This window comes from Papilio machaon, chromosome 3, assembly GCF_912999745.1.
Source record: "Papilio machaon chromosome 3, ilPapMach1.1, whole genome shotgun sequence".
Lineage (NCBI taxonomy): Eukaryota > Metazoa > Arthropoda > Insecta > Lepidoptera > Papilionidae > Papilio > Papilio machaon.
In genome coordinates, this window is record NC_059988.1 from 5,132,210 (window position 1) to 5,408,969 (window position 276,760).

Consider the following 276,760-nt stretch of genomic DNA (forward strand, 5'->3'; position numbering starts at 1 on the left):
AGACAGAATATTCTGTCGGAAACCGAGAATAGGCAAATGTTGTGCCCTGAACGCGGGAAATGGTTACAATTTGTTTGACAACGCGGGTAAAAAGGTAACGGAATCGCGAATAAGGAGACTTTACTGTACTTTAGTGCCACAATAACTTTGGATACTTTCGAAGAATTTAATGTTTTGATGTCGGCGTAAGCATTGAGGATTTTCAGGGTTGAGCTTATAAACTTCAAGTTTCTAGCTTTATATGATGCAAAAAGGATAGGAGAAATAGTCCGTGACGCTTGAGGCTACTGCATATAGTACAAACTTCTGTAAACTGAGAAACTTAACGACAGTAAAAAGAATAATATGATTTACGTCAAAACGACAACATTTCAAAGATAAAACTATTATTCAAAATAATATTCCCTTGCAGAAATTCACAGTTGTTCTAAAATTGTCTGTTAAATAACAAAATGAAATACATTTGAAGCGCAGAATTATTTATGATATGCACTTAGTAAAGAAAAAAATTAAAAAGTGAAAATAAAAATTGATTAAATATTTGAATACTATGGATACCAATATCAAGTCTTGTAATGAGGTAAGTTATGTATGGAATTAGTTTCTTACTAGAGTTTCCAATTTTCTTTGTAAATAAATACCAAGATTAGCGTCCGAAGTATCGAGGCATATTATTAATATAGCTTCCTTCAATTATTTGGTTACCTTATTTTTTCATTCAGTTGTTTAGAAAAAATCCTAACCCAAGGAAAGCTGACATACCTTCGGTGGATGAGAACTTTGCATCGATGAACTCGCTTATAGCTTGGAATATTTCCAAAGTGTTGGAGAGCAATCCTAACATAGACTTAAAGGTAACTTAAGAACCATTTTGACATTTTGTCTATATGAATAGCACATTGTTGTTGTATTGCTTACACGAAAAAAACATGTAGATTCTATTTTATCTGTTAATTTTACATTTGTTTTTAGTCGAAAATCAAAGCGATACAAGAACGCCTTGAGTCCAATTCTTGGGTTGCAAGTTCGATAGCATCTCAGCTGTCAGAGGAACGGCACTTGGCGTGCGCGCTCCTCGCCTGGCAGAAGATGGGTCAGGGGGACGCGAGTACCTTGTACCGGTATACATACAATATTGGATTATAAGTACAACTATACTATGTACTATAATCTAAACTTTTTTATTCTTGTAGACCTTTTTAAAATTTTACTGCCTTCAATGAAAACCCTGCCTGTTAAATTTCTTCTTCAACTTGTGTACCCTAAATTCTATTTCCCGCCAAAAGGTTTACTTTAGCAATCTCTGACATAATTTGTTTTCTGTTAAAAACTTGCGATTATCCTTAGAAAAAATAAATTCATAATTACTATTTCCCGCGTAAATAAATTAATAAACTTCAATCTAGATAAAAGTATACCGTCTCGACTCCGACAAAATCATTATTTTGTTATTATACTGTGGGCGCTTCCTCTTAAATTGATGCGGGTGCATTTGTGAATCCATTATATTAAATGTCATGAAGATGGGATGTTCATATCTGGATTGCTGTAACATTGTAATTATAGCATGGTTAAGGTTACAGTTTTATTTAATTAGATCTGGGTAATGCATACCGTTTATATCACGTGCGTCTAATGTTCAATATTAAGTCCATGAATGAAAAAAATAGTCACGGCTTTTTACGAAATGACGAAAGACCAAATTAATACATAGTTTATTAATATTTGATTTCAGATTCATACAAACAAATTTAAATAAAACAAGTGCAAATAAAAGTAATACAGTAGTGACTGAAGATATTTACGTTGTCAGTACTTCTAATGAGTCCCGTACACCTGAAGTCATCGTTGGCCACAAGGAGTCAATAGTATCTAATGGCGTGGATTCAATGGAACAAATATATTCACAATACCGTCCTGTACCCAACTTGCCGATTGATACTAAAATAGTGATGCGATGTGAAAACACATGTAAACCAAAACCTTCAATAAAAAAAATTCAAAAGTCTCCAAGTCCTAAGCCTCAGAAAAGCACTGCGGAGGTTAGTTTATATTTCAATGCCATTCAGCAATAGATACAGTACTTAAGATTACAAACAAATGTAGAGTTACAAAACGTAGATTTATTTAAACATCTAAAAATGGTATTTTTTTACAAAAGCAAATGCGTATCTTTATAGCTTAAAAATAATTATTTATGTATGGATACAGTTTAATTGCATAATGCAAAGAATTCTCTTACAATTGATTTACAAATATGATTAAAATTGAATGTCATTTATTTTTATTGAACTCGAATTATCTGACGCACGTTTTAGTTATTAAGAAAAATCTAGAACAAGACACTGATGTCTCCGAAGGCCATACGCCGCAAGGCTTCATCGTTCAAAAGAATTTATCGCTTATTAAATAAATATAATGCGTAGTCGATCTCAATGTTTTCTTACCTGTAATTAGGTAAATATGTGGTATATTGATATAATTCCCTTAAACGTCGTTAATGTATATTTATGTTTCATTAATTGTTCCCATAGTTATAATAACTTGATATACGGTTATGACACTTAAGCATGTCTTATGTATTTCTAATACTAATTTGTCTACGTTTTTTGTACACGGTGTTAATACAAGCAAATAAGCCATTATATTTGTCTCTTGGTCTACAAAATATTGACATGTGAAAAAACTGCACTCAAAATACTGTCAAAATAGTGTAGTCAGATCGAAGACTAAACAGAAAAATATTTATTTTTAAGGAATGAATTAAATCGACAGAGATAGATTTTATTTAGTTTTCCTTTAGCTAAACGTAAGTAAGGAAAGTACGTAATGAAACAGAATCGCTCGTTTGCCTTGATTAGATCTTAATCCCATCTTGCAGAAGGCAACCGTCGAGAACCGTTTGTCGCCTAATCGTTACACTGTATTGAGTATTGCCTAAACTGTTGCAACGGTTAGCAATTTTAGAAACAATGACTTTTACCTATGCTGTAGGTTGCCTTATATATAATTTAATTTCGCGGAAAGATTGAGCATTTCCTTTTCGATTGCTTTCTGAGTAGTTTGTAACTCTATTTGTACGGATCTCTATCCACTTGGATATGTATTTACTCAGAGCTGGGCATTAACTCGTTAATCCGTTAATCGTTAATTAACGAAGTTAACATTTTGCTTAACGGATTAACTTTTAAGTTAACTTCAAAAAGTGTTAACGCTTTTGTTAACTTCCGTTCAACTCAACTTCCGTTAATAAAAGTCCGTTAATCGTTAAATTAGAAACTTGTAGACGTGCTGTCATTTTGTTTAAATTAAGCGCCACGCCACGCTCGTAAGTTCAACTATGTTGGGCGACTGTCGGCGACTCGTATGGTGAACGAACGAGTTGATAATTGATATATGTGAAGTTCGCGTGCAAGTGTGATGCATCAGAGCGTCCGGGAAAGACGTGACAACAGGACAAAATTAAAAGAAGGTTCGAACTAGTATATTTCATTACGAGTATATAAAAGCAAGAGTATGTAATAGCCCACATTCCGAACGCTCTTCGTCCCTGCAATACGCCACTTTTTGAGCAACTGTATTAAAATACTTTTTACTCGTGCTTTTTCTTTAGCTTTTCCAAACTCGTGCGTTCTCTTTCCCCACTGTCAAAATAATGTCTATTAAAAAGAAAAAACCAACCACGAAGTTTTTACAAAAAAAATCATTGAAGTTTTTATGATTCATGCAAATATTTTTAAAAAGAAGCTTCTAATTTGTTACAATATCAGATTTAATGATTTTATTCAATGAGTAAAGTTAGGTTTCATTTTATTTCATCTTATTAAATTTCATTTTCATTTCATATCAATAAAAATAATCTACTGAAGACTTGGCCGTTTGGGCATAGTTCCCTTTGCCTACCCAGAATGGATGAAAAAAAAACAAAAAAAAAATCTCTGTTTGTATTCTTTTACGGTTGCCGCCATTTTTGAAACATTTTAGTTAGTTGAGTTTATTGTGTTTTTATTATTCTTTTAAATTGCTTCATTTTTTTCGCAACTGTATTAAAAATAGTTGTTTAGTACACGTGCGGAACTGTCATTACAACTTGTTTCAACTGTCAACCCTCACCTTCGGCTGCGCCTCCGCTCGGGTAGACATTTGTCGGAACTCTTTGCAATGACAGGCTTTCCGCACTCGTAATGAAATATACTATAATGGATTCATACTTGTCTCTAATACTAATGTGTTATAGAATGTATAGTCAAATTACTATTTTAAACAAGTGTCGCCACAATAAGTGTGAAATTAGTATGTATAATTTTGGTATGGTTAACTGTTAACGATTAACTTTAACTTGCGTTAAATTTTCGAGAATTTAACGCTTTAACGATTAACGAAGTTAAATTTTTGATTAACTGTGCCCACCTGTGTATTAACTTTACATTTTATTTCTTTTAAGCCATGTACTGCTCCTTGCAAAGACCGTCTAGTTGAAATGGACAAGTCCACCACAGATTTAAGGCAACGCGTGCAGCAACTCGCCAAGCGAGAAGAGGAGCGCATCAAATTGCTAACACGTGCAGAAGCCGCTTGGAAAGATCTAGAAAAAGCTTACATACGAAGACTAAAAGTCGCCGAGGAGAAAGAACAAGATACAGGAAAACAGGTACAAAAGGAAAATGGATTAGATACTCTTATTTTTGTGTCTGCTTTGGTTTTTGCATGAAAAATAAAGCAGTACAATTATTTAATCCAAAAAGAACGACAATAGTTATGTATTTTTTTCTTTCCTGGTTCTATTCATTTTTTATTAGAGGAATGTTTTGTTAACACCAACTCCCGTAAGTTTTTTCATTATAGTTTAGTCAAAGTAAAAACTATTATACACAAGTACTGAGCAAACTTATTTCTAATTTTAGCAAAATTATCGTAACATAAAGCAACCATTGATAGTGTCACAATAATCAGCGATTGTTAATAACAAGGAAAAATAAATAAAGACTGTAATATAAGAGTGACGTTTAAAGGCAGAAAATAAATTTTATAAAAACTCTTATTGCCTTTAGTCGTATATTTTTACTAGCTGTGCCCGAGACTTCGTCCTCGTGAAGTACTATCTTCGGTAGCATTTTTAATGACCGAGGCTAATTATTTTACCTAAAATTACAAAATATTCAACAAAACACATGAAGCTTACAAAGCATTCACATTAACCTTATGCCATAAAAACTTTCGTCTCATATTCCCTATTGTTATTTTGCACCTTTGGGGGTAAAACTTTTACGAACTTTGAATGTTATATTTCATCATCATCAGCTCACTATATGTCCCCACTGAGGGGTTCGGAGCCTCCCCAAGTTAGGGGTGAATAGGCCATAGTCAACGAACAGACGAATGGTGTAATTTGAACCCACGACTGTAAGTTCGTTATTCCGTACACCTAGCTATTCTTTTAATACCGTATAAACTTTAAACCACTATCAGCTCAAGACGAAATCTATCATTTTTAAAAAATTCTTTCATATAGAACTAACAACATTTTTTAATTGTACATAAAAATGTTAAAATTTCATATACACTATATGCTTCTTTGACATCTGAATGGTTTGAAATTTATATTGTTATATTAACATATGAAGACACTTGAATAAACAATTCACAATTTGTGCAAATACGTGCAATTATAGCGACAGCAAAATATGACAAAAAAAGAAACTACCATACATCTATGAAAACTCTGACCATACATACATCATACAATACCAATACATAACGGTGGAGCTACATTGTTTTTGGGGTTGGGAACAATTTAGCACCTTGAGTTTAGTCTAACATATATAAAAGAAAGTCGTGTTAGTTACACTATTTATAACTCAAGAACGGCTGAATCGATTTGACTGAAAATTGGTGGCAGGTAGCTTAGAACCAGGAAACGGACATAGGATAATTTTTATCCTGTTTTCTATTTTTTATTCCGCGCGGACGGAGTCGCAGGAAATAAAAAATAGAATAATGTACGCCACTGTACTGTTGTTTGTAAACCGGCTCAAACGTTAAGAATTCTCTTTCATTATTCACAATTGTGACAATTCAGACATAATCTGTTTACCTTAATTGTTAACTTTCACAAAGTAATAACTCTTTTTTTAGATAAAGTCTTTAATAGAAGAACGTTCTGATTATAAAGCCGTGTGCGTCACACTAGCGAAACAGCTCGCCGATCGAGATGCGATTGTACAAAAGGAAACTGATACTTTAAAGAAAATTGAGTCGGAACTTTGTGAGCGTACGAAAAAGAAGTTTAAGTTAAGCGAAGAAATAGCCTCCGTGTCATCGACTCTGGCGCAGCACCACTGCCGCATCTCACAGACAGAAAGGGACCTTCTGGTATGGCTTATTGTGTAGCTATAAGTTCAGTTTTGATATTTTGTTTATATAAGGGACTGCGAAGTAGGTAAACAGAATATTATAATTGTTTTTGTTTACAAACAATTTAAAATGTTGTAACAAGTCTGATGAATTTGATATTACATTTGTTTGTGAAGGTCAACAACACAGGTCAACTGTCAACATTATTAAGAATTACATTATTAAAAGAGTAATCTGTATACATTATATAATTTAACTACACCGAACCGAATGCGAAAAATACAATTTTATATACGCGAAACGCAATCGGTCGCCAGGTTCGGTTTAAAAATCAAGTTTTATTATATTTGTATTTATTTTAGTTTAAAGAAGAACAGGCTAAAAGAAAAGTTACCAGCTTAGAAGAAACCGCAGAATCTTATCGGGGACTCAAATATGATACAGAGAGAGCGTTACGTACTGAACTAAGTGCCTTAAAAGATCAAGTAGCAAAAGTTTCTAAACGACTTTTACAGGAAGAAAATGAAAATCAAAGTATCAAAAATGAGGTATTTATTTTTCCATAGCACCAAACTAACACTTTTATTGAAAATCTGAGTCAGTGACAATGTATTCTGTGGGTTAAATTCCGTCAACGAATGTAGTCATGTGGCATATTGTCCGTTGACCATCAACTTTAACACGCTATTAACTTATTAATTCACTACCGTTTCGTAAAAAGGTGTAGAAATTGGTTTGTGACGTAACATGTGATCATAGACATCTTAATTTCAGCTTGATGAGATGCGAGTCAACAAAAGCAATATTCTTGAAGATCTCGATGCCTGTAAGATAATGTGTGATCATCTTCTGCAAGGTAAAAAAACTGAATTAAAAACAAAAACAGAGAAACTTGCTGAATTGAAAGAAAAAGCAATGGAATGTCGCTGCAAGTTACCACAGGATATTTCCGTGGAAGTAAAACGAACACCATCGCTCGCTGCAGTTTGTCGATGTTGTTCTGACGATAACATTCCGGTAAAGTTATTTTAACACTAATTTGTTTTTTTAGAAAAACGTGTCAGTAATAGTTTGATAAACCAGTCTCAAAAGTGAAATAATTACTGAGTCAAATTTAATAAGAAGTAGATCATGAATAAATACAGACGTATTACTATAGTTTGATAATGCGGTGGCCTAGAACTTTAATCTCTTATACAGTTTTAATTCACGTTTTTGTTCCTGCTGAATATGTATAACGTAGCACTATCAAGATAATTTCGTTTCGTACTATATAAAAATAATTTAAGTTATCACTTAAATTATTTTCCATTTTTGTCCATGTTGTTAAAGTAACTTTTGTTTGTGTGGTATTTGTGTGTGTTTACTGGAAAAATATCTGTACATATTCTTCAGTTCAGTTCTTTCAAACTTTTTCCAACTTCAGTTTTTTTAGACAAAATATGTACACTTTGATTTTAGGAGTCATGTTCTTGTACGTCATTAAGAAGTAGTGTTATGTCGAACTTACTGAAAGACCTGTTTGCGGGATTGCAATCTGAGCTGAGTGAAAATGGATCGATTATGCCGTGCGAGTTGCTCAAGTGCTTAGAAGACAAGAATAACTGGGACCGCTCGAGCGCAGTCAAGACGAACCTTCGAAACTTCTTTTCAAAATTGCTTGTCGGTGAGCTCGATATTGCAATTGGTTCGAGCATTGAAAAATATCATGTGAAGGTAATTATTGGCACTTTTTGACTTTTGCTTGACTTTACTGACTTTTCAAATTTCAAGAAGTTTGCCTTATTTGTCCCTCTTTAATACTATGTTAGTGTCCATTTTTATAGTAATGCATAATTGTTCTTTTTAAATAAGTGGGTTGGCACATCATGTGTGGATGAGACTTCAAGAATACCTGTCGACGTCGAATTAGAGGAGTGGCAGCAGCGAGCTTTAGAAAATCGAGCACAAAAAATGGCAAAGCATTTAGCTGAACAGTTATTCCAAGAAAAAGCTGATGAACTAATGGAAAAGGCTAAAGACGTTTTAAAATTAACACCACCGCCTTGTGAATGTGGTACCCAGTCAAGTAGGTTTATATTTTTGTTACTATAATATAATGAATCCAAAAAAAATGAGAATCAATGATTATATATTATTGTAAAAGTTATAGAATTAATTGAATTTATAAAAATTAAATAAAGTTTTTTTTTACGACACAGATATTGACAAACCTGGTGGACGTAGGACACAAACGGATTCATCAAATCTTCAGAATAAAAGTAATAATGATCTGAAAACTGCTTCTGCTGTACGGAATACTAATTTAAAAAATGTCACACAACTACAATTTACTCAAGTATTGGACAAGAAAACGGTGATTAAACGCTTATTTTAAAAGTAAACATACTTTTTTATTCATCAAGTTTACTTTTATAAAACAACATGTATACTTTACAGAAAATAACGAAGAAAAATCTTTTAAAACCTACCAAAGACCGAACTAATAATAAAATTTTACGATCACATGTAAGTATGTAAAACCTATAATATTATCTCTCTGTATAATTAATTATTAGCCACTGTTATTTTTTAGGGAGCAAGTAATAACTTATCACTAGGGGAATCTAAAAAAACTGGAAATGTAATGAACATCAATCAAATATATCATCACAGGGCAGTAAGTACAGAGAGAAATGACAATTTATTTAATTCGCTGCTAAACAGTACGAAGAAAAAACTATTGGAATCAAATAAATCAAAGGAAATACCTAAAAAAAACAACATTAATCAATGTACGTCAAATAAAAATGTTAGCAGAAATTCAAAAAGAAGGCAACAAACATACTCAATTAATTTGTGTTTATGTGAACGAGAAAGAAATGAAAATTCACTGGCTCTCTTACCTACAAATCAAATCAATGAACCGAATATTGTACAAGATGAAAATATTATTCGTAAAACTGATCCAGATAAGATTACTTCATCATCTAAAAATGCACTACCTTTTGAATTCCCTAATTTAGCAGAAACACCTATAGACATACACCAAAGAAAAATCAATAAACCCTTTGAACTGAATTGCTCTGGAAGGGACTGCAATTGTTTGAACAAAGTGCCTTCTAGTACTTCGCTTAATAAGCTATTAGATATCTTTAGACATGAAGAATTTAAAACATCTGAATTTGTTAATAACGAGAGCTTAAAAAACTTAATAAGTGACTACGATAATAGCGTAAAATTACAAAAAGATATATTTACAAGTACCGTTGACGAAGTGAAATCTATGAAACCTGAATCAAAGTTAATCGATACTGTTAATCCTTATAACGATTCTTTTATTAAGTATCCCAGCATTTCTCTACAAATTAATAGTTTCGAAGATGAAAATAGTGGTAAAAATAAAGTAAGCTGCAAAGAAATTAATTTATGTTATGATGGAGACCACGAAAAACATATGTTCAATGAAAAATTAATACAAAGCAAGAGCAACGAAAACGTAAATATGGCAAAAATTACAATTGATCAACAAGAGTGTCAAATGCCTGATAGAAGTCACAATTGTACAAATGCAGAATCAACATATTGTAACACACAAACTAGCGTGCAAAGTTTTATTTCACGACAATATCGACACAATGTTAATTTAATATCAAAGTCTAATCAAATGACAGAATCATCTGAAAACTCATTTAATTCTAAATGTCCGGTAGAATTTTTAGGAGTTACGCTAAGTAATAATGAAAGTAACAATGTGAGTACTAATACCTACTCTAAAAATCAACTTTTAAAGAAAGGCACTTCTCGCCACGTAGTGTCATCAACTTATTGTCAATACACAGAATTGGACACGGCAAAACAAAGCTCGAATGGAAAACATTACGACAGTTTATTACAAAATACTGACGTAATTTTGAGCAAGAAGCTTAACTGTATTTGTTGTAATACAGTAGACGAGACCGATGACTTAGAATTAAATACTTTTGAATTGTTAACGGAATACATGCAGAAAAAGCTAGAAGATTTCAAATTAACTACATACAAAGCTAATATGCTACCTTATGAGGAAGACGTCTTGTATAATGACATACTGAAAAAAGTGAAGAAATTAATTTTAGACATGAATGACGAGGTTCTGTGTACCTGTTTGAAAGACAACCACAGTGATAATATAGACGCCAGCTGGAAACGTGCTTCTTCTCTTTTGCAGGAATACTTACGAAATAAAATTAAGCGAATAACATGTTCTTGTACAGTGACACTTAAAAACTCTAGCTCTGTATTACCTGGGATATTAGATAAAGTTTGCCAGTTAATTGAAGATGATTTTAAAAAATTGAGATATACTTACATTGATAGAAGTACTTTCAATAGAGATAAATTTAGAGAAAATACAAGCGAAAAGGACAAAAAACAAACTATAAATGAAATGCTTACACAAGATGTTCCGAATGTTACAAGTCAGATGCTTGTTTCTATTTATAATACACCTAATAGAATAAGCACACTTAATAGTAATGAAAAAGCTAGTTCTTTATGCGCAGACAACGAAGAATTCAAAACGGAAGCGATAAAGAGTTCCGAATTATTACAATTTGGAGTAAAAACTGAGAAAAACAGTTTTTTAACACCTGAAAACAAAAGTAAAGAAAACTCCTTTTATTGTGAATGCTCAGACTTGAGATGTAAGAACTTAACAAATCAATTGACGTCCACATTCAGTTTGCAGAAAAATTTGGATGGAAAAGTATTTTTGTCAATTTCACCAGAGAATAACAGAAATAATAATTTTGAAGAAGAAGACAGACACAGTCTTTCCATACCTTACATTGGATATACTTTAGATTGTACCTGTGATAAAATGTTAGGTCCATGTATTTGTGCAAAATCTGTGTTGGCGAAGAATGTAAATATTTATGAAGATATTTGGAAAGTCAAGGAAAATATAAATACATCTTATATAATGCGAGGCGCTATTGGCGAACATTCAAATACAATTCCTGTTGAAATCGTTGACTATAATGACGATAATTTGATGAGAAAAAATACCTGTGTTTGTGAGAAAGTAATAGACGCGAATCATAATAAAGATGAAATTAGGTTAAAAATGTCTACCCACAATTTAGAACAAGGCATACATAATTCTACAAACACATCTCGGACCTTCGATGACGTCGACTATTCAAGTTATAATGACTGGGACGATTGTGAATCTTATTACAGTCAAAATATTAACGAAGCATCTACGAATAAGACCAAGCTTTATGACTCCTTACATTTACCTATAGACTACCTTTCGAATCGTGAAAAAAGTAAAGCTCTTTTGAACAGCGACGATGTTTTAATGCGTGGTGTTAGATCAGACAACTGTGATTGTGAACTAGTGCCAATTTGTCATGTCAAAATGTTGATAGATAACATTGAACGTAAATTAGAGAGCTGCAAATGCACCTGTGACTCATTATGTCCTAATGTGTGCCCGATACATTATGAAACGGTGTCATTTTGATACTAAATTTTGTTAGTTTCCATTAAATTGAACTGTGGCATTAAAAATCTTATTTTCAACTAAATTGTTTAATCTCATTCAGAATATCATGTAAAAAATTTTGTTAATGCCTGACCGTGAAAGAAGGGAAATATCAATGAACTATTTTAAAACCGATAAATGTAAAATTAAATGTTACTATTTTTACATGTAGACTTTGCTTTTGGTAGTGATGAACAATAAAGCATTGTATTACATCACTTATCCTGTAGGTTAATCATACTGATAGCAGTCGATATCTTTTGCGTATTGGGTCTAAGCGATTAAATAAATAGTCGTTTGCTTGAACAGTAACATTACTTTGTCAGTGCACGTTCGGTGCCGTGCAACATTTAATGTACCGGGGGATTAGTGCGCACGTTAAACAATATGGTAACGATAGTGGAAAATGACGAAATGACTTATAAAAAGAGAAATAAGCCCAATATTATATCGAGAATCTTCCTATGTTGGGTCTTACCTGTTTTATATAAAGGAAATGTTGGAGATGTGGAAGAAACTGACTTGATCAATCCTTCCAAAAAATATGATTCGGAAATTCTTGGGGATAGGTTTGAAAGGTAAGTAATTAATTGTTATGCAAAAAAATATTTTATCATCGATAATTGTTTCATTGATTAATTCATTAATTGATTTCCAATTTCCCTGTGACAGCTACGTGTTATCTTTTGTTACTTTTTACAGCAAAAAATGTTTTAATATGCACTCGGAAAAAAATATTCTTACTCATTTAGCTAGATAAGTTTGGCATACTGATTTTATTAACTTACTACTAATACTAATTTTGTTTAACATTAATTATAGAAAATCAATTAATTAAAATGTTGTATTATATTTCGGAAACGTATCCGATCCAATATATTTAATATTTCATTTTTCTTTGATGAACTCAAATCAGCTCAGTTTAAACAATGATGCAATTAAAGAATCTTGTATCGAACATGTTTTTATTTTACATTTTACGAGATACTTTACATTTTTTTTACGAACGAAAGAAATAAATTCTTATTGCTTCGTAAATAACTGCATGTATAAATTAATTCATGGTTTAAACGTATATAAAAACCCATTGCTGAAGAGGTTCCTAATCAATAGTAGGGTAAAAATAAAGCTAGACAACACCAGACAGAAAAATGCGACTCCCTCCGCGCGGAATTAAAAAAAAACTTGGTAATCTATGCGTTCTTCTAGGCTATGTTCTAAACCATGCCTAATTTAATCGAGATCCGTCAGGGGACACCTTCAAACAAACATCAATCCATCCATCCATCTAAACGTTCACATCTATCTATATATATAAAAGAAAGTCGTGTTAATTACACTATTTATAACTCAAGAACGGCTGAATTGACTTGACTGAAAATTGGTGGGCAGGTAGCTTAGAACCAGGAAACGGACATAGGATAATTTTTACCCCGTTTTCTATTTTTTATTCCGCGTGGACGGAGTCGCGGGTAAAAGCTAGTTTATAATATAAGTAAAATTAATATGCTGTCCATAGCAACGCGCCTATCCTAGGCATCTATTATTATTGACGAAAAAAATGATGTTCCCATATGACCTCGGCGATATCTTTTACATATTTGTCACCAAAAGATATTGATTGAGCGCGATAAATTACGTGTACTACGATTTTTTATTTGTCTACTTACATTGTACCTACTTCATATTTTCTTTATTTTGTGCGCGTAAATACCTTTTGTATGTCATCACGTGACCAAAGCTGGTGCTAAAGCTTACACTTTAACAAGTATAGTTAACTAAAGCGTTAACTTGCGTTCAGGCGAGTTAAGTTGTTATTTTCGTTTAAACGACAAAAGCGAATTAAGTAGTAGGTTGTTGATTATAAATCATGTTGATTGTAACGCGTTATTTTTCGGCGAGTCCAGTGCGAACCTCACTGGCGTCTCCTGCAGCCCGCTAATTTAACTGGTTGGTGTGGCGTGTAGTGTAGACGGGTAAGTACAGTACAGTTCATAATTTTGTAGACACTAAAAAAATATTTATGCGACTAGTCTTCTGCTCTTGCTACTTGCTCATGTCTAGACGCTACTGACTATTTTATAACAATGTGATCTATATATAATGTACATCTCTAATCTCGTTACGGAAAAATTTTCTATTCATGTTGACAGCGTCTTTTGTGCAAAAAATGTCACTAAGGCAACGAATACTTTTTACCACCACTGTCCATTCCTCGTTTGTTTAAGTAACTGACTCACTTAGATTAGATAACTTAATTATTGAGTTGCTTAGTGTAATTACTCATTTTTGCTTAACGTAAAAAGTATAGTATGATGCTCTTTAAAATATTTAAAGTTTAGGTGTTTAGCATCATCAATCAATCTATTGAGTCTATTTTTAAAATATGTATTAATTTTTTTTAAGGTATTGGTTCGCAGAAGTTGAAAATGCAGCCCGAAATAATAGAAAACCGTCGCTTTGGAAAGCACTGGTTCGTTCATTTTGGCTGGCTTACATGCCCAGTGCTTTTCTACTGGCAGGGAATATTGCGGCAAGGTTTGTATTATAAAAAATATCTACTTAATTGTTTACTGACTACTGATTCATATTTATAACATTAATTTACAAGCCGTAAACTGTGTTTTCTTTTATACTCATAATTAAAGAGTAATTGTTTTGTGAGCCAATGTATTATTTTTACATTTGGATAATATAAACATAATACACAATTTTTGTATCCCTTAATTGTCTTCTCTTATTTAAAAAAAAAGTGCTAACAATATTTCTACACACATTTTATCGTCGAAAAGTCAAGTCTAATTGTATTTTACATGTACAGGACTGCCCAGCCGTTACTATTCACGCAGCTCCTGGCTTACTGGTCTGTGGAGTCTTCGGTGACCGCTCTAGAGGCAGGCTACTACGCTATCGGCATGCTGAGCCTTAACTTCTTTGGGTTTTTATGTCATCACCACAACACATTGTTTGTTAATAGCTTCAGTTTAAAAGTTAAAGTTGCTGTGTCCTCACTTATATACAGAAAGGTAATATATTTTTACATGTCATATAAAATAATTGTAATTAAACAAAATAAAGAAACTCATCAAATTATCAATGCAAAATCGAACCTAAGTTGGACTTTATTGGTCTTAACTATCCTGTAATATTTGAACAAGGTAATATTAATGTAAATGGGTATATTCACGAAAGGTGTAATAGTTAAATTTCACACAACAAAGACGCAAACTTCTTCTGAATGATCTTGAAATATTAAAAATTTATAAAAAAATAAAATATCATCTAGTGATTTATTTATAGGTGTTAAGAATGAGTCAAACGTCGGTGGGCGAAGTGGCGGCGGGGAAGCTTGTGAATCTGCTATCGAATGATGTGTCCAGATTTGACTTCGCCTTCATGTTCCTCCATTACTTCTGGCTGGTACCAATTCAGTTGTCTGTCGTATTGGTATTACTGTATAATGTAGCTGGATTTGCACCATTTGCTGGACTTTTTGGTGTATTTATCTTAGTTCTCCCCATTCAAGGTATTTTATTAGTTATTTTAACTTTGCAATTTTAGTTTTGCTTTTTATTTAATATGCTAATTAAATTTGTTTGTTTTAGCCGGTCTCACTAAACTTACCACCATTGTGCGACGAGCAACTGCGCAAACCACCGACAAGAGAATAAAATTGATGAACGAATTCATAAACGGAATTCAGGTAAAAAGAGTGTAATTTACAGATACTTATGCGTTAAAATCAAGATAATAATAATTTTCTAGATATTTATATGGAAATTCTGTTTATTGAATTGGATAGGTAAGGCGTAAAAAGATAAGTTCCCACAATTTTGTGACCAATCACCAAAGACAATTCTCCACGGGAATTTTTTATACAGTATGCGTTTTGTCTAGAAGTCTAAGATCGTGTTCATTGTTACATTAACTTATGAAATATTTTTTACAGGTCATAAAAATGTATGCATGGGAGAAACCCTTCCAAAACATGGTCAGACTTTCTCGAATTAATGAACTAAAATACCTGAAAAGGTCTATATTTGTTCGGAGCGTGTTTGTTGGTTTCATGTTGTTTACGGAACGAACCTCGTTGTTCATCACTACGCTTACTATCGTCCTCACTGGCTCCGTACTCACCGCTACCACGGTATGTTAATACATAATCAACACAATCTTCTTTAAACCTGTACTATTTACTCTTTATTTTTCTTGCCTTGACTTGTACTTTAAACCGAAAGAAATAAAAGTAGACTTCGAATGCAATTAATTTTTAAAGAATTCATAAAATGAGTTAATATTCACGTTAATAGCATTTTTATAATGTTTTATGAAGGGAAATATAATTGTTATTAATATTTAGTAAAAGTATGAAACCAAGAAACAGTGAATCATATTTTTTTAGATATGAAGTACATATTTTATCTTTCTAAGCCTAATTATCAGTTGGATTGTATTTTGTACAAACGTATTTGCTGTGTCATGCTCTCATATATTTTATTGTATGCGTTAGAATTAATATGTAATTTTTATACATTAATTGATGATACAAATTCCAATATATGTGAATGATTCATAAATTATTCAAGACAATATAATTTGAGTGATCGGCGAAACACTTAAATGGTATTTCATGTAGTGTAATCACAGCATTAAAATTGCTCACTGCGGCTTATTATTTTGTTTTTACAACACCTAAAATAATAGCATAGTCTATGAAATAATTAGATTATTATTTGTCTTAAGTATTCATATTAATTCCTTTATTGCATGTTACAGTAATTGATGTTTACAATATCTCCCTCTAGTCTTAAACTCTACATGTATACATGTAGAGAGAGTTGTACATGTACATGTGTCGAGGACAACACATTTTTATACCCCTTTGAACATTAGATAGCTTTCCATTTGAGTTCTAATTTCAATCACTAATGACGAATATATCTTTTTATGATAATTACACTGGTCATATCAATAAATTATCTTATAATTTTATAATGTAACCTTATTAACACTTACTAGTTATCAGTTGATATTCAGTTGATACAGATGACTAATTTCATTTTTTAAATTGTAATATATTTACAGTGGAATCTGTATAACTTGGACCTCTTTAAGTCAAAATCGTTGGCAAGTCCAAAAAATATTCCGTTCCCTTCCGCGGAAATGTACTCGGTATCTTCTACTACTAATATAGTAGCATTATCTGTGGTAACTCGAATTATTTATTTCGAACAAAATTTTATTTCCCTACGTAGGCATTTACATATTCATACTCGATAACGAAAATCTGTCTCAATTCAAGTTGAAAATTGCCAGAACTAGTTCATCAAATACTACTTATCTTAACCACTAGTTAGGTTGAAGACTGAATATTGAGAGACAGTTGCTTTTTTTCAGATATACCCTATTAAACAGTATTTCAATATCGTTCAAACGAATTTGACTTTCATCCTGCCATTAGCAATTGCAAGTTTGTCGGAAATGTTCGTAGCACTGGAACGTATACAAGGAGTTCTTATGATGGGTAAGATACAGTGCTGTCGTGTATCATAAAATTATTACTGAAAATTAAAGAAAAGATAAAGTATAAAACAAAAGTTGACGTCTTGACAGTCTTAAACATTTTGTGTTACTAATATTATAAATGCGAGTGTTAAGATGGAATGATAGATGGATGAATGGATTTTGTTTGAAGGTATCTCCGGTACGGCTGAACGGATGAAATTTGGCACAGATATAGAATATAGTCTATTAAGTTTTTTTTAATTCCGCGCGGACGGAGTCGCGGGCGACAGCTAGTATTCAATAAATTGCATTCAGCAAATTTTGTGTTGCTGATAACGAAAAACCAATTATGTTCTCTTTCCTGCTCCGTCGTAAAGACAATTCTTGGATGTATTCTGTTCAAATGGTCAAACAATATACTTAAGCCCTGCCTGGTATCTTCACTAGTGTCTCGGGCTAAATGGCGCAATGGCTAAATTTTGATAAACCAATTTTTTAAATTGTTGTCTGTATGTAGCTGATTCACGCGGGAATATTATAGACTACTTTTTCTCTAATTTGACGGGCGACTGCTAGTCGAATATATTTTTCTAAGAACATAAACGTTAAGATAGCCTATGAGTTTTGATCTTATAAATAAAATCTAAGTACATACATTGACATAATCATACTGAATAACTTATTATAAACGACTATTCCCTTAAATCTTATGTAACTTTTTATCCATACCCACAGAGGAGAGAGATGATTTAGTACCTCCAAATGGTAAAACAAATGGGGTAAATCCCATAACTTTCAACGGTAACAAGATGCCCAAGCCTTCTGATCCCGTTGTCGCTGCAAAATATGTATCATTGGATAAACAAACAGCTTTGAGACCAGCTGGTAAGATTTTTTATCTATTCGTTTTTGGAATGGAATTCTAGAAATAGAACTAGGTGATTTTTGTGTACGAGGATATACATATGAGTAAAGCAACGTTAAACGTAGTCCGTGAAATTCAATAATTTCAAACTAGTGGATCCCTTTGTGACTTGTTAAAATTTCAGAAAAACCGAAAATATCTCCAAATGCCCCCTTTGAGAATGCAGTAGAGCTGTACGGAGTGAGTGCTTCATGGTCTAAATCTAATGACAAAATGACTCTCAAGAATATATCGATGCGACTTCGGAAAGGGAAATTATGCGCCATTATTGGACCAGTCGGAAGTGGAAAAGTAAATATATTTTATCATTTAATTATAAATAGGAGGTTTCCAGTTGAGGTTATGTATTTTGAAGTTATATTAAAACATCAAAAAACCATATCCGTAGTAATCAGATAAAGTTTTCTAGTACTTTTTAGTAACAATAATCTGACAACTAAGAACTTTGATAAATGATTAAAAATGTGTTTTGCTTCAGTCATCTTTGCTACAAGTATTTTTGAAAGAGTTCTCAATATGCGAGGGCAGTTTTAACGTGAATGGTAGACTTTCCTACGCCTGTCAAGAATCCTGGCTGTTCCCGGCGAGTGTTCGGGACAACATATTGTTTGGATTGCCGTACGATGCGCAGAAATATAAGGAGGTAACAATAGAAATAGGTGATTTTGATTGGTTTAACATTTTCATTTAATTAAATGAAAAACAGGCTACATTAGATTAAATTTTGAGAATTTATTGTGTTTTTTTTACATGTTGGTCGCACTGTGTGTTATATTTAAATATTTTTTTTTATTTGTTTAGGTGTGCAGAGTATGTTCACTGAAGCAAGATTTCAAGCAGTTCCCATTTGGAGATCAGTCATTAGTGGGAGAGCGTGGTGTCTCGCTGTCTGGAGGACAAAGAGCGAGGATTAACCTGGCCAGAGCTGTGTATAGAGAAGTATGTTCTCTACATAGATTCTATTACTTTACTAAAACAAATTCTTTATTTACTTCAATTCATCCACTATATAATCTAAATGTCTCTCCATCCAGTTGAGGAAAATTCCCCTAGGCGTGTAATGTAAAATTTACGGAATTTAAAATTTCTTATGTTTTCAGGCCGACATTTATTTATTGGACGATCCTCTGTCGGCAGTAGACGCTAATGTTGGTCGCCAATTGTTTGACGAATGCATAAACGGTTACTTACGCGACAGAACCCGCATCCTGGTCACCCATCAGATACACTTCTTGAAAGCTGCCGATTATATCGTTGTTCTTAATGATGTTCGTATAAAACTATTAATTCGTGTTAATTTCTTATATTATCAGCTGCCTGTTCACATGGATCAGAATTTGTAGGATGTTAAGTGACGTCACCTGCATACAATTCACAAAACCGGTTGTGTTGCGAATAATCGAATTGGGTTCTAAAATAGATTACAACTATCGCTTTCTCTGTAAAAGAATAAAATGTGAAAGACATTAGTGCAATATGTTATCTATTGAACTTGTGTGTGTATAGTATTTACTAATACTCCATGAGGTATCTTATTAATTAGATAATATTTTTCAGGGTGCAATTGAGAATATGGGCACATACGATGAATTAGTAAAGTCCGAAAAAGAGTTCTCACTATTACTAACTAGTCTGAGCGAATCTAATACTGAAAGTGAAGATGGTACAGGCAAGGTAAAATATGTAAACTTTGCAAAAATAATAAATGTTGGTGGCAAAAAATGAATAAAGATTTGAAGCTTAAATATATATCTTTTTTAGACTACACGTCCAACTGTGGAGCGAGTATTATCAAAAATTTCTGTTAAAAGCGAGGATGAAAACGAAGATGAAGAGAAACAAACATTGGAAGCAGAGGAGAGAGCTAAGGGTACCCTGAAATGGAGCGTGATAACGAACTATTTGAAATCAGTGGAGTCAGTGTGGGCGGTGGCCTTGGCACTATTTGCACTTCTCTTGACGCAGGGCGCGGTGACTACGGCTGATTTCTGGCTAAGTTTCTGGTAGGAAAATATGATTACTTAATTTTATTAAACTGAAGCCTCAGTTTCCGCAAATGAGCGCGTCTAGCCATCATATTTTTATACTAAGCTGAACTTGCTGTCACCGCGTAACGTTCAGCTTCAGTTCAGTTCAGAACATATTATGTGATCATCATTATCAATATCATAGACAAAATATAGTTCAGAATAAATTATTGATTGTTACAGGACTAATCAAGTTGATTTACATGAACAGTCGTTACCTGCGGGCGTTGAACCAGGTAATATATTTTTTATGCTACGTTTTCTAATTCGTCTTGTTAATTACTTACTTTATTGTCAATTTAAATGTAGTATCAGATATTTCTTATATTATGTGGTGTACTTACTTTTCTCTTTCAGATCCCAGTTTAGATACTCAAATGGGCATTTTGACCACTGGACAATACTTGTTAATCTACGGCTGCATAATAATTTTTATAATTGTCATGACCCAAGTAAGGATAGTCGCATTCGTAACGATGACCACACGGGCCTCCAAAAATCTTCATAACACTGTTTTTAAAAATTTAATTAATGCTTCGATGCGATTTTTTGACACAAATCCTTCTGGTAAATAGTATTATTGAAATCACGTTAGTAATTCGTGATATCCAAAATACATTAACAACAATATTTTTTTTACAGGTAGAATCTTAAACAGGTTTTCCAAAGACATGGGCGCAATGGACGAATTGTTACCACGAAGTATTTTGGAGACTTTACAAATGTATTTATCGGCAATAAGTATTCTAGTGCTTAATGCTATAGCACTACCATGGACTCTGATACCTACGGTTGTCTTGCTGTTTATCTTCTTGTTACTATTAAAATGGTATATCGCAGCTTCACAAGCCGTGAAAAGATTAGAAGGCACAAGTTAGTACAATTTGTTCTTATAATTGATATTGACCGCCAATATGCCTTTCAACACTGCGGATCTGACTTATGGTTTCCAAATTGAAGTTAATTTTATATTTTATTATTTTTCTTTTCAGCCAAAAGTCCCGTGTTTAGTATGATCAATTCCACAATAGCTGGATTGTCAACAATCAGAAGTTCAAACTCACAAAATCGGTTGCTCACTCTTTTTGATCAAGCACAGGTAAATTTTCATCTTGTGTTTATCATTTGTGTAGTACTTACCTGTTCCTATGTTTTATTACTTACCTCAGCCATCTTAATGTTTTAGGACATCAATACTAGCGCATTTTACACGTTCCTGGGAGGTTCTTCTACATTTGGTTTTTATCTAGACGTATTGTGTTTGATTTATCTCGCAATTATCATAGCTATTTTCCTTCTTTTCGACTTTGGTGAGTTTTATGTATCACACACAGATTTATTTAAAGTATTATTTAAAATACTTCAAAGAATAATTTTGTATAAATCTAAGCTCACATCTCTTCCATACAGGTGATATCATACCCGTCGGTAGCATTGGTTTGGCCATAAGTCAATCCATGGTTTTAACAGTGATGTTGCAAATGGCCGCCCGAATTACTGCCGATCTTCTTGGTCAAATGACTTCAGTAGAAAGAGTGCTCGAATATTCAAGATTACCAGCAGAGGATAATATGGAAACTGGACGTAAGAACATTATTTGTTTATTCATAATCAATACGTCGATTCCTTATGAAAGGATACCGATAACATTATATTAATTTTTATAGCTACTGAACCATCACAAGACTGGCCTACAAAAGGACGCGTGAAATTCGAAAATGTTTGCTTGAGATATGGTCCTGATGACCCGTTGGTACTGAAGAATTTGACGTTCGAAGTAGAAAGCGGATGGAAAGTAAGTGATTTTTATAACTTTTAATCTATTATTGTAGAATGCAGAATAATGATACATTTTGTAATTTCAGATTGGAATCGTTGGCAGGACCGGGGCTGGCAAATCTTCACTTATATCGGCTTTATTCCGCTTGTCGGACATTGATGGAAGTATCAAAATTGACGAAATAGATACTCGAGATGTAGGAAAGGCGGTAAGACAATTTTTTATTTTTATACAATGAGTTTACTTTATGAGAAACCTACTTACGACCAGTATATTTTAGTCGTTTATTTTAAAGATTACTACTACTTACTACTAGTAGACTACTACTAGACTACATTTACATCTTTAAATTGAGGTACTTAAGAGGTTGCGTTTAAATGTTACCTGAGTGTGAGAGTGTTATACTTAGTATTAGAGTTTATCTTTTTAAGGATGATTAGTTTAACAAATGTCACCTATGAAGTATCGAATTATTTTTGTACGAGGATTAACGTCATACTTAATGGACGGGTGTTATAAAAGATTTATAACCGATTATACTCAACTCTAGTGAATTTTCAAATTAATTGACAAAACCATAAATAGACAAACTATAAAGTTGTGGCTATTTTAAGTGAATACTATGTGTTATCTCGCCAAAAATGGCGTTAGACCACTTCCAAAATTAACAACCAGATTCATTATAAAATATGAAGGTGCCCAAGTCAATTCAATACAATTTAAATTGCTTCAAATTGAAAAAAAAAACAATACTGACTTTATTTTACATCGTTTAAAAACACTTGGAAACATAATTTATGCGAGATATTTTTTTTTGTTATTAACGCACAAAATAACTAATATAAATTTATCGTAAAACAAATTACTACTCATGGACATTTATTTACATATCCCAGAACCAAGAATCTCACTGTTCTTTCTTTTTCATCGTATTTTTTGTGAAATTAAAAAATACGATATTCATGTCACGCCATATCATGTCACTTTGCTCTACAATTACGGTTTTAAGATTTTTTTAAAACATTAGTACTATCTGAACTAAATGGTCTTGTTCTGTTCTTCTCTATGGGTGAAATAATTTGAATTTAATATTACAATTTAACTTTTAAATTAATTAAATGGTTATTCAATTAACGCAAGTTTTAAAAAACTGACGTAAACTTATAAATTTTCGTCTGCACTGCTTTCCGACATTATTATATTGATTTAAGTTTCGATAAATGGAAAAAGGCTATTTTCGAACTACACGTTTCTATTATTGAATTACCTCTGAAAACTTATTTACCCCAAAATTTTCTGACTACTAACATAAAGTTGTAACCGGCAACCTGAAAAAAATTTAAAATGGGCCAATTTAAAAATAAATGGCTTATTTATTTTTTCTTATGTTTGTTTTAGATTTTTAGGTCAAAGATTTCAATAATACCACAAGAGCCAGTTCTATTTTCTGCCTCGCTGAGATATAATGTGGATCCTTTCGACAGCTACAGCGATGATGAGATTTGGAGAGCCTTAGAGCAGGTAATTCGTAAAATTTGGGCTCGTTTTAATTATTTTGATGAGTAGTTTTCTTTCAATCGTAACTCCAAAAGAATCAATCTGATGATGAAGCTGGAAGGTGGCTATAGGAACTCTGTAATATAACGACACAACCCTATAGAGTATCAGCTTGTTTGATTCGCCTTGTCGAATGCTTTGTTGCTACATGGTAACCAGTGTCTAATGATGGAACTGGAAGGTGTCCATAATTTAATTGTTATTCGTGATTTGTAAAATAGATATAAAATTCAGGTGGAACTAAAAGATGCAATTCCTGCCTTGGACTTCAAAGTTTCGGAAGGTGGTGCTAACTTTTCAGTGGGTCAAAGACAATTGGTGTGCCTGGCCAGAGCAATTCTACGGTCTAACAAGGTTCTCGTCATGGATGAAGCTACTGCCAACGTCGATCCTCAGTGAGTAAACAAAAACTTAGTCAAGCTCTGTTGTATTTATTATAAAATATCGGTTCATTATATCAATCACTGCTCTGTCAACAACATCATCAGCTATCAAACTCTGAACACAAGCCTTTCGAACGTGTTTCCACAGTATCCAAGAAGGCATTGAGGCACTTCACTGTTATCCACTTTCTGCATTAATATTTAAATGGATAAAATTTTTCTTTAATATGTGACATTTTGAGACACTTGATAATAAAAAATTAATGATTTCAGAACGGACGCGTTAATCCAGACAACGATTCGTAAACAATTCGCGGCGTGCACAGTATTCACCATTGCTCACCGTCTGAACACAATCATGGATTCTGACCGGGTCCTGGTCATGGACAAGGGAGAAGTTGTCGAATACGACTATCCTTACCGTCTCCTACAGAACCCTAACAGCAAATTCACTTCCATGGTACGGGAAACAGGAGAGATGAAAGCATTGCTTGGAGTAGCTAAAGCAAAATATTTAAGTGGAAATCCGGAATAAATGTAGAATAATATTAATTTGTAAATAATTATATTATTTAGAGATAAAAATATTTGGTACATGTATCTTTTAAAGTAATCTGTATCAAAGACAAAACTACGATAGCAATAACAGTCAATAGACAGTCAAGAAACAGTGATCATGCTTATTATACGAGTATGTTAATAACATGTTCAACTTAACGACTGCCTCGTATATTATTTTATGAAATTTTTTACTTAAAATTAATTATAACTATTGTTTTTAACAGTAAACATGACTATCAAATTTGTGTTGATATTCTGTAAAATATGGTTGTTTTATTACCCTTTAACTTCTTTTTTTAGCCGACTTCAAAAAGAAGGTTATCAATTTGGCTGAATTTTTTTTTTATGTGTGTTACCGCGAAGCTCCGCTCCTGGTACTCCGATTTTGATAAAAAATGTTTTAATCGAAAGGTAGTGCTTGCAGATGGGTCCCATTTTTTTGATTATTTAAAAAAAAACTAGAAGACTAGTATATTTTGAGTTTAGCTTTAAAATGCGTTACGAAAATTAGGGACATTTTTGCTTTCAGCGCTTACGTAGGCTAAACTATAGGACCTACATAAAAATGGTGTATGGAAGAATTGTAGCTCTTTAAATGTGCTAAATGAAAGTTTGGATAGCATTTATCTATCTTTTATAGTTTTCTCACAATAACCATTTCTTTCTTCAGAAACATCAATTCAATGCATGCCCTATTTCCGACACTATTATTCGAGTTCAGTTTAACCCTTATGTAAATAAATATGTTCATTGTCAAGATAATTTAATATAGATTACATTAGCCTTTCAAACTATATAATTCTGACTAATAGTTTGGAAGATACCAAATGATTAAAAACTACGCACATCCGAAAAATGCCACTGCGGCAGGTGGCTGCACAGAATTAAAGACACGCTACAATATTAGTTCGTTACTTTTCAATTAGTATATCGATTTTCATAGTTATTTGTTTATAGAATGAGAGGTTATTTGCTGCATTCTGTATATACACACATATTAAACAAATTAAATAGGATGTATATTAAACAGGAAAGTCCTTTTCATTCCTTGTGTTATTTCCGTCCTCATACGTATTAAGGAATTTTCTAATCGAACTTCAAATTCACTTAAAATTGAGAAATAAAAAAATAAGAAAAAAAGAAAGTCGACTTCATAAAAAACAATCTCAAACAAAATTCACTAAAAAATAACAAAATAATTATAAATCTAGTCAAATAAGGATATAGGAAGCGGCAATAGAGGCGCTGTTATCGTGGTTGGTTTTTGTCAAAATATATATTTTACTAATATTATATATGCGAATATTTAGATGAATGGATGTTTGTTTGAAGGTATCTCCAGAAAGCTCAACAGATCTCGATGAAATTTGGTATACATGTAAAACATAGTCTGGAAGAACACATAGGCTACTTACTACCTTTGTTTTATTTCCGCGCGGATGGAGTCGCGGGCGACAGCTAGTGTGTACGTGTATATATACATATCAGGAAGGCACTAGGGAGCTGTCATAATTTAGTTTGTCTTATGCCTACTGGTTGTGATAGTATCATACATATATTATTCCTACATATTTCATGTTTATTTATTAACGTATTATCTATATAATACATTTTATATAAAAAAAAAACTTGAGAGGTGTCAAGGGACACCCGGATGGAACGAAGTTCCTTTCGATTAATTAGTGAAGGAACCAATGTTTATTCTATGAATAAAAAACATAAGTCTTCACAAGAAGTACATTTTATATCTATGAATTTTCGTTATATATTGTCACGTCGTTGCCATGGTGACAAAAAGTGTCGTGACAACTTTTCGTAAGAATTTTTTCCGTCTAGCCCCCTTTCACAACGCGCGATAAGGAACTTCGTTCCAATAACAAAATATGTAAAAATAGTACTAATTGTTTATGCCAATTATAATATATTTGTCATATATATACTACGAAGTAGTTACATACTCTTTGATATTTGTCAGATGTTTGTCATACTCATACATCACACTTAACTGACATCCCAAATATTCTCACAATATACTTTGTAAAACAAAATAACAAAATGAAGAAGTGGATTTTAATTCAACGAAGAATACTTTAATAAAAAAAACAATGTTGATAAAAATAGCAAAATTATATTGTTTTTAATGATGAGTTGTTGCGATGAAGATGAATGTTGTCAAGCTTTAAAATCTACCAGCCTCCATGTGTATTACATGTCAGGCATACTGATCTTTGTGATACTTTACCTTTTGTGGTCTCTATATCACTGTTACTATTATCGACGTTGCTGTGACCAATGCAACTGATCAAACAAGAAGGTACGATAACATTTACAAACAAATTTTGTGACACATTTCTCTTTGTGAGACTGAGAATAAGGTAATGTTTTGAGCGAATACGTTGCATCATGAACTGTATCAAATAATTTTTTGTCAGTGGCTAGTATATTTGGCAGAACAGAAGAAAATGTCTTTTAAATGTGAGGATATATTGAATATCTTTATATTGCGGACCCTTGCGAAGGCAAGTTCGGATTACCCCATTTGCCCTCGGACTAGCATCTTACAGATGCCTATTAATGTAAGGAATATAAAATTAGAAATGAGGTTTATAATCATTATGTTACATGTTGTCATTGATTTTCCATAGATCTTATAAGACATGTAAATTCTTTTTTCATCAGATATTTTTAAGTGTCGATACGACAGCTGTCATTTGAGAAATGTAAGCAATAAATAAAAAACAGTTATGTTTATAAAGTAATAAATTTGAAATGTATTTCCTAAGCAGTTATGAGTTGTGAAAAATGTGATTCAAAATTCAAAAACATCATACAATGGAATAGTAGATTATTTTGGTTTTTCTTTACGTTAGTTGTTTTGATAATATATTTGTCACATCGACTCTACCGATGTTACCATCCGCGAAGGAGATTGTTTTGTAGGTAAAATAAATAAAACGACTATATTCGAATTTCTTTGTATAATATGTTGATATATTGGTCTTTCCAAACTTCATAATCTTCAGTTTGATCTGACCGCTAAGGTACGGTGTTTCAGTTACGATTACAGTCGTCGTAAGTAATTAGTGCTTGAAAATATTTATTACATTTATTCACCATTTATTTGTCTATATACTAAGATGTTCATTAACTTAACCATTGTATACTTAATTGTGCATGTAACACAATTTGCTATGCTATGTGCATATTTTATTTAGGGCATGTACATATTTACATTTAAGTTAAACATAACTTACAAGATGTATATTTCACAACTATCTTTCTTTTCAAATAGGAAAACATAGAAAATAGTATTTGCCTAAGGTAGTTTTTAATTTAATCGTTTTATTATTTCATTTTATCATAAGTTCACATGCTAAAACTTAACCTATTTACACAATTCAATTTTAAATGCGCTTCAAACACATACTCTGAATATTCTTTGGACACTATAACTCATTTACAGGCAATGCGTTATTGATCATCTTAAATTCTGTTTTAGATTATTTTTTGAATACGCTTCTTTGGCAACTTCGAATAACTGACGACTGTTCTTTTCTCCCGTCTCGCGCACCATCGACGAGAAAGCGCTGTTGGGATCCGAGAGCAAAATGTATGGGTGATCGAATTCAGCGATGCAGCCACTGCTCATGACGAGGACACGGTCCGAATCCATGATCGTATTTAGTCGATGAGCTATCGTCAGCACCGTGCATGACGCGAATTGACGACGTATCGTTTGTTGAATAAAATTATCCGTCCTAGAAAGATATAAACAATCATGTAACAATCAACACAGTATCATAGATATGAAGAAAAAGGTAATTTAAATACATACTGTGGATCAACATTGGCAGTGGCTTCATCCATTATCAATATTTTATTTGAGCGCAAAACCGCCCGGGCCAAACACATAAGTTGTCTCTGACCGACCGAGAAGTTCGCACCTCCTTCGGTCACCTTGAAGTCTAACGAAGGAACAGCCGATTTCATATCAACCTATTAATAATATACGTGTAAAATGAACAATAGAAATAAATTATGACTATTTTGTATTCCATTCATTCTTCGTGAATTGTTTACCTGCTCTAGAGCTCTCCAGAGGTCGTCGTCGCTGTAGATGTTAAATGGGTCAAGATTGTATCTAATTGTGGCAGAAAATAAGACCGGTTCTTGTGGGATGATGGATATTTTAGAACGTAATCCCTGAAAATGAAATCTTGTTTTATATCGTGTGACAAATTGTATTGTAATTCAAATAAAATAAAATGAGAGAACAGAACTTTCTCACAATCTTCATAGTACTATTGGTTTTGTTTACATAAAATATAAATTTTATGAAATAGTTACCTGTTTGGCAATCATAGCCGTATCGATTCCATCAATCGATATTTTCCCGTCGATGAAGGAAAATCTAAATAATGCTGATATCAGAGACGATTTTCCCGCACCAGTTCTGCCCACAATGCCGACCTAAAAAATATGTAGTTACGTCGCCTTTTCAATTAAATGTTAACAATTATTCCTTGCAACAAAATCCCTTAATGCCCAGATTACTTTGTACTAGTCGTAATCCAACGCTGGTTTCGTTCGCTGTACAGGAACAACGTAAACTGAGTATAACTCTTACGTAACACTGCTTACGATTATAAGTGTGAAAATAATATAACTTTATGGTTTAAGAAAGAATCAATACCTTCCAGCCGCTCTCTATTTCCAAATTCAAATTCTTGAGCACGGGTGCTTCGTCGGGAGCGTAACGAAGGCTCACGTTTTGAAACACGATCCTTCCTTCCGCGGGCCAAGTCGGAGGGATGGGAGACGCTGTAAACAAAAACAACAGTTGTACAACATCTCTATGACGTCCGAATCACTTTATTGTGGAAGACTGTGTAACCAATTATATTCCAGTTTACCCTGAATTATATTAATAACGTCAAAGCACCTTTTTTACGCTACATAAAAATAAATATTTCATATTATACATATTTAGTTTGCTTCCACGGCACGTGTAACAACGTCCTTGGCCTAAAATTAAAGCTTTCATGTTCAAACCCTTGAGTTTGAAGACAAGCTCGCTATAACCAAGCACGCCGACGGCGCCGTGAATACTGCAAATTGTTTAAGAAAGGGCTTCTCTAGCGCTGTCACACACAACAATTGTAATTGTTACAATAAGGATTCATCGTCCAATTATGTCATAAACTGTGAATACGTAAAGTTTCCGGCACCTGCTTTTATACAAAGACAAATCCAAAAAATATTGTGGGCTACACGTAAAACATGAGTAATAGAAACAAATATGCGATGCATTAAAGAAAATATTAAATATAGTAAGTAGCCAGAAAGTAATAATAATGACTTGATTCTCTTCACATCTTCTATCTCTTTAGTGACACTTACGTCCATCGAATAGGTTCCGTTCGGTCTCAACTTTAGTGTAGTCTAACACTCGTTCAACACTGGTGAGTTGCGCCACATACTCGACTAACATGCGCGCGCCGTGCTGCAGCATGGCGGTCAATGTGTTGCTCTGCGTCACCGCCAGGCCCACACTGCCCACCGCTATGATGTTGCCTGTAGCACACCAACATTATCTGAGAAATGTCTCAATATCCTTTTAAGTTGGAGGAGTAACTACTACACCAAGTGTCCTAAGCGCATTAAAATATTCCACTAGGTTAGTCTTTTGACACGTTTTAGAATTAATTTTCCATGTGTCTTTGATTAAGATAATATAATTTAGTGGAGGCAAAAAATCCAGATCTCAAATAATTTCTGTATTTGTTATAATTTGTTGTCAATAATTTTTTTCAATGGAAGTTTGTCTTTAATGCCCCTTTTCTGAATAAAACCACAATCTTACCAAAATCAATGTATATGAAGACAAAGATGATCGTAGTCATGTAAATAAGACACATTGTATCCAAATAAAATCCAAATGTGACTCCACCACCCAAGTAGCCGTACCATGCGGATGAGTGTAGATCCTGGTGTAGAACAAGTAAATATAAGTGTTTAGAATTATGCTAATAAACAGAGGTTTAATATTGTATGTACATCCAAATACAAGTACTTATATGTGAGAAAACTTAGGTCTTATCATATTCTTACTTTTAACACCATGGAACAATTTTAACCACCTTATCTTGTCATTAGGTCTAGATTTAATAAACCTTGTTAAGAAGATATCAACTATCAATTACACTATTCATTTGTTATTTTAATTTACTGACCTGATGTGCGTCGAAGTCAACAATGAGTCGGTCCTGGGCACCACAGCATCTTATAGTTGCAATACCATTTAGTGAAGATGTAACCATACCAAATACCGGACTTTTGGCTGTTGAAAACGAGGCACAATTTTAATAGATGCTTTAGATAGAAATCATAATGGTTGTCGTCCACGAAAATTAAAGAATACAATTTGTTTTTAAAATTGACTAATTTCGCTACTTACTGACACTCTCCAGTCGCTTTACTCCTTGGGCGGCTTTAGTGTATATTCTCACGAAAAATAAGAACAAAACGAGAAGCACAGCTGATGGTACCAGTGTCCAGTATAATGCTATAGCATTAAGTACGAGGATTGCAATCAAAGTTCCGTAGATTTGTAGTACATCCAGTAAAGTTCTCGGTAATATTTCATCCACTGCACCGATGTCTTTTGTGAAACGGTTGAGGATTCGGCCTTGAAACGAAAATTAACTTTAATATTATGTACGTTATTGCATTTAGACTATTTTGCTCGAATAAAAATCTTACCTGAAGAGCTAGTATCAAAGAATCTCATGATGCCTCGTAACATTGTAGAAAACATCGTATCATGTAGCCATTTCGAGGCATTAATACACAATTGAACAAAAGGTATGGCTCGGAAATTAGTAATCAATATGGTGGCTAGAACTAGACAGCCGTGTGTAATTAAATATTGTCCTGTCGTCAAAGGACCAACTTGCACATCCAAGCCAGGTTCTGAAATTTTATGAGTGATTTAAGAGTAAAATTACAAAATAATTTTGATACTAGTTGAAGTGATTTAAAATACGTTAAACTCACCCATATCTGCACCAACTTCTTCTTCATAGGCTGCCATCTGATTAGTCCTAAAATAAGAAAATATGTATTTAAAAAAAATTACATTTTTAATTTGATTAAACATCTTAAATCTTTCTCTTTTGACAGTTAAGAATATAATTGAAAAAAGTTCTCACCAGAAGCTGACCCAGTAATCAACAACACCCGCCGAGACCGCTGTCATCAGAACCATGACGAAGGTAAACATGACAAAGAATATGTTACCACCGGCTTTGAAATACGTTGAAACAACTTCCCAGCGAAGATTTCCAGATTGTCTTTCTTCGGCCGCCATTTTTTGTTCTTCAAATTGTGCTTGTTCATCTCCTTCGTTAATTGATATAGCTTTCAACAATGCTGGTCTTGATTTTTCATCACTTTTCTAGATAAGAGAATTTAAAGTTAAATTTGACAAAAAAGGCCCATACAGGTGACAAGAGAGTCACGTATCGAACGATAATAAAAATTGAAAAAGTACTAGTTTAATTTTACAGTACGTACCAGCCAATATTTGGGATAATTCATTTAATAGGCAGGGTTGAGTTTCGATTGAGTCTTAGATAATGATAACTTTGAAAGAAATACAAAGATTCTGTTTCATTGATTGCTCTGTTTCCTTAACTTCAATTTTACTATGAGTAGTATATTGCTCTTAGGAAATATGCGAGTCACATATGCTGAAGTGTTATGACATACATGATCAGTACTACTGATCATGTAGAACATTTTTTTTTACAGTGGGCTTCGATGTCAAAAAAAATTTATAAAACGGAAATATGTCTCAATTCAAGTAATAACCAACGAAATGCATGTCTAAGATCTCGTCGTCACCGACCTAGACGATTTAAAAAAATATTTTATTTCTAATAATAAATAATACAAACTAAATCATAACTCTATAGGTGTCGGCACTAGGGGGTGTCCATAGAACAGTTTTGCCGGGGTCACCCTATTTCCGTTTTTGTTTCATCCATGACTATTTCATCAACCTGTATAGATACCCAATAATCACGAAATATGTATTGAGTTTTTGGAACTGAAGAATGAAGTTAATTTACAAGTGATTAATGCCATCCAAAATTTCGTCACCGGTAATACGAAGGTTAAAAAAGATTATAACACTTACTGTGAGAGTACTATCATCTTTCTCTTTGCCTTCTTGCAGTGCGGAGAGTAGCATAGCGAAGTCCTTACCCGAAGAGACCAACTCATCGAAAGATCCCATGTTTTCAATCCCGCCCTATTTGACAATAAAGAAATGTTTTCGTCTCAAGGGTCTCAATAAAAAGGGTGAGTTCTTTAATAATAAGATAAGAAAACAGCAACCACTGCAAGCATTGGTTCGAATATCATCAAAAACAAACCTCGCTCAAAACAATAATTAAATCAGCTGCCTTGAGGAAGTGGATTTGATGAGTGACGAGAATTCTTGTAGTGCCGCGTAAATATCCATTTATGCAACCATCGAAGAGCTGACGGCCTACGTTTGCGTCTACCGCAGAGAGCGGATCATCGAGTAAGTAAATATCGGCCTGAAACCAATAATATTCAATATAAAGTAAACACAGTTTATTTTTAAACAATTAGTCATTTTTCAAGATACGCTTTCGCTGCCAAGTCAAAGTCACATTGCCATGACGAGTATTATTCTACAAGCAGTAGAATGATACAATCTTTGTAGTAAAGTCATTGCTCCTAAATAATATAAAACGTTCGATTAATATGTCTTTGTGTCGATGTACTTGTACCTTTTATAAAAGTTATAAGTGTGTGTTATAAATGGTCAAGGTATATGTAGACAAACATATTTACTAAACAAAAATTTTTCTCGATTACTTGATTGGTTGGTTATATAAAAAGGAATATTGACATTTCGCAATCAGAAAACTACTTAATATTGCACATTCGTTTTGAAATTAATTCCTTTGCGGCCGTTGTTAGTACATATAACAAAAAAAATCAATTACTTGTCTGTAGACGGCGCGGGCCAAATTGATTCTAGCGCGCTGTCCCCCTGACAGGGACACCCCCCTCTCACCCACTAGCGTTTGGTCGCCGTAAGGAAATTGCTTGAAATCCTTCTCCAAAGCACAGACTCGGCATACCTGAAATTATTTTTTATAATTAGTATATTACGCCACGTGAGTTCAAGGTGACATTTTCAAGTGATTATTATCTTCAAGTTCTAATATTCGTTCACACAATCCATATAAATATTGTATACTTTCAGTCAGATCAGTACAAGTCACTTTTATAATTTTTTTTATTTTCGTGCTTATTTACCGATTTTATTTTAACAATAATATCTTTTGAATTTCTTAGACTATGTTGAAATAGATTTTTTATGAGGTATCCAAGATTAATAGATAACTCAAAATAAGGATAATGGAAGCGGATATTGATTGTAAATACTTTTGTTTACTCTAATGTCAAGTAGTCTATAGAAGGGTCTTGTAAACTCTACCGGTGGAAATCCACAGATAAAGTTGACTAGTTATTGTTTTCAGAAACTTAAGAATTTTAAGTCGAGTCATTGTTTTGTTACCAACCAAATTAATTACTTATGTTATCAAGCATGATTTTCGTAAACAGCTTAAGGATATTCGAGTGACACGATAATAAAGATATTACGCCATATATTTTGCACAGTTTATTTAATTCATAGTAAATTGTTATCTTAATTACTTTTTATTGGCAGACAAATAACCATCACATAAGCGAACAGAACTTGTTTGCATTAGACAAAATAATACCGTTACAATAACAATATCTAACAGAATAACTAACACAAATAGGTCATTTTAAAGTTACTTAAGCAATAATTTGGTGTAGATTTCTGTGTATAATTTACTAAGGGTGTCAATAGTGACAACTTAAAGACTCTGAGTGTGACTGTATAATGAAGTTTCTCTGTAAACTTGACTATTAAATAAGCCCAAAGTGTCACAATCAGTAGAATGAAATACAGTCAAAATCTGTTATAACGACATCGAAGGGACTACTCATATTGAGTCGTAAAAACCGATAGTTGTAACAACCGGTGACAGGTATTAATAGGAAAGATATGTATATAACATTCAGCCAGGACCTTTGATTTTGGTCAATTTAACCGGTATGTTGTTCTAAACGATGTCGCCATAAACGGTTTTGACTGTAGTTCTACTACGTATACAAAATTTATGGCTTTATTTTCTTTGCGGGATTTTTTTATGTATTAAATTGTATTTAAAAATGAATATTAAGGAAAAAGAATAGGTAAAAAGATAATACTTACATGTTGATATTTCTGTTTGTCAAAAGGTTTGCCGAAGAGAATGTTTTCTCTGACTGTACTTGGAAACAGCCACGCCTCTTGGCTGGCGTAAGAGACACTGCCGAATACGGACACGCTGCCGGTTGCTGCAGGCAATTCCTTCAGTAATAATTGCAAGATGGAGGACTGCATGCAAAAAATGAAATAAATTTATAGTTTGTTTGACATTATAGTTTTAATATAATATCTGCCTATGACATTATATTTTGTTAACTATAACAGCACGAAAAACTTATGATTCATTACCCTATCGTACGTCATTTGGAATGGGATACAAACAACCTTAAAAATTTAGAATTTCGCCCATGTTGAAGACTATTTAGCATATGTCCACAAATCAATAGTGATAAATTGATCTTTACCAGTCTTTGTTTCGATGCATTTTTAAACGTATAATAGCAACATGTCTTTAGCACAATGTGTTCTATCATATTGATAAAAGTATACATAATACTATTAAACGTTTAAAAAACCATTTCATAAAAGTTTAAGTACTGGTAAGTTACTTCTTAATTTCGACAAAATAACAAGCAATTTATAAACGAATAGTCTCTACCTTGCCTGACCCCACGGCCCCTATGATTGCGCAAAACTTCCCCTTGCGTATGCGTAAGGAAATGTTCTTCAGTGCCAAGAAATTGGGGTCACCGGTCCAACTGGCGCTTACGTCTCGCAATTCCACTGCTAAGTCATAATTCGGCTGTGATAGGCTTCTACGGAACTTCCTCCCCGTTGGTACGAAACCTTTTAAACGATATCATTGTTTAAAAAAACATATTTCCGAGTAAAGTTTAATTGGCAGGTAAAGTTTTCTCCAAAGAACGGAAATTGGGAAAGTAATACAAAAAAGTTATCATGTACTTTTAAAAGGGCTGAATTTTCGTAGGTTTCAATTTAAACAAGTTTTAATATAAAGTACTAGCTTTTACCCGCGACTCCGTCCGCGCGAAATAAAAAATAGAAAACGGGGTAAAAATTATCCTATGTCCGTTTCCTGGTTCTAAGCTACCTGCCCACCAATTTTCAGTCAAATCGATTCAGCCGTTCTTGAGTTATAAATAGTGTAACTAACACGACTTTCTTTTATATATATACTAGCTCTTACCCGCGACTCCGTCCGCGCGGAATAAAAAATAGAAAACGGGGTACAAATTATCGTATGTCCGTTTCCTGGTTCTAAGCTACCTGCCCACCAATTTTCAGTCAAATCGATTCAGCCGTTCTTGAGTTATAAATAGTGTAACTAACACGACTTTCTTTTATATATATAGATAGATTTAACAGATGAATATTTGTATTGGCACATTTTCTTACTATTGAATGATAAAATTCAGACAAAAAGAGTATGACGATCTCTCTTACTAGCCGGGCATGCCAACATCATTTAGAATCGGTATTATCTAAAAAATCGTATAGTTTATATTGCCAACATCATCTTACGACAATTTGTAATTTGGCTTCTTACTTTTATATGGTTTTTATAAAAGACAAAGTATGTTTGCCATATCAAATTCAAAAATCATTTTTCTTTAACTGTATAAGACTATAACCAACCATTACTAGAGAACTGTTCTGACATTAGTTCCGACTTGGGTTGGTATGAAAGAGGTCTAACACTGGACTCTTTGCCTTCATCCCTGAAGCTCCCCGAGATGTTCCGGAACAACGTTGGTGTTGTCATTTCTGTTTTGATCAAATCAAGTCTGTCTTCTGTGGAACAAATAAGAATTCTCAAGTAAAAGTGATTCAAGCATTCAACTTTTTTTTGTAAGATAAAGGACAAGACAAGGTGTTATGTTTCACTATCGCAAGCACACATTTGACTTCAAAAACATACCTAAAGCAAGGAACTCTTCTACTCTTCTTAATGAAACAAACAATTCGATAGTAAATGTCAATACAAGTGGTAGAATTAACGTTACGTTAATTTGTGCAGTGTTAAGAAATTGTTGCAACGGGTATATCTGAAAAAATAAAAATTAAAAAAAATCTAATCTAATTATAGTTAACTTTTCAAAGTTAAGCCATTAATTAAGTACTAAATTGTGTAAATTTGATGCAACAATTTAATAGACAATTAGTGGTATAAAGAAATCAACTTACGACATTAGCAGTCATGACATTCCCGAATAAAACAAGAGCAAGAACTGTTATGAAGAGAGCTGCTCTTTCCGTGAACACCATGAACCCGAGGAAAATAACTCTCAAACTTGATGCTATTCTGATTTGTTTTAATTCGTCTCTTCGCTTTTCAGACACCACTTTTTCAAATGGAATTTCCCATGCATACATTTTGATAACCTGAAACATGTGAAGTATTACAGTATTTACGTACTACTAAAATTAACTTACTTCTAATGTTCTATACTAAAAAAAATCGCCTACCTGTATTCCATTTATTACTTCACTCATTAATTTAACACGAGCATCTGTCTTCACTGCAGTCCGGAACCTGACCCTTCCAAGAAAGTTTCCAAGTAAACCTTAATAAAGATAGTTATTATTAATTCATTTTTGATAACTATCACAACCAAATTGTATAAATAAACATTACATAGATCCTCACCTAATATTTAAGAAAGGTTTAACATAAATATGCTTTATAGAAGTAACGATCATCATCAACCTGCCCTTATCCCGATCACCACCGCCCGTCACCAAAACCAACGATATCACAAAAAAATATATCCTAGTCCTAGATTAGCTTATTAATTGACCGATTTCATAAAAGGTCAATTTAATTCGCAGTGAATACTAGTCTTCAAATAATTATTGTTCAACATATTCGGCCAATGTTTGAATAACTAAGGTAACTAACCTTGTATTGGCAAAGCTATGATAAGTAATGCCGCTAAGCCGATCAGGGCTGCGTAGCCGGCCTGCATGTACCCAAGGTAGCATACAGCCGCCAGCTGCAGGGGAATGATCCAGATGTAGTGCAGGAAGAGGAATGCCAGATCAAAGCGCTGCAGGTCGTTTGATAGTAAGTTCACGACCTTACCCGCAGTCGTCTCACCCAAAGCGCCGTTGTTCATACGCATTATCTAAAATTACAACAAAAACATAATCTATGAGTATAAAGACCAAAAAATTGTTCCTATCATTATTATTTGTTCTATGTTAAAATACAAAAAAAGAACACGTAAATGCTACAGTACAGCAGTTATTTTAAGTAAGATAATATTGATTACTTAATAAATGTTTTCTATTTTGATTTTAATTATATTTTCATGTAAGAAAAAAGAAATCTTAAATATAAAATTACTTGGATTTATCCATAAGGCTGAAGTTATTATAAGGCTAAAATAAATATCGAAAAATTGAATCACTTTCAAATAAAAATTTTCAGTGCCAAATAATATTTGTTAGTGGTAGAGCTGATGTTACAAATCCTCTTTGCGGCGGAATTCTCGCTCTATTTATTCATTTGATTGATTCCAGGTTGAGAGTTCGATGCAACATGTTCACGAATAACATTCATATTAAATGAAAATTTCACCCTGATATTTTAAAGTGCTGTTTAAAAATACGTTTTGATATCCTCAAAAAATTCAAATATTGAAATAGTTTAATCACTATTTTATGTACCAAATAAAGGATATAGTGATACGTAAGATAGACGAAATATGTCAGTGTTGTAAATGTTTTTACTTTCAACCTAATCGGCTGATTGATGGAGCAAACACCTCAAAAAGATGTTATCGGAAAACACTGGCATAAATATTAGTACCATTCGTTTTGCGTAGAAGAAAGTTCAATTTTGTGAATTGTTTACGACACAATTCAATATTTAAACATTTACCTTTCGTTATATATCATATTATGCTCATCACATTTCTAAAATATTCGAATAAAACCCAAAACTTTCAATTACTCGTACCCTGTCAATAAATATGTACTTCACCTTACTCCAAAGTAATACAGACCTTTCTAAACATTAAAGAACTGATAGCCACTCTAAGTTTCATTCCGAATTGTTGGCACAGGAAATTGCCGTGATGTCCGAAGAAAGCTGCCACCCAGTTGCCCAATATCATGCCTATGGCATAGTAAGAGGCCGTTGCTTTACTTGTTGTTGAATTCACGGACCAGTAAGTCAGAAGTTCGGCGAATAGAAGGGGTACTGCCGTCCTATGAAAATAAAACATATCAGGTATGTTGAGTTTGGGTTCATATTACAAGAGTAGTAAGTATTTAAATATTTTTCCTCGTCTCCATTTAGATGAATACACGTGTATGAACAAAACTGTAAAGATTTTCAGGAGGAAGCGTGGAGGTATTTCACTCATATAAGGTCATCGCTAAAGTACGAGAAATCTTTAAAGTTTTGTTTGACAATGCAAAGATAAATATAGATTTGCATCAAAAATTCTGCAGGTTTATACGAGTTATAACTACTAATAATATTAATACTATTAAAAATAATATTCGATATCGTGATTACAAATTTAAATAGCGTATTAAAATGTTGCGTTCATGCTATATAAAATATTTCACATTTTCATCGTACATGAAGTAAAATGAAACGCTATCGGAATTCTAATTAAAATTATTATAATTTTATAAGCTTCACGCCTACTTTTCTATTTCTGTTAATTAAAATAGCGATTTCACTAAGAATATTAATAACAAAAATGATAAAACGTGCTCTTAAATTATTATATCAAATATTTACACCTAGATATAGAATCTGGCCGCTTTTCATTTAGCTTAACTAGCAACAAAAGTATTAGACAATTTTCCTTTATTTAGGCATTAAAAGAACGATTTGTCGTGTCTTAATGATATCCTTTATCTTTTTCTATGCTTTTTTAAAAAAAACACAAAATATCTACATACCTAATACCAACAGATAAAAGTTGAGAGATGCCTCCTGGTATAAAAGACCAAAAGAACGTCTTTGTAAGAGCTTTAACCAATGAAGGCTTTCTTCCATTAGCCTTTGCGTTTGCCTCTTCTATTAACCAATTTCTGAAATAAAAAATGAATTCATGAATACGTAGTACTTCAGTAGCTGGAAGTAAATTCTAAAAGAATTCAAGGAAATTCTGCAGTAAGTTTAACCTGTGTTTTTGTAAAACACAGGGTAAACTTACTATTTGTAAATAACTGTTCATAATACACATAATTCAGTCTCTGTTTATCAAAGACAATGAAAAGGACGACAATATGTTTTTGTGTTAATCCAGGATTGGATTGTCAGTAATCAACAGAGCGGTAAGCAAATCTCCTAATATTTACCTTAATCTTAGTCATTAACCTCCCATAACCATAACCTATTATGATTATGGGAGGTTAATGATTAATAGTCTATGGTTATGGGAGATTAATGATTAAGACTCATAGAAAGTGTTTCATAAAAAGCTACCTCATTAGTTCTTATTTGGTTGTGTATTTGTAACATTTAATCTTCGCTAAATTTAAATTTTACTACTTATACTACTTATACTACTATACCTATAAAACTAATAACCTATAGAAACTATACTTAATCAATTAAGAATAATATATAAAATAGTTAAATAAATAAATCAACTTTTTACTACTTAATATACTTATTTCATATTTTGTGTTTTCTCTATTTCTATTAATGAAAAGAAATAAATTTTTTTTAACCACTATTGCAACATGTTTTTTTCGTAAACATTAAACTTCTGCCTTAAAGTTATAACTTTAATAAACAACTAGCAGCGCCGGTATCTTATACATCGTTTTATCTTTTTGATAATACACGAATTATAAGTAATTTTCCACCGTGGCTATAAATATGAAAAACTGAAAACAATGGTGATACTTTCCTCTCCATTTTCAACTAACGTATATAGAAAAACGTGTCAAATTTTAACACTACATTACTATTAATTAGGTATCGATTCGCAATGTCCTCTCTATTGATACAATATGGTGAACAGCTGATCCAATAAAAACAATGTTACTGTTAAAACTTGTTAATTTAATATATAACTACTTAGTGGTTATTTACAGTAAACATTTAATTTTTAAACTTTTTAATTAAAATAAAGTAGTACAAAAATTGCAGTTTCCTATTATCTTACTAATATTATAAATGCGAATATTTAGATGGATGGATGTTTGTTGAAGGTGTCTCCGGAACAACTCAACAGATCTGGATGAAATTTGGCACAGGTGTGGAAAATAGTGTGGAAGAACTCATAGGCTACTAATCAAGTTTTTTGTTAACGCCTCGAGGACGGAGGCGCTGGCGACAGCTAGTGTTGATAAAAGTAGGAAATAGATTAAGGACGAATTACGATTAGGTTTATTACCTTTAGAGACAAGTGATAGCATCTAAGTATGGTTTTTAAAAGTGATCGAAGAAGATAAATATATACGTAAATATCGTTCATAAAAATCGTGTATTGTAAACAGCATACAAAATTAAATAAGGTTGCTTAAAACGTTTGGCTGTAAAAAACGATATGTTACAAAATAAAGACTACATATATATGTTTACATATTATATATGTTTACATGTATTGTACACATGAGTACTTCTAAAATATAGTAGTAGGTGATGTATGTAATTGCGTTTAGTGAAGTGGGAAATCGATAACTTTAATAAGTCGTAATACGGACACAATAACACGGAATCATTAGTGTTAGATGACTCAATGTACGAGTAAATTCCGTGGCAGATGTTTCGATGATACAAAAAGAGTTAAGACTTATGAATGTAAATTATAAATAAATGAATAAAAAATTCGTATTCGTTGTATTTTTCCATTTTCTATGTTAAGCATAAGGTTATGGAAGCCATAGAAAGATTAAATTTCCGCTACGTCACGACGGAAAGTTGTGAAGTGGGCAATCGAGCAATCAATTATCAATTTGAAGGATCATTTCAAACATGTCTAATTTCCTTCATAAATGTCTTTTATTTATTTACTTTATTTATTTATTATTATTTTAATTGTTATTTTATTTTTCATGTATTTCTAAATTAATAATATAAAAATCCCTGGCTAGGGACGCTTCGGCTTCTTTACTACACATCACTTTCTTATGTCCGCAAAGCAATAAGTTCCACATTATTCCGCAAAGAATTTTTTTATTCTTGCTCAGGCTGTATGTTCCTAACTTTACTGTGAGTTTCGACTGACGTGACGTGACACTTGTATTGACACATATTGTTGTTTTTAATTTTTCTAAGAAAATGTGAGATTCATTGTCTACACCGACGTAATTGGAATAAAAATTATTTCACCGCAAAATTGTAGCAAGTTTTATGGTTTTATATCAAAACTTTTGTAAAAAAACATAATATCATTCTTTTCATTATTTTTCATAAAAAGAGTTATCTTTTCGGAAGTGGAGTTTTACGATAACAAAAAAACGAACTGACCTTTCTAATTTATCACCAACTGTCCTAGAATAATAGTCAGGTGTAGTTGGAACTAAGTCCTCTTCTTCTAGATCACGTCGATTCCCATTATAAAAATATGGAAAAGTCCACAAAAAAAACAATCGTGCGAGTCTTCCCGGCGCATCTTTCGGCGTTGCTTTCATTTTTTCTTTCTCAATATTTTTCTTTTCACTAACCATAGTGTAAAGTTTCACTGAACGTTTTTAACAACTAGACACTGTGTTGCACAATTATAAAATAATACTGTTATAATAAACGACGTACCACACATGCGCCCTACATGGCTTTCCGATAGCAAATAAAGATAATTTTTTTCATTACAATCAGTAATTCGTGTCGTTCACGTTATATATAATTCCTTGCCGTAATCTTCTTTGTATATTCAAGTCATTACATGATACTAGGCGACGGTAAATAAAAGAATTATATATAATCCTAAACTGTTATTTGATCAGGACTTGGATTATAACTAAGACATTTACATAATATTTTTGTACATCGCATCTTAGATGCTTTGCTAATAATGATGCTAACGGTTAAAATAATCAACAGTTACCTAATTTTTTATTAGACAGTAGCATACTCAATACTAAACAAGGAATAAAAATGTATAAGTTCGCCTATATCTCTTTTCGAGCCAGCACATAAAAAGAGTCCCAAAAAAAATTGCATTTTTGGAAATATTACCTCATCTGTTGATTAATTTTTATTTTAAATTAGTGATCGCCTACGACTTTGTCAGTGCAGGACTAAAAAAAATTGCCTTTAAAATATCCGCTTGTATCGGCTGCCTTCCCGTCCAAGTCCCGGCAAAATCGATCTGTTCTGTATCGAGCCGTTCCGGAGATTACCCGGAACAACTCTGGCCTTGCGGACAGACGTACAGACAGACAGACAGACAAAAATAAAAAAAAATAGTTTTTCATTTCGTTCGTTAGCAAAAACATGTGTACGAAATATATGTTTTTTCGATATAACATACAGAGACTCCAATGCGGTATGCTTCATTGATCTGGCTATTTCGTGGGGGGAGGAGATGTATGGAAAAAGAAATTTTCCCTAAATATTTTCACTAAAGTTAGGCAAAGCATCTGCAATGTCTATGGGCAGTGGTTACTTTGTTATTTTAGGGACGGCAGATGACCACTAATTTTGCCACATCATACGTATATAGAAGGCGGCTGTTAATCAATATATATAAAAGAAAGTCGTGTTAGTTACACTATTTATAACTCAAGAACGGCTGAATCGATTTGACTGAAAATTGGTGGGCATGTAGCTTAGAACCAGGAAACGGACATAGGATAATTTTTACCCTGTTTTCTATTTTTTATTCCGCGTGGACGGAGTCGCGGGTAAAAGCTAGTGTTTTATATAGAACCAATGTCGCTAACTCTGTTATTTAATAAATGTTGATATTTACACTGCATATGATATTAGGTACAAATAAACGTTCACAACTCCTGGCGATATTGGAATTTATTTACGGAAAACGTGTTTATTATTTACTTATAATTACAACTAAGTATTCGCATAAACGCATTCAGTTTATAAATAAATCATAGCGTTAATAAATATTCTGAAATGTATCATCAATTAGAGCATAAAAAATCTCGATGAAACCTTAAAGTTTGTCGTTAAAATATCTCCATTTCTTAGGAAAAATTTCGATTTGTTTCTGACACGAAACTTTGTTCAGTATGATATAACGTTTCTTATAATATTCATTATGTCGTAAAAATGATTTCACATATTTTTAAGTACAAAGATTATTGAGTAATAATTCATCTCCGCGTTAGATAAATTATCTACGAAGTCTAAAAATACCGCCAAGTCACGCAAATTGCACACAAGGATTTGTTTTAGCTTTTTTATTTATATTAACTGTGCTATTTAAACATCATGAATTATATCTAGATTTTTTTGTAAATTTTTAGTACTTTTTTTCTAAATGTCTTAAAACTCACTTGAGATTTTTCAATTTAATTTTGTAATAAGTCATTTTTTATCGGAGAACATTTAATCTTAGTCTTAATACTCGTAGATGTATGGATGGAAGGATGTTTGTTTGAAGGTATCTCCGGAACGGCTCAACGGATCTTGATGAAATGTGGCACAGATGTAGAACATAGTCTGGAAGAACACATAGGCAACTTATTAATTTTTTTTTTAATTCCATACGGAAGGAGTCGCAGGTGAAAGCTAGTTTAAGAAATAAATTCCAAAAAACTTGTATAGAGTTTTTCTTGAACATTGTGAACAGGCCCTAAGAAGTATTATTGCTCTTTATTGTTACATCTGGTTAATGTCTACTTAATTTATCAAGAATTTTGATGCGTAATGATGACCATCTTCTGCTTATCTTTTATGTTGAAAAATTATTAAACATTCGTAAATGATTTTATCAAGTTTATAATTGAGCACGTAATATGTGATAACTAGTCGAATTTAAAACAGCACATAAAAGCTGAAGTATTCTGCTATTTTTTTCTGGTTTGTACTGCCGAATTACATGACCGAAACATCTTATTGTGTTGTACTACATATATAACATAGTTGTTTCAACAATGGATTGAAGTGCCAAGAGCCTTATTTGAACCTTGTAGACTTCCCATATTTTAAAATACGGGACTTGCGGAAAGAGGATTCATGAGACTGGAAAAGTTTAAACATACTCTTTTTTTCTGCTGGTCTCTTACTACAAACCCCTTTATGAAATCTAATTGAAACGGGATTAAGCATTTATATTTATATTACTTGTCATGGAACTTTCAATAATCACGTTTAAAATTTAAATAGGTCGAATCAAAACACGTTTTGTCTTGTTTACGGCTATTATCAAGAATGTTGTGCAATTCTATTTTATCATTTATACCAAACTGTTAATGGATATGTGTACTTCTCAAAACGACTAATACGCTGACATAGTGATGAAAAAAATGTTCAATTGTTCAAAAGATGTTGGTAAAGATGTTTGTATGAATCATACACAATTGTTGTCTTCATCAGCCGTTTACATTTCACTGCCTAAATTAAGCTTCTTTTGCAAACTCTTACTGATGTCTACATATACGCTGGTATATGTTGCTGCTTCGAAATGACAGCTTTTGTGAATGCGATTTACCGTTGGTATCTCAGACAAAACTCTTTGTCATCCCTGTCATTAACTTTGACAAAATAGAGATGACAATAAGTTTTAAACTGGAAATTTGGTGACAGATACCAACGATTAAAACCTCCGGTTGTAGTTATCTCTATTAGTTCGAGTTTCCAACATAGCTTACTTAACAGCTATGGAACTGACTTTATAACATTTTTACCAAACATCTGATGGTTAGTAGTAGTCTGATAGTAAATTTTTATATTTATAATTATCACTGTACTTAAAATAATCAGCAGAACACGCATTGGATACGGATTAATTTAATAGACGTAAAGTATACGGCTTGCCCGATATCTTATCGCATTTTAATATTGAATCATTAATTTCGTCAGTTCTCTCGTTCCTATCAATAGCAAACCGAATATAGGAAGAAATTTTACGGAGGCGTAGATAAAAGTCAAATTAAGAATTTATAAATGTAATTTTGAGTAAATTTTTTTACAGTGAGTCGTAAAAGATTCAAAATAAAAAGATTAAATTATCAAGATTTGTAAGACGTACTATTTACGTAAATAATTAGCGAATGTTATCTTTTAATGTCACATCAACTTGAAGAGATTTATCGTTATACTCGTATCTTGCTATGGATAAACATCACTGTGCAATAAAATATCACGCGAGATAAAGTAGGTACACGCAACATTAACTGATAAGTGTGTAGACAATGGAAAGTGATTTAAACAAACAATGGAACGATACACGGAGATGAAATTGATGTCTTACAAATCCAATATTGTGTAAAAGGGTTAAATAAACATGACATTATGGTATTACCATGTTCAGTCACCAAGAGAAACTCGTAGTAGTGGATCTTTCTCGTATTAAATGTTCACTGAATGGGAGCATTCAAGGACTCCGTGTGCGGCAATTAACCAGAACAGTGTGTAATCGGATTCGTAACTTATTCGGATTCGTAATCTTTAAATTTTATCGTTTCATATAAATATCGATCCATGTAAAGTAATAAAGATGTCAAATTAATGAGATCGTAGCACGGTATTGAAAGCGATTTGAAATTTAGATAAGAAATCATAACCTCATTTTGATATAATTTATAAAAAAGAGATAGTGTTAGTTTTCTAACAATACATACACAATGACTTGAGCGCCACGACTGCATTATGTAAGTGTTGCAATTATTTTAATATTTTAATGTCAATATGTTATTTATCATTTTCTAAAATTCATGTTTTATTAAGTTTGTCTTTAGACCATTAGACGTTGTTGTTGTTTTTAATTCAATGATGGCGGACAAACGTACTTTAACCCAATAATTGTAAAGTCAACGACCTGGTTACTATCAGTTTTTTTTTCAAAAGAAAGTAACTTAACGTTTTTATATTCGAAGAGAAAAGAATAGCAATAAGTTACAGTGTTCTGACAGGAGAGAACCGTGGTCATAGGAATTAAGTACGATACAGTACATTGTGTAGGGCTGGTGTTACAATTATGCCTTTTGCCTACATGTAAGTGTATGAAGCCTTGAACTTCCCTCAGCCACGCAAACGTCGCTCACTTTATTTACACAAAGCTATTTCACGTTGCTTATCTGCTTTTTGCAGGTTGCAGGTTAGATTCTTAAGGTCTAAAATTGATGTGAATTATTTATTGTTGCAAATTCTGTATTTTGTAATTTACGATCATTTTATTAAATATATGTTGTATAATGTATGTATTTTATACCTCAAATATTATTTACAGGCTAGTTTTAGTATGCATTTTGATAACATTCAGTCCAAGTATTTGAAACACGTTGTTTAATTTGTGTTTAATCATTGATCTATAATAGTATTTGCTCATTTGCTTTTTCTTCAAGTACCTACCAAAACCACACCGCACTACCTACGAGCGGCAAGTAAAAAAAAATAGGAAATGAAGAGAAATTCTCGGCTGACCTGTCGGTGCCTTCGAGCATGCTATGGTTAAAAAATCGGTATGTAGTCCAAGGTCAGGTATAAGCGATGCCAATGGTGCGTTCGGGCATGGTGGTCGGTGGTGGCGCGGAGTGCGCGAATGCGGCGGCCGCGCGCGAGCCGCAGTATGACGCGAGCCGCCGGCCGCCCGCCCGTGCCGCCCGCCCGAGCCGCCCACAGCACGCTCCCAACATCTCTTATTAACACGATCGCTTTAAAACAATATTAATGATAGTTTAACATGTGTCTTATAAACACATTCATAGTGCCTTCGAACGCGACATCGGTACTCGAACTGTTTTATATTTTTTAATTAGTGCCAGTGTTCCAATGATGTTCGTGAAAACGACGACTGAAAACTTGTAATATAAATTTAATATTAATGAATTTTTAACAATATTGATTTTAATGATTTTGGTGTCTTCTCATAGGGGACGACATATATTGTTTACGATAAAAAGTATCGTAGCAACGACTAAGAATTGATACTTAAAAGTTACCGAAAATGTATAACAGAAAAGTTTTATTTTTAATGCGCGAGATGATTAAAGTTTTAAGTTATCAAAAGTATAAATTTATAAATTTTATCCAAATCACACCTTTTGTTTCTTATCGGGAATTCAAATCTTATAAATGACGTACTACTTTTCTTAAATTGACTTTTTTATAACTTTAGATAAAAAAAATAAATGACATCACATCTCATCGTTTATCGATGTTGAATATCGAAACATTATTTTGTACACATTCGAATAATAATCGTGCCAACTTTTAGAGCTTGTTTGATTTTGTTTTTACCCACACTCTCAAAGTGACAGCAGCTTCATGATTGCTATTTATTATAACGTGAATGTGATTCCCATAAAATTTAAATTAGAACATCATAAGAATGTAAATGAAGATTGCTTGTTATATTGTTAACAATAGTTTTAAAGAAAATTTGTACGTCCCTATTAAATATTTTAATAACATGTTTAATTTTAGCTTTAAAATATATTAATCATAGAGATCATTATAAGATGTTGCTCGAAAGTTGTTAATAGTAAATAATAAGTAATTAAATAACAATAAACCTGGCTATCTTGAGGTCATGGAAAACGGTGCCTTAAAATATGGGAGCAATAACAACAATAACGAAATCATCGAAGAAAAAGTGGTGAGTATTTTTATTGTTTTAGTAGAACGAATTAGAAATTTAGTTGTACAAAACTTTTTTTAAGGTCGTTGAAAAGCAACAACCAACACGAAAGCTGCAGTGCAGTGGATGAACATATCAAAGTACCATCTTGTCTCAAGCCACTGGAATAAAGCAACTTTTTGCTGCAAAGTTGATACAAATTAAATTCTTTTTTTTTATCTGACAAGATATTTTTGTCGTGATTATGTCAGATGCATTTCTATTTAGGATAATGTAATAACTAAAAAAACTCGTTGAAAAGAGAGTTATTTTTTTCATGTTTGTTTATTAATTAATTTGTTCATAAATTAAACAAACACGAATTATGACTTCTTCAATGAAAAAATAAAACAATAAAATTTTCATTTAAAAAGAGTAGTAAGAATAGTAAAACGTATGAGAATATTCAACCAAGAATATTCAATTCAATATTCTTGATTCAGGTATCCAGTAATTTATATGGTAGTATAAATAAACATCAATAAAATATTATTTCATACGTTTTACTATTCTTACTACCCTTTTTAAATGACAATTTTTTGTTTCATTTTTTCATTGAACTTGTTCAATAAATTTATACATATCACATAAATTATAAAATATTTCTTTATTAAAAATTATAAAGTGATAACATTTTTCGTGGTAACAAGAAATGAAAAAAGCACGGAAAACTCATCGCAACTTGAAAATCATACAGAAATTGTATTAAAATGTGGGAATCTAGAAGTTATGATTATAAAAATATCGCCTTGCCTAAGAATGAAACTCAGGATCCGGGTTCTAATTGTAAGATACTGAAAATACTGATATTCATAGTTGTAAATATCTTTTACAATTATAAATATTACTCATAAATTCTTATAAAAATAAACATATACATACATACAATATACAGTAAAAATACTAGGAAAGCAACCTTTGACATTGCAGTATACTAAACAATTACAGTACAACATTTCAGCTTTTAATCAAAAATACATCATTTAGTTGCCAAGCGTCATTTGTGAAGCCAGTCCACGCTGCATTCACTTCACCGCATTTCATTCTGTCTGTTATTCATTTTATGAACTATGTACATCTATATATATAAAAGAAAGTCGTGTTAGTTACACCATTTATAACTCAAGAACGGCTGAATCGATTTGACTGAAAATTGGTGGGCAGATAGCTTAGAACCAGGAAACGGACATAGGATAATTTTTACTCAGTTTTCTTTTTTTTATTCCGCGCGGACGGAGTCGCGGGTAAAAGCTAGTATATATAAATGAGTTCTAATCAACACATGTTTTCACATTCGTTTTGAAATGTTCTTAATTAAACGTCCAGATGTCTTATTCAGTTAATCGGGTCGCTGCTAGGTGGGTGAGGTGTTTCCAGATGCGTGTGTAACCTGAAGAAAAATAAATATTCTTGATAAATATCAATATTAACAAAATCTATCCTATCCTATGTTCAAAACAATCACATCACACCAAATTGTTGCAGATGCCTATAAGTAACGGTCATTGAACACCAGGTACTGGATTGTTTGCCGCCTTCGTGATAACAAAATCGATATACAGAGTGATTTAGAAGGTCGTCGGCCAAATACTAATTAATCAGACCCTGAAAGTTATGAAAGATAGTTCATTAGAAAAATATGCAGACAGCACGGTCGCAATGAATAATAACTTCTTGGATTGAACGCCAATTATAATTTATTCACGGGTACCGCCGCCTCATCCGAGACTCAGCGATACTTGTGCTCATGTTATGCAAAACTTTTCGCTTTAATTGCATATATTAACCAAAGACGGTATTTACTTTATCAGCTTCATATAGTTTAGCATTTAACCGATTGTTTCGTAACGCCGCATATTTTTATGAAATACTAGCTGTCGACCGAGACTCCCTCCGCGGGGAAATAAAAAAATAATAATAATTAGTAGCCTATGTGTTCTTCCAACAGCCGTTCTGGAGATATCTTCTGACAAACCATTGACGCGGTCCTGCCACACCTCTTTTGCTTCTTTCACATTAATACTCTAATAATAATTTCAACAATCTGGTTCAAAAACTACTCGTCTATACAATTTAAACTGTCCAATCTGGATGAGGTTATGTCGTTTCATTGCGAAGATCCGATGGCCACATTCCAGCTCTATAATCAGATCAGCACCATGTCATCATAATATTGCATTGTCACCCAATTTACATGTATTTAAAATTTCAGCTCTATTAGTAACCGGGAAGTATCAAATATAATTTGCAAGATTTGATGACAAACATCGAATCAGGTGACAGGTAAATAAAAGCTGATAAAATAAGAATGAAAAGGGGGTTTTGTCCCTGAAGACGTTATTCATAGGGCCAAACGCAGAACTTCTACATCTACGTTACGTCGGCATTTTGTGCATAGAAACTGATTGAACCTTCAATGAAATTTTAATGCTTAGTATTGTGAATTTTAATTATCTAACTAACTTAATTTTTGTTATAAGAAGCGATAAAAATGTTAATCTTTGATAACATTGGAATACTAAAAAAAATCTCAACATAAACAGTTTTTTACTAAATATGAACTTGGAAGTACAAATATGTGTACAACATATTGTTTATTAGTTATGAACTAGTAGATACAAATATGTGTGAGTTTCATCAAAGTTGCCTCCTTTCTTTCTCGTATCATAAAAAAAATAACTACTCACCTTTCGTTTTACAATGACGTTGTATTTACAATATTGTTCTCGGCAAACTTATTTGCTTCATTGTTCACAGCAATCTGTTGTTCAACATTTTCTCAACATAATCTGTTGACAGTCAATATCTAATCTCATCTAAAATGTTCTAAGAGCTCCATCTAGTTAGATAAAACTGGTCCAGGAACAAAAAGAGTTAAACAAAGAACATTTAATGGACCAGACAGGTACTATATTCTTTCCGCATACCTACCCTTTATATATATTTATTTTACGTTTTATGTCTTTAGTTATTTGAATTTTTATAGAATTAAAAATGGATGTTAATTTGTATTTTGAATTTTTATCAGCGACCAAAAACACGAATTACCGGTCTAACTGGTTACATAAACATATAAGCTGTCATTCCTGGTTTGACTAGGTTTCTTGTTAAGATACTTCTTTAAGATACGTTGTTGACAAACAATTTATTGTAATCAAGGTACAGATAAATAAAATTGAAGTGTGTGTGTAATCAAAATATTTTATCTGTATTTAGCGTATAGGATGTTTTCCGATGTATTTGTGTGTCTGTCTATCTGTCCGCAAGTTCGCGTTTGTTCCGGATAATTTACGCAATGATTGGATCCATTTTCTTTTCATAAAAGTAGCTTATTCACAAGATCAAAATCAATGTTTATTTAATTTTAGTATTGGTTGTTACTGAGACCAAAATCTCAGTATAAAACATAACGTCACCATTATCTTTTACAAATCAAAGATAACATTGTTTTAAACAAGAATTTTGGTCTCAGAAACCTACAGTAAGAGCGTTTTAACAAAAAATGCTCCCTATCGTATCAAACAATGCAGTGGTGAAGGAGTCGCCAAATAAGTTTACACAATAAGAAGAAAATTTGAAAAACAATGATTTAAGTGTACAAAAGGATTATAATGCACCCATTTTTAATTTTTCTTCGCTAACAAAACTTGTTATCAAATTATTTAACACGACTTACCCGCTTATAAATCAAAATAAATAAGTCTACTTTGTATCTGAAAACACAACGAAACAACAAATGTGTTATTCCAGACTTTGTTCTACATCTATGCCAAATTTCATCAAGATCCATCCATCCATCCGTGTAAACATTCGAATTTATAATATTAGTAATATTTTAAATAAATTTTATATACTTACTAAATTGCAAATTTCCTGCTTTTTCGAAATTACAGGTTCTTATTTTACAACCTGATTTGGTTTATTTTTTGCGATTGGTTAAAAATAAAATATCACGCTTGGAAAATAAACTTGTATACGATTATTTAGTGTTCGCCAGTTTAATAATTTAATTTTACAAAAATAACGACAGAATTCCATCCATCCATTCAGCCTCGTTACGCCCACTGCTGGAGTTAGGCCTCCCCCGAAGATCGCCACGTTGATCGGTCCTGTGCAACCCGCATCCATCCTGGATACTCCCGCAACCTTGACCAGATCATTGGTCCATCTTGCGGGAGGCCTGCCCACGCTGCGTCGACCTGTACGTGGCTGCCATTCCAGTACTTTGCGGCCCCATCGGCCATCCGTTCTGCGGGCAATATGGCCGGCCCATCGCCACTTAAGGTTTACATTTCTTCGGGCAATGTCGGTTACATTGGTTCTGCTGCGGACCACATCATTTCATCGACAGAATTACCTTTTCTTATTCCATTAATTTAATTCTTAAACCAAGGAAGGCGTGCATCTTTTGTGCGTGCTAAACTCTGTCAGCGCATGTTAGTCATACCAGAGATTAGCGAAGTAACAAAGCCTTCAGGTCTATTATAATAAAATATATATATATTTCTTAAGGTGATGGAAAACATCGTGATGCAACCTGCACATATATGTCTGAGAAGAAATTAAATGATATGTGTGAAGTCAACCAACCCGCACTTGGCCAGCGTGGTTGACTATGGCCTAAACACCCCTAAGTTGGGGTAGGCTCCGAGCCCCTCGGTGGGGACGTATAGTGAGCTGATGATGATGATGTATATTATCATCCAACCAAATTAAAATCTTGCGTAAATGTGGGGGCCTTTTACTGTCTTGTTGTTAAATGATTACTAGTAGGCTTAAATGATAAGATATGCTATATTCCTAATACACTCGTAATACAGTTTTTTTCTAAATGCATTAACAAGTATCTCGTAACGTGCATTTACATTCGTACAACTGTAGCCACCATCGTACATGTTATCCTTGTTTATTTTTTATAATGAATAACCAGTACTACTACAATTAATGTAAAAATAATTTTAAAAATACCAAATTTTTATATCATAAATAAATCGATTAATTGTCATCAATGGCTACTTCTAATTAAATAATTCTTAATGCAATTTGAAGATCGTATTTGAAAGTATTATACTTATTATTAAAGATTTCATTTATATTAAATAAAATAAAAATTCGCCCCCTATGTTTAAAATTTAAGAAGGTAAAAACATTTATAATTAATTCTCTTTGAATACGGCCCAGAAATATCATATATATACGATGACTTAAGGTAATAAAATCCCCACTAAAATAATTTATCGTCAAGGTTGTTAATCTTAATCTGATATCAATGTAATGTAATATAAATGTGCAATTTGTGCGTGTACATTTTATATGAATAACAACTTTATCGTAACATACGAGAATAAACTTCGATTATTTAGAAACGGACGAGACAAAGAGCCACCGTTGTATGTACTAAATAAATTCTGCCACTTTACGCGAGGGGTGAGGTAAAAATGATAATCAGTTATATGCATATCATGCCGACACTTACGTAAAATTGAAACGTCTTTATAAACTTATACTGATTCAAAAAATTACAGACACAAAATGAGCACACAAGCTAGTTTAGAACTTATTGTTACTTTTTGACAGAAAGTAAGGAGCTTGTTTGACAGGTCCTGTTTCTTAAAAGTCAATAAAGGTGAACGCATACAAATTAATTTAAAATATGCTCAAAATCTATAATAAATACTTAGATAAAGGTATGAGTAAGAATATTAATTCCAATTCCATTATCAAAAATAAATAATTTTAAAATATGACAAGTTGTAATCTTAACTGTTAAAGAAATTTTAATAGTCTCAATCTAATGGCCTGCCCTGACATAAGAACCATACATACAAACGATTATTTGTTTGATGTTTTGTTGTACGAATAATGTGTACAATATCAAACAAAGAAAGATATAGGTATTCAGACGAGTAACCGGAGTGACTTATTATTTAAGGGTTGAATTTTTGTTATAATGCGTTTTGGGGGTTGGGCGCGGCGCCCGGTGTCAGGCTCGGCTCGGCGGCGGGACGACAATGCGTTTCAGCTGAAACGTTCGATGAGTGGTCGGGGGAGGTTGTGCGAGGTCACGCCGCGCGCTCGGCGGCCTCGAACGGCGCGCGCAGAGCGTGAGCGTGCGCGCGCCGCCGCCGCCCACCCTCTCCCGACGGCCAGTCCCGCGACCACGCTGCGGACTCTGCCGCCTCTCACACTGCCATCGAATCGTTATCTGAACACCGTTCCTGGGCCCCCGCCTTCAGTGAACGTTCACGCGATTCATCCCCATACCGATATCCTCGCGATACACACAAACTAACACGACTAGCCTTTCAATAAAATGAGCAAACACACAAAAAATGAGTGGAGTGCTCATTTAATCGATCGACTGCATTAAAAGTAAAATCTTTTATTGTCGTTTTACAGGCGACTTTTACAGATTATTTTGCGCTGTGTTCGAGCTTCAGAGCTTTGTTATATGTCGATTGTGTGAGCGGCCCTCGGAAGGAGCTCGTGCGTATTGCTTGCTAATATTGCTACCGAGTGGTGCCGTCCTGTGCTTAGTTCTTCAGTGAACAGTGCGTCAGATCTTTAGAGGTGTTTTATCGTTCATTCGGTTGCGAGCTTGCGCATATATACTTTTTATTATTTTTTACATTTCTTTCGCATTAATTTGCTATAATTGTGGAAAAAAACGCGATCCATGCTTGGAGTTATGACTACCATGGTATGGTTTCCTTTGTCTACATTACGTACTTATTTCTTTTTAGTAAACGAAAGTAGCTTACTGTAATTATTATTCTCTATTTGTATCATTCTAGACTTATATCTATTTCTAGTTTTATCCCGCATTAAAAAATATAAATTTAAACCCAATAACAATATTGGTTTTATGTAACCGTTTCGAAGCTTTGGAATCTCGTAGGTTTACGATCATGGCAGCTATAGATTGTAGTACATTACTTTCATATATTGTGAAATGTAACATGAATGGAGGCTCTCGACCTCAGTTACATATCTACGATGCATGTGAACACATCTTGGCCTAAATTTTCCTAAAATCTATTATGTAAGTGTTCAATATCGCTTTACGACATACACGAAGTAGAGAAAGGATTTCACTGCGGATAACAGACCGTAGTATACACAGAGAGCTTTGGGTTCTGCAGTAGGAGTATTGACAATTAAGTCCTCCGTAGTGAACACGCCTAGTTACCGTACCGTACTGTACCAACACGCAACGCAACACACGACTTATTATTACCGACCAACCCTTAAATATTTATATTTTGCATGACAAAGAAAATACGAAGTGAAAATAATGATGAATTATGTAACATTAAAACAACAAAGTATTTTCATTGGATTGTTGTAGAATTTATAGATTCATAGTTTATTAAAGCTACTAATATAGTTTTATCTTGTTTTCACTTATTATAGTATCCATTGCTTTAGTATTTTGTTCGGTTATTATTATTTGATTTATATATTTACGTTGAAAAATAACATTTTCCATTTCGCATTGTTACACCTGTATTTGTCGCGGCCTGACCTCTTTTCCTCGAACAATGTTACCATTCTGACATCTTAAGGAGTCACTTAAACTTTTCTCGGTTAAAAATAGTTTTTACATTAATTCACTGCCAGAAAAAGAAAAAACACATTAATATATAAGATTTGAATAAATTAAAAATAGTAAAAATAATCAGCTTAAATGTTTTAACAAACTAAATCTTCGCAGATTCCATATACAAATACTGTACTAATAAGATATATCCAAAAGCAAGTGTTGACATTATACAATTCTTAAGCAATTCAAAGTATGCGATAAAAGCATAAATAAAACGCTTAATGGGAATTGCAGTTACGATTAAATTAGCACAATAAATGTAACGGAAAAACACTAAATAAATTACTGTAACTTCTTGATATAAATATTACATAACTACAATTAAGACGTAACGTAAGTAAAAACAAGGAGGTCATACATTTAATAAATAATCTCATCGATTATAAAATAGATGTCAAATGCTCTTCTTCACAGATTTCGCGATGTATATATAAATGATGAATTTTAAATGATTAATACTTTGATAATAAAAAAATCAAAGTAAAAAATTACATAAAATACTTCCCGTATTAAGAAAATATCCCAATTAAAAAGAAACTGCTACGAAATAAAAGTTCTTACATCGTTGTCTTGATCTGCTTTCTTATTATAATTGGCCACCAAGATTTACAATGTTGATAACGGGAAAATATTAATAGGTGTTCAGTTCTGTTCAGTTCTGTTCAGTTCACAAAAAGTTACATATTGCATTTCTCATCCGAAAACTTACAACTTCTTTACATTATTCAAAGTTCAAAGGCATTTTAGATTCTGTGCAATACTACGAGTTACTAATACGGTATTAAAACGTTAGCATAACGTGTCTTGAAAAGTAATGTAAAAGAATTTTACATACTTTTGAATAAGACCTCAGATTTTTTTTTATTTGTTCTCCGTCCGCAAGAGGATCATGTTGTTTACAGTCAACTCAGAGCGCACCCTTTTTCTGGTTTACCTTTTTTGAAACATAATCTGATAAAGTAGAACAGGCGGAGTTATTTGATTTCCATTATATTCGTTGCGTGCCTTCTTTTCCTTCTTATGTCAACAAAATAATATATTCATACGTTATTATATACGTTGAATATTGCATTTTCCCACCAGTTATGTTTATTATCATATCGAATAACTTGGTTATTCAACAAATTTTTCATCTCATGTTTACTTTAAGTACTTACTTTAAGAGGAACTAAAACTAAAAAGGAAAAATCTGTGGCTGCGGAAACATAAGTACAGAGGCGAATGTGGATGAAAGAAGCAGCCGCACAGCGATACGTCGCCACCGCCGCTGAACAACACCGTGCCCTAGTTCTCTTATTATTTAGAACCACAGCGCAAAAGCTGCGCTCACGTCCCATTGACCTTTTTAAATCTTTCGTTTCTTAGGCAACATAAAGCTATAGGAATAAATTGACCGTGTAGCCCGATCGCGCTATGTACATCATGTTTTTATTTTACCTAAAACCATACCATAGTAAACATATCGTGTATGTATCGCATTGAAATATATCGATACATAACAAGTAAATTAACGTGAAACGAAATCGGAATCAGAGCCGTCGGCGGGGATAAAGCGAGCATCTATGCAAAACACGGCAATCGCACTGCTTGAGACGGCGTCGGCGTACGAGCGGGCCGTGCTGGAATGTGAGTACCTCGCCGCCTCCGAGCACGGCGGGTTCCGGTGAGAGCGCTGGCGCGGCGGCGACGGCGACGGCGTCGGCGACATGGCGGATCGCGCGCCCCCCGATGTGCCGCTGATTGTGACGCCGCCGGGCGCGGGGGTTGTGGCGCGGGGGGCGCGGGGCTCGCGTGATGATCCGCCTTCCACCTGGCGGTCCTCGGTGCGTGTCCGCGACACCGGCTTCCGCGGCTCTCGCAAGAGCGTCGTTCGCCTCGAACCGCCGTGTAATGGCCTCAACGGATTGCCCACCATCATCGGCAAGGAGGTAATGCTCGTTCAGTGGTTGATTGTTTGTCTGAAATAAGCATATGTTGCAACGGGAGCATATTGACGTTACGAAAAAATAATACCAAACACTTTTTGTTATGTGTTTCTACCACTCCATTCGTGTTTAAATGGCTTTCATTGCAACTAAAATATATTTGTAAGAAATGTTCTATTAATCACAGTAGTGATACATAAAATGTTTTCGTATTATTCAATGTATTCAATCAAAATCTATAAGCTGTGGTATATATATTTTTTTTTGGTAATGGTCCTTCGTATTCTGATAGTGATAAAAATTTTTGGCGATAACATTGCGACTATAAGCTAACTTTAATAAGTGAAACAATGTTCGGTGGTCGTGAGGCGTGAGTGACACGTTCTAATTACCCAATATATCTAATCACTACTATCTGGACTAATATGATAAATTTTTGTAAGAATATCGATCATAAATTGGATACAAAGTACATTTACGTAATTTGAAAACTATGTATTTATACGTATACTTGATACACAATATATTTAATTGCATATTATATCTTACTCTTTGCATTTAAAAAGTATAAACCATTAACGTTATTTATTTCTACTTCCTTGTTAAATAAAAAATACTTTATCATGATTAATTAATTGTTCGTTTAACCTGGCTCGATATTTAGGGACAGTATACAGGCAGAAGCACAAAAATTCTCCTGTATAAGACATTCCTTAGGCTAATATTGTCCTATGGTTGAGAATATTGGATTTTCAGCAAAAAGGAGAGTTGGTAGAAAGGATATTGTTAAGGTGTGAACGTAGGAGTACGGAGCATTTATAAAGCTTTAACACCATAGTAAGCCAAATGTCATCAACTCCATGAAAATTTGTCGGCTACGCTGGACAGTACGTCTAGCGAGCGTGTAGATGTCGAACGAGACCTTAAAAATATCGGAGTCAAAAGCTGGAAACGAAAAGCATAAAGTAGACCAACATGAAGAAATTTACAGACCCCGAACCACTCGTGGCAGGAGTGCCTTTGATGAAGAAAAGCTGAAATCTATAACACAACCAAAATTTCACTTTTACTCTAACATCAATATAAACCTAATTTATTTGTAAGAAAGGATGAACTACAAAAAAGAATTAGAATACCGCGAAATAAGACGGCCTAGAGCCTAAACGAAACAACTGATTTGGACGAGTGACGTGTCATACAACTTCGGGACAAAACACAAACACACAACGCAATCCTAAATAAGTGAAAACGAATTCGAACCTTACTCGCCATAACTTTTTTCATTCATAAATAAATTTTCAATGTCAACCGTTGAATCTATCCTCTGTATAATATTAGTATATTAATACGAAAGTGAAAATACATATATAACGTTACAGTTTATTTAGTATAAATTAAAACATTTCAATTGTTTGTATTAAAATGCAGCCGACAGATGGTGCTATCATCCATTAGAGCCTGAGTCATTCTTTTTGTTTTTTAATTTAGGTTAGATTACAATTAAAATTTTCAACTACAGAACTAGCGTAAATATAAAAAAAATTGTTGAAGGATAAGATTATTCGACTAGAGTGCAAAAGAAGGAAAACTACAGAAGTAAAAGTAAACATCCCAAACATGACACAATCTACATAACCTTCGCATATTATTATCGTATGTTATCAGCATTTTTATAAAAAAAAAAACATTTATTAAAACAAATAAAATGATATCATCGATAATGACGGACGTTTTTAATTCTGATTATGGCAAATTTTATTTGTGGTACAAATTTGTCAAAAACATTATTTACAGACATACATACGTGACAATTTAATAAGAAAATGTAAGATAATAAGTACAATAGTTGTTCATTTATTGTAAATAGGACACAGTTTTAATAATTTTACATAGTACACATATTTAAATTTTAGTTTTTCATTATTTACGCTGTTCCAATATACAAAGTTACAAGCTTCAACCACTTATGTACAGCGAAGAACCTTATTAAAATTGTGAAATATTTCATGATGCTTCATGTCGAAATGCTTCATGTCGAACGTGTTTCGAAATTTTTATTAGAAAATTTAACTTTAGTAGAGATCGCAATAATAGTTTGCATAAACAATTGTCAAGTTAGCACATAACTTGATAACTGTTTATAAGGCAACTGATGCCAATAACAACATCTTAAATCTGAACTATGACCAAAACTTTGTCATTAAACTACTAAACGTACAGATGGCGCCTGCGGTTACTTTTAGTAATAACTCGATGTATTTACATAAATAGAATAACTCTACATTGATATTTAATAGATTTTGTTTGTTAATTGCGGTAAAATCAAAATAATACAAAATCATATTTTAAAAAGCAGATTTGAAAAAAAAATTGTACTCGTCTGAAAAGAGAATTTGGGGCAACAATACGTCTTGTATACGTTTTTCAACCAAATAATATATACAGAATCTGTATTCTCAGTTTCTCGTTTATCCAGGATTCACTGACTGTATGTTCCTTTAGACGCACACTCATATGTTTCTATGTACTTAAATGAATCTGTATATCAAATTTCTTCTTTATATAATAGTGTAATACAATCAGTATAGACAAACTACTTACTTCTTATTGCATGAGCAATATTTTGATAAAAGTATTGTAATAAAACAGTATTGATAATGGAGAGATTAAAGTGTTATAACACCTGTATAATAAAAAATATTAACATCTCTGTCATTCGCTTTGAAAAAATAGAGATAACAATAAAATCTTATAAAAGTGTTACGTTAGTTGATATTTGTTGTAATGTTGTAATGGTAAAGAATTTCAATGTAAAACTACTCACAGTAAAATTAGGAACAAACAACTCAACCTGTCTCTTGGACTATAGACAAGTGCCAAACGCCAAGTGCCTCTAGAGCGGTCCCCGAAAATGGAGACCGCAGAGAGTTCATTAATTCACTATCGTTTAAGTCATGCAAGTGCTCTCCAACACTACCAGAGTACCATTGCAGATGATGCTTAACAGCATACATTAAAACTAAGTGGATTGCACTTAACAATAACAAGAAAAACATTATAAAAACAGAAAAAAGACAACTTCCAAACACAGTCAATTGTTCTCTGTTTTTTTTTGTCATAACAATTTTTCCTTTAGTTCGTGCTTTTTAGACTTTTGCATGAATATTTAATTAAATATTATTCAGTTTCTTAGACAGAAAAGAATTGTAATTTGCATGTTTATAAAGAAGTCGTTTAAATAAAAAATAATAATAGTATGATTAGTTTGTTATATTTAAAAATTAAAAATCGTATCGAGTAAATGAATAATTTTATAGTAACGAGGTTAAAATTAATTACTGATATAGGAAAATTATTTAAATAAAAGTTGAAAAAGAAAAGATGTTAAAAACAATATCACCTAATTTACATATACAACTCAATCAATATAATTGACCCAAAAACGTTTTTAGCTATAAACATTTTGCAATGCATTAAAATGATATCCAAATAGTTAATAAAAATGTACATAATGTTTTACCATTACTTTTTATATGTATCGGTGAGTTTTCACTGTGTAAACACCCGTATAACAACATTATTTCCGTTCCAATAATAACTTAAGGGTAAGAATTATGCCTAGAGCACTATTAAGCAGCGACTCGGGAACGCGTTTAAAGAATACGATGCGTTATTTGATTTCAAACAAATTTCCATTCTTTTTTCCACGTAGTCCCTTTTGAAAAAATTTCTGATTTCGGTGAAACTCTCCTATTTTTTTAAAAAAATTGTGAACTCCCAACTTCATTAACCCGCCTTTGTAAACCCACCGGTCTTCTATGTAGACCAGGAAGTCCATATGGACCACATCAGAAATCACTGGTTTTATAAGTCTAAAATAAGAAGAAACAGATAATCTAAACATATTTGTATTATTTGTCTACAGGTACTATCACTCGGCGCGACAAGCGGGCCCAAGGGTACCACGCAACCATCACATCCCTGGACTATCCTCCACCATTCTCCTTACAAGGTAAGAACTTGAGAACTTAATAACCTTCTGTGAATATAGTATATAGTTTACGCTTTTACATCAACACCAATTCCTTCCTTCCAAAGTCTTCCTTTCCTTCCGAGGAGAAAATATCCTGTCTTTGTCCTCGTCTTTGTTTGGCAATGGTAGGCAACGCATCTTTAACTTGTTACACATGCCTTTAGGTAACGGTCACTTATAGTGTGACCAGCTTGCTCGTTTGTATTACATAACATCCACCGTACTATAAAAGAGTCAAACAATGTAAACATAAGTAAAAATTCAAGTATTCCTATCTGAACTATCTAGAATAAAATTTAATCCATTCAAGGTTATTTGTACACGTTTATTGGCGTGGTTTACGTTATGTGGCGCGATGTGTCTTGTTTTCAATTATAGTTTTTATACTCATAATTTTAAAGAAATTCTTTGGGAGTCAGTCATAGATGTCGCATGCGATAAAATTATCATTATATATTTCGATGATAAGAAAACTGTTGAATAATGGACTGATAAAAATAATAACGTTCATGCTATTCACCCGTAAGCCCGTAACTAAGTCTAGATGACGTCATCTGTGATCGAATGAACTGTGTATTTAATGTTCATTTTCTCTCATAGATATGATGGTTTTACTTCATAAAAAGTGAAAGTACACTGTACTTAAACAATTAGATAAGGTTTCATATTCTGAAATAAAGTTAAACGAATTCATATAAACGGTATCAGTTTATAGTAACGAGAAGAAAACGTACACGATATTGAAAGACATGTAAAATAGAATTTAAACAGTTTTATTTTGTCTCCAAATGTCACGCTTGGTATAAAGTACCAATCCATATAGAAACATATTATAATTCAGTAAAAAATATTAAAAGTGTCTTTGAAGAAGAAAATAGAAAGGTTATCTCTAATGTTTTAAGTATTGGTAATGTATTAAAATTTTATAAATATAAATATTTAAGTAATTTTAATAATTACATTTCAATTGTAATCTGTTATCATATTATGTCTGTTTCATTTTCCCTAAAGTTTTTAGTTTTTTTTTATATTCTTCATATTATCTATATTATCAAATCATTAATTATGTTCTATCACATATGACAGGTTAATGAAGCTTTTTATAATAACTTCCCGCATTCCCTTGAGCACGAATTAAAACATAAGTCCTATGGAGAAATGATACTATGCATACTAAATAATACCAGACCTGTAGCGCCGTATCGCATTTGTATATCGAATTTAAAAAATGTTTTTATATAGCAATAATAATCTGTACACAAATTCAGGTATATGCATACACAGTTTAAGGGTCATTGATTGAATTGTGAAAACATCACAAACAAACAAGGTTGAGATTGCATTTATAACATTGGTAAGGGACGTTATTTGTTACATAGAAAAATTTTGCTACATCAAAAAATTATCAATGAATTTAATTTCTATTATTTCATGTTGTTTCACTATTAGAAAGCTGACATTCATAACTAACAAAGACAAACTTGCAGCAGAAATTCTCCAGTTAAATATTTTCCGATTCGTTTACTAAAAATGTATGTGGCGATTTTTAACTGTCTTGATGAGTTTTTGCCTTCTTGTTTGCATACGTAGACACTTTAAAAGAACGCCCAGGGAATACTTCAAAAGCTCTGAAGCCACAAGGAAAGCAGTAGTCTTTGCTTACACACCTGACATACTTAAGGTAAAACGAACAAGGCTTTGTACGATTTTCCGGTTTATATTTGTCGTCATAATGTTTTGTGCCTGTCATAATGTCTATTTTAATGCAAAAAATAATCAAATAAATTAATGCATTCAAATCCAAATTATCTAATCCAAGAGAAAACATTTGCATTTTGCTTTCTGTGTTTTTAATTAATATTATTTTATGGCCGGCAACACATCGGCAGTTTCTCAGGTATAATGGAGGTTCAGGGGCGTCGATGTTCCCGTTGCCCCCTTATTTTATAAAAAAATATAATTTTTTGAAGGATAATTCGTTGTAATTAGTTTGCAACAATTGTCTATGATCTATGTACCATAAAGTGATACGTACAAATACTGCGTTGTCAAACCGTTTTAGTCAACATTTGGTTAGTTCACCTGAAATTTATTTATTTTCAAGTAAGGTAAACTTAACGTAACGACCTTATTTTCTGAGCACGCTATGAAAGCGGCAACTGCCCACATGCTATTAAGTCAGTAATTAAAACTACCTCGGGTGCTATATATCTTAAAGCGGCGAACTCGACTAAATTGGAACTTATGTACAGGTTGTTCCAGTTCAATGTAATTATTAAAATTCTGATGTTAAATTTTACATTTTTTCTTTTAGTTAGTATACTGCTTCATTAAGAACTCCTTGTTATTTCACATTTTGCGAATTTGATACCCTGTTCCGATATTATACCATTTATAATTGTACCAATGCAGTACAACATATTTCTTATTAAAGATGAAGTCATATTTTAGGAAAATGTAGTTAAGTTAGAAAATCTCCAAGTTTTAATATGTTAAGCATTTAAGAATTCATTGAAAGTAAGATTACAGTTATGTTCAATATATGTTTATCTTCCCTTTCTTTCATTTCAGGCCGCTTGGGATTGGTTGATTCTTATACTTGTGATCTATACTGCAATATTCACGCCGTACGTGGCCGCCTTCCAGCTGAACGAGCCGGATTTTGACAAAAGATCGCGCAGCTTCGGCGAAGATCCAATTGTCGTTATTGATATGATAGGTAATTTTGATTTATTAACTACTACTTATTGTGTTCTAGTTATTCTTTATACAGGGAGTTCACGTAATACATTTTACAATAATCGAAGAATATTTAAGTATCAAGCAATTACAATAGCGAGCAGATATTAGACTTGTATAATAATTGTCCAGAAGGAAAAACTATTAAAGCAAGGACCGTTTTAATTTCAGTTGACGTGACCTTCATAATAGACATCCTTATAAACTTTCGTACGACGTACGTGAACGCGGCCGACGAAGTTGAATCTGATCCGGCGAAGATCGCGATGCACTACCTGCGCGGCTGGTTTATTATCGACCTGGTGGCGGCCATTCCCTTCGACCTGCTCCTCTTCGGCACCAACACCGACGAAGTGAGCTGCTTTTACAACGCCACTACACCCTCATATGGCATTACCACAGCCACACATATAAATAATATTAGATCTAGATAACAACAAAAACAAATGCCTGACATTTAGTGGATTATAGAAACCAGATGATCAATTGTCCGAAATTGAAAAAAAAAAATCCTGTTAGAGAACTGACATAGTTTTACATATGAAAAGTTTTATCCACATTGAAATCAGTGACGTAGCTCGTCACATTATATTTGCGGCTGAAAATAGGTCATTTGGAACAGAAAGTAGGTCAAATTACATTCTTAGTGATCATTCCAATAGAGAGCTCACATAAGCAAGCCTCATTTTTACAGTTATAATTAATCAAAGCGTTTATCAACATCGACTTTTCGGACAAATGAAGTTCTGGATATTGTTAGACATTTCACGTACAGTAGCGGAATGAATGCATTTGATGCAATGGACACTGTTCAATTCTATGCCACAAATTCAAATCAAAGACAGATAATATGCCGATCACGAATACGCCCCATCTCTTAAAATTGGTCTTTTTATTTTCTGTCGTCAAGAAGTAACATACTGATTGATAGTCACTTCTCGAAGTAAACCAGTTTCTTGTTTCAATATGAAAATCGATAAATTAAAAGAAATATAAGTCATAATTAGGTTGTTCAATGTTACTTTATGCGAAGTTATTACTTTAATTTTTCATGATTTATTTTTGTAGTACCTTAACATAGTATAGAGAAGGAACCCAAGGTGGGTGCATACGAGTACTGAATCTGTAATCCCATTTCTTGTTACAGCAGGGGCTGGAAAGTGATGAGGTATACCATCTTTGTGAACTATTTTTTGTTGCTGCCACTATATTTTTATTGAACTTTAGTTATATTTTTTTCTATATTTTGATTCATTGATTTCCACTAGCTGTAAATCCACTAAGCGATAGCATAATGGAAGAGTTGGACGCTTCCTCTGAGCAAAAATATTAATTTGAAAGTACACCGCGGCAGAAATAATGAAACGCTCACTTGCTGCAACCACGAGCTTAGCTACAAACATTTCGATTGGTTTGTCCGTTATCATCACTACGACATGTATATCCCGTGATTACTTTTAGAGACAAACAAAACATAGTTAATACAAAACTGATCTTAGAATTAAAGCAAACGATATTTAAATAAAGTATCGTTTTAAAAAAAAATTAAGATTAAAATCTGATAATATTTATTTTTAATTTTGTTGGAAATGTTCAAAACTCTTTTAAAAAATTTTAGAAGTTTGAAGTTAGGAATAGTATATATATGAAGTAGTTCAATACGAAGTAGAAGTAATATTTGAAGAAGGTTTTGGTAGCCTACATTAGGTTGATTCTGTCGTAATCATTGGGTTCATGATCATAAGCTTGTTATAGTTTGAGTGCAGAGTCACGGGCACAGAGCTTGGTAAACGATACGCTCACACTTCCCAGACTAAATCTTGTACAAAACAATGAAATGCCTTTCACAACATTTATTAGCACGAATAAACAATGAATATAATTATGGCACCCACCTTACATCAGAGAATACAAGTATTTCATACATGTGTCCATATTTCGTTATTGTTTACGGTGACTCCTGTTAATTCATTATTTTCTTTGTGTTACACGGATATTTTTATTTGTTTACGTCTATTATATTTATTTATTTTATGAGATTTCTTTTTTTAATTTATAAATTCAGACAATTTTAAATTTAAATATAGCTACTTCGTGCATACAGATTTTAAAACATAATATTCGTAACACAGTTTTTTTCAATTAGAATTTTTAAATACACTAAATAATTATTCAAAATTGAAAATTGAACTTTATTAAAAAATGCATACAATAATAAAGTACCGCGTGTCATTGTTTGATTTTATTATCCACGATATTATAATTTTAGCATTTTCTTTTTCTTTTGAAGCTGAACTTTGTTTCTTAAAACATATTTGTGATTTCAACTTCATGTGGCTTTTATGTTTATGTAATTTAATTAATTGCTGTCAGGAACATTATTAATGACAGCAGATAAATGATGCCAAAAATTTATTTAAATATATTGTTGAAAGTCTTCAAATTGTTATTAAAACGGAAAATGTACGTACCCAAATACAAATAATTAAGCTAATGTAGTAATAACAACATTTCTAACAAGATACTATAGCATAAACTAACATAATCGTCTAAATTATTATAAACATTCGATTAAGTGTAAATTCGTATTCAGCTAGTATGTATAGAGGTAGAAAATCATTTTAGGAACTTATACGGATCGTTACAAAAGAAGTTAAATAGCTTAAAAAAATTAAAGTTAAAATTTACTTTTGATTAGTACATTAGTTGAATTATTCCATGCACCGCAAAATATAACGAAGCTACAACCATAGTAAGAGATAATCGCTTACCGCAAAATTTACCTCAGTTTGGCTGAGTACAAGAATCGCATAGTAAATGAACTAGTGGAGTTTTGCTTTGTTAGCGTGGTTCGCTGCGAGGCCTCATTAATGCTATATCATAAGCGAACATTCATCCAAAGCTTAAGTTCAATGCGCATAGAGCAGAATAGTGAGCGGGTAGCAAACAGGCATCTGAGCTGGCCCTCTGTTCGCAGACGACGACCCTCATCGGTCTACTGAAGACAGCGCGGCTGCTACGGCTCGTACGTGTCGCGCGCAAAATCGACCGATACTCTGAATATGGCACTGCCGTCCTACTCCTCCTTATGGCTACATTCGTCCTTTTTGCCCATTGGCTTGCGTGTATTTGGTAAGTACATGAATGTCCTAATTAACAGATTTTTACAAAGAAGAAAAAAATGAAAAATCAATATTACACTAATTTATACTCTTCATTTATTCTACGTATGTATTATGAATCTAATATTTGAAAACAATCCTACCTGATTAACATCGCTGCTTAGTGATCTCAATATTAGGGATTATATATTATATATATTTTATTTATGATGATCCTCAGACATCTCTTTCTTATTCCAGTTGTTTTCATTTTATGGGTATATCCTTTTGGTTATTTCACATCAGCACTTCCAGTTAACACTAATATTATATACTTCTCTTGCCTCAATATTAATTACAATGTATCCATTAGGTATGCAATTGGAAATTGGGAGAGACCTCAACTACAAGCTCCTATTGGCTGGTTGGATGCTCTTGCTAACGATGTGCAAGCAACATACGATAACTCTACTGGACCATCTATGAGGTAAAAATATTATATTGGCTCATAAGTATCAAATGCCTAACAGTACATTCATTTTTAGTTAGTTATTCATTATACTAATCGTAATAACCCTTAGTTTACTGTTATGAATCTAGAATCAACAATAACTTAGTAACAATATTCCTATTCTTTTGTTTAGGCTAACAAATACGCTATTAGAATTACAGATTAAATATCCTTTAGTTATATTAACTTTTAAAGTAAATTTTAGAATATAAAAATAGCATAATCTATAAGTTTTGATAATAAAAACATTTTTCATCTTTTTTTAAATCTAGTGGCTCAAGGTTTTAATTCTTTTATACTCCTATACGCATTCAAGCACTTCATAGATGAACGTTTGAAGTTCGTTTAGATATCGTTAAGGTTAACATACTTTTAATTTCAGGTCACGTTACATCACAGCTCTATATTTTACTTGCACCTCTCTAACCAGTGTGGGTTTTGGTAACGTGGCGCCTAACACAGATATGGAAAAAGGATTTACAATATTTGTCATGCTTCTTGGATGTTAGTATCACAAGTACTCAATGCTTTTAATATTAGTTAATTTTAACTGTTAGCTAACATAGATTAAATTAAATATTTGCTTAACACCAGCTATTTTTCACTCCACCTCCATGTAATTTAATATTCTTCCTTCCATTCCTCACACGTAATATATTAACAGAATATTAGCGCTTAAAAGTTGAAGTTTCACATTAGAAGGAATTTAATTTGTTCTAGCTCCATATAATATTGTAATTTCATATTTTAGAAAGTAAATTTTGAAATTAACATGAAATTTAAATTGAAATTTCCCTTCGCAGCTCTGATGTACGCGAGCATTTTCGGTAATGTATCGGCAATCATACAACGTCTTTATTCCGGAACCGCGAGATATCACACACAGATCTTGAGAGTGCGGGAGTTCATTAGATTTCATCAGGTGAGTTATGATGAAGAAATTCCTTTGGACATTTTGTATATTTGTCTAGACATTTTGTTTGGCCCTAGGACGTTTTGTACTTAATGAATTGTGTTTTTTGTACTTAGATTGCGAATCCATTACGGCAAAGGCTTGAGGAATATTTCCAACATGCATGGAGCTATACGAACGGCATCGATACATCGAGTGTGCTGAAAGGTTTCCCCGAGTGTCTCCAAGCCGACATCTGTCTGCATCTCAATCGTAATCTCTTAGCCAATTGTGCCGCTTTCGAAGGAGCAAGTCCAGGATGTTTAAGGTATAATTTCAAAAAAAATTAGTACTAATTTTATTGAATCTTGTTTCCAAAGTTTAAAAACAAAAACCTTCTAGTCTGTTATAGTTCAAGATTACAAGAAGGTACATATAGTATTAGCTTATGTAGTCCTTGTCCCATTTTATGTGGCCACAGTTGACTGTTATAGATTTAATGCAGTAGACTTTTGGTATAAATACATAACAAATAAACTATTTCATTTGCAGAGCGCTGTCGTTAAGGTTTAAAACTACCCACGCACCGCCGGGAGAGACTTTAGTCCACCGTGGAGATGTGCTCACTTCGCTTTATTTCATCTCTCGTGGATCAATAGAAATTTTAAAGGACGATATTGTAATGGCTATTTTAGGTAAGAAAAAGTCCAATTTCGTAAATGTTTTAGGAAGTAAAATTAGAAGATAAGTCTAAAGACAAGTAATTCTTAGTTGTGAACACTGTGATCTCATTCTACTTTTATATATATATATATATTTATATATATATATATATATATATATATATATATATATTTTTTGTGTTATAGGTAAAGATGACATATTCGGCGAAAATCCGTGCATCTACTCGAGCGTGGGGCGCAGCAACTGCCGCGTGCGAGCGCTCACCTACTGCGACCTGCATCGTGTGCACCGTGACGACCTGCTCGACGTGCTCGACATGTACCCCGAGTTCCGCTCCACATTCGTCAACAACCTCGAGATCACCTACAATATGCGAGACGTTAGTTATACAGTAATGTACCACTCGACCGTGGGGCGCAACGTCATGATTTATGTCTGCTGTCTCTTTAATTTTAACTTATTCTATAGTGTAAAATAATACAATTTCTCTATCTGGATCAAATTTAAAATGTTAAATGTCTATTACAATGTTCAGGTTAATGAGTTTGACTCCGAGAGATGACTTTTTGTTACAATTTACTTCATTCCAGGACCGCTATAAATATAAGATGAGTTCTTTGTTCTTATAGGAGGAGCTAGGTGGTATTGAGACGCGGCGGCGCATGCGCTACGAGCACCCGTACGACGCGCGCTTGCTACGGGAAGCATACGCACGCAACACACGCCGCCCGCACACTGAGACATTTGCCGATAAGGTGCGTGGGCACTTTAAAATCATCCAAATAATTTAAATTACCATCTTGTAGATGTGTTAGTCATAATTTGTAATTCTCGCCATAATTACAAATTACAAATTATGAATTATCTATTTTGTTTAATTGAATAAGTTACGTTTGGCTAAAAGTTGACTAATCCGGACCAAATCTTTTTACTTTACTTTATGGCCGCACTCAAGGGTCATTAAGTGATGGGGAGTCCTTTAAAAAAGGAACTCTCCATTAAAATAACGGCTCTGCAATTACACTTAAATCTTTTCAGAACACATCTTGAATCTTGTAATTTAACACCACAATACAAAACACATTCTTTTACTATTGTTTAGGATTCTCAGTGCAGCGACGAGGACACGGAATCACCCGCCAGTCGAGGCATTTTAGAATTTTCTGCGGACAAGGCTGGGCAGGATGTCACGCCTCTCAACTTTAACTTCAGCAAACAACGCTCTACTACCCTTAATTCTATAACAGGTAAGATAGTTATAAATACTGATAGCGAATGATAACTAAACACTATTTTTTATAGTAATTTTTTTATTAATCTAAGTGACCAAGCACTTCATTGATGCCAAATAAACAAATTTATTATTTTTTGCTTACTATCTAAAATTTAAATATGAATAATATTGATTTTGAAAGATTCTAAGGATTTTATTTACCACAATATTATTTTAATAATAGTAAGCGTCAAGTGGTGCTCGGTATTTACCAAATATAAATTCATAGCGTAGGTAGATGCACATTTAACTGCAATGTGCAAAAACCCTTTTTTAAATAAGTCCCTACCCTTAAGAAATAAATTGAAACACAACTCTTTAGATATTTCAAAACGTATGCAGTATTTATCCTGACCACTTTTAATAAGGTAGATGAAACGAATTTGTGTAAATGATACATTTTGATAAAACATAAATTTAGAAGACCCTTTTGCATATTATCCTTTGTAATACATTTCTTTTAGTATCTTTATTGGTATTAATAAGATTTTTTACATATTTACAAAGTTAACAGACGTAAAAATAAGAGCTTCTTTTGAATTTAGAATTATTATTGGTTTATAAAACATAACCTAAAGACGAGTACAACCAAATTCGGTCGTATAATAATATTAAAAAGCTTATGACAAAATGTAAATATTGTAAAGACTACTAGGAAGCTTTTGTTTACACGTTACACGGCCGATTTCATTACCGATGCCAGCATGTGTAAGCTTGAACTTGTCCCTGGTTTTGTTTAATTTGTCCTTTCCGGCCGACAATGGCGAATGCGTTGTGTAATGAAGAAAACTTGATTCTAATATTTGGAATTGATAATATCAACTAAAATATATATAATTATGACTCGCTCCGCCATTGTGCGCCGGTGTACCGCTCTGAGCGCGGCCCTTGTGTGCAGGCGTGCTAGCGCAACTTAAAAGGAGCTTCCCAGACCTCTACCACCATAAAACGCATCAGCCGCTACACAACAAATACTGTAAGTACTCATTTTTATATTAGTGCATGTTTATGGTATGAAAGATTGATGCGTACTTTATGTTTACATATTATGTAATTGTAAAACACATGGTCTCTTCTATCTTATGATGGCTACTTGTTTTATTTGAGATCTAATAATTTCAGTGCAATAAAGATAAATATCAAAAAGCATTGCTTTAGGAGGACTCGCGAAGATTTCTATCTGGTCATAATTTGTAAAATGTAATTTAAAAAATATATGTTTTAAGGTATACATTGTTAATATGGGATATTGTACATATCTTAGTTTTTGTACATAACTTATTTTCTAACAGGTAGCGTTGAAAATACAATAAAATTGTAATACAAAAACAACACGTCTAGAAATAAAAAGAAATAAATACTGTGCCAAAGCCCTAATTTGAAAGGGAAATATTTAAAACGGGGTAGTACAGGGCTCTACATGCTCGCCCTGGTAATATTCTAATCGGTCTTTTACTTAAAAAAACTGACTGCTTATTCGTGTCTTATTTTAAACAAATTAACACGGACATCATAATTTATCAACTAGTGTTGCACCATCTTAACATTGTACGAATTTCAGCTCAATCCACCCCGCAAACGTATCGAGGGCGCGCGAGCGTACGGCGGCAGTCTTCGGTCGGTCCGCTGAACGACACATCACCGCTGACTGGCGCTGCAGCAGCTGAGGAGGCGGCGGTGAGCACGCCCGCGCACAGCGCCACGCTACCCGTCTCCAGCCTCAGCACCAACCCCAGCTCGTACTACACCAACGCCTCGCCGAGCCCGCCCGCCGCGCCCCTCGCGCCCCCCGCCCCCGTCCACGTGTCCTGCGACGACATTCTCGCTCCAGCGCAGCAGGCCGTTGCGCGCACCCCTTCCTGCAGGTCGGCGCCGCACTCCGCTGTCAACCTGCAGCAGGCCGGCCGACCCACAGCCCTACCCTTCACTGCCGAAAGAGCACAGAATACAGCTAATATGCAGGTTCATAATTTATAGTAATATTTAATAACTAGCTGTCGCCCGCGACTTCGTCTGCGCTGAATTAAAAATAAACTGTATTTTGTAAAATGTAAAATGTAGCCTATTTGTTGTTCCAGACTATGCTCTACATCTATGCCAAATTTCATCAAGATTCGTTGAGCCGTTCCGGAGATATCTTCAAACTAACATCCACCCATCCTTATAAACATTCGCACTTATAATATTAATAAGATTAACAAATATCTGTTTTAAAAGATGTTATATCTTCACCATAAAACCTCACAGTATTTTTGAGACTATTCCAACGGCTTTATTTAAATTACAAAGGTACCCACGATGACATTTTACCGACATCATTTCTAGGACGTGATGTCGCCTCAGTATCAGAATGTGGGTTCGGCGGCGACAGCGGCGTCCGTGGCCACCGTGTTGACAAGGCTGGAGGAGCTGAGCCGGCGCGTGGCGCTGCTGGAAAGCGGGCTGACGGCCGACGTGCGCCGCATTCTACAGCTGCTGCAGGCGCGTGAGCCCCTCGCAACGCACAACTCGCAGCCTGCGCACACACCCTCTCAACCCCTTCCCAAAGCCTCGCTCTCCGTACCTCACGGCGAGGTAAGTGTAATTCACTTTATGATTTTTGTAGCAGTTCTTCGTTTTGTTTAGCCTTAAGTGTAGCTAAGGACGGTGTTTGGTGCCATTAGTTTAGCTTATACTACTTTGCTCACCAGATATCAACTAGTACACGTGACCTGGATGAACTAAATTCGTGGAATAAATTCATTTTATATTCTTATATAAATATAGCTCAAAGGGGATGTTACGTGTAGCTTAAATACCTATTGAAAGTAGCTAATTTCGGTGTTAGTCTTATAGCCAATCGAAGTGTGCAGTGCAATTTCCACATTTAGTTCAGTAGTACATATAAGTCTTTTACTACAGAACCAATGGGAGTGGAACTGGAACGGAGAGCGCGAACGGGAACGGGAGCGGGCAGCGGGGCGGCACGGGCGCGGAGAACGCGCGCCCGGCGTGCAGCGCTCGGCATCCGAGCCGCACGCGCCCGTGCCGCCCGCCCTACCGCCGCCGCCGCACTCGCACTCCTTCTACAGGTAACAACACTAGCGCGCAACTCAGCACAGTGAAACTCAACCTATAGCGGAAAGTTCAGTTTCAACCTTTGTTCCAACCTAGTTTTACTCTAAGGTTATTTTGTTAATATAGGTAGTGTGAGGCGGGCGAGACGAGCGCCCTCCGCTCCCGCCCGTCGACGCGCTCGCTCGCTGAGTCGGCCTCGTGCGGCTCGCTGACGTGCGGCCCGGCGGCGGGCGGGCAGTGCGCGCAGGGCTCACGGGGCTCGCCAGGCGCGCCTGACGCGCCGGATCCGACAGCGGCCGCGGCGCCGCGCGCTCGCTTCCACTTTTGCCGGCGCATCACGCGCCTACCCCGCCCCGACGCGCGGACCTTCCTGTGACGTGGCCGACCCAAATGGACCAATTTTATACTTCTGTCGATGCCTAAATTAACACGTCCTCGCGATATTGCGAGCGAGTCGGCCTCTGCCGCTCGTGTCGAGTCCATTTGTTAAAGCTTCATGGTGTCTTTGTAAGTATTACCGGAGGAATGTCCAAGATCGTCGAGTGGAGCGGACCGGATCGTAGTGGGCGTGAGTTGCATGTGAGTTACATGTTCTTCAGTAGAGGTCGGCTGTGAGTCGAGGAGAATAGTTTGCCTTGCAACAGCCGACGGACACGTTGGGTGCTTTAATTTTTTCGTAGTGTACAGGTTCTCCAAAGAAGCTGTTTATACATTTTTATTAATAATTATAACTAATGATTTACGATATGCAATAGTACTTTTGATCTTTTCTATTTGTTTGTTTCGATGCGACGGATTCGGATTCAAACTTGTGTTTGTGTGAAACGTGTAGACGACTTCGATCTCAGCAGTGCAGTATGAAGTTTATAAGACTGAGACACTACGTAATAACCGTGAACTGTATTTCCAGAAGGGAGTAAACGAAAAACGCTTTCTACCCGTCCTCGCTCCTTGCCTTTACATTGTAGCTAGGTAATGTCTAACACTACTTGATCAAGTGTGTATTTGAGATGCTCCTTGTGGAAGTGCGTTTATGACAATTCATTATTAACATTAACCGGTAACTTCATCGCTACGATAATGATATCCATTAATATCACTGTAACTATTATAATTGTTTAGTTACTTTGTTACTCTTAATTTACAGTATTTCTTCTAAAATTCTTTAATCTAATATGTTATCGTAACGTTAAAAAATGGCTCTTGTTATTTAAAAACATTGTATTGAAAATTTTATCGATTTACATAAATACTTTATAAAGATTTGCTAAAATGGTCGCTCAAAAAGATATCATTAACTTTGTGTTATTTCGTATATCCTAGTTATGAAATAAGATGATTCGCCAATATCATTGTAAGCAATAATAAAATCTACCATAATATAAGAATCACAATTATGACTGTACATATTGCTATGACATCAATTTATATAATGTATATTTACATACAGGTTACGCTTACCTTTGTCATTTATGATCAACAATACTTTAACTAAACAAGCTTTGCTACAGCCAATAAATTGGCACTTTGTGCTTCGCTGCATTTAATCCCTCTTAAAAATTTTAATTTAATTTTTCTTTTTTATTTATTCATTTATCTTGAAAACTCTCCCTTTTTATTTGGATTAAATACACACAATAATAATTTATAATGTTTAAAACGAAATAATCAATACCTAAGATTATGGATACATAATATTACATTTTATCGTTAACTGAACAAGATCGTATTATATTTAAGACGCATTAAGATGGCTTAAGTTATTTTTGTTTTAAAAGAGCTTTCTTGTAAGACAAAACTACAAGTATAGAGATATGGTAAGATACAATAATTGGTGTTAAATAATATTTTAAAACACATAAATTTTTATAGTACAAGGTGGCAAAGGAACTGCCACATAAAATCGCTAAAATAGAGTAATGACTGCCCTTAGTCATGTAGTAGGTAAGTTGAAGGATGCAGAAGCGTTGCATATCTTTAATGAATCCTTAACAATCACACAATTTATCAACATAACCCCATGTGCCGTTTAAAATCCATCCATCCCCAAAAATACAAAAAAACTTACAGACTTGAAAAATGCGTTCCATCTCTTCACACTTATCGTATGAAGGAGAGATAACCTCCTTTTTTATATTTTCATCAGTTTTAAAATGTGCCTTTTAAGTCGCGATTTCAAATTGTCGCAAATGTTAATTGTGGGCCTAGAACGAATATTGTTGACAATTTTCGTTCTTAACGTCATCGTCAATTATATCAAAAATACTATGGGATTTTGGAGTACTTTACGCCCGGTAGGGGCGGTGCACAAATTTAATTAAAAGATTTGTCGATGACGATACGATAGCGATTGTCACAAATATTCATGCTAGGCCCTCTGCATTGAGTGTAATTTGTAAAAACGTGAAGTACTTACAGAACGAGTGTATGAAATTGTTATTCGTTGCTATAAAAATAAGGTCATAAAGCCCACTTGCGTTACTTGCAGCGCAGCAAATAATCGCAAATGGGCTTGTGTTCTTAGACGATTGTTAAATTCAGTTACGTATCATTTTCATTTCATTAAACGAGTAGTTAATAGGTTATTTATAAATAGAAATAGGTTTGTAATTTGGTCAATTGCGAGTAGTGAGTACTCCTATTTTGAGATCTCTAACAATTAAATGATGTAACAAAAAGTTATTTGCTTTGCCGCAAGTTACTGTAATACTAGAGCTAAGCACATTAGTTATTTGCTTTCGTAGTTGTAGACCCTTGTAATCTTACTTACCTATATTAATAAAATATTAATCGAACACATTTCATACATTTAGATCAATTTGTTCATATTCAAGACAATACAATCTTTTTTTAATACAAACTTAAAATATTTATAGAGGCTCGCATTTTTATAACTTTAAGTTAAATTCTGCACATATTTTTAAGTTATGCAAAATGAATATTAATATTTTAATTACGACTTATTGGATTTTAATTACTTTATCATCGTCTTATATTTAATTATAGTATATATATTGTTTTTAATATTTATACCTTTTAACATAAGAAATATAAATAAGATCGGATTTGCATCTTTTTACGTACGGATAATTTGATACGAGATAATGCTAGTGAATTTTATTGTTTGATGACTTTTTCCCTATTTCTTTTATTGAAAAATTAATTAGCAGTAGATTACAACTCATAAATATAATTCATATAATTCGCTCATTAATCTCTTAACATTTTGATATCTTAATTTTTTATAACTACAAGGTAATTTGTTAAATGATTTTGTCTAATATTATATTAATTATGTTAAATTAAGTGTAATTTCATCTAATGGCAATACCAATAAGAAATTTACAAATGTTAATAATATTAAAGCTACAAAGCGCACAATCCAAAGTTCATTTAGCCTTGGTCGCTGTACTTTCTTCATTGGTAACTAACGGCCGGACGCTTAATCGATCTTAAACCATCTTTTCTTAACTAAGTTATTGTAACTAACATTTTCAATCCATGCAAGGCAATTAAAATAAACTTACGATCGATGTTAAGGATCGCTTATCAGGTTCTGTTTTGCAACAAATAAACATCGGACCGCCCTTTTCCTAACCTTGAGTAACCCCTACCTTTCTTCTCTATGGTTCATCAGTAAGTCTAAGCGCTTCTAAGCACAGGGTGTTTTGGATTTAACAATAGTACCTACTAGCTGTCTAGTCATTAAATAATATTAGATGTGTATGATTCAATAATTATAGTTAAAGTTTAAATCTCGCTTACAATACTAGCTCGCACATCATTTCTATTAAGGGGAACCTACACATTTACTTTTAAATTTATAAATTATCATAGATTTTTAGACTGTCGACCTGAAAGTTTTAGAAAATCAAGAAATAGCACTTTACAACATATTTACTACTTCCTAAGACACCAACATTATTATGAGTCGTATTATTAACACTAGCAAAGGTCACGTGAAATAAATCAAGTATCAATTAATTTAATTGACTTATTTTCAGATTTTTTACAAGCAGACACGATTAGTTTCTGCTTTTTAGACATGTAAACCATAGTAGGAATGCATATAATTTAATTTATTACCCTTTAACAAGTCAAATCAGTATGTATAGGTTTTAATTTCATTGTTAAAAGAAAAAAGTCACTTTTGCTAACAACAACAATGTTAACTTTTTAATTTCATTAAAATTTAACTCCAAAATATGAATGGTTTATTTGAAAAAAAAAAAAAATTCAATGCAATTCGTAAGATTACTGCGTTTTATTCTTAAATGTTGTGCTACTTTTGCTTTTACAAAATCAAAAGTTATGTAATATTTTTTAATTTTTTTGTATAGTTTTCAAAAGGGGCATTAAGAAAATGAAGCAATGTCTAGTAATTCAAACCACTGTCAAATAACAACGAACATATTATGTATATATAGATCGACAAAGTTATCTGACCCGGTAGGCACATGACAAATTAAATTATGATCACTAGCGCCCTCACTCAATGTCAAAAATGTATACTAAAGATTTTAAGGGTTTAAAGTATCGTCCTTTTTACAGCTAGAAGCTTGATAAATATGACATTAAAAGTTTGTAAAAGTTTTACCCTCTAGAATGTTGGTAAGGAATATATAGTTTATGTGAATGTTTTGTAAGTTTAATATGTTTTCTTGTAATGGTTTATACTTAATTTCAAGTAAAATAATTAGCCTAAATAATTAAAATCCTAATCGAAAACAGTATCAGACGACAGTATCAGAAGACAGTTTACATGGACGAAGTCGCGGGCAATCCATTAGTTTTATATAGGGATTTTGGTCTTTTAAACCAACGATAAGTACAAGGATCTGTGATATTTTTTTGACATTGACAGGGTTGAGCTCAGCTCACTGCTGTCATAATTTTGTTTAACTTGATTTAACTGATTCCCACCGGGTCAGATAACTTTATCGGCTTTTCTGCTGAGTAACGTATCCAGATACTTTTCCTAGAGAACTCTTGACAAAATCGTGTCTGTGTCTAGATTTATTAATAAGGTGCCCTTTTACAAACGCCTTTTTTAAGTAAGCTTATAAATTCTTTCAGAAAATATATTCTTTTCACTTTATCTATTGTATAACGGTTGCTTATTTTGAAAATTATTGCCTTAATATTAATCACACAACACTGGTTGTTTCAGCTTTTAATAAACACGTAATTATATTATATTAGAATATTATATTGATAAGTTTAGTATTTTATATTTCATCAACATTTAACGCAAACAAAATGCGTATGAATAATAATAATTAGTAATTTTGTCTGTGATCGAAATTTTATATTGTTAAGCTGAATGTAAAGCGGATATCACTGAATATGTTACAATTAAATTATATTTATTTATACATTCTGTATAAAAAAAGTTATTTGTTTCCACAATTTTGATTTAAAATTTAACGATTTATTTTCATTTTGTGCAAAAGTAAATTCAGAATGTATATATAAATGTTTTATGATATTTCCAATGCATTTATTTTGTTAATGTGATATTTTATTCACCGACATAAGCTAATTTATGTTTTGTTACACAAAATCTTTTTCTAAAGCATGTTGCGTGTTTCTAGTGCCAGGCGTCACATTTACGTAATTTAGAAGATAAGCGCAATGAGATTAAATAATTAAGTATGGCTTAAGGTAAGCATAAACGCAACAGGATTTTGCATCAAACCAACATTAGATAGGTAAGCGAGTCTGTGAAGATATATCTCGCCAGGTTATTGTAAAGCTCTTCTCGTCTAGTGTGTAGCGGCTTGTTCACCACTCGATAACATTCTAAAATAATAATGTATTTATTATTATAATAGACAATAATGAGAAAATTCTAAAAATTTTTAATAATTTCTTTTGATTTTCTCTTTATATTTTATTGCAACCATATGTAATTTCAATTATAAGTGTTTCTCAAGCCTCTATACTTTCAGATACTCGAACATCTATTGAATACTGACTATGAGAGAAACGAACAGTTTATTTATATTGAAAGGACAAAATCACTAATTAACGCTTTACGAGTAATTTTTATACGACTTTATTATTGAACGTTCGCTCATTATTGTTACACTGAATTATAATACCGGAGTACGTGCTAAGTATTGTACATGTTTGTACGGAAATCGTTTTAATTAAACAAAGCACATTAGTCATATAGTTTAATAAAAGTTTGCATTCATTGGACAGCGCAAAATTCTCGTTGAATATATCTAAATAAGATCAATGAAAATAAAATATCACGCACATGCGAATTGTTGTTTTATTTATATTTTTTTTTCGTGTAATCATAGAATTCTTTCTCGCAACGCTACCTCTGTCATATAAAGGTATTTAAGTGTAAACAAAATCTTTGATGAGGGGGAAACGTAACTCGTTGGACGAAAAAGCTGCTGCCATAGCCATTCCACACTATGATCAAAACTAATCCTCAACTCTGGTCTAAAATGATGGAATTTTTCTCAATGTTGAACACAGATGTTGGGCAAAGTGGGTGTTTTATAGTAGGCATTTGATAGTCATGAAACCTAAATTTTTCTACAATTTTCACCAAGTTATTGTGTGACATTCAATTTATTCAAGAAAAGTTTCGTTAAAAGTTACATGAAGATACTAAAAATCCTTTAAGGTTGCAGCACCAAAAAATATGTACGTTTTTAGTCTGCCCAAGATATGTCATTGTCAATGTCATGCATCAATTATTTGTTTACCCACAACTGTCAAACAAATGTCAGGGTAAATCGGAAAGAACACATTATCTACATACTATATTTTTTACATTTTGCACGAGTGGCTATTACATATATTAACTACTTATAACAAATATTAACTGATAGATCTTTAAATGGAACAAGAAGGAAATATCATTAAATGTCGCAAATGTCGTCATATTCTCTTAAACGACACAAATATTGCACATAACCCCCAGTCGTGCGGCACTAAAGATTGCGAGAACTACGATTTAAAAAGATTCATTTACCTACATGAAGATAAAACACCACTATGGATCAGAACAAAAGTTGAGGATGAACAATGGACTAAAGGAAAATTACACTGTGAAAATTGTGGCTATAAAGTTGGGTCATTTGACTTTATCTCGGGTAGAAAATGCGATTGTGGAAAGTCAGTGTTGCCTCCAATTCATTTTATATCTAGTCAAGTTGATATACCTATACAGATTAAAAGTTTAATGAAAACTTGAATGGCATTTCCTACTTTTGTATAACTTAAAGCAATGTTAAGTAAAGGGTAGTCCAAAAGAAATAACTCAATTTAATAAAAATGCAAATTCAAAACACTGTATAGATTTATTTATATCAAATACATAGTCATTGTATTTATTCCACTGCCATACAGTTCTGTACAGCCTCATTCACTTCAACATCTCTGCATTGTGCGGCTTGTAACTCCCTGCGAATCTAAAACAAATACAAAATTTATTTTGTGTATAAAATACTATTGGTGCTCAAACTAAATTTATCGAAACATACAAGTACATTACTCATATATTTTAGCACAACTTTGCTCTTACCTCTGGTGTGATAGTAGGGTGAGATTGTTTTCTTAATAATTCTAAGAGTGCATCCCGTTGCTCGGTAGAAATATCAGCTTTGTAGCGCTGAACAAATGTTAGGAGAGCCTGGTGCCACAGCACTGGTAACATTCTAGACTCTGTTTGGAACCTATGAAAGAAAGATACTTGAAGTTTGTTACACTAAACAAAACATACTCATGAACCAACACACTAGTTAATATATTTGATCAGGAGAATGGTTAATTTTTTTATTTAAATATAAAAATTTTGGGAAACAACTTTACTGCAATATTACAATATGCAAAATAAACATAAAACATTAACAAATTTATTGACCCACCTTAGAAAATGGAAAACAACAGAATCCACAACCCTATATGGTAGAGCATATTTTTTGTCGAACAATATTCGCAAAAATATAGAATTGGCGCCAGTGTAGTCCATTTCGGCGATTTTTAACAGAGCTGCACTAGAGTGCAAGACTGGCACTGAATTACGGGCCAATACGGAGCCTACAATAATGGCTTCACGCAATGTGCAATCACCTGACTGTAGACAAAGATCATTTTTAAATAGTTATATGTTTTTAAAAGTAATATTAAGTGTACCAACTAATATTTAGTAACAATGAAATGTATACTTCTAACAAAGGCAGCAAAATCCCTTTCATGAATGCTCCTGGTTTAAATAGGGACTTTCGTAGTGCTTGATACAAATGAAAGTTTAATCTTTTGTATTCAGCTAAATCATCTCTCACACGAGGAAGTAGAACCAAATTATAGAATCTTTGTGCCATCTTTTCCTTAAGATTTGATGCAAAGATTCTAGTAGCCTAAAAAAAAAGTTAAATATCAACAAATTGAACAAAAAGTAAAATTTTATTAGTGACTAACTTATGAGAAACTTCAGCCAAAAGCCATTTCTTGCCAAACAGAGTAGTAGGCATGGAACAAACTCCCAGAGAATGTAGTAATGGCTCCATCAATAAACTCTTTCAAAATCAGACTTCATAAACAAGATATCTCTTAACTCTTTGACACACACATCAGCTAGTTAGCTGCTATTGTGTAAACAAATAGTAATAATAATTAATACTAGAAAATTTACCTGATACATAGCTGCAGCTGACCAAGTTGTAGGTTCAGTTAAATATAGTATTTGCTCCCAATTTTGAAGATGAGGGATCATCTTAAACGCTTTAGGCAATTTACCTGAGCGATATTTCTGTAAAACATCCCTTACACCTTGGTACATTGTTTTTATCCTAAAATGTAATAAGTTACAAGTGATAATGAAATTTAACTATGGTTGTAACCCTGCTAATATATTAAAAAAAGTAAAGAAAAACCTTGGATCAATATTTTGTAGCTTCAATGTCTCTACATCTGAGAATTGTGTTTGCAATTCAGTGTGTTTGTCTGTTATTTTGTCTTTTATAATATCTGCTAATGTCCTGGTCTTCTCTGGTTTACTCGACATGAACATTCTCAAAGCCTCTTCATCTTCCTCATTAATTTCAATATTGTCGTAGTAAGTATCAGGCTCCAAGTCGTCGGTGTCAGAGTCAGCATCATTGTCAGAACTAGCTTCTGTAATGTAGTGATTACAAATAAGTTGATTCAATAGAAAATATTCACTAAAAATGTTTCAATCATTGTAGTCCTCATACCATTGATCTCCAGTGGAAGCACATGTTTAACTGATGCACTAGCTTCACCGTCACCAAGTTCAACTTGCTGTCTTCTAGCAGCTTTCAATATTTTCTTCGATAAATCTGCGTTAACAAACTAATTTAAAAACCAATAATACTGAACTTTACCATAACCGATATATAGTATAAATAAATATAGAATACTCACTTCTTCGTCATCATCATGTCGGTTCTTCTGTTTAATTCGATTCTTATTTTTAACAGAATTTACAGCCTCAATCTGATCCGCAAGTGCGATGTTTTTACCAATTTGAGATGGCTTTAATTTTTTTGCTTTTCCCATTTTAATTAACAAAGAATGTTATTAAATAAATCTAGAAACACAGTCAAACACGAAAGTTTTAGTTAATTGGTAGTGGTATGCTAAAATTTAATTTAACATTTATATATGTATATAAATAAATATCGCACGAAACAATCACACCATGCTTTCAAAAGAAAAGAACCATACATATGACATTGACATTTGACAATTTTCTTAAAGATTCAATGGCCTGGTAACTGAACCTTTAAGACAACATTTGACATATCACTTAGACCATAGACATTATTACATACAATCACTTTGACTTTGGCATTTAAATTTTTAATTTTAGATTCTAGAACGATGTCTTTAATGGGTTCTCAGAAATAATTATATATGTAAAAAGAATGGAGAGAAAAATTACCTTCTGCTCATTAGTGATATCAGCATGATCAAGAGTGACAGTAGCACTAAATCAAGTCGATGACACGGTAATAATAATACCGTGAGTGAGAGAGATACAGTTATACCCAATTTCTGTGACGTGACAAAGACAGTGATAACTATCTTCTGTCCCTTTCTGCGTACCAGGCTTTGGTTTGTTTGGAACAACCGGTTGTCTCAAACAAAGTTTGACATTCGTGCTATTTTTCGAAAATTATGAGTACTTAGTTGCTGTAATTGTGCAAAAATATTTTGATATTACAGTTTTAGTAAGATCAAGTGTATAAAACATGGTATACTGCTGTATTGTTGGTTGTAAAAGCCGTAGTGAGCGAAAGGAGAAAAACATAACCTTTCACTCGTAAGTACTGTAACTACGCACCTATTCACATGTATTCATACAAAATAAGGAAGAAAATACAAACTAGTTGTTCTTTACAGTCTTTGTAATAACTAATATGTTAAAATACGGGTAAAATCAGCTAAAATAAAATACATAGTATTTTTCGAACATTATGCGCCTAAACGCAGATGTCATTTGTGTCAAATAATATACTGTATATTTGGGAAACATATTAAACTTCTTTTCAAATTGGTTGGTTATTACCCGTAAAAATAATACCACCATCTTGTTGTAAAAATTACCCTGAATTTAGGGGAAATAAATTATAGTATGTTTAATGTATATAAATGAAACAATTCACATTTTTATACTATTTTCAACAGATTTCAAAAGGAGGAGTTTTTAATTCTGGTATATGCTGTGTTTTTTAAATATTTGATACTTTCTTATCCCGTTGATTTTAAAGATTATGCTTTTAATTTGTCCCATGTAAATTTTATTTTTTAGAAATTACAATCAAAATAGTTAAATATTAAGTAGTTTTACATGTAGTGTTCACTGTAATGATATACAGAGTAATTTAAAATTATATGACTATAATATTGGTATGTTTTTTGTAGCTTTTTATGAAGACTTAGGGCTTTGTGCATATCGAAGAAAAACAGGACATCGTTTGAATGCTCGCCTAATGGACCTAAGACGGAAGAGATGCCGCGCTTTGTTGAAGCGGTACGCGGGAAATTCTTTTTTTGGAGTCACTCAAGACATCCTTGATTAAGGCAGCCGCCGATATTGACATGGACCTCGTTCGTGCTGCGATAGACGGCTGGCCGAGCAGATTGAAGGCCTGTATTCAAAATCACGGAGGTCATTTTGAATAAACTTTAGTGTCATAAGAATCTATGTTTTGTTAAGTTCATTTTGGTACATAAATTGTCACATAATTAATAAACTTGTTTCAATAATTTTATATTAAACATGTGACAGAATTTATGACCTGATAAGTATTACCAAAAAATCTGTTTACCTAATCTTAGTCACATAAACAAAAATTACGCATTGTTTTTTATATTTATTACATTTATTAATTTAATTGGGAATATATAAATTGGTATATATTAAATTATATCGAAGTATTCAGTTTCGGGACAAAACAAATAACTGGTAACCCCAATCCTTTCACTTACATATAGGTATAGTCTATAGTACTCTCTATCTGTCCCTTACGGGTGAACGCGCGTGTCATATCTATATAATTCTTAATCTGAGCACTAAATATACCACAAATGTACAAAAAACACTTAATGTCAAATTTCAATCGAAAAATCCAATAGTGAGAATTCTCGTTTTTTCGAGTTTTGAATTATTTATAACAAAAAAAGGCTTTTTTCCAACTGTGGATGCATTCTGGCTTAGGAGCTTTTGAATTAGGAGTCAATAATTTTGAAACCTTTTTTTAATCACTAGAATGACTTATTAAAACTGACAAATGACAGCCGACAATTGGCGCCACTTGGCGCTAGCTAGCGCCGCCTAACCTTTCAGTTATACCTTTCAGTTTTTCCCCTCGTTACGGTTATACTGTATCTGTACAATATCGTATCGTGCTGAATTTTCAACGATCTCATTCGCATTGTTTTAAAGTTTTTTAGATCGTAATTAACATACAATATAGGTGATTGCCATTTCAATACAACCCTAATTAAAATGTGTAGTTTATGACCACACAATAATTTCGTACATCATTTGTTACAGTTTTACACTAAGCATATTTTGTCTCTTTTAACTGCATGTTACAACCACAGAAACATGACGATATTTAATATGAAATCGACTTTAAACCACGGAAATAAAGCTTGAACTTTTTATAAAAGTGGTAGACGCCAGCAACAACTACATCCGTTGCACGACTTGGCCGCCTCGCCGGGGGAAATAGGTGGACGTAGTCCACCTAGAAGACCGACGGCGTGAAGTGGAAGCCTATTTATAGAAGTTATATGAATTACCATATGCCAATAACAACAAATAAAAAAAAGAAATAAAGTGCCAATTTTGTATTGAATGCCATGAGACATTAATTATAATAGGTATATAAACACAAATGGCTCGTTCAAATGACGGTCTTTAACAAGGTAGAGCAATTTTCGTTTCAAGCTACAAGTGTTCCAATGTTTTCGATGCCTTTAATAAAAATATGATACACAGTAGATACACATTATGTATATTACTTCATACTTATTGCGCCAGTGCACTGCCTAGTACAAGTACAAACATCTGATTAGCCCAGATTGTTACATGATTCATTATGTAAAAAATAGCCTAAAAAAATAAAACGAAAAACATTTCTTATTTTGTGCATTTATTATAAAGTAAAATAAAACAATCGATATTTAATTAATTGTATGATTCCAGGCGTGCGATGGTATCTTTCAGATTTGTGTTGATGTTGTCGATTGCGCTCTGCACGACCGAACGAATGGTCATTTCGACCTCCTTAATGATAGTCGAATCAAAAATTCTAAGGAACACACTAACTACTGGATTTACCAACCAATCAACTAAAGCGTTACCCGTAAGCTTCACACGTAGCCGTCTGAAATAAAGTTAAATATATGTTAATTACAATATCGTCGCACCAAACAAATATAAAAGGGGCGCACTTGAGGTTTATATATTGTTTTCTTTGCAATTGTCTTACAACCCAAGAGGTAGAGTCAAAATCTTTTAGACGGTTAGACTTACCCAATATTCGTTAATGACAATTGTTGGAGTTGTATTTCGTCGTTGTTGAAGTCAATAAGGACATCCGCTACAACGTCTAAACGATTCAGGGAACCGACGATGCCACCCGTTGGACCAATGTTCATTACTTTTACAAGGTACTTGTATTTGAACTGGAAATAAATAAAACGATTACGAAGTCGAATGAGTCGAATAAACGGATCGATTGTGGATTCGGTCTTATAGTACACAACAACAAGCACAAACACTGATCTAAAGATAGTAAAAAAAAAATATACCACCGCTACTTAAAATAATTTACACATATTACTTGTGCGCAGAAACTTTGCTGATGGCCTCATTTCAAGCGTCGATGGTCAGTACGGTTGACAAAAAAAAGTTACATAAACAGTCGTTGCAATAAATGGATTATTGTGTATTCTTTTAATAAAAATATTCTCGGTCGAAGCTGCCCACCGGTTTCTTCAATGAATATCAAAAGAAGACTAAGGTAAAGAACAGTAAATAAAAACAAAACAAAAACCAAGTAAATCTTAACAACAATAAACAAGGAAAACAAATAAGTTAAAAAGTAAAACATGACTGCGTTTAGTGACGGTATTGAGCAGATGAGCGCGGCACGCGGTCATAGGTGGAAAGCTGGGAGGTAGAGTCATCGGCAAACCTTCCACGTCGCGTCGGTCTTTATATAAAATTAGCTTTTACACGCGACTCTGTCCGCGCGGAATAAAAAATAGAAAACGGTGTAAAAATTATCCTATGTCCGTTTCCTGGTTCTAAGCTACCTGCCCACCAATTTTCAGTCAAATCGATTCAGCCGTTCTTGAGTTATAAATAGTGTAAGTAACACAACTTTCTTTTATATATATATATAGATTCCAGATTAACAAAGAACTTCAAAACCTACCTCGAGGTCTTCGAAGCGCAGTTGTATTTTGACGCGCAACATTTTGGCAAAATAGTTAGCCTGTTGATCGCCGGAGCGTGACAGATTGACCAGCCCCGTCATAGTACCATCATGTAGCTTCAGCAACGCGCTATATGTTACCCACAGAGGTTTCTGCAATAAAAAGATCTCATATAATCACTCTCTAAGAATACAATAATTATAAGAATACGTAATTATGTTAAGATCCATGTTACTATTAAACATAGCTCACCTTTACATAATCATACTAATATTATACATGCGAATGTTTAGATGGATGGATAGATGTTTGTTTGAAGGTATCTCCAGAATGGCTCAACGGATCTCGATAAAATTTGGCATAGATGTAGAACATAGTCTGGACTGACACTGAAAAAAAACTTAAGTAGTACCCTATGTGTTCTACATAGGCCAATAATTAAGTTTTTTTTTATTCCACGCGGACGGAGTCACTGGCGACAGCTAGTAATAAAATAATTTAAAAGTTCATAAAAATTAAATATATAACATAAATTCAAAGTAACATATTTAATTATTCAAACTTTCGTGAGACATTATCACTAACTTATATAGAAACGGCTAAAACACTCACTGAGCGACGGGCCGCGTCCGCGAAATAATACCAATCCCACTCACCCTGATGAAGAGCCCCCGTAGGGCTCGAAACTAGTCGGTGACGACACCGGATATATATACGTGAGTGTTTTAGCCGTTTCTATATAAGTTAACATATTTAAGATGTTTTAAAAGGATTAAAATATAGCAAGTTGTATTCACAAAACATATTCTAATGTTTAAAATATTTGCAAATCCGAGAACCTAAGTAAAAGCTGTTACTGACAATGATTCGAACTTATAAAGATATCTATCTTTATATATTCCAGTAACCCGCAAGCGTAAGAAGATTATGGAGTCTTATTATAAATACATTAATTACCTAGCTAAAGATTAAGCCGCAGGTAATGATAGACTAGGACATAAATTGTGACAAAAGACACTCGTGTTCATTCACAGACGCTTCGAAGGATACATTGAGTGTATCGTGTGTAGTCTCTCTTATCGTACTATTATAGTTTTTAATTTATTTATAGGTTAAAAAATAACAACTTTAGTAACTACTAATCTTATCCTGTACCTAAGCGATAAAATTTACGAAATATAAGATTAATATCTTTAATCTTTTAATTTGTTTCAATTAGGTTTGTCCTTTTAATCAATTTCAGATTTAAATCATTTTTATCGAAATAAAAAAATAGTAAAGCCGTTAAATTTTGGTTACATGATTATAAAAGGATACGATTGATTTGATGATTGTCCTATGAAGATCAATGATTTGTTTTGCCAAATACCAACCACTTCAAAACCTTCGCTGATGTCAGGAAGCTTCATAGGATCGAGACCATTGTTCTGTATGAATGGCACCAACATCTGCACCGTGTTGTCGATGTATTCGTTGATGTTCGCATTCTGACCGTGGCCCCATCTTAATCTAAACACGACATTTTACAAAGAATACAGTAGAATACGACATTAGTTAAACGTCATATCAGTTATGGCGATCAAAATATACAGTACAATTATACAGTCATGTACATTGATATACAATAAAATGTTGGTTAAAAAGACTATACCCTATTATAATGACAGAATAGGTTCCTTTTGATGTCGTTGCTACCGGGTATAATTGTAGCAAGTTGTATCTATCATTTTGGGTCAATTTTTTATGTAGCATAAAGGTACAAGTATTTGGATATAACGAGATCCAAGACGAATTAGAAGTTACGTCCCATTTCCGGTTTGTACGAAATATTTTATCGTCGGAAGACAAAAGACTCCTGGTTGGCATTGTGGTAGTCCATTACTAAAAAAATAAAAAGCTTACCCAGGGTAAAGGGCTTTTACAATGTTAGCCTCGGCAGCCACGAGGCACAAAGCCAATACCACGACTGTTAACTTCATCATTGTGCTTCAATAAAACTATCTGTTTTCCTTGCTAATGAAACCTTTTATAAGGCTTAGATCGATTGATAATTGAGCAACAAATATTATCACAATATTAAAAGCAAACCGATCTGATAACATTTCGGATACAGATCATGATTATTGTGATACCACATTATAATAATATTTATTGATAAGGAACAATTAATAAGTTATGACTTTCTGCGGCGTAATTATAATTTGATAAATATGTAATGAAGTTGTGATTTTATTATGTTTTTGGAATCATTGACATCTTTCTTCAAAGTCTTAACTTTAAATTTGTTCTCTAAAATCTGTAATTGTATATTACATATATGTAGGTAATTAGAGATATACTCACAATGTTAAGATCCTTGATCTTGTTTTTTTCCAGCCAGCAATGCTACGCCTGACGTCATCTGTTTCTTACTTACTTTTAGCCGCGACTCCGTCCTCGCGAAATTAAAATAAAAACATAATTAGTAGTCTATATTGTAGACATATGTTCCTTTCAGCGAGCTCTGTCAATCCGTTTTGGAGATACCTCCTATCAAACATCCATCCATCTAAACGTTCGCATTTGCAAATTTAGTAAGATAACAATAAAAATCACTTTGCGATTTGTCTCTATAATAATTTATCCGTCGCCCGCCTCTTAGACAGTGCAGAATTTAAAAGAAAAGAAGTAGCCAATAAAATGTCCACGTTCATCAGATACCTTCCCGTCCAAGTCCCGTCAAAATCGATCCAGCCGTTCCGGAGATTACCCGGAACAAATGCGGCTTTGCGGACAGACAGACAGATAAAAAATTGGTTTTTCGTTATCAGCAATCCAAATACATCACGTGTACGGCATATAATTATCACAATATTACACACAGACACTTCAATTTTATTAATATGTACACAAGTACTGCTGGCAACACGTCAGCCGACAAGCAATTTTAATTTTTTTCGTTAAGATCGCAGATGGTTATCATCTTAGTTTATATTTTATATGATAATAAAGTCTGCTTTTCTTATTAGTTTCTTCCACTCGTTTGTCCAAACGATACAGGGAAACGGGCATGGGACACTACTGAATGCTTGAAGTTGGCCTTGTCTGGGCAGAAACGGACTCCCACTATTAAATATAATTTGTTGGTATACTATAATAGTAATTTGAAGTGTTTGTTCGTGGTCGTTTGATTTGTTGAAGCCAGTGATCGAGAAATTGAGGAGAAGAAGGTTAGCGTGGTTTGGACATGTTATGCGAAAGGATGATCATCACATAAACAAAAAAGTAATGAGATTGAATGTGGATGGGTACAAAAGCAGATGAAGACCAAAGAAAGTATGGATTGTGTCAAAGAGGATATACGTAAGAAGGGGGTGAATTCAGATATGACGGCTGATAGAGATGTATGGAGGAGTAGTACATACTGTGCCGACCCTCCATAGGGATAAGTGCAGGTTAATGATTATCGGTATACTATTATACCGACTAATTATGCGAGGTCAAGGTAGTTTTGTAAGGATAAAAAATAACACTAATTAATATAAAAAATATATTTATCAACCACATTGCCCATGACCCAAAAAAATCAAATACAGACATATAAATAAATAATAAATCAAAGTATAAAAAACATACAATAACATTTAATTTATTAAGTGAACAAATTATATTAATATTACTATTCCAGTGTCACCGTCTCTTAGCGTCTATTCGCAATTGTACTTACCACCTACTTAATTAACAAAATAAAATGCGATTTCATTTCTTTATTACTCGTATATAAATCAACAGTTACTTACATCAATTTAATTATTTGATGCTATCGGCCATGTGTCTCTTTAATACAATGACGAAAAATTAAATGCTATTTTTTGTTTTCAAATTTAACAACTAAAAGCAAATGAAAAACTCTAAATAGAAGATATTGAATATTTAATTTGTCTAACCGTGGGTTTCTGACATCAAAGTCTCCGTTTGAAACATATTGTTAAAGGTGTTGTTGTTTTATCAAAGGTGTTTTATATTTTGATTTCAGAAACCCACTGTAAGAAAATCAAAACTCGTCTTAATACAAATTCGTCTATACTTGCTTCTTAATATCTTTACTTAACATTTTATTTCTCTGCTTCAACATGTGTCCAAATAAAACCGGGAATAATGGAATATACAAAAGCATATAGAATATTAAAAAGTAATAATAATTAAATACGAAATTCCATGTATTTGGCATTAGAATTGTAAATAACTTCTCAGAAGCAATTTCATCGAGAGCATGATACATACACAGCAGTTCACCCGTTATCCCAAGAGGATATAGAACAAGGAACGTCGAATATCTGGAATAAAAAGTTATAAAGTTATTAAAAAAACGCTATGAAACTGGTTTATAAAATAAATACAAAGTCACTAGTCACACTTCAAATACAAGTGGAGGTCAAGGACGTCAAAATGGATGTGAAAAACGTTACCGACATTTCTTGCAAAGTCGCTCAAATATATAAATACTAGCGACCCGCCCCGGCTTCGCACGGGTGCAATGCAAAATATACCTACTACAGAATGTCCTTATACACAACGTTCACAGCGTTCACATTAGAAACCTTTAAATTTATCAGTGTTTCTCTACAATATTATGCATTTATTATACATACAAACCTTCCTTAAGAATCACTCTATCTATTAAAAAAAACCGCGTCAAAATCCGTTGCGTAGTTTTAAAGATCTAAGCATACATACGGACATACAGCGAAAGCGACTTTGTTTTATACTATGTATTGATGATAAACTATGTTGTAACACTAAAAATTCAATATTCTCATCAAGTTTTAATAAGTTAATGTGATTTAAAGGAATTATATATGTATTTTAGTTTTAACCTTTAAAGTTAATTTTTTATTACTTTTAGTAGCGTGCAGTATAAATGTATTACAATATCACACACGCTTATTGTTCTGTTTACAAATTAATTTCGACCGTTCCTTATTGGTCGTTGCTTACTCACACAAGTACGGAAAATCGATATCAAAGTCCGAGTATGAACTGTTTGACTTCGTGAGGTAATAATTAATATATTATGTAAACAGGTATAGTAAATTACTTTACTAGTATACAAAAACCAGACTATCACTATGAAATTTCAAGGCAAATACGAACACCTGAGTATAATTAAACTAAACTAAATTGCCAATCATTATTAAGAGTGACGATGGCGCAGTGGGATAAACTTTAAACTTGTAATCAAAAAGTCCTGGGTTCGATCCCAGCACGCATAACTGTGCTTTTCTATTTCTGAACGTATGTACATTTATCAGACATAATATAATAAGGGAAAACATCGTAAGGAAACCACAAATGGAAAGAAATTCAAAGAACCTAACCAAGGCTTAATCACCTTTTAGAGAAAGCTGTAGCTTTGTGAGGACATATACAGGCTGACTGACCTTAAGAAGAGCAGAGATTGTGGTACGGAATTAATCAAGTTGAGTGCATAGTATCCGTATCGTACGATCTCAGTGATGGACCAAGCAAGGACACAGAGCGGCAGGCCGGGGCTGGAGGGGGCACCCTGTGTTGTCAGCAGAACACCGCACACGAGGAACACGCGCGAGTACACCTGCATCAGGACCACCATCACACCGGACGGCACCAACCTCAAGGCCGCGTGCACTACCTGCAAAATTAATAATATAACATACGTTAAGCTTCAGACGTCACAGTTCAATGATATAATTGGTCATTTAACAGCTCTTGACGCTGGTTTCTGAGATCAAAACCTCTGTATAAAACAATCGTCATCCCTTTCATTATCTTTGACAAAACCGAGATAAAAATATGTTAGATATGCTTAGAAGCCGACGATTAGTGCCGCAATTAGATCCTTTTTCTTGTAGCGCGACTATTATGGTGACGCGCGACTGCTCGATAGCAAGCCCATAAGAGATCTCATTAACCGTGTGTTTCTGAGAATAAAATCTCCGTTTAGATTTAGGACATATTGTATCTCTGTTTTGTCTTGGACAATGACAAGGATGACGATATGTTTCATACAGAGATTGGACTCAGAATCCCACAGTAAGACAGAAATGCAAAAAGTTTAAAAATTGAATTTTTGTTATAAGCAATATCATGTTCGCGAAATACGATTTTTACAAACAAACACTTGAACAATTTACAATAAATTAATAAAATAAAGTATCATTTTTGAGCAATTTATGTAAATGATTGAATGTGTAATAGCAATAAAATAAATACGTCCAAGCACTCTACGAATATTAATTCGTGTCTTTTTTATGTATTCTATGAATAAAGATATAAAATATCGATTTTTTCAATTTGATTACTTTCGATACAGAAAAAAGTAAAAGGACAACATTTACAGCCAATGAATGTCGTTAAAACTTATTGCAAAAAAAACTCTCTATCAAAAATTATCATAATCGCCGCTTCTTTTACGATTCATCTCGTAGTGAATATGAATACCGTTATATGATTGGTATGTGGGTCATTTCGAGTGTAAGTATAAGGTGTTTTTAACATTCCAAGTTATTGGTTTATTTAAAAACGATTGACGTCTCGACATTGAATATTTATGAATTCACATTAAACTTGCGTGTCACGCGACGCGGACTTTAACCTGTCCCAATGTATTCATAAAATTGGTACTTTAATGCTTTATTCATTGCCTTTTCTAATATCAGTATTAGCCTGATATACATTTAAAGCAATTTAAAAAATAATTTTCTATGTTGCTCTAAAGCAGTGTTTCTCAAAGTGGGTGATAATGCCCCCTTAGGGGCGTTTAAAACCTAGAAGGGGGCATTAAGGGACCCACAAAAAAATGGGGGCGTTGATGTGGGTTAGAGGGGCGATGTATAATTTGTAATTTCATTAACTTTAACTAGTACTTTAAATTTCACTAAAATTAAAATCCACCTTGTACACAATAACACATTAATATAAGGGCATTTTACAGCATTTTCGTAGCATTTTAGAAGAAATTACTGATGTAAGAGTCATCATTTTTGTATAAAATGGAAATAGGCATATTATTGATCAAAAAGTTGTGTTAGAAATTATTTTTTTCAATTAACCCATTACTGTTTAGTGTGGAATAGCCTAAACGATTTTTGATTGCATTCCCATCGTCATATTTGTGTGAATGTGGATTTAGCGCTGTAACAACGCTGCGTACTACAAAGAGAAATCACTTACAACTGTTTTTGAGTAAAATCGAACCTGAGATCAACAAACAGTAAAAATCATTCTCATTGATTAGTATAAAAACGAAAACTGATTACATTATACATATTTATATTGTTTCTTTTAGTTTGATTACAATATTTTATTAATATTATAAAATTGGGTTTTAATTGCTCTCAATAGTAAAAATTTCTAGTTTAGAATGTAAGTTTAAACATCAGAACCGACTAATAAAATTTAAGTAACTAAAGTAATGAAATTGTGGTTTTGAAGTTTTTAGGGTGTATAAACAATGGGGGGCGCTGAAAAATAATTGATTTAATTAAGTTTTTTTTAATTGACATACTTAACATTTTTAAGATGACAACTAATATTTTATCATTTTAGTCTATTCAATGTTGCAATAATACAAGTACAAAACCTCAGCACAGCAGTAATGTTCTTATTACCCATTGTATTTTTAATTCCGATCTAATTAGACATATACCTGGTTAGATTAGAAACAATTATTTATAAAATTTTTAATAAACAACAATGCACTTCTCATTTTCTTCTGCATTATGTTGAAATTAACAAAATCAGGCTGATATGTGATCAAATACAATCTTCAAATAATACAAAATATTAATATATTTTTGGATCAATTAATATTCAACTTACCTCTAAAATTGCAGCATTTTGAAATATAATAATAGTCCATTTTACTTCATCCCAATATGTTGCAAGTGTTCCACGGTTTAAAAAGTGAACTAATGACTGCCATAATAAATAAAACCACCTGAAAGAGAAATGTATAAAAAACATGTTATCACTTGCGGTTAAAATGTAAAAATTTAAATACAGGAAATACATAGTAAACTTTTTAATATAAAATGTGATTAAAACGGTTTCTGTACTGACGTAAAAATATAATTTAAGAAATAATAAAAATAACTTACCCTATTGTTTGAATAACGTTATAAGACAAGAGGTACAATTTCCCCAGTGCAGAAGGTTCCGAGGGTTTAGTCTTTTTTATTACTTTATCAGTCATTTTATAAAAACTTCATACAACTTTTTAATTATAAAATTCAAAATTTAAATAAAATTAAGCACAACATAGGCAACGTCACGTCAGGTCATATGCCATAGAACAACACACCAAAGTCCAAAGACAAAGAGTATACTCTAGTGTACGTAAGTAGGGACAACCATACAGATAGGGACCACTTTACGGATTGACCCACAAAAATTATTTTTAATTTTATTTCCTAGAAATAAAAATGAATCAAAGTAGAAGTAATTAATCTTTTTTATAACTTTGTGTTTATTTAATTCAAAAAATCATAAAATAAAATATATTTAAGCTTAGACATTAAAAATTCAGAAATCAATACGAATCCATTAGGCCAGTCGCGCTCTAAATCAGCGCTGGCATACAACTGGCCTAATGTGGACATCTACGGAAGCCAATAAGCTAGTCTAAGCGATAACTGGGATGGCGCTTTACTTTTCAGGCCAGTTCGGCCATTCCGCCGCAAATGGCATAGTGTGGACGGTATGAGACAGGCCAGTCCAGTTCTGACTAAACAATTGGTAGGCACCACATGTTGTTATTTTATCTCTCAGATTAAGAATTATCTAGACTGTTTAATCTGTCAATGTTATTATTTGTCAATTTTGCTTTTTTGAATAAAAAAGTTTTATGTTAAGACTGTGACGGAATTAAATATTAAAAATAGAGGTCCAAATCCTTAATGCAACTACGGATGGAAAAAGATGGCTGTACCTATTGATAGAATGGTAACTAAAATTGCTTTTTGAGATTATAAAGATGTATTTTTGTGCTCCCCCGGATCTTCCGCCTTGAGCTGCTTTAATAGCAAAGCCTACCCCCACCTCATCTCTTTCACTAATCCACTTTCTAACTCAAGGTGAGTTCCATGAGAGGCCAGCGCGACTGACCTACTGAGTTGGTCTGGTGTGAATAAGGCATAAAAGAAATAGTTAATGTGTTTTTGTCTTAAGTAATAGCTATGCCGTGGGCGGAATTTGTCTGATCTACCCCATATCAATTTTTTTTTCGATATCTATGCCTGGCATAGACTCGAGCTCGTATAGTTTGACCAAAGAGCACACGAGTTTGACAGTTGACGTTACGTTGGCCATCTTTCTTTTTCCTTTATCGTTTGCTATCACAAGCATCAGGTATTATACGTTTATATTCTTTTTAAGTTTTTAAGTTCATTAACTTTAATTCAATTTACTTTTGAATTTTGTCCTATCTGAAGTGTCTAACAGTATATTATTTTTTTCAGTATTGATTACTGCAATAATCAAAAATGGTTGCGGCAAAGAAGCAGGTAAGCATTCATAACACGTGTGTATTTCAAATGGACTTGTGGCATGGTTTTTGTACTATTCTTTAAAAAAACCTCTTCATTAGTCCTATATGAAATGTTGCTCGATAGGCTTGCTATTTCCATAAATAGCAGGGTTGAGGTTGCACCTTACATGATTTTTAGGTTATATTACAACGTGACCGACTAATCGTTAATTGCTAATATAAAAAAAAAAATATGTTATTGGGCTCTGATTCCACAGTGAAACAAGAAATATTAAACTTCTTTATCAGATTAACAATTAAGTCACTACTGATATGCAGTTGATTCAAATCTTGAATATTTTCAGAAAAAGACCATTGAGTCAATCAACTCAAGATTGGCTTTGGTGATGAAATCAGGCAAATACTGCCTAGGATATAAGCAGACTTTGAAAACCCTGCGTCAGGGGAAAGCCAAGCTGGTCATCATTGCCAAGAATGCTCCCCCATTAAGGTGAGACTACTGAGAAGTAGAGTTTCCATTATTTCTTGTTGTGGAAAGCATATGGAGTCTTCGGACAAAGAAGTATGGTTTCCGTAGATTTGACTCCAGTAAAATATACTTGCGCAAGCATAATTAACATTAATACAATGGTCCCTGAGGTTTACAGTTAGTACTTTGTCATTTTGCACTGTACAATTTTACTGAGTCAAATGAAATGGGAACCCTATGGAGTAGTCCTGGACCATGTGCTTAAATTTTACAGGTGAGAACATGATGATATATAATTATTGTCATTTCAATTTTTAAATTTGAATGCTTGTTTTTATTGTTTCTATTTATTTTGAAAAATGTATTATTTAGTGGTGTTATTATGTATATGTTTTACCTATATTTTTTAGGTTATAAAATTAATTCTGCTGATTAATTTGGTATAACTCACTAATTTTTAATATTTTACAGGAAATCTGAAATTGAGTACTATGCCCTTTTGGCAAAGACAGGAGTCCACCACTACAGCGGTAACAACATTGAGTTGGGAACAGCTTGTGGTAAATACTACAGGGTATGCACACTGGCCATCACAGACCCTGGTGACTCAGATATCATTACCACATTGCCTGAAGCTACTGCTTAATTATAAGTAAAACTTTAAAAACAAATATCAGTTTCATTTAATCCTTATCCTGCATTCAATAAATTGATAATTCCTGATGTAAAAAATAAAAAAAAAAATACTTTATTGGATTCTGATTCCACAGTGAAACAAGAAATATTAAACTTTATCAGATGATTGACAAAAATACTGTCAATGATACAAAACTTAAAATGTAATAATTTTCCATGTAGTGTTTGTTGATCTTTAGAACACATTTGTACTGCAATCATTAAAGATGTGTTCATAATTGATATAAAACGTAATTTTTTGTCTTAAACTAGCTGTCTTCCATGGGGAATTAAAAACAGTAATAAGTAGCCTATGTATTCCAGACTTATGTTCTATATCTGTACAAAATTTAGTTGTCTGTTGAGTCGTAGTCTGTGGAGCAAGCCGTAAAACCGTAAGGGCCTTGCCATAAATAACTTTGAAAGTGTTTCAAATACATTTTAGCATAAACATATTATGTACATCTGTTGATTTGGTAATCTCAGAATATACCTATACATACTCCTTTGATAACTCTGACCTACTTGGCTTTTTATTGTAGTATGTTTAAATTATTTCAAATAAGGAATGTCAGTTTTATTTTCTTAAGATTGAATTATGTCATAATAAATTAATTCCGTTAATATTCTCAAAGAAGTAAGATGTCTAGTAATCTAAAATAACTGTTTAACCTTTGTATACATATTTAATAATGATCATGTATCAACTGAATCATATCCAATGTCTTTACAACCAAAGGCAATTAAGGACTGATTCGGAAAATATTTATTCCAACTTAAACATATTGGATATGATTCAGTTGATACATGATCATTATTAAATATGTATACAAAGGTTAAACAGTTATTTTAGATTACTAGACATCTTACTTCTTTGAGAATATTAACGGAATTAATTTATTATGACATAATTCAATCTATTGAAAATAAAACTAGTATTCCTAATTTAAAGTAATTTAAATATACTACATAAAAAGCCAAGTAGGTCAAAGTTATCAAAGGAATATGTATTCAGGACCAGGAACGCCAGGACAGTAGCGTTGGCTTAGCATGGACTGTCTTGGCTTACTGGCGCCAGTTTGATTACATTATGCCAGTGTCATTTTGCGCTACTGTATTGGCATAATGCAAACCAGGCCTTATTGAAAATTAATTTTATCATTGTTTAGGATTTAAAAATATAGCATTATTTTAGAAGATTACTAATAATGGGAAGAATTTAGGCTATAACAATAAAAGTCCATGTTATATTTTTGTTTATTTCATACACTTTTCAAATAACATCAATTACTCCTTTGTTTTCCTTCAATTTATTTTAGTGGTCACCTTTTCTCCAGTGGGTCGTTACCTGCAACAATAGGAATTATAATTAATTATCATTATCATCAGTATCATATTCATTACCATATAATTTAAATAAACAGGAAGAAACGGGCCTTTTAGAGCATTTACCCAAACCAGCTGGCCTAACATGAATCATTTTGACAATCGCCATCGTTTCGTCATCGACAAAATTTGTGCAGTACCCTTATCGGACGTAAAGTACACAAAAATGATCATACTAATTTTGACATAATTGACGATAGTCACAAATATGACTATTACCACGCATATATGCATTACCACGTAAGATAGAGCAAACATTTATCGAAAAACATTTACAAACTGAGAATTCAATAGAATTCCTTTGTATCAAAAACTCTCATAGAAATCTTTCTTTCTTTGGACGGGTTTTCTACATTTATAAAGAGACTTTGTGAATATTTTCTGTGGTCATTTAATATAGATTTATTGTTAATGTCGAAACTTTTACTGTGGTCCTTATGCGAAAGTCTTAGTATTAGTTTGATAAATGATCCATACCTTTGTGGTGTAAAGTTTTCAAGTTATCTTCATTCCGTCCAGCATTACCGGGAGTTGATACACAAATATGAGATTGCTGTTCAAGTTATGTCATCCATATCCTAAACATAAAACAACATTTTAGTAATAGCACAACTAATATTATATGACGAAATAAACTACAAATCATAAGTATTTATAAATGTTTTGTTACATGTTGGTAAAATGTGAGAAATATATAATATATTTTAAAACTAACCTAGGTATTTTGGACTTACGCCAAATTTTTGGTTCGTTTAAAAAGCAGGATAAAAATGTTACATCCCTAGTAAACTTATTATTTATTTTTCTTTCCTCTTAACATATAATATTGTACCTGGTACATACAAAATACACAAGGAAGTAGCAATTTGGTCGTAAGTACTGAATATATGCAATATTTGCACCACTTGTGTGTGAATAATGTGTAATTGCCATTTCGTTGAGGCATCAGCTATATGTATTAGACTTAAATACTAGTTTGCTTTATTAATAATTTTTTATAGTATAAAAGAATTGAATAGCCATTACCTGTAATATTTTTACATAATAATCTCCAAATCTCGTACAAATTTACGGTTTTCTGATTTAACTTCATTTCAAGTTTGCCTTATGTTGCATATTTGTAATGTTCTTCATAATATTACTTTCAAATGAATTACTTTTTATTTAGGTCAAAATTGTTCTCTTTATTTTATCATTTTTAATCTCAATTATTCAAGTGTCTTGTACTATAAGTATTTTATTGGAAAACAATCATTAGACCAATGTGTTGAATAAAAAAAAGGAACAAATTTGGCCATAGATGTTGCAAATAAAGGCTTTCGTTATTTTTACTTCTCTCGTCTAGAAAAAATTAATATCTTTTAGTTTCTTTGATTCAATACTGTTAAGATAACCATGTTTACTATATCTCGAACATTTTATTTTTCAACACTAATATGTATCAGACGAATTTAAATATTTTGTCTTGCCACTTTTTTCAAATGTAATTACAACCTGCGCCACATAGATTTATAAATATGCAATGCAAAATTCTTTTTATTCTAGAATTTTTCACCTACAGAGATTTGTGGTGTATTTAAATTTTACCATGGTACTTGCCTTTAAACAAAATAATTATCACACCTTTTATATAAACCCTCAAACACATGGTGCGCTATTGTAATACAGTCACTTTAAACACCAGAAGCCAATTTTACCTTTTAAGTTTTAGTTAGATTTTGTAAATGAAGGGTTAAAACTCGTTTTTTACCCAACAAATTTAGTTTTTACCTAAATTTTCGTAAGATTTATATTTAGAATAATTCAATATGTGTTATTATTTTTATAAACTAATTTATATAACAATCTACAAAATAATAGGTTTTCGGGTAATAATATAAAAAAGAGTAATAGGAGCATTTAATAGTGTGACATTTGCATATTTTGGACTATGATTTTGACTTATGTGGACCCATAAAACCATAGATTATTTCAGTTGATTTTTAAACTATGACCCACAATTTAATAATTGTGAAAACCTCGGATCTTATAGCAGTCGCCATAAAAATTACCATCCTGTGACACTGGAGCCCTAGTTAGTTCTGAAGGTAACTCACACTCTATGTTGATACATAGATCATACTCATAATTTTCCCCTGATATGATGGTAAATATAAGACGTTTGAGCAAAACTCATTATTATTATATTTATTAACTTTTAAACTATTTGTGCTCTATTTGATTCTGACTTCCAATAATTAATGATAACATTAAATGTATATTTCATATTCATGTAAATTATATTTAGATGTTACAAAAATTGTTTATTAGATATGAGAATCCGTAATTAAATTGTCTTATAATTCCTTGCCACTGTTTTCAGCAAAATTAGTTAACTTGTTTTGGTTTCTCGCAACATTACTACAACTAAATTAGTATATTACATTGCAACTATCAACATTTCCAAGACATACCAATAAAAATATTTTACAACATAAGAACATTTAACTGTGACCCTTTTGACATCTTATAATATAAAACAGTCAGTTTTGCATAAATAAATCACACAATAGTTATCTTCCATAATTTTATTACGAAATGCGTCCTTAAATCTAATTAGCATGGTATTTGTATACCATTGTTACAAGAATGTCAAATAAAATACATCAAAGTAATAATTTCCTAACATATTGGGTCACTGAATCAAGAAAAACAACTACATGTCTAACTTATTGAGATTGACAAAATTATACAAAAAAATTAGGAGTAACAAAGCTTTGTTTCAAGTTTGCTCTATTTTTAAGTTTATTCACATTCTTGCGAGAATTGAGAAAAATAATTATTAGAATTTGCATTATATTTATCTTACCTAATTCTTAATTATACATTTTATGAAAAAACTAGACATTTGAATCCAAAGCTTCAAATATATGATGCAGCTACGATTTTTTTTTGTGGCAAATAGACGCAAATACTTTCCATTATAGTCAAAGAGATCACCAACTGCCTGTAATGCAAACAATTAGATAGATGCTTAACAATATATAGAAATTACAACTTTTTTTAAACCTAATTCAAATTCTGAAATGAAATTATTATTAGCACATTTATTCCTAACCTGATAAGACAACCTACAAAGGCATTTGTAACTAGTATTTCTATATATGGAATTTTTATTGTCACGACTTTATTCTTGGATATTATAAATGTGATCATCTTTGTTCAAATGTCTCAATTGGCCTCATAAACCTGAATTTTATTGAACAGAACAAGTACTACAGAGAGTCCTCAGAATCCACTTAAACACTATTTACTTAATTTAAATGATTCCTTATACTGTAAAGACAGTTTTGTATTTATGAGAATCATATGCCTCAAATATTATTTCCTATTCAGCTTTAAAGCTTTCACATATTCTGTCAGCTTATTGGGCATTAAAAATAACAAAATGTGTAAAATATTCAACTTACTTGGTTTTAAGTAAAAAAATCTGATTATTCTGTATGAGGATTAACCTATTATATGAAATTTTTTTTTTTTTAAATGGTTTGTGCTTTTCTTAAAATCTACTTCATTTACCTTTGGAATATAACTTATAACTTATAATATTGGTTCAGTTTAACATAACCATTTCTAGTTATAAAGTAAATAATTTTTATTTATTTTATTTATTTCATTTGTTAGGTAATATTTTTGTTCTATAAATACAATAATTTCACGTTTGTCTACATCAACTCTCTATTTTGTTAATATGTGTATTAACACATTCAATACCACTGCTATTCTTTCGTGCAAATGTTAATTCGACAAGCGATTTGATGGCACCGAACATGTTATCTATAATTGATCTTTTGAAAAACCACACTAATTAATGAGTAGTCAAAAAATTCATTTTACTATAATTTTTTTCTTATAAATCTAGATATTTGAGTCAAATCTTTCATTCAGTCGGTTTAATATTGACTTATAATTGGCTAATAATTAAGACATAGATATATAACCTATAGATGAAGTGTTTTATACAAGTTTGATTACTAACAGATAAGATTTTCGAAATGCCAGTTTATATTGTAAATGATAACACGGAGGAAATTTACCCCAACAGGCCTCCAGATGTTTTTTTCGCTTCGCTGATATGCTTCGGATTAGGAATCTACAGTTTATATATGTATGACTTAAGAGTAAAGTTGAGTTGTTGTGTATATGGTGTGGTGTCTATTCATAAGAGCGGTTGTATTTACCATATGTATTGGTGTACTGCTGCGGCTGCTGGTACGAGGAGTACGCGGGCTGCGAGTACGAATCGTATGCGGGCGCGGCGCCGCCGTACGCAGGCTCCGCGGCACCATAGCCCGCGTCACCAGCACCGCCTGCAGCGCCCGCGCTATATCACATTACAAATATACATATATTAATCTCTTAATGAAAATATAGATAAAACTGACTCGATGCGACAAGTTTTACAAGAGTTGAAAGGGATCTCATAAGAGTTATTATTCTTTTTATTGCACAAGTAGTTATATCTATCCTTACTTACACACTATACTTTTTTAGCTGTATTAAAAAGGATAAACTCACATTGTAACAAGTAGTAGCAGGGATAATAAGATGTGAGGCATACCAAAGAATTGCAAAATTAAAGAGTAAATATAACTATCATAAATGATTGTGCATAAAAATTGACATAAAATAATTAAGAAAAGTAAATTGAGCAAAAAGAAACCACAAAAACATAACAACATATCAGATATTTATATGTACCAACCTGTATCCATTATTTTCGTAACCTTGTCCACTAGTGGAATAGCCATAGTTTGATCCGTAATTACTGGAATATGAGCTGGCAGGCGCAGGCGCCGGCGTCGAATAGTTGCCGCCGCTTTGGTACGAGCTGGAAACAAACCACGCTCAACAAACTGCTACACACATAGTAAATTTGTGCCTCTTTGATATCATTCAGAATATCAAGTATCGGCATCTAGGTATCAGACGGCAATTCCTATCTTGTAAAGTTTCATCATTATAAATTATTTGTTTATTATTAAAATATAGTTTTCCATGAAATTAACTCGGCAAAGATTAATTTGGGATTTATATAATTTCAGAATCATTAATATATCTTCAAAATGATATTATTTCAGTGTCATTAATTTACTACTAAATCTAATTACAAGCAGAATTAAACATTTAATGGGAACATTCATGAAGCAATGATTCATATTTACTCATAACAAAACTTAAATTATGATCATGCAGAATTCTACTACACATATCAACACAATCTTAAGCATTGACGTAAAATAAATTGAAATAAAATAAGTAAAAATCATAATAACCTTGAAGCATTATATGATGGTTGTGGGAACGGCTCTGCGGGAGGTTGTTCATATTGTTGGTAACCTGTGTGCCTGTTGGATAAAACTATTCTCAGTAAACTAAAAAAGCTATGTCTATATTCTAGAATATACGATAATTATATCAGATTTAAAGATGACGTCATATATGTATCAGACGGCACATTCCTATCAAGATTGTGGATCATCATTGAAATTATGCTATGATTTGTATTCCTAAGTTGGTATTGTATAACCTAGGTGATTTTATTTAGTTGTAGATAATTAAGGAAAAATATACAGAAGCTACATTTAACAATACTTATTTGCATAAGTTTTAATGTAATGCGTAAGAAGCACTTACGCTGGGGGTCCATAGCCGTTGGCCTGTGGCGGGTTGTGTGCTGGCGGCGCAGAGTAGGCGCCCGGAGGCGGCTGCCTCGCTCCTCCTCCGCGCGGACCATCAAACCTGATACCATTGTAATTAAATATATAAATTTGGTGTTTATCAATTTTGCTAACACATTATAAAAATATTTCATGTTTTTAGAGATTATTAGTCAAGATCATCTCGAGCGAGTGACGCGCTAAAGTTACCCAAAACCAAGTGTCAGATAGCTGTAGTGAGGCGACATGAGCGTTGATATTTGACATGTCTAGTGCTGCGCCGATACACCGGCAGAGTTGATTTTTGTCTCTAACAATGTATAGGTTCGAATCTATCTTATATGAAACTGCAACATATAAGCATCTATTGTACTTTAAAATCAAGCTCTACATTTTACTAAAGCAACTACATGCTGAATTCCAGAAACCTCATTGTGGAGACCTTTCATGCCAATCCTGTATGCTATGAACATGTATTCCAAGTATGCTATGAACATGGCTTGTTAGTGGTATTAATCTTACTAATATTATAAATACAAATGTTTAGATGGATAGATGGATGTTTGTTTGAAGGTATCTCCGGAATGGCTCAACAGATCTTGATGAAATTTGGGACAGATGTAGTAAATGTTATGGAAGAATGCTTAACCTATATCTTAAGTTTCTGTTTAATGCCGCGCGGACAGAGTCGCAGGCGACAGCTAGTTGTAAGTAAAATTGAATAATCTTATATGTCTATTCAGACCTTCCTCTTTTGGGTGGTCCACCTCCTCCATGGGGAGGGCCCCCACCCCGTTTGAATGGTGGTCCCTGTGACTGGTTTGATGATGCATTTGATTGATGCAGTGGTGGCACTCCTCTTGGCGGGATATTTGGAAGACCACTTTGGATTGGTGCTGGTGGTCCATGAAGTCCTGGGTGTGGAGGAGGACCACCAATTGGTGGACCATTTAAAGGTGGTGCGCCGGGACCTCCTCGGCCACCTCTACCTATAATAAAAAAGGCTTATGTAGTTTGGTAACATTCTCCAATTTTAAACCAATATTTTTACATTTTCTTAAATTTGTATTGTAAATGATTCTTTAACGTTGAAAACTATCCAAAATAACAAATAATATAATCGCTAAAATGCACTGAAATTAAGAAAACCGAACATGTGCTTTTAGAAATCTAGTCATTATTTTACCTCTCATAGGCATTCCTCTGCCCCCTCTATCATTTCGTGGTCCAAAATCACCACGACCTCGACCACCTCGACCTCTCATACCACCTGGTCCTCCTCTATTATTGAAACCTCCTCCTGAAAAAGAGATCCCTTAACTTATTTTATTTAGCTAAATAGAGCTTCACAAAAATGCTTAGTTTTTACCTACACTGTTAAAAAAAAGTATTTATTTACTACATGCTTTAGTGAATAATAAATTAATCGACAAAACAAAATATATTGAAGACAAATTCATGTTCTTACGTTGTGGAGGACCAACTCTAGTTTCTATGGTAGGTACTGGATGTGGACCTGGGCCTTGAGGTCCTGGTGGAAAACGACCACCTCTTTCGCCGCGCATGGGTCCTCTAAAGCCTCGCGGTGCTCCACGTGGTCCAAGAGCTCCTCGCGGTGGGCCACCGCGACCTCGCATACCAGGTAGACCACTAAAATAACATCAAATGATGTTAACTGATATCTGATAATATCATCGTAGTATTAATTTATAACCTATTCTAATTTGGATGAAAAGATGCTAAGAGAAAATTAAACAAAAAGTGAATGATTACTACATACTGATTGCTACATTTGAAATAAAGACATTTCTTACCGTCCACGCATATCAAATCCGCCTCGGCCTCTAAGACCGGGTGGGCCACCGCGACCACCACCTCGGAATCCACCCCGTGGCCCATCCATTTCTATATTATTGAGTTTTTTCTACAATTTGTATTGATTCTAGAAGAATATATAAGTGTTCAGTTAACTGAAGTTGACAATCAACTAAACAAATTTCTTAATGAGCTAAAACTTGAGTTTAAAACTACTTTAGACCAAAATGGCGCCTATTTGCCTATAGCTTTTGGTTGCTTGGCGCAACTACGCACGCGGGGCCGGAACCGGAATGACAAAAACATGGCGTGGGTAGTGATGTACCTACATCATGTCTCGTTTTCCCCAAAACCATAAATGTAAAGATTCATTTAATTTCACCAGCCTGCGCCTAAGAATATATTAAAAATTTTGGCTTCAATCGGCTTCTTCATCATCACGTCGTTTTCTAATTTTTAAAAAAAGAAATACATATTTTTCCGCAAAATAACAAGTTCTTAAACTTCAGGTCATCGGAACATCGTTCATTATGATAGTTTACTCTGTAATGTTATCATGTCGCATCCCTGACTGTCACAAACGTCAAATCATACCAATCCAATCATATCCAACCTAGGACCGAGTATATAACTTAGTTCATCTGAGAATTATTTATTTGAGTATCCAACAAACAGCAAACTGTCTGTTGGTCTCATTACGAAGTAAAGTAGTTACATACTCTTTGGTTGGTCTGTTTACCAGGTCCTCCTCCTGTTTGGTCCCTTTGTCAAGTCAAACAGTAACATAAAGCTAAACATCAATTTTCAGAACAGAAATACAGTGTACAAGAGAGAAAAGAACAATTACACTTCATTAAAACATCTGCAATGGACGACCAAGATAACACCTTACAATATCTTATTTCAGTAGAAAAATTAGCTCAAGAAATATTATCTGATAAAAGAGAAATTATTTTATTAGATAAAAGAAGAAATGAGAATCGAGAAGCACTGCGCAATTTAACAAAATCTTCGGAATCAAAATGTTGGCTTACTGTGGGTTCAGTAATTATCAAGCATGATATTGCTACAGCCAAGTCCCTTTTAGAAGCTGACCAAAACCAGTTGAATATTGACATAAATCAACTAAGATCAGAGCTAAAGGTTAAGGTCAACAATCTAAGGGATTTAGAAATGGAACCACCTGTCCCTGGTTTAATGTTAGTTCCCATGTCACATAAAGAAAATGAAGGCTTAACTAACGCAGGTCTTTTCAACTAAAAAAATAAACCCATTTTTAATATATTTACAGCTTCTATTAAAAGATTAGATGTTGAGAATAATGAAAATAGGGTTTATTAGTATTAGCTACCCTACCTATGTTTTGTTTTCACAAACGTTAGTTTAGTTTTATCTGTATATAGTTATAAAACCACTCATTGTCATTTTGTATCTTGTATTGGGTAATTAATAAGTTATAACTTCATTTGTAAATAGAAATAAAACAATTACTTTTCATTATTTATTTTATTGGGCTAAGGTATTTTCAAATAAAAAGTCATCAAATATATAATTTTCAATATGCACAGTTACATCTTTATACATGTAAATAATATAGTACATAACAAATAAATAATAAATAGTACCAAATTTTAGGATTCATCCATTCATAAAAATTATTGCAATATTGGTGTAAGAATTATGATACACAGTGACTTGACTAAGTGCCGATTTGTGAAGAAAATCATTCCCACAGGAAGAACAATTTACAGCTTCTAAATTGTAATCTATTCATTGGAAAGTAAATAATAACTTTGTTAGTCATGGCCATAATGTTTGTTAAAATTTCTTATTAAACATATAATTAAAACCAATTACTTAAATCATCATCCAACTAACTTAACAGTAAACAATATGGCATAATATGTATCAATAGATTGATTTGAATTACGTTTTTCCTTTAGAAATAAACAACTGCAACATAAAAACTAAGCAGTATTAACTTACTTACGAATAATTGTCAATATCAAAACATTTATCCTATAGGTTATTGCTTAATAATATATATTCAGTAGCTTGTGTATTGAAATTACATTATTCAGTACAAAATGCCACATATGATAATGTCCTCAAATGTCAATTGTAATTTTGTGGATTGTCTTTTGAGCACATAATATTATAAATCTGTTATCACAAGTCTTTGAAACGAGAATGGCCAAAGCGCGTGTGTTTTATTGTGCTGACTGGGCGGTGGCGGACTCAGTCAGAGTTGTGGTACATCACAGAGCGTGGCGGCTAACGCTTTGCAACATGTCCCCTACCAGTTGGCCATTCCCGGCTTGTTCAGGGTCATGAAATATATCTGACAGGAAGAACCGCCTTTAGCAGAAGAAAAGAATACTTTGTCATTGCGTTCGCAAAGAAATTTAAGTCGTTGCGCTTTTTTGTGCATAAACACACCGTCCAGGTGTCCGCTCTCGACGGAGCGGATCTCTATCGCTTTATTGCCCCAACCCATTATTTGGCCTGTACCAATGTACGCCACTGAAGTTGGCATTTCACCCCACTGAAATTAATAGTATACCATTATTGATAACAGAAATAAAAAAAAACGTTAATTTGTTTCGAAATACAGAAAAATCACTTAATCTTACCTGCAAAACTATATTTTTGCTAATTCGTCCGTTAGTGTTAACATACACTCCTTCATTATCATAGCAAAGTAATAATTGCACACCATTGGAATTCGGAAGTGGTACAATGCAATGCGGAATTATAGCTCCCTGTGTCTGAAAAAATACAAGCAATCAAACATATTTTTATGCAAATATCAAATCATGAAAGCCATTTTAAACAATGAATTTGCATCATCTGAAATATGAAAATACTTACATGCTTAGGGATATAAATATCATAAACACTGGCAGTGTCAAGATCAACGGCGTGGAAGCCATCCGCCGAGCCGTAGATCACTTTCAGTCTTGTGCCTTCCTCAATTGTCAGATCAACTAGCAAAGGCCTAAACAAATAAATTATATCAGTAAAATCTTAATCCAACATACATTTGATTCGTATTTACGATAGTGATTTAAACATTACCTGTGTTGCAAGTCACCAAAACTTTTAAATGCCATAAACTTGTGATACGGTTTTGGCGCCCATGCGTAAATTTCGATGGAATCCTTGAGAGCGATAACCAAGAACTTGATACGTTCATATTTCACGATCCTAAAATGTACCGCACCTTGCAGCTCTCCGACATTGATCCAACCGTTTCTCCTCTCAACTTGCTGCGAGGTAAATAAAACATTAACAAAACATACAGAATAGTTAATAATATAAATAAATAATTCATATAAAAAGTTTCTTACATCGCTGAGACCGTCCGTACGCAAGATTTTAGACTTAAGCCAACTAAGATAGTACACTCGTACTCTATTCTTCTTTCCGGATACAGTCACAAGAATGTTTTGTCCCTCTAACACTTCCATCTGTTGGAAGCGGCGTCGTGAGATCAATTGATATACTTTTCCTTGACCAGAACGATCAAGAAGCATTAGTCCATTTTCTGTTCCAATAAGCAAATTCACTCCTAAAAACAAAGTGTATAATATACCAAACAATTTATAAATTCCTAAATAAGTAACAATTTATAACAGAAGACAAAAAAGTGAGGTTTTATAACAAAAGTCATAGCATTTGAATATTGTAATGTTTACCCCAGAGTGCGGCGCAGAGTATTTCCGAGTTGAAGCGCTTCTTGTACTTGCGTATCTCGGGCGTGTCGGAGGACAGGTCGTGTCCGGTGGGAGTGACGTTGACGTTGACGTGGCTCTCGCGGCGCGACGCGTTGCCCGAGCCGCCGGTGCCGCTGCCAGTCGAGCCGGCGCCGAAGCCGAACGTCAGGAACGAGCGCTGCTTCTGTTGCAACGGAAGGAATTGCTGCTGCGACCCCACCGATGAGTTAGAGGGGGAATGCTGCAGCGGGTGTGGGTGCGGGGAGGCTCCCGCCACGAAGGACTTGGAGGGTGTGGATTGCACCGAGGAGGGGAGGGGATGATGGTGGTGGTGGGGGGCGGGAGTGCCGCCTGCAATCGCCTGTCTGTACTGTAACAGAAAACACTCGAGTCAATTATATTGCACAATTGAGTAGAAATCTACATTTAATTTTTATCCGGTGAAGATAATTATTGATTTACAGATATTGTATGTCAAGTCCTTTACATGGTGATGTGTTAGTCAATTCCATCTCCCAGTTAGTTGTCATTTCAACTATGATCGGAAAGTTATTAATGGCTTTTATTATCTACAATTTAACGATGGCATAATTTTTGAATAGTGAATTTTAGTAGGCAATGACGCATGAACAATCTTAATTTTCAATCCCAATATAAAATTTTAGAGAATTTTTCATTTTAAAACCAAAACATATACAAAATACCGTTTCAGATTAAAATTAATTTTGACAAAAGTACCTACATACTTTACTATACTGTAAAAACACAAATGTTCCGGAAAAGTTTTGTTAATACTAAAGTTTAGTTATTATAAAAAAGGCTTAATTGGAAATGGAAATACTCAGTTACTAAAAAATACTGCCAAAATTACAAAAATTTTAAAAAATACAAATATAAAATGAAATACAAAAATTTTACCACACATATTTAAGATCACGATTTTTAATATCTAATATTTAAATTTAACATTTGACTACTCTATAATGACAGGTTAAATAATTCATAAATTTTTAATAAAATGCCATTTATGTACATAATTTTGTATTAGCACTGAAAGCACATGATTTACATGAAAGGTAAATATGTCGTGATACAATAACATTACAGATGGTATATAATAGAAGCGTATTTTCTATGTAATGCACAAGAAAGGTAAAGAGTATGCTATCGTAACAAACAACAGCCTATTGTAACGTATATAAAAGCGTTTTCTTCTTGCATCAATTCGTTTCGTACTTACGCAGTGGTAACAGCTGTCTGCAAACAGGTCGCCGGGGGCTCCAGGGAGTTTGCATGATCGACAACCATTATCACATTAATACTATATACTAATAGCTCCACATGAATATTGTGATCTAAACGGGGACACCAACAAACCTTTTTACTAATACTATTTATATTTTATAACAAATTGTACACTAGTTTTTTGTTTCTTTTCAACCAGTATGTAGTGATAAAAAATATAAATAGCAGAAAATTATTATAATTTCACCATGAAGTATAACTATAATCTATAACCTTTGGCAACGGAATTTACGGTTTACAATTATTACATATTTTGATAAAAATAAATAAGTATACTCATAGGTGATTAATGAAAAAATGATGTTGGTAGCCCCATTATAATGTTAAATAATGATATAACATTGTAAGTAACAAATGACATCTAGCTCGACTTTATCTCTTTATTAAGCTATATGATGTATATAATAATACTTTAATATATACTTATAAATATATTTAAAATAAATATATTTTAATTTGAACACATGGTGTAGTTTCAAATGTGTCTAGCGTAGCTATAGGCAGCGTAAAACTGAGAAATCATGTTGTCTAGCATATTATTGATTACCAATGATGGATATTATGGTTAAAGCTAGATATAAAGATGAACGTACCTCTTCGCTGGTCGATTTGTCATGGCGAGGCGGGGTAGTGGGCTGTCCGGCTTGGCTGAGCAAATCCGGGAGCACAGAACTAGTTCGTGAACCACTACCTTCGTTCGCACCACTCGAACGGCCCTGCAATTTTATACTCGCTAGAGGACATCTTTTCCTCGCTATACCGAATTGCTATTAATACGCAAAGTTGAATTGAATTATAAATCACATTTAGATATACAGAAATTCTAAATAGGCGTAAAATTGAGCAAATATGAACTTTTTATTACATTGTGCGAAAAGCACTTAGGTATTGTACCATCTTTACTGTACAAAGTATCGGAGAAATACTTTGTTCATACATTCTTTCAACTTTAGTAAATAATATTGTGTGTCATTTAATTAAATCATTAATTAAAAAAAAATAGTACATCATGGATATGGTAGGATGATAAACAATATTTTAATTATGACATATAGAATGAAATGTTGATAACTGGCATCACTCAGTTTAAGCGTTTGTCTCACAAAAATTTAAATGAAATAACGAATTGAATACGGTTCTAGAATGGCGGAAAATATTTAGCAGAAATAAACCTCGGATTTAATTATAAATACTTATTAAAATAAATGAACTAATAATGAACAACTTGAGAATTCTATTTTTACTATCTTTAATGGCAATTATAACGAGTATAAGAAATTTATACCTTAAATAAGTACACAAAACTTTATTGTCTATATTTAAATGTAAATGAATTTTGATATAGAAAAAATAAGAACAACATATTCTCACTAAAATAACGGACCAAAATACTAAGACAGTATTCAAGTGAAACTGAAGTTGAATTAAAATTGTAGATATTACCAAGATTACAAACTATGGAACATTGTAAATTATTACTAAAAAATATATATATTGACTCAAGAGTGAAAAAACTAAAATACCATATCACCTAAAAGATTTTATATTTACGAGACAGACTTAATAACATAAAAGATATCCACAACAAGTTTATTCTTTTACAATATAATTTAGCATAATAGTCGGAGACCTCACGCCGTCAATATTTAATTACACACACATATAAATATATATATATTTTGTAAAGTTGACGGCGCGACGTCTTCTAGTGTTAACCAGTTTACTAGCACATATTACAATGGTGCGCTGTGAGCGAGCGATAGACGGCGACATACACAAACACGGCATAGCCAACGCATGCAGTTTGAAAACAACACATTCACAAAAACGAACAATTTTATATTCTTTTATTTTTCAGCTTCTGTGTGATATCGTTAGGCGTTCATTCCCAAATACTTGTTAAATATCCTAAGATTTTTAATGGTATAGTATTGTCCTAACACTTTCACTCAGCGTTTCTCCAATTCCTGGCAGGAAGACGGTAGTCGCGCACAGATTAAAAATCGATATTGAATTAGTCGAATTAGTAGTTGCTGTCAAATGTTAGTGTTAGATGTTGATGAAGCGCGGGTTAATTTTAGTGAACATATGAATACATAAATAGACCCAACGTAATGCATATTTTTTGCTTCAAATACCCGTTCTAATTCAGACATACTAGAAGATCTACTTTCGACGAACTACTTCTAGATATATTAAAAAAAGATAGGAAACAAAAACTTGTCACGCCAAAACGTAAGACGTGTGAGCAACAACTATGTATCCTCTATATCGAAGACTCGTTATTGAGGATACGACTAGTAAATACTTATTAAATCCATAATAATTAGTTGTATCCATTCCCACGCATAAATAAAACCGCCACACCAATAGCTACATAAAAACTCAGAGCAAGTCGTCATAAACAGTGATAGCATTACAGGTGGTTAGTTTAAACTATGTTAGACAACTCGTACCCAACCAGGATTTAGTATATAGATATATTAATCAAACTATCCCGAGCAGTGAGCAATTTACCTGATCCTGCGCGAGTACCGCTTCCTGCCCACAGTTCGATACGTCACTTTGCCGGTTATAGTGGCAGTTCCTCCTGAACACAATGTCTGATTCCGTCTTTTCCCTTCGAGGTTTGACAACGTTGTTCGAGTCCTTGTCCAGTGATTTGTTTTCAATTGTGTCAGCGGTGAGATCGAGCGTGCCGCCTTTCTCGAAGGACGTGCTGCTGCTGAAGCAGATGCTGGTCGCCGGAGAGTCGCTGTTCACGCTGCTCTGGCGGCTCGTTCCGTTATTCTCGCTGTCCTGTCTGATAAGGACGGCTACATTTTTTAACGCCTCTATCGGATTATTTGCGGACGTTTTTCGATTCGTAATCTTTTTGAGCTCCATTTGGGAAGATTTTCTGAGACTATCGTTCATTTTTATAAAGTCTGTGAGTATTGGCTCGCCCGAGGAAGCCGGTTTCGTGATTTGCTTCCGCGAGTGATTGAATATACCGCTAGAGCGCTGCTTGTTCACTCCCGCTGGGCTTTCGTGCTTCGGAAAGTATATAGCGGAGTGGCGAGTGCTCGGTAGAGGAAATAGATCAGAGTTTTCCCTTCTAAACCCCCTGAAGAATCTATTCGTAGAGTTCAGCTCAGTATCTTGCTCCTTTTTATACTTTAGCATGTCTGCGAGTTTCTCTTGGGGCGATTTCTCTATGGGCTTATGGAACATTTGCTTGTGCCGCGAAGGCGGAGTCGCAATAGCCTTGTACTTGACCCAAGCGTCCTCGGATTCGATCCTGGATTGGCGCTGTAGTTGGGATCGCTTTTGCTCACTTTCCTTAGTCGGATCTTTTTTTTCATCTTTGTCCGTGGCTTTGGAAGGGAAAAATCTAGCAAAGTCCCAGTCCTTTAGTAGAACCGCTTCGTCGACGTCGGATTGCCTTTTATCGGTTTCAGTAATCTCCTTCTGTCGTTTTTTTAAATAAAAACCGATGCAAAAAAATAGAAATAAATTATAGGAAATAATTTAATAAACATCGAACTGAGTTTTACGTTTATTTTGCTCACTAATCTTACTTTGGCGTGAAATAATGGAAAATTTTGATAATTTTTTTATCATATCATTAATTTGCTCCCACAGTATCTTTGCATTATTTGAAGTATAGGAATGGGAATAAGCTATGCAAATGTTGACACAACTAAAACAAAGACCTTTAGTAGCTGTAGTAATATTGCCCTTATCTCGTGTATTTTGGTGCTTGTTGAGGATCTTAGAAACTAGTTCCTTCAGTAAATGTTAATAAGGTACTTTTATCTGCAATTAATTCTGCATGACAATAATTTTAGGTTATCAAATACAACGATATAATTGTAAACTCCAAATAGATATAATTAATTTATAAGTCTTTGTTTCAGATGTGACTTTATGGCATAGTACTATATATGAGCTCGAGACATGAAAACACAGACAAGCTCAATCAACATTGTACCGCAAACTGCTTTATTTACCCAAATAATACAAATTGTTATATTTCGTTATCTATTTTATATTAGTAAACAATGAAATTAATGTCTAATAATGATTATCTATCATCATCATTTGCGAAAGATTGGGTTCTTAGAGTTTTCACCCTCTATACAATATAAGAAGGAAAAAAGACTAAATATTTCTAAAAAAAACACTATTTTTTATATTACTAATATCATAAATGCGAATGTTTAGATGGATGGATGTTTGTTTGAAGGTATCTCCAAAACGGCTCAATGAATCTTGATGAAATTTAGCACAGATGTAGAACATAGTCTGCAAGAACACATAGGCTACTTATTAAGTTTTATATAAGACATTATTACAACAATATTTATTTATTATAACATGTACAGTGCCGTTATTGTAAAGTATGTTGAAGTGGTTGAAGCAGTTTGAGGTACAAATGTAAGCATCGATGTACGCAGTTCCTCAGACTTACCCGCTTCATGACGAGCGTGCGGTCGGGGTGGGCGTGGGCGTCGTCGTCGTCGGGCGTGGGCGGCAGTGGGCGCGTGGGCGCTCCGCCCGACGCCGCGCCGTCCTCCGACACCGCCGCCAGTCCCGGCCTGTAGCAGAACTCCGGGCTGACAAGCCAAACCAAAACGAAACAAGGATGTGGAAGGGGAAGGGCAAATAAATCGTATGGTGTGGTGATAAACACAAAATAATATGCAACATAAAAGAAAAATGAAATGATTGTATTAGTCAAATTTTCTTAGTAGGATAATTCGTTTTTAACAATTTAAATTTCAAATCTTTAATGGTCAAAATCGATTAACCAAAAAATGACGGCGCGAAAAGTACTACTTCTACATAACCCTGAGCTTACCAAGCGACATAGAATAACACATTTTGAAATGATAACGTTAAACGGTTAACTTAATTAAACAGTCCAAAAAACAACGACTGTAAAATTATAAATGAAACACGAATGAATGTATGAACATAATAAAAGAACAGTCAACAGTTACAAAGTGACAATGTGTACTCACAGTGGCTTGGGCGGATCACTGGCAAGCAGAGTGCCGTCATTACGCACTCGACCTCCGCTCTCCTCGGCATCGGAATCACTGTCAGAGTCGTCGAATGGAGGCTCCGCAGCATTCCTCTCTAATGGCGGCCCTGAAATATTACAATGATTCTCATTTTGTTTAGCTATATATTCCCAGGTTAGTTATGATGCACCATATTATTAGCAATAATTTAATTTTTATCTACCCTGTCCATTGGTGGGCGCTCGAGGTGGTCGGTTCGGTGGTTCGTTGCCAGACACCACGCCGAGCTCGTTCAGTTCCGCCGCTAGTTTGTCCAAGTCCTGTCAATACGACAATTTTGTAAGAATAAAAAAAAATGTTCGTTTAATCGTATGGTCAGTTACAAATTACAATAAAAGACGAACTACAAACCTCTGGTCTCCTCAGTGGACGCTGCACCAGTTTTTATTGCATGTGCAAAGAAAGTAAACAGCGTGACATGGAAATAAGAAAAAATAAACCAAAATATAAAAAAAAAATACAACAACGATTTGGAAAAAAAGCAACATAACAGTTGATTTTTTTTGGTTAGTATTGATATGGAAATAATTTAAAAGTAAAACTTTATCCATACTCTGAACTTAAATGACATGTACACATATCACAGGATTAAAAGGAAGTTTCCAATTTTGTGATAATAAATCACATTGACAATTTGATAACAAGCTCATGTTATGTTTTCATTAACAGAAGTAATTCAAAGATCAAAAATAATAACATTTTATAGACATAATAAAAGAAATTGAACAAAGATTGTTGAAGAACTGTTTTTAAGATTTGTTTTGATAAACTGAATAAGACAAAGGATTTCATTCAACCATAACAAAGAAATAAAAATGACTGTAAATATCATAAAAGTAAGAACTAAAATAGAATTGACTGCTTTAAGAAATCCATTCACTAAATGTCACAAATAAGAAATTAAAGGAAATCGAAAAATTGCAAATAGTATCTAAAACATATATCTACTAAAATTTCATTCATTTGTAATGAGCAACTAAAGTACAATACATTTCAAATATTATGTGCATGAACCCGCTCATAATGTGATGTAATAAATTACAAATAAAAGAAAATAAATGTCAATGTAAAGACAGTGTTATTATAAATCTGAATCACAGATAAAAAAAATGTTTTTGTTGTAATATGTATATTTCTAGCATTGTTGACAAAGTTCATCAATCCGCACATCATTATTTAAAACACATAGTAGTAGAGTATACTTTTCAAAATCAAGACTTAAATATTATACTATAGCGTATAAGGCGGAGCCATTCACAAATTTATATCAACGGTAAAATAATATTGTGGAATAGTATATTTTTTGGTAGAGTATGAATGCACATACCATGGGTTTGAACATGTGATGTGAGCCGCGCTGCGGGGGCTGCGGGCCGCTGGCGGGCGGCGTGCCATTGTTGGAGCCCGAACTGTTAGATGAGCCCGACGACTTGGGAGTGGGGGGCAGAGGCCTGTATGCCATTGTCCTCAATTGTTAAGTACACAGGAATACATACAAAAAATCATCTATTTAACAAATTCTATGCTTTATATTTCATATTAAAGTGAGTTCTTAGCACAAATATATTTGTAAAGTCAATAATGGAGAAAAAATGTATACTGACCTATATTTATTAGGCTGCTGTGCCTGTGGGTCCGGCACAACAATCAGTCTTTGTGGAATGGATGGCCTGGCTGGCGGCCCAGGCTCTGTCACAACAAGATAAATTAATATCATATAACTAGTTAACACAATAGTTAAATTATCTATCTGTACATTAATACCTGGAATTTCCTCGCGTTCTTCACGCTTACTATTACGTTTGGGAGGTGGCTGTGGCTGCGCATCAGGTCCCGAACTAAAGTTAAACAAATAAAATCAATTACCTTCTACAATGACTTTTACTAATGCAGATTATAAATTTACACATGGGCATAAAAAAAAGAAAAATGTAACCAGAACTTATAAACATAATGTTTTTAGGTTTCTAGTGCATAACATACATTTCTGCTAACCTTCCCTCCTGTATCTGTTGGAAGTTTCTTCGTAAAGTATCACTGGTCTGGTGTGCTGCAGCATTATGTACGATGGACGACGGCTCTCCTGCCACCGCATTGTCCTCTTCCTCACCCTCTGACCCGGAATATTTGTACTCTTCCCTCACTGAGCTGTCCTGCTTTCTCTTTTTACACCTATCTATATGATCCTTGAGCTGTATTCTCACCTGCCTCTCTGTTGGTTGATCCCTGAAATTTTTATTGAATTTTCACTAAGATGTTTTTTTTATAATGCAAAATTTATATAAATATTCCAAGTTTTGTTAATATAATAAAAATTAATACAAACATATAATGTAGCGTGTACTCACCGTATGAAGGAATGCTTAAGAAGTTGCTCAGTGTAGGGTCGTTGATGATAATCTTTTACAAGAACAGTTTCAATGAAACTGTGGAACTTCTTAGCCCACTTCTTAGACTTTAATCGTGGTGGTGGATTCCTGAAGAATACAATTAAATTAATTATGTTTGTAACAAAAAGACATCAAATTGTGCACCTCTTTCAGTATACTTCAACTGTATAGTATAGTATCATACTTATTTTTTCTTCTTATAGAATCAGAGAGATAGCAATGTTCCGGTTAATCATGTTTTATGACAATGAAAACTTACATTTAAATACACGAAACTATTAGTATTAAGATATACCTTGGAATAAGGAAAAGTGCTCGCATAGGATGAAGGTCACATAGAGGTGGTTGACTTTCAGCCATCTCGAGTGCAGTGATACCAAGAGACCAGAGGTCAGAGCGATTGTCATATGTTGCATCAGGGTTCTCATCACATGCAATAACTTCTGGCGCCATCCAATATGGAGTCCCAATGAATGTGTTCCTTCTACCGATAGTTCTGTCTAGTTGTGCTGACACACCAAAGTCCACTAAAGAGAAGAGATAAAGCAATTAAAAATTAAAAAGTACTGAAATGTAACGATAGCATTATTTTATAATTATCAATTGCCTTACCAAGTTTCACTTCAGCATTATCAGTGAGCAAGACATTCTGGCCTTTAATATCTCTGTGGATTACTTTGTTTGAGTGCAAATAGCTCAAACCCCTCAAAATTTCTCTGCAGATGTATGAGATCCATTCTTCTTTAAGTGATTGTCCCTTAGTTGATTTAACTAAATCAGTCACAGATCCTAAAATAATTAATAAGAAATTTTTATTATTAAAATAATAATGTTACAGTAATTTTTTTATAACTATTTTATAAATATACATCAAGTTTGTGTAACTTTTAAATTGAAATTGCTATTAAACTTTCATATATATAAGTATTACAACAAATATTTACTAGTTAAGATACAGTTACTATAATTTAACAAATTGCCTATTGCAACAGATAAAGCAAAATACAAAATATAACATAATTTAACAGGATAAACAAAAAATATTTATTTAAAAATTATTCTATTTAAATCTGTCAAAATATTTTTATATACTTAGAAATTATGATTACAAAGTACATAATATTCTACCAACAACAATGCACTACAAAATTAATAATACCAATCCACATTTGTGTGTTTAAACAATGCTTTCCCAGGCTGGATTTTGTACAAATAACATTACTGTAAATGAGAACAGAATTCAATTTGACAGAAGAAATCACATATAAAAATATAATAATATTTGTTGAATAACTAAAATAAAACACTTTTCATCCTTGCGATTCATTCAGACAGTAGATATATATATTTCAAAAAATAACAATAGACAAAACAAATAGGAAAAAATAAAGTGTTCTATTTTTTGGTTTGAATATATATTATTTTGTATTAAGCCTCTTTGCTTTTTAGACATTGCTTTTTCAAATAATTTAAAAATCTTTAAATTAAATTAAAAATAGAAACAACTATGTTTGGAGAGAAATATTGAGTAACAATGTTTACTGAATGAGATAGACACAATAAATTCTATGAAGTAACAACTTTGTTGTCTGTGTATTTAAATACATTTTTTGTCATTAATGTGAAACTATAGTGATGTAGCTGTAGTAAACAGTGGAAACACACTAGTATTAATCATGTTTGACATAATTAGTCTAATACACACCAGCACCACAATATTCCATAACCAACCACAGCTGGTCATCTTTCCCTGAAGGTGTTTTTTTAATAAATGCTCCATAATATGTAGCGATGTTACGGTGGTTAGAGTATTTTTTTAATACATTGATCTCAAGCTTTATCTCTTCCTCTTCATCTTGTGTGACATCCATTACCTTGATGGCAGCAAGTTGACCTGTCTTTGTGTGGCGACCCTAAAATAAACATTTATCATGCTATATAAGAATTTTATAACGGTATACTTATAATTCATAACTAATTTTTTTTATTAAGCCAAATATAATTATTCAATTCATATAAAATTATTATTCTTTCAAATTGATGAGTTTTATCAATTGCTTTATTATAGTGATAACCTTAGTCCTATGAATGTCCCATAGATTTATTGTAAAAAATAATAATAAATAGGTCACTTTCCTTTTATAACACACTTAATAGACATTAATTCCCTTCGTTAACATTAATAGTCAGTCTTAAATTGTACAGCTCATAAGGTCAACCAATTATGACCTGAAGTTTAAAATGATAATAGTTAAGAAATTTAAGCTTAGATATTTTCTTCTATTGAATTTGAATAACTTTCGAAAGAATACATACTGAATTGATAATAAAGTTATGATATATGTATGTTCACACATACCTTGTACACTTGGCCATAAGTGCCATTCCCCACAACTTCAATAAGCTCAAATATACCAGCTGGGTCCTGAAATTAAACACGAAGGAAGTAGACACAGAAAAAGAATCAAGAGCTAATTATAATCCTCAATAGTGAACCTTCAATATGATTCACGCCCTGTGAGATCATTGCCCTTTGTAAGGACTTTTCGGCGAGGGGCTGGCTGCCGGCCCAATTATTAATCAGGTCTATTTAATCTACTTACATTAAAATAATTACCTTTAATGCACCTAGGTCAATGTCGTCTAATGAACAATTTACAGACGGTGCTAGTTGATGCGCCATTTTGAGTATATTGTCACACACGAAGACAAAGCACGAGAACCTCACATCAATATAAAAAGCGTATAAAAACTCCTAAATTATGACATTGGCGTAGAGTTTAATAGTATTTAGCTATTGAACAATTAAATAATTTATAAAACACATTGTTTACTGTTAAAATTACAGTAAATTACAGATACACAATCTTTGTGCTGCACACACACCCGGCGGGGATACCACTAAAGAAATCAGACTGCTACCATTGTAGGAGATTAACAAATGATGAAGTTATCAATGGCAACATTTGATTTTTTTATATTACTGTAGTATTACTGTAGTTATAAACTATATTAATTTTTTTAAAATAACATGATTTCAAGCACATTTCACATTTCATGTCTTTTGTAATTTATTTCTTACAAGTTCAAGAACGTCATTAGGTTTTAAATTCTTTATGAAACTTTTAAAAACATATTGTATTTCTCGTAAGTATTGTGTTATTTTATAAACGAGAGCAAAACATAGATTTAATAGTCATGACGTTGTTTTGTGAGACCAAAATCTCTGTATAAAACATATCACCATCCCTGTTATTACCTTTAACAAAACAGAGATAACAGTATATTTTAAACGGGGTTTTTGTCTTGGAAACTTAACAGGTAAAATCTTATCGAAAATATGTGGTAATAACGCCATCTAGTTTAAAATTAAAAAAATAAAACATATTTTTTTGTCTTTTTAAACAAAAAATATCCTAAAGAGAATAATTGTGAATCTGACAAAAATATGCCTGCCTTATTTGTTAAGGTTTTTAGTCCACGTGTGGCGTTGTAAAAGTATGAGTAAGTCTAATTTACCAGTTTAAGCACTTGTGTGGTGTTCTCGGTGCAATTGGTAAACGAATTCAACTGATATTCGTATGCCAGCTGCAATCTTATCAATTGTAGAAGTAATTTAAGTAAGATATTAATTATATAAAACTTAGGTTTATAAAAATAATTAAACATTCAAAATTTATAATAAAATATTTGTAGTATAGTTTCTTCAGAAATTTAACGCTATAGTTTATAAAGTTTTAATTTATTAGTAGCGTGTAACACTGAAATTCAAACCAACAGGACTAATCTCTTTGAAATAATTCAAGTTCGGGCCCATAAAATAGTGGGATTAAAAACATGGTTAATACTTATTAGATGCAACGTATTAGTTTCGGTTTTATTGTCTTTCCTCTTTTTTTTTTCGAAAAGTTCCAAGTGATAGCTTTTCTGTCTGATATATTGACACTGTATGGTCGTAATATTTTTGTAATTAAAATAATGCAATCTATTTCAAACAAATGTTATATATAAAATATAAACCACGTACTATACTGATGGATGTTATACACTAAAAGCAACTGGTGCCCTCGTATTTGGCATACGAAAGTTAATATGATTAATGTACGGCTGTTGATAAATTGGCAGACGCATTTTATTTTATATCTACCATTAATAATAAGACGAATATGGTACATGGCTATTACATGCTGCAATGCCCGTATAAGAAATTGGTATAAAAATGGTGTTGACATCCGTAAAAGTTTGGCTAACATCTGCAAAGGCTTCAATTATGACTTCAAATATAAATAATAAATAGAGCCTGATAAAAGTCATCAGTGCAAGATATTAAGTATGTTGGTGTTTGCAGTAAAGGCACTGACGTTTCACTTACACTTTTCAACGTCGAATCATTACTGGCTGAATCGGAATTTCATTTTGTTATACGGTCACTCAGACATTGGGTCGCAGTAAAATTAACTTTCAAGGACGTTGTCATCAGCTGATTAAGCCAAAATTATAAGTGGCACCCATGTACTGGACGACGCAGTATTCATATGCTTCGCAGAAGATGGACCAACAATTTGATTAAAGTTAATTAAGATATAGTGGACAAACATTGACGGATGATGAATCATCTTTACCGATATGTATTATGCCATCAGTTACTTTCTTTTACTGGTGCTGTCGGATTATTCTTAGCGTTACTTCAGCTTGAAGTAAATTTTCCTAAAAAGCGGATTTGAAAACTAGAAATTTAATAAATATTTATGAGACATCTATTTAATTCCATTAAATAGAAAAAAAGGTTATGTATGGATGTGTAATTTAAAAAAAAATGGATTTAGAAAGTAAGTCGTATATTGATAAAAGAATATGTATAGCAAAGTATATATTTTCCTTTTAATTAAAAAATAATGATAGTTTTGAATTTTCAAATCAATGTTCTGTTCGGTAGGTTATCTATGGTTGCTAAGAAAATTGGCTATAAAAAAAAGATTTTGTCCTTATAAAATTAATTATTGAATAAATCATAGCGATAACGATATCGCTAATTGAACGTATCTTTGAGTAGAGACTTTATTTCATATCAGTTATAATTACAGAGAAACAAATGAAAAGGCCTAAGATTACAAATTAAATTTTTCATGTTACTTAGATAACAGCATGTTAATTTGATACTTCGAAATCTAAAGGAAAGAAAACGATCTTTTGTATAATTAAAATTTAAGACACATATGATTAAAGAAAGAGAGAGAGAGATGCGCTCATTTTTACCTTCTTACAAATACTAAAAATTCTTAAGACACTGTGTATTGTTACAATTACAACAAAGAAATGTAATCATGATTGTTTGTCAGTGGAAAAATTCAGCGGCGAATTCCAGATCTTCCGGATAGCCTTGAGTGTGAAAGTGCTCTCGGAAGTCCATAGACTGTAATTAGATTTATTTCTTTATTTTTTCTCTTCTGTCTATGTGATTTCTTTCAACTTCTGTATGAAAGTGTGTTATGCAAAAGCTTTCAAATGTTTTGGAGACAAAATGCTCTTTACAAGGAAACGTAGTAGGAGTAAGAAGTGCAATATTTATAAACAAAAGGCACACGTAGAACTGTTCCGTGCTGGTTTTAGCTTGGTTTATGGCGCGCAGTTCGACGTATGTTATTGCACAAATACCAAACTAAAATTATTGACTAGATATTATAGAAGTAAAATACAGGCTCGGTGCTACGTGCGGCGGTGCGGCCACGGCGGCTTGGCGGTGTGGCGGCGCGGCCGTGCATACCGAATTGTAAGATCAAAGCACGCATAGGTACTTTACCAAGCCGAACACCCACATGTAAACGCCACGTCGTGCGCATACGTGTGTTGGTGGAATAGAACACACAGACGCGGGCCCGAGGCAACACTAATAAAAGTATAATAAAAGTTACCGAGACAGAATTGCGGCGTACGGTACTATTTGTTTGGAGGGAGGTTGGAGGCACTCATACGAGCGAGGGAGAGGCTGCGTCGGCGCGGGCGGCGGGCGGAGGGCTGCGGGCGGCGGGTGGCCAGTTTACCGTTGCGAGGCGCGTTGTGCGGCCGGACGCTGGACCGTCACCCGCGCGCCGCCGGCACCCGATACCAACCTGAGCAGCCTCGGCTTGCACCCCGGAGCTTCCCCGACTTCATCACATCCCTTGCCTACAGCTATACCCTGGGGTTCGACAGTTCCACCGCTGTGCACACAACGGGCTGTTGATAGACTTTATATTCAAGTCTTGTTCTCTAACGTAGACGCGAAGTGCTACAACTCGTGCTTATTTCACTGAAGTGCTTATCCGATTTCTCATACATTTTGGATCGCATCTCCATTGGCTAAGGTAAGTTTTTAGTTTTAAAAATTTCACTGTAATGTTTTTGACAACTAAAAGGATTAGAATGAGAGGTTGCCGATAGGCAAACCCACACACACACACACACAGTGTTGGTAAATGACTAATACAAGTAGACAAATTCCAATTTGAATCTATATACAGCAAGTATAATATTAATATAATATATAAATATAAACTGTGGTCTTAAGTGAATAATCTTTATTCTGAAATGGTTTCTGCTTTTAATTTTTTATAAAAATAAGTTTTGTGAGCTGTTACTAATAATTAAATTTTTTTTGATTATGCTTTTGTATTATAATCCAAAAAAATACAGTTATTGATAAATATTTGAAATAATAATTACATTTGTTGTGCTGCAATCTTTTTTAGAAGAGTTATAATGTGGCTGCCACATGTACACGAAATTCTTGGAAGTGTGCATACATAGCTGAACCTACTATACTCAACTTCTACTTTATTAATAAGACAAAAGTAATCGATGCTTATTAGAGGAAATTAACTATATCATTTATTTATGTATATTTAACACGGCTTACAACGGAAACTCAAAACCACGTATTAATTGATTTGCGAACTTAGTTATTAACCCATATATTCTTAATAATATGCTTCTTTTAGATGACTAACTTTAATTTTTTATTTTATTGATTTTATTTTGGCTATAACAAATAGATACATCTTGTTAAAAGAATTTAAGCGAACTAAAATGTATGCAAAATATATAGAGGTTTTTTGCTGGTTTGATAATATTTACATACATTAGAATGGAACGATAATCATTCTTATTATCTTTAACCACTACGAGAATACATTCCAATTTCGTATTGATCTCCCATTACCGGCTTATTAAATGATTTTATAGCCGGTTACTTTGGTATTTCATCAGGATTATTTTAACTGTGCCTTAAATATAGTCCTTTGTAGGAAATGTCTCGACATTAAAAGAACCTCATCACAGCATTTTAAGGCCATGTAAGAAAAAAAATGATTGAAAAAGAAAATAGTTGTTTTCGCTGCGGTTTTACAACCAAAATGTATTTTTCAAAACTTATACCTGGTGTAAAGAATTGTTAGTAACATTCATATCAATTAAAAAAAACGAAATGCACAATACATGAAAATTAAAATAATCATTGGATTACCAATCTATACAATAGTGTAAATATAGTTCCTAATTTGAATGTTCCAAATGATAAATTACTTAAAATCATGTGTAGTATAATAAAATAGCTTGTGTACGAATACACAGATATTACACACTGATGTTAATGATAACTGTGCACGTAGAAACAAATAATTTAGTATGCAAGGAAATATTCACAATCAACATTACTTGTTAATATAAAACATTACAAACTTTTTAAACAAACACATATCGACAACATTAATTTTTCATTTTACATTTGTACTCGAAGCTAAAACAGAGAGAAATTTAGTATTAAGCAACCATTTTCACACCATCTATTTTTATCGCTAGTACATGAAGATGATAACGTAAGAGTGTCTTATTCGATGTTCAATTATTGTGTTTTCCTTATGTTGACAAAACATGAACCAATAGTTTGCTAACGGCTGAAACTTAGACTATTTAAATTACTTTGTAGGTATTGATCAAAATGGATTGATCGCCTAATAAGCCATGTATCGATTTTTCGAGTGTTAGTGTGATCCATAGATTGATTAAAATCCGATAGACAAGCAAAATGGTTCAGGATCAATATTGGGTGCGGCTGTAAAGAATACTTATCGTTATCAACCGTGCATATCCATGCCGTCCTTATTATATGAGCATAACTTACCGTAAACGACCTTTTTGTTTGTTAGGGAGATTAATCTTGTAACACGATGAAAAGAAGGATGTTACACAGGGTCACTGATAACAATGGCAAGATGCTTGTTAACGCGAAGGTTGTACATAATATTGATGCAACTGATTAGCTTTTGGCAGTTCAACAAATTATCTTATCACTTTTTATTGCAGTATAAAAACGGTTCTAGCTGAATGCTTTGTTTGTCAATTCTCTTTACGGTTCGTTTTGTTTTTGAAATGTGACGTGCGCGTTGATGTCTTTTCTTCTAACAATAAAGCTGTTCGTACATTGAATTCTGTGTAGGATTTCTCATGAATATTGGAATTAAAATGTAACAGGTTATTTTTTTAATTAAAAAAAAGTTATAAGGAGCGATAAAGTGCTTACTGTTTGCCAAAATAAGTTTAGCAGATTAATTTAGCGGAACTTAGATATTTTTTTAAGTATTAAAATAAAAATATCTTAAAGTTACAATTTAATTTATAAAAATGTACGGAAGAGAAATACATGTTACATTGTAATATAAGTATGTAATTGTTTATTAAAAACATGTTGCCATTTCAATACCCAGTAAAATGAGTGGAAAACTACTTAAAATTGGCTGTTCGTGAAAATATAATTAACAAATAATTAATCACTGAGTATATAATATGTATTAAGAGTTTTAAAAGTAAATAATATAATTATTTACTTTTTAAAGACTTGAAATAATTTTTGTCCGTTAAATATTTTATGGTCTGATTGTAATAATGATCTAGTAATTATAATTATACATAGAAAATTATTAAAAACTACAAGGCCTTTTGAACTTCAAGCGACAAGCCGCAATAATAAAACATCGGCACTTACTGTATTCATTATGATATAATAAGTGACTCCGTGTTAAAAATATTAAAGCATAAACAGCCATCATTTTATGCGATAAGCAAATGGGTCGTTTGCAAATTCCCTTAAAGAGTTTACCTACGTGATTTATTGGCCCAGAAAATTAAACCATATTCAGACACGAGTTACCAAAACTGCTTATTTCGAAACTTATTACGATAATTCCAATGGTGCCGTTTCGTGCATACATCACGAACATAACTCTACTACTAACTCGATATTATCTTATTGTATATACTACTACTACTAGCTATTGGCCGTGACTTCATCCGCGCGGAATTTTAAAAAACTTAACTAGTAGCCTATGTGTTCTTCCAGGCTAAATTTTACACCTATGCAAATTTTAACGAGATCCATGCAGCAGTTCTGGAGTTACCTTCTAATAAACATCCATACATCTATCCAAACATTCGCATTTATAATATTGGTAAGATTTAAATAAAAAAATCATTTACTTTTGCTCAAGTGACGTGATTATTTTTGTATTAACAGTGCCAATTGTGCACATAAAAAGTAATGTCAAATTCACCTTGACGTGTTTATCTTACGTCGAATCGATATGGACCGAAGTGAAGTGCTTTTAATAAATTTAATTATTTTCATATAATACTTACGCTACGAAATATGTTTTGTTTTTAAATATAAATTAAAACGTTTAGTTTTCGTTTCGGAACAAAAATGGACCATAGTAATATTACGTTTTATATTTTTTGTATGTTTTCTCTTCAGATAGAAGTCAATATAGAACGTTGTAAATAAAAGATTAGTCGCTTCATTTATGCGTACTCGGATTTGTTAAGGCTGGTAATAAACTATGTTTAATAGCTTTTAATTATATTATATCGTTCGGTAATACTAAAACATTTTATAGCTCGCTAATATATTGAGGTCAAATCATTATTAAAATAAAATTACCACGTAGATTGCAGAATTGCTCCGATGATTTCGTGTTTAGTTTACAAGAAGAAGGATGTAATTGTTTTTTTTAAACTGATTCGGAATTAAAGATTAAATAGTTAGATGATAAACATTTAAGATTTTGTGGAGAAAGAGGTTATATTTTAAAGTTAAAGTTTTGATTTACTGTACATATTTATGACCGACTTCTTTCAAATTCACCGTTTTAAAACATTGACTTTCCTGCTAATCGAATCGAAATGACCGGCATTGTGCCTTGACCCTTTGTAGTTGTCGAGGCGCTAGGCGGAAGATTTGCGCTCAGTCGACCGCGACGCTCTCGGCTCTCCTGCGCAGAAAGTGTTTGTCCTTGCTCTACCATTATGTTTGACCTTTGGCCCTGAAACTTTACCGACAGCCTCATTGCTCTTTGTTGATCGAAAACTTTACACTATTTTTAGTGCTTAGTCATTTGTGTCAATAAAGTCTTTTGTTTCTATATTATTTTAACCAGTAAACTGTGCTCAAAAATACTGTAATAACATTTTATCAATGTAAGGTGGACTTGGCTCAATTTTTTTAGAATCAATAAAGACGGGTGTTTAACTTTAATACCTTAATGCTATATTGTGTGACTATTAGCTGTTTAGATTTCAATTTATATTTTAGCAGATCCAGTGTTATCAAAACCCATTAGTATGAAGGCAATTTCTCGCAGGAATACAAATACGTGACTATTTTAATACATGATACGTAGATTTTGATTTAAATTATAGAAAGCTGAGTACATCAGTGTCCATTACTTATATCGAGAGGAAATTGACTTGAGTTCAGTTAGCAAATTTACGTATATTGCCTATAATACTATATTAGAAGATTACACATTCCTTGCAGTGTGTCATCTTCACTTCTCCTTCCCATCCTTTCCTTATCAGAAAATGGTGGGATGGGAAAGGAGACTAAAGTAAGCCCTCCGGCACCGAGCTCATTACGAAGCACGGAATTGTTTACACTTCACGCATATCTTCTGTTTGGTCGTGGTATTGCACCGGGCTAGACGAGCACTACGTGCAACGGATGTTGTTGTGGTAAGGTGTACCTCTGTTAAATTTCTTTTATGCTTTGTTAAAATAATTTTAATTTAATATATAGATAAAACTAAAATAATATGTAGGTAATGGATAATTTATAAGATACAAAAAATGAGTTTCATTTACATATGCCAGCCGAAAACTTTGTACGATCTTAAAGACCGAAGTGTGACTAATCTGTGCATATTAAACTTCAATAAGATAAAATAAACTTGAGCTGACATGCAAACATATCTCGGTCACTTGTGTCGTCACTCGCACGTCCGCACGGCACACACAAGCGCACACGCACACATGTCGCCTCGCGGGTTGTTTTTGTCGAATATTAGAGTCGAAGAAACCGCCAAATACCGCTAGCACCGTCGTCGGTTATTGCTCTCGGATTCCGCAACAAATTAACATGTATTCGGTACAACTACATTTTATACTTAGTAATTTTTACGAAAAATGTTTCTTTGCTATTTGTAGATACGCGAGAAACGCTTTTTAGCCGAACAAGTATGTAACATTTCTTCTCAATTATCGAAAATCACCATTACGAGCTATTCGTCAAGAACTCGCCAACCAATGTTGAATTTGTGTCAGATGTGTTCAAAGGTTTATGCACCATGTAGTGGCTAGCTACAAAATGATGTTACCCGGCTTATTTTATCTCTATAATTATTTTACTCCATATAAATCGAAATACAATATTTTTTATATGATATTATTTTAGTTTTAAATTAAATTATTTTAATTAGACTACTACTATTACTAGGATAGATGTCAATAATAACTTTCATTAATAAAAATAAGACTTAATTCATTCTATGTTACACTACATGTTCAGTGGAATTAACTGAAATCTCAGATGATAGAGACTGAGCACTAAAAAACAAAAGCCTTTTTTAGTTTTCATGTTTTCAATTCATACTAACCAGCAATACAACAAAAGTTCGTCCATGGGCGTTGGGTCAATTAACATTAGGCGATACTCTACTCGTTGGCCCCTATAAAAAGACTATGGTCAGTAGAACTACACTAGTGCATATTACACTAGTGTTATAAGTGAGTTGCGTTACTTATATTCCTTATAAATTTATTTATGAAAAAGGTTTATAGCAAAATGAAATCGCTTCTCTCAGAAACTAAAATAAAACACTTAGAGAGTTTTATTAGAACCAAGAAAGAACACGCCTCCGAACATTATTCTATAAATATAAACCAGTTACTGTAGCTTGTTCACTAAATCAATATAAGGAAGAGGCACTTGTAATTACATCACAACTGATAGGTAAGGTTCTTCTTCCTTTCTCTCTTTAATTTTATACCTCATAGACCACGATGATTATATATTTAGTGCTCACAAAAAATACATTATGATCGCTCTTACATATTTTTTTCAAAGATAATTTTGAAGAAAAAAACATATCCATATAACACAAGGAAAAACTCGACGTTCTAGTTTAAAAATATTATTTATTAGCTCTGTTTTTGCTAATGAGTGGGATGACTGAATATATTTGAACACAAAAGTAAACTGTAATCCCACAGAGAAATATTATATACTGGGGTTTTTCTTTGTCAAATAGAAGACGACGAACGTCGTCTTTAAAACCGCTGAAGTTTAAACTGACATTTATAGAGCGCACTTCGATTTTATTCAGGCTTTGCTTAACTTACATAACTTATGTGAGTACTTGTTCTGTGTTATCTCAGATTTTGAATTTTAGCCTTTGTGAGCTAGATTTACTGGGTACATGCTTATGTGATTATGTGATTTTGGCAAAAAACAAATGATTTCATAATATTTACTCATTATTTGTTTCCGTAAAAATTACAAACATTGTTAATTAACATCACACTTCATTTTAAAAAAAATCCCGACTGATTCCTTAATGGCTTGTTCCAACAATAAAATTTTTAACTAAGCAATGTAAAAAAGTAAATTCGAGTGAGTTTCGAACTCGTTTTTCGAAATCATGCAAGTATTCGGTAAGTCAAGGGTTTTGGTGACTTTGACTTTGCTAAGCATTTGCTCAGTATAAGCTAAGCACATGATTACAAACAAAGCAAACTTAACTATGGTAAGTCTCAGCATAGTCGAGGTGCGCTTTATAAATTTCAGCCTTAAGCAGCTATTATCTTTATAAGCTTTCAATCTGTTAAATTTTGTGAAAGCCTTAGTACTCATATCTACCTGCTTTGAGAAACTCATATTGATAAAATCTATGTTTATAACTTTGTTAAATTTTATTTTAAGAAAGCGATTATTAGAAATTATATGACTCTTTCTAGATAGCTAAGTAGTAAAACTGCATTTTAAACAAGATATTTAACATATATTAAAATAATGTGCAATTTAGTGTTGTCTCATATTGTTTTGTTTCATTATTTAATTCTGTCTCAATTAATTTTGTTATTTTATTTTTATGATAATAAAGTAAAATCTTTATGTTAAATCTTAAAAAAGTAAGCTCACGCTTTTTAGTAAAATAATGGTATATGGATGGAATAAACATCTCTAGAAGCTTTGTTTATTGAATGCAGTCACGGGGTAAGCTTTGTTTTCAAAATAAATCGGATTAGAAGTGGAGTAGTAATCGGAGTAGAACTTTGGATAGAAAATAATAAAATGTATTGATAAGTAAAAAAATAAATGACAAGATAAATTCAACAAAGACACTTCAGTTTTCTTCTAAGAATGGTACAATTTATTTTAATTAAATTTGTGCGAAATAAACAGACAAAGTAGTATTCATATTATATTTAGGAAATAAATTAGTGTAATGTCTGTAGAATAGTTCAGCTTTTTATAGCTTTTTAATAATAAGATAAGTGTTGTTCATCAACAACTAGTCGGAGTGCAAACGAGACTTCAAATTAAGAACTGGTTTGTTGAAATATTCGATGATAGAGTGCAAGTGAAAGTCATGATTGACGTACATCTTATAAACAGTTTCGTTTTGGTTTTCTATTCGTATCTCGAGAGCGTAGGTATGTGTGGATGCAACAAAAACATAAAGTTATTCCAAACGAACGCCGAATTTGATAACGACGTTGAATGTCCTTCATTGAGAATTCGATGCGGAAATTAAATGACTAAATTACTACCTACATTCCGTATGCAACAGACAGATCGTGCTCGCTACACTAGGTTTCAATTATTTTAAATTAGTTAAGCTATTTTCAATGCACATATGTATGTAATGTATAATTTCCATAAATGTGACGATGTGTCTTCCACATCATCTTTTCAATAATTACGGTTTTCTATTTAATTCTGAACGAAACGAAACACACGTGGAAAATCTATCGATCAATTAATAAGTTTTACCTCTCGGGAGAATAAATAGCCGATGTAATAGAGCATCGGTGTCGTCTTAAATCCAATCATCCTTTGGGTGTGCACTTTTCGTTGCACTACAAATTCACTCCGTTGTTCTTCTTTCAAACGCATATAGAAATGAAGCTTCCATTAATCTTAAACACATCTTACGATTAAGCAATATCATTTTTTTTATACTAGACTAGATAAAGAACAATAAAAAGTCAATTGTATTTTAATCTAGTTGTCATTGTAGGATTACGAACACAATTTAGGTATAAATTAAATTTTAATTTGACTCGTACTTTTCCAGTAGTCGAAACGACCTTCAGCTTGTCATAGCCGGAAACGGTGCAGTAGCAGATAGATATTAATTTATTTCACCACCAACTATGAACTAGTTTATTTTATAGTCTCCATATTTGTATTTGTTCATAAAGATTAACGGAGTGGCAAGTAGATGCCGCGGAGATCGCGATGCAGAGTGGTGCCGGATTGGCGACGAGTTGTAGTCAATTGACTTTTTGTTGAAAAAAACAGTCCACGTTTCCAAGTTTTTACTACAAAACAAGTGTTACAATTAAATATTGTCATCCCCTTGATTCTCCTTGAAAAGATAACGATATGTTTTTTTTTTTTTGTATATGTTATTCGACACTGAAAACTCACGGTAAACTCATAAATTTAATACAATGCGATTAAAATGTTCTTTAAAAACGCGTGGTCGAGATTAAATGGCTTGTTACTTTATGCTCCAGTTGTAAATGTGATATTTCGAGTTTTAAAATCTTATGGCGGAAGTTATTTTGCAATTATTGGGTTTTAATTATTAAAAATATTAAAAACAAATTTGTTTAAGTTGTTGTTTAAATGTACGAATGTACCTACTTTCTTTTAAATTTAGTTGATTTTAATTGATTTACTTGGAATTAAGATTTAAGAATATAATCTTAGTTAATTTATTTTTATAAACACATAAATATATTTCAATATTTAATTTAAAGAAAAAGGAATACACCTGTAAATTGATTAATTATTTTAACAACCGCTTGACTTGCTATCTTTATAATTTATACCATTAATTGGAGATCAACTTTCTTAATTCGCGTTTACACACTTTAACTGTATATAACTTCTATAGATTTTTCCAAGTACAGTTCTATAATTGTCAACATGCTTAGTTCTTTACAAATTTCTTTAGGCTTCGAACACATTGTAAATTTTCTATGTCTATGATAGACTTTCAAAATCTCTCTTTATTTCTGAGCTGTATTTAGAGCCTCACCTAAACCATGCGCAACGCGAACAAAAACATCAACTGTGCGCCGAAGTGAAGCTTGAAATCAAGATCTGTCGAAGAAATGAATACTAGGTGTGGTCTGGAATTTAAAACTAGCGTTGAACAACTGTGTACATTAAAAGTACTAAGAATAGTTATTCTTCGCTTCCCAAATAGCGGTTGAGATGAATCTGCGAAATGAATAAAGCCGCAACAGTGGTATCCAATTAAGTGGATTGCTAATAAAAGTGAAATCGAAGCGAGTGCAGTGGCCGCGGCGGGCGCGGCATGCCACTCTGCTGTCCAATTCTATAAACTTTATGAGGACTGTCCATATTTCTAATAAAGTTCTACATACTGATACATTAGTGCAATATAAGGTGGTAATAATTTGCTCGAGTATAAATCATCGTACATTTGACAAAGCTGAGATTGTAAATAAGTACAAATAGGTATAAAAAAACTTGAGAGGTGTCAAGGGACACCTGGATGGAACGAAGTTCCTTTCTATTAATTAGTGAAGGAACCAATGTTTATTCTATGAATAAAAAACTTAAGTCTTCACAAGAAGTACATTTTATTTCTATGAATTTTCGTTATATACTGTCACGTCGTTGCCATGGTGAAGTAGCGCTCATTCGTCGTTAACATACTTACTATAGCAAAAAGTGTCGTGACAACTTTTCGTATGATTTTTTTCCGTCTAGCCCCCTTTCACAACGCGCGGTAAGGAACTTCGTTCCAAAAACAAATTTTATTATCCCGATATCTGAATAATGATTGTGGCGACTGTGGTCATCGTGGCGACGCACCAAGACGTTGCCGCGAGGAATACACTCACTGCTCTTATTGTGGCGCGGCGGCGGCTGGCGGTTCCACGCTCTCAAACAATATTCGCACGTCTACGTGCGGTGTGTAGCATGTACCGCACATGCGCTAGCGGTATCTTAGTATATCGTGACGCTCGGCGCCGCCCAACCAACGCGTCTCTCGACACACGGCCGCGACCCATTGTATATTTTGTTACCGATGACAACATGACGAAATTATCCCGAGTTATGGTAATCGTTCCTAATGTTTGTTCTCGATTCATTCGTTTTAAAATGTATGTCGGCTCCATCGTACGGTTCCGTTTGTACGACATGCGTCAGTTCAGATATAATCAAGGAACTCGATTGTCTGTATTAAAATAAAACCGGAATATCAACTGATTCGCAGCGTTTGTTTGACGACGTGCCTACTACAAAGTGGTGTCATTTGACTATTTTTAACTTGAATTTTAATATTTAGTTTTAAAACGTTGTTTAGTTAGTTTCAAATTTATTCTAGAATAAATTCGTGCATTACCAATAAGAACAAAGAAGTGTTTAGTCATTTTGATGTTTTTAAATTATTTAAGTTTTATGATTGTACAATAGTATGGCGGATGTAATGCCGACAGATAGACAACTTACTATGCACTTATGAATAAATTCAGATGTGTGAAGAAAATGATATGAATGATTACTACGCGGAGGCCAAAAAATAAGAAAGTATTTATACATAATAGAGCGAGCACGCGGTTTTAAAATAAGTCACAAGCTGTCAGACAATGGACATCGGGCATCGGTCAGCGCGCGCCGGCTCGGCGTGCGGTTCATTGCGGGCATGATTTATCACGGAGTTAGATCCGGTTGGAACGAGCGGGGCCAGCGCCTACGCCTCGCTCTGCTCTATTATCACGCCGAAATGATCGCTTGCCACTGCCTTCAATTATTTGCTGGCCTTTGTTGTTAATCGAAGGCCCCGCGAACACTTACAAGAAATCAACTGACGGCCAGTGGGCCCTATGGTCAAGTTTATGAATTGAAACAGTCGGCTGTCCATTGTCAAAGGCAAGGGTTCATTATATTGCACCTGAAACAAATAAAGTTAGCCAGTTAGAGGTACATTAAAGTTAGAGTTTTAAAGTTGTAAAGAAGTGTCCCATCATTTAACCCCGCATCAAAGTGTATTTTTAAGGATACTTAATAAATGTTACACATAAAATGTTGCACATAACGAAAATTGTTATACAAATGATCCAAATAGGAAGTACATATCTAACCGCAACGATTTAAGGTGAATTTGAATAAACATTCGACATTTTGAAAAATGTTGGTCAAGCGCCACTTGTGGTGATTTCCATGATTCAAACAGTTACGAGTCGAGATTGCTTAACATTGTTAGATATAACAAAATGACATGCTATTTGGCCAAAAGACTTCTTGACGTTAGTAAAACTTTAGAATTTATCTATTAGGGAGCCCATTGTGATTTCCATGGTTAAAAATCGATGATCCCATTTTGTTAAGCTTAACATCGCCGAAAATACAAGTGACAGTTAAACCTTAATAATGAAATTTGAACCACATCTTGAAATCTGCGTTACTCTGTATTAATTGATTAATCTCTAACTATCTATCTAATAGGTCTCATAACGCTCACAGCTGGGCATAGGCCTCCCCCAAAGATAGCCACGATGATCGGCCTGTGCCACCCGCATCCAGGATACTCCCGCAACCTTGACCAGATCATCGGTTTTTCGGGAGGCCTGTACACGCTGCTAATCTCTACTTGATCTAATATGAACAATGAAACTAGAATGCTTTTTTTGTTGCATATAATGCAAACAATACGGAATATATAATTCAAAGAAGGAAATGTGCAGATTAGCTGAATTAGTACTCTTCTATAATAGAAATTTGACCGCTGTAATTCGATACAATCAAGTTTTATTTCTTAGAAGACAAGTCTTATAATTTCTGAGGCTACGTAACGTGCTTCAGAACATAACAAACAAAGATTATACCGTTGAGATTGCGATATTTCGCAACAATCAAGGTAAACCAATAAGTGCTTTATGAACTTACTCGTATTATTGGCTCTAATGTCTTGCAAGTGTTACGATTTTAAATGGTTTAATGTTGTTTCCTAATACTACATCTATTAGGTTTAACCTTTAAACATTAACTATATAGTACGGTAAAGATTGCGGATTAATCATCCGTACTGATTCCAAAAGTAGATTGCTGGTAAGCTAAGGTATCAATTTATGAGTGTCCCGTTATATTAAGGAACTATTTCGTCTGTTAATCGAAAAGGAAAGTTTGAAAAACAAAGATACCGCTGGCAGGTAATGCACATAAAGTAGAACAGCATTATCTAGATAATACAGGACGGTGCACGCGGGTCTCACGTTGCCCTCGTGAGTCACTTGATGCTGCGTGCCTCCGCGCGCCAACTCCCCGTATTACGGTTACTTCAGTATCTCCAAACACGCAACTTATAGAACGAGCCTCCCAAACATCGTGAGAAGTATAAAATATAGAAATAAAATTATTCCCACTAGCGTAGACAAAACACATGAAACACAATTATTACTTTTTAATCGTATCAGACTGACTTGTAAGAGTAAAAGAGTCAGATCAAAGAGTCTTTACATCGAGACTGAAATTTAGTCATTCATTTTTGTCTTTGCTAATTGTGACGATTCATTTCTTTGCTAATATATTTATCTGTAAATCTATGAGATACAAGCACTTTAAATACAGACTTTCTGTATGCCACGTTACTGTTATGATCAATATGTTGGAGATTGTGTATCGATAACCAATCGTAAAAGTTTAAAGATGAGTGTTGCATATTCATATACTAGTCATGATATGTGATAATGTACTGTGTAATGTTGTGAAAAGTTACCAAATTTCGGTAAAACGTTCGTCACAATATCCTCGATACTACTAATAAGTATTCTTTTTTAAATATGTTTGTTTTAAAATAAATCCCTCACCACTAAATCTAATAGGTTTTTAGAATTGACACAGGTAATTTATTTGACTCTTTTACTAGCTGACCTTTTTAAGGATAGTCGGACAATAATATATTGTGCACGATTACCAAAAAAGTCATTGGCTAGTAAGACTAGATTTCAATCCTAAGTTTCGAATCGGACCAGATGTTTCTTTACAGTTTATGTTTTTGCATAAATTATTTCAACAATATTCTTACAAAAGAATAACATTTGAAGCTCGTTGAGTGTTCGCGTCGAGTCAATATTTCTTATTGAATAAAATGCTCACATCTTTTTGTAAGCATAATAGTTGTTCCGGCATCAAGTGTCGACTTGTGTACACTTTCATCGGTTTGCCCGTCGCTTGTCAATGCATCATCATTATTGATTGACCGCCTGACCCCCGATGTGTAATTTGTTTATTTTTTTCTTACATTATGACAGAGATAATCAATAAAGTAGTAACCGTCGATTCACTCCTCTTGAATCTTGATTAGTATTAGTTTATTTATTAACTAATTGCATCCATATTATAAACTGTTTATCATTTAATTAACTTTACTATACTCAACACTACTCTATGTGTAGGTGGTTAAAAATATTTAAAGGTTAATAATCTTTTTGCTACGTCACTTTACTTTCAGAAAAAAAGTAACATATAAAGTACATAAATATTGACTAAATAATATTTGTAATGACTTATATGAATTAAAAATTTTAGCGCTAGCTGTTTAGAGAAATGTCATTTAACTCTAGTTTCCATCATAATAGTCACTACTAAAACTGCGAACGAAAGCTTAGATCTTGAAATAATAACCTTAATTACATGAAAAACTTCGAATAAAAAAGAACGATTAAGTTTTTTTCATCTAACTTTCGAATCTCCTCGGCACTAATAACGAAAGCGATTACACACAGATTCATTTCGAAGTCTCGAATCCGGACTGGCCACTTGAGCGTCGACTGTTGTCTCGTAGAATGCATGCTTTGTGATATTGACAACAAAAGTGATGGACTCGGGCACGCGACGGGGCCATTATAAATACAGCGGCTGTCAACAATCGCCAGCCACCATTCTACTCTGTGTTTATTCTGTAAACAGTGTTATTTGAATACATAAATGCGTAAACAGCGGCTAAACGTTCGATGTTCATACATTTGGCAGATGTTTGATTTATCAATAAGCTTGTACCCATGAGTTCCCATTTTTCTTACAAATAACTTTAGTACAGTAAATTATTCGAGTACTAGCTGTGCCCGCGACTTCGTCCGCGTGAAATACTATTTTGGGTAGCATTTTTTTTGAGCTAATTATTTTATTTAACCAACGTGCTATGCTTTGATGTATGTAGAAGAACATAGAAAGAGGTGTGCCCGGACCGCGCCAAATGTAGGTCCTGGGTCTCTGCTTACCCCTCTGGGTTACGGCTCGAGAATTATGTTGTTGTTGTTTTTTTTACTTAAACTTATAAAAAATGCCAAAAAATATTAAACTTACAAAATATTCACAAAAAACATCTTCCCATACAAACTTTCATCCCCTATTCCGTTTTGTTACATTGCAACCTTGAGGGTAAAACTTTTACAAATTTCAAATGTCATATTTATTTACCTATATATCAAATCAGCAGCCTAAAAAATAAGTTTAAAGCTTCTAACTGTAAAAATGACGATACTTCCATACAAATTTCCACCCTCACTTTCAGACTCTTATAACCCTTTTTTCGCGTTAAAAAGTAGGCTTTGTCCTTCCTCAGGCTCTAGACTAAATATTGGCAAGGGTAACATCAAATCATATTAAACAAAACATTCACCAAAACCTTACATATTGCCTAACAAAATTTCATCCCCTATTGTTATTTAGCACTCTTGGGGGCAAAATTTTTACAAAAATTTAATTTCCTATTTATTTATATAGAATTAGCAACCTCAAAAATAAGTTTCAAGCTTCTAACTGTAAAAATGACGATACTTTCATACAAATTTCCACCCTAACTTTCAACCCCTTACAACCCCCTTTTCGCGTTAAAATGTAGCCTACGTCTTTCCTCAGGCTCTAGACTAAATATTGGTAAGGGTAATAGCAAAACATATTAAAGAAAACATTCAACAAAACCTCACATATTGCCAAACAAAATTTCATCCCCTATTGTTATTTAGCACTCTTGGGGGTAAAATTTTACAAAAATTTTATTTCATATTTATCTTTAGCAAATTAGCAGCCTTGAAAATAAGTTTCAACCTTCTACCTGTAAAAATGACGATAATTCCATACAAACTTTCACCCCCACTTTCAACCCCTTCAAACCCCTTTTTCGCGTTAAAATGTATACTACGTCTTTCCTCAGGCTCTAGACTAAATATTGGTAAGGGTTCCAGCAAAGCATATTAAACAAAACATTCACCAAAACCGAATATATTGCCAAAGAAAATTTCATCCCTTATTGTTATTTAGCACCCTTGGGGGTAAAATTTTTCCAAAAATTTAATTTCATATTTATCTTTGTCAAATTAGCCTTGAAAATAAGTTTCAATCTTCTACCTGTAAAAATGACGATAATTCCATACAAACTTTCACCCCCACTTTCAACCCCTTACAACCCCTTTTTCACGTTAAAATGTAGCCTATGTCCATCCTCAGGCTCTAGACTATCTGTGTACAAAATTTCATTTAAATCGGTTCAGTAGTTTTTGCGTGAAAGCGAGACAGACAGACAGACAGACAGACAGAGTTACTTTCGCATTTATAATATTAGTAAGGAAGTAAGGATTTTTCCTTCAAAATCTGTTAACAGTATATACATACATAGCTACCCAAAATGTCATCCACTCAAAGAGTTTTATTATATTTTACACTAAACTTATTCTACCAGTTTCTAGAATCTTTATTTTAGGTAATAATTTACGTTTGATTATAGGATGCGGCAACATCGTAACCTTGTGTAACCTTGTGGACAACCGCAATGCTAATAGTAAAGATACTCTAAACAACTTTCTTCGTTGTCACTTGCCTTAATGATACAATATCCACTGCATCCGTGATCAGTTCACAACAATGTAACAACTTATTGATACTCGCACAGTTGTTAAATGGTCTTTAAGGGAGGACTATGAGTATGGAATTTTTATTATTACGGCACATTTCTTTTGTTGCGAGTCATTGCAATTATCTATAATTAGATTTTTATCAAACGAATTGACCAATCCACAAATTCCGAAATGTAATAACGTTCCTAAACTTAAAGTCAACAAGTTACATAATCATTTATGTTTTGCAAAAGTACAAATGAGAGTTAACAAGGTAATCTTTATTGCTTTCACTTTTGATTTCATAAAATAAACAAATATATTTTACATTCCGTTTGTCGTATTTCTGTACACTTGATAAAAAACATACTCCTGTATGTTCTGATTTAAATATCAACACGAATCCATTTCTATTAGTACTACGTAAAATCGTGTCAGTTTCAATAAAAGCGTTCCTTTAAAAGGGCTTGAGAAGATTTTTATCTTGTCTAATTTGGTAAAATGCAATTTACAAAAAAGTACGTATATTAATGTATAGATATAATTTGAGAAGTTATATGTACATATTATATTGGTTTTATAATTTTCAAACAAATTGCAAATACAATAAAATTCTAATGAAATAAAATCTGCTATATTTTAATACATATGGAATTTTTACGATAACATATCTAGAAATAAATTGACATTTCTGTACTAAAGCCCAAATCTGAAAGAGCAATAATTTTTTGTAAAGTGTACCAAAAAATTGTAAACTTTTGGGTTCTGCTCTTTGCTCGCCCTGATTAACTCTGCGACTATCGTCTTTGTATTATTACATATTGTCATTCCTTTATTTAATTTAAACAAAAATTACAATACATATTAACACAAGTGTACGACAGACAAAACTCAATAATAAATCTGCAGATTTCAAATCATCAAAGTAATTAACATAACAAACTACACATACTACTAATTAAATAAATGGCAGACAGCGTCTAGCCGTCGCCGTCGGGCGGCACTTAATTAATAACTGATATTCGCAATTGCAATAATTACGGACGCGCTGACATCGGTCTGCATGGTATCGTCACACGAGGGCAGAGCAATAGATAGCGCAGTACTACTATTGTTAAAACAGTACAGCGCTGTTTCAGCGCATGCATAAAAAGATACCAGTACTTTACTGCCTACTGTTTTTCGTCATTGGACTGCCCTCATGTGAAACCGGCATAGCGGTGTATTTATTCTTACATTTAAATAACCTCATATAAAATAAAAAGTGTACCGATTGAGATGTGTAAGAAGTAGACGTAAATCAAATTGAAGATGCCCGATAAAGTGGATAATAATTAGTGGAAGTCGAGAAAGTGTTGGGAGAAAAATTCGTGAGAGCTTGTGTTAGTGTGATTGTACATGTTGGCGGGATATCCGGTTGTTGCCGGCGGCTCGCTGACATTTCAAACGCCTCAGCATCACGCCCGTTTTAATTTTTATTATGCTTATTACAACTATAAAATATTTACTCAAAAATAGCGTTGTAAATATTTCAGTACCTGAGATAAACATGGTTATATTTTCCAATTATCTATTTCTTTGCTTGAATAAAAAAGATGTTATTGCCGAATGAAGAATTACGTGTCCGAACTCTTTGGTGGACAAACATTAAGAGGTCACACATTGGCCATTAAGAACCTTTGCCTTTCATTGTAGAAAAATATAGTTGAAAATGGGAGAATCGCGCGGGATGTCCACCATAGTCTATACACTATACAGTTAGTTAAATTTTAGTAAAGTAATTTAAGTCTACGAGTTAGTAACATGTAGTAAATAGAACTTGATGACAATGGTTGTAAATATGTATATAATATTGTTATAGGGATTTTACAACTAATAAACGCATTTTGGGTGCCGTGCTATGGTTTCAATTTATACAGTTATTTACATTATTAAATAATAAGTACGTGATTTTTTCCAACTATATTATAATGTTGTTTTATTGTCTTGTCGAATCATTTATTATCTAAAGTAATAAATAAAATTTTATCTCCCCGCTACTTTACGGTTCGTCCATCAATAACTTAATCGACGCCTCTTCGACCTGTCTCTGCGGTTAACAACTTTTCCTACTGTTTTTTTCGGATCGACTGTCATAATGGTCATAGGGTTAATTAGAAATAAGATTATCTAATAAGTATTAATTATATGGTTTTATAAATATCTTTCCTTAAGTTCTCTATTCTTTTAGGAATTCAATTAATGTCGTATGCCAATTATCAGATTTTGAGCTTAGGTATGATATACTTCAGCATTGTATGGTATTTGGATTTATAGTATACTTAAATATTCATTGCATGCAATTAAATTGAAACACTTAACAAGTGAAACACAAGTTTAATAACAATAATAATGTTTACACGTTTACAAGATCTGATAAGTATAATTAACAAAAATATTCCATTCAGTAACGATTCAGATTAAAAAAACGTATTACACAAAAAGAATCATCCGTTTTTATGTGTACATTCCTCACAAATTTTAAATTAAATAATCACGATTTCAATTGTCCGTTAAAATGACATTAACGTTTTTTAGCAATCATTCTAAAATAGAATCGAGGATACAGAAAAAGAAACACAGAGCTGTCATGGTGTTTTTTTACCAGCAGTAAAAAAGGATAAATGGCTGTAACACCTAGGATGGCCAGTCACTTTCTAGTTGCTTTCTTCGCTGCGCACGAAAGAATCTGTATAGGCTTACAAAAAGTAAAATATAGCATTATAAGAAAACTGAACTAATACTAACTAATATTATATAGAAATTATCTATTATATTACTTAACAATTTTTTCTAGGGGCAAGATATGATAATGTGATTTAATGCCGAGATAAAGCTTCTTATAGTTTCTATTTCTACGGAACTAGTAATAGCTGTGAGACAAATATTCTTGCTATTAAGGCCGCAAAGGTGAAGAATGTGTGTATATATGCGCATTGAAATAACATTAATTTAACGCGTTAGTAACACCAACAACTAAACATTACTAATGTAAATAATATTTCCATTGTAATATGTTCACATTGTTGGCAATACTTTTATTAGTATTATAACTGTAAACACAATGCCTAGATCGACAAGAAATATCAAGTGGCCGTACGTACCGGTCCAATTATGCAACAAGCCGGACCCAGGACAATGTTAAGTATTGTATCTTACGAGCTACGTGACTAGTTCATTCGAAATAACGACCGCTTGTTTGTACTATTTTTATACATGTTTCAAGGAAGACAATTAAGGCAACTGTTATTTACATTGAAATAAAACGAAGTTTGTAGGTACTATGTAGTGATTAATATATAAGTTTTTATGTTATCTCTGGATAACATTTTGCGTAAGTGGTTGTGTAACTTTTAAGGTTTTGTTGTGTATTTGTTTGAAAATGGCGTCAGTATCATTAACTATGTATTCTCAATGCGCTTGTCTTGTGAGCGAGCTGTGCAGTATATCAATGGAGATATTACTCCGCGAGTTTCTCTTTGTTGCCTCCAACACAAGCTTGTACCTAGGCTATCTTCATTTAAGTTTGGACGTTGTCTCACATAAATTGTTTCTTATGTAGTAGCTATAACATAGATGTAACTGAGAAAGTTAGCGCAATGCGCTCCGCAGAGCTTCCATTAATGAACCAGAACCTTCACATAATAATTACAAATTAAAGTATATTTATGGGTACATAATTTTGAACCCTTAACTTGTTTAAGTTGAAACTTCAGCTCTGTGCGTTATGTGTAATAACTTTGAAAATGAAACTTTTTAACGGAAGTAACTAAAACGTTTGTTTAGTTAATTCACACAATTGAGAAGTTAGAAGGCACTCGTGTACACAAGCACTTGGCACGAGAAGACATTTGTTTTCCACTCCAGTAGAAACGGCGGGCGAGAAGTGCGAGCGGCACGGGCGGGGCGTGGCGGGCATTCCCGTGTTGACAGCCCGCGATAAGTTATGTGAGACATGCTACCTGTTCTTAAATTCTTATAAAACAAACACAGAAATCACATATTTATAATTCACATTCACTTTATAAAAAAATCAAACATATGAGAGAGCTAAAATGACGAAAAAAACTATTTTTTTAATCTACATCTTAAGTATATCTCTTTAAACCGAACCGCATTACGACCATTTTAGTTACCGTGTGGGCACAACTAAAGTTATTGTTTAGAAATAAAATTATATATTTACTATCTAAGATTAATTGATAATCAAATAGGTCACTATAAGTCGAAGTAAAAAATGAAATGGAAACGGAACTTAATCAAGTGGTGCTAAGCGACACGGTTGTTATAGGTAGCCGTACATCTGAGGTCAGTCACCAACACATCCGTCATAACTGATTTAAAGGCAAATATTAATTAATCCATTTATTGAGGATGAAGGATTTTAGATTATTTTTTTCATAAACGCCATATAAAGTATTAGAGGATTGTTCGATTCATCCACCTATACACTTATCATGAATTTTATGGTCATAGTAGTCATTATACGACTAAATTAAATTAGTATCCACCTGTCATAAATAATAGTTTAAAAAGTGAGCCTATATGTTTTCGTTAAGTGTACGTTTCTCTTTTGAATCGCCATGAGATATTACACTCGTGCCATAAATAATAACACGCGTGGACAAATATTATGTAGGCAAAAAGTGGAAAATAAAAAGCAAAGTGTGTGTTTCTCCACGTGATTGACATGACAGTCGCCTCTCACTGCGTGGCAGTAACAGACCACATGGTCGATATGTCTTCTGATCCCATAATTCACTGTTACTTTTTCATACCTGCCTGTTCTCGTTAATTTTGTTGTACGTCATAATTTACTGGCAATATAGAATACTCCAATAGCATAAAATATAAGATGCTTAAATTGACATTGATTATTTCACTAATTTAATCTATAAATTATTATCAATTTCTAAAATGATGTAAATATTTTTGTAATACATGTATAAAATATTTGTGTGCCGCGGCATACCAATAGTAAACTAAAATGAATATTTAAAAAACTAATGCAGGTAATGGAACAGGAAGGAAATATACAGAGAAGTTACTTGAACCAAATATTAGGGCCAGCAACCTTCTGAACAAGTTAATTCTCAATGATAACAACTTGCCTCCGCATGTCTCCGGTTTGAGTATTGACACCATAATTTATGAAAACAAGTGGATATGATTTCGTTATAATTAAAGAGATATATTTTTTGTATTTGCGTAATTTTGATATTGAATCTGTTGAAAATTTACTTCCGTTTATATACGATGTCCCCTTCCCAATTCCCATAGACATTTGTAATTGCACATGCATTGCTTACATTTAATGAACGTAGGAGGAGACGCACAGAAAGAGAATCAAAAAGGGTGGGACGGGAACGTGGACTAAAACTACGCTTGCAGCACGCAAAAAATGTATTAAGTAATTGAAAATTTCAAAATACGTTTCCATGTACTGGATAACGCAATGCACATCATGTTTAATTATTAAATTTTATTAATCCATTTCGGTTTATTGAACACAATAAAACTCATTATATACAAATGGCACAAATAAAACTTTACTAAAAATCATTTTTATGAGCCATTACATTGCAAGGCCCACGCACCTCAGTAAATCATAAAATTTATTCAGACATAAAAAGCTAGAAAGGACTTACGAGGTGAAAGGCTTTTGATTTTCTTTAATTCCGTGTATTTAATTATAATTGACGTGCTCTACTCTTAAAATATCGTTCACGCGGCGTCACAATAAGGCTGGTAATAAATAAATGAAATTTTATATCAATAAAGTTGGTATGTAAATGTAAATTCTATCGATAACCAAAGTTGGTATCGAACATTATTGGATGTAAATTTATTAAAACGATTTACATTTAGTCGCAGCATAAAGCTATATCGTGCATGGTGCTATTTACATAGCAAATGCTCGAGCGCATAACGTGACTCGCGACGATGATTATAGAGCCGCCGCCATCGTGCCGATAATGCAACGCTATATCTGCGTAATGTTATAACAATGGCCGCCGCAGTGAAAACACTATACACACCAATGCGGAAAAGAAATGATCGCAGACTCGGTACTTTAATGCACTTAAAAATTTTCAAAGTTAATAAGTGTTGAATTACAAGTAGCGTATGTAAGGTCCGCTCATAATAATTGCAGCACGATATGTAAGTAAACATGATCGAAAGCATTCGCGGAGGCTGCGCACGCGCAGGCTATCGCGGTCGGTTTCTCTCCGCCTGTATCTGCTGATCTCGTTGCAGAGGCGTGCACCTTTTTTGGAATAACTCGAGCAAATTTCGTCGGAAACTTTTATTTCGCTTCGCGCAAGTTGCACTCAGAAATCGTATTTTTATTTTAATGAGCCAGTTTCGCGGCATCGTCTCGCTCGCACCCGCCGCTGCACTGAATAAATAAATGAGTTGCTCTACTTTCTATGAGATTGTTTCTTTGGGCGGTCCGATGCGACCGGCGCGGCGGTCGGCGGCTGGCGGCTGTCTTGCTTGCTGCTTTGTACTCGGTGCATCTTCTGCCGCTCCGAGTGCTGTGTCACCATTGTTTTTATAACAGCATAATAACAAGATGCACCGCACGCATGTTTGGATAATCAATATTTATTAGTCACGTTTTACATTTACATTTGAGTTTTCTTTTATTTTGAACAAGTCATTTGCACCCATTCAAACAACAAATGGCCGACACATTAATGTGAACACAAAATACTATTGCGTTTGTGCGTGTATTTGTAAAATCAATGTGGATTTATCAAAATAATATATTTACAATAATACTAAGGCTGTAAAAATGTTTTTGAAATTTCTAAATAAAATAAAATAATGGGGTTTGAAGATTATTTTTAATAATATAACACCGAGCGAATTTGAAATATTCAATTGACGCTACTTGTTTGTAGTAGTACTAGAATCGTTACTGGACATCAAAAGGGCCTTATTATTAGTGCAATGCACTTGTATGCGTCATAAGAACGACGTGAAGGACAAGCTTTGTCTGGATCAGGTGTGCGCTGAGAGGGCCGCGCGGCGTGGGGCGGGCGTGGGGCGGGCGTGGGGCAGGCGAGGGGCAGGCGAGGGGCAGGCGAGGGGCAGGCGAGGGGCGCGGGCGCCGGGGCGGTCTCGAGGCCGCTTCCTGTCGCAGGACTGGTTCTGCGGTTTGCACCACTTCGCTTTGCACCAGTTTCCATCAAGTGCAAGCCTTCTCGCATAGACATTTTTAAACGACTCCGCATATATTTGCATACTTAAATATTCTTACATATGAGTAAGTCGCATAAATTAAAAATAACTGCGCTATGTAACAAATCTCTAATTGTATTAAGACCGCTTTTTATCTTCTTTTCCTACTTATGTTCTGTTGCTTTATAAATATAAATAGAAATTATGACGGATTTACATTTAACATAGAGAAAGCGTAGTTTTTGTGCAAAATAAGAATTAAAAAAAAGCAGCTAGGAACGCATTAAGCAATGATTTAATTACCTATCTCAATGACTCTCATAAATTGGAAATGATGTATGTATGTGCAGTTTATGAATTTTTTATCTATCTTTTAATTTAAAACATAAGTGTAAATTCAGTACGGAAAGTTTTCGACGTTTCCCGTATATAGGAATATAAAATATTACTCTTTATGAACTATGATCCTATGATTACAAATTAGTTGTCACTTTCTAAATGTTTGTTATCTTAATATTTAGATTAATGAAATTAATTATTTATTTATAAATGCTTTTCATTAACAACATACAAAATGCTTTATTTCAGATTATACAACTGATGCAGAAATTTGGACGGTATGTTTCAATTAATTTAAATATGTAATTTTTTGCGACATTAGTTTTACACATTCTATTTATGTAAATTTTTATCATTTAAACGACAAACAATAGATAACATGGTAATATCATATGTAATAGACTATCATATTTACTTCATGTCGTGGTTTTTAGCAATATAATTTTAATGCCATTTAAGTTGGGCCCATCTGCAAGTTAGGTTACCTCAACTTAACCCAAGGAGGGTTAGGTTGCGTTGATAAAACGCCACTAGAATTAGTGTACTTGGATATGACAATTTAACCTAAGGAATAAAGCTCTACGAGGTTTACAAGCGCTGCTTTGTTTGATGATTAAATTTAATGTACATTTTTTATTTTATATTGTAAAATAAATTAAGTACTTCGCATATATTTCGCCATATCGTCGAAGTAGATTGTAATCGATGTTCGTTCACAAAGAAAGACAGCTCACCATCAATCTTATTTCTTTACATTATTCGATAAAACAACATTCCTTCCAATAAAATCCACATAAAGAGAACACATACTGATATGATGTAAATTTTAACACGTTTATCTTTTTTTATTCTGTAACAGATAATATAAATAGCTTCGTACCGCAGACTTAAACAAAAAACAAGATGAGGTGTGGTCTGACAGTGAAAGAACAGACAAGCGAAAGCGCGGTTAATCTAGGTGTTCTTAACGTGAAGAAATATAACACGTGATTTTGAAAATTACTCGTAGCGAGGTATTCTGTATCACGGCCGTTTTGACCGCGTCAACACGGAAGGGCTTAGCGGTTTTTGACCCAGTGATTTAAAAAGTGCATGTCGAAATATTTAAACGATTTCTTCAATAGCATTTTATACTGGAGCCTTAACTGACTACTGATACGTGTAATTGATACAGTTTTTGTTTACTTAGCCAACAAAAAGAAGCGAGTGCGGCCGACGCATTCATTAATATAACTTTAGATAGCATCTCGTATCTTGTTTTAATTATTTTGCGTTGATTGTTTTTCGCGCGACAGCTTTCTGTAATATATGTATTGTGAACATTAGTAAAAAGCTACGTTTGAGGTACTCGTTAGAGGGTTGTTTATTATGAACAGCTTTTAAGAACTATTCCGCAATACGTAAATATTTTACGGAATTATTTTCGGACAGCATTCTATTTTTAATATACGGAAACTAAAGAATGATATTCCCTCCTCCCCTCCAACTATTCCCCCTATCCCCATGGGTCAGTCTAGTTATTGGATTTTAATTGACTTTTCTTATTACCAATGCATACGTCGGCTAATTAAAATTGTTTTTTAAGTTGTCGATGCATCGCTGTCAGTTTGCGAGTAGCGCCGTCAACCCTCACTTCCGCGTTCAACTGCACCTACATACTCCATATTGTGTTGGACACTTAATGGATTTCATTCGTATAATTTTATTATCAACATTCATATGTATATGTTTATGCATTTATAAAGTGTCTGCGCCCACATCTCGCGATAATTGTACTGCTTTTTTATTAACAATAACATTTAATGCAAGTTTTGCAATATTTTATATTTACTGTCATTGTTATGTATAATAGAATCTTTACAGAATAACATAATCATGACTGAGGAATAACCAAGAGTGGTATAGAATATTCGTTATTATTTTGATTAGTGTAGTTTTTATTTATTTATTTATTGAAGAAATCAAAATAAAATAAAATTGTTCATCTACTATATTGTATAATGTAAGTAACTAAACCAGAATTATATGTATGTGTTAAAGCCATATTAAAATTTACCATATAGTTATCGTAAATAAATTTAAAAGCTGAAACTTTGAAATTAACGAAATAGACATTGCCATCGGCTTCGACTATTATGTAGAAATCGGTACAATTTAAAAGGGCAAAAGTAAGATGCGCGCGCGTTCAAGTCTTTTGTATCAACGAATAGCGGAACCGAACACATTGGCATTTTGTTCGCGGTCTTCTAACCTACGAATACTTGCAGTTGACTGGCATTTAATCCAAAATATATTGTGGCAGAATAAATTACAATACTATTTTATACATGCAGGTGATGAATTAAATAACGTTAATAACATTTTAATTCATAATCATTAGAAATATTCGTAATAATAGTTGAATAAATTTTTTCTTAATTATTAAACGTTGTTGTAACGATAATAATATAGTGTCAGTATTTAAGTGGAACAAGGAACTCGCGTAGTTGGCAACTGGTACGTTGAACCTCCCGCGGGCTGCACGTGTGTGTACACACACTAAACCAACCTCGTAAATACATACAATTTTGTTCGTGTACCGACATGTCAGGTAATTGTGTGCGTCTAAGTATATCTGTGTCTAATACTAGAACGTAGATTAATCTGATTCATGGCGTTCGCTACGGCTACGTGCACGATCCTTTAGCTTAAGTTATTTATTGTCCGTATTTGTAATGATAAATTTGCTTAGTGCATAATTAAAACCCTCAGAAATGTATCCAGGTGAATATATTTATTGTGTGGCACAGGGGAGGTATATATTTTTTGCTATGTAATTTTAAATATAGCTATAATAAGTGATTGGTGCAACTGGCGCACCACCGATTCACGTTCGTCCTTGCTTGATTGCTCAACACTCAATAACTGAACTGCAATATTAGCCTCATCGTATTAAAAGCTTTTGGTTGCAGAGATAAAATTAAAGTAAAAAAATACGAGAAGTAATTAAAGACGGCGTAGGATTGTTTAAAGCTTGTTGTCGGTGTTGTTGGTACGGTGGCGCCGCGCACACGACACTCCGGTTCTGATTACTGACCTTTAACAGTTACAGTTTCGAAATTGTTATAGCTATTGAGCACGTGAGTGCATTGTTGGCAACAAATACACTAGCGCAAGGCCGCGCGCCTCATACAAATGCCATTATGAAGCTCGATAGATGTAATTAGTTTGGTCTATTTTGGTTTCTCAGTTGCTCTTAGCCTTATATTTTTGTACAGGAAATTTAATTCATAATTATAATTCGTATTTATATTTTAATATAGTTACTTTATTTGGCTATGTTTTATGTATAAAAAAAATATTTTACGGAATTAAAAGCTTGCCATTATGTTATTTATTTATTTGTCTTATTTAGCATTTTAACATAATTTTCCTAAAATGAAGGTAGTTAATTTGTAATGTTAACATAATATTTACATCATTGTGCTATTATATATACGCCCGATAATCATTTAAAGAATTTTTTTGGGGAAATTAAATCTATATTCCATAAAAGTTTTCTTTATTTATTATATCACTAAGAGATGATATGTAAACACATATGTTAATAAATTATTAAGTGCGTATTTTTACTCTAAATTTGTGGCATTTATCTTACGAATTCCGTAATATCCGTTAGGAGTAAGTAATTCAATTGACGCACACATGCGCAGTGGCGCGTGCAAGTGCGACACACGAGGACGTGAGACGCACACATGCGCGGCACGGCAACCGCGCGGAACGGGTCTAGAGCGACCTGCTGAGACCGTCGCCCCCCGCTCGCGCAGACCGCCACCCGCCGCCCGCCGCCCGCCGCCCCCCGTCAGCGCTACAGAACTCAGCCAAGGACGTCGTAACGGTACGCGGGGGGAACGGTCACCGTCCGGACGCTGAAGCGGGAAGAGGTGCAATGTCCTCAGATTCGATCCTGTTACGTCACTGCGATGTCCTTACAAATTCCCGTTCACATTTTTTTTAATGTTACATTAAAAAAATAAACAAGTTTATAAATAAGAATTTAAAAAATAGGTAACATGTTATGATTTTTTTGTTCATTTACTACATTTGTTTCGTAGACAAGTTTTAGTTTCACAATTTTTTTTTTGTTTTTTTGAACAAAGGTTCACTTATTAATAACATTTACATGTTAACTAAACTGTATTTCTGTAATTTTTATATTCTAAATACTTTTTTATAAAATTCAATTTTAAGTTCTTTCGTCCGGGCATCGACCCAAAAACCTTATAGGCCGTCCTTGTCGCACGCCGTCGCTGCTATAGTTTTGTCTCGAGTCACGAATACCGCTGCTCTGTCTTTATTTTGTTCCATAACGACCAAGAACAATGACTATTCGTCGATAGTATCGTGTTCCTACACCTATTCCTTTCGCACTACAAGCTCGTAGCACTGGTGAGAGTGAGACAGTCTTACGTATGCATCTTTCCTTTTCATAAATGTTTCGAATTCCTATTGGGCCGGCGTGAGCTTAAAGATGGCTACTCGAGGACCGTTTTGTTGTTACGATAACCTAATTTTATTCCATTACGTCGGTGCTCGTTGTGTTTAAATTTCAATAAAGCAATTCCATTAAGTTTGAATGTCAGGAGGCAATGCGAGTAAAAAGACAGCGACCTCGTGGCGTGCGAACTGCGAACACCCGCTCGCCCCCTCCCCCCTTCCCATAGTCAACACTAATTTGTTCGGAAACGTCGAAGGTTTGCCGGACGTCAAACGACACGGAACTACCTTCGGCGCGTGCGTGTTTCCAGGTATCGACGTTTATTATATAGATCTTCGATCGGTAACGCGCCGACAATAAAAACTTTATTGAACTCCGACATTTAATTAAAAGCAGCAACCAAACCACTTAGGTTTTTCCAATTATATTACGTGTGACACAAACAATATGTTTCCGTGTAATACTTAGTACGAATATATATGTGTATACATTTGTGTTTATTATGTGTAAAACCTACGTTATTACGACGACTAATGTAAAAGACATCAACGATTCAAATTATCAATTCGAACATTTCTTTAATATCTTCATCACACCTTCTTACATCGATTTTTAACTTTTTATTTATATAAAGAATTATATAATTTGAAGACACTGAAACGCAATAAAGTTTTTGAAATTTAATGACATGTGGAACACATATTAACTACATAGTTAATGTCAATATAATTCTCGATTAAATAATGGATTCAGTTTCACAAAAAAGAACAATTATAAGAAGCAATATAAACATCGAATAGCTAGGAATCTTGATTGTGGAAACAGCGAACGAAAGTTAACTTTCTTCGTAGCGTCAGTATAGAGAACAGTGTTACGTAAACATGTAATGCGGTGCAGACGCATAAAGAAGCAGTGTTTGCAGAATTAAATGATGTTATGAATGATAGCGGCTGGGGATACGACGACAGATCGTGTCCACTGCTCGCTGCATACCGTGGAAGTTACCGTAAACAGAGTAAAATAATGTTTAGCAGTGGGTTCCCGCTGCCAAAAGAACCGTACAAAAAATATAGTTGTGTATATGTTATTTATATATATTTTTGTCAAAGGGACTGAAAGATCTGAGAATACGTCTTTGTTTGTTATGTAAGTGGAAAACCACCAATAATAAAATACTCCTGCAATAACTCTCCGTGAATGCAGACTAAGAAATCAAAATTGTATTAACTAGAAAGTTAATAAACAAAAGTGCACATTAGGAAAAATAAATATAATTCAAATATATTAAAAAAACATTTTTACGTATTCCGTTTAGATCCAATTTCAAATTAAGTATTAGGCCAAGCAACCGCTGGGCTATCGCAGCTTTTAGTCGTCTTTGACTTTGATGCAAGACTTCTGTCAACAACGCAGAGATTTATGCTCCGTATCGAAAGGGATTTTCTTAAGTAATGGAAAGCTACTCCTCGCCTCGCCTTTAGAAACTTTGCACAAACTCTATGTTTATCATATACCACAACATATTGAATAAAAAATTGTAAGTTTAAGGAAGAAATTAAGATATGTATTGTTTTATTGTAAAATCTTTCCAAATATAAAAGTCAACGAGCGTCTTAATCTAGATCGTAACAAGGAAATAACTTCGTATGAATGTATGGAGTTAATGTCGTATAGTGGGCGTCACAGCCGGCTGGGCCGGACACGGACTACAGATGCACTTTTTGCGCGTAAACTTGACTTTGGACAGATGCGAACCCCGCGTCTCCCTTTGTTACAGACCTCAACACGAAATCCTGTTCAACTTTTTGCGTCACGTACTCGCGCTCTATAAACTGTTCGAACGTCAATACCGACCTTAACAATGTAAGTATTTTTTTTCGTGTTAATATTAAATTAACGAATGATTGATTTTCCAGTTAAGCGAACAGCTTACGGATTCCTCATTCTTGTTTCATGCGTGACCGCGTAATAAACAAATAACATGTAAACAGTCATACAACTGTACTTTATCGTTCCTTACGTGCTTATGTTTTTTTTGTTGGATTTTCATACAAAGTTCAGACAAGTTTTTAATTTAAATAAATAAAAAAAGATTTGAAAAATAACAGCCTTACCAATTAAAATCAAAATAAATAATAATGTAAATAATATTATTGAAAGAAAACGTGATTGCCTAGAAGTATTTTCTGTGGAGTAAGAAATATGTAAACCGCAGACTCAATTACTTGCAATAAAAAAAATTGAAGGTTGTTACTGTCTTAGTGCTTACGTTCTTACTCGTTGAGTATATTAATATATACAATCTACAAATTGCAACTTGCGTTAAAAATGTGCTTTTGAAAAAAATACTTTTATCCCTATGCTACCTTAATCCCAAAGTTTTATGTTTTATCTTTAATGTAAAGGTAGTTAAAAAAAAAATATCAAATTTACAAATACATATGCGCCGGCAGATAAAAAGTGATCAGTTACAAAAATACGTTAACACTATGATTTTTGTACAATTGTCGTGGAAGTCTATAAATTTATAGAGAAGAGTGAAAGCACGACTTGTGATTGTCGAACTAGATTCCATCTCCCTTCGCATTAATTGTAATTATAGAGATATTTAGAGAGTACATATTTACAAAACATTATACCGCACTCCAAGATTCCTTTGAGAAATTGTGATCACTAGATTATATTCGAAAAACTCAATACAAAAGTTACCTTTTCTTGCCACACTACAATGCGTATTTCTACATTTTCAGTAAATCAGATCATTTTTAATAGAAAAAAATTGGAGCCTAGGAATAACTAGAAAATATTCTGGAAAATTGTAGAAAAATCGTAAAGTAGAATAGTCGATTTTCTATTAAAATTCTAAGTGAGTTTTAAATCTTATATTTATACGAGTAATACACATATTACTTTGAACCGAAAGTAAAACGATTTTTTTTCTTTTCCCATGAACAGTGCAGCTCACATTATGCCATTGGCACTGCTTATAAAGATTTAAGAGCAATTACTTAACCTGTGTATTCTTAATTAACATAAAACATATATAATGTTGCTATATTAAAAAAAAAATAAGGTAAATAATTCCAGCTGTTCAATATGTTTATTTATAAATACCACTTTAATTTTGATGAATCGACCATCACCGTGAAATACTCAATCTTCGTCTTGGCTTCAAGTTAATTAATCATAAGTGAAAACTTGCCTTCTGTTTATGTTTTTAAGAAGCTCGTGAAACAGATTTAAAAGAAATCCGTGCTATAATTTATTTCTACTAGATTACTTATCACTTCTTATTTGGTAACGGAACTCTTTTGGTAACAGTTAAGTGCGCTATTTAATATTTCATACTTTATTTAAATGTTCGCTTATAATTTAATATTTCACATAAGACTATACTAATAATTTGAAATTGTTTTTGGATTTTTTTCTATTAATAAACTAGCTTTTGATTTTAATTCCGGGCGATATTAAATAATGTCGTCAACAAAATTATTTGTTAGTTTTACGGCAGACAAAAAATGTTTGTTTCAGTGTTGAATGAATCTAGTAGGTGTGCTACTATATTCATTCAACTTACTATTTTCAGTAAAATAATAAGTGCACGTGTTGTAGGACAAAGAAGAACTAATATCGATCATTGAAATTCCAGTTTTCGTTTATTATTTATCAGAGTAACATGTTTATTTTTTTTTTCAATTATATCTTTGCAAAATTAAAGTCGAAGCGAGAACCGTGTGAGATTAAAACGACGATACTACACGTTGACTGAGCATTTATTGAAGAGGTCCATAATAGCAACACGGTGGGGTAAAGAACGCAGTAACTGCATGGCTGTTTCATATTTGTTTGCATTTATTATTCAGTTTCATGTTATATTTTAATATCAGGTAACTATCTATAGTTGCACTAGCATGCGAATAAAGCGTTTAAATAATTTTAGAGCATATTCTAAGCGTAAATTGTTACAACGTAATAGTGTAACGATTTATGTGGATACGACTCGAGTTTCGTAAAACCGATTACCGTGCGTCGAGATTGGCTCTCAATTGTGCCGTGTCTAATTTATTGCAAATGCGCATCAACGCAACTGCATTATGTGTGTGAGTCGTTCCCCGGGTTGTAGTGTCACCCGACTGCGTATATCATAGATAGAATCCTATTCTAACGTTCTGACCCCGCACGCAATTATAATTAGTACTGCACCGTAGATTACTGCATATAAATCTCTGTAAATCCAAGCACACCTTACAAATAAACAGCAAATTCGAACAAATATTTTACAGCAGTAATTAATTAAAAAAGAATAAGTCAGGCCGACGACTTTGCCCCTATTAAACTTAGGAGTAAATAAAATGGAATGATACCTCACTTTTTAAAATCTTTCAAGTAATTCACTCCTATACGTTAATAGTAACGAAATATATATTTTACAAAAATGTATCATTACCAATGTGTTTTTCGATTTACATATGTACATTATTTCGACGTTCTAGTGAATTCTAAATCTAAAGTTCTAATCGTGATGCAACCTGCACATATCTGAGAAGAAATTCAAAAATATGTGTGAAGTCAACCAACCGGCACTGGGCCAGCGTGGTTGATTATGATCTAGTCACCCCTAACTTAGTGTAGTCACCGAGCCCCTCAGTGGGAACGTATAGTGAGCTTATGATGATGATTGTTCAAAAAGCCGATGGATCGATACACTGTAAACAATTTTTAATTGTACTAATCGCTTTGCCATATTTAATACACGTAGTACAGTTTATAATCCAAAATTGTATTTCACGTTTACTACGCGAGGCGTAATGTTTGTAGTGTGTGTTTTGCCTTATATTTCGTTTGTGTTAATTACATTTCGTACCATAACTTAAGGCACTAAAGTCAACGTTTGTACCTATGCCTGCGTTGTTTTATTAATCATTAATATTTAAAGCATATGCTATATCTAGTAGGAGATTTCTTTTATTTATCTCATAATAATATTCTAGTGATTAAAAAAAGAATGAATATAATAATTTGGACAAAAACATGTTTTGAATTAAAAAAAAAATCATTGCTTAGATTTCTTAAAAGCACCGATTTTTACTAAAAAGAGAAATCTAACTGGACTTGCTAGTTTAGATACAAATTATAAATGCTAACACTATTTTGATAGCTTTTATAGCTTTAACAACTTGTTTGTAATTTATACTATGCAGATTTTCTTAAAGCTAATTGTAAGAATTCCGCAGTATTACTTAACGTATAAATATAACAATATATAAATAGTGCCGTTTCATAAAACTTCTGACATTTAACCTTCCTGGTTGCCAAGGTTTAAATGTCGTGTCATATATAAAGTCACTTAGCCTATGTCATGTTTGAACATTTATGGTATAATGTGTGAGTTAGGTGAGATTTTACATTATATAACGTAATGTATATAAACATTAAATTATTTGCCACATTTAGATTGTACCCTGAGTTTGCACGGATAGTTAGGTTTTTAAAATTATCCACATGCATATTAAAACTGCGTTTTAAAGGTATGGTTAAAGACAAAAGGCAAAAGTTAGGATCTTTTGTATAGAATAGGTCCACTATTGGTCGAAACTTGACCATAATCCAATCAAAGATTTGTTTAATTTTATACACTTCTTCACTTGAAGTTCTTTCGTAAACAAGGCAACGGAGTCCCAGCGAATTTAGTCGCTAAGCGACTTACGCAGTAAAATGTGATATACGTTCGTATACAGGGATGCGTCGCCGATATTGTCTTTAGTCGCCGAAACCAGTCGCACGCAACCTGTGTGTCGAGAAAAGTCGCTGTGATATCCAAGATGGAGGAAAATCTATGCAGTTGATATGTCGACTATCCAACGTTGTATGTACACAACAACGCGATACTCACGGCGCAAGGATACAATCTTAGTTGCGAAGATTTACGATGTCTTATGTGCGAAGAGTCTTATTTTAACTTTACATGTCGACCGTTCTTACAATTTCCTGAAAGTTAGGCAAAAAGCTTTCGCTTGACGTATTCATGTTTATTACTTATAATATACCTACACCCTCACTGACCAATTAACTACCGAGTGCAGCATACAGACTATTAAGTACTAAGCTACTGCTATATTAATATATCATTATTGGCAGCAAAGCCAGTTGTTAATTTCTCTGGCATTATTCACACATAGCGTTAACGCGAGTAGAAACGTTGCCTTTCGTTTGTAATTGTACCGAAGTAGATATTCTCAATACGATTAGACGTTGTTACTTACTACTGACGCATTAAAAGGTTAACGGAAGTGGTCTCATTTAATATTTTAATCGATCAAGCCTTACTTGTATTATTCAGTCATAGCTGTTACAGACGTTGACCTATACTTATTGTTGTATTAATTAATTGTAATGTATAATTTTATATCAAAATATTTAAATTATACTTGAATTTATAATTGTAATGAAATGAAAAGATTTATTGACAAAAGGAATTTACAGTTTAGATTTGGCGATATAGATTAACAAAGTATACTTATTTCTAATATTTCTATTTTCTATAACCCTCACACTAGGCTGAGCCTGTGTCGTGAAGATCATATTTATTTCTTAATTTAATTACGTAAATTAACCATTGAAATGTTATTGGTCTTGAGGTATTTTATATTTATCACAAGCATCTTAACAGACACATAATATTTAGATACAAGTGATGTCAAAATATTCATCAGACTACATTTGTGTTTAGCCATGTTCCACGAAAGTTTCAATAAGTTGATGTCAAATAACCCCAAACGAAAATAAGACCAGAAAAAAATAAGATTGAGTTAAAAGTCAATATATCAAGTTCATGATTAGCAGAACCTCATTAGTCACGGTGTTTCGGTTACAATTCGTCGAATCGAGGCCGAGCCTTGGACAAGTCGACTTGGTGACAATAAACTTACAACCACTTTGTTAGTGATTTATATAATAGTAATATGTACTTGAATTTAATTGAAAAATAAGTTTCATAACACTTGTAGACTTTTAGGATATTCAACAGTGGTTTTAACTCGTTATTGTGTTTATTACATGACATATTGGCCGTTTTTCATGTTAATTAATAATAAAACAATCAAGTTACATAAAAAAGAAGTAAACATGTGCACATTTGTCGTCATAACACGATCATGCAGGAAGCAAACCCAATTCATAAAGCTTGTTGATTTAAAAACTTTAAAAAATATATTATAAAAATGGTAATAAATAACCATATTGAGTTACAAACAAACCGCACGATCGTGTTTTAAATATACCTACTCGTTCATAATCGATATGCTTTTGCGTTCAACTTAAATGTCAGTAATTGGAGCAGGCAAAGGAAAGTTTATAAATAAAATGTTTTCACTTGAAGTCAGCCGCAATTACCTTCACAAAGCAGTCCAAAGTAAGGAACCCTTTAATTAAAGCCGGAATATTCCGGTTTCGTTACGATTACTTACAAACTTTTCCGTGTTAAATATATTTCGATGTTATTAACTATGAAAGTCTCTTTTTAATTTGCTCGTTAATGTTTCATTAATTAAACGGATAAAATTAAAAGATAACTCGACCTCGGCCAATTATTAAATATTCGTTTAGTAAAAAAAAAAAATTAAATTAACGCTTTTAAAATGTGTGTTTTAAAAATTAAAGCAGTACGTTTACTGGGTTGTTAAAAAAATCAATCAAGTTGACATCTAAGGGCTATATAAGGGTGTAGTGTACTATATATATTGTAATAAAGGTTCCTGGATACGTGAGAATCTAAGTAACCACAAATTTTTTCTCGCTTGTAGAGGTTTCTCTCTTACCAAGTGTCTCGCTAGTGAAGAGTCATTCTCGTCCGCTGCGTCAGATCGAACAATGACTCTCGTTTATAAAGGTTTCTCGCTTAATCATCTCGCATAACATGACATATATCGCTTTTATAAAGTTGTTTGAGATCAAAACCCCTTTATAGAAACCACAACACTAAAAGCAATTTTTTCCTGATATTGAAATTCTCCGGATTTGGATCAAATCTTGTGTAATAGATACCTGAAACCATAAAATTATAAGCGACTGTTAAAAGCCTATCCAAAAGTCTGAATATTTCATTTTTTTAAGTGAATATATATTCAATATAACATAAAGAACATATTATATGATTAAACATAGAATAAGTCATCGTAATTACGATAGATAAATTCTTATAACATGAATGTTAGAGCCTACCTTAACATGTTAACAATAAAGGTTCTTGAAACAATGTAATACAAATATTACTCATTTTTTATAATAATAAATGTATTATAAAGCACATACTTTAATAAAAATATGAACATTGTTTAAATGGTCGTGGGAATTGCATTTGGTTAGCAAGTCATCGGATCAACATTCATATAGTTCACAGTATTTTATATTTACTTAACACTTGTAATAAAATATTGTATGATGTATAATTGTAATACAATACTGCATAATTGTGAAACTGTTAATTTATCTTCATTTTTCTCTTTTAATGTTAATGCCTCTTTAATAGAAATAATGATAATATGCAGACAGTATTATTCAATTTTGATAGCATTGTTTAAATAATCTAATAGAATGAAGCTTCAAAGTTATTTGATTTATCAAAAGTACATTCCTTTTATTAGCTTTATCCGCGACTCCGTCCGCGCGGAATAAAAAATAGATAACGGGTAAAAATTATCCTATGTCTGTTTCCTGGTTCTAAGCTACCTGCCCACCAATTTTCAGTCAAATCGATTCAGCCGATCTTGAGTTATAAATAGTGTAACTAACACGACTTTCTTTTATATATATAGACTAGCTTTTACCCGCGACTCCGTTCGCGCGGAATAAAAAAAATAGAAAACGGGGTAAAAATTATCCTATGTCCGTTTCCTGGTTCTAAGCTACCTGCCCACCAATTTTCAGTCAAATCGATTCAGCCGTTCTTGAGTTATAAATAGTGTTACTAACACGACTTTCTTTTATATATATAGATATTTGAAGAATATAAAAGAATGTGTCACAAATTTCATCTAATATGCTAAAAATTGTACTGAAAAAACACAATATTCCGCGTTCAATATTCCATGCGACAAGAATGCTGTATTGTAAAATCTGTGTCATGTTTTAAGAGGTCTCATTTACAAAATTCCAATACGAATAATAATTGGCGATTCAAAATAAAAAAACAAAATTTTTCATTCTAAAAAAGTAAATTTGTACATTATTTACAATGTCATTAAAATGCAATACATTTTGTTTTTATATTCGGTATATATTTTTCGTATGCAACCAAGAAATTTGAAGTATCGATAATAATTTATGTTGTAATAGTGCCACTCACTAATTAGAATATAATGTTGCGTATGCAGGTCACTGTGTCTTCTCATCTCAAACGCTTAGTAAGCTTTGTAACAAATGTTGTACATGTATTTGTCGGCTAATCAAAAAGATATTGCTATTTATTAGTTATATAATCATGGGTTTATTCTTGTATAATGTTACTGTGGCTTTCAACTGCATTGACACTTGTTTATTCCCTGTTTTTTGAAAGACAAAATAATTATAATCAAACAAGGATATCTTAAAAGGTGACGGAAACACTGCTCTGAAAATGCCATAAATATGAAATGACAGCTACAGTAGAAAAAGTGACAGTTTTTTGTTGTTGACAGGGGGCGCCAGTGAGCTATTATCATTTACTTTGACCAAGTTTGATTTAAACCCACAGGGACAGTGGGCCTAGCACGAATATTTATAACAATCGCTATCGTATCGTCACCGTCATAATTTGTATTGAAATTTGTGCAGCGTCCCTGTACAAATATATTATTTGAAAATAATATTATAGTATCATGTAGAGTCGTCGAGAATTCGCACTGCGTTGGAATTACAATAATTTTTCCATAATTCGGTTAGAAATATATGTAGACCTCATAAATCTACACGTTCACAGTGAACACAGATTATTGCTGAGTAAAACAAAATAATAAAAAAAGGAATTCACTATTGTAATTTGGCATAAAGAATATGTGTAAAACAGAGTACAAACTAATAGTCTGTAGATGCCGTTTGTTTTAATAAAAAAAAAATACTAACAAAAATAAAATGTTTAATGCGGAGCATATCTGTACTTACAATCAGAAGAAAGAATCTGATCTCTTTATTTCTGTACTCGTATTACTCGTACAGCCTGCAAGTAAAAAATATCAAGCGGACCAATTAAAAAGGCCATTATCGATATAAATAAAGATCAAGTTTATTGATTTAAATTGCAAAGGAGCACATCTACCGGATTTGGAGTGAAGTCGCGCGTCTGACACCTTCCGCGATCGAGGACGAGCACTGGATGACAGGTCACATGTGCATTACATCAATTTATTCCAGTTACAATTGTAACGTAAGCCTTGTCGGACAGATTATAATTACGATCCATAGATCCACGATACCAATAATCGCGGCGGCTTGATGGATGGGACGGAGGGTTGAATTGTAAGGAATTTCTTTTTTACTTATATATAGGATGTGATTTGGTTATAAATTACAAATATAGCAATCCATTTTCAAAAGACCAAATATTATAATTTATTAATTATTAATCAAAAGAAGTAAATATGAAGTAAGATTTTGTAAAACCGGTTTGACTAGTCACTTAATAAAATTAGGTGGTTTTAAATTTCATCTTTATTGTATAAATATGTCTATTTAAATTCCAACCAAATAGAGGCACTTTTATCTGTAACTCTAACAAATATACTTAAATACTATAGAGTTATTAGTCTCTATTTATTGGAAAACGATTACTCAATGAAATAAAGTTGGTGCATTTAACTTAATTTGAATAATTGAAATAGGATTAGATTGTAAATGTCGGCGAGCGAAACACAATTAGATCATAGGAGGCTGGCGGCTGGGTACTATATCTTCAGGTTGCGATCTATGTTAATCGTTGCACCAGGACATTAAGAGAGACACATCGGTAATGGCCAGTACGGTGCGACGCTGGTCGGTCGCTCAAGGCTGCAGCACTCGGTGAAAGGACTCAACGTGAATCTGGATCATCCCAGAGACCACAGATGCAATTCCAATGTGCTCGTACAATAGCTATTCGCCGAAGTGTAATGTAAGCGGCCTGTCGTAATACATCACTGATATCTAACCATTTATAACTTCTGCTGTCACATCATCGATTCGGAAAACTGTACCGAGTACCAGTCCGGTTGGTACGCGGTGTTCGCGTAAAGTCCGCGAGTCGAGCGTCGACACCATCACAGAATATGCAAATGTTTGTACGTCGTAACGTTACGAAATATTACCAGCCGATAGACGAGATAATACCTATAAATAAGGACAAACTGTTAATGGCGAAATAAGCTGATGGTGTGAGATCACGACTTTGAAATTATCGGCTGCTGCTATTATCGGTGTAAAGGGACCGCATTAGCTCATTTTTATGATGATTGAAGTAAAGAGCATTATGCTATGCAAACGTTATTGCGCTGTCGTAATTTTAAAAGAAGCGTTGTCGGTCTAAAGACATATTTATTTTATCAAGTATTTTATTCATATTTATACAAAGAACTACATTTAATATTAAGATTGAGTTTTTTTAATTGGTATAGGGTAAATGTCTATTATTGGTTATCTGTATTTTGCTAAAGATATTTTTTACAGATTTCATTAAGAGAACTTTACAGTAAAATGGAATAGACAACGTTACGTTTAATATTTAATAAATTTCCTTTAATATTCTACACGTAACTAATTTCCAACTGTTCATATTAAAGATTACAGTATAGTATACTCAAATTATAATGTGGACGACGTTCAATAGGAAAAAATAATAGACACCAATTCCGATTTAAGTATAACACGTGTCTAATTAAGAAACTAATATCCAAACGAGCCCGCGGGCCAAGTTATATACAGATATAAAATTATAAATTGCTTTAGATGCCGCTATTCGTTAGATTAGATTTCCTTGATGTTGGCGTAATTTCCAACTTATGTGAATACTTTGATACTACGAGTTTCAAATTAATATTTTGTTCAGTTATGCGAAAAGATACATATATATTAAATGATATTTCCTTAGTGATTAACCCTTGAACCCATCTTATAAATGTAATGTTACAATTTTACAATAAAAAGGTTTACAACAAAATACTTTATTATTGGTATAGCATTTCACTATTGCATTATAAAATTGTAACAATATGTGGTTTTAACCACATCTGCGATGGAAAATTTACAACGGTATTAAAAAAAAACATATTTTTTGATGTTGGTTTGACAGGTAGTATTATTTTATTTCAAAGTCACATGAAAGAAACATTGAGTCTATTAAATGTACATGACAGTTTCGTGTGATGAAGACATCAGTTGAGAATTCTTTATTCTTCATAACCAAAATTCAACTTTCTCAAAGTTTTATATTTATTTAGGAGAGGATTATATTATATTCAATTAATTTTCTTTATTTTGTTGTTTTGTTTTTAAAGTTGAAAATAGATTGTGAAAGTTTTTAAAACAAAATCTTGAATTTTAAATAAGAAGACTGAAAAAGAGTTTTTAAATCTTTGAACATCACATTAAAACTTAATCGGTCAATTGTATACCAGTTCATTATTGGTAATCGTAAGATATAAAAGAGTAGCGACGTACGTCCATCATTATAGACGGCAGTGTACGTACATAAAAACTTGCCGAGGTACTGTACATAATTGCACCGACTGTAGCTGACGATTAGTAGACGTTTTTATGTTTTCTAATGCATTATGCCCATTGAAGTACACGTCAAAGTAATGTTAATCGACGATATGAAATGTTTGACATGCCTTAAACTAAACATGTGATAAGTTAAATAATTTTAAGTAGAAGTTAATTGGCTTTGACCTGGTTGTATAGCGCTATTGACTGTAATTCAAAATAACTTTTAAGTATATATTTACGTTTTTTAGTAAAGATTTAAATTTTTTCGGCATCAGTCTACTTTTTCTTACTACGACGTCATAACGAAGGATTCAGCCAGTCGCAGTGTATAGCGTTATTGTAGTTGTATTCTACCGATCTATCAAATGAAGTATACCTCCCCTTCCCATTTATAGATGACAACCATAAAAACAATGGTCATAATAGTTACTAATGTCGTAACTGGATCGAAGTGTTTTATTCAAAGTTTTGGTAGAGCATTTTACCTACTCCTTTAAAAAATGCTTAAAAATAAAATGCTAGATACTGCATTTTTATTACGGCATTACATCATGTACAGGTGTGGAATGAAAACAAAACCATGAGAAACAATATCGTTTAATGTTTCTACTTTTAACTACTAAGACTTTTTTTTAATGTTTTATAAGTGCGAAAATTAAAAACTTAGCTAGTTTTGGTTTAGTATTTAATTATAAAATTATGGAAATAAAATAAATATTTAATCAAAAACGTTTAATATTCACGACAATAAAGCATACGATTTGAACATTTCAAGGCTGTATTGATAACGATACCGACGTCCGGGTTAAATTAATCAATAATAAAATTATGCAAAAGCAATCAAAACTAAAGCAGCTATATTATTATTATTAGAGGATATTATTATACGAGTCTAATGTCACCTTTAAAATAATGTTAGTGACACAGTTGAAACTGTCCGTCGCTAAAAGGAAAATCATGACATTTAAACTGTTTCATGGTTTTGATTCCGGAACTTGGATAACTATTTTTTATTAGTAGAGAAAAACTAAATCCATTTACAATTTCTACGTATTCTATTGTACTTTAATTTAGTATCGGTTAACGTTTACATGTTTATGCATTATTCTGTTTAAATGGATATTGTAGTTTTCTTTGTTACTTTCCATCTTATCGTTTTGAATTCGGATTTTCCCGTCATCTCCGATCTCACTCTCGGAAATAGCAAGACAGCAAGGTTCGCCATTGACGGATTAAAACACGAAGGACAAAAAGAATGTGCTGCACGAAACACGGATTAGGAATAGTTTAGAAAAAATATCTATAGTTTTTTTTTTTGTTTCTAGTTAAATTTATTCCAGTAATTTAAAACAATTGTGCTATGTTATCGACATGAGCTATAATCAAAAAACTTGTTGATAATCTTACGGAAAATCGTATTATTAAGTATCATATATCTCAAATACCACTTACAACCATCAAGCTGTTGCTGCTTTCTTGTAATAACAACAATAAGCACATAAAACTTGAAAATTCTTGACCTAATTTGTTGTTTGCGTCGGTTTCGCGGAGGACGTACATTAAAGTCGTTAAACACCATAAGAGAGACACGAAACGAGATCAAACCGGATCCAAATCGGAGGGAGCGTATTCTGTAACTGGAGCACTCCGGCGTCTCGAATATCGCCCCTCGTGTCGATAATAAGATTTCCTTTGGTTGTTACGCTGCAGTTTCTCTTTTTTGCCAATGCACCTGCAATTTAAATCATTATTCTCAACTTTACTCACGAATACTCTTTCACTATTAAAATTAACAAATACGTTTAATAAATAAAAGCTGCATAAAAGAATAAACGTAGGACCATAGACATGTGGATCACCCAAACAGACTTTGATATAAGGTATTGTGACATGAAGAAAAACACTTAAAGAAAACATTTATAGATCCCTTAAACATACGGTCGTACAGTATTTATAGTTAACTGGTTTTGTTTAATTTTAATTCTTCCTTAGAAATTCATAATTACTCCACTCTGCCGTAAGTTTTTATTTCAAAAGTCTTTTATTAAATCTGCTGATTCCTTATACCTCAAAAATGTAATTAAGAAAAAACAATAATCTACAAGGTTAATCATGTCTCGAACGTAGGTTTATGTAATCACACAGTAAAATACCTAAAATAAATTAAAATACCACGTAGACATAATAATACTTAGGGACAACGCGGTCATCATCGTATGACTATAAATCCAGCTACACATCTTCAGTATTAAGTGCACAGTCTTAACTGAACAGTCGGTCTGTAGTCAGTCGGTCAGTCAGTCGGTCTGTTCGGTTAAAACTGTAGGTGTGCAGTTGGCTTTATGTGCGAGCTAAACTCGAACGACTAGACTGACACAGTTCGTGCCGCACCTAACAAAGCAATATCGTAAATAATAATAAAAAATATAAATCGCATTGATAACAGATTTCATAGAAATATTGGAATTTCTAAAATAATGTTCTGTCTTCATTGTGTTTCAAACAATGTCAACTAATGGTCAAACATGCCATTAATTTGGCTAGTTGACAAAAAAAGGTAATTTTTACAAAATAAATGCCAAGTTTATATAAGGTATGTTATATGGTTAGTTATTTTACTACTTGTATCTTTTTTTTATATCTGAAATCGTGATGTCTTTTAAGATGAAGACATTTTATCAATTTTTTTATATTTTACATCGATTCTTAAACTACAAACATTTATTTTTTTATGTTATAAGAATTATTTGGAATCGGTGAACTGAACATAGGAAGAAGTGTTCAAGCAAAAGACATCAACGCGTACCCTAAATTATTCTGCACTTTAACTTACATGGGCTACAGCCTGTAGAATCGTTGACCAACGACATGGAGTAATTATTTTTAATAATTGGCACCGCTAGTTTATTCTCATGTACAAAGATCATTCATTATTCAAATGCTGTTCCCAGGTTCATTAATGCCTTGCCAATACATGTGTTCATGCAATTGGCCACAAATAAGTGTTTAAACATTATTCAATATCATATTATGCTTATTAAATGTATTTAACTTATCCTGGGATAGTAAAAATATATAGAATAAAAAAAGTTAACCAATGATGTAATGTAAAATGTAAATGTATGTTAAAAAAATTTGTACTAGTAAAATAATGGAATAATTATTGAGTTTATCTAGATAACAATAGTATTTTTTTCTATTGTGTAAAATAAAATCGGTTCGAATCATGAAAGAGATATTAGTTCGAGATATTGTTTTAGGCATCACGAAACAAACGGTGTACGGAATGCAAGTAACATTTATAACGAAACGTTTAGTAACCTACATTAAATGTTTAACAGCGTGGCGCAGCGCTTAAATATACTGTAGCGACAAGCTACCAGTTATCTGCGTGGGAAACTCGAGCATGCAAGTACCGCGGGTAAATCTGGTCAATATATTTTAAGTTAGAATACGACGCAGTCTGGCCGGCACGGCGCGAGCTACGCACGGGGAATGCGCAGGCGCAGCATAAGCAATCTTAACTATTAATGCGACTAGATTGTGCATCTTTTCGAAGTATCGACGTTGTCTATAATAATTCACGCCGCAATCCACCTATATCTATGCACTGTATAATCAATTCGCTACGAGCGACATGTCTTTACTAGGTCAGCAAATTAATTTACACAGCATCGTTAAATGGAAGAACTTATTGCATCAATTCTTCGTATAAAATGGGGTTTAGTTTTATATTTTTAACGATTGCAATAAAAATACAATAAGTACTGATAAAATATGTTTTAAGGATGGACTTGTATCTGTTATGTTACTTATTCCTGTTATAAATTCTTTAGCTCAACCTTGTGTCAGCGGGCAAGTCACGACGTTAGTCCAATTTAGCATATTTATCTGAACTCACTAGATTTAATAGCTCTATGCTGACAATTGTGTTTTGTTTAAGCATTATAGATAAACTGTACTTTCATGTTTATTTAACTACGCTGTTCAAACTAAACGATTAGTTACTAAATTAATACGCAGTGTAACTGTTAAAACCGAACTCACCGATGCTTCAAGTAAATTGGATATAATAATTTCACTTTTATTACAATCTAATGGTAATGTTAAACAATTTTATGGTAAATTATTACGTGGGTACCCAGTAATATTTTAACATAAAATTGCAACAGGCATTTATAAGAGAGATCAAAGGCTGAGCGAGGCAAACGGTCATCTTTAGCGAAATGCCAAAGGTGGTTGCGACTCGCTCCTACGCGACCGGTGACGTCGTGTCGCTCTGGTATGCGTTATAGCACCATTTACGTTCGGCCAACAATTATCATCTACGAAAAAGGCAATTACAACTGCTTCCGTCTTTCCTTTGCATTTTATTTCCACATCATCACTGCGTACTGTTTTATTCCACTTGCTAACAAAGAATCGACTGCAGAAAAAGACCCTATCTTTAAAATTAATGATTCAAATTAATTTTGATAAGGTATTGAAGTGAAAATGGCGTTGCTACAGATATACTCTCGAGATTAAGCGGCATAGATGCGCTGAATCTAGTATCTTAAATCAAAGTGACAACTGAAACTGTGTTGGCAATCGCAAGTGGCAGCCAGTCACAGCGCACCTGCGCAGTCGGCGCGGTCGACGCAGTCGTCGCTGTCGGCGTTCTACCACAGGACAAGTCAAGCTTACAACGCCGATGTAATGCCAATTAAAGCACAGTATTGTCTTTGTTCGTATTGAGAACCATTTCGATACCCATAGTCCAGTATTAATTTGCACTCATTCTCGAAATACAATAAGTAAAAGTGATTATATTTTTAAATGAAGGTTGCACACAGAAAAATTAATAAAGAGAAATTTTATTATTTATTGCAAATAAATCATCCAGTTTTTGTTTCTGCTCGAGTCAGAACTGCAACTGATAGTTCTACGATTGTGATTTTAACATCTTTTATCGTCTTGACTTTAGTGATTAAACAACGTTCTATCGTCAACTCATGATATTTACTCAAGATAATATGTATCTAATATTCGTGTAGTAATTAATCGTTAATGTAAGTTAATTGAAGTTTCAAAGGCAATTGATATCGTGATTGAATAATACCTTTCAGTAAAAGATTCTAGTGGGTAAGCATGTATTCGATAATTCATAGCATTTTTTCTAACTAAACTAAAATCCAGTTATAACTTTCTAGTTTCAAAGCGATGTTTTTGTTTTATTAACCGTTTATATTTGTAAAATATTATCAATTAGAAACTGCAACAGTATTCTCAATCTTATCTGAAGATTAAAGAGTAAATGTCCGAGTAAAACCCGAAGTCGTGAGGCGAGGAATGCGTGGCGTCGTGATCCGTGCCGGCCATTGTATCGGACGACGACGGGCGCTCGCGGTGCAGGCGGCGGGGCGCGGGCGCGGGCGTGGCGCAACCCGCTCGTTAACCCACATGCACCACCTCGCAGCCGCCGATAGCTCAGCCGAACTCATCAAAATCAAATACCCACCTATTCATAGAAAAAGAAAACCTAAAGCGGTATTCACATACATATATATAAGTTTAGCAATTATTCAGCAACATTACTCCAATAAGATCGATAAGTTTTCAAATATTAGCGACGTGCAGGTCGATACAGCGTAGGAAGGCATCCCATTAAATAGACTATTCCCGATGGTAAAAGTTCAAAAGACGCTACTCGAGGAGGACGGCAAAAAATAAATCTTTGAAGCAATTTATCTTGGAGAAATCTGGTTTATTCATGATAAATAGATTTTTTCTAAAAGTCAACTTCAACTTACAACTTTTGACTAAACTATGCTTCAGCTGTTCATCCAGCTTAAGTGGCGTCACTGCAGACGATGCAGTAATAAAACTTTACCTACAATTTACATATAAATATATGTACATACATGTGAAGCAACGACGACGTTGAGCACTGATTGAATTTTGAATTTTATGGATCATTGCTGCGCTGCTACAGTGTTGTTTGCTAGTTAAAATGTGAGAGTACTTAAATATATTAATTTATTATTATCTAAAATACGACATACTCAACGTTATTAATTAACAGGTTGTTTATATTTAGTTTTGTTGAAAATTTAAACAGTTACTTTAGAAATGACAATCCACGTAATCCGTAATCCAATAAAACTTCCAAAAACTATATTAAAAGATATAGAGATACAAGCTAGATCAAGAAATTAATACTGACTGAAAAGATAAATCAAATACTATTGTGCATACGACTAAAACCAATTGTATTGTAGTGGTACAAGGATGTAAAATAACCGCGTATTCACGCCTCGTGAGTATCGTCTCCGGCGGCTCTAGCCGATTCGTATGTACATACACAGATTATTTATATATCGTCATTATTTCGTCAAATTTCAACAAGTTGTGATTGTATCAGCTGACAGATGTAACATGAGAGCGGGTGTTTCGCTCCCTCGCGCTTGCTCCAATTCATCGTGTCATTTGACAGACCTTTCTCATTTTACGTGTACTGAATCAGTCATGGAAGAATGATATATTTAATATTACACCTGATACTGGACTTAAAATGTTCTAATAATCTTAATACTTATGTGAATCTAAATTTAATTCTTTAATTTATACTGCTTTGGTTGATGCAGCGTTTCAAGGAAATAATGTTCTATGAGAATTTCTATTAATTATTATTATTTACGTTTTGGAATAATTTCAAGTAAACTTAAGAAAAATCACAAAAAATATTAGTTTAAAACTATAAAACAAAATTTAGATGTTTAAATCAGATTCATCAACGCAAATTATGTAACGCTTACCGATACCCGATAATTTTTATTTATTATGCGAGTTAAACATATGAATTTTGAATTAGAATATTACAGAATCTCATTCACTGATACATCACAATTTAAGAATAATTTTAATTCTCATAAAATGTTTATAAAGTTACTAACTTTAAATTTAAATACTCGATTAAAGTTTTTATATAATAACAGACTATGTTTACTTGATAATTCAAATGTGACTTTACTAGTAATTGTGATTAGTTTTCACTGTTGAGAGTTTAGTTTAAATGCGAGCGTCACGAGATGTTCGCTCGACCAGTACGTGACTAGTTCGGCCTATTTAACACAGGCCCCGAACACGAACCAGTAGTTTATTAATTAAACATTCGAATACCATGTACAGGCGGATTCAATTAAATAATCGCTAAGATAAAATACCACTATACGAAAATGTTATCTGCAATAATTTAAGTTAAAAAATGAATTCTTTAAGGTTGATCGAATCGTTAGGGTAATATTGTGGATAAAATTATATTCATTTTCAATCTGTCACTCTTTATAGTTAAGCAACTTACAAATAAAATTACTTCCATGCGTGTTTATTTGATTTGCAAATTAAATGTTTATTTGTTTTGTTTTCAGATTAATCAGTCGTCGAGCTTTAGCGAATTTTGATCAAGATCATGGAACAACAAGAGCTCTGTAACGCCGCCGCCGAGAGCCTGCTGTGCTGAGTTCTTGTCGCTCACAGTACGGGGTTGGGGTGAATAATGGGAAAAAGACACGTCCGGATCAAGTTTGCACATTCCATTGGTCCGCCTATTGATTTGAGCAAGTTGGATAGATCCAACTAGCACCCCAACCCACGCCCCTTCTTATGCATTATCAGTTACCGACGCTCTAGCGACTGCCAATAAAGTACAAGTCATAATCGGGTTATACATTATTCATTTATATATTTAAAAGATAAATTTAGATTTACTTACTTTAGTACAAACTTTAATCAGAAAAGGAATACGGCGACTTAGCTGATGTTGAAGAACAAACCGGGTCGTTATTCTCGGTTAAAATAATAAACTGTAGTCATGACGGCCACTGCACCAGAATTGTCCAAGTCAGATTTCTTTGATTTCGTGACATCTAATGACGTTACTGACGCCCAGTACAAACAACAGATGCGTTCTGTTAATGTGTTCATGGAATCGCCGGACTCGAGGTCGAACCCTTTGTTGTCGGAAGAACCAAAAGAACAAAATAACAATAGCTTATTGAGCGTGGCGGGAGGACAATCTACTGTTAGTAACAGCATGGCCTCGGCGACCACTTCGAATACGTTACAAAGTTTTGATTCCATATGGAACGTAGATCGAGACCGGGATCGTTTAGAAAGTGCGATGTTGGAAGACCTCAACAAATTTTACTGGAATCAGGATAGTGAAATAAACGGTGCGCATCCTTGCACTGACACCGCCATCTCCAACAAACTAATTAGTAACAACACGGACGGACAAATTTATACTCTAACCGTATTGAACCAAGATATGGGTGAACCGAATCCTAACCGATACTGGACAAAGGAAGAAGACGTCTCCATGTCGAGCCCCACTGACATAGAGCAACAATCCTCGCTAGATCTCGAGTCGATATTAAATATGAATGGTTTCCCTAACGACTTTAGTCAGGATTCTTTAACTACTAACATACTACCAAAAGTTGAAAACTTTAATTATGAAGATACGGAATCAGAAAATCAAAGTGCAGACATGAGCACGAGTAGCTTGGTTAAAATAGAACCCTTCAGTTACGATGAAAATGACTTTCAGAGTAACGACAAGAAAGATGATTCATGTAGTTCTATTGTAGGGACTCCGACTATATTAGATAGTCAAGCAGAATTTAACAACAACAACAACGACTGGAAGTTAACAGATCAAAACACGGAATCTAATGAGTCTTTACTGAGAAGTGCTCTCCAAGGGAAAGCTTTTATTAGATATAGCACGATACAAAAGAGTAATATGTCGAAAGTAGATGCAGAGACGGAGTTGAAAAGGGTTATCATAAATAACAATAATAAAGCCGACGTTCCATCAATGTACCCAGACACTAAAGTTAGTGAAACAGAACTATTGATGGCCATCGCACCACAAAGTGGAAACGTAAATATTTCAATACTATTAGAAGATCCTACTGCGACTGTCATTGCAAACGGTGACAATCCGTCCTCGACTCAAAGCGTCGACGATATTTTACTTTCCCAATTAGATGCTAATTATCCTGATGACTATGAGAAGCTAAAACGAATAGCTACAGAGTTGGGCGAGTCCGTGCAGCCGTTTTGCACCGTCGAACCCATCGACCCGACCCGGAGTGTTTACAATATTCATCATGTAAACGGTGAATTAGTAACAATGATTCCGGCGAGTGAAGTACAAATACCCCAGCACTTACAAATTGTGACCACGTCACCAGCGGTGACCAGCACGAAGTCTGTGAGCAAGAAATATAAACGAATTCAAAACAAGAATCCACCGCCGTCAACGCAATCGCCATCAGGGACTGCGATACAAGCGGCCACATCTACGTCGAACGGCGTTAGAAAAGAAAGATCTCTTCATTATTGCTCGATTTGTTCGAAAGGTTTTAAGGATAAATACTCCGTTAATGTACACGTTCGAACACATACGGGAGAAAAGCCTTTCTCTTGCTCACTTTGTGGTAAAAGTTTTCGTCAAAAGGCGCACTTGGCAAAGCATTATCAAACTCACATCGCACAGAAGAGCGCCGCCGCCAATGGGACGGCCAAACCTACTAAGCAAAGGTAACCGTAGCACCATCGCTAAACTTTCGTCGGTATGCAAAGATAGTCAAAGGAACTTTATTACAGTGAGAGTGATTTACTAAATAAATACGTAAAGGCTGACATATCACAGAAGAGTTGGTAAGGTGCTAAATAAACTAGTAGTTATAGAGAAATAAGGCAGTTGTGTATGGTGAAATATTCGTCGGATACTCGAGGCCGTAATGATATTTGTTAATTTGTACGTAATTCCGTCCGTTACCGAAATACTTTTAAGTCTAGCTAGTTTTAGCTAAGAACAAATACAGTTAAGTGAAATTTATTATGAGATTTTTTCAATTCTCCGTTCCATACTTATTAGTCATGTCTAAGTTTTAAGAAATATAATGTAATTTGTTATTTTTTACGATCAGCTGTCGTCGATTTTTCAATGATCTTTATTATGAATCAATAATACTCACAGTTTTTTACTACTCGTATAATAAACCGCAAGAAAGGCTCAATTCTTAAAATAGTTTTTACTATTTACTGTGTAAAAAGTTATCAGATTAGTTGCCAATAATGATGTGCAGCTTTAGGATTATCTACGAGTCCGCCGGCGCCGTAATTTCTCCCGCAGAGCGACCGACTAAACTTTCTAAAAAATGAAATATAAAAAAAAAACAGAGCAAAAGAACGAGCATTCAGTACCCACCATCTTTCACCGCTCGACTATCGTATCTATACATAACATTCCTCTTAGGTCAATTTACCGCATTCTTTTTTTATTATTTGCCTACACAGTACTGTGAATGTGAAATCTAATGATAGGAATTTTATTCCTTATTTCACAATCACAAATTTCATTAAATATTAAAAGGCTTTACAAAACGTGGTTCTTATTTTGAAATTGTATAAATAACGACAATTAAATTAAATCGATTATGTCAGAATCATTATTTAACTTCATAGAAAAGATAACATGAAGTAATAAATCTAAATGTGGTAGTTAGAGTGGGTTTTCTAAAACTAACTATTCCAGTGAAGGGCAAGTTAATTCTGATATTACATCTTTCATCGTAGAAGAGAGGCGTTATTATTGCCAGAACGCTATAAATTTGTAATAGACGTGGTATAACTGTAGTGTTTAATTTTGTACATTTCCTTTCTCATCCAATTGGCCTTTCTTTGTTTTATCCACACAACATCATCATTAAATTTCACCTCACTTACTATTAAGGAACTTATTGTTTATAAACTATATTGATTTATAAGATAGAGAATATTACCAACAGTATCAAATTACATTTTCTTTAATTACTTGAAATCAAAACTATGTTGCTTTCATTTTTTGTTATTGTGTGGGAACTGCGTTTTGGTTTTTAATATTACGAATATATCTTTCACTTGCCTTAAGATGAGGACGGTCCACACCTTACAAACCTATCAAAAATATTTTACATGGCAAATCTTTGGGCAAACACATTTTTAACGCACGAAAATTTTAAAAGACGTCTGTAACATTTCATTTATCTTGTCTCCTGCCTTGCAATACATGTTTTAGGTAATTTAAACTTAGCTTCCTTAATATTATAAGACTATTAAGACAACAGACCTGCTTTCCTTTGAGAAAGACAAAATTACTTCCTTTTTATTTATATCTAACGTTATAGGTTATATATCTAGCTTCCGCAAAAACAAGACCTACACACTTAGGCGATTTCCTTTTATGTATCGGATGTCATAACGGCAACGTCAATCATTAGAATAAATTAGGGACGGATGCTCAAATTGTAATAATTATCAATCATTGAATTTCGCGGCGCCAACAAACGTTGTGATTCATGCTAAGCAATCTTTTTGGTCGAATTACATCGCTTCTGTCCTTATTTAGATAGTAAGGATGAGAAAAATATTTCAAAGTTGGTTCATTTGAATTCATCGAATACAATAATTTTGCCTTTTCGAAACAGTTATCACAGTCGTAATATATTTTACAAAATTTCCTCACTTTTGCTAAACACACAAAATAACATTATAAAGGCTCTGTGGGTAAAATTACGTGATCAACGCCAATATTTTCTTTTTATCTTTGCACTTTATTGGTTTATGACAACTTTTTGCATTTTCATAATTACTCTTTTCTTGCCAAACTTTTTAATAACATTATAAGTATTAAAAGTTGTCAAACACTGCCTTAGAAGTAATGTTAAAGTCTGAGTGAGAGATTTTAATTTTAAAGTATGTTGCTGTTAATTAAAATGGATGTCGAATTATACGTAAGATTTGTTCAAAAACATATTTACAAATAAAAACAAAAATATTTGTATAATATTTACATAACTTTTAAAAATCTGTAACTTGATTAGAGTTACTAATTTTATTTTATACTTTAACCTCCAAACAACGAATTAAAAAATCATCGGCTTCAAATCGTAAATATTTATTTCTATGAATTGTTTTGAAATAAATCTATAATGTTGTGTTTTTTCGAGTTTATATTTAATAATAACTTTTATTAAATTTTATAAATGATCAATAGAGATATCCTTTAACAATACTCATTATTTGTAAATATGTACAACAGAGAGATTTAAGGAAAATTAATTTTGTGACTTAAATTTATACTCTACCACTTGTATCTCATTAGATGGTATTTTGAAAGTTAGCGAATTTATAGATTTTTTAAGATAAATAAGAAACTTTTTTGAGAGATTTACCAATTAGAAATAAGAAACTATGGCTACCTTAATGTAATACGAGCTCGTATAAATAATGGTTTGTTAATATATTCTTGTAATATATTATGTTGGTTTTTGAGAACTTATTTGAAAACAAAAGACGGATTTATTAATATTGATCGATCATTATTGCATTTGTTCCTGAGTTGATTATTAGATTTTATTGATTGTAATGTCTCGTTTATAAGATTATATTATAAATAATTCGAATATGAGTAATTTAAAGATTGCGTAATGTCAATGTTAGATTTAAGGACGATGTGGATGACGTTAAATTCTCTAGCATTTGGTGCCGTTAAAATGGTCTTGTAAATATTTTACTATTTATTTTGTGGTTTCGACAGTTGCTCAATACGTGAAGGGCTAAATTTTTTTATGGAATTGTCCACTTCATCCTTAAAACTGAAACCGTCCTGTACAATACTTTCATTATTTATTTTATAGAATTATAGTTAAGTTTACAAAAGGACACAAAAAAGGTTATTGTAATTTTTGATTAACCCGAGCTGTGATTTTGCTTACGTTTATCTTTAGACGCAGTGTCATTTGAATACATCGAATTGTAAACCATTAAGAAATAGTACACGTATGTATTTCCTTAGTTGGCACTGTATCCAAAACTCTAATGTCTTCCCATGATTATATTTTTTCGCGTGATACTTTTGTTTAATAAGAAATAATATTAGAACTACACCGATAAAAACAATTTTAACGAGCATTTTAAGCTAAAAATATCCAAGATTTCACTTTACCCTGGAATATCAATATCCGAGTGCACGCACTACTAGAATTGTTTTTAACAGTTTTTATAGCGCCAAATAAGTATTTAAATATTACGTCAAGTTATTTTATAAATTCAATTAAAAAATAACAACAATTTAATTAAAAGTACCATTTTTAAGAATATTTTTTTATTTTTATATCACACGGTATATTTTTATAAATTTTTGGAGATAATTTCTATATTTTCGTGTTAAGCAAAAGTATGAGGTGAAAATGGGCTTGTCAGATATAATCTGGTCACATTTATCAGTATCAGATACTTTTAGTAAGTTTCGTATCGTTTAATGAACTTTAGCTACCATAATTTTTACATCGTTTACAGTTTTGTATTGAATTTCTTATATTTTTTACTTTCCTACTTAAGTTTTGCTAATAAAATGTTTTTTATAATACGAAAGTTTTTTTATTTATTTATGCAACTTATTTTATATGTCCCCACATACATTTATGCATTATTCATCAATTGCATTGGAGGTGGAGTCACATATGGTTTTCTACGAGTAACTTAGATAAGTAGAACAACGATAAAGAAGGGTATCTTCCACCGTAAAAGATTAATCTTCTGTTACTTTAAAATCATGAATTTTCCAGTCGAATAAGTTAATTTCATATTACAGTGATCAAAAGCAAATGTTCAAGTTATTATAACAAAGTTTCTATACTTATTAACTAAGGTAAAATAAGGATATTATTGGAAAATACTTAAGAAATTTTGTTGTAGTTACTTTACTGCATAAAATAGCAATGTAATAAATGTTAGAGACGAAAACAAAAGGTGCATATAAAACAGGCGCGGTTCATCTGTAAAGCATTGTTCGCTCGGTTCCGACCTCCTCTGGCTGTACGGTAATTACTTCTATTGTCAGTAACACGATACTATCTAACGCTTCCGATGGATTTACTTCAACGAATCTGCTTTCCATGCATTGTTTATAACAAGTTTAAACGGACACTGTATCCATGGCCGTGTATTGACCATCCGCTACTATGATAACTTTTAAATGCAAAAGTTTGGATACATGGATTTTTTAACTAATGCATCACGTTAGAACGATATATCTGAGTTGTATTTGGTACAAAGATAGATTACATTCATAAATATAATACATGTATACGCATTTTATCAAGAGAGATAGAACATATAAATTCGAAGAAATACTAGTGTATTATTTATTTTATGGTTTGCTACGAAGCAAATATAGATAATATTTACAACCTCTAGATACGAATGTAAGGCCTGAGAAAGAGACTATGATTTATCAACATTTTTACTAATAAATCTTTTTAAAGGATCTAAAAAGTGTGAATGTGTTCTTGTAAAAAATAAATACAAGCTTTTTCTCACGTAAACATGTGTGTGATGACACGGTTGATTGATACCGTGAGCGATAAGAACGACTTCAAATCCAGTGTAGAACGCATGAATATTAACAAGACATTCACAACACGATAACTAATAATATATTTCTTAAATATGGGCTTCGGTTAATCGTTAAATTAAACTTAAGACCTCAAGAGGCTGACTTTAGAAAGCTGTTAGTTATCGAAATAAAGATGATATTTGAGCGCAATATTTAAATGTACATAATAATTTTAATCTCATATTTTTTTAATCTTCGTGAAATGAGATTAACAAAATACCAAATCGGTAACACGTGAGCATCAGAAGAGAGAGATTTACCACTATTATAAGTAAGTACTTGTACATTAATGATATCGGTTATCTAGGTAATCCATTAAAAGTAGGCTCTTTCTATGAAAAAAATCTCACGACTAAATGTCTAGTTTTAAAATTTTTGATTTAATTTTTTTACCATCCCCTTGAATGCAGCATAGAATATATATTTAAACTTTTCTTTCCTTGTAACAAAATCTATGCAATGTTTGATATTTATAAAAATTATAATTTACACTTTACCATATTAAGACGAAATTAAATGTTTAATTAGTTTGACACTGAAACAAATTACAGTAAACAAGGAAATAAAGCAGTTTTACAACGGACCGTATCTACCCACATTGACCATTTTACTTCATATTAAACGGGTAAAGAAACCATAAAATTCGTATGAACAATTTTCAAACATAATATAGCATAATGGAAGGAGCACAGCTAACTTCTAGAATCTAAAAGAGTTCATCAACATCGTAACTCACGATCGTAGCCCAAAGGGGTAGGCAGAGACTGCGGACCTCCATTTGTCGCGGTCCTGGCACACCTCTCTCACTTCTTCTACATTCATACATCTAGGCATACATGTAGGTGCTCGTAATATCGCCATTCTTGAGTATTTCATCAATCTGGACGGTAAAAGTCCATCTAGGACGTCGCCGATAGACACTGCCGCTCACATTCGCGCTATAAATTTCCTTTGTTAATCTCCTTTATTCATCCTTTCATTGTGGTAATACCGTCTAACCATATCTTTTCCAACTCTACTCACAACACCTTCTTTTATAGCACATTCTTAGCACCATTTTTAATGCTATCATGCACGTCACTCCTGTCATGCTTCTCAAAGATCGCATTTCCACTGCATTAATTTTACTCCCAGCCTTATCCTGCCAAACCCCGCATTATGAATTGAAAGACGTAACTTTATCGAACCATTTTAATAAAAAAAATCATATTATTTATTGCAATAAACGCAAAAAAAAGTTTTGGACAATACAAAATACAATTGAAAATTATATATTTACAAAAGGACGCAACAATCACTAACTAACTCTAATATTAAGCTCAATGTCTCACAGGCATTTATTGTTTAGCAATAAATATTTTCGCAGAAAGTAAAAGTTAAAATTACGACGGATACTTATTAAATAAATTGAAAAGTGTAATTCGCTTATAAGAAAAGCAAACACAAAGTGTGTCTAGTAGCTACAGAGCTGCGGTGTCGCTACGCGCATAGTACGCCGTGCATCATGAAGGCATGCTAACTTTCTAAACCTGATGGGCCGCCAATTATCACAAGAAGCAATTTTCTACAAATCATTTGGCGTGACATGTAATAGGTATAAAATCAACTCTCCTAAAACATATTGCATTAACTACGATCATTATGGCTAAAGGCCACAAATACTTTCCTCGCGCCATCGCTTATTATATAGATTTTAAAGCTTTGACGGCCGCCTGACTTATGCAGGCTGCACACGTAAGGTTTTGAACGAAATTTTGATGGTGCATGCATATCCTAGAGACAAAACCTAGCGTCTGTGTTACAAATCTGTATGGTTCTGTGTATGAAACTTTGTTATGTCTGTCGGTTTTATCAGCAAGGTTTAAAATGTCATGCAAAACCTAACGTATATAGCCAGCATAACTCTAAGTATAATATTACATGCCCTAAGTTTAATAACTGCTCGCGTCAAAATATTTTATCAGGTTTAAATTATAAATATTTACTATTAAATATTATGATGAGATGAGATGTGATGTGATGTGATGAGAGATATTATGATATAGTCAAAATGAGCCTCTAAGGCTAAGGTATTAAAATTGACATTTCCATTCACTATATTTCAATTGCTATTGATGGAATAAACAAGGTATTTAATCTATTACAAGCTATTCTTTTTCCAATGGTGACCGTTCTGATATTGAATAAGTCTGACTAAGAATCGAAACACGAAAATATTTCCAAGCTTTAGAAATTGTATTCCGTGAAATCGAATGAATCTGTTGATTGTCTTCACCTTTCCGTGGCCGATGGAATATTTTAAGACGATACGATCGTAAGAATGTTTGAATGCAATGTCACAGCCTCCCAGGTACTCACGATCTGTTTAAATATGTACAGTAAAATTATTGGTGTATAATGTCAGCTAAAAGATATATCTTTTAATCATCTTTGGCTTTTCTTATTTTCCGACCCTTGTATCTTTCATAGTAAACATAACATAAAAACAAGTTGCAATATAATAGTAAAATAGAAACAGTCAATTCAGTGTTTAATATATACAACATTGGATGATTCAAAAGATTCATGAAATTATCATTTAAATTTAGTATCATTTAATTTGTAATTTTCATTAATTCCCTGTAAGAGATAATTTTAATAAAATTTTATAATCTTAATTTATATATTTTCGTAATTTGTAATAAAACGTACGGCAGTAGTTTACGTTAAAGAGGAGACTTGTGTAAAAGCCGCGTGAAAGCGGTTAAATGTAAGTAATCATCATTAAACATATTAACTTATAGTATTGTACATTTAATAGAAGAATTATATCATTCTTAATCAAAAAAGATGTTTTGTGAAACTTATTGTTTCCTACTTCATGTCATTAATATTTTATAGCTGTGTGCCAAAACAGTTAGTGGTTATATGCACCTTAGCGACTAGCCGCGCGCGTAACCACCGTCATCTGTTCGCGGCTAGTCGCACGACTAACTGTTATGTGGAAATAGTCACTTATTCTAGCTATAAACTTTTAGTAATAACATTAAATCTCCTTGTTTGTATTGGATATGATGATAACATCATATTTATTGAGACGTTAAATGATAAATATTACAGATACAGCATTTTAGATGGAAGGTGGATAGACTAAACCTATTAGGCCATTCTAAATTTAATCTTTCGTAGTTACGGCTGGGATATAAGTCATATCATCTACATGCAGACTAGTGAGATCTCAAAAACCCTTATCAGTTAATTCTGTTCCCATCCTTTCTTAAGAAACAAGGAGAATAAGCGAGGAATTTTCCTGTTTTTAAGTGCTTTTTTCAAAGACGTTTTAATCAAATACTGTAATTTGTATTATACCTACAATTAAAAATGAACTTAAGTCTTAAATAGTGTAATAAATAAAAGATTCTCTCTTGTTATTGTATTGTAATTTTTTAATCCGTTTAGTAAGGATCACTAACATCAAATTATCCACTTAGTTTCAACTTACATTCAAATATATAATTTACTATTTAATATCATCAAACAGGATTTTTGTCAAGCAACGTAAAAATCAGTTTCAATTAATTCCAACTAGCTTACTGACATAATTATTACAAATTAATCATTTTGAAAAGTTCTAAAAAACCTTAAATAAATAACGTACAATTTTCTCTTTAAATTACTTAAAGATTTTTCTTACTTGTTATTTGTATAACTATCGAAAAATAAAATAAATAAATACATCTTAAAGTACTATGCAGTCTATTTCTTAGGGTCTCTGTAGACGCCCATGAAAAGCACGGAGTTGGTGGGTCGTTCATAGATGACGTAGACGAAGGGGAAGTTAGCAATAAACACACTGGGCTCCGCCGGCCTGGACGATCTGAACCCGAAGATCGCAGTGGCTGCGGCCGCTACCGTACCTACAAATAACATGAAGTTTATAAACATTATCATTTATAGGGTTAACCGCACCACATAAACATATATATGCATGATAATCAACGCATGCTAGTAAAATTTTATATTGTCTCTCTACAAAATAATGAAATAATGGGTTTATACTAGTACGAGCTTTTGCCCGCGACTCCGTCCGCGCGGAATTAAAAAAAAACATAATAAGTATCCTATGTGTTTTTCCAGACTATGATCTACATCTGTGCTAAATTTCATCGAGATCCATTGGGCCGTTCCGGAGATACCTTCAAAACAGACATCCATCCATCTAAACATTCGCATTTATAATATTAGTAAGAAATAAGATCATTCAAGTCGGAATTTCTTTTTGACTTCATAATCTCGTTTTCACACCATTACATTCATATACATAGATATTACAAATACCTTCTTCGTCAATTTGTATTTTCGCTTTATGGATGGCATCATCGAAGAGAATGCCGCGATCATCAGTCAGCGTGGAGAAGTCTGCGCTTGAGTTGAATAGGTCACCTACGCCTAAGGCTTGTAACACCTATAAAAGAAAAATATATATGGATTTGTTAATTTTAAATATTATATTTATTAGGTATTAATAATAATTTTAATTAACTATTTGTTAACAACCTAATCGTATGATATTTCACTACGTTTCCTCGTCACATTGAATTATAACTTTAGATGAGACGTAACATTAATTAGTCTCTAATCGTGAATTTCGGCTGTTGCATCACTTGTATAAAAACACTTTGCTTTCTATTTGCTATGCTATGTTGTTTTTTCTTAGACAATGAAAGAGATGACACAATTTTCTGCGTGCTTCGACAGTGGATCACTGTAGCAATAAATGTAGCAAAGAACTTACACCCTTAATAGGAAGCGACCTCTCCATAGTGAATTTAGGTATTTCGACAACAACTTCGCGGCCCATGAAGCTCTCCTCCACTACCGCGGCCAATCGCTCCGGAGTCAGGTTGGCGATTATATTCGTTACACCTGTCACACGAAACACATAAAGCTTTTCAAATATTCCTTTTGTGTGTAATAATTTATGCGATTAAGTAAATGTATCTGTCGAGGGAATTCCTCAATACTAGATTCGATAACAGTTCTTTGTAAACCTTTACTTGAACTCTTTTGATTTACTTTAGCTTACTTAGCTCAACTTCTTAGCTTTGTTAAGTTGTTTGCGATAAATGACCTTCAGCAACCAATTCGAAACAATCAAAATTCGTAAAAATTAATATTTTGCTATTAAACTTCGCGATTTATCACATAATTATAACCTTTTCGGTTTTCCAAAAGCGTAGTTCTAAAAACTTATACAAGATGCATTACCTTCCTTCATAGAGTAGGGTGGCAGGAAAATGTACATGCTGATGTCGTTGCCTTTGTATGGAAGCTCCAATATCTGAGCGCCAAGGTCATCGTTCACCACTGAAATAACACAAATTAATCATTTTTCACCATTATCACCGGTTTTTCCGAGTATGCTGATTTATTAATTCACAGAAATTATTTCATGGGCAATATTACCTACACGTTAAATAAAATCATAAGGATCAGAATATAATTGTTGCCTAATTCACTACCCGCAATTTAAAAAAATTGCAAACTAATCTCTGTATTCGAGACTAAATATAACGTATACTTACTGTAATGGAAGGTTCCTTTCTGTTTCATGAAATGCGTTAATGTCTGACGACTCTCCGACACGAAGAAGGGTTCCTTCTTCGTTCTTTCGGGCAGGAACTTTGAAGCCCATAATCCTTTGAAGTAAGCCGCATTGGCCAAAACCATTCTAGTGACTTGCGAGATCGCATAAGGAGGTAGGAAGTCTTTTATGTTGTTCTTGGTGACTCGTGAAACCCAGTCGTTGATGTAATCGCGCGATTCCCCGGGCTGTCCTTGGAAATTCTGGAAATATTTATGATAAGAGTGAGAAATTAAATGAAAATTTAAAAGTAAAAAATATAAATTAATTACATGATAAATATACTCTTCAATAAAAACAGCTGCAAGTCTAAACAACCTATATATGCCCAACCTTTCAAATACAATATTAACTTATTTTTTCAACAAAATCAATCAGCGGCGGTCAAAGGGTTAAAACACGTGTTTAACTTAAGTTTCTAACAGTATTTTGGAGTAATACAGATATCCACATCGCTACTGGCCAGATAACAGTCATAACATGAAAGAATCACATTAAAACATATTCATAATACATAGCTTTTATAGAGTCCTAGTCTCTGCTGTTACTTACTACACGAAACCTGATTAAAATTTTGGTATCGTATTCCATTGAATTGAATGAATTACGATTGTCTTCGGAGTGTGCATTATTATGAGCATCGTCTTTGTTTTATTTATTTTATTTTCTATCTTACAATAACAATATAACAACCAGTATGTATTTAATTTTTATTTTTATTATGAACGTTTTATTTTTATTATTCTTTCTGATCTAAATGCTAACGTTTTGAAAACAAATTTGATCATATTATCATTAATTCTTTTCTATTTAAAATAATGACTTTAATACTGTTCAATACACAAATAGCTGTTCTAACTGTTAAAAATATTGAAACCGTTTGTTTATTTAATTATTTAGTAAACTCTCTTAAATATAATTTAGAGGACGAAATAGTAAGTGGAAAAATACGTGGTTGATTATTTGCCAAGCATAATAATTTTATTGTTATTCTAATCATGTTTCGAATAAAATATCATTTAATAATAGTGTATGTTGCATATTTTATGAAAATGTAGCCGAATTCATCATTATGCATTGATGCATGTTAAATCCGAGTGAACATTTGTGTAAAAAAACGTAACTAAAATTTAGTGATCTTACAATATCAATTCGAAATGAAAGAAAATAATGAGTCTTAAGAATGTTTTAAATAACTGCTGGTGTAAACATGTAGAAACTAAATTAATGAATATTATATAAGCTACCTGCGCGTATTGCGGGCGTACGTAAAGGTGTAGCAATACTCGGTCAAGGATTTGATTAAGTAAGACTGTTATGTGACGTCAGAAAATATTTTATAAGCTGTACTAAGCATTGTCTTGCTTTTATTCATATCTAGCTGTGGCCCGCGACTAAGTAAAAAAATAATTAGTACCCCTTTCAGACTGTGTTCTTCATCTATATACCAAATTTCATCTGGAAATACCTAATAACATTCATTCATCCAACCATCCATTTAAACAACCACATTTGTTATATTGTTAAGATGTTTTCTGAAGATATATTTATGTGCCATTGTGTCTGCAGCGGAAGCTGTTATAAAAGCAGCTGTTATAAAAGTTATAGAGATGCGTGCGAATCATACCAAGGCTTCTATTTCAGCGCTTAAGACGTCGAGCATGCACTGTCGCACATTTACGCCACGATCGACGAACATCTTGTTGACGGACGTGAATTCGTAGCTATCGCTGTTGTTATTCATCGCCCGCGAAGTCTTGTCCACCTTGTACGCTGTCATCAAGTTGATCTTGTCCTGTAAATATAGAATACCGTATTTAGTCACTGAGTCATCGATGTATCAATTTCTTTCCCCCTTTTTGTTGTTGTGACAACCAAGATGAGATGATAACAAGAAGGTAATATTTTTCATGGGTATATATGTATGCTCGGGACATCGTGAACTATCTAATGAAACATTTATATGTATAGAAACTTGGAAATAACTCACCATTGTATCGGAAATTTTCAACGAACGTTTCAACGATTGCTCAGTTTGTCCTCCCGCTGCAAAGTATCCTAGCAACAGTGAATGATACACGGAGAACGGTGAGAAGAATATGTTATCATCGGGCACCATTTTGTTTATTTCATTAAAGAGATGCAGGGTGAATTCCAGTTGGCCGCGGTACAAAGACATCCTCGATTCCGGACTTAGCTTCTTAGACGAGTCATCCTTGTAGAAACATTGGCTGTTCACCAATGTCGACGATATCAAAAATATTAACACTCCTATCTTCAACATTGTTAATCTGAAACAAAGAAGGTCCATTAAAATATCTGTACATAAGACCTTATATCTAGTAAATTTAAGGGTAGAAGACAACATTGAGCTATTTTTTTAATGAAAATTTCGCACGCAAATTTCGTGGAAATTACCGTTAAATTTGTCGCTTCTTTCAATAGCACACCGTATTACAAATTTTCTGTGGTCTGCTTTAAAACTACTTATAGAATTTTGTCACGTCTACAACTCATCAATAGAGCCACGGTACACCTTTTCAATGAACTCAATACAAATGACCTTTAGTTTCGTAAAAACGGTAGCTTATGAATATTGTCATCTTGAAGTTCCGCTTGCAAAATGACGTAATACTTGCACCGATGACATTGGATCCAACTTTAACCTTTACTTGATCCTTGGAGGAATATGTGGTTAAGATTTAAAAATAAAATCTCTTGTTTTTCTTGCATTGAAATAATAAAATAATTCGGAAACTGACCAAAACGTGTTTAGTATATTTTATTTTAAAACTAGATATACCAAGAAAAATTAAATATGCTTAGTAATAATAATAATTATTGTTATTAGTAGTTTTTTTGTATACTATTGGAAAAGTAATTTTCAAGTTATAAAGTCTCATTTTACTGACATATTCATAATATTAAGCATTGTGTACTCACAAATCAAAAGAATATCTCCAATGAAATGTTTCAGTTCCGTGCTCCAATTCTACAAATACTAATTGTACATAGAGTTAGCTCTACATAATTCACAGTACAACTAACTATTCACACAAAAGGAGTGAACGGTCGAGAGAGTTCATCTCGGCTGCGCAATCATTGTCAGCGCTTTCTCTCGTCGCAGCCGTGCGCTACGGCAGGGGGCACTGTTGTGGGAACGATGTGGTAGGGGATAAGGCTGACTGAATGTGTTATAGACATTTTAACGAATTCAAACAGTTTAAATATCAAACATCATTCAAAATATCATTTCTAACAGACATTCATTTTCAGATCAATTCATTTATCAAAACTTTCACAAATATGGGCAAGTTAACTGTTTTATTATACGTCTAATTAATAATTTCTCTAATTTGTTATGAGGCAAAAACACTGTGATTTTTCTCATATTCTCTGACTTTCGATAGAAAGTAAACAAATATATTAAAAACATAAAATACATTGTAAGTTAATGGCAAGGGCTCACTAGCATTAGGAATAAAGTCAAACTACCTCTAATGTTACTAATCCATATTTAATTAAAATCTAATATTTTTTTTCAACTTGATCAGGCGATTTTAAAAGTTGACACAAATTACTAAGTACTATTTTTTATTACAAATATATTTGAAACAGTAATTCAGGTTAGGAAAAGTTTTAAAGATTACCATTTTAGTTCTATTTACGGTATTCATTAGCGTTGAAATGAGCGAGCGATTTGTCACGATTATTTTTATCGATACGCGGCTGGCCCGAGTTAATTCATCACACCTGATTCAGTGGGAAATCCCAAGCCACGGTACACGCAAGGCTATATATTTCCCATTTAGTCGTAAAACCTTTACATCTTAAACACTTATTCATTGCATATACTTCGATTTATACTGTTAAAGGTTTTATATGCAGACAGTCTTCATGATACTGCAGATACACTAATTAAAGCATAAACGTAAATAGAGGAAAATAAACCAAACAACTTGCATTACAATGTCAAAACAGTCTAATTAAATTCTGACGCTAGTACATTTCGCAGTTACATATTGTTGGTGCTCCGACGTTTACATGATTACAATAACTGTTGGTTTCCACTGTGTAACCAATTATGTTAAAACACATTATGCGAATGTGTTTAAAACATATTGAAAAAAATTGATACAACGATATGCTTAAATACATGTGTCGCGGAAGTGTAACTTCACGGTAAACAATTAACACGAAACTCGATACTCTCGTTGCAGTGTTATGTACGTCACGGGGTTTCCCGATCTCGCTGAAAGCGTGTATGGCACTGTTCTCTGTTGCAATGCCGCGTGGGTTTCCCTCCGAACAGCCCGATGGATCTCGACCGCGCTGTTGCGGAGAAAGTCAACAATGCGTCATCCTCACTTCTGTTACACAAGAGCCGGATCGTCAAAGCGTGTCAGTATCATTACGTATAGGCAGCTGGAAAACTCTGTGTTCTAAATTACAAGCGCCTTCTTTGGCGGTATTCTACGAGTAGTTACAGAAAAATGCCTCGCAATTAATGTTAACTTCTTATGAATACGCATTCTTATGAGACAATCATTGGCTGCATAACGCTATGCTGCCCTAAGGAACGGCCTAGAGTGGGAAATATCGTAGCAATAATCATGGTTACCTATGTATAATAAGTACTAAACCTTTTTACGTATTTATTAACATCCAAAGTAATAAAGCCAAGGTTGGATTATTGTCGTAAATCTTCTTTAAAGTCGCACATTTTATCATCATGCAGTTTAATGAGTACATGCAACGGTATGAGCATGCTCAATTTGTACTGGTTCACTTTTGAATCATTATAATTTTAGTGCATTACACATATACGACCTGAGAACCGCTAGTCAGAATTGATTTATTGTTTTATATATCTAAATCTGGATTTGCGGAAACTATAAAAGATATAAACGAAAAGGTGAATAACGGTAAGTTTCATTTGTGTTGTCCTGGTGTAAATGAAGTGTTTACTTTAACGCTAAGAAAATAATTAAGTACGTAAAGAAATGTGCTAAACAGATATCATTTATAAAATTTACAACAATCACTGAAAAAAGTAGCAAACACCGCGAAAAACTTTTATACTTGATTTCTTTGTCCATGTACATATGTGTAACTACATTCTAGCTGGTGTTATATGTTTAAAAAATTAAAATTAGTGTTTTCAATTTTACCACATGAAAACAAAATTAAATAAAAACATTTGCCTTGACTTTATATATTCCATTCTATAATGGCAATCCGGCTACTTGTATTAATCTAGTCTAGATTATATTGTTCTAGTTATACATTGATTAAACACAATATCTACCTTGAACAATATAACCACTCTTTGATTTAAGGTCACAACTAGTTTTAATTAATACACATATAACATACACTCTTATGACAATGAAAGACATATATGCAAATTAATTATCCTTATAACAATAACCTTAGTTATAGATTGTCTTGAAGGGTCTGTATAAATTAACATCGTTATAGTAATTTTCAGATCTAAAGACAAGGTAATAAAGCGAGTATCGTCAGCTCACATATTATGTTCTCACCAAAGGGATCGTCAACTATTCTCTCCCATTAAATTATTAACTAGTCGGTGCCGACACCGGACATATGTACATGAGTGTTTTAGCCGTTCCTATATCAGTTAATCTTTCTAGCCCAGTGTAGATATCTGTATATTTTCTTCGAAAGTATGTGCAGGTTGCATCACGTTTTCCTTCATTATAAAACGTCTGATAAAAGACCATGTTTTTTAAATCTAGAAACCCATTGATCTAATAGCGAGGATCCAACCCTTACCTGTAGATTACAAGTCTGGTACTTAGCCACTACTTCACCGATACCCTCGAAGTAATACCCGTTGCTTATCTATCCGTTTGTCTCAACGATAGTATCCAAGACAGGCTTTTACGCATGTAACGTTTGCACAAACTATTCAAAATCAAACTTGTCAGTAGAATATTGATACCTTGAATAATTAAATTATTTACGTTTAAACACTTGTTTACGGTAGATAATTAATAAAACTACACGTAAAGATAAATAATTTCATTCAAGGTCCGTAATGATTATAAAGATAAAATGTTTAGTAATGGAGATTTTAAGTAAATAAAACTGAGCACCTATAAAAATATTTCTGTGTAAAAAACGTAAAATGTCTATTAACTCGAGTGTCACGGCAGTTAAATTTAAGTGTGTGATATATTTTGTACCTTGTATCAGTAAACTGTAAGGAAGAAATTATTGCAATATGTCTTTTACTAAAATAAATCATATCTTTTAAAGTAAACAGTTTAACGAGCCATATATTGTCTTGACCTCAACATGACCTAACGGAATCTCGATAAGTGCACCCTCCGATTTACAGACCGACTTTCAAGATACTAACTACAGAATAATATACTAAACATGGGTTTACACTGCTGTTGTTACTGCTGTCGCTGTTATTGATTAGGGCTCTGTATTTTCTTTTTCACTAAGTGACTACCCACGCAGGACTAGCCGCACTCGACTGTTACTTATTTCTATGTGCTATATGTCCACAGAAATAACATTCGCGTTCCACTAGTCGTGTAGTGGAAAAACGGTCTTAGAAGAGCCGACAACGAGTACTATAGCGGGTAAAACCTCGCTGCACTGCTATTATTCAATAAACTCGCCTGACAATAGCCGACACTGATACCTGTTTATTCTTAAGCCACGGATGTAAACATTTTGTATTGCCATTGAAAAAAAACCCGCACTCGTATAAACAATAACTATTACATATCACACAAATGATTTTTTAACCTTCAATTTTATCTTCGACATCCATTCAATAAAATGTGATTGCTATTATAGTTGTGGTATAAAATATTTAAATTTAAGAAGAAAATTTGTACAAACACTGACTTTTTATGGACGCTGCTCGATTAACATCTCAATTCTAACAGCTCCTTCCGTAACTATCTTATCTAATTTAAGATACTTAAACGCCGACTTCCTTTTAAAAGTTGTACGTAAAAGACATGTCTAAAAATGTTGTGATTCCAAAACAAAACAAATATTAATTTCGTTCGACTGACAGAAAAATAATAATTTTGTGGATAATGTCCGACCCAATATACTCGTAAGTGATGTTTATTTATTTTACAACTGTATTGTTGTTACTTAATACATGAAATATTTGTTTTTGCTCGGATGTTAAGGAGTAATCTTTTTCACATGTATGTAAGTACATAGGTATGTAATTTATACAGATGAAGGTATGTATGTATGTCTCTATTCCACTGTGACCGCCTGCAGCTTAAATAAACCACTTGACTGGTTTTGAAGCGCATTGTGTCATTCGGTTAGTACCTACTTATTTTCCCCTCGAGTCTATGGCGGAAAAAATTGATCAGGTTTCTTGGTTTTTTGAATCAATTATTCGCGTTTCGATCTATATTATATTATAAAAACAATAATTCAGTTCACGCAGATCAATCGATGTAGGTATCAGTGAACAATGCAGTTACATGAGAATTGGTCACAGTAAATTAGAAAGCGTTCACGACAAATCAGCACTGATCGCTATCGACCTGCGAATAGATTGAAACAGTCATGTTTTATGACTGTTTATGATATCAATATTTACTTTTCACTTATTACCTCTACAATATAACTAATACGATAATTCATTTTATGTAACTGCATTATAGCTTAATTTTCCACCGGCGAAATTAGCATTAGGTATATGGTATGATTAAAGAATTTCGTAATAAGAAGAGAGATAGCTGAATATAAATAAAGGTAAAAAAAGATTGCGTTATTTTAAAACAACCGGACTCACCGTTTGCTGATGTCCTTATATGTCAATGACTTCTTCAAATTATGTTTCTCGACGATATTAGGCAGGTAAATAATAAATCGATTTCCCTTCTGCGCCAAACACACGAAGACGGTTATTTTAAAAGTAATATGTTAGTGTATTCAGTTCATAATAATATAAAATTCTATCGAACGTTATGCCGCGACAACGCTCGGAGACAGACTGAATGAGGGCCAGCCGCTATCCTCTTTTTTATGCAACTGTTGTAAACTGGTATGCGCCTTCAAAGCACGCACACCGGTGTCAACAGAGACCGAGGAAAATGAAAACAACCTTTTAGTAGCTTCACGCCACGTTCTCGGACTCACTACGCTGGTAAATTTGATAGCATCTCATAAAATTAATAACGCTAATGTTGAGTTAACGGTACAAGTATTATCGGTAACAGCGTCATGTATTGGAAATGCTGTTTCGGATAAAGCAGAACTCCGATAACATTAAACAAGGAAGTTTATTCCGCAATGACAACCATTTTGCCTTTTTGGCTTCTTCATTTTTAACATCGTACTATCGGTTTTATATTAAGGTTATAATATTATTTATTTTTTAATTTGTTTAGTTTTGCCAAGGCACAAACGAGGGACTGGATTACCAAACCATAACTTTCCATCACTTGCACAAAAACTTCTGCTTTTTTACGAGAATAACATATATGACAATATGTTTTGATATTTCATGAAAACTCACGCTAATGTTGAGTCAAATAATTTCTAGGGAGCTATAAAAACAGAGAAGTTAAAAATAAATTACCAGACTTTAAATTAAAACTAGAGGGAAGTAAATAGTGAAAAAGAATGAATTATGAAAAGGAAAAGAGTGAACAATGTAACAACGCATTTATCTACAAGTCCAGAAAACTGTCAAGGTCTTCTAAGAAACCCTTAACATTATTTATGTAGCAGTAAAAGAAAAATTTATTAAATCGTTAAACAAATTTAACATACTAAAAGTTACTACTGAAGTTTTTCCCTGGGTTTTCTTTTATCTACTCTAGATAAATAGTTGAAAATTACACCAATATCTATAAATCACAGCCACAGAACCATAAATTAAAAAGGTATTTTACTGTGGAAAAATAACTGTGATTATGGAGGCAAATATGTGCGAGTTATTTACAGTCCTGTTATATCTTTTAACTGCAGTATATAAATACATTTGCTATAAATATAAGTTTATAGTTTTACATGTACTCTAACTATGATAATACTTTGACATCATCTAAATGCGTTAATAAAGGTAAGGTAGTTTTAATTTTAGACGACACACAACACATGGGTTCACGTGGACTCCTTTAAATTCGTTTCAGGAATTTTATGACCAACGTTTTCTGAATTCTGTTTTGATGACTTGTGTTTTGTTCCCACATAGAATCCAAGCATTCTTCGAATTCATCTCTCTTAGTACCAACTCATTGAGAAATCCACTCCATCCACGATACTGCATAACTTGTTTTTGTTTCATTTAATTAAATTTATTCAACAAAAATGTTATCCATTCACGAAGAGTCCAATTCAGCTTCTCCCACAATAGTAATTTCCCTATTTCGCAAATGCCCCTTTTGTGACATGGCCATTGGCTAACAACGGACTGTAATCTCACATTATCAATTGTTACGGTTCCTGATATTATACAATTAAACGAATAACATCAGCCTATTTAACGACTAATGGTTGTGGAAAGTTGCTAACAGTAACAACTCTCTTTCCGTGCCCTGTACTGTTTTGTATTTATAAGTACATCCTAACAACTAACAATAGTAACTTTATTTAACCAGTTTTAGTTAGCTAACCTAACCTTTAGTTTAATAGTCTACTAAAACTTAAATGTCGACTAAATAAGGAAAATATCTACGTTTATTGACCACAGAGCAAAGGATTTTCGAACATTATTTCTTATTTTCATTAAAATTATTAATTATAACATTAAACTTGAAAAAAAAGTTTAGGTTGTACCCTGAAAATGACAAGGCAAGTTTTTGAAATCAACCTCAATTTAATGTGGTATTTACGCTAATCAAGCGAAAATTGTATGACCAAGCAACAGAATAAACCAGATTGTGGCAACAAGTGCTCATAAAATTGCAACTCAATCTATGTGCCCATAAGTGCTTAATGTAGGTTGCTTTATATTTGAATAATTGTACATATAAAATAAATACCGCTTTTTTATTTAGTAGATGAAACAGTTTATGAAGTTTGAAAATGATATAAGATAATTATTATAACAAAAATAAGCTTGTAAAAATTTTATTTCATAAAGTGGAACAGACCATCAAATGTTTTTTACCCGACTTCAAAAAGGAGGCGGTTCTCAATTCTTCGGAATATTTGTGGTACGTTTGCAATTTTAAGCTTTCATTGAATAGCTTTACAATTAAGTAGGTATTGATATCGTGGTCTCAAATATAAAACTTTCTATGATCGTCCACTTGAAGATTTCGATCGTGCTACTTTATTGAACAACTCCTTGTGATTATTTGACAGGTGACCTAGAAAGAACTAAATAACACTTTTCAATTGTTTTTTTAGATACTAGTAAATGGTACAATACTGATAGGTCATCAATTATCTTATACAGATATTTCTATGTTGAGAAACGCCAGCAAATGACGTAGACAACTACAACAGCCTTTACTTGGCGTTTTCAACTAACCTAGTGAGCACGGCGTTAAACATATTTTTTTTTTAATATTAGCTAATTAGTTGAAGTAATTTAATCAATTATTTTCAATATATCTTATAACCGTTACAAATAATTTAGCCTTATGGTGGAAGACAATAATCATGAGGAACTTTCGATCCCACGACCGCAGTTCGAATGTCCGTACCTTTAACCATTAGAATACTGGAGTATAAATTATATCTGTATTTGTGTAGTAATTTTTAACGATGAATAATAAATACGCCAAATTAAAGGGTAAGGAATAATAAAACAAAATAACACGACATAATTTATTCTTCGGACATAAAATCTGTTCAAAAAAAGAGTTGTATAATGTAATTTATGTCAATATACATCTCAAAAAAAAAAATGAACGCTATCTCATAGCAATATGTACTATGTTTATATAAAACTAAAAGCACCGTAAGCGCAATTTATTAAATTATTATGCTCATCAGAATTATGCCAGCTGCCTCTGTACTTGTACGGAATGTCCGGATAATTGACACATCCTTCATATGAGGGATACACACTACCATTTTAAAAGCTTGAAAAAGTTAAAAAAAAACTTAACAAAGTTAGCAAAACATGTGTATAAAATAAAAGTAAGAATTTACTGGACACAAAATTATTTATGACTGCAATATCAAAGTTAAACAATAAAAAAAATATTTCGTGCATCCATTTTAGATCAAAATATAAATCTATATCAATTCGCAGTCGATCGATCAAAAACCTTAAATATTAATTATTATGTCTGAATAACAAAAAAAATGTCTTCATTGTAGTGTTTTCTATTTGGGCAGTTTGCCCACCTCGAACAAATAAGCCGCGAACAACTTGATCTGGAAAAAAAAACAAAGTTGCATGGAATCCCAAACCAAAAATATTAGAATTATCGGTTGATGTTAAGATAACTGTCGCCCGTGACTCCGTTAATTTTTTTTTTAATTAAAAAAACTTAGTAAGTAGCCTATAGTTAGTAGCATATAGTAACTTAGTAGATAGCCTTTCATCAAGATGCGTTGAACCGTTCTGGAGATACTTTCAAACAAACATGCATCCATCCATCCAAACATTCGCATCTATATATCTATATATATAAAAGAAAGTCGTGTTAGTTACACCATTTATAACTCAAGATCGGCTGAATGGATTTGACTGAAAATTGGTGGGCAGGTAGCTTAGAACCAGGAATAGGACATAGGATAATTTTTACCCAGTTTTTTATTTTTTTATTATTCCGCGCGGACGGAGTCGCGGGTAAAAGCTAGTTTATAATATTAGTAAGATTCACTATTGTAACTTGGATCCACAAGCACAGATAAATTTTTAATTTTCTATCAATACAAATATTTGTTATTGACATTGCTCGATAGTCTAATATAAAAATGCTATCAACTGTTCATTATAAATAAACAAATACATAAATATAGTTATCTGATAGAAATATTCCATTTAACAAACAATAGTTGATTCATTGCAAACAGAACATATGTTATCTGCACCAATTACGATACATGTTACACTTTATATATTGTATGACTTGGTACAAAAAATATGGACAAAATTATCAATAATATTACTTCTTCTCTGTACACATGTACACCGAGTGTTTTTTTTAGTTTCCACAGCCGTAATATCTATTCAGAAACAGTTCGATATCTTTGTTTTTTTTGTCAGTTGAAAAGACATCAATCTGAGCATTTTATTGTGACATGAACTCGAATCTAAAAGCTAAATATGTTACTGTAACACTTAATTTTATTTACTCTCTCAAAGAGTAAGTGTACTTTTTTATAAAATAAGGGGGCAAACGAGCAATGGGACAACTGAGGTAATCAACAATGCCCATCAACATCTGCAATACCAAAGGAACTGCAGTTGTGTTGACGTCCTTTAAGAACTTGATATACATTAAGCGTTTTATAATTTACTAGCTGTCGCCCACGACTCCGTCCGCGCGGAAGAAAAAAAAACTTTATTAGTAGCCTGTGTTCTCCAGATTATGCTGTATTCATCAAGATCCATTGAGCCGTTTCGAAGATACCATCAAACAAACATCCATCCATCCAAACATTTTCATTTATAATATTAGTAAGATAAATAAGTGTAAAAGTAAGTATTACTTTGTCATTAGATATTAGAAGAGTTTGTAATGATATATTTGACTCACTCCTTCAATGTAGTTGCGCACGTTGAGCTTCTCGTTCTGTGAGTGCGCCATGTCGTCTCCTGCACCCATCGGCAGCAGCAGCACGTTACGTCCGCTCGCCTCCTGCAGCGTTATCGTCACCGGGATAGACCCGCCCTCGCGCGACATGTCCGGCTCCGTCTAAACAAGCACATAAATACATTGATCAATATTCTTACGGCGAATTAAAAACTATTAATGCACATATAATGCGACGAAAAAACATATCTGTTATCACAACAAATATGAATGATATAAGTTCGCACGAGTCACTGCACAAAATACAATTTTAAATGTAGTGGAAATATCTTGGCGGCCCCGCAGCCGATCGCATGGATCAAAATGTGTGTTAAACAATTCGCACTGGGTGGTTGTTGACCAAGGCCTAGTAATTTCGTATCTTAGGCTAAGCCAGGAATCCTCAAACTATTTTGGACAAGTGACCACTTTTCCAAAATGAACTGTTACCTCAGACCCCCATGGCCAAATTACCTACTTTTACAATCAATTATTATTATTTTTCATTCTGACTTAGGTCAATAGAAGAAGACAGAGTGATAATTAGGAATGCTTTAAGTTCAATATCGACCCCTTTGGGAATCCCTGGGCTAGACTTTCCCTTCAATAATGATGATGATCACTTCAATAAGAAAGCATATGAGTTCACGACACATTAGTCAACAGAATCACTGAAGGTTGGTGTTCATGGTAGGAGTGTACACGTGAGTTTCCACTGCTGAAAACATTGACATAACCATACCTGATAGATGAGTTTGGTGGCCCTGGCGGCGGCCTGGTAGTGCGGGTGGTCGGGGTTCTCAGTCCAGGCGCGGCCGCTCTGCGCGCTGATACGCATCTTGTTCGGTGATCCGCGCTCCGCCCACTATAACGTTATCGTTTACGTGTGATAAAGTTGAAGGAAAACCAATGACATTTTATAAATGAACGGGCTATTAGACGTGGTTTTTGTGCCTATTTGATTTTCGCCATTTCGACGCTGACGGTAACGATTTAAAGCGGTGGTGAGAATTCTAACTAGTAATATTAGATATAGAATTAACTGTTAATATCGACAGACGCGTTCAAGTCTTAATTAAATAAAAGCTTTAATATCCAAGTAATGGCATATCCTTTTATAAAGATCAGTGAGGAAAACACAGAAAGAGTATCTTTTACAAAGTAATCAACAGATATTGTAGGTACTAAAGTTGTATCGCAACATACAAAGTTAATTACCTTTTTGTTGATATAGTCGAAGACCAATTTCTCTACTTCCTCCGGTTCTTGATTGGGGACGATACGTATGGAGAATTTGCCGATCACTTTGCCGGGAATCACAGTCTTCGCGCCGGGCTGGAAGGCGGCCCCTGCGGTATTACAAGACAACATTATTACAAACTACCCACAAATCGCCACTAGAAGAAAGAGGTTCCAACTATCTTCATTTCTTCTTAACATTTTCACAAAATAACTGGAAAATTGAAATAGTGTAATAGCGACCATGTATAAAATTTGATATGTACTAAATTTGGCCGTTGAATCGAAACAAAATATTAATTTAAGTAAAAAAATATCAATTTGTTTACAACATTTACGAAATTCCTCACATTGTATGGAAAAAAAACACAATTATTTATTATTTTCCTATAAATTTAGTTAGAAATTTCCATAATATTTAATACGTACCTTCAATTCCATGTAAGGAGAGACTGGGATATCTCCAACGATGCATCAGTACTTGCTCTTTGACCCCGTTGTGTAGCAATTTGTGGGCGTTTATTGTGCGCCTATAAATTTATAGACAGCTCAAACAATATGACCTTTACTCAACTTATATTAAACGAATATCATATATTTTTATTGTTGAAACCAAGTGTCTGATATTTTAGTATATCTACTAAGTAGTCACAGTTAAAACCTGTTATAACAACATCCAAGGGCCAGACTATTCAGTCTTACTAAGTGATAGTCTTCATAACTGTTAGGGTCCGCTCAGACAGGTTGGGACGGAGAGTATAGCAGATTTATATCACAAATAAAATTGAATTTTACTACTATTGAGATTGAAACTAGGATTAACTTTACTTTTCACGTCTTTTTTATTCTTACACTTTATAAAAACTCTCCGCCCCAGTCAGTGTGAACAGACCTTACGAATAATTGTATTGTTTATAAAGCAGATACTGAGTTCAGCTGGGATATACGGTTTAGGTCGTCTTAACCGATAAGTCATTCTAACTGATGTCGGATGTAATTTATAAATATAGTGGTAGTTTGGCAAAGACTACCAATATCTTATGCAGATCCCATTTATTCGTTTTATTAAAAAAACTTGCTATGTACATAAGCGATTAAAGTATGTATTGTGTACATTAGTGTAAAGGTGTATGTGCGCATAGAAACGATTATCAATATGAATTGATTATTTCAATGGAATGCAAATTGTATTGACACAGCAATGAAGTCAATAATAGCAATTTATACTGATTACCACAGTACAAACTTGATAAAACACACATGACTTATAAACTTACAAGTAAAAAAACACTGAGTTGTACACCATTTAAAATTCTAAATTTATCAAGTATTTTCTATTTTTTTTTTCTTTTAAAAGTATCAGTACCAAGTTGTTATAAAACTTGATTTACATTATGCCAATACAGTAGGACAGTAGCACTCAAAAGCGATATCATACAACAGGCATAATGTAATCACTAACTGGCACCAGTCAGCCCATACAGTTCATGCCAGCACTACTGTCTTAATGTACTGGCATAATGTAAAAATGGCATAATATAGCAAAAAAGAGTAATTTTCTGTTGTTATGTCAGATAAAGATAAGTAGTTGTAAGTAAATTATTGCTAAATTCCAGCAGATATTCTTATCTTAATGATGGATTTAAAGTGTGATAATATTTAATTATTGAAATGCCCTATCTGCGAAAAATAATATTTTAATAATAATCATTAAATTATCTCATAATAATTTAATAACTACATTATGTATATAATGTAAAATATATAAGGTATTAAGTTATGTGTCATTCATTTAGGAATTTTTAGTTTAAAAGCAACACAATCTGATTTGAATTGGAGTATAATGGCTATATTGAAGAACTGAAATTTTTTCATTGAAATGCAAAAATTTCAGCCATTGTTTTATAAAACATTATTTATATTAATAACAAATACCCTATTATTAACTTTAATAATAACTTCACCTTGAAAAAAAACCTTATATTGTGTTTGAGTATTCAATAAGTTGATTCATCCAATGAAAAGAGTTAGATCTCTCAATGGACCTCCTAAGAGTTGTAACTCTTTTCTTCCAGTGGGATGAAATGAGTTTTATTTACACAATGCATAGAGTATATTATTGATATTTCAATAGGATCTTTGTATAACAATTACCTGTATGCTTCAGTATCAAAATCAATACTGGAGTAAAGTTTTTTCTCACTCTCTGTCATCGGAGCCACAGACTTATAAATATCAGTTATAAGAATCTTGCCATCTTTATCAACTAATTCATTCATGAGATATATAAGATCTGTCATTGCTAGAAAAAAAATATTTTATTAAATATATATTCCAAACTTGTCTCAATTTTTTTATATCTTTATTTCTTTTAATTACCTTCATGTACTGTTCCTCCATATACACCACTGTGAAGATCATTCTTGGCGCACTCTACCTCCAAAAAGTAGTAACTAATTCCTCTCAGTCCATATGTAATGCAAGGCTTGGTGGTCCCTAACCAATAGTTATCAGAGATGCATACATAATCAACATCATCAAAGAACCCTTCTGGTTTTAGCTTGTTCATAAGTAACTCATCTAAACCTTCAGAGCCAGACTCTTCCATGCATTCAAAAACAAATTTCAAATTTACGGGTAGCTACAAAAAAAAGAGTGAAATTCAAATATCACACCTTATTACCATTGGTATACAGATAAATACTTGAACATTTTAATACATAAATATGTACATTGATATGCACTCATTACACTATACAAGTTTGACTAGTTACAAAACCTTGGTTCTAATCCAAACATTACCATATTACCAACAAGATACATCCATGTAGTATGTATATTAATTTTAACTATGTCATGAAAAGATTACAAGGTTTTGGAAATGTTTATTATAAAGCTTGATCTTTTTCTATATGTCCTAGTAATAGTCATATGAAAAACAACACACACATACTCCAAATTATTGTAATACAATCTCAAACAGACACTTTATGTGAAAAACATTGCATTGATTGTGTACACAATCTATTTAGATAAGAGTCAGCTTATTTCATTACAACATAATGCAATATCTATTAAATAAATAATAATAATAAATTTCAAAACAAAATTGTATTACCTCTTCCCCAACACCTTTATAGGCATTAATAGCATGAAGCCAGCCAAGTACCGGGCCTTTATCATCAGTTGAACCACGGCCAAATAATTTACCATCACGCTCTTGCAGTTCAAATGGTTCTGAATCCCATCCATCAGATTTCAACGCTGGTTGCACATCCAAGTGTCCATAAACGCAAATAGTATTCTTCTTGGGGTCCTAAAATATTTTTCATGCTGAATTTATTCCTACATAATTATATATCCACACAAATACATCCGAGAATCATGAACATTAATTTAACCAGCAATAAAATAGTGAGCAATTAGAGAGAAATTTCAGACAGGTTACACGGCAAAGTACGACCATAATGATTATGAAAAGTACTTACATTTCCTAGTGTACCAACTAATACTGGTGGTAATGCTACTTCTGTGCCATCTATTTTTTGAAATCCTACATCCCGAAGTTCAGTAGTCGCTCCGACTTCTTTTAACTTTTCTTGCATCCATTTAACCATACGTACACAATCATTTCGGTACTTTACATCACAAGAAACTGAAGGAATTGCAACTGCTTCTTTAAGAAGTTGCTTGTAAGAGTCGGCATTCTGGTCGACAAACTTGAAAATTTGTGGCAATGTTTTATTTGCCATAATTTTAGGAACTTGTTTAACAGTAGTTGAATAAAACAAAGAAAAATCAACCGGCCGAAATACACAAGCGATCAATGTACGACTACTTCTCAGCAAACTGGCACGACAAACTGAATTAATCAACATTTTTGCACGTTCTTGGTCGTTGCAGCTAGTGATGTTCTTATTCGATTACTTTAATCGATTTCTCTATTTATTATGTAAAGAAATTAACCTCTAAGATCATAATAGATTTATTATGCAATATTTTCGACATTTCATTCATATCAGACTAAAATCATTCTGCAGCATTAAATTTTAAGTCTGGCACTATACACTTTACAATACATTAATATTATTTAGATTATCAATTTTATTGAGTGATTAATTTTATTAAGCGCTACAAGGACATCACTATTAGGGCTGTCAAAAGATAAAGAAAAGTTTTGATAACAGCAGTAAGTAGGGATGCCGATGCTGTGCCTGATGTCTAGTCATGGGTAACTCAACTAAAATTGTTGACCTGAATAACAGCTCACGGTTAACATGTGTGAAGTAGAACATTGAACCGGCTTGAACAGCTCAGCTCAATTTGTACAGTCAGCTTCATAAATATAGTGGCAGTCAAGATATCCAAATATATAGGAACACCTAAAGTGATCAATTATATAAGTACAACCAAAGTTATCAAATTAATTGAAGCATCCACTCTGCTCAAAAACACCGGAGCGTTCACATCGTCATATATATGAGCACATTCAAAGTGCCCATAATTATAGTAACAGACATAGCGTCAATAGTAACGAAGCATCGAAAGTATGCAAAAATATCGTAACATTTGACAAAATTGAACTCTATCTCTATTTACTTAAGATACACTTTGAAATATACTACATCTGTTAAATTCATTTGACATTTTATATCAAAACATTTTTTTGCTATTTACTTCAAGTTTACGTCCCGCATGACAGATAGGTACGAGATAGATAAGCAATATCAAATTTTAATTTGTCACCATATATGCCAGTTTGGCCTTACGGCTTAACTGCTCGCTGTAATACGCAGTTTTGGCGATTCGAATCCCAAACTTATTTTTACATTTTTAAGGTTTTTAATTTTATTATCAAAGCGTTATATAAAATTGAACTTTATCGCAACAATTATTGGTTACTATTCGACATCTTTAAAAATTAAGGATCCACAATATTCCTTGTCCCTTTTTTTAACCGAGACGTCATTAGCATGTTTTTTTATTGTTCACGTTTATTATTGTAAGTTTCGTCATTAAATTCTGACTGTCACTGGCGACATCGAATACGTGTAATAAATCAATGCTTGGAAAATTCTGCTGCAACCGGACTGAAGATACCTAACAGGAAGAGAAAAATATTTTGATACAAATTGTCAATTAATTTAACAGAAGTTGTATAGATGGCCGAACCTAATCGTTATTAATTTTATTTAAATATTTAATACCCCAAAAATAAAAATTTAAAATTGTTTTTGTTAAGTAAAAAACATATTCTAAGTAAATTACTAGATTTTTCCTTTTCATTAAAAATAAATCAAGCTCTATACATATATTGATAATATTGAAAAATGAAAACCTTGTAAGCCTGGGGATTCGAACCATTAAACTTACGTACTGCGGCGAAAATAGTAAAACACTGAAACTAGCACATATTGTGACAGAATAAAATTTGATATTACTTACTAGCTTTTACCCGCGACTTCGTCCGCGCGGAATAAAAAAAATGCTCACAAGATAAAAAGTTCCTATGTCCGTCTCCTAGTTGTAAGCTACCTCCCCATCAATTTTCAGCTAAATCAGTTCGACCGAACTTGAGTTACAAACAGTGTAACTAACACGACTTTCTTTTATATATATAGATAGGTAGATTAGGTATCTGTCATGTATCGTCAATTTATAAATTTTAAACGTTATAATGATAAGAAGAAAAATGTTGGGTTGTCCGATAAGTTCGTGCCCATTTTTAATGGAAATTTTAAAGGCTCTTAAGTTTTGGCATACGTCTTTTAAATTATATTTTTTCGATTTTATAGCAAAACGTCTTATGTATTTCGGCAAAAATTAAGTCAATCAGTTTTTATAAAACTGATAGAAAAGAACGAATCGTGTCCTACCATTTGTCAAAATATGGCTGAAGTTAAGCTTTTCAGTATGTATGTGTTAAGTAAACATGTCATGTTTTCAATAATTGTAATATATTCGGGTCTATTCTAAGATACCTATTGAAAATCGGAACGAACTTATTGGACAACCTATTATGTTGATACAAAGCGTCAAATGAATTTAACAGATGTAGTATATTTCAAAGTGTATCTTAAGTAAATAGAGATAGAGTTCAATTTTGTCAAATGTTACGATATTTTTGCATACTTTCGATGCTTCGTTACTATTGACGCTATGTCTGTTACTATAATTATGGGCACTTTGAATGTACTCATATATATGACGATGTGAACGCTCCGGTGTTTTTGAGCAGAGCGGATGCTTCAATTAATTTGATGACTTTGGTTGTACTTATATAATTGATCACTTTAGGTGTTCCTATATATTTGGATATCTTGACTGCCTCTATATTTATGAAGCTGACTGTACCTGCATTGAGTTATGATTTGCGTTTCGAGGTGCGAACTGCGAATCTCCAGGCAGCCCGCGATGTGGGGGAGGGGCGCTAATGAGCTGTCATAATTTACTTATGCCTTATGCCCACCGGTTTAGAGTGCCTAGTCAATATGGGACATTAGCCTTTGAACTGGAGCTGATTTACATACGTCTACTGCTGTTTCCCTCTTTACTATTCAGTGTCCTTTAAATTTTTTGGACTGCTTCAAATTCAAAACTGTTAAAACAGCGGGCGATTAACGTATGCATACACCTAGCCTTTATTAAGTTTGTTGCAGTTTGTTTTAATTATATAATATGCTTACTTGTCCTTTCTCTCTACAGAACGAAGAAGAGAATTTATTTTTATGTCTAAGATTATTTATTATACATCAATATTATATAAATTTTGTAATAATAAAGACCCGTAATTGAAACAACACAATTAAAGCGGTATTATTTTTATTAAAAGATGAGTGTCATGTAATTGATTGTGAACATAATATAATCATTAATTTCTTTAAATTAGAAACACTTATCAGTTATTTTTATTTCTATGCATTAGCTAATCACTTACTAATAAGTCATTACAAAAAAACAACAATAATTTATTTTATTTATTTCAACAAAACCAACATTAATAGCAAAATTATAATCAGTCATTCATAGCTAATGTATGTCTTATAACACTTCTATTAAACTGAGACATCAAACAAAAAAAAATTAAACCTAGAAGCAAATTCAGAATCTACTTATTTTTGAAGTTGTTCAAAAATATTTAAATGACAATTTTATTTTATATTTGCAATGACTAAAAAAAGGATTTTACTAAAAATATGTTCATTAATTATTAGAAAATAAATTACACCATGGCTTAAGGTTAGGCAAACAAAAAAGTCTTATATACAAAGTACTTAGCCCTAAAATGATGATCTAACAGTTTACAGTACGAAGTATCCTGAAACAAAAAGATATAATGTTAACCACAACCAATACATTTGTTTGACACAGGGATAAAAAAAAATCTGGATTTGATATTTTGTCTGAAAGCAAAGAGTCCATATATCTGCATGCTTTTTTACATTAGATTAGATCCGGCAACGCATCTGCGTCTTTTATATTTGTAAAATATAGATAAAGTTGGTCATGGTCGCACTCTATGTTTGATAGTTAATTCAAACTGGATCCACTCACCCTGAAGCTGCATCATTGACAATGGAGTCTGCAGGTTGTTTGAACAGTACATCTGCATGTTTGGAGAGCCAGTAGGTGAGCAGTGCGGCTGCGAGCGTGGCCGCTGCGCCGGCGCACGCCGCCACTCGCGCCCCACCCCCGCCCCCACTCACAAACACGCGCGCCCACATCGCCGCCCACACTGACTCCGTCCACGTAGAGTACATGCCAGATGACATATCGTAATCTGGTAACAATCAAAAATTACTAAATTAAAAACAAAAAACCAGTTAACTTTATCTTTCTTCCTTTTCTTTTTTTTTAATATATTATAAGGTGGCAAAAGAGCAAGCGGTTGCCTGAATTCGCCGAAATGGCGAAGCGATCACTGCCCATAGATGCAATTGAAGATGTGTTGCCTACCATTAATCGACGGTGGAGACGGACAGAGAGAGAATGTTTCCCTTGGGTGGGAAGGGAAAGAGGACTATATTTACGCCTTTGCAATGCATATTGATCAGATTGTACACGGATTTGCTTCAACTTGAAGTCTGTTTTATGTGGTCGTGGTATTGCACCGGGGGAGTCGGCCCATTCGTGAAACAGATGTTGGTGCTGGAGTCTATCACTGTTGAATATCATTGAAGTGCAGCAATAATAAATTAGAATTACAATTTTTAGAAAAATAATGAAATATTGAAACTACTGTGACCGTATACAATGAAGTATTACGTATTTGATTGTATACAATATACCTTGTAATAAGAATGCGGGGCTAACGGCCTGCGTGAAGTTCATTGTGGTCTGCATACACACGCCGGTGTGGTTCCAGCCGCGCAGCCAGTAGTACGAGAAGCCCTTGAACAAGTCACATTTTTAAGGTTAAATTTATTTCAAGAAATATCCTTATGTAATGACATATTAATGGATTTTGGAAAGCATCGTCTTTTTCGTGTTCGAGGTATACTTTGGTTCAGATTCTTGCGGCTGTGTGATGAAGGCACGATAAGTTTACTCACGGGCTTGTCGAGTGAGTCGCAGGCGGTCTTGTTGAGGGAGAGCTGCGTGCCGGCGAGCAGCACCAGCAGATGTCCTGCGAAGATGGCGGGCGTGTTGGAGAGCGCGGCCACGCCCACGTACAGCGGCGGCGCGCTCGCTGTCGGCACCTCCACCGCGCTCGTAGCGTAGTCCGCCGCCAGCAGCAGCCGGCACGCCTGGCTTCTTAGGAAGCAGTACAGCATTTCGTCTGCCTGTGCACATATACATGGGAGGTAGGCTCGAATAAAAAACAACTTAGTAATTTATAATTTTAATTATTTTTAATTATTAATGGCTTCCTGTCACTTATTTTCATTTTAAAATATTATCCTACATATACAGATTATAAATAAATAATATGTATTGTATTTTACGGAGTGTATAAATTAAATGAATAGAATGGTTTGTGTGGTATGTTACCAAATGTGCGGAGGCAGCGATGTCGGCCGCGTACGGTTTGCCGGCGAGGCGCTGGTACAGAGTGAGCGCGAGCGCGGTCGCCAGCCGCGATATCTTCACCTGCACGTCCCACTCCCGCATTGTGCCGTTGGCCAACAGATCGCTTGTTGGTACGACTGCATTACAAACATTAAATATACCAAATAAAAAAGAAACTCGATTATAGTTTCAATACCTCTCACGTGATTATAACAATTGATTGTTCTATTGCTAATCTTACTAATATTATAAATGCGAATGTTAAGATGTATGGATGGATGTTTGTTAGAAATTATCTCTAGAACCACTAAACGGATCTTCCTGAAATTTGACATAGATATAGAACATAGTTTGTGGAGGGGTACACCGGTAGAGTTAGGCCTAGGAAGAGATAGATGGATTGTGTGAAAGGTGACATGAGCAAGGGGTGACAATGGAGATGACGGCAGACAGATTGATTTGGAGGATGGAAACTTACGAATTAAGTTCTTTTTTTATCAATTACCCACCGACGGAGTTGCGAGTGACAGCTGTATTGTGTGATAGTTCAGTAGTTTTGTTTATCTGGTATAATTATTTTTTATTTTTTTTATTAAATTATAGTAAAACTAAGGCTTATAATATCGTAAAACGTTTAATGACTAGCTTCATATGTCACATCGGACTTGTACATATTGGCACTGTGGTCGAAACATGTTTTTTGTGAATGTTTTTGAAATGCGAATTCCTAGTAAGAAATACTCACATTGTCCGTCAGGTCCTACACTGATGTTACGGTACACAAAGCCAATGTTGTCTGCGTCATCAAAAACGGACTCGTAGTATGAGTTAGTAAACGTATCTTTATAATCGACAAGTAACACTTCGGGGAGTTCCCCGCTTTCTGTCTCGTTCTTTAATATCCTCCGGAACGAGTGCAAAGAGGACGGCGGTAAGTTTTTAGTGAACACAGGTAATAATGTCATATTGAATTGTTTTGCGTTCGTTAGCATTTCATTGAGAAATTCTGTAACCTGAAATAAAATCATTTATACTAATCATAAGTATTTCAAATACAAAGTATAAATACTACAATAATACCTATAGAAAAATTTAAACAGTTTCTGCTTTTATTTTTTTTTAAGCGTAAGGTGATAAACGAGCAAACGACCACCAAAATTCGCCAAAATAGCGAACTGACCGCTGCCCATAGACATCCGCACTCGCAGATATGTTGCCTACTAATCCAACTTCTTCCCTTTAAGTATGAGTAGAAATGAGAAGTGGTCTATAACTTTTTTTAACAAGTTAACTTTTAAGAAAATATAAAAATAAGCGGTAGCTTTGAAATCATTATCGTATGTAGTGTTCTAAGACTAACATTCTGTCTCACTCACAACTAAGAAACAATTTGTTAAAGGAATACTTACCGGTGTATAACTGTCAGCAGCATAGGCGTAGAGCGGCCATGATGTGTTCTCACTGTAGAGGTTTAGAGAGCCACCGATTTGACCCAATTCAATGTGCAGTTTAACGTCAGAGGAGTCCAAGGGCGCGAACGATGGCCACGACCCGAACTTCATTTCGTACGCGACGCGCTGCGACCCGATGTAGTCGAACGTTTCGCCATTAAATAGATTCCACACTATGTTACTATCTGTGATTTAAAAAAAAACTATTTTCTACTTTGTTTTAAACCTATGATTTGAATCGGCAAACAAAAAAAAGTAATTTTTTACATTAAAATCTGCATGACTATAATGGAAAGTTTTTCACCAATAAAAATACATTATGAAAACAAATTTTATATTTCTTACCATACAAATGTGAATCAGAGACGGGCATCATTTTAGTTAATGTTACCGCAGACATGAGCAGTGTTACCATCCCTACTACAGAGCTGGCAGCTCCTGGAGCCAAGCCTATAAAAATAATAAATTTTGGATACAATATATTTAGACAAGGTTAGGAATAGAGTCAAGTAATGACAGTGTTCATATTAAAGACTCTGTCCACATCAAATTAAGAAGAAACTTAATTAGTAGCCTATGTGCGTTTGCTGACTATGTTCTACATCTATGCCAAATTTCAGCGAATTCCGTTCAGCTGTTCAGGATATACTTAATACCAAACATTCATCCATACATCCATCCAAAAATTCGCATTTATAATAATAATAAGATAAATGTTTTGACTAATATTTAGTGACTTACCATCGAACAGAGATGCTGTATCTATTCTAGCAGTAACCAAAGTTATAGGTTTATTTTTTACTTCAACACCCTATAAAAAAACAAATTTGTTCATTATCTATTATTTAAGTTACTGAAACTTCTAATTCAGTGTAAATAGAAATAAAAAACAAATACCTTTCCTCTCGGGAAAAGTGAAAAATATACATTTTGATCTCCAAGGGGGTCACAAACTTTGGTGGGTGTTAAAAGAGCAGATGTGGTTGATCTGAAAAAATAAAAAAAATTACAGACTTTTGAAATGATAGACTCCTCTGACAAAATCTATGGTCTTTTATTTGCAGTTAACCTACCTTCGTAAGCAGACTTCAGAGTTAACAGCCGCAAACATAAAAGATTTCAGCTGTATAGAGCAAAGAGGTTTACCATTCTGATTTGCTCTGTCTAGGTTATATCTAAAAAGTAAAGAAACATGTAGTATGTAAACTATTTTTACTGCCATAGTCATTTAACAATATAAATGATTACTTAACATAAACATTGTGCCAGGATTGTGACAGTCAGAAGTCTCTGCTTACCTCTCTGGGTAATGGGCATGCGTTGTGTTTAAATAAAAACATCAAAAGAAACTTACTATTGCTTAAATCAAATATATACCTTTGATAACAATTGTTAATTTTGTCAATTTCTTCGATTCTAGTTTGAGGAAGATAAAATATTGGGAATGGTATATTTCTTCTCAATAGTCCAGTGCCCCCCGTATTCCAGGACATGCCACTACTTGAAGGGCACTGACTTGCAGGATCAGAAGACACTTCATTTGGACATGTAGATTCTTGGCTGAATGTTTTAGGTCTAAACAAAAATTGTACATTATACAAATTAATACAAATACATTTTATTTTTCCTAAGAACCACATAATTTAAAAAAAAACTTTAATAAAATATCACTAAATTAATTTGAAAAGGTTTTGTGAATATTTATTTAAGTCTCTTTATTTTCTATTTTCTTTATTGAAATTAAAGATCAATTAATCATTAAAAATTAGGAAAACTGACCCAACAGTCAATGATTACTAGCCATGAAAAGAGAAGTTAAAAACAAGTTTTGTTAGAAATTCAACAAAAGTACAAATATTTAATTTAATTACCTTGTTGTTCCGTTCTGGTAGACTAGAATGCCAGCTACATTATTGGGCATGAACATAAACAAATCAATAACATCAAGGAACAGAGCTGTATTGACGACAGCCATGTATGGCCCAGCTGTTGCATTGTTTACCAGCCATGCTGCATCTGATATGTTACTAATCATTTGCACAACTCCTACAGCACCATTCATTGGAGCTGAAAGAAATGTCCAACTTATTAATGTTTTTTTTCTAATACATGGTGACAAATGACCAAGTGGCCTTTACTAAAATAGCATAATGACCACTGCTCATAAAAATCTGTTATAAGTTAGAAGATTGCAAACAAGTTATGTTGGCTGTCGTTAGCACCTTTCAAAATGTAAACTTACATGTACAACCAGCCTGGTGAGTTCCATTTAAGCGTTGGAAACATGCTGCGCCACCTTCAATCGATGAATATATTTGTTCATGAAGCCTTTCACATTTCGATACTGAAAATCATATTGAATAAAATAAATTGATTTTAAATCCAAATACAAGGAACAGAAGAAAACAACTGGAAGGTTCTTACATCTGATGACTAAAACTACACTTAATAATAAAATTATCTTTTTGTATGCCATAACTTTTCGTATTCAAATATATTTTTAAGTAAAACGCAGAAAATAGCTAACAATATTAGTCTTTATCTAGTCATTATTACAGTAAATATATCTAATTTTGTTTAATGTACACAACACAAAAAGTTTTTCAACTTTCAACTCAACTGACAGCTGACAGTGACTGTTTTTGTGATTTGTGACGTTTGTTCTTTTTCTTTTCTGACTTAGTTTTTGACCATTTTGGTCGATTTGATTAATATCTGTTAGGAAAATAGAAGTGGAAAATTTAAATATTTATAATGAAATAATAGAACAGGAGTAAAATATGAAATAACTGGGAGCGATTTGTATTTATTATCGATTTTATTTTTTGACTGTCTCGCATAAGGTTATTTACCAATAAGGCAACATTATTCGTTATAATGTCGGGCGTCGTCCATTTTTAAAAACTACAGCTGTGCAGCCGTGTTTCATTTTATTCATTACGTTTTACACATCACGGAGACGAATCCAATTATAAATCCACACTGATTTTGGTCTCTACTTTTAGGAGACCAATATAATGGCTGAACAGGTGGTGGTACAGGTAAGAATGCGAAAAAATAACACAACTTAAAATTTCCATTGTTCACCTTGTCGGTTGGTCAATATTTTTAAGGACATTTGATTTTCAACGTGTTATTTTTCAATATAAAAATTCATTTAGATGTAATTGACATGATATACATGTCTTTTTATTTAATTTTAATGTTCTTCGTATATTTTTAAAGTAATTGTAGACTACGTAATGTAATAATTTGTACTATGTATTTATTGTTGGAATAATATTCTGGGTGCACGATTACGATTTTGAAAGGGCTGAACTCTAGAGAGCTGCGACAAAAAACCAGATATTATGATATAACAAGGGGAGCTGAGCCTCCTTATCTCCTAACGATAGATCCTACAAATATATAATATATACCTTCATTTTTCCAGTTGTCCTACATTTTTCATGACTACCCTTTCTTGACTAAATTAATTGTATTTAAGTTTATGTACTGTTCTTGAATAGAAAAATAAGCATGCAGAAGATTCAAATGATGTTTCATAATAATAAGTACTCATAGTAACCAATCAGTTCAGTAAATGTAAGATTAACAGTAAAGTATTTTTGTAGAATTGAAGATAAGGAAAAAAGAATTGATATCTCACTTTTACTTTTTAAACAAAACAACTATTGCTTTGTTTAAAAAAAAGGTTGTAAGGTGTTATTTGGGATCAATCTGTTTTGAAGAATGCAAAATATAAATTTTGTTGTTTTCACAGCCAGAATCACTGCTCAATCTCGATGACTTATTGCAATGTCCAGTATGTTATGAAATTCCTTCAGGCCAAATATTTCAATGTAATGAGGGACACCATGTGTGTGGAAGATGTAAAGCACGTCTTGATGTCTGCCCAGTGTGTCGGGCTCTTTTCTTTGGCACACGAAACTATGCTATGGAAGAACTTATTGCCAATTTTAAGAAATTAAAAGCATTTGTAAGTATACTACATTTAGGAGTTAATTATTACTTATTGTTTTACAACTAAAATATTGTGTTTATCATGTAAATAAATATTTTTCTTTAATTGCCAATGTAACAACTGTAATAATTTATAGTGAAAATATGTATACTGACAAGCTTGGGTCATAACAATGTTAAGTTCTGTATTTTTTAATAGAATTCTGCCTCACTATTTTGGTGAATTCATTGATTGCCATTTCCTTGTTTACCTTTTGATATAAAAAAAATTAAAATCATGCATCAAATATGTCAAAGGAGTTATTTAGTAACGTAGTATGTTCATAAAACCTGTCTGAACATTTTTGTTGTGTACAAATTTTATATGCTAAGTTTTGCAATTGTATTTTAATTATTGTGTCATTATTATTACTTACAGCTAAGACACATTGTTTTGCTCAATATAAATCATGTACATTTACAATTGTGTTGTAATTTGAATAATATCTTGACATAAAAATTCAATTTTCAATACATTATTTGTATGTTTCTTGCATGTGTTTGTCAGTGGGATCTAGCTATTAAAAATCATCATTATATTTTTGTCTTAAACAGGTGCAACATGTACTTTAAATATTAAAAAACAAATTTAATTACAGAAAGTGGGTGGCAAACAAGGTACTGGTTCGGGATCCTCAGAGAGCAGTACACCAGCTCGCGATACAGTGTCAGCAGAAACTGAAAATGATGCAGGTGAAAATAATTCAAACGAATCAAACGTAAGTATTTTAGAAAATGTTTCAAAGTATCCACTGACTTTCCTTTTGATATAATTAAACACATAATTTTATGTTAACTTCATTAAGAGTCCACTTTTTATTTTAGCAAATCACTTTGAGGGTGCCGCAAGCCTGCAAGGGTCTCTTTCGCTGCCTCTGTTGCAAAAATGGAAACGCGGAGAAATTGCCCGCTGCACGTTTACTTAACCACCTGCGTTATTTTCATTCTCCTGATCTTATTGAGGTAAATACAAAGTGCAGTTTCACTATGTGATTAATAATGTGTATATAATTATGAAATATGTATATTTTATATATATTTTTAGGGTCAGTCTGAATTTGGAGAATATGTACAAGCTTGGGAATTCAGCACTGGACCGGGCAGAATTGTGACTGCTGTACGTGTTTCAGATATGGGCATCTATTTTTTAGTCATTGACATAGACAGTGAGTATATCATTCACAAAATATAAAAGATGTTTTATATTGTCTTAATTTTAGGGTACATATGTATTTTTTTATTTCAGTTAATCGTATTTATGCTTGGTTGACCATGGCCGCTTCACCGTCGGTGGCCAATACATTTTCGTACACACTTACCTTGTCTGGCAGTGACCGAGAAGCCATATTTACAGATTGTGTAAGTAAATTTCTATATTAAATTCATAAAAAATCTTCTTTTGTGTTTTTGACCTCTAATAAGCTACTACAATTCTTTAACTTGTATACACTCAACTTTATTTCCCACCATGATGTCTTACTTAAATTTTTATTGGCAGGTGTTATCCGTGAGATCCTGTGAAGGTACTCTTAAGAAAAGAGGTCATGCCTTAGTTGTTACCGGACTAAACGCCATAGCATTGACTTCAACCACTGCGCTGAACGCAAAATTATGTTTGCGTCGCACTCCTCCCGAACAGTTGGCGCATCAGACCCAACCGCGAGCCGTCATGAGAGTCGCGACCCGCGGCAACAACCGAGACAACAGCACCCAGGACATCTCCCCACCTACTACCACTCACACTCGAGGAGACAACGTTATACAGGACCTTTACAATGAGACTGTCAACCTACGCACCCAATTAGCTGCTCTTCAAGAACTCGGAAACGAAGATGACAATGATTATCCACTAGCTTTGGTACGAGCCTTTACATCTATTCGCATGGCAAATCGTATCGCTGAAGATTTGCGAGATGATAATCGAACACGTAGCGAAGAAGACACATCACCGTCTGTTGCATCACCTGCGCCGCCCGCGCAGCCGATGTCGCGCAATGCTCGCAGGCGCATGAGGCAACGGCTGAGGATGGCCTTGAACGATGACACGCCTGCGCCTGCGCCGCCCAGCGCGCAAGTGTCATCGCGCTCCAATCTACAGAATGGACATGTTCAAATTGATATAGTTCCACAGACATCGGCTCCTCACATGCCACAAACGAACTTATCAAACGGACCGTCCACTTCCGCAGCAAACGCTCAGAATGAAAATCAAACTCGTAACAAGAAAAAGCGTCGCCACCGCAGATAAATTTGACAATTTGATCATTGATTAACTTGTACGTTACATAAAGTAATGTTTGAATTTTGCTCCCCGGACATCTGATCTTGCTCATGCAAAATCATATTTTTCATGTAAATAATTAGCTAAGATGTCTTCATATAGCGATTTTATTGGTTAGTCGCAGTTGACGCAAAAGCACTGATTCAATAAATAAGTTGAGATTTATTTAGCCAAACAGCAACAAGAGAAAATGAAATAATAGTGTGTTTTTGGCAAAATGATTAACATTTGATTGATTTGTTGTTAGACAGTGCTGAGATATGGGAGAAAAAAAAAGAATTAAGATACAAAATGGCACCTATGGGTCGCAACTGAACGCCGCCATTGTAGAAAATTGAATTTGTTACAATAAAATAGTAGCTAGTATATAAGAATGGACATAATAAGTTTAACTTTTACTATAGGACCCTGAATATCCGTGGCTATGTGTAATGGACCTGCTTCCTTGTAAATAAATACAATATGTTTCGTGACATTACAAATTTAACTGAGCTGTGATAAACGAACTTCTGCCGCGAGGCAAGAATTACATGTAAAATGTCCTGAAATCTCCATAGAATAGGTTTTTAAGTTATTACAATGAAGTAACATATTTTTTAATCAGCTCTCACGTCTTCGAATCAAAATGAAGACCACTTAACAAAGATAGAAAATGCTATCTGCTTTTAATTACACGTTACCGTGAACCTATCGCAGTACAACGAAAATTAATGAAGATTAGTTAAAAAAAAATTAAAATTTTCAACAATGCCGTTTATTTTACAATAATGATTTGCATTTTGTTGTTTAGTTGTGTATCGCAGTTAGTTGTGTGGGAATTATTTGAAATTATTGTTCAAATTAGTTAACATGTACTTGGTTATGTTAGTTTATTGAATAATGTCTGTTACATGTTCTATTGAGAATAATTAAAATATTTGAATTTAATGGCGTTTTCTTAATAATACATATATAGAAAGTCTTAACGGCAAACTTCCACTGCTGTAACCGCAACATATCGTTTTACTAGTTTTTGCCTACGACTCCATCTGCGCGGAATGAAAAAACTTAGGAAGAAGCCTATTTGTTTTTCCAAATAGGTAGAGGTAATAACAAACATCCAACCATTTAATAAATTAGTAAGATTTCTGAGAATGAGAAATGGTAATAGATTTTTGTATGAGTGTTCTCACAGTTAATACTGCACTATAGACCGAATACTAGTTTGACGAAAGCAAAATTTTGATTTGGTATATCAAAGTGAAGTCTATGGTATTATACGTTGTAAATATCTGAATTAGATCTAGACGGCGCAATTGTCTTGGATATTATCTGTTGTAAAAGACGATAGATGGCGTTATTAACTTCGATATTTCCAAATGCAAGAGGTGGCGCTTATTTCGAAAACAATGGACATAATTTATATTTGTCACTAGATGGCAGTACTAGCATAGAAATTTCTAGAAAGATGAAATTTTTTACTAAAATTCCAATTGAATAGTACTAATTTTATAAATGCGAATGTTTAGATGGATGGATGGATGTTATTTGAAGGTATCTCAGGAACGGCTTAACGGATCTTGATGGAATTTGGCACAGATGTAGAACATAGTTTGGAAGAACACATAGCTACTTATTAAGTTTTTATTTTAATATCACGCGGACGGAGACGCGGGCGACAGCAAGTTATCTTATAATTCCACAATGTAAGGACAATTTCGCTTCGTTTATTATAAAATACTGGACTATGACTCATTTACAATATTATGAAAGCATGTTAGAGTTATCCTGATGCCATCTAGAGGTCAGAAGCTGTACTAGTAAGAGAACTGCACTATTGAAAAGTGCTCAAGTTTGTAAGATAAAACAATTGCACTGTTGTTTTGTAAATTATTGCCGTGGTACGCTGTCCCAGCGTCAACGAAACGTTACGTAAATTAGCTTTTTCCAACTAATTGATTTTGTCAGCTAACTTAGGGGTGGCCATTACATTCAATAAAGGAAGAGTGGAGATGAAAAAGAAAATGACTGGTATCTAAACGATACGTTGAATCTAACTAGTTAAATAAAAAAACAGTAACAGTTGATACGTTGATGAACAGTTAAATGGTTATAGCCAAGATGTAAGTTCCCAACAAACTAAAAAATCATTATTACTTTATAACATTTTTTTATTTAAGAGAAGGGGGCAAACGAGCAACGGGAACACCAAGGTGTTCATCAACAACATCATATTACGTTACGTAAATCGATAGTGCTTGAATACATGTTAAATATCTTGTCTCACCGAGATCATTTCCGGAGACCCCCGGCAACATCAAAGGATTGTTGGGATTCTTCGGAGAGCTGGGATAGCTAGAGTGAGACCGTGTCCTGTCCAAACGCAAAATATGCACTAGTCGTGGGGTTGCAGAAAACTGAATCCCACTATAAATAACAAGTGCACAACATGGGGAGATACGAGGCGCTGTAATTTCTGCTTCACTAATACCCAGCTGTGGGAAAATAACGAATATGACCGCTTTCAAATACAGAAACTTTTATAATAGATTTTAAAAATAACAGCTTTTATTATCATTATTATGTCAGTGCAATTACGAAATTAGATAAACCAACATAGTCTAGTGCTTAAAGTAACACACATAGTTGTTAGATGGCGTTATTTTGGTATAGCAAAAATTCCGCTACTTACCACCAGATGGTTTCAAGCCTTCAATTTGGAACTCACTCAGTTCGTCGATATAAATAAATGTCAAACTTGCTTTTAGCAATGTTTTCGCCTTCAGTTTTCATAATTACGTAAAATAAATGGTATAATCTAGTTCTTTTCGTTATATTTAATTATTTAGTAGATATAATTTGCAGTAAAGTTCTTTAAAAGTAAAAGATGTGAACCATTGTTATCACAACAAAGTATGTGAACTTGCGTAAATAAAAGTTTTGTTTTGAGTATTCGAATAACCATAATGTAAATAAAATTTAATAGTGGAGTTCCTTGAAAAATTTTCAGGTAAAATGAACGAATTCAAAATGTTTGAAATCGACCCTAAACTGTTTGTAACTTGTAGACTTTGTTTGGAAAATATGGGAGCTTACCAAATAGTGCCTACTGTGCAAAAACAGATCAGATTCTGTTATGATATTGAGGTACAAAACTTATTTTATGTATTAAATAAAATGTAAATGCAACCTTAACATGATTTATTAGATTTGTACCTAATGTAGTGTAATATTTTTTATTTTATTTTTTTCAGGTTGATCCTTTTGATGCACTGCCACAGTTAATATGTAAAGATTGTGAGTCAACATTAAGAACATATTTTGAAGTGAAAACTAATTATATAGAAAAGCAAAAAAAATTAAAAGAACAATTAAAACTTAAAAATGTAAGTTACTATTTCAAGTATTCATGTTACCCAATATCTGTCCTGTTATAGGCAAGATTGCTATGGTTAATCCTGGTTAGTTGCAATTGTACCTTTATTCTAACTTCATGTCTCATATCATTTCTTTATGTTATTCTTATTCAAATGCCATATGTTATGGATTTTATCTATCCATCCAGTGTTCAATCTTGCATTATTATTTGTGTGAGATTTACACTCCTGAGGGTAGCGTTAAAAAAGTACTAGTGGGGGTTAGTGGTTCCGGCAACCCTACAACTAGTGTATGTTTTTTGTATTAAAATAAACATAAACTAAGATGCCAAAAACGTTTTGCATTGCCAGAACAACTTTAATTAAATAAGCTTAAGATGTAAGGTTCATAAGTAAAGCTTGTTTAATTTAAAATCCAGTTAAAAATCTTTCCCAGGCAATACCACATGGTCCAGCAATACAGCAGGAAGATGATGTTGTAACTTCATCTCAAGAAATTTGCAACGAAGGGAATAATGTAAATAGAAAGAGAATTATTAGCTTTCGTAGTTCTTTGTCGGAAGCATCAAATGAAAACTGTTCTGTAAAATCAAAAGACAAAAGAAAAAGTACTTGTGAATTCACGAAAGAGCCAGATGTTTTTGAACTGGGTTATAAGAAATGGTTCGTATGTAGATTTTGTAACCATCAGTTTAGCAGTAAATCTAAAATTGAACGACATATAAATACGCATACGACTATTAAGCAAAAGTACATAAATTTGATAAAACGTGACTGTTACGTGAAATTGGAAAAATTTGATAATAAACCAAATATATGTAAATCAAAAAAGTATGTTGTGCATAGTTCTGATAAAATAACTCATTCAGCACATAACTTTTACCACGTTATTATTAAGCCAAAAGAGAACTCCAACAATAGACTTGATGGAGATTCATCGCCGGATCTAAAACATATTTCTGGATCAGACGATAGCGATGACGATATAATTCCAATAAGATGCAAAAATAGACGTCGTAAAAATAGAATACTTTCTAATGACACTGTTGTTATTGAAAAAGACGATTTAGATTCGTGTATGTTAGACGATGTATTACAGCACGAAGCATCAACAAAACCTAATGTTACTGAGATAAACGAGAACGAATGCATTAGAATAGATGACTCTGATACTGAGTCATTCAAAAGCGGCGATGTTTTAACAAACGATAGTACAAATTTATTCCCATCAGTAAATAGTGAGTGTAAAACCATAAATAACATAATATCCCTGTGTTTTAAGAGACATTTAAAAAGATTAGAATCTAACGATACCATAGAAGCAAACACTCACACTATAGAAACAAATGCAGCTAAATTAGATTCTCACCTTAAACACAAAGTTCTAAGTATTGGCAAAAAGATGATAACTAATTCGGCATTTAGTTGTACTGGTATATTGAGATATTTGGAGCATCAAAATCTTGAAATTGTGTGGACTCCGAAAATGCCGAAAACATCGAATAAGAAGTCCGATTGCGTTAGAATAATGTTGAAATTAAAGAATCATGATGAGAATGATGGCGAGTCTGGGTGGAAAGTCTTAGAGGATCCAAATAAAGTAGATAGACAACCTAATCATATCAGTGAAAATCCTGTTGAAAGCGACCTGTTTCCAAAAACCGTTGATACATGTGTCGAACAAAATAATATTAGAGGTAATCACGCTGATAGCTCAGAGAGTGGAGCCGTATTAAATGCGGTTAATGTGGGTCAGGAGAAGGATAAAATGTTAAAAAAACTTCTAAACGAGAATCCTGTAGCAAACCCCAAAACCCTAACAAAAAAACCACAGTTTCCTACTTTTTCTATCAATAAGAAGAAGAGGACAAAAACCAAAGAAAAATCGGTTCCAGTTGATATGCCAATACTTGAAACGGCTGTACACACATTGATGCCAGTAATAACATCGACTGTATCTTTAGCAACGCCAGAAGACGTAGAAAAAAAACAACGTGCGCATAGTGTGACACCAAGCGTGCCAATTACACTAATTTCGGGACCGAGTAGCAGTTCGAGTACAATACTATCAACCGACAGAACAATTCCAGAACAGGAACCAGTTGTTGCAAACTATCCGAGAATAAAAGTTAAACCTGCATCCCAGTTGATGTCGAACCCCGCTTTAAATATCACGGCAAAACAATTTATTCCGCAAGCTAACAGTCAAAATGTAAACATGGCATACCAAAATAATACCAACGGCGTTAATATGAACGTGGCACCGATACCCAGATTTGACAATGCGACAGGCCTTCAAATCAATCCTTTTACTCAAGCATTATTTGAACCAAGTTCTGTAACTGGTATGCAGATGTCTTACGGAAATGATGCTAGAGAAAATGTTATAATGCATTCAGTTGACCTGCCGAATACGAAAACGACTAGCCCCTTTGAGTATTTAAAAAGGTTGTTGCAAATTCATAACATTTACTTATTAAGCCCGGATGAAGTAACACAAGATATCTTCAGAGAATTCATTTGTTTATTAAAATTTAAGTTAGTTTTTCAACAAGAGAGTGCAACGCCTGTAGCGCTTTGTTTAGCTCTGTTCAACTTGAAAGACAAATTTTTCGTGAAAGTGACCGGTGTTAACGATGGAGATATTGATATATGTCGATTGTCTCCCAACTGGCAATGGGAGATTCTCAAAATTTATTGCGGCGAAGTAGTCCCCAAAATGCTGCAAAATGCGGAAAAAATCAGTGCTGAAGTTCTCATGAACACGCGCAATTTTATTTATTACTTAAAGTCTATTGAATTTCGGAAAAATGCTTAAAGCATGTTAAGTTAATGTAGATGTATTTAAGTTTTGTATTTTATATTTGTTAATGAAATAAAACTTTTTGTGTAATCGTGCTAAAGTTAGGACAGTTTTTTTTTCTTAAGTTTCTAAAATTAATAGACTGTAACTATTTTATTTTCCAATAAAATTGTTGTTTCACGATTCTGTATCAGCTAGGCATAGGTGATTTTTTGTAATTTGAAATAAAAAACGGCATATTTGTCTTATGTTGTACAATAAGATATATTCCACATAATGCGGATTGCGGATAAAATTTTGTACATTTGATAACACTACATGGAGCCGTAGTGTTATATCGGAACATTTAATCTCATTATTATGATTACTCTGTTGTGCCAATATGTTTGGTATCAAAACAATTAATTTGTTAAGTATTTTTTTATAAATATATTACATAAAGAATACTGTGTTATTTCAATCATTTATGGATCTTTTCAAACAACAATTTCATTATCAACCTGCCCTTATCCCTATGGAGGGTCAGCACAGTATGTACTACTCAATACATCTCTATAAGCCTCCATATCTGAATTCAGCCTCTTTCTTACGCATATCCTCCTTCACACAATCTATTCATACTTTCTTTGGTCTTACTCCACCTTTATAGCCATATTAAATCTCATTACTTTTTCATACAAAAATGTACCACAACTATTTGTTGAGTAAACTTTACCAGTTGGTTACAGATTCTAACTTAGTTGTAACTCTGTTCTAATTCATACAGAATCATCAATTTTGAAATACATTTGTAATGTTTAATAATTCTAAACCATCTTAATTGAAAAATTAAATGAAAAAACTAATTATAAAAATGATGGGGAAATAAATTATATATAGTGATTGTCAACAATTCATTTATTATAATTAATACATAATGAACACTAAAATAAATTTTCATTCAAATGACTTTCATAAACAACTTATCAAGGGACCATATTTTTTTTGATAAATAATTACTTATTTCTATAAAATGTGTTTTCTATCACAGTATTATCCAAGTGTCCAAATAGAACTAACATCAGCCAGAACTTCTTTAGGGCTTGAGTGCTTATGGAACATAAAATATCCTTGAATTTGAGCAGGACTGACTGGTTTCTTTCTTGAAAGGACACTGAAAAGAAGTATCACAGAAAATAAAATACCAAGCTGGATAACTTCCGAACACTATAAAAATAATTTAAACAAGACTATGTAACAAATATTTTTGGAGCTTTTGTCACTTTTTTGTATTAGAAATACAGAAAGCTTATTCCATAAAGTGCCAAAATAAAACATACAAATACAAAATATGGTAAAACTTACTCTTCAGTGAATGTTTTTGCTGCTTCAGCATCTTTATAAAATCTTAAAAACATAAGTTCCACTTGCTCTTGATCACAATAACCGACATATTCCTTTAAGTCAACTCTACCTGGTCTAACAAGAGCTGGGTCCAATCTAAAAATATAAGAAACTATATAGTAATATATCTTATTGAAATTTAACACATTGAAATCTGTTACAATTCTCATATACTAAAGTGGATTTGCAGGGCATTTCTGTAGCACTGAATGTGTTACAAAATCAATTATGAATTAATGGTGACCACAATGTTTAATTTTTTAATGATGTCCAAATCATCAGGCAACGTTACCTTTCAAGATAATTTGTGGTCATAAAAACGATTCGCGCTTCTGTGGATGCTACACCGTCCAAGCAGTTGAGGAGTCCGCTGAATGTAACACGGTTCAGACCTTCGTATGCCCCTTTTTGGGAAGGCGTGTCTTCACGTGATACGAACGCAGCATCAATATCTTCCAGTAGTATGATCGATTGTTGAGGAGCAACACTGAAATTATCAATTCATATATTTCTGCAAGGTCAATTTACAATATACTTGCACTAATTAGGACTTTTAGTTGTATACTTTTACATTAACAAATATAAGTGTATGGATAATTGTCTTTTTTAACCCTTAATCAGGCATAGTACGATTTATCGACCACCATCGACCATCTTTGTCTTTTTTTTAATTAATAAAATTGGGGCCTGATTAAGGGTTAATTACATATTTATATTACTTTAGACTAAGTAAGTATATGCAATGGCATGTAAAGGAACTAACTTACCTAAAAATTATCCATTAGTGAATACTTTAAAAACTAACCTAAGTAGATGGTTTAGCCTGTCATCTGTTAGTCCTCTTTCTGATAAGTTGAGAACACATATATTGTATTCTAATTCACCAGCTAATGCCATGATGAATGAAGATTTTCCACACCCGGGAGGACCGTAAAGGAGGTAACCTATGATAATAAAAGTTTACATACAAATAAATACTACAATATTACCATGAATTCCAACTATCATAACACAAGTTTAGCAACATTTTTATATTCTCTATTGTCATTAAAGCGAATGAGGGATGGTAAAATTCCTGTAATATAGGTGTACGACTGTGAAGATTCATCACTATATTAGTACAAAGTTTACATTTGTTTTTGTATGGTCAAGTGGATTTTATTAAAATACTTAAAGATAAATTGTATTAATTTGCAAGAATTGTATAAATCCAAAGCAGATTTGTTAGTTCTTGATAAAATTATAATTCAGTATTAAAAGAAATACCTCTTCTGTATGGGATTCCTCGTTCTGTATACCATTGTGGATTGTCAATAAAATCTAAGCAATCTGTCAATATCTTTTCCCCAAGTCCTGCACGAAGTATCACACTACTCAGTGGTCGCCTGCGACGGGGATGACCAAAGGGTCGCCATTCTGAACCCATTGCAGTATACATAACTGTCATGCCTTCATGTTGTTTCAATGCCATTGTTCTTGCTGAAATTATCCAGAAAGTAGTAATAAAATTGTAATATTTACAGTCAACAAACCCTTAAATTGTAATTTGTTTTAGAAGTATAATAAAATGTAATTACCTTCCTCAAGTATATCATAATAAACTTGCTTGTCACGTCCGAATGCAGTTAATGTGACAGTCTCAAATGGTATACCCATGTGTAAATCTATTGTTTGCTGTTCACGGGTCCTATCTACTCTTATCCAAGTTCCTCCATACCTGCAATATAAAATATTCATATGGAATAAGTTGATTCAATATTCAATTTTGTATTTAAAAATAAAAAAACTTAGCAAACCTGAAGAAATGTTGACCAACACTTGGTATGAATTCGTATTTAGTTTTAATCTGTCCTGTATCCTTTTGTAGAAAAGACGTTTCAACACTCAAGTGCTGGGTGTGCTTTGCACCTTTTTGTGTGATCCATTGTAATAACCATTGATAAGATTTGTCCCGACATGGTACTTCGAGGGTTATCATGCATTGCCTCCTGAATAGTACAACTGATGCCTGTAATCCTTTTCGTAGAACAGCGGCTGCGGCTCCTACGCCAAATAAGCCAAAACCCGCACCAAAATACGGATTTTGAGATAACGACGCTACGTACTCTGTTATAGGCATGACAATATGTAAATATTACGTATTTTCAAAAGATTTATTTCAAAAACAGTCTTTCATAACCTAATGCAATATTTTAATCACAACACAAACGTCAATGTCATTTCAATAACGTCAACGTGACAATGACATCAGAAGCAGTGCTACCATTTTTTAGCATTGATTTAATTATGCAACAAAATATTTTGCTTACATACTAAAAACGTTTTCTTGTTTGGAAAATTGAGCGAGCAAATTATTGTTAAACTTAAACAATTAAATTAATTTACGCTTGGTTATGCATTAGTCAGTATTTGCATAAAGCAATGAATTATTATGTTCGTATTTGGCTCTAGGTTCTAGGCTAGGCTAGTGAAAGGAAGTAAGGCCCTTTTTTTTAAACATAACATAATATGACTTTGAGAAATGTAACAGGCTATAAGAAAAGCCTTAACTATAGGATTTGAGCGGATTGGTACACCAATTGAAAGTGGGTCTTGGACTTCAAATTTAAGAAGGCACCTCAACCTAGACTGGCACTCCGCTGGTGCGATTACCTAAAGAGTATGGATGATGTTTGGAACTGAAGTGTGTGAACCTGGAACCTACGCTCACTTGGCTTCTGAGAATGGATAGACTATGACTGTAGCTAAATTTTCGCTACGTTACAACTTAAGAGAGAGTACAGAGTTACAGAGTAACACAGTAGAGTAACAATATCTCATAATCAAATCATCAATCTGTTTTTTGGAACATTTGGTTTTTAACAAGGCGGAGAAATTATTTTGTATAAATTCGTTTTAATCTTATGTTTACATAAAACCGATTATTTACCTGAAAGGAGTTAAGTAGTGACAGTAATCTGACCTTTGTATTAATTTTTATATGCATGTATACAAAATAGTTCATTAAAATTATGCTGGTATAAAAATAGTGTAATGTTATCGCATAAAATCTCTAATTGCAGGCGATACCCCAAACGTTGAGTACGAAACATTATCGGTGCATCTAATGCAGCCACTAAAACGTTTAATAATCATACAAATAACAGCGCATGCGACGTTCGTCCGGGATACTTACCGCTCCCTGTTCCCTGAATGCTTTCATACGGTGCGGGTCACGCGACCCCTATCGTCGACGTCTGACATCGAATCATTTTAATTTATTGTTCAAGTAGGCATTTTATAGCGTGTTATGAATGGACTATAGGTACAGTTAGAGTAATAAGCGTAACGTACAGTATGTTATTGAGTATCATTTTTAGCGTTTGTTCTTATTTAAAAAGACGGTCACATGAAGGAATCTGCTGAAAAAAAGTGCTGGGTCGATATAACATAGTATGTATTTATGTGTCATATATACATATTCCGAATATTCCATACAGTTGTACAATATTCCAAACTCTTTAGGGCGAATAAATTAATTGTAGGTATTATGTAAACGCCTATGTCCTAAATTACGTTTCCCTTTGGACTCAAATCTGTAATTCGTTCTTTGGCAGCTCGTGTTCGCGACTCAGAGTATTATTATCTTGGAGGTTGTTCCGTTTAAAAAAATTGTGTCTAAATTATCTTTATCTGTTATCAATCTCTAAGGCTATGATACAAAACGACTGCAATGTTTAAAGTTTTGGTAGTGGTTTTCCTATATTTGGCAGAGTGTTGGTTAACTGTGGCAAATGTGTCCAATAAGAGGTACACTCATCACCGCGACGTCTCGGAGTACTGTCGACGTCGAGCACTACCTTCCGTGTTCTTAGGCAGGCATGTGTTAGATGCCAATTCGGAAGTCCTACATTTTTCTAGACTGGAGTTACCGTACAGCTGTTCTATTAGTGTTAGGTGGGTAACTTTCAGGAATTTATGCGTGCGGTGAACGATTTTTTAATGTGTTTATGATGTCAAATACTTAAGTACTTACAAGCGTTTCAAATCTTGTTCCAAAAATTAGGTAAAGTATTCGATTAGATTTAGAGGGAACTTCTAAGAGTACATAGCTTCTCTACAATTTAAAGTCCGTTAGCTTGCTTATCTTGCGATGAAATTTGCGTTGAAAATTATCCACTTTTTTGATTCTACCATAGGCAAATTATTTTATGATATTAATCTATATATCTGTAATTTTAAAATAAACCTTTTTTTTTCACATAGAGCTGAGTCTGGAAGTAATATAATCCTGGTTATTCAATACGTATCTGCAAGTACCTTGTTAAGATCCTGTACGGAGGACAATCATCAGCTTATTGTTTACGAGATAGGTGAAACCTTTGGCGGCTACTGGGGCCCTCTGCCGGACTCTATTATGCGACAAGAGATGAAAAACTTCACACAATTTTACACGTTACGTACGACAAAACCAACAACTACTGTCGATAGCAGGTTTGCAATTTCTTAAAATGAACTTATGTTTGTACGATGAAAGGAAATATGATAGGAAATTGGGTAAAGAGGTAGCGAAAAATGTCTTTTCTGTTTCACAATACACATTAGTTAGGTGGATATTCCTTCACCGCTAAATATATTTTTACCGTTTTAGTTCTGACAGTGAAGAAGAATACGAAGCGGAGACGACGTCTGTGACATCAACGGCAACGGAGAGAAAACTTGTTGAAGGCTCGGATTATATTGAAATAGAGTTACCGTTAGTTAACGTGTCTGGGAACATTCCACTCAATAGACTAGATGACGTAGATGAGGTTTTAGAGCTTATAAACGATGTCACACCGAGGTACTATTCTATTTAAATTAGGTAATTCTTTTGGTGAAGAAAGGACAGAACGTGGTACCATAGAAAAAAAAGGCGGGGGCTAAAATTCTCAGTATTTTTTCGTTTTGTGTAAGAATGAGAAGAATACGTAATTAAATATGTATTTCTGAATCAAAACGGTTAAATTCAATTGATTATGGTTCAGTTTAACAGTTGTACTTATTATCAGTACCGTCTATTGCAGAGAAGGGGCTGATTATGACACGAGTATATTACCTTTGCTACAGTTTTCTATGGTAACATCAGAAGATTCAACACTCAGTCAATTTACCAAAGATAAATTAAAATTTGATTCAGAATACTATACTGGATTTTATACTCCAGACCCACGGTAAGTTATTGTGCTGTTTAAACTAAGAAATTATTTTTAATGTAGTTCGAATTAAATAGCAATTCTAAGGCGTGAATCTACAAATTACAATAATAATTGGGCGTATTTTTATAAAGAAGTAAAGGAAAAATTCTTTAGGAAAATCATTGTTTAATTTTCCGATTCCATCCTCCGTTTCGTCCCGTCCTTATTTTTTTAAAAGGCTGGCAACAAGAAACAATGAATATAGAAGAATATTTTTTTTAGCTTATCTCCATATTCAAATTAAAATAAGTAAATGTAAATTTTTTTTAGACTTAATTACGAAACAATTAACCAAAGGAAACATAGACTGTCCCACAGATATAAGAGTTTTTCAAACCGAAGACTTAATTTTAAGAAAAGGCTATCAACCTTATTTTCCAAAGCTAAATCTACAACATATCGTAGGCAGTAAGTAATCTATACAATATTAACTCAACTGAGAACTAGAAAATTAAAAAAAAAAACAAAGACATCTTCCTTTCTCAATGAAAATAAAAATTAGTAGTCTTAAAGATTTCTTTTTCATTCTGGTTGATTATGGTTCATTTTTTCAAAGTTCAAAACCTCCAGGACCTATTAAAAATTATAATTATATTTAATGGTGGCATTTATTTAATGACTACATTTAAATCTACTTTTTAGGATCAATTCTTATATAAGTCCAACAACTGAAGAAGATGAGGTTTCAATTCATTTTTCATCAAAGAATACAATAAACGGATTTTCAATGCCACCTCCTACAGAAACAATAAGTAAACCTCAAGAAATTATTGACGAAATATTGAAATCTCTAAGTCACACGACAAAATCTTACCAAAGTCAAAATTATCTTGATCAGAAGATATTAGATTCGCAACAGAATTCTAGTGGTGAGTATATTATCTACAAAAAAATGTTGCTTTTAGTGACCAAATGCATATTCACAAATGGAATGTAATTTATTAAATTGATTCATTATTGACATGTTTTTAAAACTAAGAAATTACCGCCCAAAAGCTATAATAAATAGATTATTTCTTTTTTTTTAGCAAATTTCCAACAATTTTGTATGATTACAATTATTATTTACACCCGTATGTTGCATTTTACTTCGATGAGTACAAAAGTAATTAGATAATATTTTATTACGTTTCCTACGGAACTTTATTGTCCTTCCACCCCTATTATTATAACATACACGTAATAAAAGAGACGCTATAAAATGTCAATACTGCTTTTTTCATAAAATTGTAAGATGAAATAATACAAAATCGTTATATTTTTTTAGAATTTAACGATGAAAGCTCTATTGTGTTTACTTGTAGATAAGTGCGATTTCTTATTTACCATGCTTTTTATGTACTTTATCATATTTATTGATGATATCATTATGTTCCAAAAACTATTACTAATATGTATTAAATACGCCTCTATGTCCAGCAGTGGGCAGACAAAGGCTGATGATAATTATTCATGTAATGTAATAGGAAAAAAAAAACAATTATTATTTTAGTTTATTTACGTCCGTACCTCTACGAAATGAAAAGTTCAATGCCTAATGTAAGCAGCAAAGATGTATTCATTAACATTAATCAAACAATGAATAACACTATAATCAGGTATTTACCTTTTATTGTTGATATATTTATTTACCTAACAATGATATGAAATGTAATACAAAATTAAATAATTTTCCTGCATCAAGAGGTGTTACAGAAATAAAGAGGCTTTCTCATCAAATTAATGTGAAAGACATTTTCAATGAATCGAGTAAGTCTACCGAAATTTTTACTTTAAAAAATGAGACTGAGAAATTTTTTACGTATGAAACAGGTAATAATTATTTGTAATTTATTTATTTAATCTATTCATTAATACCAAAAAAATCCAGCCATATATTACAGAACAAAAGCCTCTAATAATTTCAAGAATTTCTCGTATTTAAAAATATAAACCTACTGACACTATCCGCACAGATTAAATAAAAACTTTATTAGTAGTAGTAGCCTATATGTTCTTGCAGACTACGTTCTACAATGCCCAGTTTCATTGAAATCCGTTGAGCCGTTTTGAAGATAACTTCAAACAAACATCCATCCATCTAAACATTCGCATTTATAATATTAGTAAGATGTGATTCAGTTGACATTGGCATTATTTTTTCATAATTAGATTAATTAAAATTCTGCTCATTTTTTTTTCAGATTCTTATTATTTCAATACAAAGAAAGTTACGGTAAATGAAAACGAAAACAAAATAAACAAAAACGTTATTTACACCTACCCGATTGAAGCGTAAGATTCTACTCCTTACATTAATACACGATTTCCTAAAATACTAAACATTTGTACTTATCTTTTTACCTTTTCATTGCCAAAAGTAAAGTGATACAAGAAAGATAGGTTTACATGATGTAATAGTGATGGCATAGGAGGTGGGCCGAAAATAGTAATAATATTTTAAATTATTTTTTAAAGTCCAGAACCGGTGACGCACTCTATGGTAAGGCATGAATCTTGGGAGAATGTGGTACGTGCCGCCCCTGTCATGGCCGTCTTTCTAAACCAAACTGATATTTACGCAAATATAAAAAATCAAGATAAAGCTAATGAAACTGTTAAAGAAGCAAAAACGAGAGATATTCAGTAAGTTAGTTATGTGGAACTTTATATCATCTACATCGATAGTAAAAAACAATTTTAAAATGTAATGTTATATTACAGTCATATTGATGCGAGAAATTATATAATATATTTAATAGCTTCTTATATAATTATATTCTAATCAATATTGTTAAAATATATATCATTATAGATTTTCCCGTAAAAAGCGTTACATCCAACCTTTAGAAATAAAAAATGCGATTCCCCGCGTTATGACTACGGCTAGAAACTCGTTTACGACAACTAAAAATGTTGAGGAATTTGTCGACGTTCAAGACATATCTCATCTCATAGAACTGACAGACGATGAGGTACGTTTTATAATATCAAAACATACTTTACAAAATATGTACAAGAAAGCTTTCTCCGACTTATTAATTTGGTTTAATAAAAATGGCATTTGCAAGATACACGGTCGCGTGGCGCTACGCTACATGAGGAGCTACGTGGGCTCTACGCTGTTCAACATCTGCGACGCTCGCGACACCAAGGCTCGACATGTTTACCTCTTCAATACTTCCAGAATTGTTATTGCGATTAGTAATTTTACGGTTGGTTCAGAATTACCTTTAAAATAAAACTATGTTGCATTAGTAATTATATTACTTTGGAAACTTACACGTCATTTGATTATAGGATTATCATTGCTTATTACTTTACAAAAAAAAAATACTATACGCACAAATAGCCCTTATTTATGCATCAAACGTCGTCTACAGATACTATTAAGACGGGGTTTTGAGACTAATTAAATTAATTGCACATGATTTAGGTGCATGGTGTAAAGAGCCTGGCTAAAAAGGAAAGAATAGTATGTACTTATATAATAACAATATGTTATAGATGAAAAAAATGACATTGGTGATGACACCGGCGCGTGTGCTGAAGAGCAAGGAAACGAGCTGCCCTGCGGCGCACGTCGAGTGCCAGGTGTCTGGCGCGCGTGTCTGCATCGACTCCATGAGCGCTTGCGACGGCGTGCCCAACTGTGGCGCCTACGGTAGCTAAGACTAAACCATATTTAACTCCAACAATAGAAAACGTTGTTAACGTGTTACGTGAACAAGTTGTTTTAGCTCCAATTCTTGTTAGACTTTTTTAACTAGAAATCTCGCATTAATTCCGGAACACTCATGACACTCAACATTTAATTAGAAATTATTGGTATTATGATAACTATAAAAATGAAGAATTAAACTTCGCAGCATACTTTTATTTAAAGTTCCAAAATTAATAAAGTATCCACATGTTTGTTCAGATATATACGATGAGGACCGATTGCTGTGTGGCGTGGTGTCCAACTTGCACCACAACGTGTACCTCGCCGCGGGCACCTTCCTGGCCGTGCTCCTCACATTGTTGTACACTGTGCACTACTGGCTGAAGCGCTGCGTGCCCGGTGTCTCTGAGGCATTCTTCATCTACACAGATCGATCTGAAAACGTGTTGGTTAAATTTATTTAATCTGTTAAGTGCTCTTGTACTTGATACTAAAGGTTTGATCTTTATTTGGTCCGTAGGCTCTTTTATGTCGTCGGATTCGTAAACAATGCTATTGAACTTAAAAACCTTATTGTTAATGGATGGTAAATGTTTTCAGTTTAAACCTTGAGACTATAATGCAAAGTCCAAATGAGGACGACGTGGGTTCCAAAATGGTGTACGGGGCCCACTTCTTTTACGACGATACGCTAGACATATACAATGAGAAAACAAAAGAAACGGTATTTAAGAAAATGTGGAGATTCTGTTTATCTTGTTCCTCTAAAAGGTGTTCAAAAAAGAAAGATATAAAAGATGAAATTTCCTCACATGATTCAGATACACAACAACCTCCGATGAAGCGATTATTTTCCTTCGCAGAATTAGAACTAAGCAAGATCTCACCAAAGATGTATTATGACGCAAAAGTTCAAACCGGCGACAGTTTAGAAATAGATTATCTTAAAACGCACAAACTAGATGACAATCTGGTTTTAAATACTGACAAATACAAAAAGAATAGTAAAGAATTAGAAGAATTGAACATCTTAAAGTTTTTAAAGGAATCTAAATCCGAGTCAATCCAATCTCTTCCAAAGAGAGAAATTTATAAATCTGTAGATAATGATGATAAAAATCTCTATTTTAACAATACAATACACGAGGAGAAAGAATTATCCAGTACAATGTATGTGCCTCATAGTTCCAAGTCCCAAAAACACGAACATGTCAAAGTTGTTACTAGAGGTGATATTCATTATGATAAAGTTGAACCATCGCTTCCAAAACGATTACGTTTTGATGAAGAGGCAACGACAATACCATCAACGCATACAGAAGAAGAAATTGTAGAAGGAGAAGAACAATCTAATAAGACTCAAGTCGTACTGGGCACTGAAAAATTAAGGTGTTCAGATGATATAGAGGAACAAGAAAGTGGGTCTGGTAGAGAATTTATGCGTTTCTGGACGAGTGCCAAGGATAAGAAGTCTAATAAAAAGAAGAAGCGCGTAGTATTGCATTAAAGTATATAATTATTAAAATAAAAATTGTTTTTAAAGACTCATTGTATTTTCCTTGGTTACGAGTTTTTATCTCTATTTTATTCAATTATATTTAATACTAACGGTGCTTTTCTACTACTGTTGTGGAGAATAAAACAGACGTCATTAACACGCGATACCACATAGCCGAAGATGACAATGTTCAGTGGCAGTGTGCACCGCTATTTCCTAATTAACGTCAATTGAGCGCCGGATAGGACACGTGCCAAAATATGTGTCGTGTCTTTTTAAAGATGTTCCCTCATTGTGTACCGTTCCAATCCTGGTAATTGCCCCTTTGACGTTTCCTGCATGCGATGATACATGCGCAACACTTCGCTTCAACGACCGAGTTTATTACGTTTGAAAAAGTATTTCATAGTTAAAAAAATCAAAAACTTTGTTTTTATAAAGTCACATAGCTGTTGAAAAAGTAAATTTTATTAAAATTAAAGTGATTCAAAAACTTTACTAATGAAACCAAAAAAAAAACAACGCTTATGATCACTGCATAATCTTATCTACTGTATTACGAATTTTCCGTACAAGTGTTTTTTTATTCATACAACATACCAAATTGCGTTTAACTTAAAACAATAAGATAAAGTGATTATTATTTATAGTGATTTTTATTATAAGAATGCATCTACGTATGTGGGAAGTTTTATTGGGGTCAAAATTATTTTATATACCTACATATCATAACTAGCGCTTTTATATCAGCTCCGAAAAAGATAGATGTAAAAGTGTCATGCTAGAAGCGGGAGCCGGTGCGCGAGGTCATTTCAATTGAAACCAATTAAACCAATTGAGATCAATTGAGCGGGCGGCAGATTCTGCGTCGGCTGCTGCTCGAAGCTCGCCGTTCGCCTCGTACAGAAAGATTTTATGTGAAGCGCCTACGCGCACGGTCACATGATTCACAACATACCTAACGTACTGTAACACTCATTTTGTAATATGTAATCTAAATATCGCGTGTCTTTGCCACTAAAAGCGTTAATAAGAGCCATATTTAATTCGACTTACTGACGCACTTAGCGACCATAAGTGATTACTAAGGGAGTCACTTAGTATAGACTTAGTATGTCTATACTACATAGCACAACTGTACTAAGTGACTGTTTAATCAACCACTTTATGGAAAATATTTATTTTTGTCCGTCAATCCGCTATGCGTTTCGAAACCACTAATCTAAAATTCTTCATTTTTTAGATTATTTTCTATATTAGTACTTCCTATTGAATAAAAATTAGGCACCTGATATAACGAAGATGCGCCTGAAAATCAGGAGTGTGTTTTTTAATACGCTTCGGATCCTAAAATAGCGGAAAATACTTATACCACTATGCGGCGGACGCAAACGGAAAAAAGTTGTTTCTTTATAGCAGAAGGGGACAAACCAGTCGCAGATTGACCAAAATTTGTTGATCCGACGCCCATGGCTATCCCTAACACCAAAGTAACCGCAGATGCGGTATATAGACTATGTAATTATATACTGAATACATATTACTAGCTCTACATGTATATCTCGTTTTCCTGTGAACTTTTTGTCTTCACTTTCGCGCATAATAACTTTAACATGTAGTTTTGCATAGCAATTAAGATACTACATTTTATAGTAGAACACAAGATGTTTATGCCTCTTATCTCTATATTTTAATTTAGAGAAGATGATATTGTTGTTGGTTCATTGTAGGCAATGACATTTAACATATACATATTTCAACTATACTTATTAATTTGATCTCTTTGACCGTAACCCCGTTGTTTAGTCATACAAATGGATATCAATTTAAATAAGCTTTTATTAAGGTGTTCTTTGGTATTTTTACTTTAATCGGGAAGGTTCTCGAAGGACGACTTGTTCTCGAGAATATAAAATATTTGGGATGTTTAGATTTTACCTTTACTGATTTACCCTGAATTCAAAAGCAGGACTACACGTAGCATTAAGATAGATTCGAAAAACTTACATTTTGTCTTTTGTGTTATCCCAATACAGTTTTCAGGACACTGCATGAGTCACTTTGTTTTTTCACGCACTTCCGGGTTCAAGGTATACTAGCGCGCCTTGTTTTCTTATACATTCTCATCGTCACTAAAAGCGCAATACTATTTTGTTAATATAAACAGCATACATCACTATATCACAACACTATAATATATATCCAAATTTCGTTTCATGCGTCGTAATAAATCACAAAATTCCGCACGACATTTTATACTTCTAGTGTGAAGACTTATCAAGGTGTTTTCGCATGTTCACAAAGTGCATATGCGCCGAGAAGTGCATCGGCGAGTGCAATTCGTGTTGTCTGAAAGTCACCAATAAGCCCAATGAAGCAGAGATCCCGTTGGCGAGCGCCAGCACCAACCTAAATAGACTCTGATCATCTAAATTGACTTCAATTAAATAACAACCGAAATTGTTGAAATGCGCCATTACTCCCTCGACGCTAATCTAAGTGCCAATAGTCAGGACGAATGCTTTATTAATAATCCCCGGCGATAGCTGTTAATTAATAATTAAGGAAACACCGAGTCGATCGGCGGCATCAGTGCGCCTGCGCCGGCTCGCAGGCAAACCAACGCTTCTGTTGCAGTTCGCCAATTTTGTATTTTCAGTCGTTTTGTTTACGTTTATATCTTATTTTATTCCAAGTAATACTTGTTTTATAATTTAATACAGTATTCATCCTTTGACGTACTTCCATCATGCCTTTTTGACTCGATATTATTCCCACGATTATAAATCACGGGTCGGACATACAACTAGTATTGATACGGATTTACAATGAAGCATTATGGACGTACAATCTAATGATGTGGGTGTTTGCGCCCTACGACATCGGAACAAACAAAATATCGGGTGAGTTTGTGGGAATCCCGCATGGAGAGTAGGCTCTGTGGCGGTCGCGTCCTAGGCCCGCAGCCGCCGCGCGCCCGCTACACGCGCCGCCGCCGTCGCCTGGGGGAGTGGCCACGTCGGTCCCCTATTGGCTCACCATGGCCCCGTCGTCACAGTCATAAGCGCCCACCGCACCCGATGCAATGTCTTACGTCTGCCCTCGCGCTACGAACCAAAGTTTCATTCAAACGAGCGCGGCCGGCGGGTTTGAGCGCCGCAATCATTGGCCGAAGTCGTCCGTAGCGCGCCGTATTATGGTAATATAAATTGACCAACCGCGGAGCAAATTCGGTTAGTTCGTTAAAGTTGATTAAAGCCATTTAACCGGGACGGACACGACGATACGAACGGCGCGAGCGTCGATCCCAAGAGTTCGCTTAAATGAGCTAAATTGTTTAATATCGGTGTGTCGATAACTAAGTCGCGATCCGAGGTCGGGCGGGCGCGGCTAGCGACAGTGAAGCCAGCGGCCAGCACAGCCGCAGAAGAAGAGCGCGCAGCCGCCGCGACGGAGCCGAGCGAGGTGGGCGCGGAGGTAGCGGGTCCGCACCCGCCCGCCGCCGAAGGCTACATGTACGTGTGCGGGGACAGCGCCGGCGGCGCGCGCTATGAGTGCGCCTTCGAGCCCTCCGGAGGACCCGGCATGGACCAGCCAACCTTCGAGGAGCACATGTTCGGCGATTTCAGCAAGGAGCGCCATGTTCAGGTGGTGGTGGGAGCGGGCGGCGAGCTGCAGTACCGGGACGAGCTGCCTGTGTTCGCGGCCACAAGCGACCAGAAGAGAAAAGAGGAGCCGTTGCTACTGCAGGCGGTGGACGGCGCGCAGCCGCAGCATTCGGCGCACCCCCCGCCGCACCCCCAGCCCCCGCCCCCGCCACCGCCGGCCACCAAGAAGAGTGAAAAAAAGAAGGGCGACAATAATGGCATAAAGAAAAAGAAAACGAGGTGAGAATTGTTATTTTCTTTCTACTAACTAATATTACTGCTTAGTATTTTGCAAAACTATGTTTAAATGTTTTTGTTCGAGATTTTTAAGATTTTAATATAAAGGTAAAGGCATCGAAGTGAAATAAGACTATAACAACAAACATTTTGGAGATCTTGCTACGACGTGCTACGAGAAATCACGCGAGCTACGAAGTAATTTTTAGGCAAATATTAAATAAAATATCAATATTAATGTTATATGTTGTATCAATATTGTTTTTTAAATACTTCTAAGAAGGGAATCTTATCTAAAAACACATCTAGAGATAGTTTGTCTTAATAAAATTTTAGAAATAAAGAGATAGTAGATGAGGAGATAGAGAGTATACGTATATCTTAATCTCTGGTAATACTCATTAAACGAAATGAAAGCAGAACCATGTAGCAAAATGTTACGTCACACGAGGATTGCTATTGTCCTCCTCGATAGTCAGCTATAGCTCTTACTGAAGTTCACTGTGTTATTGTTCTGGTCTCATCTCACTTTTAAGATGTACTAAAGGCCGAATAGCATAAATCTCGTAATCATAACATCATCCAAACATTCTCTTTGAAAACAAAAAAAGAGACAACAAATCAATCAATTTATGTAAACTATGTTGTTTTACAAATAATAACTTTAAAGTTTTACATTATTTAGACGTAATGCATGTTTACTTTTTTGTTTTTAAAGTTCAAAATATGATATACATTTCAAAAGTGATCGTTTCGCTTCAAATACCGATTCTATATCGTACCCCTCTGTCCGCGAACTCCATAACTAATACGATGAGTATCTAAAGCGATAACGACATATGGCTCTACAACAACGCTGTATCTTTTACACTAATAATATAGAAAAATTAGTTCTACGTAATAAAAGCATTTATTACTGTTTGTTTTACCAACTGATTATTACTGACTTGCCCTGGCACTTTAATGATGCAAGGTAACTGATATATGTTTGTCTCATATGCATTCCTAAACCATTCGACAGATTGTGATGGAACTTTTAGAAAATATTCTGATGATGTCATAAAAAAGTTGTGTCGTATCAAATTTATAAAGTAAAATAAAGTTTTGGGACATTTTCTTTGTTTTTAACTTTAAAATTGTAATTTTAATGTTAAAAAATAGGCATTTTGTGTTTAGCTTGTTAAATGCATACTCTATAAAGTCGATAAAAAATTTAACGGTACAAATTTCATAGTTTCCGTGTTCTTTATAAGAAGAGCACTTGATGCCGGTGTCCTTTGTAGTTTCAATAAATAGGCGTCGTCACATTGAGTCAAGTTAATTACCCGTATGTCCGCGGGGAGTCGATTGCCTTATCATCATCTGCGCTCCGTAACACGAGGGCTCTTATTGCTTATTAAATAACTCGTGCAATGGTATTCCTCAGATCCCTACACGCTTTACGATGTAATCAATTCTATTTAAGTATATATCATGAGTTATTCTATTTCAAGGAATGTTTTTTTTTGCTATTTTCCCGTAGATGTTATTTTATTGAAGGGTATTTGCGCTCAAATTTACTTCAACTGTGGTCTTTATTAAAAGGCTTAAAAAAGTCTAAAAAATTATTTTAGATAAACTACTACACACTACTCTGCCTTACCTGTTTTAGCTTGAAACAAAAATTCTTAAATTTAAAAATATACTAGTTAGAGATAAAGTGCATGTTGGAGATGGAATAACACGCAAGGTAAACGAGTATTTAATAAAGTGCAATAAGTACTGTCAATTGATAGGCAATTATAAGTGGTGGCGCGCGTCAGGGGTGAATATAGTTTCACGCTCAATCAATTTCTGCGCGTGCGCTCGCACCCGCAGCAGCCATATTGCACGCGTCATATGTTTGACGCGCGATGCACTGCTGTGGCGGTTACGATTTACATATCAATGTAAATGTAATGTCCACTTCATTTTAAATTATTAATTATTATACTTTTATTACAAATACATTTTTTTTAAGTTAATACTGTTAGCTTGTGGTATTAATTGCTGGATTGAAATTAACTGCAGTACTCCATCATTTAATGGTTGACTCCCCTAACTGTATCTAACTGTAACTAGGTAAATATGTTTCTAGTATATTAAAATTATAATGGTTTTGATATAAAATTGTAATATATTTTATTGATATTTTTAGAACTACATTTACCGCGTACCAGCTGGAAGAACTAGAGCGAGCGTTCGAACGAGCACCTTACCCGGATGTCTTCGCCAGGGAGGAGTTGGCTCTTAAGCTCAATTTATCGGAATCTCGTGTACAGGTTGGTAGCCTCAATGTTAACGAATATTTAAAACGTTACTTATTATTACTATATAATTCTCTAAGCTCTTTTAACATTTATCAACATAGTTTTTTTTCATATGTTTATTATATCACAGGTATGGTTCCAAAATAGAAGAGCAAAATGGCGTAAACGGGAACCTCCGAGAAAAACTGGATACATCGGCTCCAGTTCACCAAGTTCGACAACTCTGGGCGGCGGCTTCTCCGGTATCGGTGGGAATTTGCCAGCGTTTCCGCAGAACGGTATACCTGCTCCCGCTGACTCATGGTCCTACCAGCACACATACGAGCTGTCGCCGCACCACTTGCTGTCGTCCGGCGGCTCCGGCTATCCAGGGTTCAACTCTCAACCCGCGGCCTATTCTTACACGACCGTACTCAATGGACACGATGGGCAAATGTTCGCTCCGAGACATTACGAGTACGGTGAGGGTAGTCCGCCTCCGCTGGGCGTGCGCGACTACCCGATGATAGCGGCCCACTCCCCGCAGATGGAGGGTCATGGCCACGATGATAAGCTGGAGTACCGCGCGCACGAGCATGAGGACAAGTACTCGGCGTGTGCGATGCAGGAGGAGCCGCCGCGCTACGCCCCACCTCCCGAGGACTACGAGAAATGCGGAATGGTGCACCACGACAAACACTACGAGATGGACCGGCACGCGGACCTCGCGCCCCCTGTCGTTGTCAAAATGGAACCCAGCCCCGGACAAGGTTACACATCTCTGCCCCCTTTTTTGAACTGAAATACTCCTTTTCGAAATTAACCTAGTGTCGGGAATAATTTCGAAAAGGAGTATTCGATGACAGAATATTTACGATTAAGTAATCATAATATATGATTACATGAAATAAGGAAAGCAATATCGTTTAAATATAACAAACAAAATGATGAAAGTTGTCGAGATGTCTGTAAATCTTTGTCACTAAAAGTTATAGTTATTGTAAAAGCTCAAAAAACGCGCAAGTTATAAAATTAGCTTATGAAAGTTATTAATGAATGAAAGAAATGAATGGAACTTAAGGATGGGTCTCGTGTCTACGCATTTTGTAATATAAGTTTTATACCCAATTAAACGTACACATTAAAATATTATTAAGAATTGTCTAGTAAGAAGATATTAAGCATTATCTAGTTTTCAAAACATTTGTCTAAGCCTTTACGGTTTAATATCAATGATAATATGTAAGGTAGTATAATGTTTTTTGTAATTCGTTTTTTAAATTGTAAATATATTACATTATTTATGGCGTAATAATGTTATATGTGAGTTGTTAAACCTTACAGTAAATGTAATGTAGAATATTGTCTATGCATTCCTTGTGCCTTATTAAAAAAAAACTTTTTTAATAGTTTTATAATGTTTTTGGTTGCTATAGACAAAAAATAAATATTAAGGTACTACCAAAATATTTTATATTTAAGTATTTTGTTTCTAATCCAAAGGAAATTATTACTTAGTTTTTTTTTTTACTTTTGTAAGAATAAATTAGAATTATAAGAATATATATTATGTACTATTTATTTCTCATTCTATCATTCCTCACAAATCTAAGTTATAAATAATTTGGAGTAGGTTAGTGATCAATTCAAGTAAGAAATATTTAATTTCAAAAGATAAGAAAGAAGAACTTTTAGTTATTTTTAATTATATTCCAAATTATTCTAAGATTTTTGTACATTTTCAAGATGTCGAATACCTAACAGTAATTATACTTGTAAATAATTATAGTTAAAATAAAAACGTGAATATTGTGCCAAGATAACTGTAACTATGTATAGGTTACTTTATATTATAAGTATTTCCAAAAATATATACAAGTTTTTAAATTTTTACGTTATTGATATGAATATTATGTAAAAGTATTGTAAGTTTGTTTTAGATTTTATAAAAGAAAAAGCATTTATAAAAATCTATTATTGGATAATCGACATAAGAATAAGGTAACGATATAATTATAAATAATATAATTAGTCTTATGCCTTTAATTTAGAAACAAAAAACATTTATGAAATTTCTTACGTTTTTTTTATATAAAACGGCAATGAAAATGTGAAAAATATTGAAAAACATTTTTTTTTCAAAAAGCAATAGTTCGTCTACTAAAAAACCGTTATGCATAATATGTAATTTTATAAATAAAAGAGTGGTAAAATTAAACGCATTTGTTTTTAATATCGAAATATTTATTTACAAACGGACAATGACAAAACTCCATACATCGTTTTAATTGAGATACAATTCTTACATCTTTAAAAGAAAAAAAAAATATTTAACTCAGTGCCATTTTTTGAATTACATTTATGTAAAATTTATTGGTCGAGAATGCCGAGAATCGTGAGTAGAACAACACGAGCTTAAGCTTAATAACAATACATAAATATATATAAATATTGGATGATTAAATGTATGGCTTGGATAGGTATATGGTTGTAATGAGAGGCGGGGCTAAATAATAAGTCCGAGTCAAAAAGAACAAAATTAACAGTTAGCGGATCATTACTCTATTTTAGTTGTTTTGCGATTGTTGTTTCAAAGTTTGCGTATCTTTGGCACCTTCCTGAAAGCTCCAAATACCGTCGCCGCTGAAATGATACCTCTTTTCTATTTCGTAAAGCGCCAGGCTCAATATCTGATCGTCTGTGAGTTGAGTGTAGTTCAGGTTGTTGTAACCTCCATCCAAATCTATGTCATTTGCTTTGATTGTATGATTCCGTTTCATAAGAAAATATTCCATATATCGTTGCGTTTCCGCCCTACGAATTAAAATGTGTTGTCAGTACAAGTTAGGTACAGTTGCATTCGTTAGAAGTAATCCAGTTAAAGAACTTAAACTTCGTCACAGTTTACAAATAAATGTATAGCTGTATGTATAGCTGGGAATAAGCTATTGATACATTTTCTGACTTTTGACTTGGACTACCGCGAACAAACCTCATTGTACCTAGCCACCAATATTGTAATTAAAAATATAAAAAAATGATTTTATAATCGAAAAACAAAGGGTATATTATTTATTTGAGGCAACTGCAAACTCGTTATTCGACTCGACTTGTAATTATGTTATCACTAGTTGTCGCCCGCGACTCCGTCCGCGCGGAATTAAAAAAAAACATAATAACTGTGCCAAATTTCATCAAGTTCCGTTGAGCCGTTTCGGAGATACCTTCAAACAAACATCCATCCATCCACATTTATAATACTAGTAAGATATAACTAATGTTTTTAATGAAATAAATAGTATTTAAAACTTACAGAGGATAAAGAAGTATTTGACAATTATTCACAATAACTTCACCATAAAACTTTTTATTCAAATACTGAAGATTTTCATTAATAATATAGAGAGATGAATGTAGCCAATACTTATGTTTCTTAAGTTGCTTCAACACAGCCTTCTTTAAATTTATATATCTGTCTTCTTTTAACTTTGTTGAGTTACTATTTATGTCTTCCTCTCTCATTCGTATGGAACTCGCTATAAGTATAGCCATATCTCTACCACAGACTTTATTCCCAAAACCATTTATATAACTGGAACATAATAATGTGTAGGATTAGTAATAATTTCCAAATTTATAAACAGTGTGAACACAAATCACAACATTTGGTATTTGTTTCATGTTTCAAGTCTTCGGAAACATTCAACAATAAAAACAATGTAAGTTACAAGTAAGAAATTACTTAAAATGAAATATAATTTACTTAATACTTACTTATTAAATACTTTTCTAGATGATACTAGATTATTCAAACTGTAACACTGTTTCTTGGCTGATTGAATCTTCTCAAGGCGAGTTAACATTTTTCTCTTATGCACAACCATTGACAAAACCTTATAAAGAACAACATTGATGTTATAGTTCTCAGACATCTTGACGACTCTTAACTTTGTACGAGTCGCTGCGCAGAACACTATTTTAGGTGTAGTGGGGAAAAGCGAAATGCAGGAGGAGAGAACTGCGCATCGCAACGATGACCTTGGGCCGCAAAGATATTTGAAAAAGGAACCTAATAGCCATTGAATGTGTTATACAAAGAAGAAGAAGTGCGTAGGTAATAGTGGTTACATAATTCTAATCTTTTTTTTTCTTTTTTTCTTATCTAATGGTTTTTCATTTCATATGTGCAAATCTATTAAAAAAAAAGCAAAATTTATTGAAAAAGTAGTTTTAAATAATAGTTTTGTTGGAACAATAGACTTAAATTCCAAGTTTATTGTTATAAACAGAACTGAGTTGAACAGATTAAGTTGCTTTGAAAATAATAAATGATTTAATGAAAACATCACTTACTCTGGGATGTGAAGATAAAATCTGATATTCTTTCAACTCCCTCAATTGATCCAGTCTTTCTCTGACGGTCTGTGCTCGCATGCAATACACTCTGAGACATCGCCTTTGAGCCTCTTCATTTATACCATAATCCTACAAAAAAAACATAATCATTTAGGTACAAATTATTCTAATTCCATAGAACAAACCCAAAGTTTTCCAACCAATCTGTATTTATGTATGTCCACTCAATTATAATATCCAATGGTAAGTTGTAAGATGTCATTTTATTAGTTTAACAAACATTTTATTTACTACAATCAGTTGTGTTTTCTATTATTAATATAATCTATATATATATAAAAGAAAGTCGTGTTAGTTACACCATTTATAACTCAAGAACGGCTGAATCGATTTGACTGAAAATTGGTGGTCAGGTAGCTTAGAACCAGGAAACGGACATAGGATAATTTTTACCCCGTTTTCTATTTTTTATTCCGCGCGGACGGAGTCGCGGATAAAAGCTAGTTTGTGTATATAAAAGTGGTGACACAAATATTACCTTCAATATTTCTCTTATTTCCAATAACGAATTATAATTATTTTTTAAAATAGCTGGTTCCATTCTTATGGCTTCTACGATGTTATATCCAGCCAGTGAATCAACATTTTCAATTATGAGTTTAGTATTCACTGGGTCAGACGATATTATAAAACCATTCCTTCTGATATTGGCAACATCAAATTTGATAACATCTTGTGCTAAATGCAACGCCTCTGTTATATCACACATAGGCCTGTGTCGTAAGGGTAAGTAATTTTTACAATAACTTTTAAACTCATCTTCGGTTACTGATAATCTCCAATTGAGGTATTTCTCAAGTACACTTGTTCTCACTGTCACTACAAAGTACAACAAAAAATAAAAATTATTATTTACTTTAATTAATTTATTTTAAGAAAGAATCGAGATTTTTGTCATATTTATTGTTACTAATGAAAACTATTTGTAATTAATACTTTTGCTAATTGTAAATTCACATATAGTTTGTGTCTATAACTTATTTGTATAAATATTTTTTTACTTACATATAGATGTACTTTTATCTGAGAAATTATTCAACTTTCGTTCTTTCTTCGGCCAGTCTTTAAAACAATCATATAAAACTTCTTCTAAATTTAGATTTTCTCTTAAAATACCGTCCTTTTTCAAATTAGCTATAGTTCTAGATTTTACTAATGTATGATATCTGAAAAGAAAATAGATTTGCACAATTTTTGTGCAATTTAGACAGTCATTTTTACATGCAGCATATTTTGTACTTAACTATGCTTTACCTTATAATGTATTTCGGAAGGATGTTAACAAAACAACATTCTCTTAAAATTTCTCCATAATTGTCCATACTTATGGCATTCATACAGAATAGATGGGGATCATTGCAAGCATCCTGCGCCGTTATACCAAATTTTTCAAGAATTTTAAGTACGTAATCTATTTGTGATTGGCTAACGTTTTGAAGAGTTGGATGCTTCTTTTGTAAAAGCAAAAGTTTATCGCTTGAAAGAACTTCACCTAAAAAAAAATTACTAATTATTTTAAATACTGCTTCACTAATATACGAATTAACTATGTCTCTCACCTGTAACTTTTTTATACAAATTTAGAAAAGGTACACCATGATAACATTTTCTTATATTTTTATTAGCTAGATATGATAAAACAGTTTCAGATCGCAAAAAAATTGCGGCAGCTTTATTTATTTGCATTTTCTTCTTGTAGTCTTTACATCTTTTAAAGGTTAAGGTTTGATATCTATACAGTTCATTAGTTTTTCTTTATTAAACAAATTGATTTAAATAATTACAGTTCAAAATATAACCTCCAAGTTACAATAACAATAACAACTTCATAATCGTCGTAATCGTCAAAGAAAATTGACGTTTGACATTGACAGTGTTTTTCAGAAATTTTTGTTCTTGATACCACTTACCAGGCACAGGCTACTGGTTTATTTCCACCTACTAATTTATTGCTTGTTGTTTTGTAATTTAAAGAAAAATTCTTGCCTTCTTTTAGTATCTTCGGTATTTTATAAATAAAATTTGTTTTTTAAATTTGTATCGTTATCACATTTAATCTAATTTCGTCCTGCTTTTAAGCTGGGTACGACCTCTGATATTGTCAATTGGCTCAAAGGTCTCGTAACCAGGCCATAATACCGTAAAGTGTTAAAAAAAAAGACGATTGTCAAATCAATTAAGTTGAGATTTGATTGATTCATTGCATGTGGTTGTTGTGATTGTGTCATTTTGATTTTTGGCGATGAAGAGCGATTGACTGAAAATTGAAGAGATCATTGCAAAATTAAAACCGGTCAAACCGTTTTTATTGTTAGTATTGTAGATTAAAACGAAAGAAAATTTTATAAGAAATACGAGGTCTACTACGTCGTTGGTGTACAGAACAATCGTTTTAGGATTTTTAATTAACAAGTGATATTTTGTGTAATGTTTGTGTACGATAAATAAATAAGCCATACTTATCATTAAGAAATGGATTGGAAGAGCGTTGTAGAGCAGTTCAAAAAAACTTGGCTGACTACATTTCTTAGTCTGATACTGTTCTTTGGAGTTACTTACTTTTTAATTTGGGCGGAGGTAAAGATGCATTACAATGTAATTGTGTTATAGTTGTCTTACATTTATGAATACTATATGTTAATGCGTGATACTGTTTCAGAGTCAAACAATCCAAAGTAATCTTATGTTAGATGAGTTGATGTCTCGTGTGGAGAGTATTGATGTACACACAGCTGATGATGCTGCGCGTTACGAAGGTCGAGTTGTGCACATTATCGGTCCTCTTCGTATATTAGAACCTATCTCAGAACCTGACTACAACATTCAAGTGCAGGCTGTTAAGTTACGGAAGAGGGTACAGATGTATCAGTGGATAGAAGAGTCAACGTAAGTGAAAAGAAATCATTCCAATATTTCTTCTCTTGCTGAATGAATAACAATATTAGACTAAGTTTTTCTTATTTCTAATAATTATTTGTCTATAAATATTTTACTCAACGTTTTCTACATATTTTAAAGGCAGTATTTGTTCTTGTTTTAAGTATTTTTATTCTTGTAAAGACAATTTTGTACGTATTTAACATTTAATTTTCATATTTTTCAGTGATCAGCAAAACTTTTTAAGTGAACCAGGTGATGAGACACAAAAGACTTATTGGTATCATAAAGAATGGAAGGATTATGTTGTAGACTCTTCATTATTTTATATAAGGCCTGGTCACGAAAATCCTACTTCAATGCCAATATTCAGTGAAACGCATATTGCTGAAAGTGTTAAGATTGGGTGGTTGTACTTAAGTAAGTTGAATTTAAATAAAACTTACTTTATTTAGGCATAGTATGTTATAGTCTTAATAATTTATAAATAAAGTATTGAAGGCTATATGGCCTTGTCATTAAACTAAGTCTTTGGAAAGCATTGTGTCCATCAAGCATCATATTCATCAAAAATTATTGTTTTCCAGGCTTAGATGTAAAACGTAAAGTGAATGATTATTACGAGATATGGTCTGACTCAAGACCAGAACGCAGTGATATCAAGTTGCACTCTGGCTTTTATTACCATGGTATAAGTGCTTTGGAACATGAGGTTGGAGATCTTAGGATACATTTCTCTTATGCGGGACGTGAGGGTGATATCGTAAGTTAAATAATCATAAAATTGTGTTATAATAACATAGATTGACAAAAATTTAAAGCTAATTTAACTGAAAGGCTATATTAAGCTTTAAAGATCATTCTAATTAGGTTTTGACTTGATTATTACCTGCATTGATACATGTTGTCTTTGATTTTTCAAAGACAATGTAAGGGATATGTGACAAATAAGGAAAAAAGAACATTTAATTTATCTTTATTATTCTAATAACAATGTAAATATCACTAAAAAGCTATATTTAGCCATAGATAAAATAAAAATACTGAGGGCTGTTTATTATTAATTTTACAGTATACTGCGGTGGGTGTGGTAGAATCTGGTTCTTTACAACCATATAGTCCTGTTAACTTCCCATCAGCAGACCCAATATCGCTGCTCCGCAAGGGCTCGTACACTCTGAAGTTTTTACATGACTTGGAGAAACAAGATGCCAACATACACACATGGAAGTACCGTTTGGTCGGCTTCATACAAGTATTTGCTTCAGCTATGACTTTACATCCGGACTGGATCACTTTATGTAAGTTTGTTTTTAAATAGCTTTATTTGCAAATGTACTAAGTAAATAAGATAGAAGTTTTATTTTTATTGATTTCAGTTTTGCAGTGCAAGTGGATATCTGGCAGCCTCCGACGCTGTTCACGGCTGTGGGTTAATTTCGTGCTGTCTTTTTCATATACATTATTTGTAATGTCAGTTCCTTGGTAAGTTTCTTAGTAATATATTTGAACTATGTTTTATCACCATAGAGACTTAGTGTGGATGTATAAATGAAGAGTGATTGTTTTTGTGTTTCCAGGTTGATCCACAGGCCGATGTTTGGTGCAATGGTGATGGTGGGCGCGGTGTTGCCCCTGCTGCACTACTCCACGCTGCTGAGCCGGCAGGAGGGTGCGAGGGAGGCGAGGTACGCACATTGGCACGAGCGCTGACCCGTGCCTCCAGCGCCTCCTCTCACTCTCACCCTTGCGGAGATGTTTAGCCTCTCGTTCATGGCGCTCCTCTATGCAGCCATTTTAATTGAGGATGTTGCTATCGAGCAGCTGTAGTGATGTGAAATCAGTGTCCTTAGAAAATAACATACCTATTTGACAGCTGTTTTTTTGTGTTTATTAAAATTGTTATCATTAATTTAATGCAACAGTTACAATACTGTTTATTTTAACACATGCAATGAAAGTCATATTCAAAAAGTTGACAAATTGTTAATTTGTTAAATACAACAGTTTGATGTAACGTGAAATATTTACTGATTTGATTTTGTAACTTTCCTAAAGACTGATTAGGTTAATTACTAAAACCTTTTGCTCAACACATGTGTTGGTAGTTTGCTACTTTTTATAGCAAAAATTTGTTTAATACTTAATACCCTGTTCCATATCATTTTAGGCCCTTCGTATACAAGGTAACTTAAATCTTCGACACCGGAAATTTTACAACGGCACGCGTCGCTGACATTTTGTTTAGTCACAATAGTCACGCAGACGCTCGCAATCTGTTTGTCAAGATCGCCTCGAAAAAGTCGCCGTTATTTTCAAGATGGCGAATCAAATCTATACAACTGCCACTTAGTCGCTATGTCTGTACTGACCGAATAAACGAATCGTGTCGACGATTCAACGTTGGGTCTACTTACTTTAGTATGTACGAAAGGCTTTAAATAAACTAGTTATTTACTACAGAAGCTGGCTTTGCATGGCTATTTGTTTACGATGTTAGATTTTTAACTATAACCACGTAAAGTATGTTATAAAGTTCTTTGGAATTTAATACACGAGATATGATTTTAAGAGCGCCTAGGAAATTTTAACTAGCAATTTTTTCTTATTGAATTTTGTATTCTACGTATCTTAACATATTCTACCATTTTAGACGCGCACAGTTTTGCGAATATTTGAGATGTAAATTCTAAAATGTTATTAAATATAAAAATATAACTATAGGAAACAAAAAACCATAAAGCATCGTATCCCGTACGTTAGTTTCGAAGTACTCCTATAATGTTGTTTAAAATGCGTACAAACTTAACATTTATTTATTAAATTGTTAAGTAATATATATGAACTAGTCGTTATAAATTAGTGATGTAGGATAAGTAGTACTTTGACTGTTAGTTATAATCTATATCATAAACGAACCAATTACTACTAAGTCCATTTTCTACCCTTTTTACTGTTAATTATATAGAATACTAAGAAATTGTGAAAATAGGTTAAAAAAAAAACGAAAAGCATTTTTTTCATATAAATATTATATTAGTTATACCAATGTACCAAGTATAACGATAGTGGTTGGATGATTATTATTAATGTTTTTTATTATAAGACGTTTGAACATTTCTATTTTCATAATTTCTTGGCAACCTTTATAGATACATACTGTATACTTTTTACTTTTATAGTGTAAAATACAAAAAATATTAATTGTAGTATGTTAAATGTAATGTACATTAAATCCTATAACTAAACCCTATATTGTTATAAAATGAGAAATTTTAAAAGTAAATATGGTGTAGAAAATAAAATAAAATAAAATATTGGATCTCAAATCGCGATTATAAAATGTAACCCAATAATTAACCAATAAATTCTAATATTAGTCTAATAAGTAAAGAAAACTTTGAACAATCGTCTTTTATTTAATACGCTATAGTTACCTAAAATACTTAAACACAAAAGCATTTTTGTGTCCTATCCTATCACGATCTTCTAGTTTTGAGTTTTTTTTTATCTTTGGTGAAATACTGGAAGTAAAACATTCCTGAATCCAAGAATATAATAGTAAGTATATAAGAATATAACTCCTTACAGTTATAATTACACAAAAAGTTATGTTTTATAAACTAAACTAACTATTCGAGGTTAAAGGAAACCGTTTTCATCTCGAATTTTCGGTTTTGAGTGGTCAGTTAATGAATGCTAACAGCAAAATCTTACTAATATTATAAATGCGAATGTTTAGATGGATGGATGAAATTGAACGGATCTTGATGAAATTTGGCATAGATGTGGAACATAGTCTGGAAGAACACATAGGCTTACTTTATACACTTATGTCTTTTTAATGTCGGAGCGCGGGCGATAGCTTGTAAAAAAATTCTAACGCTTTTATATATTTGCTGGTATTTTCGTGATATAATTATGTAAACGGAAATGAATGGATATGTCTAGTAGCTTTATTTTGATGTAATCTATTCGCATGCGCAGTAACATATCTAAGTCGATCAGCTGATTTTACTCCACCCTCAACAAAACGTAGTGTTTATTTTACACAAGGTTGTGAAATTCAATAATTTTGTATAATAAAATAAAATTAAGTGTCCTATAAATATAATTGATCATTCCTAACGCGTTTACGACGTTTTTCAAATAAAAGTTAACTGAAATTATTATAAAATATAGGTTAAGTAGAGAAACATGAAAGCTGCTGCAATGTCCGTGTGGGTTTTTATTAACCTTTTATGTTTCGGTATGTGCGGGTATTTATATTTAATCTGGTCACAGTATTGGATGAATATCGAAAGACAAAGATTGTTCAACAAAACGCCAAGCAATCCGCAACGTAACAATGGTCAGGATATAAAATACCAGCAAACATTTTACTCAGAAAAATATAGCACAAACTCAATATCTTTTTCAAGAGAAGATGAGAACGGACATAAGAATAGAAGATCAATAGTCGCTATGAAGAATAAAGCGAAATTGTATCAATCTTCTGGTACGCAAGTTCGACCTTCTACAAACGTTGTAGTGAAAAGTGGAAGTCCACGATTTCCGAATATACACAAACCTATCTTGGAGTTCGATAGCGAGAAATACGTGTGCGACGACTACTTGACGACTGACTGTGAGACACGGACGGCTGAATTCAGAACCTTGTTATTAAAAGAGTTTCATAGGGTTTTGATGAGTGAAAGCAAAGTCTTTACCTCAGGATTAAATTCTCAGAACCAGTACGATGTGCATTATGAAAGGGGGAATTGGAAGGAGCCAACAAAGATGGATATTCTATGCGCCTTAGCGGGTGTCTCTGTTAGAACTGTTACAGCAGAGGACGAGCCATTCAAGAGACTTAATTATAACATACCCAAGCAGCCATTGCAACAGCATCGCATATTCAACACATGTGCTGTGGTGACTAGTGCAGGATCATTATTGGGCTCGCGATTAGGCGATTTTATAGGTGAGCGTTTGTCGTTTTGTTTTGATATATTATTAGGTTAGTTTTAGAAAAAAAATGAATTTAGTAACATTACTTTTAACCATTTTTTTTTATAATATTAATATTTTAATACTTGTAATTGCGTAACATTTGATTTCATATAAGCACAGCACGTTTGTGGCAAAACTTTTTGAATGGTTTTTTATAAACCTATTCTCTTAACGTAGGCAATATACGCGTACAAGGCGTTGTGCATTTTTATAAAATGATTTTTCATTAAACTGGTTATCCACGCCCGCGCATTTATGAATCACAATGCTCCTATAGTAAGTGTATGTTTCTAGTTACGAGTTTATTTTTACAGTTACCGTCCCCAATGTGCTGTCAGTAACTAGCTTCACTAATTTTAACTCTTCTTATTTTTTCGCGGGTCAATGACCCAAAATGGGCGCATTTGCAACACGTGATAGTGTTCAAAAAGTCGGTTAAACTGATCTAATTCCGAATTAGTGTACATATTTAATTACATACCATCGCTACCCATAAAAGGTTATATTTAACACGAATTAATTAGGTAGGAACACGATTCTCTGACAGCTCCTTACCAATTGGAATAAATTGTGTTTACAATTTAAGTTCCAGAAATAACCAACGAGATCTGAAAACGGGAATTTTTGTTTCCACAATTACTTCTTTTCTCTATTAAATCTCTACATCTTTTAAAAAAATGATTAATGACATTGCCTTCGTAATTTTTATGGGCAGCGGCAGAGTAGTAGTACCTAGTAGTTTATTATCAAAAATAACCTGGGAATATCAAAAAACTATCCACTAATATCATTTGTGGAAACGAACAAGTAGAAATTAAAAAAAATATATCTTGTAACTAACAACGGCAGTGGATATTTTGTGTATCGCAAGGCCTGCATTTCAGTCGAGGGTAGATATAAAGTTTCCGCTTTCATTGCAAGCACAGGAATAGCACGGGAATATTCTTTGTAGATATGATAATAGACTGATTGTTGTTTTAAAGTTCGTAGTGGTGCCGGTGACAGGTGATCGACCGTGTATTGTTGCAGCTATCTTTGCTGCGGATCTTTTTTCTTTGTAGACGCATTGTCATGCGCGCTGGCCCGCCTTCGGCGAACGTCCCAAATCATATGCGAATTACGTGAATTACTATTGTTCACGGGGCTTTACTGATTACTCACAGACACAAATCAAACGTGTAGACAACTAGGTACCTTTGCGAGGTGCCGACTATTTATTATCGACCGAAGGAAATATATGCAACGCGTTTCGCATAGTGAAAAGTAAAATTATGCAAACAATTTTTAAAATATTTAGGAATGTTCATGTAACAAATGTCGGCAACATTACATTTGCTGGTTTATTCAAAGGAAAGACTAGTGTCAATTAAATAAAAACGTCTGTTAATGGTAGTAGTAGTTAGCACAAAATATTTATTTTTAAGTTATACTAAAAGAGCACTCCGTGCTTGTTAATGCTACCGCCATTCTGTTTACTAATAACATGTTTTTGTTTATGTAACATGTTAATTCTCTTGATTAAATATTTGTTTATTTCACATAGCGTAGCAAAGCTTAGACGTTGCAGAATAACGAAGTGGTACGTGACAACATTGTTTTTAGAGATAATTCTAATAAGCTCATACAAATCGTGGTTTGGTGTTGATTTATTCATGATCGTGGAGAATCTAGCTGAAGATATGCATAGGCGACGTCTAGCCGAGCTCGAGCTATTGCTAGTTTCACACGAGGGCATAACAGTGAGGTAGAACAGTAGACAGTGCAGTACTGTTACTGTTTGATAAACAATACTGCTGTGTCTCGATGGTGTTGTGCGTTCAACGATTGCAGTACTGCAATGTCTACTTCTCTGTATCACTATTATATCCTCGTGGGAACATAACATATCGGCGTAAGGGCTCGCTGGCGCCGCGGCAACGCATACCGCTCTATAAAACCAACGCGTTCGCATCGGAAAATCCAACTAGTACTTAGTAAAAACTCTTATCGACAACATTTGCATGCCCACAATATTCAAGATCGGAACAGATTACACTAGTACGAAATAAAAGCATCGTGTTTCTTCGATGTATGCAGTCGGTACTAGCTATTGCTCGTGACTTCGTCTTCGCGGAATTTAAATAACATCTTAGTAAGAATTAAGACGTATTGGAAATACGTAATAACAAACATTTATATATCCATCTATCCAAACTTTTGCATTCATAATATTGATATGATTTATCTAGAAACTGAACAACTAACGATATGTTATATTATGCATATTACACATAAATTTACTGCAAATACTGAGTTATGGTCTTCCCTTTTTTAGTTTATCTAAAATATTTGCTGAGTTTTTTATACCACGTGTATGGTGGTAAGTTATGCTTATTGTTTAAGCATAATATCTGAGACCTCACGGTTGTTTATTATTGTTTATAACCCAAACAGGCCCAGTTGCGTTATAAAGTTTACAAAAGCGCAGCTTTCTTCATTTTTATTAAGTGTGTCTTAACACAAAACATACAGAGTTTGTGATTACCAATATTATTTGCGCTATAACTTCTATTATGTCAGTCTAATCAGAGCGGATGATCGATGGGGCCGAAGTCATGGAATGGCGGCAACAGACAGGTCGACGCACCGTGGGTAGGCTTGCCGTAAGAAGGACGAATGATATGGTCAAGGTTACGGGAGAATCCTTGACGAGGGCGGCACAGGAACAATCATGGTGGCGATCTTTGGGCTGACCTACACTCTGCAATGTGCGACGTGTGACTGATATGATTGATGAATGACTAACATTACCTCAATCAAAGTAATAATTATAAGTTTTAATCTGCTCGCTATAATATTTGTTCTATGAGGAAATTCGAACGTGCATTCTACAAATCGGAAGTCAAACTTTGTTGTTCTGAGCTGTCATCACGTCGTTGTGTAGCGTTACTTCCTTAGCGGCAAATAAATTGCATCGCATGATTCATTTAACAAACCATATTATTATGAATTTTTATGTTAGTCATACAGTAACCGCAAACCATGTCTTTGTCCTTTCTTGAAAACTTTGATAAGTTTATAGCTCAGACGTGGGACAGACAATTGACACGTTGTCGTCTAAATGACTCGTCAAAACCAAGTCGAATGTACTTACTAAGTTTAAATGGATGGATGTATGGATGGTTTGTGAGAAGGTATCTCCAAAACGGCTGAATGGATCTCACTGAAATTTGGCATAGATAGACCATAGCCTGGAAGAACACATAGGAAACTAATTAAGTTTTTTTAATTCCGCGCAGGCGGAGTCGCTGGCGCCAGCTAGTATTATTGTATAATTTCTACTCACTTTCTTTTTCTTACGTTGTTTCTTTAAAACTACTGAAGGGTGTATAATGTAGAGAATTCAAAGTCTATGAACTTTTCTTAAAATTAAAAGCTACGAAAACCTTGTAGCAATAAAATAAATTTAGTCATCAACTAATTGCTAGGGTAGCCAAGTAATTTTTAGTGTAGTATTTGAACATCGTGAGATCATTTTTAACTAAACGGTTAACTGCTGGATATGATAATAATATAGCTAGGCTTCCTTTGATCGCTACAACAAATCCATTTTTGCAACAAATTTCGAACAGCAGTGACTTGTCTACAATGAAAGAGCATGCATCCAGAACATGCTGCTCTAAAAGAATATATGTTGGACAGAAAACAAAATAAACAAGCACGTTGTTGTTTCCATGAGTATTGTGTTACGGATAATATTTAGCGGCGTCATTAGCTTGTGGTGCTAATTGAACGTGAGATGACGGGGGCTTGAGGCTGGTCGCAAGGGCTGCGGGGTGCGGAGTCGTTCGCGTATTGTTTACATTGTAAAGGCGTCGCGGCGGCGGGCAACCGAGCGGGGCCGTGTCATCAACCTGCACGTGCATAGGGCCTGCATAATTCATGCGCATGGACCATTGTGTTCGCGATCGCTAAACGGTCCTGCAATTCTGCGCACAACTGCGCATTTTATTATAAATAATTTTGAATTAGTTTCAAACATGAAATTTGTTGCTTGTTTACTCTGAACACGTGTAATGATTATGTAAAGAGGTTAGTATAATACGCACGAGCATTTGCAACGCGTGGGTACATGTAAAGTAATGATGAACGTGTAAGCATCGGATCGCAATTACACTTTAGTTATTAACATTTATATCTATAAGACTTACGACAAAATCTTCACACACATTTTACAAAAGATAAAAATATTTTGTACGTCATTGTTTTATATTTTACAAGCAGATTATACTATAAACGAAGTTGTTCACATCTTTATCATCGTTCAGGAATGGTATTAAATATGTTTACCCTACACTCGTCAACAAAATCTCACTCTCGCTTTTCCTGGATGTACTCGTATTTGTCATGTAAGTGTGAAATATAGATAGACATCAAGGGAATGAGCGCGAGTTAAAGCTTTTCTGCAAACATCTTATATATGGTTGTATTAATTTTAGAGGTACTACACTTTTTAATTTTGGACTGTAAATGAAGAGTTTTGAATGAGTACAGTATTAAATAGAGTAGCCAATTGGAATAAATATAAATAATTGTATATTTCATGGAATTTCCTAAAATATGTGTGATTGGAAAAACCTACTCGTTTTCTTCGATGCTCATAAGTTTTGCTAATTGCAGGAGATGTCGCTAGTGTAGAATAAAATTAGACTATGAATAATGGTAACAAACGTAAATACTTTTGAAGCGCGTTATTTAAAACACATTAGATATTTGAATTATAAATTTCCTTAATGTAAATTGAATTGTATGAATAATTTACCCCATGGAAAATAGACGGGAAATTATTAAATTTAAAATTATATTATATATGCCACGCGTAACCAACGTAACGTAACGGCGAAGGAAAACATTGTGTTGCAATCTGTATTTATCTGAGAAGAAATTCAAAGATATGTGTGAAGTCAACCAACCCGCACTGTCGCAGCGTGGTTGACTATGACCTAGTCACCCCTAACATAGGGTTAGGCTCCGAAGCTCTCGGTGGGGACGTTTAATGAGCTGATGACGATGATGCGATGAGAGGTTAAATATGAATTAAATTCAATTTGAAACGATTGCTCTTGTACAAACTACTATTACTTAATAAAATCGCTTATTGATTATTATTTAGTAGCTTTAGAAATTGTCATTAACAATTCGCGATATTTGTCAAACTATACATTTTATTGTTGCGTGAAAAATATGCCAAGTATTCGATTATTTCAAAATCATTTAATTACATATGAAAATTTCACATTTTGCTTAAATTGTATGTCAGTTTCGCGGCCAAAATCAATGTAGCTACCTACTTTCTCACATTCTTCTCATTGATGTTTCAAAATTGGATTAAATAGAGCGGAAAATGTTATGCCCGTTTTCAAGGTCCCGTATGTTTTATGACCACAGTAGGTACATTTCAAACTGTCACTGATCTGATGAAGGATATTATAAATATGAAATGAAATGCTATGTAATACAATTAAATTTGACAAATGATATGGTGAGGCCGGCAACGAATCTGTAGTTCTTCTGGTATTGCGGATGTCCATGGGTGACGATGGTCACTTCGGTATTTTCGCTGCTCGTTTTCTCGTATAAAAAGATATGAAGTAGCAATATAATGAAGTAATAACATTATTATGATAATTAAAGTAAAATTGCAAAAATCATCGGAACTACTAATGTCTATTCTCTGTACGAAGATGGCTTCCGGCACCTATGTGGCCAGGGTCGAGGCCCGCATGCAAAGGCATATGTGAATGACATCTGAATAGGAAAATAAATATTATAATGATTGAAGATCCTGGTTTGAATTTACGCAGTTAGTTATTTTAAATATATTTTTATATATCAACAAATACTTGTGTTTATTAATATAACAACTAACCATAGAGATAGTAGATTAAGATACTTTAAAGTAACAGCGAATATTTTCTTCAGTCATTTACAAAATATGTCTTTGCATTTTCCACAGATTCACATGATATGGTGCTAAGATTTAACAACGCCCCCACCGAAAACTACACGGAAGACGTGGGTTCAAAGACGACGTTCCGCGTCTTGAATTCTCAGGTATTTATCATCGAAATTATCTAATATTTAAATATAACAATAAGGGAAGATGAGCATACGGTTTTGCGATAAGCTTTGTAAGTACTTTACCCCCTCTTCTTCCCGTTTCTCTTCTTAATAATATTACTATGGCAATCTTTTTGATGAAATGAACTGTAGATGAGCCCAGCACTGGATGGTAATTGTCGAACTGTGCTCCCATCTTATCGTAAGAAGTGATATTAGGATTGATTACATCACCACCGTGAGAGTGGATTGGGAAATCAATCTCACATAAATAATGTATGGCATAATTTGTTTACTTACGTGGTATTAATATTGATAGATTGATAAATTTCGAGTTATAAGTACATGTGTAACAAATGCATGTGAATAAAATATAGTATGGATATTAATCCCGTGGATGTCTAAATTAAGAATATTCAAAACGATGGATTTCTTCTCAAATGTTTACTTCACGACTGTCTTCTGTGTGGTTGAGGTATTTTAGAGGTAGAGCGGACCACACGTACAACATTTAATACAGCTGCAGTTTCTATCACTTTTGCAGTAGTTGCAGATATCTGGTACAGATGATAACGGAGAGTCTTTATCTATTGAACTATAAAGCTATCTAACCCGTGTTATGATTTCACGGTTTAAGTTCAAAGACCTTCGGTTGCCGGTTAATACAACCAAAAATAAGGGTTTTGTATTTTTCGCTTTAAAAAAAAAATTCGACAATTTCAGTGAAATTTTTACCTGTTACACATATTACAATGAAATGTACAGTTTGCAAATGACGTCAAGAGACATATTGTTCGCTAAATAATTTTCATTGAGGACCAAAGCATTCTTTGGTTCTACCCTGGTTTACATTAATGGCTTTTAGTTCCTCTTCGATTCCCCTAAAACCTCCCAGTAGAAACTGTAAGTAAAAAAAACAAGAAGTACCCACTTTAGTTATATAGGAAAGGAAATATTAATAACACAAATAAATTTTCTAACCATTAAAAGTAAAATTATAGCTCCAAAGAGCATACTACTCAAAATATTCATTACAGGGTTTTTTTTATTCTAGGTTGTCACAAAGCCCGAATTTCAATTCTTAGAGGATCCCTTGTACAAAAACGTTTCAATATTAATATGGGACCCGGCAAACTATTCATCAACTTTGGACGAATGGTATCATCACTCCGACTTTCCTCTTTTTCCTGTTTACAAAAGGTACTTTCATAAGAATTGCATTTTTGTTTTTTTTTTTCCTCCATGTTTGTATACTTATTTACATAATGTCAAATGTTTTACGTAGATTACTTGAAATAAGGCCAAAAGCTGATGTCCATTTACTACATCCCAATGTTTTGTGGAGTTTATGGGCGGTGTTGCAGAACTCATCATCTTACCGCCTCAGGAGGAACCCGCCATCTTCTGGTTTTATTGGTATATTGCCTATAGTAAACATTATATATTATTGTATAATTCTGGAAGCTTGCTAACATTCTGGTTTCGATTTCTGGTACATATAATAACTGCAAAAAAATTTAACACAAAATTATCGTACCTTCTTAATTATACATACCTAATTACCAACACTAGAGGTTGTTTGAGACTAGGCGTAGAAAAAATATGCCTTAGTTACTCCCGCTCACATAAACTACCTTCCAGTAAGAATAGGTCCAGCCGTTTCTAAGATTACCCGGAACAAACGCGGGCGAACAAACATTTTAAAAGTTTTTTCGTTATAACTCTACAAATTTATTAATATAATTATTAGTACCTATATTTTCATTGAATATATGTAAATATGTTATAATTACTGTACATAGCGACGGGGTATTTGTTTGTGGTCTGAAATACTCAGTTCCGGTATTAATTTGTGTGTATGCAGGTGTTTGGTTCGCGATGCACAGATGCGGCCGCGTACGCGTATTCGAGTACGTACCGTCGAGCAGAGCCACGCGCCGCTGCCACTACTACGCCCCCCGCGCAGACTCCGCCTGCACCCTTGGCGCCTGGCACCCGCTCGCTCAGGAGAAGGCCCTCGCCGAAGCGATACGAGACAACTCCGACATCGACGTCTTTCAAAGAGGTTTCATAGACATCCCAGGAGTTAACATCCATTCGTTGCAGTTGCCATCCATCAGTTGCAGTACTTAATTAGTTTGTCGTTAGGGCACAAGTCTTCCAAAGAGCTTTTCACGTATATTGATACATTTTCATTAGTTACAAAAGGCTTCGTTTTGGCCTGATAATTATATATAATTGTCCATTGACTTGCGTGGCTTTACAATATATTGTTATTAGCTTGTTATTTGTAGTAATAAGATGTTGTCTTCCTGATTAGAATATGTTCATAAGCTGTTTATATATCTAAAATTTAATACGAGTATCAATAAATTTCATTAAATGATTTTTGTGGCTTTCTTTTGATGCCTATATTTATAGTTTTATGCGTTATAACTTGTCCGTCGAACAGGAACGAATATTAGACTGGTTTTATGAGATTCATGTAAGGTCATGTCGGCCATGAGGCGCCCTTGTTGTAGTATCTCGTATTTTTAGCGATTTGCTATCGCGCAGCGGGCATCGCTCGCTAGCTGAATACTGATGGGTGGGCGCGTTGTGGCTGGCGATTAGCGATTCCGAGCGAGCGCACGGAATTAGCGCGACATCCGAGAAGCTGCGCAACGACGATGCTACAGGCTCCCAGCGCCCTCCGCCGCACCGCCACGCTTCCTCCTTCGAAGTACGATGTTAACTACTGCTCACATACTCTACTCGCCCTCGGCATTCATGAATTCAAATTGATTTTTCATAATAACCATCCATTCGTATTCCAAGAGCACGCGCACTGGTTGACAAGAAAAAATACTTTGACAGGACGCTCTTTAATTAAAAATGTAATGGAGGCAATGGTATAATCCTATTTCCGTCCTGGACAATGTATCTCGTTTTGCGTGCTAACTCGTAGGGTCAACGGCATTGATATATTTCGTAGAATAGGTCGGAATGCGGCTTCGCGACGTGATGAGTGTACGGAGCTGAACTGCACTAAGGCACTAGGTATTCCGCAAATATGTGAAGGTAATTCAGTCAGTGTACTAGGAAGCGCTGGAATAGTGCCTAGCCTATCCCTAGTCATGGCACCGAGCCAACGGTAATAGATAGCACCTTCGAGTGATTATAAGTTATGGAATTTTTATATAAGTCCATATAAGGCAATGCAGCATGGAAGTTTGCATATTTATGTGTTGAGTATAAAACGTTAGCATTATTAAGGGTTTGATGATATTCTTGTTAGAATGACAGTTAAGTTGCGGTTGAATGGCCTTCAATGAAGTACTTAATTTTACATGTAAAGGCGGACGTGAATTACGGAAATGACGTTAATTACCTGTAATATTCTGCATGTATCGCCATGGGCCGACACACCATTGGGAATTCAAGGCGCTCTGCGAACGCTTCGCTGTAATGTATGCAACATGCTTGTATAGGAAGTGTTAAATTTAAAATATTCTACATGTTTATTATATTCTCAAAGAATTAAAAATATAAAGTTATTTTTATCACTGTTAAAATAGACTGAGTCTTTTTTGTCTCTTTTTGTTCAAATGTATTATTTTATAAATTGCAAGTGTTTTAATTTTTATCGAGGTTCAGTATTTTAAATAATATGTAGGGACGAGGATAAAAATTTACTCGACAAAATATTTGTAGGCGCCTCGCGTTTATGCGTGTAATCATCGTCGACATATTGAAGATTTATTTTATTACTTACGATCGCCGTTGGCTTGCAGATTTTGGCAATGGAACTATATCGAATTAAGATGCGGTTAAAGACGAAAACAACATTATTATAAGGAATTTTATAATTTAAAATTATTACTTTAAAAATACTTTAAGGAAAAATAATTTAATTTAGTTAATAAAAATAATTTAATTTAATTTAACTAGCAAATAATTTCTGATGTAAAATACATTTCTAAAAAAAAATATTTGAATTGAGATGTTATTCTAGACATTTATTAGATTTTTCATTCAATTTAAAATTACAGATAAAATATATTTGACTATAACAAGTTTGCCAACATTTTTAGGTATGATGTGTAAGTTATTGAACGACCTTCTTTTAGAATGTATTGATTGTAAAACTTGTTCTGAGTGACGTCATTAAGCAATGCTTTTGGAATTCGCAAGTCGACGAATTAGATGCCTTTGATCGGCATTGACCTTAACTAACATCTGACAAATAGTTGTTTTGAAACTATGTGTGTAATATTTTTTTTATTTTCTACCGTTCCTTAAGAAGAAAGCCTTAAAAAGAATACATAGCAAAGTTTTATTGCAAGAGATTAAAGATAAAATATGTCTCCCGATGTTAGGGTTCTTATTCTTAACTCGGTCGTTATACCGCATTCGATGAGTCCCCGCGTGCGGGCTAACAACAAATAGGATTCAACGGTCGGTTGACGAGTATTAGTAGACTATAGTTATGGAATGTGAGTGAATTTTTATTTTTTTATCAGTTTTCGCACTCAAAAACTTTTTCTTCATATTCAATGAATATAATAATTTCTTTTTGTGTATGTCAAAAAAAGATAAAATTTCTGCACACACCATTAATTGTTGATTCATAACAGATGCCTACCTCTGTTTAGGCCCAGGCTTTCAAAACGTATGCGCAGTAAAGAATATTACACAAATGTGTTTTCGGTTTAACTAATATCTCACCCCGCATGTGGTTGTTAATGACTCAAGAAAATGCACCCTTAAGTAACCTCGGCTACCCATCAATATCTGAAAAGAAACAAGAAGGACCTATATAGCATATACTAGAAGAAGAGCAAAGGAATTCATCTTTCAAATTTAAGTTTATTGTAAAAAGTAAATCAAGTCAAGTAAATTTTTCCATATAAAACTAAATATTTTACAATATATGTATACCAGCTATCGCTCGCAACACCGTCCGTGCGGAATAAAAAAAAACGTTCCAAACATTATCTACATTTATGCCAAATTTCATCGAGATCCGTTTAGCCGTTCTGGAGATACCTTCAAACAAACATCTGTCTATCCATCCATCCATCCATACATCCAAACATTCGCATTTATAATATTAGTAAGAATTAAGATGATGTCGATGTTATGTTTGGTACACAACGTCGCGAATGCGAAATTTATTTTATTATTATGCGAAAGTAATTCAATTGGTACTTGACAGTTTGTCGAAATTTAGAGGTTTTATAATAAAGACCCAAATCGATATGTCTGACTTGAACATAACGGTATTATGTTCTTCACACGATGTGCTCGTACACATGTCAATACATCGTATGAATCACTTCGATTCATTACAGTACGCAGTTCGATGGTTGGCTCATTATGTACACACACCGACTACCTTGGACAGTATAATGACATGTACCTACAGGCACAATCAACGCGCCTTTTATTGGTATTAAATTAAATTAAATATAATTCTGTCACTAATTAAATTATAGTCTTATTTTCCTTAAAATAACAGAGAAGAATCATCCGATGGTAGTTAGGACAGTAATAAATGTAAATGTGAAATATATGTGTCCATCTCTTATATAATATATACGTTTCCTTAATACTTTTATATTTGACTAGGGGTACCCGCACCTTCGTCAGCGCAGAATTATTAAACTAGCCTACAATATTCCCATGTGCATCAGATACCTTCCCGTCAAAGTCTCAAAATATTATAGACAGGTGTTAATTATTTTGAATTGATCGTATTATGAACAATTTCACAAACCGCAAACCGCTTAATTAAATAAATTTGCACATGTCATTAGAATTTAATAAAATACATTTAAGGATGAACATTATATGCCCTGTTAGGAAATATGACTTTTACAAGGAACATTACATTACGCTACTTCATTAGAGAAACATAATCATGGGCTCCAATTTAAATTAAACATAAAATGAAACCAATTTTACGAATAAGAAGTTAGACCGAGACCGTTTTGAAGAGTTACTTAGCTCTTATTTTGTTCATAGTCTCTGGGAGTTGTATCGTTTTTAAAATATCTACTGCCTGTTATTTGTTTTATGTCGGAGACGACAATATATAATCAATATGGTGGTTAATTATTTTATTAAACAACAAACGTACGTAGTTACGTCAATTGATGCGTCTTCATTTCTTAGGATCTGTTCGATGTTTTCCCTAAACTTGCTTACTTTAAAGATCGTCTTACATCGAACTGATGCACTGTAATTGCAATAAAATCGATTCATAGTATCCGAGCTAATAAATCAAGATAATTATATAACAAGTTAATCTATGCATTGTTGAGGAAACTCTTAACTATTGTAATTTTGTTGTAAATGATTCAGTGCGTTACTCATAAAGCTTGAAGGCAAAACTTTCCTAGTTCATTGACGTATTTTATAGCGTTGTTAGAAGTGTTTGTAGGGCGAAAGATGATTTGGCGGCTACTGGCCACTGGCTGCTGGCACACTTTAATTAATCTTGTTCCAGAGAATGCCTGTGTCAGCTTTGATCACAAATTGTCCTAAATATTGTTTATGATGACTAAACGTTGTGTTTTAACATTATAGTTTAATTATAGCCATATTTTACAAAAATATTAATGCTAATGTAAGATACCATTGATATCTATAAAATAGATTAATGTAAATAAAACTAATAGAGTAAATACATTTAATTTTAAAGAGGAACTAAGATGTTGCTTTATTTTAAATGAAGAAGTTTAATATTTTAGTGGAAATAATTAGACTTTTTTTCCTATTTCATACTTAAAATACGTACATAAAAATATGCCATTGGAATTATATTACTTTCTATTAATATCATAAATATGAAAGTTTAGATGGATGGATCGATGGTTCTTTGTTATTAGGTGTCTCCAGAACGGTCAATCGGGTGTCGTTAAATTTGGCATAGATGTATGATTATGGCAAGAACGTGGTCTGGAAGAAAACATAAGCTACGTACTAAGTTTTTTTTTAATTCCGCGCAAAAGAAGACGCGGGCAAAAACTAGTTTATCTATAAATGTAAGCTTTACTTACATTACATATATTAACAGTATAACTCCTTCAACAAAATGAGGAAATCAGATACATAAGGGAACATTTCACGATAACTACGAGTACACAGAACTTTCGTATTCGATTTGGGTATGGGGACATTTGTTTAGTGAGTCAGAGCATCGTCATCGCTTGCACGGGGCAATCATAGCACCCACACGACCTGATATCAATCACTTATGACTGTCAAAGCTGTTAAAAGAACATCAGATTTGAAATCTAAGAAACAATCCAAATGGCACTAAAATTAAAAATGTGTCTACAACAATGGACCGTATAGAAAAACCTAGCAGAATACATCTAATATATAAAATTCTCGTGTCACAGTTTTCGTTCCCGTACTCCTCCGAAACGGCTTGACCGATTTTCATGAAATTTTGTGAGCATATTCAGTAGGTCTGAGAATCGGCCAACATCTATTTTTCATAACCCCCCCCCATTTTTTAACTGCGCGCGGACGGAGTCGCGGGCGACAGCTAGTCTAGCATATAAAATTCTCGTGTCGCGGTGTTTGTGGTTAAACTCCTCCGAAATGGCTTGACCGATTCTCATGAAATTTTGTGAGCATATTGAGTAGGTCTGAGAAGCGGCCAACATCTATTTTTTATACCCTCCCCCCATTTAGTTTTTTTTTTACTGCGCGCGGACGGAGTCGCGGGCGACATCTAGTCATTCTAGTTAGTTATCACATGTATATTTGATACATCTATAATCATACAAATCTCGAGAGACGATTCATTATAAGATCTCGATAAACAGAATTAAAAAAATCGTTTTATTCCACCGTTAATGTGATTCTAAAGTCCTGTAACATTATGCTTAGAACAATGTGATTCATAACAATAATTTTTATACAGACTTTCTCGTGAGTCATGGTTTAGGTTTGAATCACAAATTAGTTTCAGTTACAATTTAATAGTAAAAAATGAAACAATTTCAATTTTTAGTTTTATTGGAGGAGACGTAATCATTTTCAACTTTTCAGATTTATTTTACGATATATTGCTCTACATAAAATTAATAAAACTACCTGCTACTTAGCAGCACAATTAATAAGTAGTAACCATGCTATTATGTAAAAATATCGCATTACTAGAAGAAACCGAATCATATAACGGGATTAATTAATAAGAAGAGTACTAAAATCTCTTAAATGATCGATAAGGAATGATACAAGTTGTGCCAAATTTTGTTAACGGCGTTGAATGAGTCACTGCGGCATTGTATGTAGGCTTTATGTAATGGCACTGTTACAGAAACAGTTACAACTTAAAATCGTAATAAGCACGAGCCCCTTTGTTTCAGGCACGCTGAAAACAAGCGATACACACCATTGTTAATAACGAGGTCGTATTATTGTATTTCATTTAAACTCGCGATGAACGGTGCGCTTTGCTTTCTTAGACTTTTTTTGACCGAAAACTATTTGTTTATTTGTTATTTCATCTTCAAACTATTACAGATCCATATAATTGGAACGAAGTTCCTTATCGCGCGTTGTGAAAGGTGGCTAGACGGAAAAAATTCTTACGAAAAGTTGTCACGACACTTTTTGCTTTAGACGAATGAGCGCTACTTCACCATGGCAACGACGTGACAATATATAACGAAAATTCATAGAAATAAAATGTACTTCTTGTGAAGACTTAAGTTTTTTATTCATAGAATAAACATTGGTTCCTTCACTAATTAATTGAAAGGAACTTCGTTCCATTCGGGTGTCCCTTGACACCTCTCAAGTTTTTTTAAATTATTAGATATTAAAATTACAGTTAATGTTTCGTTTGAAAATAAGATTTTTATTAGAGGGCAAAGAGATGACATCTTTGATTACAATTTCAATGTTTTAGAAAGAAGAACATTTAAAGATGCTAGTACAGCGTTTTTACAATCAATGTAATATGGTTGTTTGGTTAAATATATGTAATTATATGTAATAGATACAAAGATAATTACAAAATACTATTATTATTACAGTTTATAGTATTGTATATATCTATGTCTATTAACACACAGCTGTAAACTATAAAAAAAATCTAGACCATATTTATGTCATAGTTTACGTTTCCACTTGGTACTAACTCGCGAATACATTTCCATCAGAAAGGAATCATTTAGGGACTGCAATTAGAGACACGTGTTATTTAGCACGTGGTTTTATATAACATTTAATATTGTTTACAAACTTATAAGTACAATGAAAAACGTTTGATTGATAGGCAATGTACACACGCAATCTTGTTACTTCTTTGAAAACAATTGTCCCCTTGACATTGTGCCGTGTCATCTTCCGCGATGTGTCAAACATGTACCATCAGTGTAAATCACCATGAATCCAGAGATAATTGATAATGATCCCTCTCTTAGTCAGAATAATATGACTCATCGTCAAATTTTATATTTCAAAGATATAAAATACATAATTTTTCTCTCTTTTAGAATAGTCAATCCTGTGATACAATAAGTAGAAGTAAGCAGTAATCCTGTGATACAGTAAGTAGAAGGTGAAAAATGGCTATAGGATAATATTACATTTAATTCCTGCTACCAATCAACCTACAAAAGTTACCAATTTGTTAACTATATTCGTGGGAAAAAGAGTAGATACTAAAGAAAAACGTGTAGGCAGGTAAAGGAAAAAACTAAAATATCCAACTCTAGATAAGATTTGCAATCAGTCAAGTCAAAATTTTATTAATTAAGTAATGTAGGCAACAAAAATGTTATCAACGTAAATTTTACATTTTTTTTGTCTTGTTGATCCAGAGAAGTAACAATTGGGATTCCACACATCGTGTTCGCAATAGACTTCATATCGTAAACAAAACGCGACGTACTACAATACAAAAGAGTACGAAGGAGATTGATGAAGCTGCGAATATTTTAATAATAGGTCTCGCGTGTTCCATGAAACATAAGCTGTCTTTTAGGCGCCTACCTAGCTCACCTCCGGCGCCTGCGCACACAATTTACTATGGACACAACTAAATGTAACGCGATTTATTTTAATGTTCCATTAGATTTATTGCCATCGCAATATTGATTTAAAATATTTCTGCGTTTTCGTACTCCGAAGGGCCTCATGCATTCACTGCACACGCCTATTAAAATTCGAATCGTTCGCCAATGTATGTATGTATTTACTACAATCGTTCGGTTTATGACCGAATCAGAAATTCACGAAGCTATAAAATGTTTGGCTGATTTTTTGTTTGTTTGGCTCTTTAAAATATTGGTAGCTTATAAAAACTACTATTTATAAGTACTGCTTTAATAATATATTTGTATTTGGTGGTATTATGTACATAAAATGAGATAAATCTCCTTTGCATTAAAAGCTTGTTTATTGAAATGCTAAGATAAAGGTCCAGGAGAGGCGTAGAGGGCGCGGACATGGAGTGGCCACTATGGAGTTGAAAAACCTCTGTTCGTGAAGGAATTCGGTGGCATGTTTTTGTCTCTACTCGAGCGTCGACCGCCGTTGTGCGCGCCTCGTGATATCTATTGTTTCGGACAATTTTTTTGATGTTTACTCCTAAACGGGTTCTCAGTTCTGACTCACATCTCGAACGACAAATACGTATACATCTAATGATGCACATGCAGGAATGCGTGAGCTTCATAATTCTTCCTGCTCGACAAGTTCAATTGTTTCGCTTGAAGTTTGTTGTTGTTTTTAATTAACCAATTATTATCAGACTGCAGATGTTTGGAACAGATGTTATTTTTATGATCATGATAATATGTCGTTTATAAATTTCGATTACGGCGTGCCAGTTGCGTCATCAAAAAGGATATTCCGATTGATTTTTTTTTGTGGGAGAACATATACATGTATGGTAGATACTTTCCGTTTCGAATAGTTTATAGATGATGACGTATTTTACCCGCTGCCTTATCTTATAAAATATTCCTCCCGTTTAACAGGTGGTTAATTGACCTTTTTTCTTTTGTTTTTATTTTTTCAGTCACAATTTTCCATATCTCATTGTAAATATGAATAATATTTTAGAATAGTGAGCCAACGTCCGGTGCTGTTGGAACATGAAACACATTAACATTTTGCATAATACGTGCGCCGCGCCACACGTTCATTGCCAATGCAATTCTTCTATAGGTCATTGACCTTGCACAAACCTTACTGACCTATTGTGCGCCATTTGACATTACATTTGTATCGGCGCAATAGATTTTAGTATATTAAAAAAATATTGGTATGTTTTATTATTATTCAGCCACACAATAACAAACTTGACTTTCCGTTGGTTTCTGAGAAGAAAATCTCTGTATGAAACATATCGTCATCTCTGTTTATTATCTTTGACAAAAGAAAAATAACAAAATGTTTTAAGGTATTTTGCTTTCAGAAACCCACGGTCATAGGCTCATTTTAGTAACAAAATATAAAAAAAAAATATTTAATTTGATTAATATGTGCATTTTATACCACAGATACGTGGGGGAAAGGAAGACTTCCGAACTAAAGCTTACGATATCAATAGATACGTCTTTGCCAATCAGACAAACACGATTGTTGGCAACTGCGGTAGTAGGAAGAGATAAATTATAGATAATAAATAAAACTCACGTAACTTGTAAATTACCCTTGTACTTGTTGATTAGGCATTTACTTTTATTATAACTATATTGTTGGTAGGTTTTAAATTTTAACCAGCGTTTAAAAAAGAGTAAAATAATTAATTTTAAGAAAAAGGATAAAGAAAGAGCCGGTACTTATTATGTTCTTTTACTTTTGAAATTCTATCATTAACTATATGCTGATATACTGCTGGGTGTGAACATCCCCTAAAGATTGTCACATGATCGATACGATACATTATAAATATCTAACCATATACTTAAGTACATAAAACTACCTTTTAACTTGACAGAAAAAACTTCTCAGTACTATGTTTCAAGCTTGTGATTAGGTGCAACGTAATTAACATAGTGTTTTTTTCAATCGATTACTTTAGTTTGAATTACTACTCCATATTCAATAATATTCCACTGACTTGTATTGTTTGTATATTTTTATGACATCAATTATAAAAAAAAATCTTAACTGTTCTGCGATGTATTGGAAATGATGTAATTGGTTTAACGTGACCAATATATTGTCGCAAATATTGTAACAGTAAAACAATCAAGCAAGCTAAAAGAATACTAATCCAGTGTTATTTCACACTTCTAAATCGGTGAAGCCGTTTATGCTACAGGAATGCACGCCCGCGAAAACATTACTCTTCTGTAAGGCAATAATGAGATTCAGCTATAATTTAAACTGCAAACTAAAGATGGTTAGTAGGCAAGTCTTCAAAATTAACAATGAATCTATCTCTTTTTATATGATAAGAGAGCAAAGGAGTGATCATCGGCGCCTACAATACCAACTGAAGATGCGTTGCCTGTCTTTGAGTCGTAGGGCTTTGGAAATACCGCCGAGGACAAACCATTGCACAACGCGGCTGTGCGAGGCAGAAAATTTCTAAGAAAACCGCATGGTTGTAGATCGCCAGCTATCGAGATGGTGTGGATGGAATCTGGCTATCTGTCGTGTCGTCTGATGACGGAACTCGGTGGCAGGAATTATCTATGATATTTATGTTTAATTTGAAAATAAAAACGATTGTTTTCCTTTATCAGTTTTAGCATGTGTACTGATGCTTGAATAATACGTAGGATTTAACGTTTTGTTAAAGTTCACATTTCGTGATATTTTTAATGAACTCTTAAGTTGTATGCTACAGGTCACTGCCTGTTTCAACGTTGTTTATTATTTATTAAATACCAAGGGGAATTTAATAGCTCGTAATTCTTGTAATAAAATAATACATTTGATTTTGTAAATTGTTTGCTAGGAATTTAATGTTTATGTTTTTCTATATGAAATTATTATTACTCCTGTAGGCCTAGTACGAAAATTTGTGACAATCGCCTTCGTATTGTCATCGTCAATTATGCCAAAATTAGTATGAGATTTTTGGTGTACGATAAAAATTTTAGTACAAATTTTATCGATAACAATACGACGGAGATCGTCATAAACATTCGTACTCTACCTATTATTCATGTCCTGTTTGTCGTAATGAGTACTACTAGTACTTGATTATAATCCCAACTGATTTGATTAAACGACGATATTATGTATATATTACTTTAATATAAATCATTTTTTTTCTTGACCCACGTCATTGTTTGTCGGAAAAACTGCAGCTGGGAACTTTATGGAAGATTCGAATCTAACTCAGCACTTAGCATCCAATTGCTGCCATTAATCATTTGATTTTTCTTTATTGTTAGTTCACAAACCATATACTTTACGTGTAACGGAAATTTACAAAGCAGGAAAATGGAAATATTCAAGAATGAGATAGTCGTTCTATTACGTGGAAATTGTACACGCATTTAAAAATTTAAATAAGATGCTCCTTATACTTTATTTTTTACTAAAAATGTTTATTCTATAACAATAATAAGTTAATCAAAATTAATTAGTACCTAAAAAAAGGAAAATATTAACAAAATATTTTTGTTTATAATACTAGCTATCGACGCGACTGCATCCGCTCGAAATAAAAAAGCGAGATCCGTTTAGCTGTTTTGGAGATACATAAAAACAAACATCCGTCCATATATCTAAATATATAAAGTATAATTTATGACATAAGTAAGATAAGTACATATATGTATGTACTTATCTTACTTATGTCATAAATTATATACATATATTACTTTTAAATAAAATTATTGCCGAAAATTTAAAGTTTTAGGTTCAGATTAAGATTTCAGATTATCAATACGAGTTTGTTTTAAGGAAAAAAAAACGATAATTCAATGTTGTGGTTCACAATGTACTGTAGAATTTTGCATTTCATTTTTTTCTTCGTAGCTGTATCATATTTCAATAGAAGACAGATTTCCTGGTCGCATTATGCCAAGATTATTTAGTTACAACTATTTCTTTTGACCATTGTACAATATCATAAGGATAATGTAGAAATTAATATAGAACAATATAGCAAGGCCCTGCTCCTGTATTAGAAGAGACTCAACACATTTCGGACACCATCGTTTGAGATTATCGTTATGCAAAAAAAAAATCACTTGATACACTTAGAAATGGGGATTGAAAAGATTCTGTACGAGTACGTGCATAGTTAATATACTTGCACATATAGAATAGTCTTTTCCGATTTTGTTTAACTATGAATAATTCCTTAAGATATAATTTTAAACAGATAAAAGTAGTAAAAAAGTCTGTTTTGATTGTTAGTTGATGATCCAAAATGAAATCAAAATTCAAAACATAGAGCATTACTGCTAAAAAACATTAATCCTTATGCTTATTCACTAGCACTTGGGCGCGTGCCACAAGCACAAACACAAAGGCGTCCTTGACCCTGGGTGTTCGGTGGTGATTTCACCATAGCCCTACCACCACGCTGAGGAACCACCCTCGGGTTTAGTCAGCGCAGACAATGGCTTTGTCACGGCGGAAGGTCCCGCGAAGGTCACGCCGTAACAGCGCGACACATCGCCATACTTCACTGTAAACCTTTGTTAACTATGAGCATGATAACAAACTATTATGACGAAGGACCCGCCATATTTTAAAGAACTTCAAAGAAAATTTGATACAAAATATATTTCTATGAAATTACTGTTGAGAAAAATATTTAAATTCAATTGAAATGTCATGTCTTTTCGGTAAATAGGAAATACTAATTTGTTTGTTTCTAATGGGTAAGTTCTGATTTTTTATTGTTATGGGACAGGAAGAAAAAAAATAGTTGTGCCCTAATAAATGTTTAAAGAGATAAAAAATATGTTTAAATACCATAAGGGTTTCTATGAATAAATACGATCTTATGTGATTTAAGGGATATAGCATAATTAATATCAGGAGAACGCGAAATTTGACACCGTTTAAGTTAACGTGGAGAAATGCGTAAAGCTCATTTATTAAAAAAAAAAAACACTCTGCTTATGAATTGTGGTAAAATTTAGACCAATGGCTGATCACTCGTGTATTACATATGTTATATGTTGAAATTAAAGTATATAATAATAAGCTGTGTTTAAAATTACTTAAAATAAATTTATATAAATTAAATGATAAATGAATGTCATGTTAAAAATGTAATACGTAAATTACGTGTTACATTTACATTACCTGTATTATTCCTAAGATAGTTACTTAATAATGTAATTTGGTAAACAGCTAAAAGGAAATAGGTACCTAAACAGAGTAAATAAGGAAAAATACTAATACTAAAAATACTGATACTAAGGGATATCGTTTTTAACTTACCTCCTTTTGTCATTGTAAATAATAAACTAACCATTGTCGTTATGTTCCTTTGAAAAAGAAAGTAAATGTGAATTACCACAAAACTTTTAGTCATTGAATCTTTTAGTCATCCACAAAATTGTTGGTTGCTTTCCTACACGGGATCTGCATAATGAAATACTGTAAGTAAGTTTTATACATGAGGATTAGTAAAAAAAAGGAGGAAGCGGGCGCTTGATATAGTCAAAATAACGAGTTGCAGCACTGTTGATTACCTAACATGAGGAAAAAGAAGCTGTACAGAAAAAAAATCCATTTCCTATCCTTTCCCATTTCTAAGTTTTTATGCCTTCGACTTTCTGGTTTGTTACAATTGCATCTACTGAATTCTACGTGTCCATTTTAAAAAGTTATTTTTCTCAGTAAGCAGTTATTTGTAAACATCAAAGTGACAATTTATTGGGCTAACGGGGCTTGACATATTGTGTCTTAATGTGACGAGGATCGGAGACACGAC

At 33.3% G+C, this 276,760-nt stretch overlaps 22 protein-coding genes across 30 annotated transcripts; 11 read left to right on the forward strand and 11 right to left on the reverse strand.

The window, feature by feature from the left end:
* Nucleotides 1-543: 543 nt before the first annotated feature.
* Nucleotides 544-24,575, forward strand: LOC106712388. Its single transcript, XM_045686606.1, has 37 exons — nucleotides 544-580; nucleotides 723-854; nucleotides 973-1,121; nucleotides 1,736-2,042; nucleotides 4,445-4,651; nucleotides 6,136-6,372; nucleotides 6,717-6,902; nucleotides 7,129-7,371; nucleotides 7,816-8,070; nucleotides 8,209-8,422; nucleotides 8,556-8,710; nucleotides 8,930-11,830; nucleotides 12,293-12,441; nucleotides 14,270-14,401; nucleotides 14,685-14,889; nucleotides 15,164-15,389; nucleotides 15,469-15,566; nucleotides 15,813-16,010; nucleotides 17,261-17,387; nucleotides 18,104-18,253; nucleotides 18,418-18,584; nucleotides 18,772-18,936; nucleotides 19,095-19,232; nucleotides 19,394-19,561; nucleotides 19,851-19,967; nucleotides 20,055-20,296; nucleotides 20,504-20,556; nucleotides 20,678-20,887; nucleotides 20,963-21,193; nucleotides 21,313-21,419; nucleotides 21,507-21,630; nucleotides 21,731-21,904; nucleotides 21,988-22,115; nucleotides 22,186-22,308; nucleotides 23,499-23,621; nucleotides 23,892-24,052; nucleotides 24,314-24,575. Exons 1-37 carry the CDS (start codon nucleotides 551-553, stop codon nucleotides 24,573-24,575), a joined length of 8,994 nt encoding a protein of 2,997 aa, XP_045542562.1. The 5' UTR covers nucleotides 544-550.
* A 3,392-nt stretch (nucleotides 24,576-27,967) lies between these two features.
* LOC106712387 (ATP-binding cassette sub-family C member 4) lies at nucleotides 27,968-42,681 on the reverse strand. Its single transcript, XM_014504912.2, has 25 exons — nucleotides 42,352-42,681; nucleotides 39,828-39,959; nucleotides 38,915-39,119; nucleotides 37,807-38,032; nucleotides 37,374-37,471; nucleotides 37,092-37,289; nucleotides 36,826-36,952; nucleotides 36,543-36,698; nucleotides 35,545-35,732; nucleotides 34,950-35,114; nucleotides 33,643-33,780; nucleotides 33,040-33,207; nucleotides 32,802-32,915; nucleotides 31,813-32,057; nucleotides 31,658-31,704; nucleotides 31,364-31,573; nucleotides 31,059-31,289; nucleotides 30,835-30,941; nucleotides 30,465-30,588; nucleotides 30,002-30,175; nucleotides 29,295-29,422; nucleotides 28,949-29,071; nucleotides 28,682-28,804; nucleotides 28,437-28,597; nucleotides 27,968-28,359 (listed from the first exon to the last, which is right to left on the reverse strand). The coding sequence occupies exons 1-25, from the start codon at nucleotides 42,549-42,551 to the stop codon at nucleotides 28,080-28,082; spliced, it is 4,068 nt and encodes a 1,355-aa protein (XP_014360398.2). The 5' UTR covers nucleotides 42,552-42,681; the 3' UTR covers nucleotides 27,968-28,079.
* Nucleotides 42,682-57,934: 15,253 nt separating this feature from the next.
* Nucleotides 57,935-74,461, forward strand: LOC106712336 (potassium voltage-gated channel unc-103). 2 transcript variants are annotated; one of them, XM_045686359.1, is made up of 18 exons: nucleotides 57,935-58,156; nucleotides 62,079-62,165; nucleotides 64,758-64,905; nucleotides 65,097-65,278; nucleotides 66,073-66,093; nucleotides 67,903-68,057; nucleotides 68,400-68,513; nucleotides 68,920-69,041; nucleotides 69,341-69,459; nucleotides 69,567-69,757; nucleotides 69,982-70,124; nucleotides 70,299-70,492; nucleotides 70,743-70,868; nucleotides 71,216-71,360; nucleotides 72,285-72,362; nucleotides 72,948-73,348; nucleotides 73,712-73,960; nucleotides 74,288-74,461. In XM_045686359.1, exons 1-18 carry the CDS (start codon nucleotides 57,935-57,937, stop codon nucleotides 74,459-74,461), a joined length of 2,871 nt encoding a protein of 956 aa, XP_045542315.1. The 2 variants fall into 2 exon arrangements, with proteins under 2 accessions (XP_045542315.1, XP_014360337.2); XM_014504851.2 differs by lacking the exons at nucleotides 66,073-66,093; nucleotides 72,285-72,362.
* Nucleotides 74,462-81,772: 7,311 nt separating this feature from the next.
* On the reverse strand, nucleotides 81,773-84,129 carry LOC106712306 (bystin). 2 transcript variants are annotated; one of them, XM_045686338.1, is made up of 8 exons: nucleotides 83,855-84,129; nucleotides 83,665-83,782; nucleotides 83,344-83,581; nucleotides 83,103-83,259; nucleotides 82,636-82,827; nucleotides 82,336-82,544; nucleotides 81,993-82,143; nucleotides 81,773-81,879 (listed from the first exon to the last, which is right to left on the reverse strand). In XM_045686338.1, the coding sequence occupies exons 1-8, from the start codon at nucleotides 83,987-83,989 to the stop codon at nucleotides 81,799-81,801; spliced, it is 1,281 nt and encodes a 426-aa protein (XP_045542294.1). In that variant the 5' UTR covers nucleotides 83,990-84,129; the 3' UTR covers nucleotides 81,773-81,798. The 2 variants fall into 2 exon arrangements, with proteins under 2 accessions (XP_045542294.1, XP_014360302.1); XM_014504816.2 differs by having other exon boundaries at nucleotides 81,777-81,879; nucleotides 83,344-83,584.
* Nucleotides 84,130-87,085: 2,956 nt separating this feature from the next.
* On the reverse strand, nucleotides 87,086-90,404 carry LOC106712347. The gene is made up of 5 exons (XM_014504863.2): nucleotides 90,290-90,404; nucleotides 89,761-89,896; nucleotides 88,387-88,539; nucleotides 87,480-87,631; nucleotides 87,086-87,330 (listed from the first exon to the last, which is right to left on the reverse strand). Exons 1-5 carry the CDS (start codon nucleotides 90,367-90,369, stop codon nucleotides 87,132-87,134), a joined length of 720 nt encoding a protein of 239 aa, XP_014360349.2. The 5' UTR covers nucleotides 90,370-90,404; the 3' UTR covers nucleotides 87,086-87,131.
* A 1,601-nt stretch (nucleotides 90,405-92,005) lies between these two features.
* On the reverse strand, nucleotides 92,006-96,715 carry LOC106712344 (very-long-chain (3R)-3-hydroxyacyl-CoA dehydratase hpo-8). Its single transcript, XM_014504858.2, has 4 exons — nucleotides 96,505-96,715; nucleotides 96,227-96,344; nucleotides 93,808-94,037; nucleotides 92,006-92,703 (listed from the first exon to the last, which is right to left on the reverse strand). Exons 1-4 carry the CDS (start codon nucleotides 96,597-96,599, stop codon nucleotides 92,448-92,450), a joined length of 699 nt encoding a protein of 232 aa, XP_014360344.2. The 5' UTR covers nucleotides 96,600-96,715; the 3' UTR covers nucleotides 92,006-92,447.
* Nucleotides 96,716-97,697: 982 nt separating this feature from the next.
* LOC106712326 (60S ribosomal protein L30) lies at nucleotides 97,698-99,032 on the forward strand. The gene is made up of 4 exons (XM_014504840.2): nucleotides 97,698-97,753; nucleotides 97,864-97,908; nucleotides 98,237-98,382; nucleotides 98,833-99,032. Exons 2-4 carry the CDS (start codon nucleotides 97,888-97,890, stop codon nucleotides 99,005-99,007), a joined length of 342 nt encoding a protein of 113 aa, XP_014360326.1. The 5' UTR covers nucleotides 97,698-97,753; nucleotides 97,864-97,887; the 3' UTR covers nucleotides 99,008-99,032.
* A 1,255-nt stretch (nucleotides 99,033-100,287) lies between these two features.
* LOC106712457 (collagen alpha-1(III) chain) lies at nucleotides 100,288-108,226 on the reverse strand. 2 transcript variants are annotated; one of them, XR_001357079.2, is made up of 10 exons: nucleotides 107,936-108,226; nucleotides 107,590-107,771; nucleotides 107,308-107,421; nucleotides 106,867-107,110; nucleotides 106,099-106,203; nucleotides 105,738-105,809; nucleotides 105,167-105,292; nucleotides 104,643-104,785; nucleotides 100,900-101,000; nucleotides 100,288-100,384 (listed from the first exon to the last, which is right to left on the reverse strand). XR_001357079.2 is itself a non-coding variant. In XM_014505035.2 (9 exons), exons 1-9 carry the CDS (start codon nucleotides 108,022-108,024, stop codon nucleotides 103,398-103,400), a joined length of 1,086 nt encoding a protein of 361 aa, XP_014360521.2. In that variant the 5' UTR covers nucleotides 108,025-108,225; the 3' UTR covers nucleotides 103,325-103,397. The 2 variants fall into 2 exon arrangements, 1 of the variants encoding a protein (XP_014360521.2); XM_014505035.2 differs by lacking the exons at nucleotides 100,288-100,384; nucleotides 100,900-101,000 and adding an exon at nucleotides 103,325-103,408 and having other exon boundaries at nucleotides 107,936-108,225.
* A 482-nt stretch (nucleotides 108,227-108,708) lies between these two features.
* LOC106712378 (p53 and DNA damage-regulated protein 1) lies at nucleotides 108,709-109,342 on the forward strand. Its single transcript, XM_014504902.2, has one exon. The coding sequence runs from the start codon at nucleotides 108,804-108,806 to the stop codon at nucleotides 109,194-109,196; it is 393 nt and encodes a 130-aa protein (XP_014360388.2). The 5' UTR covers nucleotides 108,709-108,803; the 3' UTR covers nucleotides 109,197-109,342.
* Nucleotides 109,343-109,961: 619 nt separating this feature from the next.
* On the reverse strand, nucleotides 109,962-123,304 carry LOC106712408 (serine/threonine-protein kinase mig-15). 4 transcript variants are annotated; one of them, XM_014504965.2, is made up of 22 exons: nucleotides 123,034-123,304; nucleotides 122,776-122,841; nucleotides 122,122-122,329; nucleotides 121,029-121,205; nucleotides 120,712-120,943; nucleotides 120,375-120,503; nucleotides 120,022-120,252; nucleotides 119,791-119,864; nucleotides 119,631-119,715; nucleotides 119,354-119,477; nucleotides 118,378-118,398; nucleotides 118,190-118,286; nucleotides 117,964-118,093; nucleotides 117,411-117,537; nucleotides 115,475-116,407; nucleotides 113,551-113,673; nucleotides 111,635-112,022; nucleotides 111,287-111,507; nucleotides 111,015-111,205; nucleotides 110,808-110,934; nucleotides 110,570-110,704; nucleotides 109,962-110,481 (listed from the first exon to the last, which is right to left on the reverse strand). In XM_014504965.2, exons 1-22 carry the CDS (start codon nucleotides 123,097-123,099, stop codon nucleotides 110,233-110,235), a joined length of 4,134 nt encoding a protein of 1,377 aa, XP_014360451.2. In that variant the 5' UTR covers nucleotides 123,100-123,304; the 3' UTR covers nucleotides 109,962-110,232. The 4 variants fall into 4 exon arrangements, with proteins under 4 accessions (XP_014360451.2, XP_045542644.1, XP_045542643.1 ...); XM_045686688.1 differs by having other exon boundaries at nucleotides 111,635-111,836; nucleotides 120,010-120,252; XM_045686687.1 differs by having other exon boundaries at nucleotides 120,010-120,252.
* A 3,167-nt stretch (nucleotides 123,305-126,471) lies between these two features.
* LOC106712459 (zinc-responsive transcriptional regulator ZAP1) lies at nucleotides 126,472-177,538 on the forward strand. 2 transcript variants are annotated; one of them, XM_045685740.1, is made up of 3 exons: nucleotides 126,472-126,760; nucleotides 150,699-150,727; nucleotides 175,047-177,538. In XM_045685740.1, the coding sequence occupies exon 3, from the start codon at nucleotides 175,490-175,492 to the stop codon at nucleotides 177,227-177,229; it is 1,740 nt and encodes a 579-aa protein (XP_045541696.1). In that variant the 5' UTR covers nucleotides 126,472-126,760; nucleotides 150,699-150,727; nucleotides 175,047-175,489; the 3' UTR covers nucleotides 177,230-177,538. The 2 variants fall into 2 exon arrangements, with proteins under 2 accessions (XP_045541696.1, XP_045541700.1); XM_045685744.1 differs by lacking the exon at nucleotides 150,699-150,727.
* An 8,259-nt stretch (nucleotides 177,539-185,797) lies between these two features.
* LOC106712226 (serine protease inhibitor 88Ea) lies at nucleotides 185,798-195,778 on the reverse strand. Of its 2 annotated transcripts, none has more exons than XM_045686301.1 (8): nucleotides 195,562-195,778; nucleotides 189,742-190,042; nucleotides 189,379-189,546; nucleotides 187,693-187,954; nucleotides 187,376-187,474; nucleotides 186,903-187,033; nucleotides 186,446-186,572; nucleotides 185,798-186,024 (listed from the first exon to the last, which is right to left on the reverse strand). In XM_045686301.1, the coding sequence occupies exons 2-8, from the start codon at nucleotides 190,033-190,035 to the stop codon at nucleotides 185,864-185,866; spliced, it is 1,242 nt and encodes a 413-aa protein (XP_045542257.1). In that variant the 5' UTR covers nucleotides 190,036-190,042; nucleotides 195,562-195,778; the 3' UTR covers nucleotides 185,798-185,863. The 2 variants fall into 2 exon arrangements, with proteins under 2 accessions (XP_045542257.1, XP_045542258.1); XM_045686302.1 differs by lacking the exon at nucleotides 195,562-195,778 and adding an exon at nucleotides 190,695-190,786.
* Nucleotides 195,779-198,939: 3,161 nt separating this feature from the next.
* LOC106712293 (cytosolic non-specific dipeptidase) lies at nucleotides 198,940-205,620 on the reverse strand. The gene is made up of 9 exons (XM_014504794.2): nucleotides 205,201-205,620; nucleotides 204,831-205,028; nucleotides 204,092-204,353; nucleotides 203,867-204,014; nucleotides 202,142-202,242; nucleotides 201,692-201,822; nucleotides 201,216-201,338; nucleotides 200,438-200,596; nucleotides 198,940-199,106 (listed from the first exon to the last, which is right to left on the reverse strand). The coding sequence occupies exons 1-9, from the start codon at nucleotides 205,588-205,590 to the stop codon at nucleotides 199,056-199,058; spliced, it is 1,563 nt and encodes a 520-aa protein (XP_014360280.2). The 5' UTR covers nucleotides 205,591-205,620; the 3' UTR covers nucleotides 198,940-199,055.
* Nucleotides 205,621-208,922: 3,302 nt separating this feature from the next.
* LOC106712301 (nicastrin) lies at nucleotides 208,923-214,753 on the reverse strand. The gene is made up of 15 exons (XM_045686320.1): nucleotides 214,597-214,753; nucleotides 214,415-214,516; nucleotides 214,044-214,239; nucleotides 213,550-213,747; nucleotides 213,246-213,347; nucleotides 213,070-213,160; nucleotides 212,914-212,983; nucleotides 212,518-212,622; nucleotides 212,131-212,357; nucleotides 211,467-211,734; nucleotides 210,704-210,858; nucleotides 210,265-210,495; nucleotides 210,001-210,103; nucleotides 209,267-209,492; nucleotides 208,923-209,030 (listed from the first exon to the last, which is right to left on the reverse strand). The coding sequence occupies exons 1-15, from the start codon at nucleotides 214,646-214,648 to the stop codon at nucleotides 209,006-209,008; spliced, it is 2,151 nt and encodes a 716-aa protein (XP_045542276.1). The 5' UTR covers nucleotides 214,649-214,753; the 3' UTR covers nucleotides 208,923-209,005.
* Nucleotides 214,754-215,057: 304 nt separating this feature from the next.
* On the forward strand, nucleotides 215,058-218,578 carry LOC106712294. Its single transcript, XM_014504795.2, has 7 exons — nucleotides 215,058-215,213; nucleotides 215,936-216,151; nucleotides 216,774-216,893; nucleotides 217,000-217,137; nucleotides 217,220-217,340; nucleotides 217,421-217,533; nucleotides 217,673-218,578. The coding sequence occupies exons 1-7, from the start codon at nucleotides 215,190-215,192 to the stop codon at nucleotides 218,420-218,422; spliced, it is 1,482 nt and encodes a 493-aa protein (XP_014360281.2). The 5' UTR covers nucleotides 215,058-215,189; the 3' UTR covers nucleotides 218,423-218,578.
* A 2,742-nt stretch (nucleotides 218,579-221,320) lies between these two features.
* LOC106712295 lies at nucleotides 221,321-224,629 on the forward strand. The gene is made up of 4 exons (XM_014504797.2): nucleotides 221,321-221,347; nucleotides 221,445-221,581; nucleotides 221,689-221,820; nucleotides 222,248-224,629. Exons 2-4 carry the CDS (start codon nucleotides 221,450-221,452, stop codon nucleotides 224,627-224,629), a joined length of 2,646 nt encoding a protein of 881 aa, XP_014360283.2. The 5' UTR covers nucleotides 221,321-221,347; nucleotides 221,445-221,449.
* An 878-nt stretch (nucleotides 224,630-225,507) lies between these two features.
* Nucleotides 225,508-228,185, reverse strand: LOC106712330 (mitochondrial chaperone BCS1). The gene is made up of 7 exons (XM_014504844.2): nucleotides 227,794-228,185; nucleotides 227,575-227,714; nucleotides 227,264-227,476; nucleotides 226,803-226,941; nucleotides 226,290-226,484; nucleotides 225,959-226,093; nucleotides 225,508-225,767 (listed from the first exon to the last, which is right to left on the reverse strand). Exons 1-7 carry the CDS (start codon nucleotides 228,114-228,116, stop codon nucleotides 225,647-225,649), a joined length of 1,266 nt encoding a protein of 421 aa, XP_014360330.2. The 5' UTR covers nucleotides 228,117-228,185; the 3' UTR covers nucleotides 225,508-225,646.
* Nucleotides 228,186-229,709: 1,524 nt separating this feature from the next.
* On the forward strand, nucleotides 229,710-236,363 carry LOC106712223. The gene is made up of 14 exons (XM_045686607.1): nucleotides 229,710-229,933; nucleotides 230,243-230,470; nucleotides 230,628-230,819; nucleotides 231,043-231,189; nucleotides 231,484-231,621; nucleotides 231,856-232,082; nucleotides 233,397-233,487; nucleotides 233,671-233,838; nucleotides 234,008-234,167; nucleotides 234,264-234,407; nucleotides 234,700-234,856; nucleotides 235,115-235,301; nucleotides 235,457-235,915; nucleotides 236,042-236,363. Exons 1-14 carry the CDS (start codon nucleotides 229,710-229,712, stop codon nucleotides 236,361-236,363), a joined length of 2,844 nt encoding a protein of 947 aa, XP_045542563.1.
* A 3,059-nt stretch (nucleotides 236,364-239,422) lies between these two features.
* Nucleotides 239,423-243,705, forward strand: LOC106712437 (retinal homeobox protein Rx2). The gene is made up of 3 exons (XM_014505008.2): nucleotides 239,423-240,241; nucleotides 242,415-242,538; nucleotides 242,657-243,705. Exons 1-3 carry the CDS (start codon nucleotides 239,868-239,870, stop codon nucleotides 243,305-243,307), a joined length of 1,149 nt encoding a protein of 382 aa, XP_014360494.2. The 5' UTR covers nucleotides 239,423-239,867; the 3' UTR covers nucleotides 243,308-243,705.
* A 1,159-nt stretch (nucleotides 243,706-244,864) lies between these two features.
* On the reverse strand, nucleotides 244,865-248,665 carry LOC106712435 (transcription termination factor 5, mitochondrial). Its single transcript, XM_014505007.2, has 8 exons — nucleotides 248,481-248,665; nucleotides 248,176-248,413; nucleotides 247,927-248,087; nucleotides 247,400-247,740; nucleotides 246,859-246,990; nucleotides 246,280-246,398; nucleotides 245,819-246,097; nucleotides 244,865-245,319 (listed from the first exon to the last, which is right to left on the reverse strand). The coding sequence occupies exons 1-8, from the start codon at nucleotides 248,605-248,607 to the stop codon at nucleotides 245,073-245,075; spliced, it is 1,644 nt and encodes a 547-aa protein (XP_014360493.2). The 5' UTR covers nucleotides 248,608-248,665; the 3' UTR covers nucleotides 244,865-245,072.
* A 451-nt stretch (nucleotides 248,666-249,116) lies between these two features.
* On the forward strand, nucleotides 249,117-251,730 carry LOC106712328 (transmembrane protein 43 homolog). Its single transcript, XM_014504842.2, has 7 exons — nucleotides 249,117-249,498; nucleotides 249,581-249,807; nucleotides 250,025-250,218; nucleotides 250,386-250,561; nucleotides 250,871-251,099; nucleotides 251,178-251,283; nucleotides 251,379-251,730. The coding sequence occupies exons 1-7, from the start codon at nucleotides 249,394-249,396 to the stop codon at nucleotides 251,509-251,511; spliced, it is 1,170 nt and encodes a 389-aa protein (XP_014360328.2). The 5' UTR covers nucleotides 249,117-249,393; the 3' UTR covers nucleotides 251,512-251,730.
* Nucleotides 251,731-253,956: 2,226 nt separating this feature from the next.
* LOC106712367 (beta-galactoside alpha-2,6-sialyltransferase 2) lies at nucleotides 253,957-263,022 on the forward strand. The gene is made up of 5 exons (XM_014504889.2): nucleotides 253,957-254,761; nucleotides 260,786-260,883; nucleotides 261,944-262,089; nucleotides 262,175-262,305; nucleotides 262,754-263,022. Exons 1-5 carry the CDS (start codon nucleotides 253,996-253,998, stop codon nucleotides 263,020-263,022), a joined length of 1,410 nt encoding a protein of 469 aa, XP_014360375.2. The 5' UTR covers nucleotides 253,957-253,995.
* The last annotated feature ends 13,738 nt before the right edge of the window (nucleotides 263,023-276,760 follow it).

Bases quoted from the DNA above. Each gene is read 5' to 3' on its own strand.
- LOC106712223 (XM_045686607.1), top strand. From the start codon at position 229,710: ATGTTTAAAGTTTTGGTAGTGGTTTTCCTATATTTGGCAGAGTGTTGG. The intron at 230,820-231,042 runs GTACTATTCTAT...CGTCTATTGCAG, and splicing joins ATAAACGATGTCACACCGAG to AGAAGGGGCTGATTATGACA. The intron at 232,083-233,396 runs GTGAGTATATTA...TTTTTTTTTCAG, and splicing joins TTCGCAACAGAATTCTAGTG to ATTCTTATTATTTCAATACA.
- LOC106712437 (XM_014505008.2), top strand. From the start codon at position 239,868: ATGTACGTGTGCGGGGACAGCGCCGGCGGCGCGCGCTATGAGTGCGCC. The intron at 240,242-242,414 runs GTGAGAATTGTT...TGATATTTTTAG, and splicing joins ATAAAGAAAAAGAAAACGAG to AACTACATTTACCGCGTACC. The intron at 242,539-242,656 runs GTTGGTAGCCTC...ATTATATCACAG, and splicing joins TATCGGAATCTCGTGTACAG to GTATGGTTCCAAAATAGAAG.
- LOC106712328 (XM_014504842.2), top strand. From the start codon at position 249,394: ATGGATTGGAAGAGCGTTGTAGAGCAGTTCAAAAAAACTTGGCTGACT. The intron at 250,219-250,385 runs GTAAGTTGAATT...ATTGTTTTCCAG, and splicing joins GATTGGGTGGTTGTACTTAA to GCTTAGATGTAAAACGTAAA. The intron at 251,100-251,177 runs GTAAGTTTGTTT...TATTGATTTCAG, and splicing joins TCCGGACTGGATCACTTTAT to TTTTGCAGTGCAAGTGGATA.
- LOC106712344 (XM_014504858.2), bottom strand. From the start codon at position 96,599: ATGACTGATAAAGTAATAAAAAAGACTAAACCCTCGGAACCTTCTGCA. The intron at 94,038-96,226 runs GTAAGTTGAATA...TTAATTTTGCAG, and splicing joins AAAATGCTGCAATTTTAGAG to GTAGTGCACGCGGCCTTGAG. The intron at 92,704-93,807 runs GTCAGTCAGCCT...TTTTTATTCCAG, and splicing joins CAATCTCTGCTCTTCTTAAG to ATATTCGACGTTCCTTGTTC.
- LOC106712301 (XM_045686320.1), bottom strand. From the start codon at position 214,648: ATGGCATACAAAAAGATAATTTTATTATTAAGTGTAGTTTTAGTCATC. The intron at 214,240-214,414 runs GTAAGTTTACAT...CATTTCTTTCAG, and splicing joins TCACCAGGCTGGTTGTACAT to CTCCAATGAATGGTGCTGTA. The intron at 212,984-213,069 runs GTATTTGTTTTT...GTTTTTTTATAG, and splicing joins CACTTTTCCCGAGAGGAAAG to GGTGTTGAAGTAAAAAATAA.
- LOC106712294 (XM_014504795.2), top strand. From the start codon at position 215,190: ATGGCTGAACAGGTGGTGGTACAG. The intron at 217,138-217,219 runs GTAAATACAAAG...ATATATTTTTAG, and splicing joins ATTCTCCTGATCTTATTGAG to GGTCAGTCTGAATTTGGAGA. The intron at 217,534-217,672 runs GTAAGTAAATTT...TTTTATTGGCAG, and splicing joins AAGCCATATTTACAGATTGT to GTGTTATCCGTGAGATCCTG.
- LOC106712408 (XM_045686687.1), bottom strand. From the start codon at position 123,099: ATGGCGCATCAACTAGCACCGTCTGTAAATTGTTCATTAGACGACATT. The intron at 121,206-122,121 runs GTGTGTATTAGA...TAATTATTTTAG, and splicing joins TATGGAATATTGTGGTGCTG to GATCTGTGACTGATTTAGTT. The intron at 118,287-118,377 runs GTTTGTAGTTCG...TCGTATTGACAG, and splicing joins GTCCACTGAGGAGACCAGAG to GACTTGGACAAACTAGCGGC.
- LOC106712330 (XM_014504844.2), bottom strand. From the start codon at position 228,116: ATGCCTATAACAGAGTACGTAGCGTCGTTATCTCAAAATCCGTATTTT. The intron at 227,715-227,793 runs GTTTGCTAAGTT...TTTATATTGCAG, and splicing joins GTTGGTCAACATTTCTTCAG to GTATGGAGGAACTTGGATAA. The intron at 226,485-226,802 runs GTTAGTTTTTAA...TGATAATTTCAG, and splicing joins AGGCTAAACCATCTACTTAG to TGTTGCTCCTCAACAATCGA.
- LOC106712367 (XM_014504889.2), top strand. From the start codon at position 253,996: ATGAAAGCTGCTGCAATGTCCGTGTGGGTTTTTATTAACCTTTTATGT. The intron at 254,762-260,785 runs GTGAGCGTTTGT...CATTTTCCACAG, and splicing joins GCGATTAGGCGATTTTATAG to ATTCACATGATATGGTGCTA. The intron at 262,090-262,174 runs GTACTTTCATAA...TGTTTTACGTAG, and splicing joins CTTTTTCCTGTTTACAAAAG to ATTACTTGAAATAAGGCCAA.
- LOC106712226 (XM_045686301.1), bottom strand. From the start codon at position 190,035: ATGTTGAAGATAGGAGTGTTAATATTTTTGATATCGTCGACATTGGTG. The intron at 189,547-189,741 runs GTGAGTTATTTC...CTATATTTACAG, and splicing joins TGAAAATTTCCGATACAATG to GACAAGATCAACTTGATGAC. The intron at 187,475-187,692 runs GTAAGTATACGT...GTGTTATTTCAG, and splicing joins GAAAGGAACCTTCCATTACA to TGGTGAACGATGACCTTGGC.
- LOC106712387 (XM_014504912.2), bottom strand. From the start codon at position 42,551: ATGGTTAGTGAAAAGAAAAATATTGAGAAAGAAAAAATGAAAGCAACG. The intron at 32,916-33,039 runs GTTTGTTTTTGA...ATTGTCAAATAG, and splicing joins TAATTATTGTTTTGAGCGAG to GGCGGGATTGAAAACATGGG. The intron at 28,598-28,681 runs GTAAACAATTCA...TATTATTAATAG, and splicing joins TCTGGAGAGCTCTAGAGCAG to GTTGATATGAAATCGGCTGT.
- LOC106712293 (XM_014504794.2), bottom strand. From the start codon at position 205,590: ATGTTGATTAATTCAGTTTGTCGTGCCAGTTTGCTGAGAAGTAGTCGT. The intron at 205,029-205,200 runs GTAAGTACTTTT...AAAATATTTTAG, and splicing joins TAGTTGGTACACTAGGAAAT to GACCCCAAGAAGAATACTAT. The intron at 200,597-201,215 runs GTATGGTTATGT...GTGCTTGTTTAG, and splicing joins CCACCAAACTCATCTATCAG to ACGGAGCCGGACATGTCGCG.
- LOC106712457 (XM_014505035.2), bottom strand. From the start codon at position 108,024: ATGGATGGGCCACGGGGTGGATTCCGAGGTGGTGGTCGCGGTGGCCCA. The intron at 107,422-107,589 runs GTAAGAACATGA...TCTCTTTTTCAG, and splicing joins TAGAGTTGGTCCTCCACAAC to GAGGAGGTTTCAATAATAGA. The intron at 104,786-105,166 runs GTTGGTACATAT...AATGTGATATAG, and splicing joins TACGAAAATAATGGATACAG to CGCGGGCGCTGCAGGCGGTG.
- LOC106712295 (XM_014504797.2), top strand. From the start codon at position 221,450: ATGAACGAATTCAAAATGTTTGAAATCGACCCTAAACTGTTTGTAACT. The intron at 221,582-221,688 runs GTACAAAACTTA...TATTTTTTTCAG, and splicing joins GATTCTGTTATGATATTGAG to GTTGATCCTTTTGATGCACT. The intron at 221,821-222,247 runs GTAAGTTACTAT...AATCTTTCCCAG, and splicing joins AACAATTAAAACTTAAAAAT to GCAATACCACATGGTCCAGC.
- LOC106712435 (XM_014505007.2), bottom strand. From the start codon at position 248,607: ATGCAAATAAATAAAGCTGCCGCAATTTTTTTGCGATCTGAAACTGTT. The intron at 247,741-247,926 runs GTAAGTAAAAAA...TGTACTTTGTAG, and splicing joins AGATAAAAGTACATCTATAT to TGACAGTGAGAACAAGTGTA. The intron at 246,991-247,399 runs GTAATATTTGTG...TTTTTTTTGTAG, and splicing joins AAATAAGAGAAATATTGAAG to GATTATGGTATAAATGAAGA.
- LOC106712459 (XM_045685740.1), top strand. From the start codon at position 175,490: ATGACGGCCACTGCACCAGAATTGTCCAAGTCAGATTTCTTTGATTTC.
- LOC106712326 (XM_014504840.2), top strand. From the start codon at position 97,888: ATGGTTGCGGCAAAGAAGCAG. The intron at 97,909-98,236 runs GTAAGCATTCAT...GAATATTTTCAG, and splicing joins TGGTTGCGGCAAAGAAGCAG to AAAAAGACCATTGAGTCAAT. The intron at 98,383-98,832 runs GTGAGACTACTG...AATATTTTACAG, and splicing joins AAGAATGCTCCCCCATTAAG to GAAATCTGAAATTGAGTACT.
- LOC106712306 (XM_014504816.2), bottom strand. From the start codon at position 83,989: ATGGGAAAAGCAAAAAAATTAAAGCCATCTCAAATTGGTAAAAACATC. The intron at 83,585-83,664 runs GTATGAGGACTA...ACTACATTACAG, and splicing joins GCTTCCACTGGAGATCAATG to AAGCTAGTTCTGACAATGAT. The intron at 82,828-83,102 runs GTAAATTTTCTA...CTTTTTTTTTAG, and splicing joins CAGCTGCAGCTATGTATCAG to GCTACTAGAATCTTTGCATC.
- LOC106712347 (XM_014504863.2), bottom strand. From the start codon at position 90,369: ATGATGAAGTTAACAGTCGTGGTATTGGCTTTGTGCCTCGTGGCTGCC. The intron at 89,897-90,289 runs GTAAGCTTTTTA...TGTCGTGTTTAG, and splicing joins GTAAAAGCCCTTTACCCTGG to ATTAAGATGGGGCCACGGTC. The intron at 87,632-88,386 runs GTAGGTTTTGAA...ATTTATTTCCAG, and splicing joins TGCGCTTCGAAGACCTCGAG to TTCAAATACAAGTACCTTGT.
- LOC106712388 (XM_045686606.1), top strand. From the start codon at position 551: ATGGATACCAATATCAAGTCTTGTAATGAG. The intron at 14,402-14,684 runs GTTTGTATTATA...TTACATGTACAG, and splicing joins GCAGGGAATATTGCGGCAAG to GACTGCCCAGCCGTTACTAT. The intron at 18,254-18,417 runs GTAAGATTTTTT...TTAAAATTTCAG, and splicing joins AACAGCTTTGAGACCAGCTG to AAAAACCGAAAATATCTCCA.
- LOC106712336 (XM_045686359.1), top strand. From the start codon at position 57,935: ATGGCGGATCGCGCGCCCCCCGATGTGCCGCTGATTGTGACGCCGCCG. The intron at 62,166-64,757 runs GTAAGAACTTGA...CTTTCATTTCAG, and splicing joins TCCACCATTCTCCTTACAAG to GCCGCTTGGGATTGGTTGAT. The intron at 66,094-67,902 runs GTATACCATCTT...CTCTGTTCGCAG, and splicing joins AGGGGCTGGAAAGTGATGAG to ACGACGACCCTCATCGGTCT.
- LOC106712378 (XM_014504902.2), top strand. From the start codon at position 108,804: ATGGACGACCAAGATAACACCTTACAATATCTTATTTCAGTAGAAAAA.